A 288,358-nucleotide genomic window follows, 5' to 3' on the forward strand; every position below is an offset into this window, starting at 1 on the left:
TTTCTGAAAGTGCCTTTTAATATATTTAACATGGATCCTAGTTGAGTTGATTTCCCTCGTAATGTATATAAATTGCCTCCTGAAGACAAAATGATGACTGTTAGCAAACCAGAAATGGGTTTTGAGTAAAGTCATCAAAATATAAACACCTTTGCCAGAGCAATGAACACATTTTACAACAGCAAATGCAGCCAAAGCTTCAAAGCTTAAACTCTCTTTACTGGCTGCCAATTAGTTTCTGGGCGAAGTATAAAGTGTTCGTTATCACCTGAAAGCTCTACATGATTTGGCTCCAGGCTACCTGCGGGATCGCCTTCTCCCGTACAATCTGCCCCGCACACTCGGGTCCTTTGGGAAGAATTTCCTTCAGCCAGCCAAAACTAGGCTGACAGGTATTACCCAGAAGACCTTCTCTTCTGCCGCTCCCAGACTGTGGAATGGCCTGCCAGAGGAGATTCGTCAACTTAACAGACTTTTAGCATTCAAGAAAGCTATCAAGACTGATCTCTTCTGGCAGGCCTGTCCAGTGGAATTTTAGGATGCTTTTAGAAGTTTTTAGGATGTTTTTTAACAGTGTATACTATGTTTTTAATCAGTATTTTATGTATTTTATGCTTGTTGTTGTTCCCTGCCTTGATCCAATCGGAGAGGCGGGTAAGATGATGATAATGATGATGATGATTAGTCCTGCAAGGCACAGTTCACAACTACACATTGGAAGGTGGTTTTTTTGTAGAAAAATCTACAAAATCCAGTATTTGACAGAAATTTTCTTAAGTGAAATCCTGTAGGAGTAGACCAGTCATTTATTTATGAGACACACATCTATTATAACGAAATGCCTCACTCATTTATGGCTCCAGCAACAGCCCTGTTAGGACTGCCCGTTGATTGATTGATCGATCGAGAGTCTTCCAATGGACCCCCAGAGCAGCTCCCCATAAATATTCCGAAATATATCTTCAGAGGCTGTTCAAGGTTTTGTGCATGCTTGATTGGTTTTGCTATGCCCTTAGTTTCTTCTCAGACAAATTGCTTAATGACAGGGATGCTTTAGGGTGGATTCCTGCATTGAGCAGGGGGTTGGACTCGATGGCCTTGTAGGCCCCTTCCAACTCTGCTATTCTATGATTCTATGATGGTTTTGGTTACATATTATATGTCTTTGACTGTCCAATCTTGTTAGATACACATTTATAAAAGTTTAGAAATTCACAAACAGTTCAGGTGGGGGCAGCAGAGAGGCTTTTGTCCCTTGTCACCCAGTGATAGCACAGGCCAGTCAATCAATCAGTCATTTTGGTCAGCACAAAACAAACGTCACAGGCAATATTTAATAGGAGTTCATGGCTATGGCAATAGGCCAGCCTACCCCAATCTGGTGCCCTCCAGATGTTTTGGACTTTAACTCCCATCAGGCCCAGCGAGCATGGCCAATGGAAAAGAATTCTGGGAACTGTCGTTCAGAACATTTGGAGGGCAAGAAGCTGGGGGGGGGGGGCTGTAATAAGTGGGAACCGGGGCAGGGAGATTGCAATAACAAGATTTTACAGATATGTTTCTCTGTTAAAATGCCATGAACATGATTCCCGCTTTACTGATTATTGAAGTCCTCCCGTTCTCAAATGGATTTGGAGGCCCAGCTGGCGCCGACGCTGGCTTCGCTTCAGCGCCAAGTTAAAAAACACGGCGGGATACAAATGTTTAAATAAATAAAACAACCACCCACCCACAATTTTCCTCTTCTTTTGAATTAATACTCTCCCTGAAAAAATAGGGCTGGCACAAATAGTAATCCTTAGCTTCCATGATGAACATCCGATTTAATGGATGCAGACTGCTGAGCATTAGAGAGGTGTGTGTGTATTGCTGTACCTCAAGTCAGTTACAGGAGGTTGTTTGGTTAATAAAAAGACACTAAAAACTCTCTTGTTCCACAGAGAGTGTCTGACAGCCAGCATGTGGCAGGAAGTAAGGCTGGAATTGACACTCTCAGTAACTCTGATGCAAAAGGTCAGATGGAGGCTTATATCCAACCGGTCAAGGTAATTTCTGTGTGCTTGGTCTAGGCAACTGTGCAGTTAAGGAAATGCAGTCTGTGCAACCAAAGCCCCTATGAAGTATTGATCTAGATCTGTAACAAGCCCAGCGGCAGTTAGATCAACTGCAACAGTCATCAAGCAGTTTAAGAAACATGATTTAGCAAGACTGTCCTTTCTTCGGCTGGTAATGCTTTCGATTGTTTGCTCAATGGGATATGGGATCATTCTTTTGGCCTTATTTGCCAACTGCAATAGCTTTAGCATACAAAACAAACTTGCATGTTATAATGAAGAAGGGCCCAATGAAGTCAGTCCTGCAGTCTAGGTAATCAGTCACTGAAAAATAACCACATACACAGATCATGTATTTATTATTTATTTTGTAATCATCTTTGTCAACAGTTACTGCCCATGATAAATGTGTGGGTGGGTGTATAAGTGAAGTGCACTGCACAAGTCAATTAGGCACTTTTAACTCCCTTGAATTTCAGTGGAAAATATCTCAATGAGCCTTCTCAAGTAAAAATCAAAGTTCTTACGTTCAGCTAGATCAGACCCATAGAGATGGACAAGAGAAGCAGCCATTTTTAGCTTGCCTAAATGCTATGAAAATCACTTTGAAGCTCGTTTTTGCTTATTCTTGGGTTTTTTGCTCATTCAAATGGGGAAAGGGTTCATTTCTGGATGGGGTGAAGAGAAGTCCCCCTCTTACCTCTTTTCCCCCTCCCTCCCTCTTTCAGCCAGCCTCTTCTCTCTCTCTCTTTCCTTCCCTCTTCCTCCCTGCCCAGCAAGGTGCCAAGGCAGGGACAGATCTCTCTGACCCATTTCCCCCCTCTTTTTTATTTTTAAAATATGGACAGCCCAGCCAACATGACATATTTGCATGATTTGCAAGCAGAAACTAGATCATCCATCCCTACCCTTCGACTTATGGATATATGCTGTGCATCATCTTTCCTAGATTCACATTTCAGAGCAAACGATTTTTACCGGTAAAGGAGTCTATGATTTCATCAGTGATATCTCTAGCCAATGCAGGGGAGTGTTTAGCATAATGACATTTTTGTCAGCCACTCATCTCAAGCCTTAGCTTTTGCAAGATGTAATACATTTCTCAAAGGTTGAGGTCTAATGGATTTAGCAGGGAATCTGTAAAAGCAGTTTGCAGGTTATTTGATGGATTATATATTTGATATTTCCATAATCATTGTTAGCTTGTATAAGAAAGCATTTAAAGCAGAGATATGATGCCTGTCTAATCCTACAGCACAATCCTATACCTGACTTCTTTGAAGTAAACCCCACTGAGTTCCATGGGACTTGCTCCTAGTAGCCATAGCCTTCTGTTTCTTTTTAAATTAATAATAATCCAAGATGCAAGCTTTGAATTCTATATGGATCAAGGAGTGCTATAATAATACATTATTATTGCCCCAAGTTGGCAGCAGCCTGCAGTTTAAGAAGACAGTGGAATGACCCTTTCTTGCTTATCATTTTTCTTGCATAATATATTATTTTCATCTGCAGGAAGTCGGCTACCAAGATGGCAGGCTTACAAGGTTTATGCATCACCGAATAATGCAAGCTCAGCTGTAAAGCTATTTCAGGCCAAATTCACATAAACGGGATTACTTCACTTGAACGAATGCATTTTAAGAGAGTGATTATATGGTTCCTGGGTGAGCATCCCAGGGACCATAGCATAATTCAGATTCCCCTCTCTGAGACCGGAGACAGTGCTCCAACCTCAGAAGAGGGAGTTGGAGATCTGGGCCCCCTCCCCGGCCCTTCACAGCTCAGGTGGTGAGAACTATGCCCACTGTATCTCTGAGGCCAGAAATTCCAGTGGGCAGGGAGGGGAAGGGACCAGAGGGGCCAGGACCTCCTCCAGTCTCCTTTACTCCCCCTCCAAAGGGCCCTCACTAAACAGGCTGAAAAGCTCATCTAGAGCTTCTGAGTAATGAAGGCACAATCAAAAGGATTGTGCCTTTAGGCCCTTAACACTGTTTAACTCTTGGGGGCCAGAGCACACATTATACTCATCACCAGGATGCCCTTACAGTAACCTTTTTAGACCAGCATCATGTTATGAATCTCCAAGTCCCCCTTTGTAGTCCTGCTAGTTGTAGGCAGTGCCTATGTATAGCAATCCTCACAGGGAAGCTACAGAGCCTTCTCTGTGGTGGCCCCCCAACTGTGGGACAATCTCCCTGACGATGTTGGATGTAAAAGATTTTCTCCCCGGGTGGAGAGAACACAGAGAATGCAGCCAGGCCGTTCCAGAGAAGCAAAGTTACCACAAAGATAATACACAGCAGACAGTAGCTCTTCAGTAACGTTTTACTGAGGTATAAGGCTTAGAAGATTCAGATTTGTACAGCATAGCATTTCATACTCACATACACGGACATCTTATCACACAGGAGAGGGAGTACATGCTTTTTACAAAAGACTTATATACAAAACATTATCTCCCTCAAACAATTTAGACTTGCACTGTCACTCAAACCACACCCATCAAATTAACCTTGACTTTTAAAGTGGTTGATGAAACCATTTGCAATCCTTGCATCAGGAAGGTGAACTTAAAACTGTGGACAGTAAAAATCCATTCCCAGACAGACGAGGCCCGCCTGGCGCCGACATTGTCATCTTTTCGGCGCCAGATCAAGACTTTTCTCTTCTCCCAGGCATTTAGCAATATGTAGTGACTGTGGGCCTGTTTTTTGGCTCATTGTTTTTAAATGTATGTGTATTTTACTTGTTTTTGTGTTTGTGTTTTTTAATCTTTGTATATTGTTTTTAAGTGTTTTTATCTTATGTGAACCGCCCAGAGAGCTCCAGCTATGGGGCGGTATACAAATGCAATAAATAAATAAATAAATAAATAAATAATATTCAGCTACAATCATGTTGCCGGCATAATAATGGGACTACTGTACTACTCAATCCTCTTGCAGGGGAATTCAGACATTAGTCAGTGACTACAATGAGGTGATAAGTTGCTTTGGTGAAACAGCACTGCAGTTTAAACCTCACAAACAGAAATTCTATAACACCTTTAAGAACATAAAAACATAATTAGAGCCATGCTGGATCAGACCAAGGCTCCATCTAGTTCAGCACTCTGTTCACACAGTGGCCAACCAGCCATCGGCCAGGGACCAACAAGCAGGACATGGTGCAACAGCACCCTCCCACCCATGTTCCCCAGCAACTGGTGCTTTCCAATAATGCCAGTAATTTGCAATTGAATTCACAGTTAGCTGTGAGTCGTTGAGTACAATGTAATCAGTTGATGGGATATGAAGCGGCAGACGTTCATGCGTGAATTGGCTCGGAGAGAAAGCAGCGGTTCTCAACCTGTGGGTCGGGACCCCTTTGGGGGTCGAATGACCCTTTCACAGGGGTCGCCTAAGACCATCGGAAAACACATATTTCCGATGGTCTTAGGAAACTGTATTGACTGAACTATGTCATGTATCATCTTTTGTATTATTAAAGCTATTGTTATGTATTATTTTCATTAGCAAACCATCCCATGACAATGGATCGTGTAGAGAAGAACAAAAATAATTTTATGGTTGGGGGTCACCACAACATGAGGAACTGTATTAAAGGGTCGCGGCATTAGGAAGGTTGAGAACCACTGGTTTAAAGGGAAGGAGGAGCAAGAAGATGGGCATAGTTTGCAGGCAGAGCTTCGTTTCCAGTTAAAGGACCCTAGGGCTTAGAATGACCTCTACCTGGAAAGCCTCTTACAGTTAGTATAGAGCAGCCCTGCAAGTGGACTATGATCCCATCATCCCTAACTGGCATGGCCAATGCCCCTGCTGGCTGTGGATAATGGGAATTGTAGCTCAACACATCAGGTGGGGCCAAGTTGGGTAAGGCTGGTGTAGACTTGATATAAGTAAGTCTGTTTATGTATTACAGACATACTAGTTTTCATTTGATACTGCTCTCATTTTAACTGTTGGGTTTCGTTTCGTTTTTAATTGTGATGTAGTCAGTTCTATGCTGAGATTTTGTTTTGCTCTGCTGTGTTTTATTATGCTGCTCCTTTAGTTTAAATTTTTAATGTTTCATTTTAGTACTTTAAATATTGATGTTATTGCGTTATTATTTTTTGTTTAAAGTTTGTTTATTGTGAGCTGCCTTCGATAAACTTTTTGGGTTTTGAAGGGCAGCTTAATGGCTTCTAAAATAAATAAAAGAATAAAGGGTGAATATTAGTTTGTGTGGTCATGGGACTTAAATGGCTAGACTAACTGTAATGGAGAGCAAACTCTTGCAAACTTTCATTATGGGGAGCAGTGCCAAGAAGAACTCCAGCATATCCCCACATGATTTAACTGATCATGATCCTCTGGGGTTGGGGAGACCACTATGGATTCCAGTCCTAAAAGACATGTCAGAAACAGTGCATGAACTACTTGACTAAACCTTGCAGAAGTACTTGACACTCTTCAGTTATGATTGTCTAGTGGCAATCAAACTGGAGCACTGCTCAAAGTGGACATAAAGCTTATTTCAATCAGTCAGATTGTTAAACTTCAGCAATTGTCTCTTATGGAGATGGTAACCTGGTCTTTACCTTACCTCTTTCCACCCCCTACCTGCAGACCAGTCTTTAACAAAGCAGCTGCCGTTTTTGAGACCCCGTCTCAGAAATAATAATGAAACAATATGCTCTTTTATTTTCTTGCCACCAAAAGAAAGTTGCCCGTGGCAGTGGGTGGAGGGGAGTGGGTGTTGCACGCACACGTATGTTTTCTGAGAATCATGAGTAGTTGGTTGCCAGGCAACTTCATTAAACCTCATACTCCCCTCTTGCCCAGATAAAACTCTTGTAAGATGGGATGATAGGGTAGCCGCTTATGAATTACCAAGAAAGAGGACATTCATCACCAGAAAGGAGAAACAAAAGAAGACAATCGTTTGCATAATATTTGCAGGTGCTAATTTATATGCACATTTTAACATTACTATAATTTAAATAGAAACAACTCACCATATAGGGGAAGACTCTGACCAGTTGTACTGTGTGCCTGCTGTCCAGGTGCTAACTGTGGATGGACAACAGTTATCTTTAAACTTGAATTGGACTAGACAACCCTTCCTTATCCCATAGGACACTGGGCCATCCTATGGGATAAGGAAGCTGGGGATAAAGTGCTCACCATGATCACTGCCTAGGAAGACTTTGGGTGATTCCAGATGGAGGGCTCCTATTGCTAACAATCAAAAGGCATTGTGCAGCTGTTCTGTCTTTCCCTTCTTAAACAATTCTTTTGTTTAAAAAAGATAGAACTAGTGGTAGGAAAACATTGTAGGGCTAAAAGTAGACAATGATGTTGTCTGGATGAGACAGTGAATGAGACAGTATGATTGTACAATAAAAACCTCATCTGAAAGCACCCTGGATTTCTTACCATCTGTCCTTTCTCCCTTCTTTTTGCATCCTATGCCTAATTGTGCTCCCCCAAGTAGGTTAATCCTTCTTATTATTATTATTATTATTATTATTATTATTTATTTATTTATATAGCACCATCAATGTACATGGTGCTGTACAGAGTAAAACAGTAAATAGCAAGACCCTGCCGCATAGGCTTACAATCTAATAAAATCATAGTAAAACAATAAGGAGGGGAAGAGAATGCAAACAGGCACAGGGTAGGGTAAGCAGGCACAGGGTAGGGAAAAACTAACAGTAGAAAGTAACAGTAGAAGTCTGCACAACATCTTCTTTCTCCATAGTCTCCTTTTGGCTCCAATCTTGTTGGCACTCACCACCCGAATTTGCTATTAGAGGGAGTGATAAAATGTGCTTCCTAAGTTAGTTTAGACCTCAGTTACAGATCAATTCAACTTTTTGTAAGGATAAAAACACTAAAATTAGGCAACCATTTTTCCCTCTTCAAGAGCTTTAGGTTTTCAGGCTGCTGTTTTTTTCACTAGCAGTCTTGATTACTCACCGTATCTAGAAGATGCAAATGCTTCCTGCCAATCTGTACAACTGCACTGCTACTTTCACTTTGCAGAACAATAAGTGAAATGCAGCCCTCCTTGCAAATTTGATATCAACATGGAAAGGAAAATACACAGGAAATCGTTTCACTATTAAGGCCATCTACAATTTTGGAAATGTGCGTTAGAAAGTGTTTTTATTTAAAATACAATGCAAATACAAGTTCCCTCCTGCTGCTGCTATTGTTCTTATCTTCCCCGCCCCCTTCCTGCAGAATAGATCATGGTATATATAGACCCAAAATATGCTACTAGTAAAATTTAGCATGTTTTCATGCAGTGGAATTAATTCCACCCTCTAAAACAAGCAAGCTGTAATTATACCTGTGTTCCCTAAAAATAGCAGGTTAGAGTAAAAACCAGCAAATTAGCTGGAATAAATCTGCAGAGACAGAATCACGGTGTCTTTTTGGAATTCTTATGCATGCCACATTTAACTGAGGCCAGAATTGTATGTTTGGGCTGGAGTGGGGAGGAAGAGGGAGATTGAAAAGAAGTTCCAAAAATAAAGGGTCTTCAGATATAAAAGATGCCTTTTTACCCATAAGAATACAAAACATGTTAAAAGCAATAGATAATTTGGAAAAGGATAGTTTCTGCAGCTTTCTACTATCCTCTTGAATTGGCTTTTGTATATCTTTGGCATGTATTGTCGTCCACTACAGAACAAGTTTTCAGGGTTGTTTGTTAGACCCTTTTCTCACATTATACCAGCCAATGGAAATTGCAGTGGAAAGTGCAGCTTCTACCTGCTCTAGGCCACATCGGAGGATCCTCCCAGCACTGGAGCTTCCCCAGTTTCCAATAGATAACATGGACATGGGAAAGAGCCTGCAGGATGTGCTGTTCTGATGTCGATCAGCATTTGTCATATTACTGTGGAAGTGCACTGAAGTGGCTAATTCAACAACACTGCTGACATAGCGTGACAATGAGGCAGTTCAGACGTCATGTCCAATTCCATGTACAAAAATTGGCCATGGCATACAGGAGTGAGAGTGCTTCCATTATCAATTAAGAAACCAGGAAAAGCCCAATTTCTGGTTTGTTTTTTATGACATCCAAACCCAGAAACCATGGGTAATTGTTAGATTAGCTCTGGGTTGTTTAACCCCTGGGTTGTTTAACCCCTTAATTGAGGTTCAGACTTCACGAAACAAGATTAATTGAAAATGGAAGTGGCAAGCAGCATGTTCACTTGCTCCAGCACCAATTGTTGGATTAAACAACCTAGGAACTGGCCACTACAAGTGGATCAGTTCAGTGGATCTTAGTTATTTGTTAACTGCTTCCAGATGTATTTAATTATTTTAATGGTTGTCATTACAGTAAAACAATCATATTGACTTAATCATATGAGTTTTACTCAGTAAATCATCATTAAATCAGTTAAGTGTTACAAAGTTTCTTGCATTTGATTTTATTGATAATATCATTTAACACAAAAGAGCAAATACAATTTCAAAAGTGGGAAAAACTTAATACACTCAATTAATAACCATGTTTTCTCAATTCAATATTTCTCTTACTTTTTTCCAATCTTATTATAATGTTAAACAACTTCTAAGACCTCTTTCCCTATATTCCAATAATTATTACTTTGTTTCACAATGCTGAATAAATTTGCCCCATTGATTTAAAGAATCCTTTTTTGGAACTTGACCCTCCCATTATTATTATTTTATAATATGAAATATCTTGCATTAATAATCTATGCCAAATATTATTTTTCCAATCCCTTAGTGATGATAGTTCTTATGTTTTCCTTGTTTTCATTCCTTTTCTTTCCTATTGGAAACTGAGTTGAAACCAACATGTTTGCAAAAGAATACTTCTTTTGATACTTCACAGAAGCGTCCAAGCAGGCATCTTAGATGTTGTTATTCTCTGTCATGCAGGAGGGAATGTCTCTTTAAGGGTGGTGTATAGTGATGTAGGACTTCTTGTCTAGCTTCTAAGAGAATTTGTATGATTACCATTTTTGCAGACTAGATATTCTAAATCATCAACATCACCTTCACTCATCATTCACCATAAGCTAACAAGTTATATTATATTAACTAAATTGTTCTGGAAACCCCCAATTATATTTCAGCACAAGGTTTCTTCTTTATGTTAACAGATCCTGTCAGCAGTAATGCTCTCTAAAATTCATCAAATATAGCTGCAATCCTATATACACTTAGCTGGGAGTAAATCTCATTGACTCGGTGGGGCTTACTCCTGAGAAAAAGATGCATTGAATTGCACCATGAGGCTGTGAACCAGAAACAAGAAAAATAGGAACCTTTCAATTTGATCCAATTAAGTCCTATTTACTTCAAGGAAATAAAATCAGCTGATAATATTTTGATTGAACTACTCTGAAGAACATGCTTTCAGTAGTAAGAGGCAGTGTAGACAGCATTAATCAATGAGAATACAAAGCATGCAAGGAATATATCACTAAAATATCTATTCCTTGACAAATAAGGCTGCAATCCAATATCCACTTACTTACACATAAACCCCACAGAACTTAACGGGTCTTACTTCTGAGCAGACATGTATAGGATTGCACTGTAAGGGAATTCATTCCAGCAAAACCTTCATATTATATTTCATATTTCTTGCATATTCTTAATTATTGATGAAAACCTCTCATAGCCTTAAAGCTGGAACAGGAACTGAAGTGGAAAAGACAGAGGGAACATTGCATTCATGCCCCTGCTGGTTTCATGCTTGTGTGTAGGAAAAGACTGGAAAAAACTGCATTGGCTGTGCAAACCTATTCATGTTTACTCAGAAAGAAGACCCATTGAGTTTAACTGGATTTACTCCCAAGTAACTGGATGTAGGATTGCTTCTTAAATATCTTTTAAAAAGAAGGAAATCCTGGAACGGAACACTTGAGGTCTGATGTTCCCTGTTTATGCTGTCTTTCTACTTTCCCTACATGAGTGGGGTTTTATCATTAATGCTCACCCCTTCTGTACACACCCCTTAATTATTATTCTTTTCTGCTTTCCAGGGTGGACCAGCCAACAGAATGTTGAACTCGGACTTGAAAGATTTCTGTTCAAATCCCAAGTCAGCCATTGTGTGGCCCTGGGAAATCTTAGTTCCTTGCCTGTAAAACAAGATCATTTGATAGCTGCAAGTAGGTGGGGAATGTCATTTCCTGTCATACAAATAGTGTAGACTACACAAATAAATAAACAAACAGCTTTTCCTTCCCAAACCTTTGACCTTTGTTCTCTTTGCCTATTTTGCGTATCAGTCAGTCCCTTATTTGCTGAAATCAAAGGTCATCACAATAATGAAAAAGTGGAATATTTAACCCAGAAAGATAAAATCCAAGTGGGTTTCTACAGTCTAATAGAAATTATACTAACAGTCAAAACTTAAGCATCATTCCTTATAGGATAGCTCTATACCAGGGGTGGGGAGCTTGTAGACCTCCAGATGTTTTGGCCTTCAAGTCCCATCATCCCCCGCCATTGACTATACTGGCTAGGGCTGCTCTACTTGTTCTACACGAAGTGATCACCTTATAGGGTATAGCATCTGGGGTCTCTTTATCTCCCCTATTTTTCTTCTTCCTCTCGCAATGGGCCAAAGTTGACTAGCTTTTCCCTGGGACCACAGTCTCATATCACAGTGTCTCACAGTGTCATTGTGAGGATAAATAAATGAGGAAACAATTGCAAAGCACATTTTTACAAAAAGTGAGATAAAAATGTTAAAAATACCAACTGCCTGGTTTTCAACAGAAGTAACTCATTATACTCAATTGGAAGTATACTACAAAATAACCCAGTGCATGTCTACTCAGAAGCTAGTATCGTAAGAGTTCAGTGGCACTTACTCTCATGTATTAATTGCAACATTACCTAAATGGGGGCAATTCCATACATGTTTAGGCAGAAAAAAGTCCTACATTCCCAGCATTCCCCAGCCAGCATGGCTGACTGGGGCATGCTGGGGGTTGTAGGAATTTTCTGCCTAAATATGGAAGGATTGCACCTTGAGGGTTGTAGCCAACGTTAGTCTAACTTAGGTCTCATTCATTTCACTTGGTCTTCTGTACATATATAAAATTATTATTGGATGCAACCCGAAGAGATGTTAGAATATAGAGAACATATTTGAAATAAAGGAAAAGAGTATAAGGCTCAGGCATGTGTTAGGCTCCTGATTTCTGTTTGTTGTTGTGTATCATACAAGGACAAAGAATATTAATTGTAAGCAATCTTTACATGTAGTATTTGGATAAAAAGTGAACAGATGCATTCTGGAAAAGGTTATGCTTCAAAGTGGAACTATTCAAACTAAAACCAATGGGACCTAACTGTACGTTCCATATTGGTTTTAAACATACTGAAATGTACAGAACATTATCTCACTTGCCCTCAGTGTATTTTAAATTCTGGTCAAAACAATTTTTGTGAAATGCCTTAGGGGAGTGGGGAGAGATTTCATAAAAGACAGCTTAATGGATAGTAGCAAGCCATTTCTAACATAAGTAGTAATATGAAATAACATGAGGCTGTTAGAATGAGAAGTGAAATGACAACTCCTACTACTGGATCAAAAGAAATTGAAAACATTTGGGCATCACTGGAAGACAGCAGTCATCCTTGGTCATATAATGCACAATAACCTTGAGCTTAAAATAAACTTGGAAATGTTTATATTAGTGGAAGAGTCAACGTTTATGAGGACTTAGTCTACCATTTGCTTAGATGTAGCAGAGTCCAGAGCTAATAACCTGCTTTGCACATAAAGCTAACCCATGGTTTATTTAACCCATAGTTAACCTATGGTTTGTTGTCCTATCCAAAGTTTGACTGGCAGACAAACAAACAAACTATTTTTCCCCAATCCCTGGGTTGTTTGTTTCCCTCCTCGTTCATCCCTTCTCTCCCTGTATCCCAAATGCCTCTCCAACATTGTAGTACTGGCATGTCGAGTAGCTGCATTTTCTTACTACTCTTGCTTGCCACCTCTGTAGTCTGGTGAAACAACCTATGAACAGCCGATTCTGGGTTTACACATAGTGACAACCCATGGTTTAAACAACCCAGAGTTCACAAGCCATGGTTTGTGTTTCTGGGTTGTTTGTGATTAATAAACCAATGCTTGTTAGCGTCACTAGGTTCATACATCGCAACAACCCAAAATTCAATGACCCATAAACCATGAGTTATTTAAAACCATGGTTTATTTATTTAAACCATGAGTTAGTGTTATTTATGAGTACAGAACGGGGGGAAGCAAAGCTAGGAAGTGAACTTATGACTTCTTGGCATCACCCAGTAATTATGAGCTAAATAAGTACATATCAACCTGTAGCCCATCCCCCTCTTGATATATTGGCTGTGTTCAGATGTACCACCAGACCATACTTAGGGAAACACAAAGAAACTTTGAGCACATGCGCTCTCCCTCTTCTCTTCTCTGGTGCAACCATGAGATGCATCTGCTTCCATTTTCAACTAATTTTATTATTAGTATTCCATTTATTTATTAATATTCCATTTTATTTAACCAGGACAAACTAGTCAGTTTAAAGTATGAATAAGCCAAACTGTTATTTCTGATCCTGGCTTGTTTGGACAAATCATAGTTAAAACTAATTGCAGTTCTCAGTTTGGAAAAAAGTGACATACTGCAGTAAGTTGAAAACAAAAGTGGACGCTTCTGTTCTCCTTCTCACAGCCACGTCAAAAAGAGTAGCAGGCTTGTACATGTAATGCCAAAGTATGGTTACTGTAACATCCAAGCCAGGCCATTGTCACAACCTAAGTCTGGACATGATACTTGGTAGATAAGCATTTCCGTTGCCTTCTTTAATTGACGGCTCTTCAGAATACAGGAATCTCTGCCATGCTTGGAGTCACACTAGGGCCAATATATCAGGCAAGAACAATACTCCCTTTGTCTGACGTGTTAGCCTGACTTCTTTTTTTAAAAAAAGTGGGGAGTAACTGCCTGAACAAGAAAGGGAACATCCTGAAATGCATTTGGCATTTTGAATTGGACTTCTTCCCGTGGGAAGCTCATTAATCACTTTCTCCTACATGAACCTTACCAAGGTCCATGTTCAGTTCCTGAAGCCCTCTTCATCCTTTTGCTGATGGTGGAGATGAGAGACTTTTCCTTTATGCCATCGAAATTGTAGGACACCCTGCAAGGGAGCTTTCTTTACAAGCTTTGAAACTGGCTCTTAAGACTGGTGCGTATTTTTTTACTTAAAGACTAGTACTGATGTTTTATAACGCTAGTGATGCTATTTACACACACACACACTTTTTATGGTTCTGATTGTATTTTAACTTGTTTTATTACGTAAGATGCTGCACTTTAAACTGTATTCTTCAACATGTTTACCGCAGAAAGGCAAGGTAAAAATGCTAATACAAATAAACAATTAAAGAATTAAATGGAGACAAGCTGAAGACTGGGGTTGCACAATCACTGCAGCCCATCATTGGTTATTTAAGCTACAGTAGGTTGTGTTGTGTGCAAGATGCCCTTTTGAATATTCAAGCCATGACTTATCATGTCATGTGAACCCAGTGAGGGTAGCTTATGCGAGCGTTAAACAAGACACTTTTGTTTGCCCGGGCATTTCCCTGACTGTTAACATTGCCAATTAACCCTGGTTATTCAAGGAGATATTTTATTATTTTATTGATTTACTGATTGGTGTTGTGGTATTTTATGCTGATTTTATCTTGTAAGCTGCTTTGGTTTTGTTTGTTTTTCTAAAAATGAAGTATTATAGACATGCTCTGGAAAATAAATAAATTAGTATCAGGTGGTGTGGGGGGCTCTTTCTCCAAAAATTCTCTTATACTTTTTGACTCTACATTTCCCCTACCAAAAAATTACTCATATGTAAAATCATTAAAATTAATCCCATAATTTCAGATAGTAGTAGTCTTAAGGGGCTGACCTTAATCTAGTTGAAAACAGTTGGAGAGAGGGCCTTTGCTTCCCATGGTGTACTCATATATTTCTTTTGTGCCAGCATAGCCTTTCAATCAAAGGTGTCTTGCAGGTTTTTGAATCAGTACAAACCCCTGCAAAACCTGTTTTATCAGAGGCAACGATGGGTTGCCTCCATATACCACAGACAGCAATCCCTTCTTTCAAACTGTCTTCCACTCTATGGGGGGAAATGGCACTGTGACACTGGTTCCCTATATTCGTCAGCACTACTGCAGGTCCCATGTTCCATCCCTAGGAGACTGTCCTCTTCACTTCATGCCCCACCCTTTTTCTTCTTTTCACTCGGCCTTTCCTATCTACCCTGCTAATTCTGCCATTCATAGCAAAACCAAGCATCACACCCACCTCCACAGCTTCGAGGAAGGCTCCATTATCACAACAACCCTACCTAAGTGGATGCCTCCCCGTCCACCGCTTTATTGCTCTGCTCGTTGTCAGCCACTGTGACCTGTGTGGACAAGTTTTTGAGCTGGAGCCTTTTCCTAGTGCGGGCAGAAGCGTCAGCTGGGCTTATTGCGCCTGCTCAGTTCCAAACGAGCATGCTCGGTAACAGCAAAGCCGCGGATGCGACGGGCAGCAGATTTCTACATTACCCTGGTCAGTTTTTCCCCCTTTTTTTTCCCCTGGCAAGCGCCTGCGCACGGCAGCTCCATCCTGCAAGGGAACCTTGAATTTCTTTGGGATTCCTGATCTGCAGTGCAGAGCAAAGCGGAGGAACGTGTTGCAGCTACTGCTGTGGGTTTGCAGTAGCGATCCAAAAGGGATTTAAACGGCAGAGACAGGAAGAGACAAGCAGGGACCAATTCATTCCTGATTCCTAAGCAGAGCTCAGTTATTATTAATTTTAAAAACAAGAACTGCACCGTTGAGTTTCAGCCTTTGCTTTAGGGGACAGCATACACCACAAACTGTAAGTGATCCCTGCACTCTTGGATTTTAAATGCAGTCAGAATTACCGGGGTTTGCCTTTGCACAACTTAAGCACCGAGGCGGTGGTGGAATCAAAATAAAGCCCTGTTGGGCGCTGTGCATCATCTTGTCATTTGCTAGGTGGAAGAGGGCGAGCTGCTTGGGGGGGTGGGGGGTGTATGGCCAAAATGGATTGTTTGATTTCTTTCTTTATTTTGGTGAACTGTGTGCTGGAGGGGAGAGAGGGAGAAAGCGAAAAGAGGCGGGAGGAGAGAATTGCCGGTGGTTTCTAAAGAAAAACAAACAAACCCACAACCCTATAAATAAAAGAATTTCCCTGTACGAAGGTAGATGACGCAGATCGATCAAAGTTGCTCTGTAGCATCTTGTCGATACATACCATCAAATGTGAAAAGAAGACTATGTCAAACCGTTTGCAGATACGTCCCTTCTTCCTCCCCCTCCCCTTCCCCAACACCGACAGAAGCATTTGGAAATGAGAGGAGTGATTGAGATGTATCTAGATAGTGGACTTGTGTGCCATATGTTGGTACTTAGAAGCTTAAAGCAATATGCTTAGGTTATCTCTACGGCCCACCCCCACCCCTTTAGAGTGTTTAGAAATAATCTTAACAAAGTTGAATGATACCGTTGTTGTTGTTGTTGTCGTCTTGTTGCATGCTGTCGTTTATTTTGCTAAATTGAGAAAAAAGGGTATCCGTGACATCCACAACAAATTGCCCTAAAACTGTTTTAAGATGACGAGCTGCATGTTGTAATGATCTGGCTTTTAAAATAACAACAACACCCAAGCCACGCTGAATAAGGACATCAAAAAGCGGTTATTGATCTCTAGGTTAATAATTTGCATTTGGCTCTCTCTCTCTCTCTCTCTCTCTCCCCCCCCCCCCCGGTTTTCTTTTTAAACTGATGAGAGATGAAAGTGTTTGACATTTCAGATCACTTAAAAAAAATAGCATCAAAGAAGAGGTCATTTGTTTTCCAATATAAAGAGATCCATTTCCCGCAAGGTCATCCAACCCATTATGATTATTTCAAGCAACAACAAAAAAAGCGGACTTCTTAGCGAGGTTACTTCCTCGATGTTCTTGGCTCTGGGTGATCGATTTTCTCCTTTTACTAGGAGCACGCGGTTGGTGCACGTGCAGTGTATTTTAAGGAACGATGATATTTTCTCTCTGTCTCTGTGTGCGCGCGTGTGCGCAATCTTTCCCCGCGTGTGGGGATTGAGGGAGCGCCAGAGCTCTTTCCCATGACACATTCCAGACGTGCTGTGATAACTGCTTGGTTGATACGAACAGGACCGGGCAGGGAGGTGGGGAGGGTGGAAGGAGGGAGAAATGGAGCTCCCCAAACGCCCAAGTAGCGTGCGACCCAGTTGCAGGAGACGTGAGAAGGCGGTCGAGGAGAGACGCGAGCCGGTTTCCGAGGGAAAAGATCAAAACAATAGGAGGAGCAGGTTGAGGCAGATCCGAACGCGGACCCGCGCGGAAAGCGAGGCGTCCTACTCAGCGATGGCTCAGCCAATCACGATGCGCTGTGATGTCTCCTGGGGAGGGACGCACAGAGAGAGACACAATCCAGCAGCCCCGTTCGCTGCAGTGTTACACCTGATTAAGACTGCAGTCCTCCTCGGCGTCTTTATTTTGGAAGTCCCTTTGGATTCAAATGGAACTTCTAAGCCAATGTTTGGTTAGAGGTAATAATACCTCTAATAGCACAGGGACATGCTCCTGACTGAGGCAGTGCTGTTATTGCAGGCAGGAGCTGGCCCAAGACGCTTAACTGCCTGAGGCAAGGAAACACTAATAATGGAACAGCATCCTCTAATACAGCGGAACAACTACGCCCACCCTCCAGATGTTTTGGATGCCAACTTCCATCAGCGCCAGTCGGTATGACCAATGGTCAGAAATGCTGGGAGTTGTAGCTCAAAACATCTGAAGGGCACCAGCTTGGAGAAGGCTGCTCTAATATTCCTGAGGGCGACTGGCTAGCGTAGGGCAGGCTGTGGGGCAGCTCATAGCTCTGCTTGCTCCCCGCCCCTCAGCTTCTGCCGCCTGAGGCAGCTGCTTCACTCTGCCTAATGGTGGGGCCAGCCCTAATGGCAGGGTAACTAATGAGGGAGGTAATAGTGTTCTGTGGAACAAGCCTTTTTAAACCAGTGCATGCAGATGAAGTAGCTGCAGCTTTCCCACCAAATTTGGGAAGGGGTGTGTGTGTGTGTGTGTGTGTGTGTGTAAGAAAATCACACAAGACAAATTTCCGTAACTTGAAAGGGAGTTTGTTTTGTCTATGAAAAAATGAACCATTTGTATACAACTGCATTAATTATTCAACCCAGAAAACCTGAAATTGGGACAGGACATATTTCATCTATATTGGTAGGAATAGAGATAGGTGGATGGGGCTGGTGGAGAGAAGGTGTCATGTTGGGAAAGCCCACACACACCCTGACTGCTTGGATACAGCAAGTTCAACAACGGAGGGTGTTGGTGGAAAGACCAATTGGCCAATAGATTCAAGGCTCAATTAAGCCAACAAAGGACTGGGATTTGAGTAAATCAAGCCCTTTGCTGTCAGCCTCCGTGCATCTGCCTTCAATAGTCTTCCCCACCCACCTACCTAAGCCAAATACAAAACCAATGACACTACAATGCCTATGCATGCTCCATGCTTCCCTTGTAGTATTCCCTTCCATAGTATTCACTGGACTCTTTTCAGGCTTCACACAGTCTATTTGCCTTCTCACATACAGTGTTGTATTTTAACGCTACGCCAGCCATGAGCACCCTCTGCCTGCACCTGCCATGCCTTTCTGCTAGTTTCCTCTCTGCACATAGCACTGCAAAACCTGTACACACACTCTTTTTTCAATGCATGTCATATTCCCTGTGGTTTTCTTGCATGGAAAGATAAAATTTCCTGCTTCTCCCCCCTTTCTCCCCGCCCCAAGTCAAGCCTGTCTTTCTGCACACTGCCCTGTCTTCAACGCTCACTTTATGGACTCCAACACCTTCAGTGGGAGATCTCCTACTCCTACTGACTCGTTTGATTATTTATTCTGCTGGAAACACTTGCCAAACATGAACCGGCTCCTTCATTCAACAGAATTCAGTTTTGTCCTCCTCAACCCCTCTCCCCACACTTCACCCACTATGTTTTCCCTCCATGGTTGTTTGGAATGCAGTGGGCATTCTTGTTCTACAAATCACAGGGCACAGTTTCTATAGACAATGAATTCTATAGCCCCTGTGACTGGGATAATGATGTGCTAATCCCAGGCCATCCCACCAAATGAGCAGATTGAGGAACAGAAGGTAACAGGAAATGCACAATGTTAACCTTATGTAACTGCATTGAGGTAGCTGTAGGAGGGACCAGACCTGAAGTTAAAGGAGTGGGAGGAAGAGGATGGGCATGCAGTTTGTGGAGCTGTCGGGCATAACAATTTCTTAGAGGCTGAGAAGAATTTGCAGGTAAAACTACCGGCCTTATAACTCCAGCCTTCCTGTCCAAGAGTCAGGGTCAGTCAAGGACAGCTTTTCCCAACATGGTGCCCTCCCAGCATTCCTGACCATTGGGCATGCTGGGTGGGGATGATGGGAGTTGAAGTTCAAAACATCTGGAAGGCACCTGGTTGGGGAAAGCTGTTCTATTCTGTAAAAATCAGCATTTTAATTAACAGCACAGTTCTATGAACATCTGCTCAGAAGTAAGTCCCGTTGAATGAAATGGGGCTTACTCTCATGTAAGTGTGTGGGATTGTACCTTATGTCGCTTTAAAGTTGCTGCAAACCCAGTTGAACATGGTACTTTCTCTACAGTTGACCCTGTTGACCTTGCTTTTAACAGTTGCTTTGCCTTCACTTCAGAGCATAGCTGTCCAACCATCAAACCATCTCTTGGAGCTCTCTGCATCAGAGAGAGAGAGAAGCGGGGAGGGAACGGCATTTAGACTGCATGCATTCATCTCTCCCTTAGAATCAGAGCAACCCTTATCTGACTGGCAGCTTTGGGCAGGAGATTGCAGAAGGAGCAACTCCTGTCCTCTATCTTTCTGCATTTTATTTTTTAAAACAAAACCAAGTCCCAATCTAAAGTGTAGGGGGAGGAGTGGGAGGTGTCATTTTGACTCTTTCACTTGTGGTGCGAAAATGTCTGCAGTGGGCATCCCTTAGCGATGAAACCTCTACAGGGGTTTATGAGCCGGCATATAGTAATTTCTCAGCTTCTATATCCTGGGAAGAGTAGCAATTCCTTTAGTGTGGAATACCAAAGTCTTCTTTGGTCACCACAGCAGCAGAGAAAACAGCAGCAGCAGCAGTGAACGCGTTCTGTTCTTTTGGCAGCCGCCGCAGAGCAGTGGTGTGTGAACACACCAGGCTGCCTTCAGCTGCATCTGCTGCTGCACTCCAGGATTGACTCCCTCTGCAGTGTGTGTGTGTGCGTGCGCGTATTCCCCTTTGTGATAGTCTAGTTTGCTGGATACATGTCATACACTCTTATCTGAATTAACATGTCTTCAAATATTTTCACATTAAGGAGGTAACGGAGTCATCAACAATTGTACTGTTGCACATGAAGTAGCAATAAAAGAAGTATTTAATCCTCTCCCTCGGCCCTTCTGCCAATCTTCGGGGTGGGGAGTTGGATTTGGGGAAGCCCGGCCATTTTTAGTAGGATGAACATTATTCTCGAGTTTTCATGAGGCCAGTTGGGAGAAAGCAAGTGGTAAACCACTGATGGCCTTTCAGATAAGGTGTTTGGATCATGATACTTTTTGTGATGTTTTCATTAGGCAAAGCAGTAGCATTTCAAAGACATGTATTCTTTGGTGGGAGTATCATTGTTACGATCCGCAGTGTCGTTTCTTTATACCGAGCAATAAGAAGTGAAAATAGCACCAGTATGTTAGAATAGCATCGTGTTATAATGCCTTAATAACAACAATTTAAAAGGTGAGAGGCTGGGTTTTGTCCTTGTAAAATGAATTGTGATTGGTCACAGAAATTGCATTGTTCTAAAGCACAGTCAGTACCCATTTGTGGCTAATTCAGAGTTATGTAACCATCATTACCATCTTAGCATGGGCAGAATTCCTTTGACAGGGTGTGTTTCTAAAAGGGTGTGTTTCTAGGGAATGAACTCTGTTATATTGGTTACTGGGGGATGGGGAAGCATTAAACAAGAAAACATGCATTATTTATCCTAGTGGAATAAGATTCAATTGGACTTCATCACATACAATAAACCATCATAACATATTTTTAAGTGTCACTAGTGAGAGACTAAAAGAGAGCAAACAGCTCTTTTAATCTTTTACAGTGTGATCCTAAACACACCTACTCAGAAATATGCCCTTCTGAGCTCAATGGAACGTATTCCCAGGCAAATCAGTACAGCCTTAGCTTCAAGCAAATGCAGCAATGGAAAAAGAGAATGACTTGTCAGATATATATTTATTTATTGAATTTATATACCGCCCCATACCCGAAGCTCTCTGGGCGGTTTACTGTCTTTTACTGTCAGTACACAAACATGGTAGTATGAGATATAAGGATGTTTGATAGGCTTTTACCTCTTTAAAATATGTGGGGTGTGAGTGTGTGTGTGTTTTAAATGATATGCATTGACATTACTGACAATTATTTGACAGGGATGTAAACAGCCATATTTTTTAAACCTTTGGGGTTGGTGTGGGGGGGAACTTTCATTAATGACACATCAGATCGTTGAAGAAATGTAAGATCAGTTACATGGTTCAGTGACCTACTGTTTAAAGAGTTGTTAGAAGGCTTTCTAATGTGAAAACTAAGTAGAACATTGTGAATTTCTTGGGATATTCAGCATTTTATCTGATGTAACGTAAGCATAACCGCACTGTTTCTGATGTAAATGCCAGAGATGTCTCTTACTATAAACTACAAAAGAGACACTATGTTGTATGTCTGAAGCCTGTTTCACCCACAGATGTACACGTCTGTGTCACCTTTTGTACATACATAAGACCTTGGATCTGCCTTCTTATTACCCTTATTTTCTATAGTTTGAGTAATTTGCAACTGATTGCAATTAACATGATTTACATTGTGCCGGACCAGCACCTTTGTCTGCTCCATTCCTTTGTCATCAAGAGTTTTCAGCTTTTTCTGACCTTAGGCCTTGTGAAGTTTTGCCACAGTTCTGTTTCTCAGTAGTTGCCCTTTCCCCAAATTCCCTATCTTCTCTACCCTTCTTTTCCTTAGAACTCATTCATTTTTCAGCCCAATGGTTACTCTTCCACCTTGCTTAACTACCATTCCTTTAATTTCCCTGCACTCTACCTTCCTTGATTCCTTCCCACTCAGTCTCCCTTCCATACTGTCCCCATGCTAGGCCTGACAAATTATCTCTTCACTTCCCCCACAAATACTGGAACCTCTTGTTGAGAACTTCATTCCCTGAGGAGTTTAAGTGTATGTGAATATTCCAGTGCAGCACAGCAGTGTTGTTTTCACTGGTCAGTCTCATGCTGTGTAAATGATAGTGTACTTTCCTTTAGTTACACACATACACACTCCGAAATTAATGGATGGATTAGGCCTGCAATGTAGAATTACATTGTGAATTAGTATATCAAATGCTATGTCTATGTTTTAATATTCAAGGGAGATATATTGCAGGCAAACTATTAGCTAACTTATAAGCAGGATCAAGTAGCACAGCTTTTCCTGAACTGTGGGAGGCATAAAAGTAGAAGTTTGAATACTGGACCAGAATAAAATCTAAAGTGAACTTTTTCTTCTAATCTACTATGTTTCTCTGTGCAAGGAACTTGATGTTTTTTAATGTTTTAGTGATGCTTTATTCAAATACACAGGCACACATACACACACAGCTGAATTGGCAAATGGTGCAGTTTAATACAAGCATTTCCAAATTATTCTATTATGCTATAATGTGGCCCAAATATATGCCAGTTGCCTGAAATTAAGCCAAAGGCCTCATTTCATCTGGCTACTTTTTTCATCAGTAGTAGCAATAGGGTCATAGGCTATTGAGCCTATTACTAATCTTAGGCTCTGCATGCATTATAGAAATCAGTGGCTATAATATCCATCCAAAGAATCAATCCATTACTTTCAGATCTGATGAGAGCGATTGCACTCAGCCAGAGTATTTTCATGGCACTAGGAAAAGCTGACATCCATTGTACCTCATCCTGCTAAAGAAGATGATAATGAGTTTGATTAATTTATATAGTACATTAAACATTGATTGTGCTTTACTGAGTAACACAAACAAAAAGCATAGGTCCCTGCCCGCCAGGAATTTACCATATAAATTTAGGGAATTGATGAGACAGCAAAGGAAGGGAAGGAGAGATAACAGTAAAAGACAAAGAAGAAGAGGTAAGGATAACAAAGGCTGAATATGAAGTTAGGGATGAGAAGTAAACCAAAAACTTCACAGAAATGGTGTGTTTTTAGGGAAGAAGAAAGGAAAGATGTAAAGGAAGAGGTTTGCATCATGGAGATACGAGACACCTTTCCGATGATAAGGAGCTAGCGGGAAACAGGATAAAAGTTATTGTGGTGTTGTAACATAATTTCATATAATTTCATTCTATAATTGCAGCCTCTCTAGATGAATTTCTCAAAGTTAAATGAGATCTTTACAATGGCATCCAGTCTTTGAGAATGCTAGATCTATGTGATTTCTATAGTTAACACATTTGATATGCCAAAGCCTTATTTTGCAAAGGCCAAAACAGAAGGCTGTTATACATGTGAATATGAGGTCAACTTTGATCAGATAATATATTATTCAGAATACCAGTACAACCCTGACATCTTTGGAGCTCAGGACATTTTACACAAAATTGCATAAGGATAAACATATATTTAAAAATATAAACCTTATGCACAACGTGTTTTACATAAAATATAGGATTAATATTAGAATAAATTCTGAAAATTAAAGGGGTGGGGAAAGCAGAAGTGGAAACCCTGAAATATAATGAGATATTCCTGAATTATCAGGTGAGGAGGGAAGATCCAAGAGGAATGAATATCTAGAAACATCTGGTTGTTGCTGACTGCAGCAGAAGCTGGATCACTAACCAGTGTAAGGTGCCCTGATGGGGATTTCTAAACAGTCTAGAATAGAGCATAGAAAGCCACCATGCCATAATTGCACTCGCTCTTTTTAAGATGGTTCAGGGTGGTAAGCATGGCAGGGACGGGGGACAACTGCACGAGTCTTGGCTCTCTCTGGAGTATTCTGGACACCTTCCCTGTATTTTGGCTTAAAGTTTATAAAGAAAAAGTACAACTCTATCTTATTTTATTTATATTTAGTTATTTAAACCAGAGATGGGCAATTTGTGGTCCCTCCAGATGCTTTGGCCTACAACTTCCATTATCCCCCACCATTGGCTATGCTGCTTAGGGCTGATGGAAGTTATAGGCCAAACATCTGGAAGTCCACAAGATGGTCACCCCTGATTTAAATGTTTATATACTGCCCTATATCCAGAGATTTCAAGATGGCTTACAATCACATAAAGATACAACGTAAGTGGAAAGAACCACTACAAACTACAAAAATCCAGAGTCCAGTCAAATCAATCACAGACCTAAAAGACCTGGGTAAATTAAAACCAAAACACCTGGTGCCTAAACAATAAGAAAGATGGCGTCAGTTGAGCCTCTGTGGTGAAGGGGTTCTACAAATGGGGCACTAAAGCAGAAATTACCCTCTCTCTCTCTGGTTGCCATGTACTTCTCTTCCAATGGCAGGGGCACCCAGAGAAGGGCATATATTTTATACTTTATGTTTTTAATTTTTGTGAACCACCCAGAGAGCTCCAGCTATTGGGTGGTATAGAAATGTAATAAATAAATAAATAAATAAATAAACAGATGCCCTATGTACATAGCCAGGTTGATATGGGAGCAGATGATCCCATAGGATACCAGTCCTGTCAATTACGAGACCGAAGAGAAAATGTGTAGAGCCGTTTTCCCCAACTTAGTACCCTCGAGATGTTTTGGATTACAACTCCCATGATTCCTGACTATTTGCTCCACTGGGTGGGTCTGATGGGAGTTGAAGTGCCAAACATCTGGAGGGCACCAGGTTGGGGAAGTCCGGTTTAGAGGTAATATTTTATGAATTGGGTTCCAGGGTTCCAAAATCCTGACCAATTAATGCAAAAGTGCAGGAGATGCTACATGAATACTTGAACTCTTATTTTCTAATTATATTAACATTTAATTTTATTTAAAAAATTGTAATAAATTAATTTGAATTTATGGTTTTGCTGTTATCATGTTCTCCTACACTGCCCCCCCCCTCAGTGTAGTCTTAGGACCACTACCAAAAAGTTTGTCAGCCTTCAGTGGTTTCTTAAACCAAGTTATTTAAACACATGGTAGTAAACACACCTTTTAGAATACATATTTTCCTAAATCTCCCTTGGCCCCAAGTGACATTCTTCAGCAATTTGTTCTAGTGCTTGATTATTCTTTCCGATAAAAATGTACTTAACTTCTGTTTCATTAACAATCATTGAGCTGGCTGGTCCCTGAAGTATTGTTTTAATTAAACTCAATCAAGTAGTTATTAAGTGAAATTTCTGTAAAGGATCTATATCTGCGCTTCCAACATTTTGTGACTTTTTTTTTTTGCCATGGCAGCATATTACTGGCACTGAAGGTTTCTAATAAAGATCACCTAGAAAAATATTTCTTTTCTTTTTTAAAAAAAGAAAAAGCTCTATATTAAATGGTGTCCATTATACCTAAAAGGATATCTCCTCTGAGTAATATGTCTGTGGGAATATCTTTTTATTTAAATAAGTTTTTTTTATCCTGGTCAAATTAATTTAAAATGAGGACATCTCGTTCATAAAAGCTCATAATTAAGAACATGGGTTGCTTGCAATCTGTTGAGGTTTTCTCCCAAGAAGACTTGAAAATAAAGGCTTCTGCCAGAGACCTTGGGAAGCTCTTTACAATCAGACTCAACAATATTGACTAGATATAAGGCAACTCCTTACCTTTATGTCTATTTTAGCCCACCATGCCCACAATTGTCAGTTGTATTTCACAATTAAAAAGAAAAAAATAAACACCTATTGCATTAGTACCTGAAATAGGAGGCACCAATTATATTTCGCAAGTTGTTATTTACAGGACACTAGTTTGTTGTTCATGTAACTTAGGGTGAGCATATGAAAAGGGGGACAAGGCTCCTGTATCTTTAACAGTTGTATTGAAAAGGAAATTTCAGCAGGTGTCATTTGTATATATGGAGAACCTGGTGAAATTTCCTCTTCATCACCACAGTTAAAGCTGCAGGTGCCCTGCCCTCTTTTAAATCTGGTCACTCTAGTATAGCTCCTGCAGCTTTAACTGTGGTGATGAAGAGGGAATTTCACCAGGTTCTCCATATATACAAATGACACCTGCTGAAATTTCCTTTTCAATACAACCTGTCCTCCTTTTCATATAGTCACCCTGTGTAACTGCATAAGTTAGTCAGTGTTCAGTGTAAGTATCGGTGTTCACCTGAAACTCCTGTCACAGGTGTTCTGTAAAGCAGAAGGAGTGAACCCAATTTCCTTCCCAGATGTGTTGGTGTTAAACATTCCTACTGCTAGAACAGGTAACCATGTTGAAGTTCTAGCTGTCCATCTCAAGTAGGACATTGATATGACTGAATTGGGCTAATTTATGCAGTTACATCTGGATCAAGACTGTAGTGTGGCGGTAGGGGGCTTTTTAAGATCTACACCTACTCTAGAGTAAAAATGAAAAAGAAAAAAGATGTAGCTGCATAGACTTAAAGTAATGTCTTTTTAAAGTAATGTCTTTTTTGACCCTATAACTTTTCTCTGGGGAGAGTGTTTTTGAGCTGAAAAATGACTGATAAAGACAGTATTAAGCAGCTTCTTTCCAAACACCCTTCCTGCACTCTCTGTACAATTATGTCTGAGATGCACTGTTTCAGTTATCTTCTCATGTGGGATGGATTAGTGATCCACATGGATTGGTGCTCCAATCCTTGGATACTTATTGGGTTGTGTGCATGCAGATGTATGCTTATATTCTGTGTGCTGACCTGTCAAACTGATGGGTTTTTGGGGAAGAGAAACTCAGAGTGGAGTTTAGAAGGGGACTGAGTTGTATGGTACAGTGGTTAGAGTGTTGGATTAGGACAGGAGAGAACTGGGTTTAACCTTTCAGCCATGAATTTCATTGGGGGACCTTGAGCAAGTCTCTCAGCCTAACATACCTCACAGGATAGCTGTGAGAATAAAATTGGTGGGGATGGAGGGGAGATCCATGGGTACCACTTGATGTCCTTGAAGGAAAGGTAGGAGATAAATGCAATAAATACATTGAGAAGTGCTGTATTAATATCAAGATATAGAACAGATACAAAAAGGTTCATAACATGTCAGCCTTCCTTCAGAACAACCTTTCTTATACTGTAGCAGTCACTACAATGTTTTATCTTGTAAATTTCCACACACTCTTAAAATATATGCAAGTCATCTTCCTAGGAGTCTCCAGGCTAAGCCGACCTCTTCTGTGAGGCTCTGTGACAATCCCTTCTAATGCTGAATAAATTTGTTCAAAAGCCAGTTCACTCCCATTCTCTCCCTCAACTTTTTTTTTTTTTGCATTTCTTAAACAATGTCATCCAAACATTTGATTAGTACTTTTAAGATCTTACATTTGTAGATGGTGTGAGAGACTTGCTAGGCTATAGCTGAGAAAAGCAATGATCTGAATTAGATGTTAAATCTGTTAATTTTCTGAAGGAAGATTAAAAGAAGCGGTTGATTGAGCAGAAACTCTGGGAGTATACCCTTTTAATTGAATTGATTAATCTGAAAGGACTACCATCCCCAGGGGCCAATTAGACATGACATGAATGATCCGTGGTCAGAATTCGAAGATTCTTTAGGGACCCAGAAAAAGCCAGAGAAAGTGTTCAGGCCAAAACATGGATTTATTCAATTTTAGTAGAAAAATGTATCTAGAGTGAGGCCTACCAGAATCTTCCATGGCTGCCTAAGCAACTCTAGCTTGTAAAGGGTGACTCTGATTCCTGAGTAAAAGCTTGGCTGGAACTTTACCAGATTCTGGTATATTAGAACTATTAGAAAAACATGGAGTGGATGCCTGAATATTATTATAACCCGGGTGCAGAACTTATTTCACCCCAAGGGCCAAATTCCTTTTCAGTGAAGCTCTCAGGTTGCTGTCCAGGGATGGGCGAGGCTGAAGGCAAAAGGGTGCTGGACCAAAATTCCAAAAATACCAGCCTGTTGTCACTTAAAACACTTACTGGCAGTAACTAAGCGTTGTGGGAGGCATTTCAACCTTTTAGAATGGGGAAAGAAACTGCACTGAAGCTGGGAAACCACACACAATTGGAAGTTGGGGGAAAGGGGTGGCTATCTGGGAACCCCAGGAGGGCCTGGTGTTCTGCACCCCTGTATTGCAAGTTTCTCTCATGGTATTTTATTTATTTGGGAGGGGGGGATACTGATCAAGCTGCTGTTTGCCTCACAAAGGAAATCTTAAAGGGAGCACTAAAGGATGACAGGGAAATTGCAGAGAAGCTGAATGAATTCTTTGCATCGGTGTTCACTGCAGAGGATACAGGACAGATGCCTGTACCTGAACTGATGTTTTCAGGAAGGGAGTCTGAGGAACTGAGGCAAATAGTAGTAACTAAAGATTAAGTTCTCAACCTTATTGACAAATTGAAAGCAAACAAATCACCATGCCCAGATGGTATCCATCCTAGAGTTCTCAAAGAACTCAAATATGAAATTGTGGACCTCCTCACAAAAATATGCAACATGTCCCTAAGCTCAGCCTCTGTACCAGAGGACTGGAAGATGGCCAATGTAACACCAATTTTCAAAAAGGGATGCAGGGGGTTCCAGGAAATTACAGGCCAGTTAGCTTGACATCTGTTCCTGATAAATTGGTTGAAAGCATTATTAAAGACAAAATTAGTAAGCATATAGAAGGGCAGGTCCTACTAAAGACGAATCAACATGGCTTCTGCAAAGGCAAGTCCTGTCTCACTAATCTACTAGAATTCTTTGAGAGTGTCAATAAACATGTAGACAGACGTGATCTGGTGGACATTGTTTACTTGGACTTCCAAAAGGCTTTTGATAAAGTCCCAAACCAAAGACTCCTGAACAAACTTCGTAGTCATGGAGTAAGAGGAGAGGTCCTCTTATGGACCAGTAACTGGTTAGAGAACAGAAAACAGAGAGTAGGAATAAATGGTCAATTCTCCCGATGGAGGGAAGTAAATAGTGGGGTCCCACAGGAATCAGTATTGGGACCAGTTCTTTTCAACTTATTCATAAATGATCTGGAATTAGGAGAGTGCAGTGAAGTGGCCAAGTTTGCCAATGACACCAAATTATTTAAGTTTGTTAAAACACAAAGGGATTGTGAAGAGCTCCAAGGGATCTCTCTAAGCTGGGAGAGTGGGCATCCAAATGGTAGATGTGGTTCAATGTAAGCAAGTGTAAGATGATGCACGTTGGGGCAAAAAACCCAACTTCAAGTATAATCTAATGGGATCTGAGCTGGTGGTGACCAAACAAGAAAGCGATCTTGGAATTTTGGTGGAAAACTCAATGAAAATGGCCACCCAGTGTACAGCCTCTGTAAAGAAGGCAAACTCCATGTTAGGCATTATAAGAAAAGGAATTGAGAATAAAATGGCCAGTATCACACTGCCCTTCTATGGTGTGACTAGACTACACTTAGAATACAGTGTACAGTTCTGGTCACCACACCTAAAAAAGGATATTATAGAGCTGTGAAAAGTGCAGAAAAGGGCAACTAAAATGATTAAGGGGCTGCAGCATCTCCCCTATAAGGGAGGGTTACATCAACTGGAATTGTTTAGCTTGGAAAAAAGGAGGCTAAGGGGAGACATAATAGAGGTGTACAAAATTATGCATGGTATGGAGAATGTGGATAGGGAGACATTTTTCTCCTTCTCTCAAAATACTAGAACCCAGGGTCATCCCATGAAGATGATTGGTGGGAGATCCAGGACACAGCGCATAGTTATGGAACTCACTACCACAAGATGGAGTGATGGCCACCAATTTGGATGACTTTAAAAGGGGGTTGGATAAATTCCTGGAGGCAAAAGCTATCAATGGCTACTAGACCTGATGGTTGTGTGCTATCTCCAGTATTTGTGGCAGTAAGCCTGTGTGTACCAGTTGCTGGGGAACATGGGTGGGAAGGTGCTGTTGCACCATGTCCTGCCTTGTTGGTCCCTGGCCGATGGCTGGTTGGCCACTGTGTGGTCACAGTGGACTAGATGGACCCTTGGTCTGATCCAGCATGGCTCTTCTTATGTTCTTATGTATACGGATTTCCTTTTGAGGCAGATGTGTCCTTTTCAGAGGATGTGGGGTTTTGCCTTATGAGACAAATAGTAGCTTTGCAGGGGATGCAGGGGAGGGGGTCTTCCAGTTAAACTTCAAATATTTGACATTATAATAAGAAGTTTTTCAGAAAAGAAGGTAATATGATTCCCAAGAAGGCGTGAATTCTGTCACCATGTGTTTTACAAACATTCACCAAGGATCAGTTAAGCAAGAGCCAAGTCCATCTTTTTATAACTCCTTAGCTTTCCTAATTGTGATTAAGAAAAGCTGGTTTATTTAATCTAATGTATATATCACTCAGTTGGCAGATGCCCTTGGGGTGGTTTACATGAAGCTTAGTGGGCGAGTTTGGGCCAGTCATTGATTTTTAACCTAACCTACCTCACAGGGTTGTGGTGAGGATAAAATGGAGAGGAAGAGGGTTGTGTAAGCTACCTAAAGGGAAAGAAAGGCAGAATACAAATATAATAATAAATAAATAATAAAAATATTAAAACTTTAAAAATATTAAAGCAACAGAACAAGGACGGTCTTAACCTGTCATTTGAATGTATACAGTGAAGATGCTAGGGAGATCTACCTAGGATGGCTATTCTATAGATGGGCCGGTGGGACATTACAGATAAAGCTCTTTCCCTGGTAGCCACCTACCACATTCTTTTGGGGTGATGGCACCTAGAGAAGAGTCTCTAAAGATGATTTTGACAATTGGGCAGGAACATATGGGAGAAGACACTCCTTATTATGGTTACCAGGTGTTAAAGGATATGCTAAATTATATTAAATAAGCAGCGTTTATGTAGAAGGTTACAGGCAGACAAAGCAGTGGATCCATATGTATGACTTTAGAGGCACAAGTATCTGTGAACTACTTAAGTAAAAGTGATGTTTGATGAAGTAAAAGTGATGTTTTTCTTGCTGAATTTCAAGGAGGGGGGGAAACACATGTGAGGAATTTTGCCAAGTACCTCGACATGAGCAATGCAACCCACTCACACGATGCTCTGCACAGACTTAGGTTCACAGTAAATTATTAAATTGTAAATGCTTGAGGAGATGACTGGAAAATGTATCATCGTTCTATATAAAACAGCTGAGGGGGATCAACTGATAATTTGAAGTTTGTCATCATCAGTATGTTTAGACTAATGTTTTTCAAGTAATCCATGACCAGAAGTGACTCCCTGCATGATATGAAGGCTGTTTCACACATTGCATAGAAGCAATCCTGGAGTTGCCATCGAGTCTATACTCAGCAAGGTGTTGCAGCCCTGGAAGATTTTTTTAAAAAGTATTTATTTAAAATGACAATTATTTATATGCTGTCCTTCGGGATACAAATCCTACCAAGGCAACTTACAAGTAACATAAAATAATAAAATCACAATAAACAATATTAATAATTTTTAACATAACAACAACGGGGCAGTTGGTGGAAGATGGCCCTGTGAGCAGGTGGAATCTAGCTGGGACAGACCCTGAAGTCTTCTTTACCTGCCTCTTTCCCTCTCCTGGAATAGAATCATATAATAGTAAAGTTGGAAGGGGCCTATAAGGCCATCAAGTCCAACCCCCGGCTCAATGCAGGAATACTTCCTATAGGACAGCCTGTTGAGACTCTAGGAGTGAATGAACAGAAATTGAGGGCTCATCTACACCAAGCAGGATATTGCACTATGAAAGCGGTGTATAAAAGGCAGGAGTCACACTACTGCTTTATAGCAGTATTGAAGTGCACTGACAACTGTTGCGGCCCATTAATACATACCATATACCGCTTTCATACTGCTATATCCTGCTTGGTGTGGCTCCTGCCTTTTATATACCGCTTTCATAGTGTAATATCCTGCTTGGTGTAGATGAACCCTGAGTCTAGGTAAAACAGAGCTGCTGATGACTGGAGGCTTCTTGAGGAGGCAGGATTGCCTGTTCTGAATGGGAGAGCACTAATTTCCAATCTTGGTGTGCTCATGGAATTGGCTTTGCTGCTGCTGTAGCCAGTTAACATCTGATACATGGAGACTGGGACCTTGTTGTTGCCGTCCCTACCCTGAAAACTACTGGATTGATGCCCTCATGTTCTCTACAAAAGGTTGCTGATAAATATGGATTGGAAGCTTCAGTTGATCGAGAACATATCTATTGACTAGGGCAGGGCATATAGAGCTCGATCAATTCTTTCTCAGCTATGCTACGTTTGAGGCCTTTTACAAAGTATAACTTATAAAGAGTGAAAAGGCAGAGGTTTGCTGATTAAGTGTTTGTTGTTTGGAAGTCTCACAAAATTTGCTGTAATTTTTGCCGAGCAAAATATATGGGATATATGACATTTTGTGAAGTGAGAATCTGTAATTGCATTGACAACAGAAGTCTACAATGTATCAACTCATTAATTTTGTTATAGGTCCTATTTGTTACTATTTCTTGTTGTTGTTGATGATGACAATGAAAAAGGATAGCAAAAAGTTTGCAGTGCAGTGATAAAGACTTCTGTAGTCCTGTATAATTCCCTGAACGGTATCTCCAGGAGGGCAGGAGAATCAAATCAGGAACCTTGAATGAACAGCGTGAGATTCCTCCTCCCAATTTCAGGCAATTCCCTCCTCCTGCTGCAGCCCCAAAAGATGCAGCCTACAATATTTAGTAGATCCCCCTATTTAAATAGCCATAAATAATAAAGCAATAATAAATTATCATAATGAGGTCATAAATAATCATAGTTGTTCATGAATAATTACACAGAAAAGAAATGCCAAAATATATTTTATTTCCATATTAACTCATAGTTGTATCTGTCTATATCCAAGCCATATCTTCTTTGCAAATTGTAATGAAGTGTCATGTAAATATTCCATCACTTTCTTCCTATCCCTGAATTGGATATTCTTTGTCATTTTTGCCATCTCTGCAATATGTCAAAGTTCTATTTGTTTAAGTATTTCTGGCTTTACAATTTGATCAGTTTCTTGATTTATGTGTGAACAGCAGGTGTAGCACACTGATATTGATTTATACTTTGTAATGCCATGGATTCTTTCAGGGACAAGTCAAAATAAGAGCTGTGATTTCCCGAAGAACTGTTGTATTCTGTGAAGCAATAACTCTCCTAGCCCTGATACTTCGGATTATGCATGCTCTCCCACTTTTCTCTGTGGAATGTGCTTCTGGTTCTCAGAAGGCAAGGCTTCAGGGATGGGGTAACAATAGATTGCAGTCTTATGTCAGAAACAGAAAACACACCCACACCCAAAGAATGTTACTGGAATGGCTAAAGTTCATTGGAACCTCATGAGTGACAATTCAAAGAAATCACTTACCATAGGAAATTCCCTTTTACCAAAGTATTTGTCTGTCTAGCCCAGGAACTGGAACCTCCAGTGTGCAGGCTGAATGTAGCTTGCAAAGGTTCTCCATCCAGCCTGCCAGCTTCTTCCCTAGGCCCTGCCCTCTCTCTCTCTCTCTCTCTCTCTCTCTCTCTCTCTCTGCAGAGAAAAGCTCTTATCTCTGATCACCAGCTGAGAGCTTTTACCTGCTGTACAGTGAAAAAGGGGGACTTTGCCACTGAGCAGCAGGGGAAAGTTCTTATCTCCAATCAGCTGCTGATCGGAGATAAGAGCTTTTACCTGCATGGAAGACATGTGCATATTTGTTGTTCCATATTTCTGAGGCTTGTCATACAGAGTCTTGCCCTGCTTACTTGTGAATATATATGTTGTTCATGCTTACTTCTGGGTAGATACGCAGGGGCTGGAATTTGGATAGTATTTAAGAGTGCTGCTGAATGATTCCTGTCCTGCTTACTTATGTGTAGACAGGCAGAGGCTTATCCTGCATTTGGGATGTTATTTGAAAGGGCTGCCGAGTGATTAAGTCCTGCTTACTTCTGAGTAGACATGTAGAAATCCTGTCAAAAATCGGTAATAATCACATTTTGGGCCAACTCACCCTGCCTTTGTCTGCACCCACAGATAGAATGTGGCCCTGAGAGCTGTAGTAAAATATAGTTAAGTTTAACCACTGTTTTAAGATCTGGAAAAAACACTAAACTGTGGTTCTTTAATAAATAATGGAAGCAAAGCTTCCAGTCTCCTCCTACAGTTTCCTGCGGCTTGTTCTCATAATACTAAACCATCGTTTAGTGCAGTAGTTTAGCCTTCAGTGCACTGATTGGAAGGTGCTGGCATGTTGTCATTTTATCCAGCCTAGATGCCCATATAGAGGTTCTCATATATCCCCCCCGCCCCCCCTGACAATTATCTTGCCTACCTGAGAAGTCTTCCTTGTGGTTTGATAATCATTGCTTTTGAAATGAAAATATTTTCTCATAAGACTTGCAGGTGGTATTACAGTGAACATTTCCCAGTAGTCTGTACTAAAGGATTTTAATTTTTGTGAACCGCCCAGGGAGCTTCGGATATTGGGTGGTATAAAAATGCAATAAATAAATAAATAAATAAGTAATATTTCTAATATTTACCTTATATAATTAATAAACCATCCCCCTCACTCTTGCTTGTACGGGTATTTCATATTGGTCCATTTCTCATATTATAGGCTTCACATAGAAGCTGCTGCAAAGGCTTTTTGGTCTGGGGGCAGCACTAATTGGTGAGGCTCACAGAAGAAAGCAGCTATCATCCTATGGATTGTCTCAATCGTGTGGAGAATCTTCACTCTAAGATATAAAACATTCCTGGGGATGGCTGGTACATTCCGTGAGGTCAGTTACTTAGCCAATGAAGTCTATCTCACAGGCTTGCACCCAATACGTTGAATGTAACTCAAAAGGCACACATGATAGCTCTCCAGAAACTCAATAAACCAGTCTTTGTTGTGTCCTTGAAGACTTGTCAGGCACTTGGCTTTTCACAATATGTGGCTGATATGGCTGTGTTTGTTGTGATGGTGGGTCACAGGTTGTGGGTCTTAGGGCTCCTATTCAGAGCCCCCAGCCTATGGAAGGATTTCCAGGTGCTTTCCAACATTATATGCATACAATAAAATAGCTGTCTTTATAAACTGTTCTATTGAAGTACCGAGATTTAAACCTACTTTCTCCCATGATATCAAGTGGGACTTAAGTTCAAATATAGTATGCTAGCTTAATTAGGTTGTGGGTTGAAGTAATAGCAGTATGAGGAAAGACTAATTGTTTCTATTGTGGTAAGAGTCAAAGCAGCATCAAGGAGGATTTTGAGGTAAGTATAACCTCTGGAACTCCTTCCCCTCTGTCAGAATGACTTCTTTTTGTACTTGGTAGTGTCCCTAGCAATTGTCGACATCTTCGTATCTAATCGAAACAAATAAGGCAACAAGACAAGAGTTCACACAGTGTCGGGGGTGGGTGGGTTGCTAATTTCCTAGCACTAAATATAGATACCCACCACTGCACCAGTTATTGCATTTGCATAGTTCGAATTCAGTGAAGACTGGTGGCTCCAATTTCAGTGGGCCTCTGAATCCAGAACTCTAAAGGAGCTATCCAAGGTGACCAAAACAGATGCAAGGCCAGTATGCACTATGAAGTTTAGCTTTGTGGGGTATCTCAGGAGAAAAAAATTCCTGCGAGATTTCCTAAGTTTATGGTTGTACACTGCAATATTGAAAGAGCAATGCAGAAGGCCACTGCCTAGACTAGGCCTTAGAACAGCCTTTCCCTATCCACTAGATATTTCGGACTTCAGTTCCTATCAGCCCCTGTCAGCATGGCCAATGATCAGAAATGCTGAGAGTTAGAGTCTAAAATATCTAGAGAGCAATAGGTTGGGAAAGGCTGGCTTAGAATATCTTTCCTATAAGCCACCATTAATCAAAGACTGCTTGAATTTATTAAGGCTTAAAAAAAAAACCTAATAGGCATAAATCTTCAGCTACAGCAAGATCATTCTGGAGGAGTGATTAATGTGGGGCACAATAAAAATGTTGGCCGCACTCCAGAGAATATTAGAAGTAGTCCAATGTGGCCATTGGTTCTTTGGAATTGTGTCCCTTCAACAGGAGGACTCCAGAGTGCAAGATGAAGCCATGTTTGAAAGTTGGAGATTTTCACAAGTAGTTTGTGATATTGCATAAGGATACACAGCCCAAAGTCTCACTGGGGCAGGATCTACACTACTGCTTTAAAATGGTTATTATTATTATTATTATTATTTGCATTTTTGTACCGCCCAACAGCTGAAGCTCCCTGGGCGGTTCACAAAAACTAAAACCATTCAAAGTATGAAACAAACAGTATAAAAACATGATATAAAATACACATTAAAAATTGATTAAAAACATACCATACATGATTAAAACATCTTTAAAACATTAAAACATTTTTAAAACATTCTAAAATGTCACTGGATAGGCCTGCTGGAATAGATCAGTCTTTATTGCTTTTTTAAATTCTAAAAGACTGTCAAGTTGACGAATTTCCTCCGGCAGGCCATTCCACAGTCTGGGAACAGCAGAAGAGAAGGTCCTCTGGGAAACAGTTGTTAATCTAGTTTTTGCTAACTGAAGAAGATTCTTCCCAGAGGACCTGAGTGTGCGGGGCAGATTGTATGGGAGAAGGCGATCCCACAGGTAGCCTGGACCCAAACCATGTAGGGCTTTAAAGGTGATAACCAACACTTTATACTTCGCCCAGAAACTAATTGGCAGCCAGTGAAGAGATTTTAAAGCTGGTGTAATGTGGTCACTTCTAGGTGTACCAGTGACCAGTCTGGCTGCCATATTTTGGACTAATTGAAGTTTCCGGACTAGGCACAGAGGTAGCCCCATGTAGAGCACATTGCAGAAGTCGAGCCTCGAAGTTACCAGTGCGTGCACTACCGTCTTTAGGTCTTCCAACTCTAGGAAGAGGCGCAGCTGGCGTATCAGCTGAAGCTGATAGTAGGCACTCCTGGCCGTCGCATCTATCTGGAATGTCATTTGGAGCGACGGATCCAGAAGCACCCCCAAGCTGCGAACGCAGCCTTTCAGGGAGAGTGTAACCCCATCCAGAACCGGTTGACACACCTCCAAACTCAGGTTGCAGCCTTTGACAGCAAGCACCTCCGTCTTGTCTGGATTCAGCTTCAGTTTGTTTTTCCTCATCTAGCCCATTACCGCTTCCAAGCATTTGTTCACAGGTGACACACTATCCTTAGCTGACACTGTTGTCGAAGGCACAGAGAAATATATTTGGGTGTCATCAGCATACTGATAGCACCCTGCCCCATGCCTCCGGATGATCTTTCCCAGCGGTTTCATGTAAATATTAAATAGCATTGGGGAAAGGATAGCACCTTGTAACTGTAGTGACAACTGTGGAGGCCCAGGACACACTCCATATACAGTTTTCAAAGCATTTTCAAAGTGTCATATCCTGCTTGGTTAAGCAAAAGCTCTGCAGGAACAGATAAAGTTGTTGGAATGGTTGGAACTGCCATTTTTTAAAAAGTTACAATGCTTGACAATTGCTACCTGCCTTTATTAAAGTATATGCTAATAACTGTAATAATATTCCAGAATTTTAAAGCCAAATCAACAACAACACGCAAATTCAGTACCGAGGAACTGTTTCAGTCATATGTTTTAAAATGTAAACAACCCTGAATGTTTGATTTTTCAAACATGGTGATGCATTATGTTTACAAGATATGGAGCACAACATTTTCATGCCAGGCTGTAAGAGTTCCAAACACTGAAGAGTCCAGTCTGCTGCTGCAAGGACCCACTCAGACGTTTAATGCTGCCGAGACTGCTTTGCCCAGCACGCACAGCAAGGCCGTACTTTCTCGTGGGATTTTAATCCCACAAGTCTTGATTGATTTCTGTTTTGTGAAGTCTTTGTTTTGTTTTAGCATGAAACGCTTTTTTTAACGGACCCCAGAACTGTTGTTTTTAAATGGATACTGTTGTTTTTATGTTTTTGATGGTTTTAAATTTTGTATATTTTTTAATGTTTACTGTTTTTGACTTTTATAAACCGCCCAGAAAACTTCAGCTATGGGGCGGTATACAAATGTAATAAATAAATAAATAAATAAACAAATAAATAAATAAATAAATATGCCTTCTTCTGCTTTTAGAGCTAGTCCAGGCAGTCATCATATGCCCCATGTTTAACGGGCCTCATCTGCAATGCAGCTTGAGCTATAGCTATGCCCTTTGCGTCTTAATTTCCTTGCCTGGCACAGGAGAAGGTCAAAGCATATTGGAGTAGTGGGAGAACTCTGTCTTGATTTTCACTGGCAGTTTCTTGCTGCGACCGTGAAGGGCTACCACCTGTCCCCTCTCTTTAATAACTGGAATCTGGCTGTGTCTGGGCTGTCTGACACCATCGGGCATAGTGCCTAAAGTAGATAGCATTTTTGATGAAATGGTGAGTAAATAACTGGCATAACAATATACTGAGAGCTTATACCCTAATGTGGATGGATAGCATTTTGCTTACAACTTACTCCTAATGTATATTTGACATAGGCGTACATTTATAAATCACACCATAACGGTGTTCTTTGGTTACTAAGCAGGGGACACAATATTTATAATGATTACTATTCAAAGCATTGTTTATTCAGCCAACATGGCTAATCTCTCAAACATCCACATTTTCTTCAGTTTGTCTCGAAAGGAGATGATGCATTTAAGATATTTCTTCCCCTGCCCCAGATTTTTATAGCCCAGACGGTCAGACTGTTTTAGCCAAGAAGACAATATCCAGTGCGCTCTGCACAGGTGGTCCGCTTTACAGTAAGACAAGGATGAGCGACCCTCAGCCATCTTCTTGGGGGGTGGGGGAAGTCACCTTTTCTTTGTAATCACTGTAGACACTGTATTGAAATCATGTTAATTTTTGTTCATCTACTTCCCTGGTGAGTGCATTGCCTGAGACAGACTGTAGAAAGGCGTGGTCTGCTTTGAAAAACTGGAAGATTGACTGGGTTCCTTTAGTTTCTTTTAGTTCCCTTTGTTTAAATTCCTCAGGTTTCTGGCTCGCTGATTTGTATTTATAGCCAGGTATGGCAGTGTGTGTGTGAAAACTATTCACATATATTTTGGGTATGTGTGTATGTGTGTGTGTACCTAATCAAATATATTTTGGACCTGGCTCTGTCCCTGTGATCAGTTATGGTGCTTTGCCCCCCACTGACCCACCAGCTGTCTCTCCATCCTGCTGAGGTACAAGGAACTCTAGGATTGGTAGTTCTTGAGAGATTGTGTCATATAAGGACGCATAAATATCTCTGTCTTTCAAACTACAGGCTCTAGTTTAACTGCCCAAGCACACACATTCTGGTCTAGAGAAGGGGCTGGGCCAGCAAGTCACTGTTCAGAAGGTTGCTTGCTCCACTCTAACACTTCTTCTGATTGGCTCCAGCAAATTTCACTAGACCTGGACAATAGGTGCATTGATACAAGTAAATATTTTTTCATAGATTTCCTCAAGCATGTTTTTTCTCATTCTTTACTCTTTGTTGTAATGGGGTTGTAGCCTGGGTCCACACACACACATACAAACACACATGCATCCTGGATCTCTCAGGCCCCAGTAAAGTGTATCCTTCTCCATCCCCTGGTAAGGGGGCTACTTTCAGTTTATCATGACTAACTTATGTTCCATTAATTTTAGTAGGATTTAAGCACAGTGTACATTATCTGGCTTTGGGCCCTCATAGGAAATGCAGCCTTTCCATATCTTAGCGTTATTGCAGTGTTTCTGTCCATCCACATTTTTGTAATACTCTTGTAGCAGATTTATTTACCTGTCTTCAAAGATCTACAAACGGAACTGTAACCACACTGGTTCCTAAGGCATCTGCTCTAGTTTTCATGTGCTTCCTGTGTAAAAAGACCAGAGGGCATCAGAGAGAGGGGAGGAATGGAAGAAGCAACAGTAACAAGAGAGAAATATGAAGAAATCCAGTGTCCCATGCCTAGGCTTTGCTCCAGTTGTGTATGAGAACTGCTGGAATTAAGAAATTAAACAGAGGCTTCATGGGAAAAGTGGCTTTGAGGAAGGATTTGAAAGGGAAAAAAGAGAGGTGGTACCACTGAGGGGTTGTATCCAATGTTAGTCATACTTGGAGTAGAACCATTGAAATGAATGGGACATAAGTCATGACTAACTTAAGTCCTATTCATTTCAGTGAGTCCACTCTAAGTAGGACTAACGTTGAATACAACACAGCGTTCTGAGATGGAGTTACAGGCATGGGGCAGCAAGGGAGAATAGAAAGAGTAATTTAAGAGAGGAAAGGACCTTCAGATGTCTTAAGAGTAGTAATCTGCTGTTTCTGCCTCAACATTGCATGTGGGACTGGCTCCAGGCCCTGGATGTCATGGACATCTACATCAGGAAAGTCTACTGATCATATGTTGTTTTTTACCAAGGAAAAACCAATGTGTGTAGAAGCCAATGTATGTGTAGAAGCTGGGTGTGGCAAAGAACTGAATTGGGCTGTAGAAGACATGAAGAAGTTAGGTAAAGATGCGACTGGGACCAGACTGTGGAAATGGTAAAAGGTAAGAGCAAAGAGCTTGTGCTTGGGGTGGGATGGGATGGAATAGGATGGGGATCCAGCGAAAGGCATTGAGACAGGGTCACATGACTTGGGTAATGAGAAAGATGCATAATTCTGGCAACAGTTATGAAAAAAGGTAAAAAGGCTGAGGGGTAGCAAGGGAGGGTCTGAATAAAGAAGACTACATTGTCTGACTCTCTCATGCCTCCCACTCCTTTCGCTTGTTTTTCCGTTGCAAAATAGGCCCCTTTTAATCTGACTTCTTTTTTAAAAAATGGAATGTGCCGCGGTCTCCTGCTGTGTGCAGGAAAAGCGGCACAGTACAAATAGCCCCTGAATGGGCCACGTTTACTTCCTCTTTCCCCTCTGGGCAGTAATAAGGGGGGGGGGAAGCAGGGGTGGAGAAGCGACGGTAAGGAAATGCAATTTCCCCCAGTTTAATGTCACTGCTTTGCACAACAGCAGTGGATTTGCCTAGATCTGAATGTAGTATTTCCATTTTACAAAGATCTTTCTATTTCACTAATTATTGCACCTTTATTTCAAAAGGCGGATTATCAGAGAGAACAAAGTTTTTGCATGGGGTTATTGTCTCAAGCTATGTTATTATTATTACAACTATTGCCAAGAAAAAATCCAGCTAGTTTCACTCTTTTTTATTCATGGGGCTCGCCTTTCCGTCATAGCTATTTTTCCATGTAGTACAAGGTGCTCTCCTTTTTTAAGGCATTGAATCAGGGAGAAAATGTAAGGACAATGTGAGCATAGCTCATTGTTGAAGTCCAATCAAAGGAACCAGTTAAAATAAATCTTCGGTGAAAGGCTCTTGTGTTCCAGTTCCAGTTCAATACGAATATTTTTCTAAGCAAATATTGGAAGCCGTTCCTGAGAAAATAGACGGGGGCAAGCATTCAGTGTATAGAGGTACAGAACACATAAATCTGATTAATTCTCTGAGTTGCTTTGCTCGTTACAGATTAGCAGGTACACATGTACCCACAGTGCACCCCATGATGCAAATGCTCATTTTTATTTCAATACCTGTACGCATTGCAGGAAACCATGTTTGGCCCTGGCAATCTGTGATGCAACCCTCAGTTACTCAGCAATTAGCCCTCCAGCGACCAATTCAAATTTGAGGCTTAATAAATATAGAGTAGGCCTTAACAAAACTTTCCCACCAGTAGCCTTAGCAATTAAGGAACAATTTGTAACAGTCCAATAATAGTTGGTCAGATTGACATACTCAGTCAGTTCAAATGGTGGTGTATCTGTTGCACAAGGAATCCTTAAGAAACAATTGACACTAGTTGATTAGTCTTTGAGGACCAGGATGATGCAACAGACAGCATGTTTGCCTTGGTTTGTTCCACATCTATCAAAGAAAGATAATTGTCAGCAGTAGTTTTGTCACTGGGTTTTGTTACAATAAAGATTGTGAGCCACTTTGTTTATTAAAAGAAGGGCTATATCAGCCTACCCCCACCTGGTGGCCTCCTGACATTTTGGGCTTCACCTCTCATCAGCCCCTGTTCTACTGATTAGGAGTGCTGGGAATTATAGTCCAAACATATGGAGGGCAACAGGTTGGGTAAAGCTGAGCAATGGTAGCTTAGTAATTACAAGTAAGTGAGAGAAAAATGTTTGTGTAGCATAGTGATTAAACACCGGTAGGATCTACACTACTGCCTTAAAGTGGTTTATAAGAGTAGTGAAAACTGTGGAGGCCCAGGACACACTCCATATACAGTTTTATTTATTTATTTATTTATTTATTTATTTATTTATTTATTACATTTCTATACCGCCCAATAGCCGGAGCTCTCTGGGCGGTTCACAAAAATTAAAACCATTCAAAGTATAAAACAACAGTATACAACAGTATAAAACCATAATATAAAATACAATATAAAAGCTCAACCAGATAAAAACAGCAGCAATGCAAAATTACAAATTTAAAACACCAAGTTAAAGTTTATTTATAGACTGTTAAAATACTAGGAGAATAAAAAGGACTTCACCTGGTGTCTAAAAGCATATAATGTAGGTGCCAAGTGAACCTCCTTAGGGAGCTCATTCCACAGCCGGGGTGCCACAGCAGAGAAGGCCCTCCTCCTGGTAGCCACCTGCCTCACTTCCTTTGGCAGGGGCTCATTTAGAAGGACCCCTGAGGATGACCTTAAGGTCCGGGCAGGCACATATGGGAGGAGGCGTTCCTTCAGATAACCTGGCCCCAAGCCGTTTAGGGCTTTAAATGTTAATACCAGCGCTTTGAATCGGGCCCGGACCTGGACTGTTTCAAACTGTTTTCAAAGTGCCATATCCTGCTTGGCGTAGATCTGGCCACCTTCAATTTAAACCTCACCTTAGCCATGATGTGATGAGATGAGATGTCCTTAAGCTAGGCAAGACACACTTTCTCAGCTTCAGTCACTCCTATCCCTGATATGGGGATAATAAACTAGTATGATCTAACAAGGTGTAAGGCAGGAATGGAGAATTTGAAGATCTCCGGATGATGGTGGACTCCAACTCCCATCAACTGCGCTAGCATAGCCAATGGGCAGGGAGAACTGTTGTCCAACAACATGTGGGAGTAGTACTCCAATGCTTATAGAGGGCCACAGATTCCCTAGACCTGATGTAAAGATTACAGAGATGATGTTCTGAATAATCAATAGTTTTCAAAATAATATCTATTAATAGTAGCAGAGGAAATAGCAGAAAACCAGACAAGCTCAGGTTACTTCTTATGTTTTGTTTAGGCAACATGGGAGTGGTGCAGCATTTTACTCTCACACCTAAACAACAACAACCAAAAAAACTCCATGGTTGGATATTTTGCTCATCTGGGAAATTGTGTGAATTTTGTGGTGAATTGGACCTTTTTTCTAATTGTGACACTGGGGATTGGGGGGGATTTTGGTGGGGAGCAAAGGGGAGAAAGGGAAGGGCAGAGAGCGAAGGCGAGAAAGAGAAGGTAGAGAGAGAGAGAGAGAAGGGGAAAGAGAAGAGGTTGACAGAGAGAAGGGGGATGGCAGAAAGAAAATGGGTAGCCATTGCCAGCTCTGACCCTGCCCACTTTTGGCTCTGGTACCACCAACCCTGATAAGACACATACATCACTTTGAGGGAATGCAAACAACAGCAGCAATATTTGCCACATTGGTTTTAGACCAACCTCATGCCTTCCGGATGTTTTCTCAACCGCATGCCTTCTAGATGTGTTAGGCTACAACTCTTGGTATCCTCACTCAGCATCCCCAGCCAACATTGGGAGCTTTAGTCCAATACATCTGAATGCAACTGGTTGTGGAAGGCTGTTTTAGATTATATCCTCCAAATCAGAGAGAATTTCCACAGACCGGCATGTAAAAGTCGTGTTCTGTTGCGAGATCGGCGGCTGAGAAATCATGGCCCCAGTTGTGTACATCCCAAAGTCCATCACTTCTGTCCACTGGCCCATACTAGCTATATGATCAAGATGAGCTAAAGTACACATTACGGTACTTGTGTAGCTGAGGGTTAGGACGTAGCTAGACCTAAGGTTTATCCCAGGATTGTCCTGGGGTCAAACCTGTTCATCTAAGTGCCACACAGGGCATCCAGGATGACGCACCCAGGATGATCCTGGGATAAACCTTAGGTCTAGCTACGGCCTTAGTTTTTCTTTACTCTAGTATAAGCACATGTGGCCCTGATTCAGGTCGGGGGGGCAAGCAAGTTGCTTTCCTGCCCCACCCCCGCTACTTTCACCTTCCTCCTTTAAAAACAAAACATAACTGGTAGCAGTGGCAGCATTAGCACCTCTCCTCCTAGCCCAGCCCCATGCTGGCAAAAACGATTGGTTCCAAAGAACGTTCTTCTCGAGGTCTTACCTTTCCCGTCTGCAGAGTGTTCCAGATGCTGGCTTGGATCCAGAACAAGTTAACTGGACTTAGATCCCACTGCACTAACGTGCTCTGGATCCAACCGTCTGTTTTCCTCACTCGTGTTCATATTTTTGTATTAAAATGAACTGGCAACAAACAAAACAATGTGGTTCTCCTATTCAGGACATTTCTTTAAATGTCCCCTTCCATGTAGTTTTCTCTTCCCCCACCCCCAACAGCCAGTCAGTACCCTACAGTCATTGAGCATGCTCAGTCTTCATACTCTGTACAGCACCATGTACATTGATGGTGCTATATAAATAAATAATAACAATAATAATAATAGTGCTGTTTTTGGGATGCTCCCTAGTTTTTCTTCCCTAGAAGACTTTTCTGCACGCCTTGGGGTTTCCCTGTAGCTGCTAATACTATCCGCTTGTGCTTGGATGATGCCATTTTGGCTACATTGGGACTAGCACTCTGACAACTTGAGATTGCTATTGATATATGTTATTCCAGTATACCTGGATCAGACCACAGGTTGGGTTATGTGTTTCCAACACACACATTTCATTTCGTGTGTGGCTATGAAGAAGCAGGAGTGTTACATGTATTTACTGTCTCAGAGAAACCAAAAGTGACCTCTGAGTCAATCTCTATTATTTTTTACCGGAATTGGGATGGGGGTGGAGTCACGATTTATATATTTCCAGAGGTTCTTCATCGTGGTCTCTATGCATCACACATATGGGCTCTGCGCCTGCGGGGAGACTTGAACCGGAACCTTCTATAGCTTAGGGAAATGTTTTTGGCGGGAACCCCTCCCCCACGCACTGCGCATGTTCCTGGGGTTCCCGCCCTTACCTCAGTTCTTTGTCGTCCGCCATTGTGCAAAGACCTCATAACCATTCCTCTAGCACTTTTCTCCAAAATAATCTTCTTCTTTAATACTTTCAAACTTTTTGTAGATATCTTTCTTCTCCTCTTCTTTCTCTGTCCTCTAATATATATATATAATACTTTTCTATTGTATATATATATCCCTCTCTCTCCTATCCCTTTGAGCGATCCCCAGATCGCAGGTGCCTCAGTCACATGGCCGTGAAGGCCCCTTTTAGAAAATGCGTCAAATGTGGCGCTAAACTACCGCCTAACAACAGACACTCACTTTGTGTAGTTTGTCTCAGAGAGGAACACAAAGTCCAGCAGTGCCATCACTGCATGGCCTTTACCAAGCAAACCCACAAAAATAGAGCGGATAGACTTTGTTCTGTGCTCTGGGAAAAAGCCCTGAAGGCTACCGAACCCATGCCGCAGAAGCACATGGAGAAATCCTCCTCAAGGACAATGAGCAGGGACCATAGCCCTGAAATTCAGTCCTTCGTTATAACTGAGGAGATGATGGTGGAAAACAGGGCCATACCCCTGACGCCAGGCCGATCCCTTGTGGTATCCGCAGCCAAAAAGATTGCCAAAAAGGCGCGGACCCCAAAATCGGCAGAACAATCGAAAAAGAAGAAGAAGAGAAAGGAGGCCGACAAACATTCCTCCTCAAGGGTCGCGACCGTAACAACGGCGTCGCCCAGGCCTGTTACCAAATCGAGGCCAGTTACAGTACCGACGCAAACCTCGGTACCAGAAAACTTGTCGGTACCGACTCCCATACCGACGGCCAGAAGCTCAATGTCGGAGGGAGAGATCCGTGACTCGGTATCAGCCATCTCGATACCATGTGCTGCCGCACAAGAACAAGGTCCTCAGCTTACGGTACCGGCACCGCCTGTTCATCGAGAGAGGCCTGTACCCTCTCGACCAGACTACGATCGAATCTCCCAATACTCGGGATATCATAGACAGAACTTATATGACTGGGAGTATTACCGACCCCAGGAATACTATCCAGACGAATGTAGACAGGAGGAGTACTATGCACACCCTCCCCCACCTACCAGGGTCATTCAAATGTCTTCACCACCGGCTCCAACGCCATCAGGGCACCGTAGTAGAATGGAGACCTCAATACCGAGGGTTACTGCATCGTCTTCGGTACCACACCATGAACAAGCCTTGCAGCCAATTCAAACAGTAATGCAACCTACTGCATCGAACTCACCTGACGATGAGTACAGATCTGATTCAGATTCGTTGGTGTCAGTCGCAGCCTCGATGCCGTCACCTGACGATATAGTAAACACTCATGATCCAGCTTCTCCCTCGGAGGACATGGGTAGTTTTTCAGATCACGTCCTCAGGATGGCACAGTCGTTATGCCTGGACATCAAGCAACCTGCAGAAGTAGAAGATGACCCGATATATGATGTATTAAAGACAGAGGCGAGCTCTACAGTTCCAATTCTCTTCCCTCCTACCTTGAAACGCACGGCACAGATCTCTTGGAAAACACCGTGCGCTGCTCAACCAACTTCCAAACGATTGGAAGCAATGTATAAAGTACAGGAGGCCAATGCAGAATTCTTGTTCCAACAGCCAAAGCCCAATTCAATAATTGTTGAATCGGCTCAGGGCAAATCACAAAAGATACATTCGGCTCCTGTTGATAGGGAAGGGAGAAAATTAGACTACCTGGGCAGGAAGGTGTACGCCTTTTCCTCACTCGGAATACGTACCTCTGCCTACGAAGCAACCATGGTGAGATATCAAATTTTCCTTTGGGAAAAGATAGGTTCCCTCTGCGACCATCTCCCCGAGGATAAACGTGAACTAGCTAGGATCTTTCAATCCGAGGCTACAGCCATAGCTAGGTTACAACTTAACTCTGCTAGGCATCAAACCAACTCGCATTCCAAATCCATGATGGGGTCAATAGCACTCCGTCGCCATGCGTGGCTGAGATCGGCTAATCTTGCCAATGAAACAAAGTCAAGAATAGAAAACCTACCCTTCAACTGTGATGGTTTGTTTTATACCAAGACTGACGAGTCCTTAGACTCTCTATATAAGGCCCGCACAACTGCAAGAAAGATGGGGTTCTCTCAACCATTGCCTCAATACAAACAGAGACGCTGGACAAGACAGCCTTACCCACAATTACAGCAAAGACCCCAGTACGATAAGCAGCCAGCCAAGCAACAGCAGCTACAAAGAAAGAGGCCTTACCAGGGTCGTTACCAGCAGAACAGATGACAACCTGACTTTTCCAAGTCTTTGACTTCCCTGCCCCAAGTTTACTACCATTCACCAACCGCCTAGCACCCATGTACCATCGATGGGAGTCAATAACATCCGACTTCCCCATCATCAAGACGGGGTATGCCATCAAGTTCGATACCCCCCCTCCTTCTTCGGGAGTGAAAGTAACAGCGCCGTCCCCTCCTCTACTGCTCGAGGTACAAACCTTACTAGCAAAAGGAGCCATCTCACCTGTACCCGCGGAGGAGATCAACCAAGGGTTCTTTTCGCGCTACTTCACGGTCCTGAAGAAGGATGGGGGTCTTCGACCGATTATGGACTTAAGACTTAACTGTAGTTCTTCGAGTGGTCATCTATGCATTCACACAACCCACCCACCATCCCCACTTGGTGGTGTGAAACTTACAAATAACACAGTCAAATGTACAACTTTACTTTATTTAATATACACTCATGTTTATGGGGGCACAATGTCGGACTCCTGTAAACTGAGGTAAGGGCGGGAACCCCAGGGACATGTGCAGTGCGTGGGGGAGGGGTTCCCGCCAAAAACGTTTCCCTAAGCTATAGAAGGTTCCGGTTCAGGTCTCCGCGCAGGCGCAGAGCCCATATGTGTGAATGCATAGATGACCACTCGAAGAACTACAGTTACAGGTAAGCAACCTGCATATTTGGGGAAAGTATGTTATGAATGTGCACTCTTGGAGGACATTGTTTTTATGTAGCCATGTTTGTAGGAAAGGAGTTTCCCATATTAGAGACTGAAAAGGTTTGCATTATTACTAGGTGTTAGAACAGAGTCATACTTATTCTGCATTATTATATTCCTTAAACGTCTTTCATCATTAGTCTGTATTGGGTATGCCACACACACAGAGTGTCATGGATTCTGCTTGGTCATTTATAGGTCTGGCCCTACCATAAGGCAGAGTGAAGCGCTGGCCTCAAGCAGCAGATACTGAGGGGTGGAAAATGGTAGTGAGGCATTGGAGGGCAGAGCTATGTACTATGTCACTCAGGCTGTGTGCTCTCTTAGCTTGCTTACTTTCCTCAGGTACAATAAAGGGCACTGGCCCATTGCTAGTGTTGAAGTAAAAAATCAACTGCCAATCCAGTCTAGTTAACTGTGTGGAATGCTGGGTGCCATCTTATCCTCTGCCTCAGGCAGCAAAATGTCTTGGGCCAACCCTGGTCATTTACATGAATGTCTAGTCTGTACCCTGAGGAACTTAAATATTAATTGAATGTGACAAAACAGGCCCCTGCGTGCTGAAGAAATATACAGACTAAGGGTACGTTAGTTATTTGCCTGGCCCTACAGTCACTATGTTAACTGTCTTTTAATGATTAAATTTATGTTCTAATAAGCACATTAATTAGAGGGGTATTCTACCAACATGTGGGTTTTGCGGATTTGTCACGTGGGGCCAGCACTGCTAAGCACTTCAGGCCGAGTGGACCCTGAAGCATTAAGTGTACTTTCTGTCTCCTTGGATACCTTTTTTCCGTCCTTCCTTCACACATAAAATATGCAGTTTAACTGAGGAGGGAAAAGACAGTTCTTGATCTTACTTCCTGAAGCTATTTCATGACTGCTGTAAGTTATGTCTTGCTTGCTTAACAGTCTCTGTTAAATTCTACTTGGCACCCAGAGTTGAATCTTCTTTCTCTGAATATTATCAGTCCCTCCTTTTTTCCTTTTTCCTAATACAGGAAGAAAATTTGGCAATGAACTGCTTCTCATTTTCATCCCAATTCTGCACATGTTTACTTGGAAGTACGGCTTGCTGATTTTTGATAACACCAACTTCCAAGTCTGTACATTTAAGGTTGCTGCTTTGGTCTTGTTCCTTGGCAGGCAGAAGTAGTCCTATAACATGCATTGCAAACTTAACCAGATGAGATGTCTTGCCTGCTGGCACTCCTTGTCTGTTTTAGGCTTCACTCTTTAACCTGACTTGCCAGTTTTTCTCGTTTCTGATTTATTGCAGTAATAGCTCTTTAGGATTTGTTTGGATTTTGTGAACTTATTATTGCTCTTTGGGATCTGTTTACTGTTCAGTGAGTTGTTGTTTTTCTAACCTAGTTCTTTTGACTATGGCTGTGTCAAAAATTTCTCTTATGAAAATTTCAATCGTTCGCATTGAATTTGAAAGAAAAGAAATTCCTTTCTCATAGAAATTCAAAGGAGAAGAAATTTTGGGGAAATTTTCATGGGTTTGGTTCAGGGTTCTTGTGCTTACCATACTTATGAGAATACTGAGGATTGTGTGTGACGTAGAGTCATCTTTCTGACAGCCTCTTTGGCTTCCCGCACTTCCTGCTCAGGAGAAGACATCATAAATTTATACCTCTCATAGGGTCTTTTCAGATCAGGAGGTGCAGGCAGCCTGGCAAACTGTAGAGCAATAGTAAGATGTGTAATAGAAAAAATATATAGAGACACCTCACAGTGATTAGTTAAGGTCAAAAACACCACCAACACACATTCAAAATAAATTATAAAATACCCTGAGAACGAGGCAGAAAAATGGAAGCCTGTTTCATAGGGAAATAAAACTTTCAGGAAATTGCTGAGATTTTTCTTTTCTTATCTCCTAGGAGTAAAAGGATAATTTTCAGAATTTTTTCCATATTTTCTACACCACTATTTTTTTTTTGCGATGGCTGCATTCCCTCCCCTCAATGCCCTGTAGTGATGCTAGGTTTATGGGGCATTGTAGAGGATGCAAAATGGGGGCCGGGCTGACAACACAGTTGATGCTCTAGCCACTTGCAGTGGCAGCGCAAAACAAAAACAACACACTATAAACCTTCGGGAAAAAACAGAAAAAAGCTGTTCTACCACTCTTGCCAATGGTGATGCCTACCGATGAGACATTGTTGGAGAATTTCTCCTTCCCCTGGAGAAATTTGGTGAAATTGTCCCCCCCCCCAATTTCTCTGCCCACCAATAGGGTGGAGAATTTTGAGAGGCTACTTATGCACAGCTCTACTTTTGACCCAAACTGTCCCAAAACAACGAAGTTAAATCATCTTTGGTATGTCCTGCACTTCAGGTTGTATCCAATGTTAGTCTAACTTAAGTCTCATTTGTTTCAATGGGTCTACTCTAAGTAGACTAACATTGGCTACAACGCATCATTTCTGTTATATATGCAGCCCAGTTCTACCCACATTTTACTAAGGAAACAGCCTTTTTATTTATTTATTTATTACATTTTTATACCGCCCAATAGCCGAAGCTCTCTGGGCGGTTCACAAAAATTAAAACCATCATAAAACAACTAACAGGTTAAAAACACAAATACAAAATACAGTATAAAAAGCACAACCAGGATAAAACCACGCAGCAAAATTGATATAAGGTTAAAATACAGAGTTAAAACAGTATAATTTAAATTTAAGTTAAAATTAAGTGTTAAAATACTGAGTGAATAAAAAGGTCTTCAGCTGGCGACGAAAGGAGTACAGTGTAGGCTCCAGGCGGACCTCTCTGGGGAGCTCATTCCACAACCGGGGTGCCACAGCGGAGAAAGCCCTCCTCCTAGTAGCCACCTGCCTCACTTCCTTTGGCAGGGGCTCACGGAGAAGGGCCCCTGTAGATGATCTTAAGGTCCGGGCAGGTACATATGGGAGGAGGCGTTCCTTCAAATAACCTGGCCCCAAACCATTTAGGGCTTTAAATGTCAATACCAGCACTTTGAATCGGGCCCGGACCTGGACTGGCAGCCAATGAAGTTGTAAAAGGACTGGCGTAATGTGATCTCGCCAGCCAGTCGCTGTTAGTAAATGGGCTGCCCTGTTTTGTACCAGCTGAAGCTTCCGGACCGTTTTCAAAGGCAGCCCCACGTATAACGCATTGCAGTAATCCAAACGAGAGGTTATCAGAGCATGGATAACTGTAGCTAGGCTATCTCTGTCCAGATAAGGGCGTAGTTGGTATATCAACCTAAGCTGATAAAAGGTGCTCTTTGCCACTGAGTTCACTTGTGCCTCAAGTGACAGTTCTGGATCGAAGAGCACCCCCAAACTACGGACCCGATCTTTTAGGGAGAGTGCAATCCCGTCCAGGACAGGGCAAACATCACCTCGCCGGACAAATGAACCACCCACTAACAGTACCTCCGTCTTGTCTGGATTGAGTCTCAGTTTGTTAGCCCTCATCCAGTTAACAGCCTTGCTGTATTCAAAAGGACTTAGGATTGTTGCCTTATGTTCTTCTGCCCATTTAATTTCCGTTTTACATGTCATGTAACAATGTTTTCTTGACCAGTTTCCCCTTAAATCCCCCACCCTATTTGAAGTCTTCCTGCTTTCTACATTTCACACACTGAGGAGCCCATTTCACTGCCTTGTGAAAAAGTAATGTTAATATGACCATAAACCAGTAGGTCATAAGGCAGTAAATGGGGTACTACTGGCATGCAGTGCATGATTGTTTTTTTTAAAAAACATGTAACTTGTAAAACATATCATTGTGTGTTGCATTCAGCTTTAAATTAGCCTAAAAACATTTCCATATCAGACTTACCTATTTTCTTTAATTAAAGGCATTAAAATGTGCAAATGTGTATGGGGAGGTATGGTTTCTGTTTGTGGCCCAACAAACCCCAACCAAAAAGAGATTATCCCCTCATAAAGTTGACATTCGGTGTCAACTTTATGGAATGCCAGTTTTCTTTTCTTTTTTAAAGATTTTATTATTTCAAACATAATAGATATACATACCACAAAGTCATTACATAAAATACAAACAGAAATACAGACATAAAATACACACAGAAAAACATCTAAGGTTAAGGTGTACTTTCGGCTTCCTTCATATCAGAAATGCAAACTATCTTCTCTCATTCCTTAATAACATTTAACACAGAATCAAATTCATTTTTTCTTTCTGTCTTAACTATATCTCATACATTGAATTCACAGCCAAATGCATCGTTTCTCTGTTTCTTACCAAAAATTTAAAAAACATTTAAGACAATAAACAGATTCATTTTTCTTCTGTCTTAACTATATCTCAAATACATTGAATCCACAGACAAATACATCATTTTTCAATGCATTCTTCTTTAATTATTCCCCAAAATCACTGGGCTTTGCACAGGAAGATCTGGTTGAAATCCTATCCTCTGTGACCACAAAGAAAGATACAATTGTTAATGTTCCCTTATAGTATGAAAAAGCTGCTAATCTTTGTACTGGTTTCAAAAGTGCTACTATTAGAAAACAATAATAACGATTTTGCAAAGAACCACAGGGGACTCTGTGGAAAGGGTGTTAAACATATTCCATTCGCACCTACTGTGAGCTCTACTATGGGCCTCATTAACGAATGCTCACTGTCATTTCTATGCTCCATGGTATACCCATAGATAAATTGGGCATTAAGTGCTTGAAAAGAAGCCAAACTCCCCAAACCACATTATTTGCTTTTGGGTATGGGAAGGGGGGAGCTAAAGTGTGCATTACATAAAGTGTGCATTACAGGGAAATTTCCAGAACCCCATGATTCTCCACCACCCTCTTCTGCTGCAATAAAATATTTGGAGAACCCCAACCAAAAAGAGATTATCCCCTCATAAAGTTGACATTGGGTGTTGGCTTTGACTTCGGTGTAGGTTACCACCAGGTACAAGCCCAGGATGCTGAGGAAGTTAGAGAATGGTAGACCAAGCAAGGCCTGGGTTCAACACCCCCTTCAGTCATGAAGGTCACTTCGGTGAGTCATTCCCTGTCAGCCTAACTTATGACAGAGGGTATCTATCTATTAATCTGGGAAGGGGGGAGCAATGGAAATCTTAAGCCGCTGTCTGGAAGCAGTTCTGGATGGATGAGGGCAAGCAAACTGAAATGTAGTCCAAATAAGATGGAAGTATTGTGGGTTGGGAACACTGCTGATCTAGTTGGAGGTATGTAACCAGTTTTGGCTAGGGCTGCACTCTCCCTGAAGAACCATGTATGCAGCTTGGGATACTGCTGGATCCAGTGTTATCTGTTGAGGCACAGCTGACCTCAGTGGCTAGAAGTCTCCTTTACCAGCATAGGCTGGTTTGCCAGCTGTGACTCTTATCTGGAAAAAGCAGACCTGGCCGCAATTATACATGCACTGGTTACATCCAGATTAGACTACAGTAATAGTCTCTAGGCAAAGCTTGCTTTAAGCTGGTGCAAAAATTGGCCCTGTTGTAGAACCTTAACTGCTTCAGAACTTCCTTTGTTTATAATAGATTGCAATCTACCATACATTTATTGCACAATCCTATACATGGATTGCTTACTCCCAATAAATGTGCATTGGACTGCAGTCTTAATGATCCCCACACAACCAAATTATCAAAGTTACATGAACAGGCTAGAACCTTGCGACCTCCAGATGTGTTGGATTACAACTCCCATCATCCTCAGACGGCATCCTCCTCAGCCAGGAAGCTCACTGGGCCAATCACTGACTCTCAGCCTAATTTACCTGAGAGGGTTGTTGTGAGGATAAAATGGAGAGGAGGAGGATTGATCGTGTGCACTGCTTTGAACTCCTTGGAGGAAAGGCAGGATATAAAAGTTATAAAAATAACATTAAAAATTAACACATCTAGGGGTATCAGGTTGGAGTAGAATGACCTATAGTATGCCTGCAGGTGTTGTAACACATATTCTCCTTAGCTCAGGGTAATGTCCAAATCACACACACCTTGGATTTGTAGTAGCACATTAAAGTATGTTTTGTGCTCACGACAGAATGTCAAAACAGGCTGAACAAAAAGTTCAGCCCACGTAGAATATAAGTAGTTGACTTTTCTCCAAAGGTTGTGTGAATCAGTGTGAGCGTGGGTGGAAAGGCAGGAAGCAATAATGCTTCCTATTTATGAGGTGAAGTTACAGGCAATAATCTATTTGTGAGGTGAAATGACAGGCAATAACAGCGCACAGAGAACTGACCTTCCCTGGAACTGCCCGGTGCATTTTAGGGAGGAGGGAGAAAACATTTTGAAGTGAAACCCACAGCTGTCAGCTTATTGCCTTCCTTGTCCCCCTTTTTAGTGGGTAAACACCTACTAATTTAAAAGAGAGAAAGAAAGAGATGTGAAAAATCAAAACCCATTTCTCACACAGGCATTCTAGCTGCAACTGAAGGTCCATATTTTACCATGCTTTCTTTCCCCCAGAAGTCAATTATCTGTCTTCGTGTCTTCTTTTTTTGGGAGGGGGGGAGTGGAGGGGTGGCTGTGTTTGACACTTGCATAAACATAATATTTCTCTCTCTCTCTCTCTCTCTCTCTCTCTCTCTCTCTCTCTCTCTCTCTCTCTCTCTCTCATTCTGTCTCTCTCTCTCTCTCCAGGTTATTCTAGCTAGTTTTTCTGTATGAATCATATGTTGACTTGTCTAGTTGACGAACTGTTTTGACCATCACTGAGGTCTACTTTGAAGCATCAAACCACTTGTTTCATTCTGCTGATTTATGATTCATGGGTTGTTGTTTTTCTTTATAATAACATTTCCACAGCATTTAATTGAATACTATAAAGGAGAACAGTTCTGATGACTGATTAATAATGAATAGCTTGAAAAGGGGATGTACGTTGGGAGCATAGCCACAATAGCACTGAAGTTTTGTTTAACATTTAAAAGGTTTTTTGCGGGGTGGGGGGAGGAAAAAAATACAAAAGCCTTAAACTGCAGTTCTGTTACCCATTTTGTTTGCTATTTGTGGCACATAGATATGTGGTTTTAATTATTACAGTGCCCATTTAGTACAAGTGGCAAACATAACCTCTTTCAATACTCAGTCATATTTCAGGGAAGAATCTGCCTGGAGTACCCATGTAGATTACTACTGTATTTCTGCAAACTACCACCAAATTTGCTCAGGACTGGTAATATAGTGGAGCGCCAGCATGGTGTAGTGGTTAGAGTGTTGGACTGGCAGTTGGGAGATCTGGTTTCTAGTCCTCACTCAGCCAAGGAAGCTCACTGGGTGACTTTGGGCCAGTCTCAGACTCTCAGCCCAACCTGCCTCACAGGGCTGTTGTTGTGAGGATAAAATGGAAAGGAAGAGGATTATATACACCGCCTTGGAGGAAAAATGGTGGGGATATAAATGCAATCAATCATTCAATTTGGAAGTACCAGTTTAAAGTCAAAGTTGACAGATGGTCTGATCCCCATAGCCAAATTAACCACATCACTAAGGAGCTGTGGTCCCCAGCCCAACATCTCAGGGAGCTCACTAGGGAGCTCAGATTCCCAGCTTTCAAATAAATAAATAAATAAATAGAGCAAGTCTCTAGTGCTTGTAGAACCCAAGATATGAGACAAAATGTTGAGGCACATTCCAATCGTTTTGTGAGAAATGAGTCTGCTACCACCTTTCATTGTGTTTAGCCAACGAATGAAGTCGCACCTATGACCAACATTTGGCCATAGATAAGTATAGAGTGAAGATGCGTCCACAGGACTTCCTGCTTAATTTTGAATCCTCTTTTAGGAGAGGGAGGGTCTACTCTTGAAGAATAGCGATCGCCGCCCATAAAAAACAATTTAGAAATCCAGAAATTTAGTGTAGTTATGACTGGGCAGTGGCATATCCAGCCCCAAATAATGGGTAGCAGGAATGACAGGAGCTCATGGTCTTTCTAACTCATATTTTATTTCATGCAAAATAATCACTTTAAAAAAAACATGTTTGTAACCATTAAAAGAATACTCCATGTAAATAAAGTCTACCATTCTATCCTTATTGTGTATGTGAGGGAGGGGGGGGACTGTGGTTGAGTATGGGTTATGTATGCAGTGCAAAATTGTCCATGGTGGTTATATCTATCCATATTGCTGTGACAAAGCATAGTGCACAACAGCACTGCAGTTAGTGCACAGTTATCATCTAACCGCTAGCAGGTTGGGTAAATTTAGGGAAGTGCAGTCACCAGGCAGGTGGCTGCGAAGTATTTAATGAAAAGAAAGATACTTCCCTTCTTTAAATACTTTCTGCATTTAATTTCCTTCTGACCTCACTGTTTACAACCCCACCCCTCATAGGTACTATATATAAAGATCAGCCAAAGTGAGCTATAGTCCATGAAAGCTTATGCCAGAATAAATGTGTTAAGTCTTTAATATGCCACCACAATACTTTTTATTGGTTTTGGTGTTAATAGAGTTCTTTTGAGTTGATGCTCATGCAGAAGATGGAGGTGTATGGGTGGAGCATATGAGAAGCAGGAGAATGTTTTGTTTTGTCTTTTCAAATTTTGAATATTTAATATGAATGGTAAACGTTGGTGTCAGCCTTCAGGCTCCCTCCCCAGGGTCTTTATAAGATAAAATTCCAAGCTGGGTACTGAATGCATATTGTTTCTCATGCACATTCATGTAATGCAATGCACAGATGTCTATTTTACATGCTCAGGAACCTTTTATGAACATACTGTAAGACAATTATGTTTTCTAGTATAGAATTGCTTACTTTATTTATTATATTTATGTTTTGCCTTTCTTCCAAGAAGTAAAGATCTACCCATTTTTACCCTCACAACAGTCCTGCGAGGTAGGTTAGGTTGAGAGGTAGTGACTGGCCCAGATCATCCAGTGAGAAATGGGAGACATTTTCTGGTCCTCCTCAGGCAGCAAAACATCCTGGGCCACAACTGCCTGTATATGTTTGTGTTCTCTTTGGCTGTTGCATCTAAATGAGTCAGTGGGGTGTTCCAATGATTCTGGGCATAAAAGAAGCCATTGTGGCTTCTCTTCACCGCATGCTGTGTGCACACCCGTGGTTTTCATAACCCACGCTGCAACACTGGTTGGCATGTCATCTGAACGTGGCGCGGCAGGGCTAGCTTCCTTCCCACTCTGCAAACCCTTCTGCAAGTCATGGATTGTAGGACTGAAATGAAGCAACCCCCCACCGCACACCTGGTTTGGAAGACATGCCAATCTCTGCTGCAGCGTGGCTAATTATGCAAATGATGGAAGCAGGTGGGGGTAGGGGGAGAAGCCATGATGGCTTCTTTTACCCCCGTTATTGTCCAAACCATGACAATGAATCAGTCTCTTTCATGTGTGTGTGAGAGAAAGAGAGAATAAGAGAGTGTTTTGATGTGTATTACTATATTTTGTGTCTGTATGCTTTATTCTGTAAAAGGGGAAGCTAGCATTTGTATTTAAGTTCTCTACCATGGATGAGATATTAGTCTATTGCTTCCAGGAAAGTATGGAAGATTATTTCCACTAAAAAAAAAAAGGGGTGAAAAATGTTGTACATTGTTGAGTGTGTGTGTTTATGCACAAATGTCATGTGTGAGTTCAGTATTAGGAGCAGAGTAGGGGTCCTGTCACAGATGGCTGGGTCCGGGGCCCATCATGGCTCTTATCATGAGCCACTGCACAATCTGAGTGCATCAGATCAGGCTTAAAGGCCATGCCTCTGGCACAAGAAACAACTGAACCTCTTGCATCAGCATGAGACCCAGGGCCTTGCTAGACCAGGCCTTAGCGCGCCTTCCAACCCGGTTTCCCTGCTGTGCATCCAGATGACGCACAGGGGAATCCGGAGACAGGCCGCGCTGAGGCCTGGTCTTACGCGCCATAAGCCAATGCGCTTATGGCGCGCTTTTTCCCCAGCTCTGGCCTCAGGCCGGGGCTGGGGGAAGTGTGGAGACTTCCGTGGCTTTTCGCGGCTCCTCGCTTACTCGCGAGGAGCCGCGAAAAGCTGTGGACCGGCCTGGCACAGTGCTCGTATGAGCGCTGTGCCCATCGGCCCGGGGGTGGGGGGGAAAGAGAGGGGAGGGGGAAGGATGGCAGGGTGGGTGGCAAGGGGGGCGGCGGGTGACAGAGGGAGCGCTGTGCGCCGCCACTGCCGCTCGCAAGCAGGCGAGCGGCACTTGCCCGGGCAATGCCCAGTGCCCGGGCAAGCGCCGCGCGGCGCTCCCTCTGTCACCCGCCACCCCCCTTGCCACCCACCCTGCCATCCTTCCCCCCCCCCGGTTTTTTTAAAAAACACCCTTACCTTCCAGGAGTCTTCGAGCCACCCGCGGCCCCTTTAAACAACAAAAAAAGTGGCGGACGCCGCAGGCCTTGCGTCCTCCCTGCGGCTCCGCCGTCTGGAAGTGTGGGGGAGGCGCGCTAACGTTAGCGCGCCTTGGCCCCACCTTCCTGCCGGCGTAAGCCGGCAGGTCTAGGAAGGCCCCCAGTCTTGTTAGTGTTGATATGCACAAGTCCATTGCACAAGTGTGGCATGCAAGGGGATGGGTTGGCAGAAGATAGATCTTCAAATATTTTGAATTTCAGTGCCCAGAAGCCTTTGCCTTCATGGCCAATGGTCAGGAATTCTGGGTGGTGTTGAAGTCCAAAACATCTGGAGAGCTACTTCCTGTCCACCCCTGTGCTAGGGCACTGTGCAGCCAGACTGGCAAGGAGGAGACGTAGGTGCCAAATCCCCTGAAGAATGTTTGAGACGTGTCATAGCTATGGACACTGAGCAACCATGGACTTGTCTTCCAAGGAAGTGGAATGTGGAGCCAGAGCCAACTACCCTATTTCTTTGATTCTAAGACACACTTTTCCCCCCATATAAACATCTCTAAAAATGGGGTGCGTCTTAGAATCGCAGGAGTGTTAGGTGTTTTTTTCTGTTGGTGGTACTGAAATTAGTGTGCGTCTTACCATCGATGGCGTCTTACAATCGGAGAAATACGGTAAATCTGCCCCACAGGGAATGCTCAGGCTGCTTCTTTAGCTGCAGAGATGTCCTGTTACAACTAAAATGTACCACTGAAAGAAAGGTGGAACATAAAATTTAAAAGCAAATAAGAGGTTAAGAGGCTGAGTGCGAGTTTTGGAAAAGAGCCAGCATTTAAGAGCCATTGTCAGTGGTGCAGGCATTTTAGGAAAATGCTTCTCTCTTTGCAAAAGGGAAAAGTTACATGGAGTGTTCCTATTTATTGCAAGAGAATGATACTTGTTTTGGCATGTGTGCGTGTTTAGCACAGTGTTGCAGACTAATAACAGCACTGTGCTAAACACTGCTCCTTGTATAAAGATATTAGGAATCGCTTTCTGGGAGATCTTCTGATAGCAAGAGCAGGTTGGCCCACCACGGATATTATCTGTGATCTGTTAGTAAAGAGAATACAATCAAGGTTGCAATGTTTGCTGCAGCAGCTCAAAAAATCTGCCAAAATTTTCTAAAGGAATCTGGCCTAGACTGCAAAAGGGACCACCTGCTATAATGTTCTGTTATTATTGTTACTAGAGGATATATCTATATCTATCTATCTATCTATCTATCTATCTATCTTAGCCTCTTCTCACAGTCTGGTGCTTTTATATGACCTTTCATTCCCTGACATCTTGTTTTATTATTGTGATTGTAACGTCCTTTGTGCCATAGACAATGTATTCAACTTATAACTGAATAAACCTATGCATAGTGGACACTTTGATGTGTGATATGATAGGATCAGAAGTTGGGGAGCAAAAAGAAATATTTATGAATGCACCCTCAAGTGTACTTTTATTTTCTACATACAGTGAGTATACTTTATTACCCAGATAATTACCTACACAGAGAATACAATGCCCAAACTCTGCATGCTGGTACATGGCTGGGTGACGATTAAGTCTCTTTAGCTGTTAACATTTTTGTATTGGGTGTATCTCTGTATTGCCGCTGTTTAGCTTTTAGCTGCTTTATTCTGTAACTTCTATTTTAGATATCCAAAAGTGAGACCTCCAACAAAACGGTACATCGGTACAACAAACCCCCATCCTTAACCTAGGGTGACCATTTCAGCAGGTGCTGCATGCATACAAATGACACCTGCTGAAATTCCTTTTTCTATACAACTGTGCCAATACAGCCGTTCCCAGCTGAAGATTGGAGTGCAAGGTCCAGAATTTCTGCATCCTTGTGCAAGGTCTTTGAGATTCCACAGTCTTGCTGGATGTTCATGTATTTGCTGTTTCCAGTGTTTTACCCCTTCCCTCCATGCAACCAGATGCATGCACAGTCTTGCTATTTTCTGGTGGGCTGGTGTAGACACAGCCTAAGAAGGGAAACTCACCAAGAAAGGGCACCATTAAGGGTGTCATGCCCAGGGGCCCTCAAAAACCTGGAGCCATCACTCCTGCAGCAGCCCATTGCTTTTCTATGTTGGGTGTGGAGGGAGGCGCTGGATGCTGAGGAGAACGGAGCACTCCATCCCTCCTACACCTGCCCACTCATCTGGACACAATTCCTGATTGCTTTTAGCTACATGCTAGTGCATAAATACAAGGCTATTTTATGAGGATGATCCTATTCCAATAACAGTGTCATCGTAACTTACACAACTAGGAAGCAATTTGGAGAGTGGAGAGGCTCTACACCCTAAATTACCTTTAAATTACTTGCTATCCCAGCACTGGAAATTGGAATGCATATGCACATGAATCTCCAGCAAAGGAGATTGTTACCTTGTCGTGGTGCTGGAGCTTGAGCACCTCTAGGATGCCATGAGCTAAACCGTGAAGGGACACCCAAGACGGGAAGGTCATGGTAGAGAGGTCGGACTAGATACGATCCCTGGGGAAGGTAATGGCAACCCACCCCAGTACTCTTGCCATGAAAACTAAATGGATCAGTACAACCAGAGATATGTCGGTATACCATCGGAAGATAGGACCCCCAGGTCGGAAGATGGTCAAAATGCTACTGGGGAGGAACAGAGGATAAGTTCAACTAGCCCCAGACGTGATGACGCAGCTAGCTCAAAGCCGAAAGGATGGCTAGCGGCCGACGGTGCTGGTGGTGAACGACGAATCCGATGTTCTAAAGGTCAACACACCATAGGAACCTGGAATGTAAGACCTATGAGCCAGGGCAAATTGGACGTGGTTATTGGCGAGATGTCAAGATTAAATATAGATATTGGGTGTCAGCGAACTGACGGGCCACTTCACATCAGATCAGCACCAGATCTACTACTGTGGACAAGAGGATCACAGAAGAAACGGAGTAGCCTTCATAATTAATAATAAAGTGGCTAAAGCAGTGCTTGGATACAATCCAAAAAACGATAGAATGATCTCAATTCGAATTCAGGGTAAGCCATTTAACATCACAGTGATCCAAATATATGCCCCAACCACAGATGCTGAAGAAGCAGAAGTAGATCAGTTCTATGAGGATCTGCAGCACCTACTGGATAATACACCAAAAAGAGATGTTATTTTCGTTACAGGAGACTGGAACGCTAAGGTGGGCAGTCAAATGACATCTGGAATTACAGGTAAGCATGGTCTAGGAGAACAAAATGAAGCAGGACATAGGCTGATAGAATTCTGCCAGGACAACTCACTGTGCATAACAAACACTCTCTTCCAACAACCAAAAAGACGGCTTTATACATGGACTTCACCAGATGGCCGACACCGAAATCAGATTGACTACATCCTTGCAGCCAAAGGTGGCGGACATCTATACAGACAGTAAAAACAAGACCTGGAGCTGACTGTAGTTCAGATCACGAACTTCTTATTACACAATTTAGAATCAAACTAAAGAGAATAGGGAAGACCCACAGAGCAGTTAGATATGAGCTCACTAATATTCCTAATGAATATGCAGTGGAAGTGAAGAACAGATTTAAGGGACTAGATTTAGTAGATAGGGTCCTGGAAGAACTATGGACAGAAGTTCGCAACATTGTCCAAGAGGTGGCAACAAAAAACATCCCAAAGAAAAAGAAAACCAAGAAGGCAAGATGGCTGTCTGCTGAGACACTGGAAGTAGCCCAAGAAAGAAGGAAAGCAAAAGGCAACAGTGATAGGGGGAGATATGCCCAATTAAATGCAAAATTCCAGAGGTTAGCCAGAAGAGATAAGGAATTATTTTTAAACAAGCAATGTGCGGAAGTGGAAGAAGACAATAGAATAGGAAGGACAAGAGACCTCTTCCAGAAAATTAGAAACATCGGAGGTAAATTCAAGGCAAAAATGGGTATGTTCAAAAACAAAGATGGCAAGGACCTAACAGAAACAGAAGAGATCAAGAAAAGGTGGCAAGAATATACGGAAGATCTGTATAGGAAGGATAATAATATCGGGGATAGCTCAGACGGTGTGGTCAGTGAGTTAGAGCCAGACATCCTGAAGAGTGAGGTCGAATGGGCCTTAAGAAGCATTGCTAATAACAAGGCAGCAGGAGATGACGGTATCCCAGCTGAACTGTTTAAAATATTGCAAGATGATGCTGTCAAGGTGATGCATGCCATATGCCAGCAAATCTGGAAAACACAAGAATGGCCATCAGACTGGAAAAAATCAACTTATATCCCCATACCAAAAAAGGGAAACACTAAAGAATGTTCAAATTATCGGACGGTGGCACTTATTTCACATGCCAGCAAGGTAATGCTCAAGATCCTGCAAGGTAGACTCCAGCAATTCATGGAGCGAGAATTGCCAGATGTACAAGCTGGGTTTAGAAAAGGAAGAGGAACTAGAGACCAAATTGCCAATATCCGCTGGATAATGGAGAAAGCCAGGGAGTTCCAGAAAAACATCTATTTCTGTTTTATTGACTATTCTAAAGCCTTTGACTGTGTGGATCATAACAAACTGTGGCAAGTTCTTGGTGGTATGGGGATACCAAGTCATCTTGTCCGCCTCCTGAGGAATCTGTATAACGAACAAGTAGCAACGGTAAGAACAGACCACGGAACAACGGACTGGTTTAAGATTGGGAAAGAAGTATGGCAGGGTTGTATACTCTCACCTTATTTATTTAACTTGTATGCAGAACACATCATGCGACGTGCTGGGCTTGACGAATCCAAGGCTGGAGTTAAAATTGCAGGAAGAAACATTAACAACCTCAGATATGCAGATGACACCACTTTGATGGCTGAAAGCGAGGAGGAGCTGAGGAGCCTTATGACAAAGGTGAAAGAAGAAAATGCAAAAGCCGGGTTGCAGTTAAACCTCAAAAAAACCAAGATTATGGCAACTAGCTTGATTGATAACTGGCAAATAGAGGGAGAAAACGTGGAGGCAGTGACAGACTTTGTATTTCTGGGCGCAAAGATTACTGCAGACGCTGACTGCAGCCAGGAAATCAGAAGACGTTTACTTCTTGGGAGGAGAGCAATGACAAATCTTGATAAAATAGTTAAGAGCAGAGACACCACACTGACAACAAAGGTCCGCATAGTTAAAACAATGGTATTCCCCGTAGTAACCTATGGCTGCGAGAGCTGGACCATAAGGAAGGCTGAGCGAAGGAAGATAGATGCTTTTGAACTGTGGTGTCGGAGGAAAATTCTGAGAGTGCCTTGGACTGCAAGAAGATCAAACCAGTCCATACTCCAGGAAATAAAGCCAGACTGCTCACTTGAGGGAATGGTATTAAAGGCAAAACTGAAGTACTTTGGCCACATAATGAGAAGACAGGATACCCTGGAGAAGAGGCTGATGCTAGGGAAAGTGGAAGGCAAAAGGAAGAGGGGCCGACCAAGGGCAAGATGGATGGATGATATTCTGGAGGGGACAGACTTGACTTTGGGGGAGCTAGGGGTGGCAACGGCCGACAGAAAGCTCTGGCGTGGGCTGGTCCATGAAGTCACAAAGAGTCGGAAACGACTGAACAAATAAACAACAACAAATGCACATGAATAGTAGAGGAAGTTCTCATTTTCTCTGCAGTTGAAATAGTAAGCAAACATATGGTTAAATTTACACAAACCTGGAAACCTTAAATGCAGTTACTGGAAAATAAGCTCATGGTGATGGAGGAGTTGGAGAGAGTGTATGTGTGTGCTTATTGCTTGTTTCTAAGTAAGGACTTAAAGTCAAAGCCACCGGTTATCATAAGCAGAGGGAGCCAATCTAAATACATTAATTGCTTCCTGCCACCAAGAAGGAAGGAAACAGTATTCCAATTTATAAGAAAATCTATCATTTTCTTGTGGATATGTTACTTTGCAGTTTAAAGTGAAGACATCGTGCTGGAGTTGTTTTATATCCCCTTTGTAGAGTGTAAATTTTCATGGGGCTTCTGATGATAGCCTCGGGTAGAGCGCAGTGCAAGATTTCTGCTGCCTTCTCTAGGTGGGAGGCTATTACCAGTAATCTTCATGGAACATTCTGGCAACTGTTCTATTCAGCCATGTAGTTTGCAGAGATGTTGGTCCGTCAGTGTGAGGGCAAGGATACCGTTTTACATTCATCTTCCCCCGACCCCACCTTCTCTCTCCTGTGAACCAAGAATTATATATGAAAGGGTCAACCACGTGCCAAGGATTTGACAGTGTTGTGTTGCGTCAATCTACTTTTCATGCTGACATGAGTAAGAAGAAAAGGAGTGTCAAAAGAAGACTGCAGAGAAAGGAACAATGCAGAGTGTTTGTCAGGCGTTGCAGTTATTACCAGGGCACAGCGGGGAATTTGTTAAAACTTCTTCATGAAAAATAATAAGGAAAATTGGTCTGTTATCACACCGCACAGCATTCTGCACATATCTGGTGCTTTTTCCTCAGTGTTTTCCCTTACATGTTGTATAAGTCCATTTCAAGGTTTCATAATGGACTCTAAGTATATTGCACACAAGGTTTATTTTATGGCTGGGGTCTGCTTGTCTTTAGAATGGGGGAGACATAGAGGAGTGGGGAAGCTATGCCCTTTATTTCCTCACATAATCCAACTCGAAATGATGGTGACAGAATAATTACAAAAGATGCAGGCCAGCTTTTCCTTGCTGCTGTGTTCATTACTCCAAAAGGATTCGAAGCAGAAATGTTCAGGCATTATGATTGCAGTAGAATGTTCTATCCAGTATGAGCCTTGGGTGCACAGACAGTCCTTTTCTGTGTGAGGGAAAGAATCACAAGTTCAGTGGGCCATGCTGCATCCATTTGAATGTGTGATACAACCTGCCATCACCCAATTAATAGGAACTAGAGGTTCCTCTGAGTTACAAATGACTGAGTAATGAACGACTGAGCTGCAAATCAGAAGGATCCTACTCAAATCTCACATCTGCCATGAACTTATCAGGTGGCCTTAAGCAGCCTCTCCTCCATAGCCTCAAACTCCCATCTGCAAGAATGGGTTTAAAAATACCCTCATATTTTACGGGGATGTTGTAAGAATTACAGCAAGATAGCGCATGTGAAATATTTTGAACTCTCAAAAGCTCAGGGATGAGCAAACTTGTGACCCTCCGGTTGTTTTGGCCTATAGTTGCCATGATCCCTCGGTATTGGCTATGCTGATGGGAGTTGTAGGTAAAAACATTTATAAGGCCGTACGTTGCCCACTCCTGCTCTGTATAAGAACTGTTGTTTTTAAATGGATATTGTTGTTTTTATGCTTTTGATGGTTTAAAATTTTGTATATTTCTTTTTAATGTTCACTGTTTTTAACTTTTGTAAACCGTCCAGAGAGCTTCAGCTATGGGGCGGTATAGAAATGTAATAAATAAAATAATTATAAGTGCTTACTATTTATTTTTTATTTATTTATTTATTTTTGTTTTGCTTAAAAGGGAAGTCAGCTGATCAGGGAGGTATTTCATTCAGTTCATACTTGTACACTTGTTACTTTATTATTTATTTGTTTATTGCAATTATTTATACACCAACTTTTAGGAAACAAATCCCACCAAGGCGGCTTACATGTAACATAATTCAGGGAGGCTTCCTTGAAGCAGCAGGCATGGTACACCCGCTCCATTTTATCCTCACAGCAACCCTGTGAGGTAGGTTAGGTTGAGAGTTATTGACTGGCGAAGGACACCCAGTGAGCTCCGTGGCTGCCTGGGGATTTGAACTCTGGGTCTCCTAATCCAACATTCAAATCTCAAGGCCTAGACTGCACACTACACCACACTGCATTCCCAGAATACGTGAATGCGGCAGACCATCCCTTCCTCTGTTTTTATCTCAGTGGCAAGTGGGGTGGGTGAGACAAAGAAAAAGTGCAGTCAGTGATTGCCTGGTCTCTTGGTTGCCTTTATTATTCACTATGAACATATTAGTGTGGTGTATACTAAAACATGGAGGTAATATGACTGATTGCTGCAGTAGCAGGAAGGAAAATGATACAAATGCTAACCTATTGATATCAAGGCCAAATCTCCCATTGATTGGAATGGTTCTGGACAGAACTTGTTTGTTTCGTCAGTAGAGTTAGAACACGCAACCTGGATATAAATTATGATATCACCATCTACTCTCAGAAATAATCTGGAATTCTACTACAATTCTGCTCCGTAGGGGTTCCATTATAAGGTGAATCAGTAGATAATGCTGAGATCATGGTGGCAGACAGGATACTCTAGCTTTCCTCTTCATGTTATACACAGTATCAGACTCTTACTGCTCTTATACAGATTGCAAAACCAACAATAGTTCCACAATATATTGTTAAGTACTCCCCACTGCTATACGGTGTGCAGTGCAATTTGCATGTTTACTTGAACATATTTAGTACTGTATTCAGTTGGTTCAAGGCCAAGTAAGTGAGTTTAGGATTGCAGCTTTACAGCCAAAACAGACATTACCTTAAATCCATATATAGTAGCTATATCCCCACCCCCTCATTTTTACTCTATAGGAGGTATAAGGTCCCTGATTTGGATTGGGTCCCTAGCATGGGGGTGAGGGTAGGGGTATTTTTAAGATCCGGATCAGGCCTCCTGCACCTACTCTAAAATAAAAATGAAGGAGAGGGAAGAGATGTGACTGCTAGATACAGTTGTCAAGTAAGGTCTGTTTTGGCCTTAGGAGCTTCAGAGTTTTATCATGTTTCTGTAATATATGTTTTATTTACACACAGTGGAAGCAAACTGTCTCGTAGAACAGGCAGCAGCAGCACTGATCTCAGAACAGATTCTCAGAGAATAACTGTATGGCAAAGATGCTTCAGGCTGTTATGCTGTATACATTTATCTCAATGGGACTTAACTTCTGAGTAGAGAAGTATAGGATTGTGTTCTCAATTACCTTCTTCCTTCTGAAAGAATCTTCTGAATGTGTTGCTGCGTTCTCTTAATGCATAATAATAGGTTTTCTTTGGGAAAGATGTGTGTTGGTAAACAACTATTATAGCTTCTTCTTTTTAAGGGAAAATGAAATATGTTTTTTTTTTCTTATGTGCATGAATGTGTGCTTAAGAGTAGCCATTTTATTATATTTGCATATGCATGATTTGTGGGGGGAAATTATTATGATTGCCATAGACAACAACATGGCTGGCAACTGCAGGAGTGGCAGCAGAGTTATGGAACTGAATGCTTTCAATGCAACAGTAAAGAACAGCACACAAACCCTTGGAAGATGTTGGGATCCATTTTGTGGTAAACTAGATAATCCACGAATTACAGTTTTCTTACTCTCATTAATTAAATCTACAAGCAGAAGCCTTCAATTCCCACTTGATAGCTGTTCAGAAATGATGTGCCTAGTCTGGATTGTAATTAACAATGTAGTTTTGCTAATAAAAGAAGTGGCATTTGACAAGGAGATGAAAGAATGAAGGGGTGTAATTATGATAGAGGATTATATGGGGCAGGGCTGTTCATCTAGCACAATTTTCTGCATCAAGTAGAACAAGGCAGATAATGGTTCTATTTTACTGGACTAACAAATACAAGGGAATGAATGCAAAGGATTAGAGTACTCTTCTTTTTTTTCTTTTTTGTACATAGGGAGTTTTTAAAGGAAGGCTTTTATATGAAAAGCTATTGTAAATTAACACTGGTGCAGTTCAATAAGCAGAGTAATTTGATGCATTAAAGACAAGTTAAAGTTGTTATAGAGCTTTTCTACGTGAGGCTTTTATTGAACACTTGTGATTGGCCACTCATGGAAGTTTGCAGGTCCTTTACACAATGTTGTCAACCTCCGGGATGTTTCCCATGCTTTCCTCCCCCCCCCCATCCCTCTTTCAAAAAGATAGGAGATAAGCTGTAATAAAAGTTAATAGTGCCGAATTCATAGCATGAAGTGCTGACACTGCACTAGATGGTGGTGTTTCATTGAACATATAGGACATTGCTGATAAAGGAAGTTTTCGATTTCAAATCACGTGTTCATTGTCTAAAGGAGCCTGTTGTAAACTCGGAAAAACTCCAGAAGAAGAAAACCCAATAAGGGTGCAGGGTTTTTGCTTAATGTAGAGAAGCTCATAATTAGGTCTGATCAATCCGGAACAGAAGAAGCAGATGTAAGAAGCAGCTGCCTCAGTAATATGCTTATTTGATGGAGGAGGATTCTTTTTGAGAGTTTGATGGAGGAGGGTTTTCTTTGTTTTGGACTGCAATCCTCATAAGCCCCAGCCAACTTGGCCAATAGTTGGATATTATGGGAGTTGCAGTCCAAAACATCAGGAGGGCACCAGCTTGCCTGATATAAAGGTATGCTTTGAGTTTGTGTGGTGGGTATAACTATACATTTACTTTTTCATGTAGTCTGAAGCAAGCACATCAGTGGGAGAGCCAATTAGTAGCACAGCATGATCTCTGATTACTTCATACACCAACAGGCTGCAAAAGTGACAGGGAAGTATTGGTGCCAGGATCTTCTCCACCACATTAGTTCATGTCAGTGTGGCACAGATGACTTTTCAAAAATCTGGGAGGCATTTATATGACTATCATAATCATTTGTGGAGATAAAAACAGTCAGGGATGAAGATAGGGTATCCTATCTTGTTCTAGTCTAGTTGTTCATTCAACTCCCAAACGATTCCAATGATTTGATGTGAACCATCACAGTAGAAGAATTAAAAACTGGTTATCTTACTCCGTTTTGCTTTTTTTTTAGGCATAATGGGGAAACAGAATAGCAAACTGGCTCCTGAAGTGATGGAGGATCTGGTGAAGAGCACAGAGTTTAATGAACATGAACTCAAACAGTGGTACAAAGGATTTCTAAAGGATTGTCCTAGTGGGAGACTGAACCTAGATGAGTTTCAGCAGCTTTATGTAAAGGTAAGCTCATTTTTGTGTCTTTGTATTGCCACAATAAAAATTGCATGTCAGGTTCCTGCATAATACTCTGTCTGAAAACTAACCAACTAAGTCCTTCTTAGATAAACTTGGACGTACAATGAATGCACCGTTTCTGTCAGAAAGGAAATCCAGTGAGTTTTCCACAAGGGAGCTCGGTTGTAGTGCTGCTACTGCTCTAATTTTCCCTGCTCTCAAGCCAGTTAATATGGCTGTCACCATAGCTAGTGTGCAATGTCATCGTGAGCACTTACCCAGAAGCACCATTGACACCATTGTTGGGTGACAAAACATGGCCTCTCCAATGTTCATACCCTTTTGTGAACTTCCTTTTAAAAAAGATTTTAAAAGTTTATTTAGCACAGCCTTCCCCAGCTTGGCATCTTCCAGATGTATTGGAATACAATTCCCATCATCCCCAGCTGCAAGCAGTTAGCGGGTTGGGGAAGTCTGCTTTAGTACCACTCCAATGCAGAACAATGTGTGTAGATCGTAAACACATGCAAGGCAAGTCCTTCCACCCGCAAAACTGCTTGGAAGGATAATTTATTCTAAAAGGCGGTTCAAAAATCTGTTAAATAAAATTAAATGTTAAATAAACAAATTAAGAGGAATGTCCCTCCATTTTGCAAATGTTCTGCTTTTGTTTTCATTGATGTTAACATTTTATTGACAGACTAGTGTAAGGCCCATGTCGTCATGGGCGCTAGTAGTCTGAGGACTACTAGCCTCTCTTCTAGCTGTCACTGTAGGAGTATACTGTATTCTAGAACGGAGAAGTTTCAATTCTAAAGCTGCACATCTGTGTAAGGGTCCCAGTGACTGCCACTGCTGACACCAAGAGAGGAAGCAGCTCTCATCTCGGGGCGGGTGTGTGTGTGTCAATGCTTCATTTAACCACTTTGTCTGTCCTACTGTTCTGGTAGTGAAATGCGGTGATTGTGCATAGGCTGCTCAGGTAGCGTGTGCTGTGATTGCAAGGTCTGTGAGATTTGTTGTTGTGACTGGTAATTTACAACTCATGATTATTGCACTGTTAGACTTGTATAATTCTTATCCTAGAACTTCTTGTTGTTTATTTGTTGTTTCAACCATCATGGTCACATCAGCTTTACAAATGCATAGGTAAGCACACAAAAACTTTACAATACAAAGAAGTAAAATTCAAAAAGATACTAAAAAGGTTTTCATTAAAAGGTGCCCACAAATATGTGCAAGTTTTAATACAAAGAATTAAAATAAGAGACACTAAGTATTTATATTGAAAGGGCCACACATGTATAAAAGTTAATACTACTGATATATTAGAACTTCATGTTAAATTTCAACCTTACAGTTCACCATATTGACCTCTATAAATCTTGTTCTCAATTTTTGGGCAGCCACTGCGAATATAACTCTTATCATTATGTCATGTGAATGTTGATGGCTAACACAGAGAAGGTGTGTGTCTCTCCCAAAAAAAAACCAGGCAAAAGGACACGTCTCAGTATAATATGTATGCCATTGTTATATATGTTTCTTATGTATTATTGTCAATTTAAATCAGTAGTAGCACCCACTTTATATATGTATATTAATGCCACAGGTTTTTTTAAATGTCTCAATAAAAGGCATCATCCTTTTTTAAAAAATTTGAAAATGGTGTGTGCTTAAGAACTTCCACCAGACATTTTATTTGCATTGGTTTGTTGGGGTACATTTGACCCTGAGAATGGATTGGTACAGTCACTTTTTCTGTTGACGGAGGGTTAAAGATGTTGTTCAATAACCTTTCCGTGGTAGAGCACACTGCATCAGATGCCGGTTTTCTACTTCATACAACTAAATCTCATGCTTTTACATACTTAACTGGGGTAGCCATATTAGTTTGTTGCAGCAAAAATGAAGAGTGTTGTGGCACTTTTCAGAATAACAGGCTTATTGCAGCATAAGCTGATGAAGTGGGCTCTAGTCCACAAAAGCTTATAAGCTCTTTACAGTGCCACAAGACTCTGTTGTTTTTGATAAAACAGTCTAACTTGACTAGCCCTCCAGAGGACTGATAAGACAATATATCATTATATTTAATTGTACCAAGGCACTGTAAAAAGGTAGTAAAGGTTTTGGTTGCATTTGTGGCATTTTTTCACAAAGGATAAAAACAACAACAACAACAACAACAACAGGAGAAATGCTAGGAGAAAGGCTGACACTCTAGAATGTGTTTTTGCAATGATGCAGTTTATGACCGTGGCAACCAGGGACAGCTTGGCTGAAATGCAATAAGGTTCCTGTAGGAGTCATTATTATTATTATTATTATTATTATTATTATTATTATTATTTATTTATTTATATAGCACCATCAATGTACATGGTGCTGTACAGATTACACAGTAAATAGCAAGACCCTGCCGCATAGGCTTACAATCTAAAATAAGATTAGCTGCACCAATGTACAGTACTCCCGAGAGCATGATAGTGTTCCAGAGAACTGTGTTCCAGAATTCTTTGGCAAGCCCCTAAAGATGACGGAGAAGGCTTCAATTTGGCTGCTTATCACTTTCCCTTGGTTCTTTGGAGGGCTGGAAATGACAACAATGGTAAATGTATGGTTAGGGCATTCATGGGAAAGACATGCTGTGAATATTTCAGAAGTTCACGATAAAATGACAGCTTGTGTTGGCAATTAGCGGTCGTAAGCATCTCACAAGAGGAAGGTAGAAGCATTTACCTGAAGGTACCCTCAGAATTCAATTGCTTTAATTTTAACAAGTTCTCAAAGTCTGTGCTGGATCTGGACCTATATGTGCCTAAGTTTGATCAGCTGTTTGTTTTTCCCTTCAAAGACCACTATCCCAATGAGAAAGCACTCTTTTGCACTGAGTGTATTAATAATAGTAATTAATAATAATAATAATATTATAATAATAATAATAATAATAATAATAAGAAGAAGAAGAAGAAGAAGAAGAAGAAGAAGAAGAAGAAGAAGAAGATAAAAAATAAAAATAAATCTTACCCGCCTGTCCATTTGGATCGAGGCGGGGAGTAACAGTAAGTATAAAATACATAAAATACTGATTAAAAACATAGTATACATTGTAAAAACATCCTAAAAGCATACTACATTTTTTTATTCTAATGCATCTGTGGTGTTACCCACATTTCTATTCCCTTAAGTATGTCTGCATGAGTATGTCTAGAGAGTACGGAATGTTGGACTGAGTGGGTGTGGCTGGTGATGCTGTGGAAAGGGGGGGAGTATATATATGGGGGAGCTGAGTGGTCTGAGGGGTTCGCTTGGTGATTGGGTTTGGAGGGTAGATGTGTTTAGCTGTGTGATTTCTTGTCAGGAGTTGTGTGAGGAGTGAGTAAAAATAAGATCATAGGATTGTTATTATAAGATTTGTTACTACCCGTATTCTTAAGAATAGGCAGGATTTGAATAGAATTTGAAGGAACTAAGAACTGTAAACAACAATAAATATTTTCTTTATTTTGCTACCATAAAACCACATGTCAGTTTGGCTGTGTCTCCTGCTTTATTGGTTCATAAATAAACACATTACATTAAACCTTCAGCATGCTATATTCACAGAAAAGCCTTTTCCAAAACTCCTTACCTTTTCCCTCTGCTATAAGGGAAAGGTTATACTTTTCTTTTCACCCCTTCCTCAGGTATTTAAGTGGTGGTACTTAGCCTGAGGGAGGTGTGCGCATCAAAGCCTTGTGTGTGAGGTGGTGGCATCGCAGCATCCTTTAAATAATTTGACCAAAGCCAACCAGTGTGCTTTTTTACATTGCTTGACAGTGGTCCTATACCCTTGCATCTTCCTGCTCCTTTTATGGATTATACTGAAAGAAACTAAAAAGCTTGCGCTCTGGCCACAAAATATTGCTGAAATGAATTTGGATGTTTCATCATTCCAACAGCTTGTCCCTTCCTTCCTTCCTTCCTTCCTTCTATTCCAAATGCCAAGTTGGATGTGTGGGATGTATAGAGCCCCTGAAAAGCTTGATTAACCTTACTTATCTACCACTGGCTGGTTGACAGGGTTTCAAATTAGTGTCTTAAAAAAATCATACAAGTTTTGTTTTTTGTTTTTTCGGTAATACCATCTGATTTGCGACTTCTTTGGAAGTTGCCATTTCAGTAAGTAATTGGTGCAGTGAAGATTGCTGGAGCGCTAAAGTTCAACTCCCTGCTGCCTTTATGACAAGATTCATCATCAGTTGAGCTAAATAGTTAGCTCTGTAGTTTTACAATCTTGTATTTGGTATCCATCAAAAGTGTACTTCCTCGTGGAATAATAAGTTAGTGAGTGGAAGTGTGAGCGGGGCAGTAAAAAACATAATTTAAAACGAGTACATAATACGTGGCTTTACAATGAAAATTCTGCCAGGCTTGTGAAGGATAAATTAGATGTATTAAAGAAAGCAAATCTGAAACAAACAAATCCTTCAGAATTATGAGGTATGGAGCAGCCTAAATGGAACATTTTTAGATGCCATTGAATTTAAGGAATGAACATTAGCCATGTGCTTAACTTTCCCATTAAACACAGTGCGACTTAAGTTGGAATGCACCCCAAAATTATCACACATTGTTGCTTTTCTCTGTGGAAATGCTATTGGGAATCTGAAAATGTTGTTACATAGCGAAAAGGGTAATCTGAGATCTTTCTTAGAACCCTGCCATTTTTTTTTATAAAGGATGCATTGTTGGCAATGCAACGTTCTGTATCGCCTTTATGTAGCTTCCTGTAACACTTCTGTTTTCGTTATTAATACACCTCCTCCTCACTTCCAACATGAAAAGAGGGTGTTGTGCAAAACACTCCCTTGCATAGTAGGCAACAACAGTTGCTTGTGTCCTTGTGGTTTTACAGGAGCCAGAAATGTGTTGTGCCTTCTGCCACACATGCTAAAATGATTCATTTAGGGGCAAATTATCTTTTCCATGGGGTGAGTAGAAAGCAATCCAGCATCTCATATCTCTGTTCCCTAACAGTTTCAATTTGTTGTGGATAAGAGGAGTAGGCAAAATTATGCAGTGAATATAATATTAAGCACATGCATCCATCTATTTCAATCCACTCCCACCATCCAACTTCTTGTGGTGTCACACCACCGAATACTGCTCCTTTATTCCTCTGTTCCTGAATACAAGGACCCAGCTCAGGTGCAGGTAACAAAGGTTTTGGGGGATTGCTGCAGCCATCCCTGTGACTCACCTCTCTCTCTATGAGGCCCCACACCTATACCGCTCAGCAACCTAGCCCCCAAATCTCTCTTCCAGTGCCACCTTTCTCAGGTACTTCCAATGACCACACCGGGTTGATGTAATTCAATGTAATTTATTAACAAGATGATTGCTCAGGTAGATAAAGCTTGATGGTTTCCTCAGTTCAAACACATATTGGTTACAGACACAATGCTTAATGGTTTCAGTCAGTAATTTCTCTTAAAACTTTTCAAATAGAGACTTCAGGGTTCTCCTGCCTACTCTACCCCTCTCTAGGCGGCTCTATTCTCCTTCCCTCCAACCAATTCCACTAAAATAATGAAGCAATAATATGTGGCCCATATTATTTTGAACCTGTTATGCTTCTGCTTAATAATGTGAGTAATGTGATGGGGAGGGGCACTGCCACCCTTGCCCCACAGATACAATAAAACTGTCTCTACCCCATACCAAGTTTTTCGAGGCAGGGAATTTGCAATCGGCTACCCTTGAACAACATTCTTTGCATCCCATAATTGATGCCATTAAAAATTTCCAAGTTAACTGAGCATTTGTCAAACAATGCCAGTGCTTATGTCCGTGTTCAGAGGCAATGTGCCGCTGAATGCAGTTGATGGGAGTAAAAGCAGGAGAGGGCTATAGCATCAGGCAAGCTACTCTGAAAAACAGAATGCTGGGCAAAATGCACCTTGGGTCTGATGCAGCAAGGTTCTTAGAATGCCCCTTTCTGTATGTAGCTCACAGAATGTTCCTATAATTGCATCAGAGGTCATTGAAACTGCATGAGGAAGTGTGTGAGATCACAACACATTTTTGATCTCTTAGAGAGTACATTATTTATTTATTTTATTTAAAACATTTGTATCCCGCCCTATATCATTAAGATCTCAGGGTGGCGTACAGATAAAACCTTACAGTATAAAACAATAAATATACACAGCTAAAAACAAATTAAGCCATGAACCAAGTTAAAACAGTATATAATTTAAAAGCAGTAAAAGCAGTTAAAACAATGTGCCATCTTAGTGAATTTAACCATTAAAGGCTTGGCGCTGGAATAAAACCAGCATTGGTGCCAGTTGGGCCTCCAAGGGAAGGGCATTCCACAGTTGCTGTGCCACAACAGAGAAAGCCCTCTCCCTTGTCCCATCATAGCGTATGTGTTGCGCTGGTGTGAAACGGAGAAGGGCTCCTCCAACAGCCCCATCACATCTAGGTAGAAATGTGCAGCTCCCATTGCTTCTCTGACGTCGCTTCCTGAAAACGGGAAGTAACAAGGCCCATTCAGTCCAGCAGGAGAGAGCAGCAACCAGACTTCTTCTGGGGGTGGGTGGGTTGCGGCGCAAGGAAGGCCAGAAGGGACAGACAACATCATGTGAGCAATCTGTGAGTGCCCAGTAACCAGCGTGCAGTCAAACGCTCGTTGGATGGAGCTTTACATGTCATTTGCTCTGACCCACAATGGTGTTAACCAGCCCTTAAGACCCGGTTAGATGTTTCTGAAATTGCATGGTGGACTCTGGAAAAAGCAGCCCTGTGTTTCCTCCTCTCTCCCTGATAATGTGGTGTAAAGCAAAAAGTGTGGTATGATGTCATTGTGCCCCACAAGTGCTTGCCAATGTGCGGGGTAGCATGAATGAACATGATGTCAACGTTTTACAGCACATTAGTGGAGGTGTGGGGCGGCTGCTTTTGATCAGCACCTAGGACACCTTCAGAATGTGCTTCACAATGAAATGGATTGTGTTTTGTTTTGCTTGTTTTAGAATCACGTTTACTAGCTGAAGGAGCTTGATCAAAATTAGTTTTAGTGACGGAAGGTTAATATTTAAGTAGAGACGTAAAAGTATGGTGACCTCTCACACACAGAAAAACATTACAACATTTCAAATTAAAAACACCCATCCTCTACCTGGAATAAAGATTAAGGACGTACAGTGCAATCCCGGGTGTGTTTCCTCAGAAGTGTTCAGTGGGGCTTACCTCCTAAGGGCAAAATCCAACATAAGTCCTATGTAGCTTTTCAAGGGGTTGCAAAATTGAGAAAATTCATCTATATGAGGTGATTTCTGCTGTTTTTAATTATTTCTTCGATTGAAGTAGGCTTGTTAATTGCAAGTTTGTTTCAAGCATTTTGTTCACTGCCCTATTGCTTCCCCTAAGGAAATGTCTAATGCTAAAACTGGGATGGCAGAATTATTTCCATGATGGAGTACTGTGAAATTTTAAGTGCAGGTTATGACTTCCCTGGAGAATGAAGTGGAAGAAATGACAGAACTGAGGAACAAAGTTTTCCTTTACCAAAAAAAAAAAAAAAAGCATGAAAAGAACATTGGCCAAAGGCAATGCTGTACACAGTTGCCTATTCTCGCTGCATATATTGCTTTCCTTACTGCAAAAACAAGAAAGAGTTTTGTGGCATTTTAAAGCAGCCTTTTCCAGCCTGGTGCCCCCACCCCCAGATGTGTTGGACTACAACTCCCATCATCCCTCAACCAGCATGCCCAAAGGTCATGGTGGCTGGGAATTATGGGAGTTATAATTCAACACAATGTATCTGAAGAGTACCAGGCCGGGAAACGCTGCCTTAAAGACTAACAAATATATTATGGCACATGCTTTCGTGGATTAGAGTCTGTTTCATTGGATGCAGGTCAGAGGAGAAAAAGTAAACAGTGGGGTCAAATATCATGAAATGAAAGAAGTATCATCTGTGGCAGATGCAAATGAAGCAGAGTGACCATTCACTGTGAGTTATGGCCACTATGTGAAAAGAATAGTCTGGTTTCTCTTCAGATTGTATAAATCATATATACCTGCCAACTGAGGGTGACACTTCATGCATCTGATGAAGCGGACCTTAGTCCACTGAAGCATATGCTGTAATATTCGACTAACAGCATGTCTAGACCTAGGGAGGGGAGGGGGAGGATCTCGCAATATGGTGATCGCAAGTTGCTCCCCTTCAGTCCACACGTGGAGCGCGACTTCCCGGGAGGAAGAGAACGTCGCACCCGCCATTTTTTAAAATAAAAAATGAGCGCACGAGCGCTCTATCGGAAAAGTACGTGTGGTGTTCTTTTTTTAAAAAAAGATCCCGCTCCCCACCACCCCTGATGGGCACGGAGCTCCTGAAGAGCTCTGTGCCCCATGCCCAGTTCTCGGTTCTTCGCGTTTACTCGCAAGGAGCCAGGAAGAAACCGAGATGGCTGCCCACACATCCTGCAGTATCAGGATGATCCTGAGACCGGGGGAAAAGTCAGGATTAACGCCGCCCTGAAGCACAGGGACGATCCCGGGACGATCCCTGGGATATAGCCTGGTCTAGACATGCCCTAAGATGCTGCAACACTCTTTTGTTGTTTTTGCACCAACATAACTCCTCCCCGCTGCCCCCAAAAGCTTCTTAAGTTCAGTAAAGAATACAGGGGTGGGGTGGGGAAGTATAATGTTGACTGATTTCTAATATTTAACAAAAATAAGAGAGAAGGGGATGGCTAACTATCAAGAGATATTCTGAGCATTAGAGCTGCTTCAATTCACACTTTACAGAGCAAGGGTGTTTGCCACATTACTGAGGTGTTTGGAGTGACAAACACCATACAGTGTGATAATCAAGTGATTACTTAAATGTGTAAAACTACTGTCAGGAATGGCCCGTTATGCATAACTCTATGTATAATTTCCTGTTTATCTCTTCAGGTAATTTGTTTTCTGACTAATAGAGGCAGTGTAGAAAGGGATAGTGACAGACTGAGAAAAAGTAAAGTTGCTTAGAAAGGCGGCACAGCCTGGCTTTTCAGCCCTTGCAGAAGTCACTGTTCCAGGCCCTTTTCATCCTGCCATCGTGGTGAACTTTCCAAAAACAGTGAGCTTTAGCAGTGTCCCTCACAAGCAGGCCTGGATGTATAAATCTCGAGAACTTTTAAATCATAAGAGTGGCAAATTTTGAGGGTCTCCCCCCTACCCCACTGTTTGCCTCCTGGTTTGTTATTAGTCAGAAGAACAGACACAAACACTACACTTTCCTTCTCCGGAACAGAATCTGCCCCAAAGCACTAAGTAACATCCTCGAAGTTTTGTTGTTAGCAATAGTTCGTAGCATGCCCCCTTCCCACACTGCTCCAGCATGTCAGAACCTCAGGCCCTGTGACAGGAATCCATGAAGTATTGTTTTCCCCACACCAGCATTGCCCTGGTTCCCAGAAAGGGTGGCTAGTTATGCCTGGAACTAGTTATGCCTCCAGCTCCTTCCATGACGCTTCAGTTCTGATGTTTACTGGACCAGCACGTGGAGACATGCTCCACAGCTTGAGGTAACATTGGAAGAGGCACTGTCCTAATGTGTTCTATTTAGTGCATTTATGTCACTGTGATCAAAACAGGTAGATTCAACAATGAGCAATTATGCACTGTCACGGCTGGTTCCTATGGGGCCATACACGACGGTGCTTTTGCACAGCACCAATTGTAGCCAAACACCCTGTTAGTCATCAGTCTAGATAAATTGTATAATCATGAAAGGCAGTAGTTGAGATTCAGGTCATGTTTCCGCTAATCATAGACTGAACATTTCAAGCACCTTGGGATATCAATCTTATTTTTCCTGAAGGAAAGCAATTTTTTCTCTCTTTGTGTTTCATTAGAGTTTGCGTGAATTGCTGTATTTTTTTATTTATTTTTTTGCCAACAGAACTACTGATTGCAGAGCTGTTCCAACATACTTGGTGTGCAAATTTGCCCTCTTAATTATATATCTCAGGCATGACAAAACAACAGTGAGGAAAACATTTGTGCGAGAAGATTTAAGTAGCTAAAGCTAGAAGTGGAACACAAAAGGAGAGAATATGCCATTTCTCCTAGAACCAGTGCATAGTGTTGGATGTTTCACTGGTTTTTCAGAATCCTTGCAACTCAGGGAGATCTGCACATTCATAAAGTGACCTGTTTCTGCCACAGAAATAGCTAGAAAATGATCTCTTTATGAATGCGCAGAACTAAATCCAGGCACTCTCCTCCCAAAGGCAATAGCAAACAGCAGAAGCAGAAATATAAATTCCTCTCTCTCTCTCTCTCTCTCTCTCTCTCTCTCTCTCTCTCTCTCTCTCTCACACACACACACACACACACACACACACACACACACACACACACTTTTTGCTACAGGGAGGTGTTAACATCTAACTCTACTCAAGCATATTTTAAACTGTAAAAGGCATCTGTGAAAAAAATGACATCCATTAATCTTAACTCATTTACGGCTGTAAGATAATATATGAAGCACATGGTAAAAGTTGCCTGTACATGGATCTGTTTACCCGAATGGGAGTTTGCTGTGGTCAACTTCTTCTGCGGCTAAAATAAACAAATATAATTACCCACTAACCCATCTTAAATTTGCTAGGCTGGAGCAGGTTTGCTTTGTGATGCTCTGGTAACTGCAGGGCCCTTCCAGGCAGCCTTGGGTCTGTGATAAGTGCACCACCATATCCTATGCAGGTCTCACTCACAAAATCTAATGTCTGCCTATAGCCCTTTTCCCCAAGGTCATCAAATGAAGATGTGGTGTCCAGGGTTGTGTGTGCACTGGTTTCACTTCCCAACTTCCACACATTCAAGAGTCTTGTGTGCTTGGAACCTACATGAGCACACCCCACACACATGCGATCCATGACCATCCATTTTCCAGGCTTATAGATTGAATTTAAGGCCCTATCCATGCATATAGAATCATAGAATAGCAGAGTTGGAAGGGGCCTATAAGGCCATCGAGTCCAACCCCCTGCTCAATGCAGGAATCCACCTTAAAGCGTGCCTGACAGATGGGGCTCTTATTTCTTTCTTTGTTTATTTATTTCATTTATACCCTGCCTTCCACCAAGGAAATGGCACTCAAGGTAACTAACAATAATAGGAACCAAATTTTTTAATAAAAGCTTAGTTAAAACAATAATAAAATAAATAATTTAAAAACACAACAATAGTAGAATGAAAACAGCACCCAACCCAATAGGCCAAAGGCCTTCTTGAATAAAAAATATCTTTCCCTGCTGACAGAAGGACAGAAGAATGGGAACCAACCCAGCCTCCCTCGACAGGGAGTTCCAGAGCCTAGGAGTGGCCACCAACAAGGCCCTCTCTTGTGTCCCCACGAAACATGCCACTAATGGTGGCAGTACTGAGTCAAGGGCCTCCCCTGAAGATAGTAGAACCTGGACAGGCTCATATGAAAGAAGGTGATCTTTCAGGTAGCCTTGTCACAATCCATATAGGTCTTTACAGGTTATAACCAGCACTTCGAATTGTGGCCTGAAACATACTGGTAACCAGTATTCCCTGTAACTGGCCATTGAATCTGTGGACACTGGTGGTTCCCCTCACACTTACACACACACATACACACACACACTCAGTTGCTGAGCAACTCCTTTCTGGAGCTAAAGAGAACATTCCCCATTTCTTTCGTTCTGCCACTACCATGCCAATGTGCTTCAGCATGGCCAGGCAATCCATATTCTTTTAGCAGAGGCCCTCCTTCATTCCACAGCAGATGACCTGTCAGCTATTCTTCCACACTCTGTACATATGGCTGAGAGCATTCTGTATGCTGGAGACCTAAGGAAGAGCACCACTGCTGGGTCATGTGATGTGAGGACGGCCTACTGTTGCAACAAATTGCTCGGCTGTATTGGAGCACACAACAGGCAGCACTGAAGGTTCTTCTAATCTCTTACAAAGAGCTGTTCTGCAAACTGCTTTCTGGACGCATACATGGTTGGAGCCGGATTGGAACCCAAACACCCTGTTCCTTGGAGCAATCTCTTAGTTTTGCTTTCTCCTGCATTCAGTTTTAAAAATAAAAATTCTAAAGTTCTTTCCATTCCAAATATGAAGAAATTTGAAACTTTTGATAAATTGTTATCAAAACCAAACTGAAACTTAATTTCTCATCTATCCACACCAGCCAAATTCAATAGGCACAGCTATTTCCAGCGTGGAGGGGTTACATCATACCTGCCTGCCATGTATCTGTTGAAGATGAGGAGCCTGAAGGGGAAAAAGAGGCAACCCTAATTCAGCAGTAACATGGATGAATACACAGAGATTCAAACCCAAACTTTGAAAAGCAAAGCCCTCAAAGCCCTGGGCATGGATGGCGGAATCTGCCAGTTCTGGTTTCTCCCACATTAGAGTTTTTAACATCTCAACTTCTTTCCATCCCAAATATGAAAATTGTGGATTTTAGTAAACTATCAAAAACAAAGTGAAATGAAATTCCCATCCATCTCTAGCAGCAATTTTGGCATTTTTTTCAGTGGCTGAGTCACGTGGGAGGGTGGCATGAGTACGTAAATGACCCGGACAGCTGGCTGGGTCTCTGCCACAAGTGCTTGATTGTGCTGATTTTCTGGAACTTAATTAACCCAAGCTGTTCAATGGCCCACAGGATTGTTCAGTGGATAGTGAAGAGTTGTCACGGCCTCTCCTAGCAGCGGTATAAATTACTTCCATGGCACAATTAGAGGTGGGAAAAGCTGGCACCTACCATGGAAGCATTGTGGGTAGCATGAGATCCTAGCCCTGGCAGAAAGGAGACAGTTTTCATGGCCATTGCTCTTATAGTAGGTCCTATAAGCAGTACGACAATGGAACCAGTTACCTAGGGAAGTTGTGGGCTCTCCCACACTAGAGGCAGCTGGACAACCATCTGTCAGGGATGCTTTAGGGTGGATTCCTGCATTGAGCAGGGCGTTGGACTCGATGGCCTTTTAGGCCCCTTCCAACTCTACTATTCTATGATTCTATGACTCATAGAAGGTTGAGCCTTAATGTTTATTCAAGCATTCTGTATCTGCAGGGCCAGCCCTCTCATGAAGCTGGGTTAAGCCCTCGCTTCAGCTGGCAAAGTGGAAAGAGTGACAAATTATGTGCTTTCCCCACCACTGTCTCCACCTCTGTGGGTGCCATTGGGTGGGCGCTGCTAGGTGGATGCTCCAGAGAGCCCCACCAGTCACTCTTCCACTCTGGCATTTGCCACAAGGGGACAGTTGAGCTGACTGGCCTCTAGTAACAGAGATGGATCCAAGAGCACCCCCAAACTTTGTACTGTATCTGCTTATTCAGAGGGAGTGAAAACATCCAGAATAGGTAAACATCCCAATTCCCAGACCTGGGAACTAGCAACCCATAGGGTCTCTGTCTTATCAGGATACAGTTTCAATTTATTAGCCCTCATCCAAGTCATAATTGCCTCCTGGCATCAGTTCAGAAAAGCTTCCATAAGGCCAAGAGTTTTATTTATTTATTTATTTTTAAAAAATGAGTAAAGGGCTTTATTCAAATAGTGGGGAGATGGGGGGGAAACTGTACTCTAATTATAAAACACAGACTAATAGGGTGTCCAGATGACAAAAGGAATGGATCCTGCATCTTTACTAGTTATATAAAAGAGGCAATTTCAGCAGGTGTTTCTTATCATACCCACCTTTGTTCATAAGTAGGGATTCTTTCGTGTTCCAGTTGATTAGCACGGATAAGGTAGTTGAACTTTATGCTACACAGAGATTGATTAGGCTTCCTCTCTGTGTTCTCCACTCCTCCTGAATTGCAGCTAGTTATCACATACACACAAAATAAAACAAAGGCTCTTCCTGATCCTAGTCGTTATCACCTTATTCAGTTATCAGATAGCCTATCCTCATAATGACACTGTGGAATGTTTTTGTCAAAGCCTTTTTGTCACCCGGTTTCCATGATCAAAACAGCTGAAACAAGCCATCATGCCTTAGTGCAGCCACTGTGTGTGCTGGCCAGATTTCCCGAATTACCCCACTGGCACAGCTTGCCATATCATCCAAACTCAGGCAGAATGACTTGTTTGGGGTGAGCCGCAACCCCCAAATAACCCATGAACTTTGTACATTTGTGACCCAGATTTGCAATAGAAAGGCAAACAATGATTTCTTGGTGGCGTAAGATGTGAAAGACAAACATTGTGCAACACTTTTTTAGGTTGTGTTAAGTGGGGTGGGGGGCGCAGGTACGTCCCTTAAAAGTTTCCACTTGTTTAACTCTGTTTCATTTTCCAAGTAAGTTTAGTTTGATACCCTAAAAATAATATAGTGTATATGTGTGTATTGCATTAATTAAAAAACTCACTCCACACAACGTGATAACCCATGGGTGAAATAACCAACTATTGACTATTTAAACTACTATTGGTTATTGTCTTTTCTGAACCCCCCAGTCTTTGTTTAAATGGCCTCTTTGCATAATAGTTAAGTTCCTGAACTAGCAACTGGCAAGAATTGTGGGAAACTGGCAATCCAAGGTGACAAATGAAGAAATAATAGGTTTAAAAAAAATTCTAGTAAACAAAGTCTGCTACAAAAATGTTGTGAATGTAAAAAATCTGTCATTTTTTCCCATTTGCTGTAAACTGGTGCTTAATTCAGTAAATACTATGTTTTTCTCCAGAAAATTGTGGATAACTAATACAGCCTAGATAGCGTTTGGTGCTGATCAAGTGCGCCACATGGACAGCAATGACAGCTAAAGTTCTCTGTTTATCTCTCTTCATCCAAACCAATATGACTCAACGTTGCTCAGCTAGACAGAATGGCCACCCTGGAGATTGCTTTTTGTGCTGCAGAGACGTTTCAGAAATAACTTCAGCCCCCGCAAAGTGGTTTTGATGCATTTGACACCAACATGAGACAATTCCTTGTTAACTATGCAAGATGCTAGCCAAATCCTTTGTAACTATTACATGGTTAGTTATGAAGCATGGTGTTCAAAGGGCCATTTGCTTTGATTGTACCCCAGCTGGCTGCCTTCGGTCAAACACAATCACATTAAAACTAGAATACAAAATGATTCCTACTTCTATTCTATGTACTAATTCACATATGTGGAGTGGTTCAAATTAGGCCAAATTTTGGCATAAATCAGTAAAATTGTATCAGAAACACAGTTTGTGATATATCATTGTTCTTCATCTCGTGCCATCTTGATCTTTACAAAGAACAAGAGGTCATGGCACTGCCCTGAAGAGGTTACAATCTATAATGAAACACAGAGGAGACAGCAAAGGAAAGAAAGATTAATGGGGGGGGGAACATAATAATATAATTAATTGCTTTATTGTAATTTTAATTTTATAAGCTGCCCTGGGTCAAAGATAGCCTTTGGAGGATGAGCTATTTGGGCACATATCATGCCTTTACATATATGAGTGGGGTATCAAATTAAAGCACTGCATTCATTAATTTGCTACCACCCTAATAAATATATATATATATATCACAGAATTGTGCTGAAGGAGAGGACTCCTGCCATTGCATAATCTGTGGGGAAGTCAAGCAGGCCCAGCATCTACAGGGCTCACCAGAACCGACGCCTGCCCTGGGTCCCGATGCTGTGTGCCATCATTTTAAATTTCCCACAGTACTCTGGAGCACCCAACATAGCACCTCTCCAGGACATAGTGGGGAAAGTAAAGTGGTTCTTGTAGCCCACTAACAGGTTACGCAGGGCACTTTGCCGAAGACCCTCTCAAAGCCGGCCATGAAGTCAAGAAATGTCACTATGGACATCCTGATTGCTTAGAATGTTAAAAAAAGTTGCAGCACAGAGGCAGGATCATGAGATGAGAAGAGAACAGACGTCAGCACAGCACAGGCGTTCTGGGTTCTGCTGCTGGTTTTGAAGTTGTGGTAGGCCGAATGTTGCACACTGTCACGTGAACAGTTAGGACAGGAGGTCCATCTCTCTGCTGCCTCCTCCTTTCAGCACAGAGAGCCAGTGTGCTGTTGTGGATAAAGTGACAGACTTGAAGCAGAGAGCCCTGGATTCAAATCCCCCATACAGCCATGAAGTTCACTGGGCCAGTCGCAATCTCTCAAAATAATCTAACTCATAGGGTCGTTGTGAGGAAAAAGCCATGCTTGCTGCCCTTAGCTCCTTGTGAGATACGAGTGAGACAAATAAACCTATGGGCATGGGAAGCTGCCTTCCAATGGGGAATCAGACCATTGGGCCATCCATCCCTGTATGGTTTAGCTTCTTTCAAGCGTATCCAGCAGAGCTCTTTCCCATCGCCTCCTGTCGTGACTTTTTAATTGGAGATGGTGGGGATTGAACTGGGAAACTGCTGCTCAGAAAGCATGTGCTGTGCTACTGAGTAATGACTGTATGTTCCCTAAACTTTTTCTCAGGACCAGTTCATTGGTCACTTCAGTGCAAGGCAGCTATGGGAAACACATTGCCTCTATTCCCTTCTAGTCTGCAGTGAGGAGGCCATGTTATATGCACCGCTCCAGCAGGCATAACATCCAGCTTTTGGCAATGCTGCTGCAGACCACCCTAAATATAGATTAGTGGTGGCATGCCAAATGTTGAATCATGTGGGTGCCTGTGGATGATCCTGTTCAGACAACATGCTAAGCCACAGTGGTTAAGCATTTTTAGCTAAACATTATGGCTTAGCGTGTTGTGTGAACCATTCCTAACCATGGTGGCTACATAACCATGGTTTAAATATGCTCATTTGCTGCAAAAGGGTTAGTAGCCTAACCATGGCTTAGTGTGTTGTCTGAATAGACCCAATGTCAATGAGTGCCTTACAAGGGGATGGAGTGGCTGAAAAGCGGGAAGGAAAAAGGTTTTCCTCCACAGCTGAGTTGACCATGAGAACAGATGAACACTCAAAGCACTACAAGAGTTAGAGCAGCTGTAACTGTCTGTGCATGTGCATATGTGTGTGTGTCTGTCTATGACAATCTGGACATAGTTAGAGCAGCACAACATGATGCTCAATATCTGAGAAAGAGGTAGGCATGCCATAGAGCAGCTTTCCCCAACCTGGTGCCCTCTATGTTTTGGACTACAACTCCCATAAAACGCATGGCCGATGGTCAGGAACTATGGGAGTTGTAGTATCACTTTGGGAAAGGCTACCATAGAGTATAAAATGATGGTTTTTATGGGACCAATTTCCATGCAACATGCAGCTCTTCTTAAGGCAGAAAAACCAGTTGGGGAACGGCTCCATGGGTAGTACAAGCTGAATGAAGCTGTTGTATTTTACTTGAAGGAATGCTGCTAATCTAATATTACTACTTAAGGGGTTCCTAGCTGATTTGTAACCCTGTGCTTTTTGCAAACAAGAGTATTCCACTTTTGCAGCTGTAAAATCTTTCATGATTGCTGCTATATGTGCATAAGCCAGCTGCTTAGCAACAAGAGTGAATTGCTTTCTGGAGTCAGGATTTAAACCCTGATTCTCTTAGAGGGAGATGGATTGATGACTACATAGACAGGCAAATAACTATGTGTCATGTGCTTTAACAAATGTCCACGTTTCTGATTCCGTATATAGAAATGCAGGCAGGATGATGAGTGGATCCAGTGAGGTGCAAGAAATGTTGTATTAGTAATATAATCATTTTTTTTTAAAAAAATGAAGAAGCCCTCTCTTAACTATTTTAGACTCCTTGTGATAATAATCACAGTGTTTCTAATGTGTTTTGCTTCTGTGCTAAAAGTGCATCCCATATATTCCTCGCCATGGTACCCTCCACATGTTTTGGACTACAATTCCCAGCATTCTTGACCATTGGCTATGCTGGCTAGAGCTGATGGAAGATGAAGTCCAAAACATCTGGCAGGCACCAGGTTGGAAAAAGTCACAAGCCCAATGAAGTAGGCCAGTATTATTGCCCATATTACAGATGGCAATACTGAGATATACACAAAATTGTCCAGTCAGTAAGAGGCCCTTTTCCTCATCCCGCACACCTTCAGAAGTGAGACAGCTGGTGACTGGTGAAATATAGCTTTGGAACACTCTTCCCAGGGAGGTTCACACAGTATGGTCTGATGCCTTCCTGCTGCCAGATGAAGATATTTTCATTCGTCCAACCCATTTAATATTTCAGATTTTTAAAGTTTAGTTTGTTGTTCTGTTTGTTGTTGTTTTTCTGATTTTGCTACTGGTCACTTTATTATTATTGTGGTTTCAGTGATTAGTTTTTATGATCCATTTTATTTTTGCAGTTTTAAATTGTTGTAAGGCTCTCTGGGAGCCTTCAGCCTGTGGCCTATTAAATCTTGGTAATAATAATATTTCCTTAGGCTATCCAATGAATTCCTGACAGAGCTGAGACTTGAAGTGGCATGCATCCAACTTCGCAGCTCATGTTCTTAACCATTACAGTACAACATCACTGAAGTCATAATTGGGAGAGCATTAGATGGTAATTTGATTTTTCCAAATCCCTCTGCAAAGATATAACATGAACAAGAGTCCCAAAACGTCGTGTTTTAGTAATACAACAAGCATTCTGGAGGATATTAGAAGTATATAACTTCATAATGTGTTTAACCTAGCATTGTAATTAGGCGGTCACCCAGTAACTTCTGGTAAGTAACGGCTGCCTCCAGGCAATAAATGATGAATGTTACTTTTGCTTTAGTTAGAGTTCATATAGTGTAGTGAATATTGCTCCCCATGTGGAACAGTAGTCTTGGTGCCTCTTCAGTTGTTATTTTTTTTTAGCAAATTGGGGACTGCTACAACATGACTTCTTCCTGCACTGCTCAACAATATTCGAAGTCCAAGGTCAGGTGGGAGGTACCTGTATTTCCCTTCCCATTCCAGCATTGCCCCTTTTCGGAACTGGAGGATGGTCGAGGGCTATCCTATGCCACCAGGTATTACACATGGATCTAACAGAGAAGAACTTTGGAGAAGTTAAATGGCAATGAATTGCAAAAGGTACAGTCTGTGACAATTCAGTTAAGAGCTTAAATGAATGGAAAATAACCAGTGACCTTTCACAACTGCAGTAAGTGGTGATAACATAATCATCCTAATATTGCTAAGGGTGCAATTCTATGCATTTTAGACAACATGGCTGGTTGGGGGAGTTGTAAGACTTCTTCTGTTGCTGTTGCTGTTGCTGTTGTTGTTGTTGTCGTCTAAACTTGCATAAAATTGCGCCTTTGAGAGCAATCCTGTGCCCCCTAGACATCATTTGGGGGGACAGAATTGTTTGGTTTCTGGGCTCCGGAGCCCAGAAACTGTGCTCCCCTTCCACTTCCCCTTGTAGCCAGTGTAGTTCTCCCTGCACACCAGCTATGTCTCCACACTCGGAAACAGAGTGCGGAGATGTGGGAAAGGGGTGGTCCTAAGAGAAGGGAGGCGACTTTACGCAGCTTCCTATTGGGTCTCCACGGTCCTTCCTTCCCCCTTCCCAAAGCCACAGCTACTTGTGCAAAATCGCCTGTCTAAGCAAAATGCAGGGTGGCTAGAGCACAGAGGAGAGACTCCCCCTCCATGCTCCAGCTGCTCTGTATAGGATAGTTGCCAGCCTATTTTGGAGGCTGGCGACTATACGGATGGGATTGCGCTCTTAATTGATTTTTCCACTATAATAAATAATAGCTTCACTTTGTCACAGAGATCACAGTAATCTACCTTAAACTGGTCCATTGGTCCATCTAGCTCAGTGTTTCTGCATTGGCTGGCAAGGACTCTCGAAGATCTCAGTCAGGGTCCCTTTCCAGTGGGAATGGACTTGGGACCTTTAACATGCAACACATGTACTCTAAAAACGGGCTACAGCCGTTCCATAACAGACATCACCTGCCATTTTGGGGGGAATGGTTTATAGTTTATTGTCCTTGTTTTCTCCTCTTCAAGACAAAATGACAGTATGCCGCCTCAGAAGGCTATAGCAATCCTGAAATGATCAGCCAGAATCACTTAATGCCCAATTAAACCCCATTGATATCCATCTACTCCAGCCTTCTTCAACCTGGGGCACTCCAGATGTGTTGGACTACAACTCCCAGAATGCCCCAGCCAGCTCTGGCTGGGGCATTCTGGGAGATGCAGTCCAACACATCTGGAGCGCCCCAGGTTGAGGAAGGCTGATCTACTCAGAAGAAAGTGTGTAAAGGAATTCCATCCAACATAAATTGGCATGTATCCAGATATTTATGTTTCGCTGGGTTATAAGGTTAAACTTCTACCCAAATCAGGCTTTTGTTATGGTTTAATAACACAGAGCATCATCATGAACAATGTAACATTTGGCCAAAGCATTTAAACAACAACTATGCAATATAAATTGTTTGCACTTTTGGTCTCAGCCTCATTATTTCAAAGGCTGCAGTTTTATCGTTTCTGTTTTATAAGCTCTCCCCACCCACAACCAAAAAATTATTACCGTATTTCTTCGATTGTAAGACGCCATCGATTGTAAGACGCACACTAATTTCAGTACCACCAACAGAAAAAAACACCCTAAGACACACCTGCGATTCTAAGACGCACCCCGTTTTTAGAGATGTTTATATGGGGGAAAAAGTGCATCTTAGAATCGAAGAAATAGGGTAGATGAAAAAAGCTGGCATGTGGCAACACATCTTTCAGCAGGGCTGCAAAAGTAACTTTGTAAATACACAGAGTAGTAGCCCAGGAGATTTCAAATAATTCTGCCTTGAAATGCCAATTCGTATGCTGTTAGTAAGAAATCTAGCTAGTATTTTGCAGAAGGAGAAATTATGCAGTGGCCAAATGAAAGCAAATATCCCATTTAATTGGAATCAGTTCCGCCTCTTCAGCAGAGATCCAGTATTCAGCACAAATGTTTTCCTTGTGATAACTTTCCATGCTAAGATTGTATCTTGCAGCAGGGGTGAGTTGACTCATTACCCCTGCTAATGGATCTTTTTTAATAAGCCTATTGACTTCACTGATTGGGTCTGTATCAAGTAGCCCCTACAGGATCGGATCCTATATCAGACCATGAAAACAGATTGCTGCAGCTTCATCTGATAATGTTTATATTTAGTTTTCATCTGTTGGGGATGGGATGGGAGAGAGGTGTCATTTTAAAAGCCATATCTAGGTTACATTTCCATGTATACCTGATTATCACGGCATACCCAACCATGAAACATGGCAGAACCTGTTAGTTGATGGGGGGAATGCTGATTAACAGGAAATCAGTTTCAGCAAGACATTTCTGTGTTTCAAGCTACAAGGGAATGGATCTGAACATTTATTTATTTATTTATTTATTTACCACCCAATAGTCTAAGCAATCTGGGCACTTGAATATGGGTTAAAATGTCAGGTTCCAGAAAATTGATGATGATATTTTACATATTTTATTGGTTGCTGTTTTATAGATTATGAGTTGTTTTATTTTCGAAGGTCCATATTTTCTACTTTGTATTATAAAAAATCAAGGTAGAAACAAGTGAACAAAATGTAGCACTGGCTGAACTGGTGTTGTGGTAACATGGGAGTGAGTCCCACTGAGCTCAGTGGAGCTTTCTTCTGAGTAGACATGTATAGGACTGCACTGTGAGAGAGTTTTGGCAGAAACTACATAGGTAACTTCATAGTTAACACTGCCCTGGTGCTTCCTATGGCACTACCCATAAAAACCACCCCACTTCTATATGTGTAAATAAAGACATTATTACAAGAATAGGAAGAAAACTGATCCTGCAAAGGTTGACAACATGATCAGGGTAGGAAGAGAGTGAAATACAGGACAGTCATATGAAAAGAAATGTACCTGAGAAGGGATATGAATGAACAAAACAGATCTAAATGACTGTTTATTATTTTTTAATATTAATATATTCCCAAATCACCTAACGTGTATAAAATTTTATTCCTGTGTTACACTTCTTTGTCCCAATCTAATGTCCCACCATGGTGTGACCAACAAACAGTGCAGAGCAAACCTATGCAAATGTAGGAACTTGGCAAAATGCAGAAGAACAGGCTCAATTCTCAGTACCGCAGAACAAAGTGAATGAGCTGAAGTTGGCAAGATGTGTGTGTGTGTGTGTGTGTGTGTGTCAAATTCTGTCCTACCCCCAAGAAACCAGGGTCACCAGGGACAGCTAAAAGTTTTAGCTTCCACAGGAAAAAAAAATCAGATTGAAAATCAAAGCATGTAACAAGTATCATAATAACTGTTGTGAAAAATGCCTTCTACGTAGCTTTAGCCTCCACCTTATGTCCCAAAGTACTTCCTTTTATTTTTCCACATAAGTGAATGGTTGTTTCATGTAAAGAGCTATATTTGGGGATACTTGTAGAAGGAGAGGGGGCAGGGTGGGGGAAATCAGTCCTTGACATTGGGTAGTGTGGACTCTGCTGAGCAGGACCTTTGCTTTAGGGAAAATTTCAGGGATTTTTTTGTTTTTTAAATCCACCTCAGCTGAACGTCAGGTGTCTGCTGGTGGGGTTATCTTCATGGCACCACATTGAACATCATTTTCAGCTTTTCTCTATTTCCTGAAAACGCCTTTGGTCCATCAGCAATATACGATGCAAGAGCAGTGGAGTATAGAGTGATTTTCAATGCATTCCCAGCTGTCACACAGGATTTAAAACTTCAGGGTTCGGTGGGTGGAGCCTGGGCAGAGAGGTGAACGTCATCAACCCCTACAGCGCTGCTCAGCGAATGAGAGATGCTTGTTTCCTGCCCCTGACACACACACACACCCCTACTGCGCACTTTATGAATGTATAAAGCAAGAAGCACCCAGTCTCAATGGGGAGCAAAATTGCTGCAGCGAGCTTATGAATAGTACTGATAGTAGAGCTCCGGCTATTGGGCGGTATAGAAATGTAATAAATAAATAAATAAATAAATAAATAAATACAGGCAGGCTTGCTATTCTCATTGTACTCACAAAGCAGCGAAAATCCCAGGTGCACCAAAACACACTTTCCAATTGCTTTGCAATTGCGAGTTCACACAGTTGTGGATATTCACAATTGTGAGTTTGAGAACAAATTACAGTTTCTACGCTAGCAATGTCTCTTGGAAGAAATGCATAAAATTGCACTATAGTGCTTTAGCCAACGAACACTACAGCTCTGAATGAAGTTTGGTCCCAAGTCTGCAAACTTCCAAGGTTTTATAACCGCACCTGGGATTTTCACTCCTTTGTGAGTAATCATGTAGGGTTTGATGGTGCATCTGGTGCCTCCTGACTAGGGGAGGCTGTGTACGAAGTTTGGTTCCGATACTGCAAACCTCCATGGTTTTATAGCTGCCACCCGCTTTTTGCTGCACTTTGGATTTTCGCTCATTTGTGAGTAATCACACAGGGTTTCGCAGGTGGAACAGAAGCAGCTGCATCCAGGTCACAGAGGCATGCCCAGGGCATGCTGCAGGGGAGACACTTTAAGTAAAGAAGACGGAGTAAAAGGCAGGTTTTCAAAAGGGAAGCGGCTGGCTGGCTATGGATTGGCAGTGATGTCATGTGCTGCAAAGGACCTCAAACTGCTCTCCATTCGCCCCAAATCACTCATGAAGATTGCCCCCCCCCCGGAGAATTCACACTTGTCCCATGTTATGTTGAATGCATCAAGAGGATGGGTGTGAACACTGTGGCATTACCCCACAATTGATTATATTATATATGTCTGAATTAGTATGTCTGGTAAGTATGGAATGTTAGAACTGAGTGGGTGTGGTTTATGATGTAATAGGTGCGGGGAAAGGAATATATAAGGAGAGTGTTGGGAGTTTGTGAGTGGGGGTATGAGTGAAGTGTGTGTGAGGGAGAGTTGTTTATTTGTAGAGTAAGAGGAGTTTAGATTCTAGGGATTTAGGATTGGTGTAAAGAGAGAGAAGTGGAGAGTTCAGATTAGGCAGGATTGAAAATATATGTTTATTTAAAGCTTTTAAATAACAATAAACTTATTATTTTTTTAGCTACCAAATACCACATGTCAGCTTGGCATTATTTACCTGCCTTACAGTTACTAAAAACCTACACTAGATTATACCCGCAGTGTATTTAGAGCAGATCTTGAATTAAACCTGTTTCCCTCATAGCTAGGGGAAAGGTTTTAATTAATGCTCCCTCAGGTTTTCAAGTGGTGATGCTTGGCCTGAGATGGGTTTATGCAACGGGCCTTGTGTAACCGTCTGTTACATCACAATCACGGACTGCCTTTATTCCCCACCACTATAAAATTCAGCTTAGCATGTGAATGGATCATGCTGTAGACACCTAAGATCTAGGCACACATTCAGCTGAATGAGTGGAGATGGCAGGTGCAGTCATGCTTAGCCCTCCCCCTTTGCACATTCAACAGAACATGTCAAAAAGGTTCTTGTTAAATTCAATGTTCAGATGTTCTGGCCCGTAGCACATAATATTGTTGAAAGTTGCAAAGAAAGAAAGGATTAGAATCTGCTTAGTTCAGGTTGGCTGGAACCAATAATTTAAGTTCCTACATTTAGTCAAATTTCCCCATTTTCTATCAAAACTATGTGTGGGCACTAACCTAACATCTGAAACTAGGGGAGGATAAGCCCAGGTAAATTAACGTGGCTTCCAGAAAGGCTAGAGCCTTAGCGTAGTTCTTTTCTGCTGTTAATGCCTGGATGTATACTTCCCCTCTCTGCATTTTAACCCAGCACTGGATTTAATGCAAAGCAGATGGGTAGCAAAATGCAATTAGCTTTCTACACTTGGATAATATAATAATATATAATAAACTCATATAAACCAAATAAAACAGATTCGAAAAGGGAAAAGGAAGAGTTACGTTCTCTAAACCAGCAGTGGAACCCCTAACAGCATAACCATAACAACAGCAACAACAATAACAAATCACATGCTATGATATAGATGTTACTGTTTTATTGCATACTGCGCTGGATGTGATTCAATGAACATTTTTATACCGCCCGATAGCCGAAGCTCTCTGGGTGGTTCACAAAAAGTAAAACCATGAAGAGCATAATAAAACAACCAACAATCTAAAAACACAAATACAAAATACAATATAAAAAGCACAACCAGGATAAAACCACACAGCAGAAATGGTATATAAAAGTTATATATAAATAAAACAAGAATTATGAGCAAATACAAATAAGCAACAAATTCTATACTGCAGAACTCAGAGAATGTGTTTCTGCAGATTAGATCGTTTCTACAAACCATGATCAGTGATCTAGAATGGGAAATGTCTAGATTGTTGTTGTGGTTTTCTTAATGTTAATTATTTGCTGTTCAAGTACCCTAAAATGCCCACACATTCTCTAGCTGTTATTTGTTTCTTTTAAAAAAAATTAAATAGTTTATTGAAATGTTTTGGTTAATATTAGAATGCAAAAGAAAAAAAATCTGTAGCTGTAACCACCCTCCATCAATAGCCTACTCATTCCCATGACATCTGGTAAACAAGGGAAAGAAAAGGACAGTAGTGTGTGTGTGTGTGTGTGTGTGTGTGTGTGTGTAAGAGAGCAAAGGAGGGAGGGAGGTGAGATGAACCATAATAGATATGCCACATTGGTCCATGTTTCTTGCCAAGGCTATAAACTGGCCAGTTCAAAGGTATCCCTGTGGGTTGCTTCAGTAGGATGATGACTGAGTAATCAGGAAGGCATTTACATGCAGCTGGATATTCCAAGGTTTGCATACAGCGGGAGGGCAGTATGCAAAGCTAACCATAACATTGATTAAGTAACAGGAGAGGACACACAGATCTGTGAATTCCGATTATGATCAGGAGAGATATCGTCAGGAGCCTCTTGCTCCTAGCTACCCTGAATCTTTTGCTCATCCATGCGGACTTTCTCAGAACAAAAGATATATTAGACGAGATGCGAGAGTGACACCAACAGGAATACAAAGCCATGATGGCAGAGCTTCCCAGCAGCATACGGGCTCATCCTACCATGAATCAACAGCAGTGACCTCACAATGCAACATCCCCCCTCCACTCCTCACTGGCAGCAATCACAGATTCGATACCTGGCAAACTTTACAGATGGTAGCTGACTATAATTGCTATGAAGCCTGGCACTTTATTAGAGTCATTATGTGCATGACATTGTAAAATGAATCCTGTTAAAATCATGGCTGAAGGCAATACGCAACTGGCAACAAAATAGCTGGCCTTTGTTAGACAAAGAACATGGAAGCCTCATGGCTGATCATCATTTCAGCTGCAACCGTGTCTCAGTTTGGCTAAAGAATGTACCTTAGACCCTTTTTTTATTCCTTACACGTACTATTTACTGGATCTGATGATGTGGGGGTCTAGTTCATGGAAGCTTATGTCAGAATAAATCTGTTGGACATTAAGCTGGCACTAGACACTGTTGTTTTTGCTGTAGACAGTTAAGGCTGCAGTTCTGTACATATGTACCTGGGAATAAGTCTCCAAAAATCTCCTTGAAGTCAAGGAGACTTACTTCTGAGTAGAAGTGCATAAAATTCACTATTAGGCTGCAATCCTATACACACTTATCTGGCAGTAAATCCTATTGAACTCAGTAAATATGTTTAGGATTGTACATGACTATCCCTCTGGTGCTGTTGTTCTTAACTTTTACTAGATATCTTTCAAAGATTTCATTTCTCTTACAGAAAAATGTACATTTTACACTCCAAACCTAAGCATATTTATAAGTCAAGGATTACAGCATGATCCTGTGCAGATTTACTCAGAAGTAACTTTGTTTGTTTATACGATTTTTATAATGCTTAATATCCTCAGATCTCTTAAGCGTTTCACATACATACAGTTTTCTACTGTATTGTGTGTGTGTGTGTGTGTGTGTATAAAACAGTGAAATAATAATAAAAACAAGTTCCATGAGTTTTACTCGTAAATTAAGTGTCCGTAGGATTGCAACTGTAATCCATACCCTGCATTGGAAAGAACAGAGAAAATGAAATACAGGTGAGTGTGTTTGTGTTTGGCAAACCTTGTAATAAGATGGTTTTGTTAAAGAACAACAGCTTGGCATGGGAGATGAAAATGTTTACCTGACTCTAGACTGGTGGTGAGAAATGTCCACCAGATTAGAAACAGAGCAGGATCCTTTCACTGAACAGAAGCATGCTAAATGCCAGAGGATGTTGAAGGCTAGCGGATTTTGAAACCTTCAGGAAAATAACCCGATCGGGGATCCACAGGGAGGGATCAGGGGGATCCATAGGAGAATAGACAGGCAGTGTCAAGAAAACAGAGATACAAAGCTTATGTTCGAGGAGGGATGTACACATGAGCCAAACCCACATTCACTGAGGTTCTCCGATTTTCACCTTGAACCTTGTTCTGACCTGGGTACGTAACAGATGGCGGGCTTCCCCAGTCCTGCCTGGCATGGAAATTCATGCATATTTGGGTGCACAAATCAGATCACAAGCTTGTAAATGTGTGCATTTCAATCACAAACTGCATTTGGGTCTGGCAGGTGCCAATGGAATGAGCTCATGTAAATTTACAAACCCAACACATTTCTTCCATATCCCTACTTTCAAGAAACACTAGATATGCTGCTTGAGGGGCATCTTGTGATTTGAAAATAGATCTTTCTGATAGCATCATACACCCATGGGGAAAAGGTAAACCTCTTCAGAGCTTGATGGGGAAGGGGGAAATAGTATTTTGACAATAAAATGAACTCCAAGGTAAGCAATCAGAAAGATACACATTACACAAAAAGACACACACAAATGCAAAAAGAAGAGCTTGGCAAGGGGGAAATTGAAGTTTTTCTCTTTGGATGCACATGCAGTAGCTACATACAAGAATGGTACCATTTTTATGAGCTACAGCAGAGAATTCTGTGACAATATTGGCATCTCAAGCAGGTGAAGACCTATGAAAATCCAACAAAACACTTTCTGTCTATGCTTCTCCTTATATTCTGCACTAGGCTTCTCCTTATATTCATTGGTCAGTTATTAAAAAAAAAGATGGGAGTTCTTCTAGCAAAGCATTCAAAGATTATACAATACCAACAAAACATAAGGGCACTCTGGGAAAACATGCAATCCATGCTTAGCATTCAGACTTGCAAATAAAATGCTTTCTTACATAGTTTCTTTTAGTTAGAATAATTTCTGGGTAACCTGGAAGGCAGTCGCTGCTATTTATTTCCAGGCCACCATCTGCCTCAAATGACATGGGTATGACTGCAGAGGTGGATTCCTAACCCTGTGTGTGTGCGCATGTGCACGAATCCACATGTGCACATGCATGCACATATGTGTATCTTATGTGCGGACTAGTAGCCTGAATACATGGATTATCTGTTCATCCCTGTTTACTTTAAATAATAATCTTTATATTTAAAAAGCTGACTTTTCTTTCAAATTTCATAGTTCCATAGAATATAATGGTTATTGTTTATTTCAAATACACAACTTCAGCTTGCTCCTTATTTTTAGAGTTTGATCTGTCCACTGTTGGTTTTATTATGCTTTTGGATACTGTGTATTATATTTTGGTAAAACAATAATATAGGTAGAGGTTTGGGGGTGTTTTGGGAGAAGATTGCAACGGAGTCTATTTTTGTAGGGTTTATTTAATTTTCTTTCTCCTCGTTTCCCGAACACGACTCTGGCAAAACAGGCACATCTTTTGCCATTTAAGTGGAATTAAAAATACCACCACCTGGTGGCAGAATGATGTTTATGAATGAATGGATCCCTAGTGGGTTTTTAAAGCACAATCATCATGAAGGTAACTAATAATAATTAGTAGCCCATATAATTCTTGTTCATAATTTACCTGTTCATAATTTCATCGTTATAGGAAGTATTTTCTATAAAAAATATATATTTATTTTCAGTCAAAAAGGCAACATAATGCCTGAGGGCCTGACACCAGAGCAGTGCCTTGCTTCATATTATTCAAGCAAGTACAGCAGCACAGCCTTATTAATGCATTTGGTTGGCAGCTCACTAATAGAGAGAACCCAGGTGGACATCTTGCTGCTTTCACATCTGCTCAGAAAGACTGAAATCCCATATAAAAGTAAGAAGTGGGATAACAAAAATGAATGATTTTGAGGGAATTTGGAATCAGTTCCTAGAATATGCATTATCTAAGGGGAGTGGAAAACCACCTCCAGAAGAAACAATGAGATTTTGGAAACAGAAATAGATCCTGGGGTGGGGGTGGGGTGCACTTTATGTTATGGGATGATGTCAAAATATTAAATTAGAAATTTACAAGGTTATACAATTCTATGTATTATGATTTTAATTTGTAAAAAAAAATTTTTTTTGTTTGTTACTGTATTGATGTATGTTTAAGTTTAATAAAAAAAAATTTTTTTTAAAAAAGAAAGACTGAAATCCCAATAACTGAAATTAGGGCTTCAGCATTTATTCAATTAATCTATTAGATTAATCCATTTAAAAATCATTTTGATCAACTAAAAATGTGCCCAGGATTAATCGAGCTGCATATTATTTTTTTTAACAATTATTATTTTAATACAATTTAGTTGCAGTCCTGTGGTCCCTGGGAGAGCATCTCAGGAGCCATAGGATAGATACGATCACCACTCCCACCCTATCCAGGGGTGGAGACACAGGACCACCATCAAAGGTGAAGATTTGAGCTCAGATGTTCCCTCCCAATACCTGTGAGAGGGCATGGAAGGGTCAGGAGGTGCATTGTGGGTGGATTGGGTGAGGTTCCAGCCTCCATACGTACCTCTGACATGGCAAGGAATATATACTACCTCCAGCCTGGAACAAGAAGGAAGGGAGAAAAATGCTCCTCCTCCTCCTCCTCCTCCCCCCCTTCCACCCTGCTGGCATGTGCCCACCAGGGCTTTGGATGAGGCAGTTCATCTGTCTTCAGATCTCCTCACTGCTCCCAGTAGAACTGGTCTCTTAGGCCATAGCTAGACCTGAGGTTTATCCCTGGATCGTCCAGGGGTCAAACCTGTTCATCTAGGTGACACACAGGGGATCCAGTGCTCAGGCAGGGGCGAACCCTGGATGATCCCAGGATAAACCTTGGGTCTAGCTGTGGCCTTAGTTTGTAAAAATTGCTATCTTAGAAGAAACGTCCAGCCCCCTTCTTTTAAACACAATGGGGAACGCCTCTTCTATAGTATTGCTTCTATGACCTATATGTGCATCATCAAAAAAACAAAACCAAGAATATCCAATGACCACTTCTGCTGTGTGATTTCCCCTAACTCTCTTCCTCCCTGTACAGTCTACATACCTCCCAAATCTCCCAAATATGAAAAAATTAATAACTTGTCCAGCTAAAATTTGTGACTAATTGACTACAGGTTTTTTTTTTAATTCTATAGCAGCCCAGTTGAAACCAAAGTATGGCCTACTGGAGTCTTTTGCATATTGCTTGAACTCTTCACTCTTTGCTGAACAATAACACTGCTGTGTTATTGAAGGGGAGAGGGGGTTGTGTTTTCATAAAGCTCTGTAAGTTTGTAGAACAAAGTGAGCTTTTGACCAAGTGAGTACATACCTTAGAATAAAATGCAGGGAAGTATTTCTTGTCATCCCATAGATGCACACACACTTTTCATCATAACTGATGTTTCCCTAACTCTCTAAGAATATGATTCTATGATTCTATGACTTCACTTCTTATATAAACTCCTGCAACAGATGCAAAATGGCATTCCTAGTGGTTCATTAAATTTTTGAGAATTGATGAATCCAGGAGTTTAGTGCCTTTAGGGGTAATTGGTGCTGTTCTCTTTTATATTTATTTTATTGTGGTTTTATAATTGGTGTTATAATGGTTGTTCTTCTGTGTTTTGCACATTGCCTCAGGCAATTTCAATGGAGAGGTGTTTTATGAATTTTAAAAACAATCATGACTTGAAGGTGAAATTCTAGATTCATTCCTCTATTTCTTTAAAAATTGGGTTATTCTTAAGTTGCCCTGCCTAATCTCATATTTGCCATTGCTTGTCTGCAACAATCACTAGGAGTTGAAATCTTAAAGACCTTATTTATTGTGCTCAGGGATCACCTAATTGCTGTCTTGTTGACCTTCACAGTTCTGGGAACTGACAGCCTCGGATTAATACAATGCAAAGCCTTTCACATCTACATCATTAGTTTTAATCCAGGCCAGTTAGGAATAAGGCATGAATTACCATTATCATGTTTGGCACATTAACTAACCTGACTGCACAGGATTGCAAGCGTAAAACATGGGTAATCAATCATTACATTGTCAGGTGGAAAATATACAATGAATTTCATTAATCAAGCTAAGACCAGCAAGAAATAATTCATCTAATCATTCAGGCTGCAATTCTATATTCACTTACCCAGTAGTAAGTGCCATTGAACTCAGTGGCACTTATTTCTGAGTAGATAGGTATAGGATTGGGTAGTTAGTAATCAGTAAGTTCATAACTGTATGACAAACTGATAATTTATTTGTAAAACGTATTTGTTGCCTTTCCAACTAAAGATTGCTCAGGGTGTGACTTATGTATTTACCTATTGCTCAAGGTCACCCAATGACCTTGGGAAGACAGTGACTTACCCAAGGTCATTCAGTGAGCTTGACAGTGAAATGGGGGCTCTGAACCCAAGTCACCGAAGTCCTAGTCTCAAACTTTAAGCTATCTAGCCCCTGCTTAAAAATCTCTAACCAATGAGAATCCTTAACCTTCAAGGCAATCCATTCAATGGTGGAACAGCTCATACCTTCAGGAAGTTCTTTCTAATGCAGTCTAAATCTTCCAATTCGGACCCCTTTGGTTCAGGATCTCTGCAGAACAGAAAACAAATTTTCTCCATCATCTGTGTGACAGCTTTTCAGTATCTGAAGAGGGTTCTCATATCACCTCTTAGTTGTCTTTTCTCCAAGCTAAACATACCCAGCTCCTTCAGCCTTTTCTCATCTCTGGTCCCCTTTCCATCTTTGTGACTCTTCTCTGCACCCTTTGCAATTTGTCAATATTCTTCCTAAACTATAGTTCATATGTCTCAGTAGATCATACACAAATACATACATAATACCCTGCTGAATTTTCTTTTCCCCATCTCTTGAAGCCAGTTCATAGAGGCCAGCTTGATTTGGCTTCTTACTAATGATGGCTTCTTTCTGAGATCAATTAGGGGCTGAATGGATGGGCTCTGAGCAGAATTATTCAAGAGTGTTTTTTGACTTTGGCTTTGACAATGTAGTATTCTCTTGGGGGCAGCAACCGGGAGGGGGATGCAAGAGCCACACTTAGGCCTTAGCTAGACCTAAGGTTTATCCCGGGATCGTCCCGGGGTCATCCCTGTGCATCTAAATGACTCACAGGGGGTCCCGGGAGCAGGCAGGGATGACTCTGGGATAAATCTTAGATCTAGCTAAGGCCTGACATCTGCCATTTGACTAACTTTTCATAGGTGAAAGTATGCAGGCTTTGCAGAGCTATCCACAAACATTGATCCTCTTCTTCATTATGTGAATATTGAAGTATTGTAGAGATGGTCACTGCTCATTCGCCTCTAAAAATAAGCTGAAGTGTTTGTTGTGAGCCTATCGGAAGAACTATGTTAAAGCAATATTCATTATGGAAAAGCATCATCAATAGTGTCCCCAGTGGAAGCACATTGATTTGCTGCTTGGGTAGCTCACATTGCATCTGGGTGAATTTTCCAGTGCCTTTCTGAAGTACGTTTTAGGAAAAGGAAACAATAATTCTGAAGCATCTCTTCATCTCTGTGTTGTGATGTCTATAAATAGACCCAATCAGATTCTGCTTGACAAACAGAGTTTAAATATTCAATATAAGCTTAAGGCTGTTGGAAGTATTTGTTAAGGAAAATAGGGTTTGGGGAGGGATTACAGGATTGATTAGAATTGGAAATAAAATTGTATTTACCCTTTCAGTGAGAAAATGATACATGTTATTTGCCCCTGTTGTGTGAGTTGATTCTATATATCTACTCAGAAGTAGGTCCCATAGAGTCAGCAGGTAAGTGGGTATAGGCTATTATCTGATTTTATATTACACTCTTAGCTTTTAACGTTTTAAATCTATTGTATACTTATATTGTATTTTTATGGTTTAATTGTGCGCTGCCTGGAGAGCTTCGACTATCAAGCAGTATAAAAAATGTAATAAATAAATAAATAAATAAATAAATAATAGCCTATACCCACTTACCTGGGACTAAGCCCTGCTGACTCTATGGGACCTATTTCTGAGTAAATTAAAACCATAAAAATACAATGTAAGTATACAATAAATTTAAATTGTTAAAAGCTAAGATTCTAATATAAAATCAGATAAATTACAGTCCAAGGAAAGCCTGTGTGAAGACGTATGTTTTTGGGAGGTGTTTAACAGATATTACATTTTCCACCTCCCGAACCGCACAAGGAAGGGTCCTCCAAACGGTGGGTGCCACTGCAGAGGAGGCCCGCCACCGAGGTTCTTCATGGTGGCATTCTGTTCGTTTCAGAACGGCCAGCAGGATTGCCTTTTTAGGCTGCAATTTCCTAATGGACAAATCAGGCTGGAACTAAAGTTGCCAACATTTTCTGGTAGGACTCCTAAACTTTTAATGTCTGCATAATAGTCACACAAAAGTGGCAGGTGCAACCTTTGCAAACACAACAGTTCCATGTGGGGAAAAGGCATAGAAGCCATTGGAGAGGCGGGGGGTAGGTCAGGGGAGTGAGAAACATGAGGCAAATAGCCTTTTAAAAAGGCCGTGGCGGTATTTTGTTTTTTGTGGCCTTTCCCTCCATCCCGCTATTTGGTTAAGCACATTATACATTTATTTGCTTCCAAATACAGAATCTGTCATTGTAATGCCATCTAAAAATCAGCATACTTAAAATAATAATTTTAAAAAACGGTCAGAAAGTGTGAAGATCTACAATGTGCTCAATTAGTATTTACATCTCAGTCTCCAAATATGGCAAAGGATGAGTTTCCTGTATCTTTAAGGCTGCATTCCTACAACCAATAACCTAGGAATAAGTTCAGTTGAACTTATGTATGTGATTGCATTGTAAGTGTTAGAAGAGAGAATTTCAGTTTTCTTACTCCTGTACCCATATATCACAACAAGCAACTAGACTAGTCAAAATGCCCCACTTCCTACACAGTTCGTATAATTCATTCGTATATAGCTTGGTAGGCCCATGTGATGGCCTCCATGAGCATGGACATAAAGCTCAAAGTCTGACTAGAATCATGTGGAGGCAATGCTAGCTCCACATGATTACAATACATTCTCAATGGCTTCCTCCCTCAGTGAGTCTACCTTCTCACTGCATTGATACTAGCTCCTCCTCCTCTTCTTCAACATTGTTACCACCTGTTTGCTGGCCAGTCAGAGAGATGGTTAGCAAACAGGAAGTGACATCTACTTCCCCACCTTATGGACAAGCACTATTATCTGAGCCAGAGCGAGAGAGATGAGAGGGGCAGGTGAACAAGCAGGTTGTAGTGGTGAAGGGAAGACGTTAGATCCCAGAGCTCTTTGCTGTAGGCCCTCACCAATGGCCATGTGAAGTTGCACCAACTTTATGAACTGACACCGCCACATGGGGGCTTTACATGTTATTACCATGATTTTTTAAAGCTGCCACAGATACAGATACAGATACAATCCCCACCCGAAGGTATTTGATTAGGGTGACCATATGAAAAGGAGAACAGGGCTCCTGTATCTTTAACAGTTGTATTGAAAAGGGAATTTCAGCAGGTGTCATTTGTCTATATGAAGAACCTGGTGAAATTTCCTCTTCATCACAAAAATTAAAGCTGCAGGTGCCCTGCCCTCTTTTGTATCTGGTCTCTCTAGTATAGCTCCTGCAGCTTTAACTGTGGTGATGAAGAGGGAATTTCACTAGGTTCTCCATATATACAAATGACACCTGCTGAAATTCCCTTTTCAATACAACTGTTAAAGATACAGGAGCCCTGTCCTCCTTTTCATATGGTCACCCTACATTTGTTCATATAGTTGGGTGCATCTGTACAATTCCAGCTGGCTTGCAAGCCCATAGGTAGTCTTATACGCTCCCTCAGACCTCCAGTGGTACGACCATAGAATCCTTTGCTCACGTAACAGTGAGGTGTGTGTGTCTCTTCTCGGGGCCAAATTTGGAACTCTTCTGTAGAGAATCCAATTGAAATTAGTCCCAGGTGTTTGGTACAATTCTGTTAAACCTATATCAAAATTATTTCCTTAGGGCAAAATAACCACCTCCACTCCCCAGTCTCTTGAGAAAGGCTTTATTGTATTTCAGAGGATGAACATGAAAGACACTTTCGCTATTGACAGTTTGCAATTGCTCTGATGGAAATGTACAGCAGTTTCCTTTCTAGGAGAACTGTATCATGATGTGCTGTTTCTTCACTGTTTCTACCTGGAACATGTATTTGTGTGGGAAAACTGAACAGTTCAGACAGTTCACTGAAGTTGCAAATAATATTGTGCCTAAAAAACAACAGATAATAAAACACTTTTCTTTCTTACTTTTGCATATTATTTATTCATCATAAATATGTTCATAACACCTTTCAGTCATATTCCCATGCTGATTGGGGAATGTTGAGAGTTGTTGATCTTTTTCTTTTTTCTTTTTGCCTAAACATAAAGGACAGCCAGTGTGACATAATGGCTAAGGTGTTGGACTAGGAGTTGGGAGATCTGGGTTCTAGTCCCCACTCAGCCATGGAAACCCACTGGGTGACTTTGGGCCAGTCACAGACTCTCAGCCCAACCTACCTAACAGGTAGGTTGTTGTTGTGAGGATAAAAGAGAGGAGGAGGATTATGTACGCCGCCTTGGGTTCCTTGGAAGAAAAAGGCGGGATATAAATGTAATAAATAAATAAATATGCAAAGGAATGTGCCCTTAGTGCTCCTGGATCCTTAGAGATGTACCTGTCTAATGCTTTGTTTGCCTCTGTTCATTGTGTGACTAGCCTGGGATTCTAACAATTTTACATCTCTGCTATGTCTCTTCTTAGGGTACTATATAGTCTTTAGCAGAGTTTTAAACATAGACAGAAAATCTTCCATCACCACCATCCCATTGACGTCATAGCTGAGTAATTGTTTAAGCAATAATGCCTAACGGGGCTGCTGGTGAGCATTGCGTAAGGGCAAGGTTGCCACTGTACTGGCCCTGTGGCACTGCTGTGACTGCCTTTGGCTTTTCATTGTTCAGATCTAATTAGAGAACACTGCAATTCAAAATCAATTCATTTCCTGCTGGTTAGTAACTAATTCTCCATCAGTGTGAATCAAGAGATTAATCCTGCAGGTTTGAACTTTATTTAAAGCCCCAGTTACACCTGAGACTTGCCATGTGAACAGGCAATAAACAATAGGCAAGCAGAAGTCGCTGTCAGCTTTATAAACCTGTTTTGTTAGTTAAAAGAAAAGTTTGCAGTCCTGCAAAAGAAAAAAGGAAAACAAAAACAACTCCACACCACCACATTCTGCAGCACCTGTAAAACAAGTCTGTTCCAAGCTTTATACCAGGAAGGTCCTGTGTTTTTCTAATTAAAGAAATCTTAGGTACTCTTTACGTTTACAAAACAGTAAGAGGCATTGTTCTGGGAGGTCATCCAAGGACACTGCTTGGTGTTTAAAATGAGCACCACAACTATGTGATCTGCCCTGCCCATGTGGTTGCAGGTCTTTTACCACTTGGTCCTTATATTGGGATGGATCTTATGTTGGCACTGGGTGATACTCTGCTCTACTCAGTGCTGAAAAGCCTCCCAGCACAGGCACACCTTGCTCTTGCTCTCGCCAGCACATTGAATTCCGCCTCCACCTCCAGCAGCCCAGTGCTAAAACAAACAACAAGGCAAAGTCTTGTTAAAAATACTTTAAAGTACTTTATTTTGTTTTGGCAGTGCAAACAGAACATTTTCTTGTGAAAATTTTCTTGGCCTGAAGGTGAATTATTAGGAGAAGTGTCATCTGTGAATTTTCTATTTGTCCTGCAGTTGTTGAAGACAAAGGATCTGCTATTAAAAAAAAGGTGGCAACCCTAGCTTTCTTCAGGTGAAGAACCTATGGACTTCCAGATGTTGATGGCCTACAACTCCCATGATCTTCAACCACTGGACATACTGGCTAGGGATGATGGAAGCCGGAGTCCAATAACATTTTCCTTATCTTTGCCATCCCTGGTTTAGGGCTACTGCCTTTTTCTGGCAAAAGTCCTGTACAGTGAGGAAACAGCACATCAACCGGCATAGCTTCCCCAGCATGGACTTGCAGGGCTGGTGGACATTTCAGCTGTTTAATTTGAACCTATTATGCAGCTCTTTAAGGGTTTAATAATAATCCAGAAACAAGAGAGCTGCACCAATCCACAGCAAACACAAGATGAATGACCCTCAAAGGGCTTTAGGAGAATAGTTTTATTTTTAGACAACGGCCCGATGCCTTTTGAGCTTGCAGGTTCTTTTCAAGGGTAATTTCCTTTTGTGGCTCTTTCTAGAATTAACAGATACTTTTTCTCCAGAAGTTCAAAACAAGTCCAGCCATTTTCTAAAAATAAAACCAATATTTTCTCAGCACCTTAGGGATCTGGCCCACTTGTTTTTGCCAAGATCCAGTTGTTAAAAAGAGACTTTGTACTCAGAGAAAATATTTGCTTCATATTATTTGACCTTTGAATACTGAGATTATTGCAATCTTCGTGATCTCATAAAGTTCATTATTGTAACTTGGTAATACTGTATGCTTGTAAAAAAAAATTCCCAAAGGGATAGAATTTCAGATACTACAGTTTATTCCAAATATCCCAGGCCTTCGCTAGACCTAAGGTTTATCCCAGGATCATCCCGGGATCCCCTGTGTGTCATTTACATGAACAGGGACAATCCTGGGATAAACCTTAGGTCTAGCTACGGCCCCAGACACAGGCCAACAGATTTAAAGGAGACAATTACCAACTACGTGCAGCTTATAGCTTGATTGTACAGAATAGAAACATTAACATATGTGGAAGATCCAATTCATCAAAGCATTTTCTGAGGAAATCTCAATAGGGTTTGTTTTTCCCAGGAGAAATTTGAGTTTAACCATCTTTATATTCTATCAAAGATAGAAGTGTAATCATTTCAGCACTTTTAAAACCATTAATTTTAAAATTCATTAATTGACATAGCTTCCAATTACTTGTGTTTGATGTTTTCTATAGTTTTATAGTGTGTAAGAACATAAGAAGAGCCATGATGGATCCAGACCAAAGGCCTATGTGGTCCAGCATTCTGTTCATATAGTGGCCAACCAGTTGCCTGTGGGAAGCCCAAGAGTTATAGTTCAAGAGTTGTAACTCTTTCACAGCACCAGCACACTTCAGTAAAAGTGAAGTAAACAGCCGCATTAAAAATATTTAGATATGTGTGGACTTATACACACTAGGCTTTCTACATCTTTGTAGTTGGACATGAGTGTTTCCCAGACAGAGGCATATTGCCTCTGATACTGGAGGTAATATATAGCCAACGTGAGTAGTAGATACTGGTAGTCTCATCCTCCATGAATTTAGAGTGCCTACTATGAGCTTCGGCTGATAAGCCAGCTGCGCCCCTTCCTAGAGTCAGAATACCTAAAGACAGTAGTACACGTGCTGGAAACTTTGAGGCTCAACTTGTCCAATGCGCTCTACATAGGGCTACCTTTGTGCCTAGTCCAGAAACTTCAACTAGTTCAAAATATGGCAGCCAAGCTGGTAACTGGTACACCTAGGGGTGACCACATTACACCAGTTTTAAAATCTCTTCACTGGCTGCCAATTAGTTTCCGGGCAAAGTATAAAGTGTTGGTTGTAAAGGTCGTCAGGGTCCACTTGACAGCCCTGCAAGGTAGGCTCCTGGACTAAACATCCTGAACTCCTAGGCAACCCACCTCCCTAGCCCTGTCCACAACCAGGACGAGCCAGATGTTCAGGGAATAACACAGAGACACACATTTAGGGACCACAGCAAATTTATTGCCATCACTAAGAAGTAACACGTAGGGCCTTGGTCGGTAAAAAGCCTTTAAAAGGGAAAGGGGAGAAGGGAAAGGGGAATTGGGAAAAGGGAGTGAGGTAGAAAGGTGAGGAAAAGTTCTAACAACTAGCCATTACCCCAGTAAACAGTCAAACATCACCAAACCCAGCCGCAGTGGCGGCTGGCCTTCTCCAAGATACCCACACACTTTAAAACATAAAAAACCTCTCTAACTCCGAGCAACCCCTCCTGGTTGCCTTGGACCTGATCTTCCCACTTGACACACACACACACACCACCAAGGAAGATGGAGGGTCTTCTTCTTGGGGCTTTTTATCTCTTCTTTAGCTCCCAAGCCCCATGACCCTTGTTAACCAACCGGTGCCCACAGGGATGGGACCCACCTCCTGCATTGAGCAGGGGGTTGGACTTGATGGCCTTGTAGGCCCCTTCCAACTCAGCTATTCTATGATTCTTTTCCCACAGCTAAAATGAGTTAACTTCCCAACCACCCTGATAACCTCCAGGTGCTGTGGTGGGAGTTGCACAGGCTCTAGGCAGAAATGACTTTGGCCAAAAGCCACCAGCTCTCTTCCTCCCACCTGAGCCTGGCACAACAGATTTTAAACACAATAGAGCATACATGGAAGGCAGACATCAACATCCCATAGCAACAACTCAGAGGTTTGCACCCCTGTCCTTCACATTGGTTATTACCTTTAAATCCCTACAGGGTTTGAGTCCAGGCTACCTGCGGGATCGCCTTCTCCCGTACAACCCACCCCGCACACTCAGGTGCTCTGGGAAGAATTTACTTCAGCCAACAAAAACAAGGCTGACAACTATTACCCAGAGGACCTTTTCTTCTGCCACTCCCAGTTTGTGGAATAGCTTGCTGGGAGAGATTCATCAACTTAACAGTCTTCCAGAATTTAAGAAAGCCATAAAGGCTGAGCTCTTCCGGCAGGCCTACCTAGTTGAATTTTAAGATGCCTTTTTAATAATGTGCTGCTTTGAATAATGTATTAGTTTTAAATGTTTTAATTAGTTATATGTATTTCATGGTGTTTGCATTACCCTGCTTCGATCCAGAGGGAGAGGTGGGTAACAAATAAATAAAATTATTATTATTATTATTATTATTATTATTATTATTATTATTACATTTCTTCGATTCTAAGACACACTTTTTCCCATATAAACTTCTCTAAAAACGGGGTGCATCTTAGAATCTCGGGTGCGTTTATTATTTCTTAGAATCAAAGCTTTTTTTCTGTTGGTGGTACTGAAATTAGTGTGCGTCTTACAATCGATGGGTCTTAGAATCGAAGAAATACATTATTATTATTATTATTATTATTATTATTATTATTATCATCATCATCATCATCATCATCATCATCTAACCCCTTTTAAACCACACAAGTCCATGGCCATCCCTTCGTCTTGTGTAACGAATTTCATAATTTAAATATGGATTGTACGAAGAAGTAATTCCTTCTATCTGCCCCAATATCTTCCACCATTTTAGCTTCCCCGTATGACCCCAGGTTCTAGCATTATTACCCTACCCAGTTTCTCCAGACAATGCATAATTTTATACACTTCTACCATGTCTCCCCTTATTCACATTTATCTAAGCTAAAAAGCCCCAAGAGTTGTAACTTTCACAGCAGCACCACACTTCAGTAAAAGTGAAGTAAACCATTTAGCTGCATTAAAAATGTTTAGATGTGTAGAATTACACACACCAGTCTATCTACATCTTTACAGAAAATGTACATTCCATTCAATATCAAAGGTCCTGTTCTGGATTCCCACATTTGAAGTTTCACTAAGTGGGCATGCAGGAACAGAACTTTTTTTAATGCCTACTCTAGAAAGGCATATCACTACATACCGTTTGGTGTCTTGTGAAGACCTAGCTCTTTAAAAAGGCTTTTGAAGGAACTCCACAGATAATATGGTCTGTTAACTAATTCGGTTGTTACAATATTTTTATCATGTCATTTGATACTGTGGAAGAAAAATGGGATAGACATTTTTAAAAATAAATGATCTGATTTACACCCATAGACTTACATCAGGAAACCCTGGGCTACTGGGGTTGCCAAGCACAATGTTTTCAGACAGGAGTATGAAGTTTGTTTCACGAAGTATGGAGCCACCCTCAAACTGTCTCAGCTGGTAGTTAAATAGTGAATGCCAACTTTGTGTGAATATACTGAAAGACCTGTTCACACATCACCAACAAACCATGGTTAATAAACCATGGGTTGTTGGAAATGTAGCGTAAGCCCACCTGCTTCCGCTGCAATAAGCCACCTGGATTGTTTACGTGGCATCCGAACCTGGAACTTTGGGTAGATGGAATGAACAACCCAGAGTTTGTGTCTGCTACAGATTGTATCTGGCTGATTTGGAAATATTTTCCAGTCACTTAAAATAGTTCTCTCAGTTGACCAGGGGAGAGGGGTTGATATCAGCACAGTAATTTGCATTTTTCTTCCTGAAACCTAATTGTAGTTATTGCACAGTGTGAGGTCAAAATATAAATTGGAATGTGATCAAAAAAATTGGAGGACCTTTCCTTACCCACCCCACTGCCTGCCCTGTATGTCTTTTGTTGTTGTTTGATTTTGCTCAAGGTTTATGAATCAAATATAAGATCAAAACCTTGTATTTTTCATTTTACCTGAAACTATAGGAGTTTTTGTTTTTTGCATTGCAAGTGTATAGCAGGAATAGACTTAGATATTTTATCGTCCATTATGCAAGATGAACTTCTAACTCTGCGAAATTCACTTTATAGTACATGAGCAGATTAAAAATGCAACTTTGCAGATGACAATCATTTATAAAATCGCACTTACACCTCTGCTCAAACATGGGGGGTGGGGGAATCCCTATGGTCCATGTCCATTTGTTCCCTGATGTTTAGAAGGAAAATTAAAAGTTACTTTAATAGCCTGATTAGCAACCGTCTCTGGGGTTATTAAAAAATACATAGTAGATGTGGAGGGGGGAAATTTTCACTGAGATTGCAGATTGTGAGAAACAGAAGTTTAACCCTTCCCTCTGCTGCCACAAACCAAATGAAAATTACTCTGCGGCAATTAATGGTAGGTAAAAAGCTCCCATTATTGTTTTTAAATGGATAACATTGCTTTTATACTTTTTATGTTTTTGATGGTTTTAAATTTTGTATACTTTTTTAAATGTTCACTGTTTTTAACTTTTGTAAATCGCCCAGAGAGCTTCGGCTATGGGGAGGCATATAAATGTAATAAATCAAATCATTGGCATCAATGGGAGCTTTTATCCTAACACTAATAGCTGCCGTGGAATTTTCATGGGGTTCATTCCCATTAAGGCTCCTCCCCCAACTGTTATCACCAACATCCATTCCAGCAAGCGATAACAGAGAGAGATGAGAAGGGAAAGGGGGCCATTAGGCTTGAGTCCCAGTACTGGGGAAAAGGCAGGAAATAATAATAATAATAATAATAATAATAATAATAATAATAATAATAATAATAATAATACCAGCCTTGCTGGAAGGTTCTTTTTTTCCTTCTTCCCTTCTATCCCTTTTTCCTTTTGTGTTGTCTCTTTTTAGATTGTACCGTATTTCTTCGATTCTAAGACGCCATAGATTCTAAGACGCACCCCATTTTTAGAGATGTTTATTTGGGGAAAAAAGGGCATCTTAAAATCGAAGAAATACTTCCCTCACCACCCAGCCAACCTCCCCCCCCCCAGCACTTTCTTCTAATGGTTGTGTCCTTTTCTTTTTTTCCCTCTGTGAGAGAAGAAACCGCCGTTTGCGGGGGAAGAAGGGGGGCGTTGAAACAAAGAGTAAACAATATTTTCTGGCGGGGAGAGAGAGGAGAAGATGTGATTAAGGAGCTAAAACGCTTAACTCTCCAGTCCCGCTCTTTACTTGTCTGTGCACCAGGGGACGACGACACACGAGTAAGTCCCATGGAAATCGATGGGACTTACGAATAAATTTGACTAACAAAAAACCAGGCGCTTACCCAACCAGCTCCTCCTCGCTCGCATGGCTCGAGGCTGCTGCAGGAACTTCCTCTTTCCCTCTTACCGTATTGCTTCGATTCTAAGACGCCATCGATTCTAAGATGCACTCCGTTTTTAGAGCTGTTTATTTAGGGGGGAAAGTGTGTCTTAGAATCGAAGAAATACGGTAAGTGTGTAGGTTGTAACATGATTAGTGGAACTGAATAGGCTGACCATATTTTGGAAACCAAAAAGGAGGACAACATGGCCGCCCCAAAGGGGCGTGTCCACCAACTTGTCCAACCCCCAAGGGGGTGTGCCCAACAACATGAACAGCCCCTAAGCAGGCATGCCCACCCAGAAACAAGTCCCACTGATTTCAATAAAGCTTACTTCCAGATAAATGAATACAGGATTGCAGCCTCTTCACGTCTGTTCACCTTACAGCAGCAAGTGCAAGCCCCTCCTGTCAAGGGCAGCCATGCACTCAGAGAACCTGGCCTCGTGGCTCATGCCACCAACAGGTGCTCTCCAGAAAGATGCTTTCAGAGCCTAGGAGGTCCAAACACACTCAAGGAAGTCAGGCCAAATCATGGTATGCACTCACATAATTATCTCACTAGGACAGAACAATTCTGGTGCAACATTTGAGACATTACCTGCCATGCCACAACAACAGTTTGTTCACAGATAATTGAGAATAAAAAGTGAACACGCCAAGATAAGTACAGATGGCTACTGAGAGGAGACTTAATATAGCTGAACGAGTAGCCCATGCTTGCAGTGTAGAGCAATTGTCTTTCAAATCATGCCAAAAGACAAACAAGCTGCTTTTCAAAACCATGGGTTGTATTCAGAGTCTAAATTCCATTCATTTCAATGGGTCTAAGACTAACATTGGATACAACCAATTGTTCTTTTTCATGGGATTTTTCATACACCATACACCATCTTCTTGCTATTGGTTAGACAAATGTGTATGGCAGCTGCAGATTAAAAGCAACTAGTATGCTGACATGAATACTACTAAAACCAGATATCTCCACTATATTATACTGATTTTACTGAGGCAACTGCCCCATCATTCCAGATGCTCTTAAAACAACTTTCAGATATTCCCATTCAGTTACAACGAAATACAATGGAAAACTTTACTGAGGTATCATTTTATGGCAATTCCAAACCCACCCTCCCTAAGACAATTAAAAACAAACAAACAAACCTACACACACACACACACACACACTTAACTGGGGGTCAGGAGGAGCACAATAAAAATCCAGCCCACACTCATGAAAGGCAAAATAATAATAAACCACAGCAACCCACACAAGGAAAAATAACATTCATCAACATAATAAATCCACACAGGCATACACACACCCAAGGCAAACTAAACAAACAAACAAACAAAAAACACCATTAAAAATACAACACACCCATATTCTCTCCCAAAGTATTGTGAGCATCATCATCCCACACATGCACTAAGGCAAAAACCAAACAAACGAGAAACATACATACACAACCGGGGCTAAAAAGTAAAATACAAATCTACACACACCAACATGCTCACCCACTAATAATTGTTTTAAAATACACCCAAGGCAAGCCCACTCCCAGCACACACTCACCCAATTAAGTCATCAAAACCAGTACCCAAAGAATGTATAGAAAGTCAGTGACAATTTATTTCATCAATGCAGCCAGAGATTAAATCCTATCTACCCCCTCCACTATAGGTTGCAGCTAGAGGCATTTCATTTGGACTTCAATTACTTTAATAACCCCACACACACATACAAGAGCAGCAATTCCCAGAAGTGCAGAGAAACATGCCTGACCAAAATACACACACACACACACACACACTTTATATAGTTGAGCAACTTTTAAAACCACTACTTGAAGAGATGCCCTCTTTTTGGAGACCTGGGCATGCTGTGGCTGGGAGGGAGTTGCTGGACAACAAGGTGGGCTGCGCTGACGCAAGCAAGCAAGCAAGCTGGTATGGCCCCCCCAAAATTCAAGCCTCATGAGTGCCTATGGCAGCTGAAGAAATGCTGGCTGGAACAGAGAGCAAGTCTGGGCATGTCCCGAAAATCAACCAATTTTCTGTCCTCCTTTTTTAAATTTACCCTTTTTTGCCCTCTCAGTCAGTTATAAGAACAAAAACAGTTTTTAATAGAAGGTAAAATTAAACGTATCCTACCTATGCGACAACAATATTCCACAGCTTCTAATTCCAGGGAAAAGAGGAGAACAGGGGCAGCCAAGCAGCATGGGCTAGCAGCCCAGCAAAACACATCGCTCCAGCCTCGCACCGGCTCCGGCTCCAGCTCCAGCCCCGCCCCGGCTCCAACTCCAGCCCCGGCTCCAACTCCAGCCCCGGCTCCAACTCCAACTTCAGCTCTAGCCCCAGCCCTGGCCCCGGCTCTAGCTCCAACTCCAGCCCTGGCTCCAGCTCTACAACTCCAGCCCCAGCCCCAGCGGCTCCAGCCTCGGCTCCAGCTCCAACTTCAGCTGCAGCCCCAGCCCCGCCCTGGCTCCAACTCCAGCCCTGGCTCCAGCTTCAACTTCAGCTGCAGCCGCAGCCCCAGCCCGGCAGCTCCAGCTCCAGCCCCGCCCTGGCTCCAACTCCAACCCCGGCTCCAACTTCAGCTGCAGCCGCAGCCCCAGCCCGGCAGCTCCAGCTCCAGCCCCGCCCTGGCTCCAACTCCAACCCCGGCTCCAACTCCAACTTCAGCTGCAGCCCCAGCCCGGCAGCTCCAGCTCCAGCCCCGCCCTGGCTCCAACTCCAACCCCGGCTCCAACTCCAACTTCAGCTGCAGCCCCAGCCCGGCAGCTCCAGCTCCAGCCCCGCCCTGGCTCCAACTCCAACCCCGGCTCCAACTCCAACTTCAGCTGCAGCCCCAGCCCGGCAGCTCCAGCTCCAGCTCCAGCCCCGCCCTGGCTCCAACTCCAACCCCGGCTCCAACTCCAACCCCGGCTCCAACTCCAACTTCAGCTGCAGCCCCAGCCCGGCAGCTCCAACTCCAGCCCCGGCTCCAGCCTGGCAGCTCCAGCCCGGCAGCTCCAGCTCCAACTTCAGCTGCAGCCCCAGCCCTGGCCCCAGTCTGGCAGCTCCAGCTCCAGCTCTGGCTCCAACGCTCCAGCTCCAGCCCAGGCTATAGCTCCAACCCCAGCTCCAACTCCAGGGCATCGCTGGGGGGTGGGGGCTGCAAGGCCCGTTCTCGGAGAACAGGTCTCCCAGCTCTCTCACCCAGCGATGCTGGCCTTCTCCTCTGTGCTGGCGCGCGTGCGTCAGCACAGAGGAGAAGGGGAGGGCGTCGCTGGAGGGCTGGGGCTGTGAGGCCCGTTCTCGGAGAGCGGGTCTCCCAGCTCCTCCCCCCTCAGCGACGCAGGCCCCAGGACCGCGATTTTCCCGGGCATTTGGGGGGATTTTGAAATCTCCCCCCGGATCTCGTTTGGGGGTGGGATTTCCTGACGTGTCCGGGCAAATCCGGGCGTTTGGTCACCCTAGAACTGAAGTCAAGGACAACAGGTTCCCTGGGGGAAACCATTCAAGGGAACACCATTCAGCCTCATGGGGGCTACTACTTTCGGTTTTGAATAAAGCACAAGTTACAGGCCTAGCTGTTGTTGCCTCCTTCAATTTACCACATAAACATAGGCACAGAGTGTCTTATTTTACTGATTACATGTAAGCCGCTTTGGGAGCCATTTTGACTAAGAACATAAGCACATAAGAAGAGCCATGCTGGATCAGACCAAGGCTCCATCTAGTCCAGCACTCTGTTCACACAGTGGCCAACCAGCCATCGGCCAGGGATAAAAATACTTTCAATAAATAAACCTCCCTGCCCCACTTGAAATCCTGCTTAAAATCAAGAATAGTACACCTACTATAAAAATAAAATAAAACCCAGACATTATTCTGAATAATGCTATTAAAGTAACATCTGGTTTAACCCTAAGAAGCTGCGTACACTCATTTAACAGTAACGATAGCCCAGCTTATCAGCTTCCTCACGTTCTGCCACCTCTCCCAAAGTAGGGGGAAGCTGCTGAAAGGTGCAATTAGGGAGTACTGAAAGATAAGCCACAAGGTTGCCACATTTCTTCCTGACCTGACTGGGGAACCTGTAACTTCATTACTTCAGAAACTCAAAACCCAGACAGTGTTTCCTGTCATGAAGGTGCTGTGGTAGAAAAAGCTACACATGTTACCTTTCTGTACAGGTGTCAAAGGTCCAGAGCCTCGGTCAGGAAAAAGAAGAAGATGACAATTCTACATGACAGCCTTTGCAGTGTTTCACTGGATTCAAAGCTTGTTTTCACCTCCATTAAGAATTGTGAAGACTATCTTCACATGTGAAACAACTGTAACCAGAAATATATTCTGTCGATTTGATCCTCTAGATACACACAGCCAGGAATGGACTCTGAGGTGTTAAGTACCTCAGGAACTCATTCTGGTGCTATTACTACACATGACAACAGTAAGCACGTTCTTGGCTTTTCATTATCAGCCTGAATGAAGCAGCTTTGTGGTGCAATCTAGTATCGAACGACTGTGAAGAACATCTTTCCCCCACTGAATTACAGTTGGAAAAAGAATTACCAAGAGAAGCTCAGCGCCTGTTTTTCTATGTTCTGAAGTGGCCTCCTCTAAGGGCAAGTAATTTGGCTGAGTCTGTGCATTGGGAATGATTGAATCATTCAGTCACCTGGTGCAGAAGTGTGGCAAAAAATATCCTTCCCCACTGCCAACTAATAGGAAAGTGATATGGCCCATGTAGTGGATCATGCAGAAACACAACAGGAAGACGTTTTGGGCTAGTTTAAGCTTATATTTATATCCCACCTTTTCTCCAGGGACCTCAAATCAGTGCACATGATTGCCTCACCACCACCCATTTTATCCTCACAACAACCCTGCAGGGTAGGTTAGACTGGTCCAGTGAGCTTCATGGCTGAGAGGGAATTCAAATTTGGGTTTCCCCAGCCCTAACCTAAACTCTGTAACCACTATACCCCACTAGTTCAAGGTCTTGTGACAATAAGGTTAGGAAGCTGTGTTATTGATCTACTACTACTATTAGTAATATATATATATATAATACACACACACACATAGCTCTATTACTTTACATAGCAAGTTACATATTGAGCCGCTCTCTTCTTCCCATCTTATATCTACTGAGGAGAGTGACCAGTCTGCGTTCCCCCTGACAGTGCATTCACATCCACTTTTTATACAGAATTACTAGTTCCATAGAAACCTACATATCTGTGTAAGTATCATTTCTGCAGAAGTTCTCGGTCCTGGTATTCCTCTGTTCCCCACCACCACCACCTCATACTTCCAAGAACAGCTCAGGCATCATAAGAAACCTGACACTTAGACCATGACTGACTGAATTATGGTGGTTGTTGCCAGCTGTGCTCCATTTTGTCTCCATGCTTCCATTTTGTGTCTCAGTCTCCATCTTGCCTGTAAACATCTAGTTGCCAAGATCTGGTAATCAAGGACATGATGTGATTGCTAGATGAGTTGCCATATACCAGGGGTGTAGAACCTCAGGCCTGAGGGCTAAATCCCTCCCTCCTGGGGTCCCCAGATTACTATTCTCTCTTCCCCTGGCCTCACTACATTTTCCCAACCACCAATTGTTTGGTAGCTCTCTCGTTTTTGTGCAGATTGTCCTCCATTCTAAAAGTTGAAACACCTCTCCTAAGGCTTAGTTTCTGGCAATAAGAACTTTAAGCTAAATATGGTGGCAGCTTTGGTATTTTGGCCCCACACCCTTTGCTTTTGGATCCTCTCACCACTGGAATGTGGCCCACGAAAGCTTCTCTGAAGTGGAATTTGGCTCATGGGCTGAAGGAGGTTCTGCAATCCCACCATTCATTATTACCACAGTAAAGAGAAGAGGGTGCTAGACTCGGCTTTTTTCGCACCATCTCCCTGCCTCAATCACAAAATTTTACAAGAGAGTCCAGATGTCGTTGTCTTCCCCGCAGAACCCTCCTGTGTTTTCCCACCACCTCTTCTGTGTTTTCTCTTGCCATGTAAGATCCATTAAGAAGAAAAAGACAGAAGAGCTGTGCAATGTCTTTTGATTGAGAGGGACCTAACCCTAAATCCCCTATATACTTCCTAGTGCAATATGGGCAACATCCTGCCACTTATTAAATTGACAATACCAAAAGCCCTGTGTTGTTTTGTGACCCTCCATCTAGGACCAAACACATACATCCTGCATTTCGCTTAGGTTCAGCATCTCCACCACCACCACCCCTTTTGTTTCCTCAGAAAACCCACTCTTTAACTAGTGTTGGATCCCTGGACTCACTTGTGATTTCAAAAGCAGCACTGGCAGCAGACTCTCTGCCTAACTGAATCTTCAGACTGCTGGCTTGGGTTGCCCTCCTCTACGCCCTCTCACCCTGGGATCCTGCCAAGCGAAAGCTCTGCCATGGCCTCTGTACACCTGCATTTGGCTCATTCTCCATCTCTTTCTCACTACCCCTCCTTCTCTCACTGCCTGGATGCAGCCTTGGCCTGCTGCCGTTCCACACACTTATCTTGCTTTGTCCTATCTGAGATAGCCTTCAGTAACTGAAGTGTAATTTGCCTTTTATTTGTGCTATTAATAATAATTATTTTAAAAACCCTTTCTGGAAAACTTTGATCTCAGCTCTGTTTTCCCTTCTGGAATCCTTACAAGGGCAATCCACTATTCAGACCAAAGTTGTTAATTTGGAAATCATGCTGGGATAGCTGTGCCAGACTGAGAGTAGCCTGTGGTCTGGCTGAAATAGAGCTAGGGCTGCAATAGGAAGAGGTTCCCCTAGTATACCAGGTCTAAATTCCCTCAGTCAGGAACTCAGGCCTTAGCTAGACCTACCTGATAATCCAGGATGGAGGAGGGAAGATCTCGCGTTGCGATTAACACGAGATCCCTCCTCCATTTACACATGAGGCGCGACAACCTCAGGAAGAGAGGTGTCACGCCCGCCATTTTTTATTTTTAAAGGAGAAGCAGCACACGAACGCTTGTGTGCTTAAGGTAGTGCTTTTAAAAAAAATTAACTTAGTCCTTAGCTAGATCTAAGGTTTATCCCGGGATCGTCCCTGCCTGCTCCCGGGATCCCCTCTGTGTCATTTACATGAACAGGGATGATCCTGGGATGATCCCGGGATAAACCTTAGGTCTAGCTAAGGCCACAATTTCCCCACTCCCTCAACCTACCCCCGATGGGCACAGCTCCCGGCTCCGCATGAGGAATTGCGCGGAGCTGGGTCAAACCGCGGCAACGTGCCACAAGTTCCGCGGTCTTGGGCTCAGCCCAAGACCGTGGAAAAAGCGGGCCCAAAGTGGAGAGCTCTATCCCGGGGCAAGGGAGGGATGATCCCAGGGTCCCCTATGTGTCATGTGGATGCACAGGGACGATCCCGGGGTTCGCCCCGTGATAAAGCCTGGTCTAGCTAAGGCCGTAGAATAAGTTCCTGGAGGACTTATTCACTGAACATGGAAATAGTTTTCAGACATATACAGACATACATGTCCCAAACAAGCATTGTAACATGGTATATATTGCAGTTTTCCTTAAAAATAATAATGTGCTAGGCATGTGTAAAAGTAAGAGAAGTTGTCATAATGAGGAAACAGATTGGAAGGACTACTTTTCCTTATGACTATCAGAATTTGTATATCATGTTTTTATACTGTTAGTTTTATACTTTGAATGGTTTTAACTTTTGTGAACCACCCAGGGAGCTTCGGCTATTGGGCGGTACAAAAATGCAATAAATAAATAAATAAATTTCATTTACCATGGCACTTATCCTTGCTTAGGAACATTATCTCCTCAAATAATAAGCAGCTACTATTAAATAAAATTAAAAACATTGGGAAAGTCTTCATTTTTAACCTCAAAGTAAATGAAAATATATGGGAAGAGAGGAAGGAGTCAGCTACATCAAGCCGCCACACCAGAATAATTATGTCTGCCTAAGAGTCTACAGTTAGGAGATAAATGTTAACAGCCCATCACATTAAACTAACCCCAAATCTCCCTACATGTTTCATATTGTTTCATATTAAGCCAAAGTGATTTCCTTGAGTACAATCGATCCCAATACACACCAGACAACATGCTGTATCCTTAGGTCAGGATTTCCAGGGCCTATCACCTTCTTTCCCTTTGTCCCACCTGAGAGCATCCTCATCCAGGCAAATCTGACAAGATATGGCAAGAACAATATTCTTCTTCTACCCAGATATTTTTTGTGACAGCAACCCATATCTAGAGCTAGAGATTACTCGGGAGTATTTGGTTATATGTCCCCACCCCACTCTCTGCTTCAGATATGTTCTAGCACAGCCTTCTCCAACTTGTTGCTGTCCAAATGACTTGAACTACAACCCCCTATCAGAGGCCATCAGTTCAACTCATCTGGAAGGCACCAGGTTGCTCTAGCATTTAAAGGAAATACTTCTGCTTGTACGTTATAACTGTTCTCATGCCTTCAGCGAAAGCAATGTCAAATTTAATTATTGGGCAGTAGGTGTCTATTAAATACCTTGTTTGTTTCAGATAGTAAAAAGGGGAATGGACAAAATGAGACTAGACAGGTAGACATTGCAAAGGAGAATAAATATAACTTCCTATGTCTCCTCTTTGGTTAGTTAGTATGTAGGCAGCCATGAAATTCAATGTTACAGAAGGTCAAACAGACACACTTTGTCTTCATTTCATAAATGGACAATTTCATGGTTATTAGAATTCATAGCAAAGGCAAGAAACAAAAAAAAATGAAGGGCAATAAGTCTCATGCTTCCTGGCATAAGCTGACAGCAGCTGGAAATAGCTAATCAGTTTGATTTATAATATTATAAATCCTGCAAGCACTTTATAGAATTAGAGCCCAGATGTCATCTTCAAAGGGACCCAAGGCTAGATTCTTCAGACTTAGAAATAGTTTCATTGAAGTCAATTGGGTTACGACGGTGTCAAATGGGCACAGACTGAAGCCATAAAAAGCCAAATATTCCAGTAAGGCTGGAGTGCTTAAGGGCTGGTTCTTATGATGCATTTTATTTGTTTATTCGTTCAGTCGCTTCCGACTCTTCGTGACTTCATGGACCAGCCCACGCCAGAGCTGGATATAAAATGCTTATACGGAATATTTATACTGTTTTGTAATACTTGCATTTGATTTTGCAGTTTTTCCCATACGGAGATGCTTCAAAGTTTGCCCAACATGCCTTCAGGACCTTTGACAAGAACGGCGATGGAACCATCGACTTCAGAGAGTTCATTTGTGCACTATCCATCACCTCAAGGGGAAGTTTTGAACAGAAACTAAACTGGGCCTTCAATATGTATGATTTAGACGGAGATGGAAAAATCACAAGAGTAGAAATGCTGGAAATTATAGAGGTGAGATTCTACACAAATTAGGACCAGCATCCCGTATTCTGTCATGTTCTGATGTGACCAAGAAATAAAACATCCTGCTGTTTTATTATTTGTATACTGCCTCATAGCCGTGGCTCTCTGGGCAGTTTATATAGGATAAAAACACATAAAAACAAAATACAAAAAATTTAAATCACAAAAACATACAATTTAAAACCACAAAAACATACAAAAACAATTTTGGCTCTCTATTTTCAGTTGCATTTTATGGTTATGGTTTTATTGTATACCGATTTTGAATGTATTGCAAGCTGTCTATGGGTCTTTGTGATCAAAAGGCAGGGTAGAAATGTCAAAATAAATTAAATTTTAGGGGAAAGCACAGTTTGGGCCTTTAGTATGGAGTGGGAGTATTCAGGTAGGAACAGTCCTGATCCACTATGAAGGGGATTGCCAAATGATTGGTGTAATCTAATCTGCAAGACCTTTTTTGGTGTCCCCAAGTACACAATGCCTTTATTTCCCCATATATACGGTAGGTGAGTGACTGCTATTAATTCCCATGGGAAATGATAAACTGCTGCACTTTAGAACACTGTTGCACTGGTTGGAAAAGTCTGCCCACAACCCTAATACTGGGTGGCCTCCCAGTCTTTGACAAGGGCATGCAAAATTCCTCACACAATACAAATCCCCCAATCCTAATAGACATTGTACTAACCATTTTAAATAAGTATGAATATTCCCCATTATAAAAGTGCATTCTCTTCCATGAAATGTGTAAGCTGTAATGCAGGACTGTAAGAGATGCTCATGAAAGGTTCTCACTAGCTTTTGGTAACTGTATAGCAAATTCCCATAGTAATCTCTGGTTCAGCCTTTCATAATGCATTTGATCTTCACTTAGGATATGTGCTTAACTCTCAAACTGAAATGCATTTGACTTAAAAGAGCTTAACTTTGGCTGGATTGTGCAGGTAAAGGTTAAAGCCTGGGAGTAAGTTCCATTGATCTCAATGAAAGTTACTTCTCAATGACGTGTGTAAGATTTCACTGTTAAGTATTTTAAAGGATATACTAGTTCTGCTGGGCCTCATGCAATCCCTCTCTTTCTTTCCCAAGGCCATTTATAAAATGGTAGGCACTGTGATAATGATGAAAATGAATGAAGATGGTCTCACACCAGAGCAACGAGTAGACAAGATTTTCAGCAAAATGGATAAGAACAAAGACGACCAGATCACACTGGATGAATTCAAAGAAGCTGCAAAGAGCGACCCTTCCATTGTATTACTCCTGCAATGTGACATTCAGAAATGAGCTCGTGTAAAATGCTTTCATGGACTGCACAGAAGTTTAAATGTTCCATTCGGTTTGCAGCTATATTTACACACACACACACACACACACACACACACACACAAAACAAACAACAATTGCTTGGACTACCTATCAATGGACTTGCTTCTTGTGTTTGAAACACTTGTGTGCATGAGAATGTCAATTGCTAAAGAATTTTAAAAGTATATATTATAAAAAAAAATGCCACAATGTGATGTGTACAATGTCATTTCATTAAGTCCTATTCCTCTGATGCCTGTGCAGCATTGCCGTGCTGCAGTGAATTATACTATTTATTGTTCATGTTTTACTGATGCTAGCTAGCTATATGTCTCCTAAGCTGGGTAATGTTAGTGACACTGAAATCCCCCATGGTAGTGTAACTGCTCATTAGCAAACATGTCGCCATCCTGCTGTATAGTAGTAGTGGACAGACTGAGGGAAGCCCCCCTGTTCATGAGTCTGATCCAGACATGTGCTTGTATTGTCAGTGAATATAAATGTATTTCATTTGCATGACTTTTAGGTTTGCCTTAATTCTTACCTCATTTGCATCCTTTTGATCAGAAAAAAGAACGTCAGAGGAATGAAGTATAAAGACAAAACTTTTTTAAAAAATGACGCTAACCCTGCTAAAGTGTTCCCTTAATTGAAAGTTAACATATAAATATATATAATATAAATATATATAAAACACATTTAAAATACTGTTTTACTGGAAGTTTAACACATTTTGTTGGGAGTGTTATTAATTTCTGCTTGAAATTTTCATAAGCTTCCAAAGAGGTTGAGATCAATGTCCCCAAATAAATTTATAATATTTGACTTCTCATTTGTTTTATTTAACATGTGTAGCTTGCTAGTGTTGGGATTCAAAAGGTGATTCAAGCCATTATACATCCAAAGTGCTGCTGGTGGAGATTCTGGTTATGCTTGAGAACAATCACCCCCACATGCTGGATCCTTTGAGAACCTCCCCCCTGCAGCCTCTCAGGCCCCCAAAAGCTACTCTGTAAGCTCAGGGGACCCTCTGGGTAAGCTTCCAATGTGGCATGTGGATCTGTAGTTGGAAGACGAACTCCAAAGCACTTGGGCACCCACACCAGGATCACGCCTTACCACACGCCTTACTCCCATGGCCTGACAATCTAAATAAGTCAGATAAAACCCAGGTACATGGTCAGAAACGTTTTTCCCCATGGGGAAAAACGTTTCTGACCATATTAATTACTGGATATGTAACTCAGCTAAACTGATGTACCTGGGTTTTATCTGACTTATTTAGACCGTCAGGCCATGGGATATCCTATATATCCTTATTTACTGGTTTTATGTTTGAAGTTATTCAGTTAGTGTTTCTGTATGCATCTGCAAGATCCGAAAGGCAGGTGAAAAACATTGGTAAGCTACTCTTTCCCAAAATTACCTCCTCATGAATGAGCTGCTATTTGGTGTCTTATTCAATATAGCAGTAAGTTCAACACAGATTCTTGTTACAGTTTAGTTTTAGGGTTGCTATTCTGTAAGGCAGCCAATTCTATACACAAAGAATCCCACCTCATATTACCACCAATTTTCCCTCTGGAACTATAAACTCCACCCAAGAGATATAACCCCTTTTCACACTTATCCTGAAGACTCACCAATGTTAGGAATTGTTGATCGAGTTTGCATATCATGATAGCAATTCCTGGGTTGTTAAACCCAGGAAGCATGGAGATGAGCAAAATACATGAGCCATATATTCATTTCTGCTTTCAAATTAAAAAAAACCTTGAGGTTGTGGGTTGTTCTGTGATGTGCAAACTCAAAAACTCTTGAGTTGTTTAGAGGTTAACCTAGAATTAACCCAACAATAAACCATGGATTGTTAATTAAAAGGAAACAATGAGAATGTGGCTTGTTGCTTTGCTTGTCCCTCACAATTCCTGGGTTAAACAACCCAGAATTTCCACCATGACATCTGACCTGAGTCATTGACTCTGATTTGTGACTGAAGCTAAGCAGGTCTGGGTCTATGGCTGGGTAGGAGACTACCTGAGGATGTATATCACCTTGAGTTCCATGATGGAAAAGGGTAGGATTTAAATGTAAAAGGGGGGGGCATGAAATATGTAAGTAAACCACAACACTGAAAATGTATGTCTACTGTTGCCCCAAACTTCAAGCAACTGGTAGAGAAGTATATCCAGACAGGCCTAGTGGGTAGGGATACATTCCTCTTAACCCAAAGGTTAAGACCCATGGGGGAGTAACTTTCTTTGGGAAGGTCCAAAACCTAGCGGCGGAATGGTAACCTTCAATAGACTTGAGCAATTCCCATTATAAAATTGCCACTTATCTGGTCACCTTACTACTCAATGGAAGTTCTTTTAAGACACCTTTACTGTTGTGTATTTGGGATCTACCCTGGCAGAACTGAATGAAAAATAGGTGGATTCTTCCTTGAAGTAGCAGAGACAAATCTTGGAAGCTTTATTTTGGAAATTAGCAGAAGTATATGTTAGAAAAGCAGGTTTTCTGGAAAAATTCAAAGTTGAGCACCAAGCAGGCACATTTTTTATTAATCAGTTGGTTAACATGAAAAACAAGAGTTATCCCTGAGCCACAGACACATCAAAGAGCTTAAGAGATAGTGGATGGATTTTAAGATGGCAGTTTGTGCAAAGTTCCTAACAGCTTCAAGTTCCCCAAGGGCTAGAGAATCAGCAGTTTACCACAAGTCCTTTCAGGAGTACAATCAAAGTCTTCCCTTACCTTAAGCAATGTATTCTTCATTGTCAATCACTCATGTCATGCAACAAACACTATATACCGTTATTCACAACATGAAAATACTATGTACTTCCATACTGCCCTACACATGCAAGGCCCACCCATGTGGTGTTTCTCTTAAAAACCTTTACATATGCAGGATTCAAACCATTATCAAGCATGCTCCTTCGAGCAAAGGTGTTGTCAGTTTGTTGCAAATAATTAGCAAAGACTCCTGGTTGGGAACTGTAACTGGGCATTGCATTACAGTACACCACACAGTAGATTTCAATGAGAATACTGGACTTAAGGTTGCCAGATTTAATCTACTTCTTCAGTTTCAATGTTACTTATTGAAATACTCCTGTTCCAGCCTAGTGAGCTTGAAGCAACTTTTACTAGAAACTCTACAATAAAAATTAGGGGTATGCATTAATTTCAGGGTGAAACTATTATTTACTTACTATTTATTTGAAGGTTTTATACTGTTGTTTTATACTTTGAATGGTTTTAATTTTTGTGAACCGCCCAGAGAACTCCGGCTATTGGGCAGTATAGAAATGTAATAAATAAATAAATAAATAAATAAATAAATAAATTTAAATATTTACAAGCTGCCTTTCTGGACCAAGCCCACCCAAGGCACTGAACAAAAGTAGAAGAATATACAATGATACGTTAAACTAAAACTTTAATATTAAAAAATACGGAAACCCACCCACCCCATAACCTAATACAACAACAACAACAACAGAATATCAAACATTCCCAGGGCCACATCAAGAGAGCATTAATTTTAAAAAACAAAAACAGCAAGACTAATAAAATACATTGAAAGCTATTTGAAACAGGTGGATTTCAAAGCCTTTTTGAAAACTGAAACTGAGGGAGCAACCACACATCCTTTGAGAGGGTATTCCATAATGTTGGGTCCAATACAAAGAAGGCCCTGTCCCTAGTGGTTGCTGCTGTAATTGTCTTGAAGGTGGAACAAAAAGTAGGTTCTCGGATGCTGATCTTAAGCACAGCCAAGTTCATATGGGTGCTGGCACTCATTCAGGTAGCCCGACCCGAAACTGTTCAGGATATTTGAGGCCAAAACAAGCACTTTGAATTGAGCTTGTCAAAACACCAGTGAACAATGCAACTGGTACAGGATCAGTGTAATATGTTCTGACCATCTGGCCACAATAATACCCAAGCTGCCACATTTTGCATAGCGGGTTCTGATCCATTTTCAAAGGCAGCCGAAAGTAGAGCATGTTATATTAGGCCAGTTTAGGTGTAACAAATGCATGCATGACTAACGCTAGTATTCTTTTTTCTGAGGATGGTAGCAGCTGGTATACCAACTGGTAAAAGGCACTCCTGGACTACTTCTGCCACCTGCACTTCTTCAGACAGCACCAAGGCCAGAAGAATCCTTAAACTGCAATTCCATCTAGAACCAGTTATACCATCTATCCAGATCAGCCAGTTTCCCCACCCACAGCACTTCCATCTCATCTTGATCAACTTGCTTACTCTCATCTATCCCAAAACGGCCTCCAAGCATCCATTGATGAATTCCACAGCCTCTCTGATATGCAAGTAGAAAACAAAGATAGAGCTGAGTCACCAGCATATAGACAACATTGAAGACCAAATCTCCACATGACCTCCCCCAGCAGTTTTATTTAAACGTTAAAACATATGGTGGATAATATCAAAACTTGAGGCACTCACTCCATATGCTACAGGGCAGATGCCCCCCAGCCCCACTTTCTGGGACCCCCACTCTAGGAAGAATCAGAGCCACTGCAATATGCCCCCCAAGCCTAACCCAGCCAGGTACCCTAGAAGGATACTATGGCTAATGGTATTGGAAGCCACCAAGTAGTCCAGGAGAATACAGGTGTACTTCCCCCCCCCCTCCATCTTCCAGCAGGCAGCCATGGCTATTTCCATCCCCAAATTGAAACTGAAATGTAATGGATCCACATGATGTTTCCTTCTGGACTACTTTGAGAGACTACCCCTGCTCCAACACCTTGCTCAATAATGACTTATTGGAAGCTGGGTAGTAACTGTTCTTGATCATAGGATAGACTTGGCCATTTCGAAACAGCTCTCACTACCTCTATTGGAGCATTGATTACCTCTGAAGTCTACAATCCTAGCTCAGTTCTGGCAATTTTCAGAAGCCAGAATGAAGGGTCCAGAATATATATGGCAGGCCTCAGGCCTCTCAAGTACCTTGGTCTTCATCCTCAGGTTATACAACTAAAATAATCTATAAAGAGATTGGACAGCATCTTAGCTGCATCCATCTCTCTGTTAAAACTATAGTATCCAAGTAGGCATGAATAGGAGTGATTTAAGTGCAAAAGGTAAGGCTAATTAGTTACACTAGCCTTAATGGTACTACCACCTGATCCCACAGAACTGGATATGTGATGGTGACAAAGTAGTATTTTTTTTACTGCTGTCACCACCATAGAATTAGCCCAAAGATGAATATGTTAGATTATGTAAAAACTCAAACTAAAGGGAGAAACTACTGGGGGAAACTTTGTTTTATTTTTGTTTATCTCAAACACAAATCTCGTTTCGGATAGGATACATTCCCAGAACAAAAACAAACTATTTAGCAACACATTGCACTTCAATAAAACATTTATAAATATCTGACAAAAGAAGCTGTATCTATACAGATCATGGATGGGAAATCTCTGGACTTCAAGGCCTTCCAATCCGGCCCAGTGAGTCTCCTCCCCTAAGCCCTGCCCCTGGGTCTCTCCTTCCCAGATTGTTCCCTTTTCTTTGATCAGAGAAGGGGTAGCCTTTTTCTCCATGTAGTAAAAACTGAGCAATCTTGCCATGGAGGAAGACCATCTCAACTACCATGGACAGATTGCTACTTTCCGTTCCATGAATGGAGAAGAGTGCAGCCCCTTTGTGCAGAGATGTGGAGTGGGGAAAAGAAAAAGTGGGAAAAAGACTTTTCTGGAGTGGGAAAATGATTCTGCCCCCTTTTCACCACTCCACAGCTGTTTTCTAGTGGCAATTGAGGGGTGCTTCTTGAACACAAATCGCATAAACCAAGCACTTTATATGTGGAATCCCCCCCCCCAAATGCTTATAAACCTTTGTATTCATGTTTTGCCACAACAATTAGGTGGCTCAATCACCTCTAAAGTTTCCCACTCTGCTTCCCTGAATAGGAAGCTTAATAGTAGACCAACTTCCAAGCTTTAAAGTAGGAGAAGAGTCCCTGACAGGATCAACCTATAACTTTTAATATGAGTCCTGCCTGCTAGTACTATGTCCAATGTTCCATGAATGCTCAAAAGAGGATTTGGGGGTGGGGGTTGAGTTGTTTCATGAAATGTCTGACGCTTCAGTATATAAAGAAATCTAGGACTGCAGAGTTTCTTTGAAAGGGAGGGATCAGATGTCCAAGGCATCCAAACTAGAGTCTGGAAGAAATCTATAGTTTCATTTACAAGAAGCTGGCTAAATAGTGTGGAATGTTGCAATGATGGAGAAAACAAACACATTTAATTAAAACAGAACAGATATAAAAGGTATGAACGTGAGTTTTATTTCTCAACTACTATTACAGGTGTGAAAAAAAACTTTTATTATAAAACTATTTCAAAATATTATGTAAGATTTATTTCTTATTTTGTAATACTTATAGAATAAAAATAGAAAATTGTCAGTCCTCAAAGTATTATATTCAGTGCTTTGCAAGAACAAAACAGCAGCTTCAATCCAGAAGAGCCACTATTGCAGGAATGAGCAAGTTTACTGTTGCAGTTTTATCACCAAAATACATTTGGAAGCATCTAAACATAAAATGCAGTTCTGTTGTTTAGCACTGTTTAGCTGCAATAAGAAAACAGTTACAACTGGGGAAATTGAAAGGCCTAATTTTTATTTCATCAGGATGTGAATATAAATTGGAACTACAAAATGCCAACATACATTATGAAAAGCTAATAACACAATATATGATTAAGGCATTCATTCTTCGCCTTCATCTTCTTCAGCTCTATGATGGAAATTCAGTGTATTTTGTCCCCTCTCAGGATCTTGCATTCGAAGGATTCGGATAATACCACTTGTCGGCAAGCTACTGTAGATACAAAACACAAAGGCAATTTCTTAATGTTTCTCTCATGCAAGACTTTCACAATTGAACGGTATCAATTCCTTTGGTTCACAGAACTATGACAACTTTAAAATGACAACTGATCCCCAATCTGTGTAAATATGACTAATTAGGGATTTCTGTTTAAACCTTTTAGGAGACTTTTTCACAGAAATACCATTTGCACTCATGGTAGCTAGATGATCAATACCAGGCAAAGCTCTTGAACAGATTATTAAATGGCTGGTTTGTGAGGATCAGAAAAAGAATATATTGAGATAACTGAGAGCCAACATGGGCTTATCAAGGTCAAATCATGCCAGATCAACTGTAACTCTTTTTTTTTATAGAGCTACTAGTTTGGTAGATCATGGGAATGATATTTACATGTTTTGCTTTGACTTCAAGTGAAGCATTTGTGGACTGGATGATGCAGCTGTAACCAGTACTGCTCATTAATGTCTCTGTATCAACCTGGAGGGTAATCTCAAGTGGAGTGCCACAGGGTTCTGTCCTTGACTCTGCACTGTTCAACATTGTTATAAATCACTTGGATGAGGATGTAGAGGGGATGCTTGTCAAATCTGCAGATGATACGAAGCTGGGAGGGATAGTTTAACACCACAGAAGAAAGAAATCTTGACAGGTTGGAATACTGTATCGAAAGGAAGAAATTCAACACAGAATTTATGTAAAGCCCTGCACTCAAGTACAAACAAAATCAAAGGCACAAGTATAGGATGGGAGAGACCTGGCTTGCTAGCAGTACATGTGAAAAGAATCTAGGTTGTCTAGTCAATCTCAAGCTGAACATGAGCCAGCAGTGTGATGTGGCTGCTAAAAAAAGCAAATGCAGTCATGCTCCATTAACTGAAGAATACTGCCCAGATCAAAGTAAGTAATAGTACCACTCTAATCTGCACTGGAGAACTATGTCCAGCTCTTGGTGCCACATTTAAGAAGGACTTTGACAAACTGAAGCCTGTCTAGAAGACAAAGACCAGGATGGTAAGGAAACCAAGCTTTTGTGGATAGTCAAAAGAGCTGGGTATGTTTAGTACGAGAAAAGAAGGTTATGGGGAGACGTAGCAGTTGTTTTCAGTATCTGAAGGGGTGTCATGTAGAAGTCAGAGCAGACTTGTTCTCTGTTGCTCCAGAAGGAATGACTAGACACAATGGGTGGAAATTGCAGGGAAATGGCACACAAATTTTAGTAAACACTTTCCAGTAGACAATTAACCAGAACTGATCAGAATATAAAGCTCCAATCCACAGGGTGTTATTGGGCCCTGAGCTGCATCATTTCAAGCAGCAGCCACATGGACAGTCTGCAGATAGGGCCTAATTTTTTTCCACCAAGAAGTTGTATGAGGCCAAAAAGTTCAACTTTGAAAAACAAGCATTAACATTAAAACAATTAGCATAAACTCCCAAAGAGGGAAGAATATGTCAGATATAGCAGTATAGAAGGATGGCCTCAAGGATCCCTAATTGATGTAATTTTCCACCATCAAAACGCAGGCAGGGTAAAGTGCTCTCCTCATAACCAACAGGAATGAAACTTTAGGGTAAATGGAACTTTCTTTTCCTTGTTGGCAATTTATACTGGGGAGCTCAAAAGCAGCAGCATCGCAGGTAGGAAAGTTTGATTGTAACAGAACAAATTTTTACTAAAAGGTGTGTTTGCAGAAGCACAACATATAATTTTATTATAAAGTAAACATGTGCATGATCAAATTAAGGCCCTGCAAATCCCATCTATGGTGGTATTGCCCTGAAAGTCCACGGTAGGTGCTCCCCCACTAGTGAGTTCTGTAATACCCTGGAGGGGTTAGCGCTTTTATTGTGTATGATTAAACCATTTAAACTCTCCACTATCTAGTTAAAATAGGTTTTAAAACCTCCCTCCCTATAGAGGACTCTCTGAAGGAAACTAAAAGGGCCTCCATCTTTCTCATCTGAACAGTACAACCCACTGAAAAGTGAAGGGTCCTCTGCATTTCAAAAAACCTGTGAGCTGAAGTTACTGCCGCTGGAAAGACTTAAGCAGAATTTTTTAGTAGAACCTTGGCTATAGGTACAAATGGAGGTTCCTGTAAACCTGGGAACTGTGGAAGGGTTTTTCTTTAACCTCGCTGCCAAATCTCTTATGTGCAGATGGAACAAGAGATATCTGGCTTAAGTAAAAATCAAGGAGATCCAGAGCAAATGCCCATTGCTTCAGTAAGTCTTAGTATCAGTACAGTCAGCATATGCTTAGCTGAGCTTCTGTCATCAAGCAAACTTGGGCTGTTCTCCCACTGTCATGTGAACAGTACTGTTCCTTGAGGCTCATACACACCACACTATGCAACCCATTTTTGAGTGAGCCTCTGCACAGGATGGCTAGGATTCACATACCAGGAAAAAGAGATGCCTCTGATTGGGGGGAGGTGCAGCATGTGAAGGAAGCACATGAACTGCAGTTGCTGGGCATGTTCACATGTCTCACTAAAGCACTCAGAGAACAAACTACAGCGGGTGGCTTGTCCCTTACATCAAAAAGATGCCTTCATGTGGCTTGTTTCTCCCTCGGCCCTCCAGCTGCTGCCAGAATGTATCTCGGGGCCTTTGCAGCAGAAATCCTCATTTCATTCTTCCCTATGTCAGCATCCTTTCTTGCAATTTGTCTGCTGGGGTTACTGGCTGATAAGGTAAACTCTCCTGGCCCCTTCATCAGATCACAAAGGAAATAATTTTCTGAGCCCTTATGAATGCCGGAACATGTTCACAAGTATTTTTAAAGAATGTTTTTGTGCTCTTGCGCTATCTGCTATTTAGCCATACATACTATATCCCCTCTTGTCAATGCCCTTGTTAATTTCACCCTCTACTTCCAAGCTTCCCTTCCTAGCAAACATCTTCTATTTTTAAAGGCTGCTTTTATTTCCTTTTTTGCATTCTGATGTGGGGTGGGGGAGTTTGCCTCATCCATCAGTTGGCAACTGCAGTGGAACAATTCCAGAAACTGCTTCCCTTCCTAGCAAACATTTTATTTTTAAAGCATGCTTCAGGTTACACGTTACACTGAGGTAAGCACATCCACCCATAAAGCTATTTTCCTGCAGCCACCAGGCACTCTTGGCTTTTGTGATCCCCCCCCCTCCCACAATGCTTGTTGCTTCCCACCACTGGTCTCTGTTGCTAGCTGTCAGACATACATAAGGGTTACAGAGAAGTGAATTCATGCAAAATTCATGTGGGCTAAAATAGAGGAATGAAAAATTGCAAATGCTTTCGGGTCACTCTCTGGTGTTCCTTCTTCAAGATTCCTATGGGAAAAACAATCAATCCTAGAGCTGAGGATGAGAGAGAATTGCAGCAGCACTAGTGAGATCAAGAGGAGCAGCAGGGTTTTTTCCTGCCCTTGCTGGCCAGCTCTTCAGCTGTTCCAGATAACCCACAAAAAAATTGCCTTGCCTGGTGCGGACATAGCAAAAACCACCCTGAGAACAGGCCACCCTAAAAAGCCCTACCATGGGTTCTTAGTGTGGCTTCTTTGGGCAAAACCACCCACGACAGGAAGCCCACTCTGAATTCACATCTTGCACTAAGTCACTCTGCGGCCAAAATAACAAACCCACCATAGCTTAGCACGACATGAAACCATAGTTGTTGTTCAAGAGCTGCAACTTTTATCAATGATGCTTGAGCATTACAATGGTTTTATTTATTTATGGTATTTATAATACAATTAAGACCTTATAATCTAACTAATTAATTGTATTAGCTCTATTATAAATACCATCAATAATGCTTAGGAAAGTATGCTGGAGTGTTAGTCTCTCCTGAAGGCCTTGTAGGCCCCTTCCAACTCTGCTATTCTATGATTCTATGAAGCTCTGAGGTTAGGATCCAATCTCGTGGCTACAAAGGTTCTGGGAGATTTGGAGTGTTCCTGTTTAATATATCTGTGGTTGATGAACGTTTTGGTTCAAAGAACATGTTGTAATTTCCTACTAGTTTGAATTATATACGTATTTAAGTTATCTCAAGCATCAGGATTTCTAAAACCTCAATTTAGTATTTTTATCTTTCATTTCAGTTTTAGTGCTCCTTGTTCACCACACAGCACATCCAGAAAGCCTTCAAGATTCAAATTTCAATTAACCACACTGCAAAGGATGAATACAGTATGGGTCTGTTCAGAAGACACCTTAAAACCTGCTGGTTAAGGCTTCTGGTTAAACAGTAGGGTTTAAGGTGTCTTGTGTGACGCATTTTGCTAAACCCTGCTCACACACTAACTACAGTCAGACCGTCTATAGCAGGGTTAGCAGCTCTAATCGTGGCTTAAAGCGTTGTGTGCGACAGCACGGCTTGTGGTTAGGGCTAACTGCTGAGAACAACAGTTCTGCAAATGACAAAGCCTGAAAGAGGCGGGGGATATTAAAACTCCTGTTGGTATATATAACAACAGCTGCTGCTGCTCTACAACCTTAAGACCATTAAAGGGATGTTTAACTTATTTTCTTCTTTTATGTCTACAGGCCAGGAAATGAAGAACAGATTACCTCATGCTCTGAGGGGTGAGCAAAATAAATTGCCGATAGCGCTGAGAATCTGCCATCTTAAGCATCATGTCCATTGCAATTCTCCTGTTAACCATGTCCTAAAATATACCGAAATATGCAATATGTCAATATATTTTATAAATACATTTTATTCAAATTTTTAAAATTTTAAAATTTTAAAAACAATGTCATGTATCTTAGACCAGGATGCAGAGAGTAAAACAATTACTATTATTGTCTGGAAAATCGATTTGACCACCACCCCCTTTTTCTTTATCATTTATTCATTCTCCAGTGACCTTTCTTAAAGCAAATATGACTTGTCAATTGGCTATTACCACCAGTTCACACACATTTTACATCTACTCTTGGGTTTCAAGAAGCCAATAATGGGCTTTACTACCTTTCATTTCAGTTTCAGTATTCCTTGCTGACAAATTAAAAGGTAAATTTTAACTTATTATCCATTTCCATATCCAGAGCTGTGGGCGCAAGAGACAAGCTCTGGTGCACGGCTCTTTAAAATTTACAAATGTAGCTCCAGCACAGAACGCTGAAAACTACAGTATTATAAACTGCAGACTGCAATCTGAAAACCCTGGCACTACAGTAGCTCTTTGGCAGCTCATTAATTTTTATCAGCTCCTGATGAAGGACTCCCTGTCCGAAATGTTGAGCACCTTTGGATACAAATAAAAAAAACTTTTTATACGAACTCTCTAAGCACCAGAGCTTGTCTCTTATGCGCTCACACCATTTGGTGCATTTTCCCCCCTCACAGACATACCCATATATCCAGAGCTGGCCAAAGGCACTTGAATAAGATTTCCATACCCCACCTCAAACCAACATACTACCATGAAACTACAATGTTCTCAAAATTACATTTGTGTTCCACTCTTCTAAATAACTCAAAGCAGCATACCTGGACTTACTAGATGCATAACTCCAACCCCTTTTTATGAATGGTGTATCTGATTAAAAAAAATGATGACATTCCTATGTCTGTAAAAAAAATTCTCTTCTTTACTATTTTTTTTGTTCTGTTAAATTCACAATAAAAGGGAATACATACACCCCTACCTAAACTTTCCAGATTGTCTCTCACTGACAAGAAACAGACATGCTTAGCGTCCAAGAAGGAATGCTGCACCTGCTCTCTCCTCATGATGTCATAGCCTGAGTGGCTTATCTACCTAAGACCTGTTTTAGGTGGTAAAGAGCACATATTCTCTTCCTGTTTCTAATGAAAATTAATAAGCCTCCAAAATGGTTAATATTAGAATAAGCAAACTATACCATAAAGACATCAAATTCATCCAAGCATCTAAATGGAGATTCAGCAATAGACCAGAGAGAAACGATGAAGCAAACTGTAGAGAAGGAACGTTCGCCTCCTGATAAAGATTTCATGTCATCTAGAGCAGCCTTGTTTCCCTCCCCAGGTTGGACCTTCAGTTGTATAAAAAGGAAGGAAAATGAACTGAAATAAGGTTAACTGAAAAATACACATTTCCATTAGCAACAAAAGTTCCATAACATTGTAGATCATACTGACATACACAGGAAAAGAAACACTGGACTTCATCTAGAGTTGGGCAAACATGTGATTTTTGCATTTGCCTAGATTATCCAAACACCACACTGAAGCTTGCCTCGCCTCATTTCCTCTGTTCATTTGCGTTTTTTTGGGGGGGGGGGGTTGTTTGAATGGGAAAAGTGAGCATTTCAAACGAGAAGAATCCATCTGTTTGTTTTTAAAGCACACCAAAAATGCTTCCTTTTTTAAAATACAAACACAAGTTCAGTACATTGTGAGCATTTTTGGAGAACATGCTCACTTTTGTGTTCAGGATTATGAACAGGACACGTTCACATGTCCTGCGAACATAAACAAAATTCTCATACATCCCTAGCTTTCCCATTAAGGTTCTTCCTGCTTTTGAGGACAGCATCCTGCTGCAATGGATGACTTCTGGAGTCAGGACTTCTAGAAGGTTTTTCTAAAAAGGAACGCTAACTATTGCTTGATGAAATTTCACAAACAAGCCAGAAAAAGAAAAAGTAGACCCCAAACCCCTCAAAAGTATATAACAATGTGAAAGAGAGAATGTTATCCTCCGGTTCCAGCTATCCTAAGTACAGGGCCTTGCATAAGTATTCACTCACTCACTCACACACTGACTTGTCCACATGTTGTGCTACAACCTGGAATTAAAATGGAGTTAATTGGCATGTTTACCATTTGATTTACACTACATCCTTAACACTTTGAAGCTGCAAAATATTTTTAATGTAGCACAAAAGTTAATAAAACAAACTGGCATTTGTTGGTTGCGTAAGTATTCACCCTCTTGAGTGAATACTTGGTAGAAGCACCTTGGGCAGTAATTACAGCTGCCTTTTGGGGTAAGCCTCTACCAGCTTTGCGCATCTGGATCCTGCAATATTTTTCCAATGTTCTTGGCAAAATTGCTCAACCTCTGTCAGGTTGGATGGGGACCATTGGTGAACAGCAATTTTCAAATCTTGCCACAGATTTTCAATTGGATTGAGTTCTGGGCTTTGCCTGGGCCATTCTAATACATTGAGGTTCTTTTTTTCAAACCACTCCAGTGTAATCTTAGCTGTATTTAAGGTCACTGTCATGCTGGAAGGTGAAGCTCCGCCGTAGTCCCAAGTCCTTTGCAGATTGAAACAGGTTTTCCCTTAGAATTGCCCTGCATTTGGCTCCATCCATCTTACCCTCAGTCTTGATCAGCTTTCCACTCCCTGCCAATTATTATTATTATTATTTATTTATATAGCACCATCAGTGTACATGGTGCTGTACAGAGTAAAACAATAAAATAGCAAAACCCTGCCGCATAGGCTTACATTCTAATAGGGAGGATGGGAAGATGTGGCACAACATGGGAGGATGATTCACTGTGGGGGTAGAGTTCTCAGGGTGATGAGCACTGTTGGCTTTGTGCCACACATAGTGTTTTGCGCCAAGGCCAAAAAGTTCAATTTTGGTGTCATCAGACCAGAAAACCCTTTGCCACATGTTTGCTATGTCTCCCACATGCCTTTTGGCAAAATCCAAACAAAATTTGATAGTTTTTCCCCCAGCAATGGTTTTCTTCTCACCACTCAGCTTTATGAAGTGCCCAAGTGACAGTTGTCCCAAGAACAGTTTCTCCTATCTCAGTTGTGGGTCTCTCCAGCTCCTTTAGAGTTACCATTGGTCTCTCGGTTGCTTCGCTGACTAATGCCCTCCTTATCCGGTCACTGAGTTTTGGTGGACAACCTTCTCTTGGCAGAGTTACAGTTGTGCCATATTCTTTCCATTTTGTAATAATGGATTTAACGACACTCTGGGGGATGTTCATATTTGGGATTTTTTTTATATAACCCAATCCTGATTAGTGCTTCTCCAGAACTTTATCCAGGACTTGTTTTGATAGTTCCTTTGTCTTCATGGTGCTGTTTGTTTAGATATGCTCTCCAACAAACTGTGGGGCCTTCCAAAAACAGGTGTCTTATCTGAGATCATGTGACACTTGAATTGCACCCAGATGGACTCCATTCAACTAATTATGTGACTTCTGAAGGCAGTTAGTTGCACAATAACTTATTTAGGGGGGCCACAGCACAGCAGGTGGTACTTACACAATCAAGACCTCTCAGTTTTGTATTTGTAAATCATTTTGTAAAATATGTAGATTCTTTCCCCACTTTGACATTATAGACTATTTTGTGTAGACCAGTGAGATGAAATCCTAATTAACTCCATTTTAATTCCAGGTTGTAACACAACACGAAAGTGTAAAAGTCAAAGGGTGTGTGTGTGTGTATGTATAAGGAAACCTTACATACTCCTCTATTGGAACAAAGTAGAAGCTGGCCAGGGTGGGCCAGAAAGAGAATTCACAATAAATCTTTCCATTAACTTCTATTTTTCTTCTAATTGCACCATACTCCAATTATTCTCTTTTTCTCCCTTTTTTCTAATATTCTACCCTATCCCAGCTACAAGACCCCTTGGTGCTAGGGCTCCCATTTGCTTTTTTAAGTCTCTCCATTCACTTTCTTCCAGAAGATCTACCTCTGATCTATCCCCTCCTTCTAAAACACTCTCACAATCCCTAAAAAAAAGTCAATTTCTTCCCCTTTCAAATTATCTCAGGATGCAACTTCTCACCCTACCCTTCTCCCTGAACAGCTACACACCCACATCTTGACAGAAATTAAAACTTCTATCATCCTTTTTTAAACACACACATGCACACACACTCCACCTATGTATCCCATTCCTTCTAGTTTTATTACTGATTTTTAAACGGGTTTTATCTTTTAACCTTCTCAATGTTAACGTCTTTTCAATGTATGATTCTAAGGTGCCTGAGGAATGTATGATTCTAATGAAAGATGTGATTTTAACTAATTTCAATTTTTGAATAAAACTAAGAATTATTCTCTCTGTTTTTGTGGTTATGAGGCTTTCCTAAGTGCCTTGTGTTCAACACCAAAAGATTCCTCACATATGTGCTTTGTTTACATAATCCACACATTCATGCAAATTAAAGCATACTATTTAACACAAAACATTTAATACTATAAACACAGGCAACTACATAAAAAGTGTCAAGCTATACTGATGATTAAAATTAAACAGCCATAAATAAGGAAAAGCAGCCCACATGTCATTTACAGCCTTTCTGTTGAGTTTATGCAACACAGCTAACTAGTCTACAGGAATGATGAGGACACCTTGAGGTTGTAACTGTCATCACAATTTTCTCCATTAAAAGCAACAGCACTCAATTTCAATCAAATACACCATGAGCAATTCAGATAAATCATGATCTGTATGACCGGCTGAAGGAGCCAACCCCAATCTGAGGCCCTCTACATTTATTGCACTGCACCTCCTATCATTTCCAGCCACCATGGTGACTCGGAATGATGGGATTTGCAGTAAAACACATAAGGAGGGAAGGCTGACTAAAGTATCCTTGTTACTAAACATCAAAATGTTGCAATCCTGTATATATTTTCCCTTGCACTTTTTGTACTCCTAAAAGCTTAGAAGCACAGCAGTTGGCAAAGAGGAACAGAACACTCAATTTGTTCCTCAGCAGCTTACTCCGCTTGCATACTAGACATGGAAGAAGTGAAGCCCCATCTTTCATGGCCACTATGGAAGCCAAGTAAGCTTCTGAAGAAGAAAAAGCATATTCATCAGCCCACTCACTCACCTAGAGGAAATCCCATGCATTTGCCTGTGTGAAATTTCTGGCTGCCAATGGTGACCAGATGAATGGTTAAATACCAAACTTGCCGAAAGCCAAAAAAATGTATTACACTTTTTAAAAAAAGATAGTCCAATGGGGTTACTGAAAGGCAGCCTAAAAATAATTTTAAATAAAATATCAAAATTGGACATGCCACCCTGCTTTCATCATTATGAGAAAGATGTATTTAATCAAAAATGTATTAGCCACTATCTTGAAAAAAGAATTTACTCTCAACACTTCAAGATTTTGAGTCAGCTCCAGAAAAAGCATAATTGATTGCAGTATTTCAGTGGCTCAATTATCATTGTACCTGACCCTAAACTTTTATTGATAAGAGTTTTAATTCTTGTTGCAATAATTGGCAACCCATGGTGCTGATCCACTAAAAGTATCCAATTATGCAATTTTACTATTGAAATAAATTACATCAAAACTCCTGAACTGTTAAAACAGAGTATGTATGCCATACTTTTCTTCTTGTGAAATGCTATTATGGATTAACTAAGAAGTAAAAAATAGGAATTGGCACTGTTAATCATTATGTGAATTAAGAAATCAGTAACCTAATTCTCACAATCAAAATAGCCCACCATGGCTTATTCATACAGTGGGCTATTTATTTACATGCCAGGGGAGGATTTCTATATTCAACAACTGGCTGTGGATCATCGTGTCATGCTAACACAGGCAGTGGGGTTTGTGCGACGGTTAAACAACCCTCGCACAACTCTAAAACAGGCCTTGGGTTATGAGAGGGTTGCTGCCCGGGTTCGCAAGACATGACAACTTGCAACTTGGCCCTGAATATTCAAAATGACCCCCTGCACACACCAGCACATCCCACAGCCCACCATGGCTTAAGCCACGGTGGGCTGTTCGATCATGTGAACCCTCTCAAGTATACAAGAACGAAGTGTTTGTTGTCAACAGGTTGCTTTGTCACCACTACCAACTAGAAATTGTCCACAGGAGACCAGTTAATTACAGAGTTCCCGATTTGCAGACATTCTCCAGTATGAATATAGCCCTTTAAAAATGAAAAACACGAACATCAGACATGCTCAATTCAGTGCTGACTGAAGTTTCAAGGCAGTACTTTGTGACGGAAGTCTCCTGTTGTTTGTTTACTGTTTTTGCACTGATCAAGAACCCAGTAAATGAAGACAATGACTTTGCACACTGTTTGTGCCTTCCCACCTTTGGTTTACATTTTCCTTTCCCTGACGTATAAACTCTAATTAGGTGTTTGCAGCTGCAACAAAAACAGTCTAAGAACAGCTTTTGTACCAAGTTTGAAGGTTATTCTTTCTTTGTGAGTAATAGAGATATTTCACTAATGCTCAGACATTACTTGCTCAGATAGTGAATGAACCAAGCTTTGCTGTAATCCTATAGAAAGATTCACTTTTTTATTACATGTTCACAGGCTTAGCCACGACAGTAGAAATAGGGTTTAGCCTGAGTTCTAGAAAATCCTGGCTCAAATTAAAAAGTGGGGGAAAGGTAATACAGGAGATGACTGTTCACTTGTGAAGCACTGCAGAGCTTTGTTGTAAAACGAGACAGTTCGAACAAAAAAAAATGTAGTCTTTGGTCACAGAGTCTGTAAAAGAAACTAGCAATGAAAGGATCCAATCCAAATGTGGTCTTGATTCTTTTATATATGCTTCTTTAAAATCATAATCACATTTTAAAAATAATGTCCAAATATTCCCCCGTTTGCTTCACTCCTCACCCTTGCCTTTTAAGATTTGGAATCCCAGAACTGACTTTTTAAAAACAATGTTCTAAAATCTGAGAGAAGATTCACCTCCCACTTTATTTTTTTAAAAAATGGTTTTGAAGCATTGGTAGTCCACTAAATATTTTAGACATATTTGCAAGGCTGATATAGTGGATGCCTTATTATATCATAACAGTTTTGATGCTGAAATACAGTGGTGGTGAAAGCCCTGCCTTCTATCATATAGCCTACGGTGTGAAGTAGGCCCTCTATGAATGATTACATGTGGACAGTTGTTCACTTGGTGGCTCTGTGGACTCCTCCTCCAATATGCCCTCTTAATTTATTTTATTTATTTATTACATTTCCCAATCTCAGTCAATATATGAACATGGACTGGCATAATTTAAGAAAAATCTTTGACCCAACAAACCAGCATTGCATATCAATTAACAAAGAACACACAAAACGACTTACAGTAATTGAAAGTCTTTCATTCTTATGGTCAAATTCTATTTTTCCAGAATATGATCGTTGACTTAACAAGGAGTTAAAGTAGTATTTGCATCGCATAGTAAGGAACCTTCAAAATGAAAATATTAAAGATACCAATGTAAAAAGAACTGGAAATATATTTACAAAAGATTAATAAAAACGGTCAATTTCCAAAATAAGGATTTGGAATTGCTTCATTTTTCAGCTTTACTTAGTAAAGAAAAAAAATCCTGTACTTGTACCCAAAAATAGGAATATGCTTTTTGCCTGGGCATGGTGCAATCAAATCAGAAAGATTCTCATTAACCATAGTTCTCATTTCATTTGAAAGGGGAAATGATAGTTACCAACTTCAGAACAAGCTAAATTTGAACCACTGTTTAATATATCAGCTCCTTCTGCAGTTGGTAGCCATTACCCAATTCAGATGAAATGGGAAACTATGGTTAGTTTCATTGGTCTGTATGCACAAGGCTCATTCTTATTTCACTTGTCAAAATACTCCTGTTTAGGGACTCTAATTAACTATAATCTTGTTCTAGTACAACTTCTTTGATAGAGTACCTGTTTTAAGTAATATACAACTAATTTAGTGTTCTACAATATAGCAAAATTTCCGGAAGAGCTTGATGTAAAAATTCATATTTAAATGAAAAGTTAATAAAACCTAGTTCTACAAAGAAATCCAGTAACATGGAGCTAAAGTTCATAGGGTGCTACAAGCCATAAGACTCCCAAGTGAAATATACTGTGTCTCAATCAAAAGCTCTGCTTAAAATAATATATTCCACACTGCGAGGGGAAAAAGAATGCAAGTGTAAGGAAACAGGGCCCCTAGCATATTCTAAGGGAGCGGTCTTCAACTGGTGGACTGCGACCCAAAGTGGGTCTTGAGATCAGTCCAGATGGGTCGTGACAAAGATGTTGCCATGTTGGACATGGAGAAAATTGTGAAAGTGGATCCTATGCTGCAGGTTGGGAGTACGAGGTGGGTCTTGGATCTGGACCAGTTGAAGACCACTGTCCTAAGGTACACTGTTAGTCCTAATGGCTCAGCACTTACACACAAAACATTGCACTTTTGCCCTTGTAACATTAATAAGCAGCATTTGTGCAGCAGATGATGGTTGCAGAAGCAAAAGTATAATTGTACTCTTGCATTTTATTTTATCATTCTGGGTCTTGTCAAAATGATGGAGATAGGAACAATGGATCTCCTCTCATATTAGTGGGTGATTGTTGTTGTTGGTTACTACGGCTTAGAAATAAACATATAGCATCACACCAACCTTCTAAACTGCGAGTATGTTTTGTATCTCTGATTCATCATTTCGTCCAATAGTTTAATGAATTTCTTCAAATTCTTGACTTCGCTCTCTGCAGTCTGGTATTTTTCTTTTGCTTCCTGAAGCTGTCTGCATGTCAATAAAATGTATCAAAAATAAGGATTAATTAGCTGAAGATTATGTCTTGGATTCTAAGATAGAAATGTTTCCTGTCTCTTCCTCCTCCCTGTAGCTCCCTGAAAAGCCTCCCTGGAGGATTGGAATGCTTTGCTGAACCATATAGGATGGGGTGTGGGGAACTGCCCAAAATCAAAATTAAAATTAAAAATACTTAAATAAATAAATAAATAAATAAAAATCAGGTGGATGTGTGCCCAATTCCCCTATCTCGTAATACTAGAATTTGAGATTCCCCAATTACATTGACTGCTGGTAGATTCACAACAGAAAGAAGAAAATACTTTTCCAAGGAACACAGTAGCAATCAGAAGATAGAACAATCACTAGTTTACACTGGCTTTAAAAGTGGATTAGACAAATTCTAGCAAATTTCAGCAAAGAAAAAACAACACACAGAGCAGACCATCTCTTTTAATATCTATGTTTATGGTATCAAACAGGCAATAAGGAATTCAAGAAATTCCTTATATGAATATTACACACCTTATATGAATATTATATGCCTTTCTCCATCCCTGTATACCTGTCACTCAAACATACACATACAAAACAAGAAATGTTTAATTTACCTTATTATTTCTTCTCTATCTCCTGTACGTTCTCTTTCTGAATTTATCTTTTCTCTTAAGCGATTCATTTCTGTATCAAGGCTTTTAAAGGTTCTATTTACTTCTATTCGCTCTGGATGGATCTCAGAAGCCTTTGTAATCAGTTCCTAATGAACATAATAAAACATGGCAAAAAAGGTTTTCATTAATCCTCTGCATATTTTGCTTGAAAACAGTGTAGCGATATCAAATTTCCACTTCATATTATTTATATAGCTTCAAACAGGCACACAATGTAGAGTGTTTGTTTTTAGTGTAGCTATTTAACAAGAAATCACATCTAACATGGCAGGATTAGATACCCGGGAAAGTGCAGTACCCTATATGTAATATACTGTGGGTCCCAATTAAGCTTCTTTGCTCTACAATGCTTTTAGAGAGTGGTTTGAATGTCCCCTTCACACCGAACTGGAATAGAATTTTACAGTAAGCGACCAACTTTCCATTCCCTGTCTAGTATGAGGAATCATCCATGATGTGATGTTCAAAAGCCCAGACCCCGCAGGATGGGCAGAAGGCATAGGTGAAGATCTACTACTGAGGTGCCACCCATACAAGTCTACAGATGGAACAGACCATTCTCCTTCCTTTCTGGATAGTTCCTGGAGAGTTACTATTGAAAAGGTGGAAGCTGTAAGTTGGTAATGTTTGCTTATGAACATGATTATGTTTGCTTATGAACATCAGGAGACTCTGTTGTGCAGCCTGGTGAAGAGTGCGGGGTCTGCTGAGGGGTGGATAATTTGTGATCCCTCCCCCCCAGACTTATCAAATAGTTTTTGCCTGTGTTTATGCTTAGGTGGTGGTGAAGGGGAGAATTCTGAGGGAAAGACTCCTGATCATACTTGTGTGAATGATTTCCAACCCCCTGCTTGTTACTTGGAAGATCAGCCAGATTCAGTCTGATAGTTTGCTGGATGGTAGCAATCAAGGCCTCATTCTGTCTTGGGTTGGAGGGGGAGAAAGGACTACCATATTGGAGTGGGGCAGGGAGGGCTGTCTGGCGATACAGAAGCAGGAGGAGAGAATGAGGAGTAGCATGTTAGAGCAACCTACTGAAGGAACCATCTCCAAATAATCCCTCTGGTGGCCAATGCAGGTATCACAAGGCCAAGAAAATGGAGGATTGATTTGATGGGGAAAGGGCTGGAAATCATTTGCTTGCATGCCCTGTGGTAATGATTGTGGGTGCTCCTGGATCCATTTCTGTCACTGGAGGTCCAGGTGGCCTCGGTGACCTGGAACGCCCATTACCACCTTTGGTTGGGAAGCCAACTATGCCCAATCTTGGATAAGGATAGCCTAGCCATGGTCATCCATGCACTGGTAACCTCATGATTAGACTACTGCAATGCACTCTATGTGGGGCTACCAATTTGTGTGGACTGGAAGCTGCAGCTAGTGCAGAATGCAACAGTTAGGGTGCTCACTGGGATACCTAGCTGTGCTCACATAACACCTGTGTTAAAAGAATTGTCATGGGTATCTGTTAGCTACCGAGCTATGTACAAAGTTATGTTATTATCCTATAAAGCCCTAAACAACTTGGGACTAGGAGAGTTAGAAGACTGCCTTCACTTATATACACCCAGATGACATTTAAGATCTGCAGAGGTCTTGCTTGATCATTCCAAAATGAACACAATGTCGCCATAAAGAACCTTGACGGTGTGCCTTCTCTGTAGCAGCACCCACCATCTGGAAAACCTTCCCTCGTGCAGTTCAGGAGGCAGAAAATGTAACATCCTTTAAATGCCTTCTGAAAACACATCTTTTCACACATCTTTCCCTGGGCTGTAACTGCTGCTGAGTTTATTTTGGTTTTACACTGTATTTTTAGACTTTTAAACCTTTGTTATGTTATGTTGTATTTTATGGTTTTAACTGTGAACTGCCCAGAGAGCCTCAGTTAGTGGGCAGTATAAAAATGTAATAAATAAATAAACATCAACCTTGTCTTCAGCCTTAGCAAGTGCCAGAATAGTGGAAACAGTGTTGAGGTTCATATCCTTCTGCTTGGATCTTGGATATATCTCTCATAGCTCTCTGCTTCCTCCATCTCCAAAAGGGGCCTGAAAGCAACTTGGACCGGTTAAGGCAGGCACAGCTGAGCGCTGACAGTGGCTTTGCCTGGCCACACTGGGCTTGCCTAAGGGTGGTTTTTTTGGGAAGTACAAGGTGAATTGAAGAGGATTATAGAAATAGAGAAGATATGGAAATGAAGCCAGAGATCACAAGAAGAAATAGAGAATGAGGTTTAGAAAGAGGTGTGAAGAGAAAAGAACACGGTCAATGCTGGGTTAAGGCAGGGAGTGAACTGCAAGAGATGAGCCATGGAGGCCTGGACCACAGCAAAGAACTTGGATCATATGTTCCCTATCTTTCCCGGGTGGTTGTGGGAGTAACCTACGAAGGATGCCTCCTCCCAATGGACTGGATTTGTTTCCATGTGTATTCCAATAATTTAGTGTGCATCTCACCAGCAATGAAAAGCTTTAAGTCATATTAAACAAATTTAATACCGCTAATTGTCCTTCTTTTATAGCTAGGCCATCTGTAAGTGTTTTTATGGATTCCAAATGGGCTCTTTCTTTCTCCTCATAATGTGTTAAGTTAGTTTTACTTCTCTCAAGTTCGTCGTCTGCTTGATGTAATCCATCCTGTTAAGAAAATATAAAATGTAAATTAATTTTAATAATTTCCAAATGGCAACCAAAACAATAAATTGAAGTTGATAAATCAACAATGCAACCCTATATAAGTTAACTCAGAAGTAAGCCCCATTATGTTTAATGGGACTCACTTCTCAGTTAAGCGGGTATGAGATTTCAGCGTCAGTCGCAATTGCATTCATCTATCTAATACAGTAAGTACAATAAAACTGAGTGACAAGCATATCAATAAAGCTGTATTCTTACATTTATTAGTAAATGAAACCATCAGGCAATAAATACTACAAAAAGTTAGGTTGCTTACATGTAACTAGAGTTCTTCGAGTGGTCACCTGTACATTCACACATGAACGGTGCCTCGAATCAGGAACTTCTAAAGCTGAGAATATTTTTGGCGGGAACCCTCCCTCACCGTCCCACCACACATACTCCAGCGGGTTCCCTCCCTTTCCCTCAGTTCAAGGAGACCAGCATTGTGGCCCCTTCCAAACTGAGAGAAATGCTCGATACCAACATCAACCTTGATGCTGACAGTGAAGCAGGGTCAGTGGGTGGTTTGATGGATTTCCCTGGAAAACATGATGTGCCAGTTTATATTATTGGCACTGAGCTGGAGGTCACTTAAGCTAGCATTACTCCTCAGGAGCTGGATGGGGGTGGATTAGAAAAAAATGCCTCCTCTCCACGCCTTTTAGACCTACAGGAGTTCTGCTCTTCTAACTCTGGATCTAAAGCACTGTATTCAATATTTGGAATGTTCTGGTCCCATGTCATTTTGAGAGAAAAAGAGAAAGAGAGAGAGAGAACACAAACCTTGACTGGGCCTGCTTCTTCTTGTACATGATGGATTTTGTCTTTAATTGCAGCAAACTTCTGCTCTGCCTCTTGTAGAATACGTTTCAGTTCCTCCATTTTCTCTTTCTGCTTATGTATACTGTCTTTAACAGTTTCAATCTTCAGCTTGTTCTCTTGTATTTCTTCTTCCTGTTAAAAATATTTCCAAGTTAAAATTGGGTTTGGATCTATCCAAGACAATCCTATATTTAATAGAGATGTGGCATAAAGCATGCAATAAGGAATTTACAAACTGCACACACCCACCCCACAAATGTCCAGTAAAGGTAGCTACTGTTTCACCATTTTAAATCTCATGAAATCACAGCAGAAGGTATTCATATGATGGGCCAACATTATGATAATTGAAAGTACATTCAACTGCACCACACTGTCATTTTAAACCATCTGTAAAATTACTTTTAGGATTTTATTTTTATTTTGCGTTGGTTATTTTTGTTGTGACAGACTAATGTGGAAATCTTATACGCACTTTCTAGCAACTAAGTCCACAGTACACACATGCATATCATTTTACTTCAAGAATCTTATGACACTACAAGGTTTATTGTAGCATGAAGTGTGATCCACAAAAGCTTAAGCAACAATAAAACTGCTAGTCATTAATGTGCAATGAGGCACTTTTTTTTGTAATTTAAATTCTTAAATTAACTTGTTCAGACATGGGAGATCCACAATGAATCACTGTATAGTTTTAGCTCATTTGGTGGAGAAACATTGCAGATCTTCCAAAGGAAGACATTTTGCAGTTTTTATTAATGTTAAATCTGTATTTGATTCCGTATCTTGGGACAACTGATAAACCTTAATGGATAAAAGGCTGGGTTGTTGTTTTTTTAATAAAAGCTCCTTATTTAAATACACTATAGCCCACAAAGGATGTTATCCAATCACATAACAAAAGGGGATCATAGCAACTGAGTATCCTTAATCTGTATGTAAATTATATCATTCCTGTTGTGTGCCTCATCAACTCTATCCCTATATACTGGCAAGTCTAAAGATAACAATTCTTTACACAATCAATGTAAAAATATTATCTATAACTAAGGGCACAATCCTATGGGTTCCACTCCTGATAGACAGAGGATGGCCTATCCTATGCCCTGTTGACAAGGGACGGAGGCAGTTTTCCCTCTGTGAAAAATGCAAAAAGCAGCTAGATAGGCCTCTGAGCCCATCTAGCTGATTTACCTTTTGGTGGATGGGGTGGGCACCGGAGAGCAGTTGTGACCTCATAAGAGAAACTTTTCATGGTGGCTGGGAGGGCGTGGGAAGATCCATGATTGGATCTCCTCCTCCATGTTTGTAGCTGTCTACAGGTGTAGAGGTGATCTGCAGCGTCCTATGGCACCCCACGCAGTGCCTAGGGGGTCATAAGACTGCTCGCTAAGGTGGGCCTGAGATATACCCTTAAAAAAGGGTTTTCTCTTATTGTCAAATAAATGATTATATACCAATTATGATAAAATGAAAATTATGGTCTTTTCCAAAAGTGTTGTCAAAGGCAGATGGATCTTGGATGGGCATCCTATACAGCAAGTGACGAAATCCAAGTACTTTGGTGTCATAGTTCTATCTTCCTTACCTTGATTAGCTCATAAGCTTTTTGCCCTACAACAATGGAGAATGGGAGGCCCTCCAGATGCAACTCCCATCAACCCTAACCAGCATATCTAATGGTGAGGGATAATGGGAGTTGCAGTCCAGCAAAATTTGGAGGGCCACGTGTTCCCCCTCCCTGTTTTATAGAACAGTATAGTTACAACAGTAACTATAGTAAGATATGATTTTACAAAATGGGGCAATTCAGTCCTTCTGTATTCCAGGTCTTCCAAGCTAAATCCCTGGTGTAAAATTTATTTGTACCTCTACATGGATTGTAGAGGTACATTTTAAACTTGCAGTGGTTGTCAAATTTTTGGCATAAACTTTTATGCCCGAATGTGTGCCTTCTTCAGCAGCCTTAGAATAAAAGCTCTTTACTAGATACTGATTAACTTGTTTCTTGCTCAGCTAAAAAAACCCACAAAAACCCAATGCAATCAGATCCTCAGAATTCTTATTGATAGTAATAGGAATTATTCTCTGTACTCAGCACACACACTTCTATGATTCAGATATTATAAAGAGAGTAGGTGACCAAACAATTCTTACTAATGCAGAGATGTCCACTGACTGGTGTTCTTCTACATTCTCAAGGTCCGTAATTTCTAGCATTGTTTTTTTCATTTTTATCTGAAATGGAAATGAAAAGAAATATTCTGCCAAAAAAAAAGCAACAGTAGATTTCACAAATCTTGGGCTTTACTTCTGAGTAGATATATACAGGATTGCATTTTTAAGGTTTTCGATTAAAAATGGGTAACAGTATTTAAAGATTTTAAAACAACTAGTTTAATAATTTTAAACAATGACTTGTAAAATCACACTGGGGAAAAAGGCATCTGAGCTCTGATTTCATGTTCTGAGAATTAAAGAAGAAATAGCAGCAATTGATGTAGAGCAATAAAGAAGGAAAGGAAAGGAAAGGAACCTCTCGTACAAGCACTGAGTCATTGCTGACTCTTGGAGGGACGCCAGCTTTCGCTGACGTTTTCTTGGCAGGCCTTATAGCGGGGTGGTTTGCCATTGCCTTCCCCGGCCATTATTACCTTTCCCCCAGCTAACTGGGTACTCATTTTACCGACCTCGGGAGGATGGAAGGCTGAGTCGACCCGAGCCGGCTGCCTAAAACCAGCTTCCGTGGGGCCGTGGGGAGAGCCAAAATACCAAGACTGATATGGTTGGAGGAAGACATTTTCCCCTTATTACAGCTCATGTTTGGCTTAGTCTGATTGTATTAGTTTGTATTATTTTATCAAACTATTTCCTCAACTGCATGTTGTTCTTTATTCACACGTGATTTCTGCTAACAGCAGTAGACTGATATGTAGGAGAATATATTAAAACAAATCAGCAAGATCCAGAGCTCAGTTTTAACCTAGATGAAAATTAAGTTGAAGGACTCTACCTTATTAAAAACATCCCCAAAAATGTACAAATTTATGTAATTATGGTTTCATAAAGTATACAACTGAAGACAAACAAAACAGTGTTGCAAAGCAAAAGGACTAGCTGTTTCCCCCCACCCCCAAGAATTAAAAGTGAAATAGATGAGAATTAATTTACTAAACTTCTTTAAAAACAAAGGACACCTGTGTTATAAAGTGACATCTATTGTCTAAAAATAGTAGATTCTCAACATCCACTAGAAACATCAGTGGCAGACTGGTTCACTCCAAGAGATACCTCTGGCTCCTTCTTTAGACTCCAGAAAGGAGTCTCCCAATATTCTGTGGCTGTGTATTCCCAAGGTGAAATTAGGCACTGCAGGTGCAGCCTGGTACCCTATTTCTTCGATTCTAAGACACACTTTCCCCCCCATATAAACATCTCTAAAAATGGGGTGCGTCTTAGAATCGCGGGTGTGTCTTAGGGTTTTCATTTCTGTTGGTGGTACTGAAATTAGTGTGCGTCTTACAACTGATGGTGTCTTACAATCAAAGAAATACGGTAATTAAAAAAGCTCTTAACAGTAAGAAGAGGGGGAAAGGTTTTTGAAATTCAGAGAGAAAGTAGAGAAGGATAGGGAGGAAGAAAGAAGTGGAGCAAACTATAGCTACAAAGGGCCTGAGGAGCTACTCCAACAACCTGTTCAGAGCTAAGCCAGGAAACGGAACTGGAAGTAGGTTGCTCTCCTACATGAGAAGGCAATTCCATGAAACTGCATGTTCCTGCCTATTGGAGTGATAGGGATATCCTCTCCTGCGGGAAAAGTTGTAATGTGTCGCACAGCCCTGGATGATGCTCACAGAATTCAAGAGTTCCATGTAACCCTGACTGAAAGACACTTTCCTATGCTCTAAGTGTTTATAAGATTGTCAATTGTAATTTACAGAAGCATTTGTATTCCCAATGCTGGGGGGCCGTGCCCCCTAGACATTTTGTGTGCGTTGATACTTTTAACACAATAAACATCAAATTCAGGAAAAAAACCAAGAATTACTCATATTCTAAAAAGATTCTGTAGTACTCTGACATATACCAAGCCAATTCAAAGTTCCTTTCCAAAGTGGCAGTTACTTTCTATGCATCTCTTACCTGTAATTCCTTTCGGTGCCTAACATGATCACTAAGTAATCGGTTGTTCTCTCTTATCTCTTTCGCAAGAGAATGTATTCTTTGTAGAAATACTGACAGATTAGCTGTTTTGCTTTCAACTTCTTTCTTCAAGTGGCTTAAAAAAATAAAACTTGTTTTTACATATAATGTTTTAAGCAGAAGTCCCAGAAATGGTGCAAATAATTGCAGAGAAAGCTGGTAAGTAGTTGATGCTAACCTTATGTCTGCTTCTACATCTCTACTGAGGAATCTGGGCCTGGGATATTCATTAGAATAATATCGATTCTCAAACACCTGATCACCATCAGCAGTGAAAGCTTCTTTACAATTTCTGGGAGGCTTGTTTTGCTGCATAACTCTACGAGCTTCATGATTACTCTAAGAAAAAAAACAACCACAACAAAAGTATATTCTCTGAATCTGTAACACTTCGGGTGAAGAGAGCTTTAAAAAGGAACTTGACAACTGAAATGTTTAAACATATATTAGTGATGATTAAGGTATTTTCTGTCAACAGTGGAATTGTCCTTTCAAATATCCTGCTGAAGGCCACTAGGCACATTCTAATACTGTTTGTTGTCTACATTCATCTTTATGCAAGGAACCTATTTCAAGAATTTCTTTTTTCAGATTCCTGAATATTTCTCCCCTGCATAGAGAGAACGGTGTTGCTCATACAGCCATCCGAGAACCTCCTTTAATCAAATTATACCTCAATTACTGGTATAGTGATGGGAGACTAGCCATGCAGGGTGGGTTGTTTTGAGAACCCACCCTGCATGGCTACACCCACCCACCCACCCACCCACCCACCCAGATGACTGGGAATACAATGTTGTTGGTGTTATAAAAACCTAACCATACCAAAAATAACCAATATCAAACCAACCAAACATATCTCAACATACAGTCTTCCTCAGTGGTCTAGTGCGAAGTATATGGTCTAGTATATCTAAACAGATTTACATTGTATGTAACACATACAGTACAACAGTGAATTCTTATGTGAATCCATATGTTTTAACTATATAGATAATATAGATAAAAATATTATTAGATTTTGCATGAAACTCTATCCTCACTCTCTTCCAACATAATTAGAAAGTCAATCTGAGAAACTTTTATGATTTCAAATTATTTGTTTCTTATAGGTGATACATTCATATCATGTAATTAATTAACAGTCTGGGTAATACTGAGTGAACTGAATTATCACAAAAAGATGAACTAAAGTTTGTTGTTGTTTTTACACATTACAGACGTAAGAGTTAAATCTTACTTTGATTAGCAGGACTGTTTCTATCCCCCTCATGTCAATTAAGCAATTGACTACTTCTGCATTAGCAATGTCTAGCGCTGTCAAGACAGATGGGAACTCAGGATGAAAAACTGCCCTACAAAAAGAAATTAAAGCAGTAATGTACATATTTTAACCTGTGACAGGGCAACAAATTAGTTCATGTTTAGTCTTACAAAAGATAATAGTTAAATGTTTAGAAGCACAAAAGTATCCAGAACGTTTGAAAAAAGTCATTTAAGATAACGCACGAGGCTATATCCAATGATGCCTGCCGATGAATAGATGGATTCATTCCATTCACAGAAGTCTTTAATCTAATGGAGGCCTCTGCTAATGAAAGGGGTGCAGCACCTTGTATCACCTCTCACACAGTTCTGGAGGGCTAAACTCCCCAGAGTTTTGATGGTGGGGGGACCGATTGGTAAATACACATCTTCCCTTCCATTAGGTAAAGTCTCTGCTGGATCAAAAAATATTTTGCAAAAGGAAGAGCACCACCAGATACAAATCACTGAATTTTAATAAATCATCTCAAAGACATCATCTTCTAAAACTGTTTGGATAAGCACTTCAGAGACTACAGAGATTTGTGCTACTGTGAGTCAGTTTAAAACAGTGAATGTTAGCATGGAGCAGGCAGAAATATTTCATTTAATCATGTAGTATTTCCCATTTAGTTCAGCAGGCTTGCTCCCTAGTGAGTATACTTATGATTGTAGACATAGACACTACACTTTGGTATTCTGAAAACAAATCTGCCATCAAAGAATTGGAAAATTAAAAATCCATATATTTGAAACAATGTATTTAGTACCATAATATTCATTAGTAATAAGAGTATGAATTACAATGCAGTTAGCTTATTACAACTAACACTGAAACCAACAGTTCAACCAACAGTCCTTTATATTCATGTAAAATACCTATACACCCTTAACTATAAAATAGAATATTAAAATTACAATGATTTTAATCAAAACAGATATATAAATTAGGTCTGGACAAGAAGTGTCAGGCACACTCACCTTGGCCTTACATCATAAACTTTACCCTGAAAAGTATTAACAATGATTTGGGGACGACTACCACGTTGACAGAACTTCGACATCAATTCCTGCAACACTCTTTCATCTTTATGATTGTCACAGCAAAATGCCAGAACCAGGCCTTTTAAACATGTTTCCACAGCCAGAGCAAGTTCAGCATCTTTCAGATGAATAAAAGCACCTAAATTCAAGAACCAAGACTCAGCATAGTATGTATCATATTAAACTATTCCAGTTGTGCAGGCTGTGGTTTTCAACCTCTCTCCAGCAACAAGCACCACCCAGTGATGAAAAAAAACCAGCTGTAACATTTCTGGAAATTTTGAGACCATGAGGGGGGGGTTGTGTTTTTTTGTAATGGAGGGGGTGTTTCCAATTTAAAAAACGAAAATTTTGGAAAAACTGAAAAATAACTTTTTAAAGGGCCCTTTACAGGTCTAAAATCATTTTGTTGCTTTATAGTCTTTCCCTACCTGGTGCCCTCCAGATATTTTGGACTTCAGCTCGCATCAGCCTCAGGCAGCATAGCCAATGATCAGGAATGCTGGGCACTGTGGCCCAAAACACCCGGAGGGCACCAGTTTGGGGAGGGCGGCTTTAGGAACAGAAAGCAGCCTTTTTCCTTCTAAAGTTATTTTATGCGGAACTTATTTTGCTCATAAAATTATCGTTATATTTTAAAACTTTTAAAAGTAAAAGTAAATTTGTAATTATTGTCTGAATAGATCCGAACTAAATTAAATGACTGCTAAAAGACTCTAGAGAACAAAAACCAAATTTCAATAAAGCACATTTACTGTCAAGAATACCTAATAGTGTCTCTACTCACATGATAGGAAACTTAGCATAATTGGCTATCAGTAACATATACTTTAGATGAATCAAATTAACCAATCATGAATGTGATTGTTGGGAGATCCAGGACAAGTAAAAAAAGTACTTCTTCACACAGCACATAGTTAAATTATGGAATTCACTACCACCAGATGTAGTGATGGCCACCAATTTGGATGGCTTTAAAAGGGGGTTGGATAAATTCCTGGAGGCAAAGGCTATCAATGGCTACTAGCCCTGATGGTTGTGTGCTATCTCCAGTATTTGAGGCAGTAAGCCTGTGTGCACCAGCTGCTGGGGAACATGGGTGGGAGGGTGCTGTTGCACCATGTCCTGCTTGTTGATCCCTGGCGGATGGCTGGTTGGCCACTGTGTGAACAGTGCTGGACTAGATGGACCCTTGGTCTGGTCCAGCATCAGGGCACTTCGTATGTCCTTAATAAGGAATGAAAGAAAAAACTATGCTGGGAAAGTTACAGAGAGCATTAAAGAACCTTTTCCGCCAATGGCTTCACGATTTCCAGACATTTTACATCTCTAGTTTTCCTATAAAAAAGTGTGATTGCATACATACAATCAAATCTAGTCAGGTTCTATGACTGTATTCAGTGACTGCATCTAGAATTTATAACCTTTTGAACAATAGAAGAGGCAATGCTTATTTTTAAAGTGACCTTGGCCTATGAATATGCACATACTAATTTTAAAAGTTTTCAAAAATTGCTCCAGAGCTACCTCAGGACACTATCCCAAGCATATGTTTTTTAACCTTGCATTTTAAAAAGACTTTTGTCTTTTTAAATTCTGTTACATATCTATTTTGATATTTAACAAAATAGAGCGATTGCAATCTGCCCCTCCTCATCCTAGTTACAGAAACCTGAAACATTACACACACAGCCAACGTCAAAAGCATCTGCTGAAGGCCCACATTCCAGCAGAGGCCCACGGACAAGAGCTCCTTCTCTTCACCACTGCAACTTGTTTGTTCACCGGCCTCTCACTTCTACCCAGACAATGGTGGTGGTGAGCAGCAGATGGCACTGCCTACTTACTCACCTGCTCTCTGTGTGTCAGGCAAGTAGCAGCAATGATGAAAAAAGAGGATGAGGGACAGTAGCAGCTGGTGACAAGGGCAATGAGCAGACAGATTTGCTGATGGTGACACATCTAAGGGCCCTCAAAATCCTACATGCACTCAAAGACAATCCCATATTTACCATTCAGTTTGAGAAAACTTAGGCTGCAATCCATATCTTCTGGTCAATATTTTTATAATTTGTTTATAAGCAGTACAATTATAGGTTACCTAGGGGTCCTATTGGTTTGAACTTAAACAGCTTCTGCTGATGAGCCCTTTCAATTGCTTGACAAAGGTCTGGCATATATTGTCCAAATCTTTTCAGTCTATTTGTTTTACTCTCATTCAACTCTTTTAGCTGTCGTTGTTGATTATCCAATGCTCGTTTCAGTTCATTTTCTTCTTTCCTAAAACACCGAACAAATTACTGAAATATCACGAATTATTAAAATATTAATTCCATTTCTATAGCCACAAGACATCTTTGCACATGATTTGATTAACTTTTGTCAGGTACAATTGACTTAGCAAGCCTTCGAAGTCTGATTTCCAAAGCTGTGGAATATTCATGGCTGACAACACATTCTCCAGATGCCTCTTCTCCAAAGGAAGCTTCTAGAAAATTGCCTTTATTTGATTTTCTTTGTAAAGTGAGATGTCAGATATATCTACCAAAAATGTAGACATCACCTATCCTCGCTCTTGCAAGGAATATAAATTGGAGTGGGCAAAAGGTAGATCTCCAGATGTTCTGAAGTTTAATTCCTAGAAGCTCCTGCGAGCATGGTCAATGATCAGGAAAGTTGGGAGTTCAAATCCAAAACATCTAGATATCTACTTTCTGTCCACCTGATCTAAATGATCCCATGTCTCTTCCAAAAGTACACCAGACAAGGATTGCACACACACACTTCTTTCATGCCACTGTGGAATATCCCTTGCAGGTGCAAGCTCTGGACCCACTGGACAACTACAAAGAGGGAAGCAAGCATCGTGGCTGCTCCCCCCACCTCCCGCCCCTACATGCAACCACCATTTGCATTATTGCCCATGCTGCTTAGCAGGCTGGTGTGTCGTCCAAACTAAGTGTGTACTGGGCATGCCCACCCTACAACCTCTGCACATTGTAAGTTATAGGGTGGGTATGCACCTCCCTGCTGCGCACCGATGCTTTCTTCACTCACTGAGATCATCCAAACCCAGTCAATGTCTTAACACAACCGGAAGAATGAAAATGGAACATTGGTACTTACCGAGAAGGTTCCTTCTGGGTTGGTGTGCGGAAGGCATCCCACAATGGGTTAACTCCCCCTATCGCCCAGGAAAAGCAGGGACTCACATGACTGAGTTTTAAGCCCTCTATTGGTCTGAAGCTCCTCCTAGCCAGTTCCGTCCATGGCTAAAGCTCGGAAATTGAGAAAGGAAGCATCTCTTTGTATCATAGGTAAGGAAGAACCACAGAGGAACAGATAACTTATTAGTAAGTACTTAGAAATCAATCTGAGAGTACAAACTTTGAGGATCCTTAGGAAAAGGTCTGGCCGGCTAAATGCAGAGACAAGTGGCCTGATAGACTCGGTGGTGTTTCAGGGTGTGGTTGGGATGCCTTCCGCACACCAACCCAGAAGGAACCTTCTCGGTAAGTACCAATGTTCCATTCTCCAGGTTGGTGTGAGGAAGGCATCCCACAATGGGATATGCAAAAGCTAAAAACCCCTTATCTGGGTGGGAAAATCTTAAGCCGAGTCTATTGTAGTCCTACAACCTGCTGGAGGACTCTCCTGCCAAAGGAGGCATCCGCTGAGGCATATGTGTCTATTTTGCAATCTTATGAAGGAATTAGGACTTGTCCAGGTGGCCGCCTTGCAGATTTCTGCCAGAGGGGCATTAGTACTTAAGGCGGCTGATGTGGCTGCTGCTCTAGTGGAGTGAGCTGTGACTCCTAATGGCTTGGGGAGGCATGAGGCCTCATAGGCCGAAAAAATACATGCTTTTAACCACCTAGCTAGGGTAGATCTGGTAACCTTCTTGCCCATAGCCACAGGGTGAAAGGAAACAAACAGTGAATCAGATTTTCGAAAGGACTCTGTCCTTTTTAAGTAAACTTTAATGGCTCTGCGGACATCCAGCTTGTGCCAGGCCTTCTCCTGTGGATGAGAAGGGTTAGGACAGAAAGATGGCAGAATAAGCTCCTGTGACCTATGGAATAGCGTGTTGACCTTAGGGATAAAGGTCGGGTCTGTTCGAAGGACGACAGAATCCTTATGGAAGGTGATGAGGCCTTTTCTGATTGAAATGGCAGATAACTCTGAGATTCTGCGAGCAGATGTTATGGCCACAAGGAAAAGAACTTTTTGTGACAAAATGCGTAGTGGGATAGAGGCAATTGGTTCAAAGGGAGGTTTAGTCAATGCAGAAAGTACAACATGTAGGCTCCAGGAAGGAAACCTATGGACAATGGGAGGACTCTTGAGTGCGGCTCCACGGAGGAATCTTTTGATGTGAGGGTGTGAACTTAGTGGCTGCCTACCAGGCCTGGAAAGGACTGATGACAGGGCTGACGTTTGCCTGCGCAGGGTACCCGGTTTTAAACCCATCTGAAGGCCTTGTTGGAGAAAGGCTAGGAGTTCCTTGACACCTGTTGCCCGTGGAATAAGTTTCTCCCTTTCACTCCACCTGCAGAAGGACTTCCAGGTTGTTTCGTAAATTCTGGTGGTGGAGTCCTTGCGGGATGCCAGCAGGGTGGATATGACCTCCTCAGAATAACCCAGAGTTAAGTAGATGGACCTCTCAGCAGCCAGGCGGCTAGTTTGAGCCAATTTGGGTCTGGGTGCAGTACTGGTCCCTGAGACAAGAGATCTGAGATCTGGGGCAGGAACCATGGACCTTGCACTGCTAGGGCTAGAATCTCGGAGAACCAGGGGCGTCGGGGCCAGAAGGGGGCTACTAGGACTACAGTGGCTTGTTCCTTTCTGATTTTTTGTAGAACTCTGGCTAAGAGGGGGATTGGAGGGAATGCGTAGAGCCTCTCTTTCGGCCAGTTGATATATAGTGCATCTATCCCTTCGGCTCCGTAAGACTGGAATCTGGAGAGAAATCTTGGCAGCTTGTGGTTTTGCCTGGATGCAAACAGGTCCAGCGTTAGTGGGCCGAAATGGTGTATGATTCTCTGGAAGACTGCTGGATGTAGGCTCCATTCCCCTGGGTCTATTTGTTGCCGACTCAGATAGTCTGCTGTATGGTTCAGGGTCCCTTTGATGTGTTGGGCTGATATGGAGGCTAAGTTCTGTTCGGCCCATAATAGCATGCTCTGGGCCTCCAGGTGTAAGGAGAGGGATTTGGAACCCCCTTGACGTGTTATGTGGGCTCGTGTTGTTGTGTTGTCCATTCTGACTAGGACATGAGAATGTTGCAGATGGCGTGAGAATGCTTTTAGACCCAGGTGTACTGCCCTGAGCTCCAGCCAGTTGATGCTGTGGCATTTTTCCTCTGCATTCCATTTTCCTTGGGCCAGGAGAGAGTTGCAGTGGGCTCCCCACCCTTCGAGGCTGGCATCTGTTGTCAGTAAGATCCTCTGAGGCTCCTGGAAGGGGCTGCCCACCTGCAGATTTTGGAGGTCTTGCCACCACATGAGGGAGTCTCTGACGTGCAGAGGGAGAAGTATTGCGAGGCGATCCCTCCTTGCTATTTGAGCTTGGAAGGGCAATAGGAACCACTGAAGGGGGCGAGAATGCAGCCTGGCCCATGGGAGAATGCCGAGGCATGAGATCATTAAACCCAGAAGATGCGCAGCATCCATTAAGTTGGTTATTCTTTGCCGATGAATTGCCCTTGAGCAGTCCTGAAGCTTGACTATTCTCTCTGGGGAGAGGAATATTAAACCCTTGGAGGTGTCGATGAGTGCTCCTAGATGAGGGAGGACCTGGGTGGGTGTGAGATGGCTCTTTTTTCTGTTTATGACAAAGCCGTGTCTTTCTGGCACTCGACAGTTGTCTGTAGATCCTGCGAGGCTTTCTGACTGGAAACAGAACGGATAAGAAGGTCGTCCAAATATGGATAAATATGCACGCCCTTTAGCCGGAGATGAGCTATTACTGTCACCATGATCTTGGTGAAGTTGCGGGGTGCCGAGGATAGGCCAAATGGAAGTGCTTTGTACTGGTAATGATAGTTCTGGTACGTGAAGCGTAGGAATTTTCTGTGAGGTAGTGAGATGGGAATATGCAGATATGCCTCTGTGAGGTCTATGGAAGTCAAATATTCTGCTTTGTGAAGGGCTTCTTTGATGGTTTGCAATGTCTCCATACGGAATTTTCGATATTTGACAAACCTGTTCAGATGCTTGAGGTCCAGAATTGGTCTCCAGCCTTTGCCCTTTTTGGCTACTAGAAATAAGATGGAATAAATACCTTCGTATTTTTCTATGGATGGTACTGGTTCTATCGCTCCTATTTGAAGTAGACGCTGTATGGCGGTAGATAGGATGTGATTCTTGGTGGCGGATTGTGATGTGGGGGATGGGGTGAACCGAGGGGGAGGTTGTTTCCAAAACTCTATGAGATAACCATGGGAGATGGTGTCCAGGACCCAGCGATCGTCTGTGGATTGTTCCCATGCTGGGAGGAAATGTTGAAGTCTCCCCCCGATGAAGGGTTCCCTGGCGTCAGAACTGCTGTCGTCCAGACCTTGAGGCCTGGAAAGTAGAAGGGGGTTTGGCAGAAGCGCTAGAGGAGTTGGCGCTTCTGGACTGAAAGCGGGATCTGGACCATGCTGGTTTAGGAAACCTGTAGCTTTTGGATCGAAAGGAAGATTGGTTAGTGGTCCGGAATGGGCGAAAGGATGTATAAGACCGGATGAGTTTTTTATCTTCTCGCCGGAAGGATGAAGGCATAACTTTTTTCTTATCCTTAGTCTCTATGAGGACATCTTTTAAGGCCTCTTCTCCAAAAAGGTGTGCACCTGTGAAAGGTACAGTCGCAAGATTTCCCCTTGAGGGAAGATCAACATTCCAGTGCTTAAGCCAAATGGAACGTCTGGCCACATTAGCAGCTGCTATGGAGCGGGCTGAAAACTGAAGCGCATCTTGTGTAGCATCAGCCAGGAAGGCAAAAGATTTAGAGAGTTTGAGCAGTCCTCTGTATAAAGTAGGCTGATCTAATTCCTTATTGTTTATTATGTCTTCCACCCATAAGATGGAAGCTCTAGCGAAAAAAGATGATACTGCTGAGGCCCTTAAAGCTAATGCTGAAGCTTCATGCGCCTTTTTTAAAGCTGTATCTGATCTTCTTTCCCCGTGGTCTTTTAGGGGAAAGTCACCGTCTTTTGGCAATACAGCACCTGAGAGCAAGGCCGCCACAGGGGCATCTACTAATGGAATTTTTAATTCTTCCATCACATTGTGAGGAAGAGTATAAAACCTCTGCGCTGTACTGACTCCCTTTTTCCCCTGGAGGGGAGATTTCCACTCCTCCTTCATTAATTTATTAAAGGAACTGGGAAAAGGTACCTCTCTGGTGGTTGGCTTGGGTTCTGGAAACATCGCTGCCCCTCTAGATAAAGATTGCTGTTTGTCGGGTTGTACTGGCTCACTAGCTAGAGAGACAATTGCTTTGGACAATAAAGGTAAAAAATCCTCTTTGTTAAAGAATCGATCAGCCGAGATATGGTCTGTAATTTCTATGTCTGACCATCCACCCTCCTCTCCTTCTGAAAAGAACTCCTGCAGTGACATTATGGAGGAATCACTGTCATGGTGGGGCTCAGCCAAGGGGGTCTTGGATTTGTTAGAGCGACCTTTGGCTATGGAGTGTGGGTCTGGAGAGTCGTCCCCAGAGCCTGCTGATGAGTGCAGACTATGGGAAGAATTGGGCTGTTTTGACCTGAAAGCCTTATTTTTGTTTTTTGTTTTATCATTGTTTTTATTTTTGTTTTCTAATTGTGGAGGAGGAGAGGAGGAAGACTCAGAAGTGTGCAAGCCTCTGGTGCGTTTTGCAGAACGGCTTGATCTCAAGGTTTGCTTGTCTAACAAATGGTCAGACAGATTATCCAGTACTGCCTTAGTGATCTGTGCTAAAACAGATTTATCTATTTGAGCCATGCTTAGGATAGGCGTTGGGGCTATCTCATTATTCTGTGGCTGAGCAATGGAGGAGGTGGAAGGAGGAGGGGCTTCCCTTTGCAAGTTGGAATCAAAACTGCAACTCAAAATGGCCGCCCGCTTTGTTTGGCGGGAAACATCCACGTGGGGGAGAAAGAATGGATTTGATCTCACCCTTGATGCTGTTGGAGCATCCAGCTGCTCCGTTGCTTCCTCCTCTTGTTCTGAGTGGAGAGGGTGGCGTGCTGAGCCCCCGACTCCCTCAGTCTCGGCCGCATCTTTTGAGGCCGGGATCGCACTGTTCCTGGTGTGTAAGAGACTCAGCGAGGGGCCTTGGCCTCCGGGCTGGTGATCTCTTTGATCCTCCGGCTGGGAGACTCAGTAGGCAGCCGAAGCCGGCAAACTGGTTATCTCCTTGACCTTTCTGGCAGGTCATCCTTTTGTCTGCTGATGGCTTCCTAACGACTCTCACATGAGTCGTTGTTTTCTTTTTCTTTTGAGGCTTCGAAATGGTTTTCTTTGCCGGAGGGGTCATAGAGAATGATAGGCAAGCGGCAGAGAAAAAGAAGCAGAAAAGGGTTTTTGTTTGTTTGTTTGTTTTTGGTAAGAGAAAGAAAGTCAAAGAGGTAAGAAGTTTAAAAAGTGTTAGAAATAGAGATAAGTATAGGCTTGAGATAGGAGGAGATGAGAAGTAGCTCTGTCCTGGGCGAAAAGCAGGGACGAACTGGCTAGGAGGAGCTTCAGACCAATAGAGGGCTTAAAACTCAGTCATGTGAGTCCCTGCTTTTCCTGGGCGATAGGGGGAGTTAACCCATTGTGGGATGCCTTCCTCACACCAACCTGGAGAAAATCAGACTTTGGACATGTCGTTCAAAACACTAATTAAGTAATCAAACAGTTACATCTATTAAGCTTACTTAAGCCTAGCAGAATCCTCCTCGTATGTATATATAGCCTGTTGAAACTGTTTTATCTGCTGATCAATTGCTTCATCTTGATCATGTAATAACTCCAGCTGCCGTTTTAAGAAGTCAGTTCTTTTCTGTTTTTCCAACTTTTCAGGTTCTGAAATCCGTTCAGCACTGTAATATTACATAACCCACAGATTATTTTATTCAAGAAATGATTTGACAAAATTACATCGTGCTAATAAGAAACAGACATCAATAGTAAGATTCTATTTATATCTACAGTGATTTATTGCAGTATTCTTTTTCTTTGACAGTTTTAATGCATGCACTAAAACAAGAAAAATCAACATTAACTGACTGCTGTCTCACATTCCCACTTTAAAACAGGATAAGTAAACAACAAAACAACAACAACACAGTTTTTAAGGCTAAATTTACCTAGACAGCACAACATACACACTATTGTGTTTTGTCATTCTATAAACTTGTCCAAATTCCTCTATTTTCAACAAAGGTAATTAAGCAGAGACCCGATATGCTCAAAATCCACACAATACTAAAATAGCTGTTACATAAAACACACAGAGAAATGGGCTACTCAAAATAAATTTAAACTCCTTAGTTTTTCAACCAACTTGGTCAATTTGTCTAAACATAAAAATAGCAGGCAATTCTGAATTCCAGTAAATTATTAATGAAATATTATGAAACAGGACAGATGTTTACATTGCATGTTTTAAAACATTGCATGTTTTAGTGGAAAATCACCATCACATAGTTTTTTCCTTTTCTTTCTTCTGTTCACAAGAACATGTAACATGTTTAGAAAGAAAAAAACCCATTACCTATTTTTCAGTTCTTCAATTTTCTGATGAAATTGTTCATGGTCTTTCACCAAGCATTTCAATTCAGCTTGAGACCGATTAAGTGCTGCCTGAACAAGAAAACCAGACCTGTGTTAAAAAAATTCTGGAAAAGGCTTACAGTGAACATTGACACAAATACAGCATTACTGGAGAACTGAATTCTATTGACAAATATCTTAATTTGTTTTAAATAGCTTTTTTTTGTACCATTTCGCTACCTTTTTTGAAATTATATTCAGCTAACTCATATTCATGTTTTAATTTTACTACTTGTGCCTACTTCCAGTCCAGGCCACATGATACAAAATCCAGAAACTTCTCATCTCACTTTACGGAAGATGTGCACAAAATACAACGCTTAAAACAACATTACTGTAAGGTAGCCGCATATTTCCAGTACTTTGAGAGAGGACTTTCCATCCACAAACCTCAGCGTCGTTGTATGCTTTTCTTTTTGCCTTTACATCTGTTTTTGAAGTGTTACATGAAGGTTCTAATGTCTTTGCTTCTTCAAGTATCTTCTCTAGTTTGTCCTGCATGGTTCTATGTTTTACTTCTGCTAAATTTACCTTAACCTGAAAAACAAACAGGCGAAAGTCATAAAGTAATCAATAATATCAAGAAAAGTAAGGGGAACTGGCAAATTGAGGCCATGATTCAGATAAAGGTATTTATGCTCAAATCTTATTGAAATTAATGAATCAAGTGAGTCATGACTACACTGGAATGGAACAAAGTGAAAATAATTTGCAGATAAGGTAGGATCTAATCTCAACTCTACCTTGCTTTCCAGTTAACTGTCATACTGGATTTCATTAACCTACTATCAGGACTCCAGATTGTGAACTGGAAACATCAAAGAAGAGCCAAGTATGGTACAAACTGGTGAACCACCTAGGACAGTAGATGCTTTGCATTGGAACACCTTTTAGGCAAAAGTGTCTACCATTGGCCCCTCTGACAGGTAAGCAATATGAAGCCACTGGACTGACAATCACATTTTTACCAATCATATCTTTTAAAAAGTTAATCTTACTGATTCACTTGAACAAAAGAACCAAAGTAATTTGTGTAAAGCTTTGCAACAAACATATATACCTGCCATTCTTTGACTTTCTCAACAAATTTCTCAGTTCTTGCTTCATGAGCATCAATATCATCTCTGTGTTTTTTTACTTCGCTTTCAGTATCTCTCACCTAAAGTACAACATCAAAATTAACACCATACACTAAATACAATAATAATCACATTAAGCCCACTTAAGTTAAGTAAGTTACTGAAGCATGCAATTACCATCGTCCAAGCTATTTGGTGCTGTAACACCTTTAATTCTTTTTGCATTTCACTCAAAGCAGCAATACATCTATAACGCTCCTTCTTCTCCAAATATTGCTTCCTGAGTTCTTCAAGAAACTAAAAAAGGAAATACAAAATGTTGATGAATAGAGGCGGCAGCAGTATACTAGAATACTTTCTCAATTTTTGCTAGTGACAGAAGAGTCATGAGATATTAATAGTACAACCTGTTACAAGAAATGACTGATTCAATAAGTAGCCCTTAAGCCTAACTCAGATGTTAACAATTCCAGTTCATCATTGACTGGACTGAAAACAAGCTCCAGTTTCGCATCTCCCATCTATTCTTCCCACTCTGCTTCGAAGGTATTCAACGATTTTTAAACCGTCCCTGCTCCACAAATTCAAAGCTTTGATGGAGCTCCTTCGAACCTTCGAATTGCGGCGTGCACAGCTCTAAACTTTGAGGTTACCAGAGCATAAGCCAAGTTTTCCCTGTCCAGATAGGAGCATAGCTCTCAGAAAGGCGCAAACTGGTGCCATACACTTAGTGAAGACTCGGGGAGCAGTAGAAAGACCAAACGGAAGCACTTTAAATTGGAAAATGTCTTCCCCTACTATGAACTGGAGGAATTGGCCATGGTCAGGGTAAATTGAGACATGAAAGTAAGCATCTTTGAGGTCAATGGAAGTGAACCAGTCCCCTTGGGAGAGGAAAGGTAAGATGCTTGCTAAGGAGTTCATCCAGAATTTTTTAGGATTGATGAACTTGTTCAGGTCTCTACGGTCCAAAATAGGTCTTAGCCCCCCATCCCGTTTAGGAACCGTAAAGTAGCGGGAGTAGAACCCACACATTAGGGCATGAGTTGGTAATCGCTCTATGGCGCCCTTCTCCAAAAGAGACTTGGTCTCTTGCAATAGAGTGTCTGTAGGTGGAGAGAACCTTGCAGTTCCTAGGGAAGGGAGGGTAGTAAACTCAATTTTGTAGCCCCAAGAAATGATGTTGAGGACCCACCTGTCGGTGGTAACGGTGGTCCAACTATTATAAAAGGGGGCAAGGATGTCACCAAATTTAGGTGCAGAAATTATAATTATGGGGCAGTCAAAGACGCCGTCTTTGACCTTGGTCTGGTTTGCTTCTGATTTGTTTGAAGCGTCCTGAAAATTGTTGTCTCTTGTACTGACCTTGGGGTTGGTACAGAGGGGGTCTATCTTGGAAATGTTGCTGCTGTCTGGGCTGAAACTGTTGTTGAGCCCTAGGCCAGCATTTCGGGCGGTATGCTCTTTGGATCTGTTGTTGCTGACCAATTCCTATCTTTTTGGCCGTATTCTTGGCCTTTTGGATGTTCCCCATCGATTCATCGGTGGAAGAATGGAATAGGCCGTCTCCATCAAAAGGCAGGTCCTCAATGCGGGAGCGTGCCTCTTGAGACAAACCTGCTGACCTCAACCATGCATGTCTTCGTAGGGCTATGGACCCTACCATGGCTTTTGAGGCGCAGTCTGTCGCGTGGCGAGCTGTGTTAAGCTGTTGCCTTGATAGTGTCATGGCCTCAGTGTAAAAAACGTTTGCTAGTTCCCTTTGGTCATCTGGCAGAAAACCAGACAGGGATGCCATCTTCTCCCACAAGAAGAGTTGGTATTTTGCCATGGTGGCTTGGTAATTATGCACACGTAATGACAATGTAGTTGAAGAATAGATTCTTCAGCCTATGCTGTCCAGCCAACAGCCTTCTTTATCTACAGGTGCATTGTGTCTCTTATGAGATGCCTCTACAATTATGGAGTTGGGCTTGGGATGGGTGAAAAGAAAAGGAGCAGTCTTTTCTTGTATTTTATATGTATCGTCTAACCTCCTGGACGTTGGTGGCATAGATTTGGGCAGCTTCCACGACTGCTGTGCAGTGCGTAACAGCACGGGCAGGTATGGGATGGCTGCTGGAGTAGTTTCGTACACTGGATAGTTTAATTTTTCAATGGGTTGAGACATTTCAATCCCCAATGATCTCGCCGTCCTTTGCACTTGATCGGCAAAGTGCGATAGGTCTTCTGAAGGGGAGACCACATCCAAAGTCCCTACAAGGTCATCAGGGGAGGGAATGGATGGTACCGGTGAAGCCTCTTGGGAGGAGTCAGACTGGTAGTCCTCCTCCGATAAGACGTCCAAAACGCGTGGCATCATCCCTGAGTTCGGACGTGGTTGTAATGCTTGAGTCGGTACCGTGGTGGTCGGTACCGTAGCTCGCGTTGGTTGCGGCAAGCGCCTCGGTACCGCTGGTTGAGGTGGAGGCGGCATGATTGCAGCAACCTCCGGGGGCGGTGGACGGGAGACCATCTCGGAGGGTGGCTGACGAAAACGCGGGTATGGGTCATACGGGCGTTCTTGAGGGTAGTAATATTCTTGGTGCCCTCTGTGCCTCCAGTCCTCATAGTAATATGGAGGAAAATGTGGGGGTTGCCAATCGGCATAGTAGCCCATACCCCTCAGTGGGGACCTGGGTCTTTCGCTGTAAGCAGCATATTGCCGACTGGAATGAATTGAAGCCGGTGAACGATCACGGCCATATCTATAAGGAGGTGTTTCTCGGTATCGATAGCCTTCGGTATCGACCTGTGGTTGCTGTCGGTACCGACGTCCGTCGGTATCGATGTCTTCTCGGTACCGAAGGGAAAAAGGTCTCCGATCTGCAATGGTATTATCCAGCGAGGAGCCCCTGATTTCACCTTCCGAAATCGATGCCCTTACACTGGGCTCGTCAATCGGGACCGTGACAATATGCAGCGGCGACGGGACCGGCGAGTTAGCAACCGGCTCCTCACGCGGCTGTGGGTTCGGTACCGATGGCGAAGATGGGGTCGCCCGTCTCAGTATCGAAAAAGGTGTCGGTAGCGATAGCCCCGGTATCGGGCTTAGCGCATGCGAGGGAGGTCTCTGTAGTGAGAGACTCGATATCGGGCTTCTATGCCCTGTTTCGCGGCTCGGTACCGAAGTACTCGGTACCGGGCTCCTCGGTACCGACAGAATCGGTTTCGATGACTTTTTCTTTCCATTTTTTGTCATGGATTTGCTCTTTTTTCTCTGAGGGTTTTCGGCCTCAGAGTGCTCTCTTGCTCTCTTAGAGATCTTCTTTGCCGCTTTTGCGGACTGAGAGGAGGAGGGGGGAACCGCTAAGGCTTCACTCCTTGTCGGAGGATTTTGGGGCATAGACTCCATCTTGTGTGGAGATGTAGAAACGCGAGCCGCTCTCGGTTTGTCTACTGCCTCCAAAGCCTTTTCCCAGAGAGTAGCCTGAAGGCGCTCTGCGCGGTTTTTTCGTGCCTGCCTTGAAAACTTCAAGCAAAAGGCACACGACTCTACAACATGAGTCTCCCCCAAGCAGAGCAAGCACAAAGAATGTCCATCAGTTTGTGCTATTTTCTGTCCACAACTGGAACACTTCTTGAAGAGGCCTTGATGTGCCAAAGGCACCAAGACACCAACGAACAAACAAATATTCTTTTTTTTTTTTAAATAGGAAAGATAGAAAACTGGAGAAACAAGAGAAAGAAGGAAAAATTGATAGATTTTTCAGCTATGATATAACAAAAGTGCACTATACCAAGAGAAGTCTCCAAATGCTGTTGACCCACAGGCGGTTGAAGAGAACTGAGGGGATTAGGCGGGAACCCCTGAGCATGCTCAGTGGACGGTGGGGGAGGGGTTCCCGCCTAAAAGATTTTCAGCTTGAGAAGTTTCCGAACCTGGCCCTGCGCAGGCGCAGAGCCCATATGTGTGATGCACAGAGACCACGAAGAAGAACAAAACAGTTTCAGATTACAGTATGCATGTCTGGGACACACAAAACCACTACGGTATTTTCAACCAGTACACTGTTGTTACATACTACTAAAAACGTTCCATACCTCTCCTCCTTGTTCAACCTGATCATTTGTTCTTTCTTTGGTTTCAATGATGTATGAATAATCTTCCTTCATCTGCTCCAACTGTGTTGCTTTCATAAAGAACTAACTCAAGAAACACAAAATTCATGTTTTAAAACTGTATTTTTGAAAGACTAAGAATTATGGGCATAATTGTGTCATGCAATTCATTAAAAGTCCTGCTTGCCTGCTCCCAGCTCAAAATGTGCAAATATGTACACAAAGAAACATCATCAGAGTTCACCAGGGAATGCAAATTCTGTGCATGCCCTCCGTATCTCCATCTTGGCCTTCCTGAAAACAGAAGGTAACAGGGGCCGCATGTGGCCTGTAGGCCATGTGTTGCCCACCACTCTCCTAGACATTAAAAACTACTTTATATAGTTTTGATTACCTTGTATTTGTCACCTTCATTTTTAGATTGCAAAAATTGTTTGCTCATTTCCTGGGTAAGAACTGATACAGGATTGTCTACCTGCAACAAAGATAAGTCTTTACTTTTTTTTAACCGAAGCAAATATTTAAGTCATCAACCGAGAATCAGACATTTTTCTCTATATCCAATACAACATTGTTTTAAGTACAACAGAATTAAAGTATTTTGAGTTTAAGTGCATTTATTTACGGTTCTTTTAAGTCTTTAGAGAGCATTTAAGAACCAGTTTCCCAAAGCAGGAAGTTAGGAGATTTTTAACAGGTAGGCCTTGTGTATATGACATGTCTGTTAGAAAAGCTGAATTCATCATAGCTTGGTTATTTTTTTAAATTCAAATTCAAATTCTACATCACCACTGGCCACAATTCATAGAACTGTGGAGCAAACAGCACACCAAATGGGCATTTTGATAGTAGCCTCTTGGGAGGCATGAAAAGGTGCTTATGGAGGTTGGGCAGGGGGGCTGCAATTCAGCTAGCTGCATACCTGCTCTTAAACAAACGGTAGCTAGATCCTTATTGGTTATAAAATCATTTTTAAATAAAATGTGTAAGATGCTATACTATGCAGAATTAAGACATTTTGGGGGCATTACCTGGATATTAAAGTGATCCAGGATTGCAGTAAGTTCTTCCTTCTTAGATGAAATTAAGACACCTGAATATAAGTAAGAGTAAACCATAGTCAGCATTTAAAAGCAACACCGTATAGCTCCAATTAAAGTATCCCAGAGCAGAGTTTCTCACAGTGTGCCCCCTTACAAAAAAGCTGTCTGACCTTCACCAAGTGTACTTTAGATAAAAATCAAAGATAGCCAAATCTCATGTAATGCTCGTGGATCAGGCTTGCAAGCTCTTTGTGTATTAGACTAAAGTTGATAATAGCTCTAATTGTATGATTTCATGTCTGATTCTTGTGTTTGGTTGTTTGTTGTTTGGTTGTTTTCTTTTTATGGATCTATAGATCGCAATAAAGAAAGTAGTAGTAGATTTCTGTTGCTAATGATAACATTCTCAAGGAAGGTTGTTTCTTTTCTGGAGTGGGGCAGGGGAGGAATCACTTAACAAGCTGATCCCTTGTAAACACCAATGTTACGTACGCACAATCCTATCATCATTCCCATTAATACTGAATTCGGGTGAGCAGTGCCGATAGCTTTGAAAGCAAACAGCCTTAACAAGAAATAAGAGATACCGTAAGATCTGCAAGTTTAAAACAAAAACGTTAACACTCACAATGGGCAAAAACAAAACAGAAAAAAACAAGAACTATATATGTATTCCCTTGTGCAAGGGCAGAGTATCAAAGCAAATGCTTAAGTGACAGTTTCAGTCAGCCATGCTGCCAGCTGCCACATTTAGCTCATTGAATAAACAACTGTGCTGGCTCTTGGCTATACGTGTAGGGAAGAGGAGGAACTAAGAGGTGGAAGAATAGAGGAATCAGAAAGAAGAGCTTTAAATGAAGTTGGGAAATAGTGAGTGAATAAAGCAAGCATGAAAGAAATCAGAGAGAAAGTGGCAGATGGAGCAATTAAACACAAAGGAGAAAAAGGAGACATCCCTGCACTTAAAAACATACCGAAAAAATCACTGGGAGAGAGCAGGGAACAGTTATAATTTCAACTTTTTGAGTTTCACTTCACCTTGACTTCCTTCTAAAAGTATATACATTCTGAATACTTTTAAAATGAAAGTATCATCAAACCTGTACTGCTTTTCAGCTTGTAACTACGATGCCCTTCCGAACTTATGTGTTGATTTACAATTATAGAGTCACCATAGTGTTCTGGTTTAAATGCATCTTCACCTCTGTTTCGAAGAGTTATTGAAACATCTGCAGAGCTAAAGCACAAAGTAAGTTAACATGGACAGGTTGCTTACCTGTGTAGGTGGCTCTTCAAATGATCATCTGTGCATTCACATATGGGTCCTGTACGTGCACAGGGCCTATTTTAGGAAGCTTCTATAGCTAGAGCAAGGATAGACAATCTGGTTCCCTCCAGATGAAAATTCATCATGCTGGTTGGGAGTTATTGTCTGAAACATCTGGAAGCACCAAGTTGCTTGCTCCCAAGCTAGATTTTTTGGGGGTGTCCCACTCTCCAAATTGCATGTTCAAAGGAGTGTGGCTCATAACTTCCCACTCTGTGACTGAAATGTCATTTATAAACAGAAACAAAGCAGAAATGGATGCACAACATTAACTGCAGTGGGGTAGTATGAAAGGTTGTGTTCACACAGATGACCACTCAAAGAACTACAATTAAAAATATAAAACCATCTTATGTCTTTGTGATATGTGTGCAATCCCACATATGGGTAGAATAGTAAGCTTACTTACCTGAAGTAAGGCAGGTGCTAAGCAACCAGAGAGCTGAACACAGCATCCTTCCTGGCTCAGACACCCAGCCAATAGCAATGTACAAATCTACAAGGATGAGACCACGTAGCAGCATAGCAGAAGTCCATCAGCTCACTGAAAGAAAGTCATAGATAGTACAACTTGATAGAGTGAGCCCAGACTATCTCTAGGACCAGAAGCATCACCACCTGGTAACAGAGGTCGACAGCTGAGTAGACCCACTGAGAAAAAAGTTGTATTGACACTGACTTTGCTTCTCTTGGGACCCTTATAAAAAAGGAACAGATGGGAGCTCTGTTCAAAGATCCTAGTCCTGTCCAGATAAAATCATAGCACCTGATGAACATCCAGGATATGTAGCAAGAACTCCAACGGTGTCAGTGGTTTAAGAAGACCAAGAAGGAGATTTCCTAAGATAGAAAATGGACACCATTTTAGGAAAGAAAGAAAATATCTGGTATCAGGACCACTTTGTGGGCAATGCTGGAGGTTGCATAGTTTTCTCACCCACCTTGCAGATGTCATAGCAAGTGAAAAAGCACCCACCCTAGAAAGAAACTTAAGGAGGTGCATGGCGAGTGGTTCAAAGATGGTTTCATCAACTACAACAGAACCACAGAGAGGATCCAAGAAGGTGTTAGTGGGACATGGGATGAATGTAGTTTAGACAGTCCTTTCAAAAAACATTTAATCATACAATGAGAAAAAAACAGGTTTTCAACTGGACGATGATTAATGCAAACCAACACCGAGTAGACCATAACTGGTAAGATACAAACCCTTGTTCCTAGGGGATAACAGGAAGTCCAACCCTGTAGATAGATGACAAGTGCATGCACTGGTGTTTGACTTGCTGTACATTTCATGGAACTGTTTCCATTTTGTCTCATACAACACCTTGATGATCAACTTACGGTCTGCCTAAAAGCCTCTGTGACAGCCTCCAAGAAGTATCCCAATGCCAAACAGTGTTTTGTTGTGAAGGTCTTGGTTGAGAATTCTGCCCTGATCCCAAGATAGTTCATCTGAAGAGGCTGCCAGAAGAAATTTAGGTCTGAGGGATGCATTAGCTTGAGAACCAAGGCTGTTGGGGCCACCAACAGTAAGACGTATGCAGTCCACTCTATCCCAAATTATCTTTGCCACTATGTGCATAAGAAACAGAACTGGGACAAACATGTAGAGAAATGGCTCCAACTACTGGCAGAGGAAAGCATCTGCCAATGAGTGCTGCCCCACTCCTGTCCTACTGCAATACAGGTTATACTGTCTGAGGGTGCAGGTGATGGAAGACACTAAGCGAGTCCCCTAGCAATAGAAAATATGCATACTGCTCACGAATACATGCATGTTCATGAGAGCACCAAGTCTAGCAGGCCCTCTAACAAACTGTGAGGTTAATCTCAACTGTGTGGGACATATCATTCCCAAAACTGTAGCACCAGATGTAGTAGGGTGTAAAACCTCATTCCCCATTGCTCATGTACTCTATTGTGGTTATGTTGACTATAACAACTTTGATTAGTCTATTATGAACATAATTGCAGAAGGTACAAAATGTCTTGGTCATAGCTAAGAGTTCTAGGACAGATATGGGAGTCAAGAGAGAACACAAATAATAATGTCTGAGCCATTACACAGGTCTTCCTTCCACTCTATGAGCCTGTCTGATAAGAATCATGGAAAGGAGTAGACTTGGGATGTTGTTCAGCCTGAGGAGAATCTCTGCCAATGACAGCACTAGAGATTGTTTGCTGGCTGATGACAACCATGACGAAAAGTCATATGCAGTTTCTGCTCTGAGTCTAGAGTGGACTCACTGAAAAGGGCCTTTGCATCAAAAGGAAGGTTCTGAATACAATTTAAACACTTGCTTAAGTGTGATAGCTTTGATGAGGCATGCTTGGCTGCAGTCTCTGTCAGCTGCTATAGGTCTGTAACTACCACTAGCCATTTGTTGGAAATTAAACCACTGTTTCGTCAAAAGGGAGGCCTCATGTTGAAGCACTTGCACAAGTTCCCATTTGTTATCCAGGAAGGGCTCAAAGGAGGAAGTGGCTTTTCCCCACAAAAAAATGTTGAGAGCAAAACATGGAGGTTTGATAATTAGCTACCCTAAAATACAAAGTGGCCATTGGTTAAATTTTGCAGTCGAAGACATTGAGCCTACACTGCCCCTTATCCCTAGGTGCACAATGTTCTTGCTGCCTGGATTTTTACTGTGTCACTTCTATTACGATGCAGTTTAGCACAGGATAATAAAAACGTAATTCACATTCACTTCCTGTATTGGATAAATGATCCCAATCTTCAATATTGGTGATACTAAGGAAGCTTTTGCCTAGGAAATTGTTGTGACCTGAAGGAGAAATGGGTAGCTCCCACTAGCAACATGTTGGTATGAACAAACAAAAACGTTGGATCTTGAATAGGGGATGCAGCATAATGTACAGAGAAGGATTGGAAATAGTAGCTAAGGGCATGTAACCAAGTTCCCCATAGTAACACAAAAGTAGCCTAACTCAAAACCAGCAGACACATGGAGAATAGAAGGGACAGAGATGAGAGCAGCTCTAACACTCATCACTAAGAGTGTATAGCCTCCAAAACTCTCCTTGAAAGATCTGTGATGGAGAACAGCTCCCCTAGCAAGAAGACGGCATGATTGTGAAGCCCAGATAAAATTATATTCATAGTATTATTGGTACAACAGTGATGAGCATGAAGCTTGATAGATCAATGATTAGTACCAACAGTGAGACCCAGCAGAGTCAATCGCTGTATGAGTGACTACCCTTGAGTCATGCAGAGTGTGGTCAATAATCACTCTTTCAAAGGCGACTGACTCTTGAAAACTTGACAAGTGTCTAGGAGAAAGTTGCGGGTGCCATTCCTGCTTGTAGAATAGTTGGGGACATCATAATGGCAAACTTCTTCAATACGGGGAGAAAAGGTCTTTCTATTGCTAATCTTGATGTTCTGACTGCTGCTTCAATTCTGGCGACAACAAGTTCTTCAAAACAGCCAAAGCTGGCTCTGTATGTGGCTTGGATGCAGGCTTCAACTGAACCAATAACTTAGAACCAGATGTCCAGTGGGGGCACTGCAGGAGCCGCCCAGTATACAGATCGATATTGAAGCAAGAAGTCCTGAACTTCAGCAGCTACTGTTTAAGCAGCCTCTATAGACACCACAAAATTCCTTCAATGGCAGTGTCTTGGCAGCTGATCCACTAACCGCAGCTGGCTATGATCCATAAACCGGCCTATGGAAACCACAAGTGTAGAACAGATCAGCAAAGACCTAAAACTTGATGTAGCTGAATTGGTAGCTTCCAATGTCCTTTCCCAGATGGGCATCTCAGGCAGGATGCTCTTTCTCCTGGCTTGGCATTTGAAGGCTTGACAGTGTCTACACAAATCTACAAGATTACTTTCTCCTGGGTACAGAAGTCAAAAGGTGTGTTAATCAGTTGGTTAATAACTTGCTACTGTGAGACAAACATTTGCAGAAAAAGGCAATCCTTTAGGCAATTCTTACAGGCACTGTAAGAAAAATGTACAGTCAAACAGTGGAAAGAATGAACACTAAGAAGACTAGAAAGGGGAAGATCTGTTTTATCTAGGACTAAGTAATATGTAGATGCTCTTGCTGCGATTTGAAAGGAACTGAGCAGAAATGTAAGAACCACTGAGTGTGTGAATGGAGGGTGTGATGGCACCTGCCAGAACTCTATTTTAGCTTCCTAAAATAAGCCCTGCACAGGTAAAGAACCCATATGCAGGACTGCACACAGATCATAATAAATAACCAGATAGATTTAATTAACATGTACATTCAAGAAGCCATCTTTTAACCAAAAGCTGTCATAGATCTCAGGTAATAATTAAGGGTACATTAACTAATTCATTTATTTTTATCCAGAAGAGTTTCAAATGACAAAACAAGTGATTTAAATCTGACATAGTTACAGAAGCATCTTTGGAATGTGTGATTTAAATACAATTATTACCCTTTATTCAGTTAATAAGATTAAATAGCCTGTAAATGGGGAAAAGCCCAATCCTTATAGTGTAAGGTAAGCAATGATATAGGACAGAAAATTTTCTAGTGCTTTATTTTTCCATGGAAAAAATCCAATTTCATAAGTTCATTAGTAAAAATGAATGTATGTCAAGTGCAAATATAATATTACTAGGCAGTTCAAAGTTGTAATTAATGTCCCTTTTGCCCAACACAATGGTCTTGAAAAGACCTTGGTGTTCCTGGATGAAGGGCCAGATCTTCCACACCCCTCCCTGGTTTTGTTTTTGCCTGTTCTGCTTCATTACTGGAGCTTCACTTACCTCTGTCCATCTCTCACAAACACTTTCAAAGATGATCCTCGGTTCGTCACTATAGCTTTTCCTCCAAGGCCAACAATAAGGGCAGTTAACACAGCACTCTTTCCACCTGGGTGAAGCAACATATAAAGTCTTTTAAGTCAGTTTCACTATAGAATTAGTTTAAGCTTCTTCCAGCAAACAAAATGCTTTCTTTTCTTTCTCTTTTTAAAGACTTTTCCTAAAGAAACTACAAATCTATACAGCACACAATCACCTCTTAACATAAAAAAATACTCTTTAGCTAAGTATACCTCAGCTACATTTTCCCATGGGGCATGAAATCAGTAGCTGTCTCAAGCTCTTACAATAGAACTCTACCTGATATTGCAGCACTGTTTCCTTCAATGGAAGAGCACCACACCTAGTCAAGAATTTTGTATAGTTTTTACTGCAATGTAACTTGTTACCAGAGATTAAAGGTGAAAATCACACAGCCAGATAAAGCAGTGTAGGGTAGTTTATCATTTTCCTAGGAGGACAATAGACTGCTGTGGCCCACGATCCACTGTTAAGTGTTCTTTGTGAAGAGGCATCCCCTCCTGCCCACTCCAGCAATTAAAGTCTTCATAGGAGGCTCTGTATACTGAAGAGGTTTGCTCTGCAGAAACTATAGCAAGGGACTACAAGCCACAGACTGCCCCTTACTCAGGTCTGCGGGCTGAACACAGCCCTCCAAGTGGAAAGAGGCTCCAACTCCAGGGTATCAAAAGGAGCCAGATGGGACTTGTGGTGCAGTCTAACCTTGTCTAACCTGGCCACCATACAGCCAGAGGAATATAAACAATGTGCCAGGCATCTATAAAGAGATGTAAAATTCCCAAAAAATTTTGAAGCCATGGGGAAAGAAACAGTTCCCCACCACCACCAATTTCTTTTTCTTTTCTTTTTTTTGGGGGGGGGGGGGAACAGAATTTTTTGGAAAAATTAAAAAAATGTAATATTAGCCACTTTTACAGATTGAAAGTCATTTTGTTACTTTAGGAACATAAAATGTAATTATGTACAAGTTGGTATGGCATAAAATTATCACATTTGGTATATTAAAAGTACAGTATATTCAAGCAATTAGTACAAATTGAACTTTTTAAGTTTTCACTTTTTTTGTGACAAATGGAACTACAAGCTCCTGAAGCGTAAGGAACACTCTTTCGTTTTGCCAGTTTATGAGAAGCAGGCCAAAAACAATTTTTACAACCCCCAGAAGAAACTATCAACATTAGTAACAAAGAAAATTATTTATGTCTTTGCTAATCCTCCACAGTGTCAAGCAGACATAAAACATCCATTCCTATAAAAAGAACTGAAAAGGTGAGACCAAGATTCAATGAATATGCATGAAATTTAGTCAGACTCATTTTCTGAGCTATAGCCATCACTATCAGTTTCAGTCTCTGCTTCAATGGCAGTGCCCCCCTAGAGGCAGAAATGCATCTTCCTCTTGCATTTGAGAGTTGTAGTCTCAGTTTGCAACCTAGGATTTGCTTGTCCTCAGTGCACAAAAATTGTAATAATCTGATACTGTACATAGTTTTTAGAAATCATTTTGAGAATATATATGAACACCTTGTCTTAAACATTTCATTCATCATGCTAAAATAAAACACCCCATAATCCATTTTTTTCAGGAAAAAAACAAAAAAGGATTAGGAAAAAACAGGAAAAAATGTTTTTTTCTGAATTTTTCATTTTTTTTCTACAGAAACTTCAGACACCTTGTGTGTGAGCTCAAACAACTTGAGACTGGTTACCCAGAAGTAGGGTGTTGACTAACTGAATACTATTCATTTCAATGGGTCTACACTAAGTTGGACTTCAGTTGGATTCCACCCACTGTTTCATTCTTACAAGCAAGTTTAAAATTGCTTTGACCCAGTTTGCGTGTGTCTTCAGTGGCTTGAGGTGGGCACTGTCCACCATCACGAATATTCAAGCCACGGCAGGCAGTTTCCACAGCTTATTGTAATGTGGAAATCTGGGCAGGGTGGCTTGCTGCTGTCGGCAAAAAACCACCTAGAACCATGGACCACTGTGGGTGTTGGCGATCAAATGTACCAGCCCTTTTTACTGATAGAGAAAACTTCTTAAATATTCCCATATAGCATCTGTCTTATGAGCAGCTTCCACAGGTTAACAACACAATCCTAGACATGTCTCCTCAGAAACAAGTTATCTTGAGTTTAATGGGACTAACTTCCACATAAATGGGTATAGGATTAGAGCCTTTCTATGACAACAAAGGAAGAGGCACACTGGACAATTTTGTCTTCTGTTTTTCTTTGAGATGTTGCTTATTTCTGCTTCACTGTTTCAGCCCAGCCTTGCCCTCACAAAAAACAAAGCAGCAAATGAAATGCGCATGACTGATAGGTTAGAGTAAGGTTTGATAGTTACTGGGCTAAAAATATCCAAATTATTATTGTTTGATCTGGGTAGTGATGGTGGTGGTTAAGGAGCTATTGCCTACCCTTCTATATTTTCAACTGCTCTGCCTTGCTTGGCCAATTCCATGATCACATAAGCACAGAACAATCCTATTTTGCCTGTGTCTTTGTACACATGACTTCATTAGAGAAATTGAAAGAACAGAACTTTGAAGAAGCAAAAGCCATTAGGCTGGAAAGAACTGTTTTCATGAGATGAAAAACTAAAATTAATGTCCATGTTAGATTGGTAGGTAACTTCATTCTTATGAAACTATAAGAGAAGGGCAGGATCTAATTATAATTATGCTATTCTTTCAGTTAGGGAGAAATATAATATTTTATTCATGATGTGTGGGGCTGTTTTTTTGTTTGCTTTTAAACCATTTTCATCCACCCTAGCACATAGCCATCATTAGTAACCATTAATATCATTAGCCTCCATGGCTCCTGGTAACTATTGGGGATCTTCTTTAAGAAAAGTCAGTTTTGGATTGTAAACTGCTGTGAACCACACGGAGTTTCAGTTATTGGGCAGTATAGAAACATAATAAGTAAATAAACGAACAAAAAATGTATTAACACATATATGAAAAGCTGATGCTATTATTTTGCTTACATTAATGAATGAAAACTTACTTCCATTACTTCCAACTATAAAATTGACATTGGATCCAAACTTGAAGGGGCCCAGCATTGAATGGCACATAAAGTTCTTCAACTGGATACTTTCAATTATTCCAACTTCTCCTGATAGCTATAGATACATTAAAGACATTTTATATGCAGAAAAAAATCACCAATCTTTTGTAAACAAACTGGAAAAGTCACAGATCCTCAGAACAATTGTAGATGAGTGTACATTGAGAACTCTATAGGGTGTGGCTGCAGCACTTCTTACTAGGAAAATGTTCTGCCATTTCCCCACATGCTTAAGGCTACAATCCTAAATATACTCTTAAGTGCCATTGAACTTAATGTGAAAAGTCAGCTGAAAAGCCAATGTGTACTTTTCTGAATGTGCACTCCAGGTTTTTAAAACTGAAGTAAAAACTGAGCTTTTGTGCTGCACAAAACCTAAACTAAGTCCACACTGAGATCAAACTGAAGGCGAAGATTACACTTTCTGTTTATATACCGAATTTCCCACTAGCTAGGCTAGCAGTGTAACCCTTATCAATATAGAACTATAGATTAGTTTTATCCACTTTCCAAAAATGGGCTTAGTCTAGTTTTCTGTTGTGGCTTAACATAGCCACTCAAGGCTACACTGCCATAGCAGAGCTGAAAAAAGCATGTCTCTACAGAATTACCTCCCTGGCTTTTAGCTCTCAGCACTTAATGCCCTTGGCTGTGCTCTCGTTTCAGATTCAACTGATGATTAATAAATTAAATAAATAGGTAGGACTTACCTTCTCATTGCATAGGTGCTTCACTAGACACTTTGCTACTGGGGCTGTTAACTAGAGCTCCCTTCATGCTTACCTGATCACCACTTTCATTTTCTTTCAAAAATAACATTGAATACTATGTTGTGGGATTTATAGCTTACCAACTGTGAGTTAGCACTGCAGTCAATCTGCAACTGTGACAAATCCTCTTGGCTAGGCTCATCATCAGAGTCATCTCTGGATTCTTGTCTAAGCCTTTTGTTGGGCACTGGTGTTGGAAAACTTCGCTCTTTTCTTTTTGCCATAACTACCAAAAAAACCCAATCAAATAAAGGAAAAAATTATCTCATTAACATGTGATTATAAACATTGCTATGTTACAGCTATAGTTTTAAATCCTACTAACTTTATTGTGAGAAATTTAAGCAAGTGTTTAAATATTAAGCTCTCTACTAAAATAAAACTGTATTTAAGGACACAATTCTATGCATATTTAGATAGAAAATAAGTCCTACAACTCCAGCAAGCCCCAATGAGTCATGCTCTAATGAGTCTAAATATGCATAGGATTGTGGTCTAAAGTGCTTAACCTTGGCTGGATCATTCCCACTATAATTAAAGATCAAATATCATATTTTAAAGCGTTATTATTTTTAACTATATTTTATTAACCTTTTAAGAGTTACCATTAAAAAAATTGACTTTCATATACTGAACAACAGAAAAGTGATACACTATCCTAGCAAATTAAAGGAGTCATGCAGAAGAGTAATTATGTTCTTCAATATTACAAAGAAATCACATCTTTTCATGACATGATGTGAATGTAATTCTCAGTGCAATTTCCAACGTACTGTAGGATTCAGTGCTGAGAAAGTAGTGATGCTACAATAGAAGCAAGTTCTTAATGTGATCTATAGGCTGTACATGAGGAGTCTGTGTGAGAGGGTAAGGTTGAAGGATTAACTGTAAAAAAGCAATCCTATTGCCCCAAGGTAGTACTTGGGGGGCGGGGGGGGGGGGGGGCAAAGGATAATTCTGCTTCCTGGATCCATGGTCACAGACTTAGCAGGTAAATTACCAGCAATTGCATCCTCTCTCTCTCTCTCTCTCTCTCTCACACACACACACACACACACACACATATACATATATATATATATATCAATGAACCCACCCACCCCGATCCTGCCCATATCAGGCCAACTTTGCTAATTTTTTACATTTTTTCAGTCCACTTTTATGATATTGCCACTGTCTTGGATCCAGTCTTAGTCATACTTCAGAGTAGATCCACTGAATTCAATGGGTCTAACAGCATGAATCTTACCCATTGTGGATTTTTAAAAGGGTATAAATTCATTTGAATTGATAAACACTAAGTTTTTTATGTAATTTCCTACACCACATTGGGTGTGTAACTGTGTACTGAAAGGTGGCACATGAATTGTTGAGGGCACAATCCTATGCACGTTTAGACTACTATAAAACTAGCCTCTTCTGGCAAGCCTACCCAGATGAATTTTAAACCAAGAAATTTAAGATGTCTTGATTGTTATTTTGGCATTGTATTGGTTTTATATGCTCTTTTAATTAATTTTATGCATTTGATTTATATTGTATTGTTGTACTAATGTTGTTCCCCGCCTCGATCCAATGGGAGAGGCGGGTAAGAAATAAGCATGGTGTTGTTGTTAGTGCCGCCAATGATGAAACATGCAGAGAGCCTTGGGCTGTAAAAGCAGACAGACCCTCCCCGTTTTTGCGGCTTCAACTTCGCAAAGAAATAAGTTTCTAGAAGGCGCTTTCCCACAATCCAGCAAACCTATATGCATGTTGACTTACAGTAGGATGCTTTTAGCATTTTTTAAAGGAAGTTTTAACAATGTATACTATGTTTTTAAACAATATTTTATGTATTTTATACTTATTGTTGTTCCCCGCCTCGATCAGGATGGAGAAGCAGGTAAGAAATAAATTTATTATTATCATAATAATTATTATTATTATTGTTTCGGCGCCTCCTGAAAACATCTTTATTCCAAGAAGCCTTTCTTTAACATGCAGCCTTGGAGTACTGTTATTGCTTCTTTTAAAATCTGTTTTAACTGTTTTATTCTGGTTTTTTCATTTTACCTTGTACACCGCTCCGAAATTTTTCAATGGGGAGAGGTATATAAACATTCTAAATAAATAAATAAATAAGTAAATGTTATTATTATTGTTTTATTATTATTATGTCGGGTATAAGATTCCAATCTGAGACTGCTACGCAGGGACAGGAAAAGCCAACAACCCGCCTTCTGCCTGCTCATGCCTTCCCGGTCACACACCTCAGCGAAACCGAAACCGAAACGCTGCCACCGCCCCAAAGCTCCCACTAGGAGTTACCGTTGGGAAAACCGTTGAGAGGTTTTTGTACCTGCTCCGAACGCTCGCGCGGCCGCCTCATGTACCTCAGAAGTAGCGCGACACCGCTGAGGGGAGAAGCCCACCCCGCGCGATAACCGAACGCGCCTCTTTCTCTGCGCCAACCCAGGCGGCTAAGCACTCGCTCGCTCCAAACAGAACGCATGCGCAAGTCTCGATTACAGTTTCCCGCCCGCCCCCTTCTTTCTTCTTCTTCGTTACGTTCTTCTTCCTGCGGTCGCTATTGAGAGAAAGAGTTTTTTTGTTTTTTAAGGAAAGAGTTACATACACCTTCACGTCCGGTTCCGATGTGTACGCCGCCATATGCGGGGAATGAGTATAATGCTAAAGACAGGAGCCTTACAAACCTCTATGGCAGCTTTCTCCAACTTGGTGCCTTCCAGAGGTATTAGACTACAACTCCCAGCATCCCCTGGCCCCTCTTCCACTATGTTGTAGTCCAACACACCTAGAGGGCAACAGGATGGAGAAAGCTCCTCTATGGCGTCCAGACCTTACATGCCCGTCTCTCACTGCCCCAAGTTCATTTGGGAACCAGAAGTGTTTCAATAATATCATCGAGTCTCTTTGCCCTCGCTCCGCCTCCTCGCCCGGCAATGTCTCCAAGAGTCTTGATTTCACGCACGCGCAGTTAGGCCCGCCGGATTACGAATCTTGGCGCTTTGTGTTTGGAGGAGAAGGTGCAGCGTTTGTCCAAGGGCGCGTGACGCCGCTTAAAGGATCGGGGGTGAGACTCGGCGCCCAGATTCGCAACGCTTTTCTGGGGTGCTTGGTTAGAATCCTGCGACGAATGCTCGTCTGGCTGTAAGGCAGCCTTCCCGAGCCTGCAGGCCTCCAGGCGTGTTGGACTACTACTCCCAGCACCCCCCAATCAGCATGCTGGGTGAGGCATGCTGGGAGTTGTAGGACTTTTTTCTGTCCAAACATACATGGGATTGGGTCGTTAGACTAACATATTTATCATGGCTTAAACTTTTATGGATTAGATTCCAGTGCATCTGATGCATGAAGTGTCCTCCTCAATTGGCTGGTAGATGAGTTTAGAGGGAGGGGGAATTGTAAAAGGTGGGATTAGGTAGCAAGAAAATATCATTATTGCCTTGATTTACAGAACAATCTGAAGGCTGCAGTCCTCAGGTTTGCCAAGTACTTTAGTGCTCTCTAAGGCTACAATCCTATTCACACTACTCCATTAAACTCAGTAGGGTTCCTGAATAGACATTCAACTGAATTGAGCTGTACTTGGAAGTAAATCCCACTCAATTTAGTTGGACGAACTTCTAGGCAAGCATGCATAGGATTATTATTGTAACTATGGAGCCAAATCCTAGACATGTTTATACAAAAGTCTGTTAAGTTTTCCCTGCCTTGCTTTTAAGTAAATATTTATTTACAATATTTCTGTACTGAAATACAGAATTTCAATATCTTAAAAAGATTCCAGAATGGTGGACGTACGTATAAACATTAAAAAGTAAGTTTAAAAATACAAATTGAAATGCTTAAATTTAAAGTAAAGGACCAGAAAAAATATATGCATAGGACTGCATAGATTCAGGACATGTGCGAGGAAGTGTTTCTTTACACAGCACATTGCTATGGTGTCTAGCTTAGATGGTTTTAAAAGGACATGTGAGAATTCAATGGAGGAAGATGGGCATGTCAACAACTTTTAGCCCTCTTGGCTAAATGGAACAACTATGGTGGTGATGCAGCCTCTCCAGACTGTCTGTGTTTAATACATTTATTTATTTATTTATTTAATTTATATCCTACCTTTGTTCGTTCTTTCAACAAGGCCAAGAAGCTATCACTTAAGACCTGCATGGTTTCAGGTTTAATGACTGCTTAAGTTGCTATGGGAGAACAATGTACAGATTTTTTTCATTAGAAACATTTTAAAATGAATGAAAATATGGGCAACCCACCCCTCCATCCTTCTGGTTCAGTATGGAGATTAATAGTTAGTGAAAGAAACTCAAAAAGATAAATGGTAAAGCAATATCTGAAGGAAAAGAAATGGAGGTAATTTGAACTTCAGGCATCCCCATTCATATTAATAGTTGTATTTGGGGGATTACAGCTACCTTATTGTAGTGGATATATATGCCTTGACAACCTGCCAAATATGTTAACACTGTTGTTCCTATTCAGTTTACTAAAGACTGCCATGTATTATAAAAAGGTGAGTGAAGAAGAATGTGTGGGTACCAAGGGTGCAATCATGTGCATGTGGGGGGACTCCTACAACTCTCAGTATGCTCCAGCCCACTGTGCTGGCTTGGGAATGCTGGGAGTTGTAGGATTTTTTTCTGTCTAAACATGCATTGGATTGTGCCCTAAATCAAATGTATAATGGTAACCAGTGAAAGCAAGCTACTGTTTAGCCAGAGTATTTTACCTTTTAGAAATACTTTAATTGGCAGAAAATTAGGTCTGACTGGTTAAAATGTATAAGCACATTCCCACAGTATTTGGTGGGGTTTATTCCCAGGAAAGTATGCATACGTTGGGAAATTTCAAATTCTGTTGCGCTTTGACCTTTTTCATAACCATTTGGCAGGCTCTTAGAAATTTAGGCTTAAACTGCACGCGCTTACCTAGGTGTAAGTCCCATTGAATTTAATGGGACATGCCTGGGAGCAAGTCCCAAACCTTCTGAGTAGACTTTTATAGGACTGCACTGTAAATGTGTCGCTGTGGCTACATGTGTCAAGCTAGCTGTGTCATAAGAAACAGGGCAGAATGTATAATAACCTTTCCAAGAGTGCCTTTAAAAAGACAACAACAACATAGGATTATAATGCCATTTGCAGCATAAGCAGAATTGCGCTGTGAATAGCACAAGGAAGAGAAACTCTGAAGTTGAGAAATTTGTCACTTAAACACGACTACAGTGTTATTCCATGATGTAGCCTTTGATGGTTCTGTTAGCTCCAGAGATAAAAGAAACTTTGCACTTACCCGGAAACTCTACCTTTCCTAGCGTTTGTGTTTGGTTTTAGATAAGAAGGCCTTAAACACAAATTGACTTTTGTTATTTCTGAAAGTAAATCCTTCCCGTTAGGAATCTAGGATTCGAAAAGTATGGGTAAAGGCAGTCCTCGTTATACACCTTCTTTCAAGCTCTTAATATTGTTAAGGGGCAGTTTTCCAAATACAAATTGTGCTTTCCCCTAACAAGACCTTGAAGGATTGGAGCCTACTTTACATGCTCTTTCTTCGTTGTTTAAGTGAAAAGCTTAGATTCAGCAAATCCAAGACATGTTTGTAGCCTGCAACAAAAGAATTCAAAGATCATTTGTTTTCAGAATTCTTTATGTATTTAGAGCAAATCCTAAATGCCTGTTAAGACAAAAATAAAAGTTCTACTGCTCCTGGCTGAGGAGTGCTAGAAGTTGTTGGTCATTTTTCTTTCTAAAGATGCATAAGATTGTGCCCTTATTTGTTACTTTTTTTATCCTGCACTTCTTCCATGGAGCACATGATGATGTCCATGGTTTGTCCCACCCCACTGGTTTTTCCTCAAAACAATCTGGTGAGGTAGGTTAGGCTGAGAGAGAATGACTGGCACAAGGCCACCCAGTGAACTGTGGGAATTTGAATTTGTGTCTGCCCAATCCTCATCTGCCATTCTAACCATTTAATAATAAATAAATAAATAATATATTAACATTTAGAAACACTCATGTACATAAACGTACTTGACAGGATGACCTACTTCTTTCAGACGTTGTAAGCCAATTACATCTTGATGTGAAAAGAATAGAGATAGTTATTGAAGACCCATTTTAATTCATTAAGGCCTCAAACGTATTGAACTTAATGGGGCTTACCTTTGAGTAGACGCGCAGAGGTTTGCACTGTTAGGCTTAATTCCTTTATAGAGAGCTTACTAGTGAGTAGAATTTGTGATTAGGGGCCACTGAACATGGCAGGACTTATTGTGCTTTCAAATAAAATGCATATAATTATACTGCTAGGCTTCTAGTTATCTATGCTCAAAATTACTGCCTTAATGCTCACATTTTGGGGTAACATCTTAATTTGGAATTCTGTTGGATCACCAAAAAGGCACTGGAGTTGACTCTTCGGTGTATGCAGTTTTATTCTTTGGTATGATGTTGATACTGTGGTTTTAAAAAGCAGTATTTCAGGGGTCATATTGTTTGCAGGAGGAGGGGGAAGAAGGCAGCTCTGGTTCCCTCCAGGTGTGATGGCCTACAACTCTCATCATCCCCAGCCAACATGGCCATTGGAAGCTGTAGTCCAAGATATGTGGATGGCATCAGGTTGGGAAGTGTTAAACTAGAACCTGCTTGTCTCTGGGAACAGACCTTGGTCTGTTTGGTAAGTGCATTCTTAGGTTCACTTAATACAGATTAGTTATGCCTTAACAGTTAAGAGATCTGGGGTATTCACTTGCTTTGGCAATTTAACACACACTGGTGAACCATGAGAAGGCTTATTAAAAAGAAAAAAGACTGTGGAAGGTTGACATCAGCTCAACCCCGGTGGGGGCTTTTTTGTAGATATAATGCTCTATTCATAAAAGTCCATTAGATGGCACTGTCCTCATTTTTTCATCAAAAGTATTAATTATACTGATTTTCCTCCCTCTGCCCTTTGGACCAAATTTCAGTTTGCAACAGATGTACAAATTTCAGTTTGCAACGTGACTGATTCTGTATAACACACTTTGGCTTTATACCTGGGTCCAGCTCCAGCTGAGAGCCCCCTCCCTCCTGCTGTCAACTGTAACTGCTGAACTTTGCAACTAAGATTGTAGTGCCTGAATTTGCTTTCCTTTCCCCCCTCCTCCTCCTCCCTCCCAATCCCCTTTCCTTTTGTGTCATGTCTTTTAGATTGTAAGCCTGTGGGCAGGGACTGTCAAGAAATACTTTTGTAAGCCGCTGTGAGAGCCTTTTTTGGCTGAATGGCGGCATAAAAATCCTTAAATAAATAAATAAATAAAATACCTCCATCTTAAAAGAAAAAAAACTTTCCCAGTGGTACTCTTGGAAAGGTTGTCATATGTCAGAGGTTGGCAACTTGTGACCTTCCAGCTGTTTGGCCTACAACTCCCATTATCCCCCAGTATTAGCTGTGCTGCCTAGAACTGATGGGAATTGTAGGCCAAAACATCTAGAGGGTCACGCGTTCCCCATTGCTGTTATAGAGATGTAGCCCCAGCAACATATTTAAAGCTATCTACTTGGAGGTAAGCCCTAGTAATTTCACTAAAGTGCATTTAGATTGAACTCTTAGGCACCAATGCTTTTGACGCATTCCCATACTACCATGTTTATGGACATGCATCTAAATGTGCTTACACACACACAAAACACATGATCACAGATAACCTGTATTCAAGTAGATGTACCAGGGGGCTGAAATTGAAGGGCCACAGAGTCATAAGGACGGGAGTGATGGGTATTGCAGTCCAGTACTCTGAAGGGTAACAGGTTGAGGAAGGCTGGTATATGCAGTTAAGGACAGGTGGGGCTTTGTGTATTTTAGATTATAAACAAGATCAAATAGGTAGGATGAAAATGAGATGTTGGGGTGGCTGGGTATGGTTGAGTTCAAGCTTTTTCAGTGGGGGAATATCCAGAAAGGCTCAGATTATGCTTTTAGTTTATAGTGTTAAATAAATAATAAATAATATTGGGCAACTGAAAGATTTGATGGATGGGAAGGGTTTCAGCTGAACAACTTATTTCTATTGTGTTTGGGTCAACACTGCTATCATGCTTGGGAAAGCTAGTGGTTAAGAGCACGAGCTGGAAGCCCTCAGTTCAAGAGTCAGTTCAGTTCAGCTTGCAATACGGAGATAACACTGGCCCTATCATACAGGCAGTTATAAGGATTACTGAGATATGTATGTATGTGAAATCCTTTGTACATTATAAACAATAGCCTACCTTTTACATGGTTTGCCATATTACTTATTCATTTAGTGGTACTTCAGACTGGGGCTGCAATCCTGTACCCACTTACATGGGACTAAGCCCCACTAAATTCAATGGGACTTGTGTTTGAGTAGATATGTATAGGTTTGCATAGTGAGTTTCTCTTCTAGATGGTTCCAAACACTCAAAAAGTGACAATTCCTTGAAAAGTGAACAACTTGCTAAGCCCACTACTCAAACCATGCTATAACAAGGTAGGCACACGTTGTTTTGCATTTGACTGCAAAGTTGTGAGATCAGATAGTTTGTTAGGAGTATTTGGATAGCAAGAATTCCCTTTTAGTAACGGGATAAGACTTTTACCGGTGCATCCTATATGTGCCTACTCAGAAGTAAAGCCTAATTGGGTTTAATTTTCTCCAAGCTAAGTATGCATAAGATTACAGTCTCAGTTGCTTCCAGTCCCATCAATTCTAAGATTCTGTGCACAAATACAAAACTTTGATGTTTAATTAAATTACATTTTATCTGAGTTTCTAAGGTTGTAATGAACAAAGAGCAGTGATGTGCAGCAGAAAATTTTCCAGTACTTTATTTGGCCATGGAAATGTTTCCATTTCATAACTTCATGCGTAGCGATGAATTGATGCCAGTTGAAAATCTACTATTAGGCAAAGCTTGGCAACTTCAGAGTTGTAATCAATGTTTTTTATGTGGTTTTATCCCTAGCAAGTATATGAGCAAATACATGTATGGCATTGAAATATGTATATGGCTCAGTGGGAAATGGAACTAATAAATAGCGACAGCAAAACTGAAAGTGCCCCAACAGCCTTAGTGGAAGAGAGTTGAACTCTGATGTTTGACAGCATATCATGCACAGTTTTTTGGGTTGCTAAACTTAGTGGCCCCATTGAGAAGACACCTTAAACCATGGCTTTAACCACAGTGGTTAAGCCAGAAAGCCTTATTCACCTTGGTTAAAGCCGTGGTTTAAGGTGCCTTCTGAATGGAGCTAGTGTGTCAACACTTTTCCATACCTTTGGGGGCTTTTTTCTTCAAATTTAAGCAATGTAAGGGATGTATAGTTTATTGTCTTTGAATTTTTACAAGTATTCTAATACATTTTTCTACACATTATATCATTTAAATAGCATTAAGGGTACAATCTTATAGTCCCTGGGAGAGCATCCCGGGGACCAAAGGATTTTTTGGAGTCCCTCTTCTGAGGCTGCAGAATCTGTGTTCCAATCCCTCCTCCTGTCCCTTCACAGCCGCCACGGGGCCTGCTTCAGCTAGTTTTTATTGCATAGTTTATGCCTTAAGATACGTTATGCACCCTGAATTTGAAATGAGATAAGTGAGATACTTGAATTATTAAAAAAAGCACGGAAAAAGTAGTGAAGGGCAAGAAATTATATTTCAAGAAAGTAGTTCATATATACTGAAAGAAGATGGTAACAAGAGTCTACCATTGATCTTGTCTATTAACTTAAAAGTTCTATAAATGGAGATTGCTAAAGAAAATGCTTAGAAGACTTGATAGGGATGCCTGACATTTGTTCTTATCATCAAAGCCACGATTTCAATTATTCCTCTTGAAATGAATAGGGATTTTTTTGTAGCCGTGCACTTTTGATTTTATTCTCTGGGGAGAAGGGGGATGTATTTTAGCAATACACTTAACAGCACAATCCCATATGTATTTATTCTGATGTTTTCAGTGGACTGACACCTGTGTAAGTATGTATAGGATTGCAGCCTTAGAATATTTATTCCCTAAAAGTCCTGCTTGTTGTAAATTCAGGTTTCGTCGCCAAAGCCGGTCAAATATATTTATGTTGATCATTGCAGCTAACGTGCTTGAATATTTGAGACGATGGGAGTGACCAGTCTGTGGCAGATCCTGGAACCTGTAAAACAACACGTCCCACTAAGCAGTCTTAAAGGAAAGACGCTGGCTGTTGATTTAAGTCTCTGGGTGTGCGAAGCACAGGCCGTTAAAAAGATGATGGGAGTAGTCACAAAACCTCACCTTAGGTAGGTACAGTGATTGTAACTAGCATATGGATTATTTGTGACACATGTTGCTTGCCTCATGGTGCTTTCCAGAGATTAAGGCAGCCTTTGCCAACCTGATGCCCTCCAGATGCGTTGGGCTACCAATGGCCATACTGGCTGAGAATGCTGGGTGTTGTAGTCCAACACAGTTGGAGGGCAAATGTATATAAGGTGTAGCCTAAATATACATCTAGATTCTGGAAAGAGCCTACAGCTGGAGTTTACTTCCCCTGCTTTTCTGCCCATAAGGGTTCTTGAATGAAACCTAAGAATGCTCTAGGACATGGATTCCACAGCTGCCAGCACTTTTCCAAAGAATTCTGGTGGATTTGTGGATCCTGCCACTTGGGATTCTTAAGTTTGGGGGAAGAACGACAAAGTACTTAATATCACTTTTAAGATTGTTGTGAGAGTTACACACATGTCACGTCAGTCAACAGATAGCCTCCTCTAAAACGTTGGGTTGTTTTTAAATTAATAGTCACTTTCAAAGAAGTGCGAGAGATACAAAGAATCGAAAAATTGCTGAAGTGAATTGTTTTGGAAAAACAACCAACATTTTCGGTATGGGTATAAATGAATATATATGTACATGAAATATATATATTAATTCATTGCTAACTGGTATTGGAGATGAATTGATATTGTTATTGCTGAAATGATTTTTGTTGTATATAAAAGCCAGAGTTGTCAGTGGCTCAGTTTAGACAACACGTTTCTCAACGATGCTTTTAGAACTCCCCGGTGGAGTTTTTACACCACCATTGACAAATGTGTTGTCTGGCAGGAAAACTCCATGTTCTACACCCTGGTTTGTAAAAACGTTAAAAAATATGTGAGTGTGGTTGTGTTTTAACATATACTTGGCCAACGTTAAATTGACAAATGGTGTCTGACCACCAATCGCCCTTTTCCACAACTTGGAGTCACTATCCTTTTATTACAGAAATCTTTACTTTCGGGTCTCTTCTTTAACATTAATGGGGATCCATCTGGTGTTTGTCATGGAGGGGGATCCCCCAAAGCTGAAAGCAAACACAATGGAGAAGAGGACAGAAGTTCGCTTCGGACCATCCAGGAAGCCTGGAACTGCAAGACCAGGGAGATCTCGTTTTAAGTCTCTTCTGAAAGAGGCAAGTTTTCAGAGTTGGTTATACTTTCAGGGTACTAAACGTTGCTGATGTTGGCTTCCTACAATGACAGGCATACATATTGTTTAAAATAATATATTGAGTTGTATCCAATGTTAGTCATCTTGGTCTTCCTCAACCTGGTGCCCTCCAGATGTATTGGACTGGAACTCCCAGCATTCTTAGGTAGTGTGGCATTGGTAGTCCAACACATCTGGAGGACACCAGATTGCGGAAGGCTGGACTAACTTAAATTTCATTCATTTCAATGAGTCTACTAGGACTGACATTGGATGCAGCCCTTTGAAATGGACCAGCTCTAGCTTTACCAGTCTTTTGGATTGCATATGGATGACCCACAGAAATTAATCTGAAGCTCAGTGCCCTTCTGCCTGTTACGTCAAGCATACGTTTTGTGTTTTAGAAGGTTTTCAAACACAAAAGCGCTGTGGCTGTCATTGGTTTATTCTGGATGTTGTTTCTGCTTCTGTTAGATGACGGCTGATGGCTTTTATCCCACTATGCACATCTTTGCATGGATATTAAACTAGTTAAGTAATGCATATTGGCATTCCACCAATTTCTGTAACTCTGTGGAAATTCACAGATCTTGCTCCGTGATCCAGTGGGGTTTGCAACTAAACATGAAGGTTTTCATACAAGGCCAGATCAATATCACCACAAACGATAGCAAAGCAGATGTGCAAGATGGTGGAGAAATAGCATAGTTTATTCTAGGAGCAGGCACCTGCCTGGCAGATGCTTTTTAACAGCTGGCACCATGGCCAGGTTATAGGGTTCATCTAGCACTGAGAATATGCTCTGTAGGTTTTTGGGCATTGTAATTGCATATGTCGTGTGCAGTTCTTTAGATAGTTTTAAAACTAAATAGTTTTAAAATTATAAACCGGGGTGCAGAACCTTAGACCTGGGAGCCAAATTTTACCTTCTGGGGATTCCAGTCTGGCCCTCTTCCTTGATCCTACCCCCTTTCTCCTAATTACTGCTCTTTTGAAAGTTTCCCAACTTTTGTATCATCTTTTCCCTATTCTAAAAAGTTAAAATGACTCTCCCAAGGCTTTGTCATTGGTAATAAGGTCTTTCAGCTAAAATATGCTGGCATTTTGGTCAATCAATCCAAAGTTATTGTACTAGCCAAAGGCCATGACAAATACATCAAAAGAAAGCAGCCATACATATATACCATAATACAAATACCTCAAAAATACACAGAAAACTTGAAATTTACCATAACTAAAACTCATCTTTCACTCATCAGTCTCAATCTCCATGGCAGTTTATGGCAATTTTGTCTAGTTTTCTCTTCCTTATCTTTTTTTCTGCCAGTGCAAACAAAGCCACTTTCTATGTCACATAACTGTTAGTATCACTCAGAAGAAAAAGAACTGTTTCTTCAAGTGCAGTCCTATATAACAAGGGTTTCAGAATCTCTCTCTTGGGTAGAGGGCAAATTAACATGTAGTGAACAATGTCTTCCACTTGATGTTGGCCACAGATGCACAGTCTGCATTCAAATGGCACCTTGTAGCGTCCATCCAGAACTGCAGTTGGCGTCACTTGGAATCTCAGTTCAATAAAAGCATTTCTTCGGGCAAGTGGTATTTTGGTCCCACCACTTTTACCTTTGTCCCCACCCACCCCTGGAAAGTGCCCCCCCCCCCTGAGAGCTTCTCCGCAGTGGAATGTGGCCCTCGGGCTGAAAGAGGTTCTGGACCCCTGTTATACACTATTGCAGAGAAGTGGCCCCCGTGGCAATAAAGTGCTTGCAGAGCGCAGCATAGTCAAATAACCGCTTTAGCATGGCGATTCATGTGATCATTTGGGGAAAAGCACATTCCCATTTCCTGTCTCTTCTCTTGGGACCTTTGCTTTTCTCAGTGCCTTGAGATGCTGGACTGCTTAGGAGTCCCTTGGGTTCAAGCAGCTGGCGAAGCTGAGGCCATGTGTGCTTTCCTGAACGCGAACGGTGATGTGGATGGCTGCATCACCAATGATGGCGATGCTTTCCTTTATGGTGCTCGAACAGTTTACCGGAATTTTACCATGAACGTAAAGGTAATTTATGGGAGGGGATGTGTTTACATGTGCTTCTGTTTGCTAAATAAAGCAAGCTTGGTAGTTCAGACAGCTGTCCTGCTGCTGTGTCTTCATTATTTTGATCATACTCAAAATGTGCATAACCTGTGCTATACACACTCAAAGTGTGTATAGCACAGGTGCATAACCTTTTCAGCCCCGAGGGGGATGTGTGATGCTGGCTCAGGAGCCACACATGCACATTAATAAAAGTATCCACGCTCCTATACATGCCAACCATCCTGATACAGATCTCTCCTCACTGCTAGCATCTGCAATCCTGATCCCAATCATTCGTTACGCACTGCTTCTAGCAGCAAGGGGAGAGTGAGCTGTATCAGGTTCACTAGGGGAGCAAATTCAGCAGTGGGGTAGTTGGGACTCCTATGGAGTAGGGCACACTTTTCTTGGAGCAAGTTCTGCACCCATGGTGTTTAGTAGGGATGACCAGGCGGTAGATCTTGAAAAGTTTTGGACTTCAACTCACAGAAGGCCCTGCCAGGATGGCCAGTGGTCAGAAATACTGGGAGTTGAAGTCCAAAACATCTGGTGATCTACTTTCTGCCCACCCCTGTTGTATAGAATTGTAGCCTCAATGGGTCAAAAATAAGGTGAGGTGAGTTTACCCCATTTTTGAACCATTGAGATTGCTACCTTCTACACGCTTACCTGGGAGTAAGATCCATTCAACTCAATAGGACGTATTGTTGAATAGACATGAATAGGATTGCACTGTAGGCCTTACCTGCATTGTCAGACAGATTGCGAAATGATGGAGCCATTTGGGCCACCGCTTGCTGTCACTTTTGAACGAGCCTTAAGAAGCCGTAGGTCCTGCTGTTCCTCTCATAAACCACACTTTCTACCTGGTTCTCAGCAAACCAGAGTTTGCCAATTCAGCCTTCCTCTCAGTGCTTTTGAGGCGTGTGGTTCTGAGCACCTTGTTAGCAGCATTTCTAGCTGCTTTTGTTGTAAGGTTGTACTAAAGATGATGAAATACCAGAGGGCATCACCATCTTACTGTCTTCTTTACAGGACCCACATGTTGACTGCTATTTGATATCCACTATAGAGGAGAAACTAGGCTGCAGCAGGGAGTCTCTGATTGGATTAGCAGTTCTCCTCGGTTGTGATTATCTTCCTAAGGTAAGAAAATAACACCAAAAATAAATGTAAAAGTTCTCGTGTTAACTGCTAAACTGAACTGCTATTTTTTCTCATACATGAGGTGCATCAGATTTTAGAACAGACTTTCCCAATCCAGTGTCCTCCAGATGTTGTGAACTACTGTTCCCATCTGCCCCAGCCAGCATGGCAAATGGTCAAGAATGGTGGGAGTTGTGGACTAAAACATCTGGAAGCCTTCCTTCCTCATCCCAGCATGGCTGGGGTATGAGAGTTGACATCCAACAACATCTGGAGAGCACCAGTCTTGATGAGATTGTTCTAGAGTCATATACTATGACTCTAGAACAATATACTAGTATGTACTACCTTATTATAACCAGTGTTTCCTTGCACTAGTTCCTAATCAGTGACACAATTTGCATGATCAAATAGCCCAAGTGAGTGTCCTGGTTTTCACTTGCTCACCCACTTCTACTTTCAATTAACAACCCAGGAATGCCCCTTCCTGCGTTGTTTTGTGACATGCAAACCCAGAAATCTTGGGTATCTTTTTGGGTTAAACAACCCAGAACGAACCCATGGTTGTTTAACCCCTAAGCAACCCAGAGTTTCCAAATTTGCATATCACAAAACAACCCAAGAAAGTTCCTGGGTTGTTAATTCAAAGCAGAAGTGCAGAATGGGCTCCTGCGCACCCTGCCAAATACTTGGTGAAACAACCCAGTAATTGGACATGACACGTGAACCGAATCAATGTTGCCCTGTCCTAATGCACTTGCTTTTTCCATGGCCATGATGCACACTGACTTAGAAATTATTGTACTTGCATCCTATTAAATATGTGTATCTAGGGCTGAAATGAAGAAGAAGGATTCCCAACCATGTTCTATTCCCCAGCTAAAGGAAAACAGCAACAATACAGGGCTGGAGTGAGAGTGTCCCTTTCACAAATGGAAAAGTTCCTCCCCTTTGTGGAGGGAACTGAGATCCAGCACAGCCTCCTGCTGGAGGAAAAGTAGGACATGATTTTTGTTGACTCCTCCCTGCACCACTTCCCACACTGCCCCAGAGGGTCCCCTTACCCTTTCGGGGCTGCGTTTCAGTAGATTGCAGGGGAAGGAGGAATCGGCGGAAAACATCTCCCCCACCTTCCATCCCAACCTACTTCCCTACTCAACAGGGCTGTTTTATGGTGTGTACTGTAGAAGACAAAGAGGGCTTAACTGCTGATACAGATAATCAGTTGCAGCTAGAACACATACACTTAAGTCCATTAGCAGTTGAATCCTGAGCAGATACTGGGATCCATGGCCAATGTGGCTCAGTAGGACAACATTTCCTCAGCTCTCCTTTATGAATCAGACCTGCACTGAATGAAGTGTATCCATCCCTGGAGAAAGAAACTGCGTCCATACAGTAAATTAGAGATGTGATTGAGCAGACCCAGACCAATTCATAGGTCACATTGACCGAACCGTAACCCATTTGAGCATTCTCTGAATGATTTTGTTCCCTCAATTTTCAATGGCACTTGCCCTCTGGCAGCAGTGATGACGACAGTCCGCTGGTCTGCTTATCAGCAGTGAAGATCTGTGAAGATCTGAACAAGCTGAGAAAGCTTTGTTTTGCTTTTTATCTGGCAACTATTGCAATGCAGGGATAGTGTGTCCTGCTGCAATATCCTTATATCGCCTTTGATGTTGGCCTTCCCCCCCCCACCATTCTTTTTTCGGGGGAGGGGGTTGTTTACCTGATGCAGCTATCTAAATAAAAGCATCCAGTGTTTTGCTGCCTGCTTTCAATGTCAAAATATCATCCAACAAGCTGCTTGCCCTTCTTTTCGTTTCGGCCAGCGTGGTTTTGGTTTTCTAGCCGCAGAGCCTTGTTTTACTGCAAGTTTCTGAGTCTGCTGAAGCATCCTGTTTTAACCTGCTACTGTAGGAAAGGTGAGCTGAGCAGTTCAAAGTTCTTCCATCTGTCCCACCTTTTAGGAAGTGTAACGTTAGCGAGAGCATCCTTGAACGGGGAGCGGAGGTGTAATATTCTTTGCACATTCCCCTAATCATCATTTCATTGTTTGCTTACGGCTCTTTTTGTGGCAATGCATCACTCCTGTCATCAACGTGCTTCTTTTGAGTGGATGTTTGCCTTTTCGTTTTGCTTGTTCGTTATCTATTGCAGGTTTGAACTTCAGTCTTAGTTTTAGCTTTATGCAAGGTCAAGGTTTCAGGCCCTCTGAGCCCAACCCTACCTTGCAGGGTTGTTGTGAGGATAAAACTTGAATTGCCTGGAGAAACGCCGAGATAAAAATGCCCTAAACGTATAAATAAGATTCAGCCATTTTATTTTCAACCTATTTTGGTTGAATTGGTATTATTGCTCTCTCACAGGCAAACTCCTGTCATGATTTTATTCTTCTGAGGCTTCCTTCATGCAGCTTGCTGAGCCCATGCTGTGGTTGACTGACTTGTGCTCACCACACACCGAGCAGAGAGCCAATGGGCTTTTGGCCCACATTGGCAGCTACAGTTTTTCAGGTGGTTGCCACAGAGTGTGAAAACGTCAGCCCAGGCTCAGGTCAGTGTAGGTGGTCGTTGGCTTGCAACAATGCAGGTAAACTATGGGCTACCTCAAAATAAAAATGGCATCTATGGGGCCAAAGGGTGATGTGAATGATCCCTGAAATTCAAATATATACCCATTACTATTCATTTATTTATATACTGCTCTATATCTAACAAGATTCCTGAGTGGTGAACAATAAAAAGAAAAAAGAATTAAAATACAGATTATTATTATTATCACTACTACTACGTTTATATCCTGCTTTTCTCTTTCAATTCCTGAAGTAACAGTGTCTTCAGGTTGTAGTTAATAACCACATTCCTTCCTATGTGGCACTTTGAACTTCAGACTACATACCAATGATCTCCACACTTTCAGTACAGTCTAACCATTCCGGTGTCAGACTTCATTCCACAGCTGCAGTCAGCTGAACATTGCCTCTCTCAATGTTTTTGTAGCTTTGACTCATATTTGAGTATTTTGAAATTTCAGAACTGGGTGTTTTCACACATATTTGTTACAGTCCAGGTTGAACTAAGCAGTGAGGGAATTTTACAGCTTCTTGAGGGATATACTCCTTCCACTCAGGAGGTAGGCCTTGGGCCTGTTCAGAAGACACATTAAACCCTGCTGGTTAAGTCTTTTGGTTAAGCAGCAGGGTTTAAGGTGTCTTATGCGCTGCATTTTGCTAAATCCTGCTCACTCACTAACCACAGTCGGACCATCTGCAGCAGGGTTAGCGGCTCTAACCATGGCTTAAAGTGTTGTATGCGATAGCACAGCTTGTGGTTAGTGCTAACCCCAGAGAACCACAGTTTCACAAACCACAGAGCCTGTCGTCTGAACAGACCCCTTGTTTCCATGTTAATATGGTGCAGCTAAATGGGCATTTGCACATATGTGTCATACTCAACGTTTTTTTCGCCTGTACCCAGGCATTTAAAATTTAACAGTTTGTAGGAAAGACATTGTTGATACTGATTCATGGTTTTGTTGAGACCCTTACTAGATACTACTATACATTTGATCTATGTGTGGTGTGGTGTTATTTCTAAAAGGGAGTTCCTGGAGTTGGAAAAGAACAGGCTTTAAAGTTGATTAGGACTTTGAGAGGACAGAGTTTACTGCAAAGGTACGTTTAATCTTATCTCTCACAATCCAGTACTATTTTCTGCTTTCATCTTTCTTGGAACAAGTAGGTGTCTTGTGTGAATTCAACCTATTAAAAATATAATCAATAAAGTCAAACAACATATCAATTTTGTGGCGTGGTTTTATCCTGGTTGTGCTTTTTATACTGTATTTTGTAATTGTGCTTTTAACATATTAGTTGTTTGATTATGGTTTTAACTTTTGTGAACCGCCCAGAGAGCTTCGGCTATTGGGCGGTATAAAAATGTAATAAATAAATAAATTGCATAATTTGAAAGTTCTTAGTAAGAACTGGGATCCTATGTAGCCTTTATTTTATTTATTTATTTATTTATTTAAAGCACTTTTCCCCATTCTTCATCCCATAAGGGCTGAATAAATAAATAAATTTTAACTCTGTGTTTTAAATTTGTAATTTTGCATTGCTGCTGTTTTTATCTGGTTGAGCTTTTCTATTGTATTTTATATTATGGTTTTATACTGTTGTTTTATACTTTGAATGGCTTTAACTTTTGTGAACCGCCCAGAGAGCTCCAGCTATTGGGCGGTATAGAAATGTAATAAATAAATAAATAAGAAACAGTCAATAAAAACAAGATGGTCCCTGCTCACAGGCATACAATTTAAAAGGTATGTCACAAAAGGAAAAGAGAACGGGGAGGGAAGAGGGAAAAAGCAAGCTCAGGCACCAGGTCTTGATGTTAAATTGTAGCTCTGATAATGACCAGTTACCACAGAAACCGGGGTGGGGGTAGCCTCTGATGGAGCTGGTTTTTTAGCAGAGATGAAGGAATGTTCTTGTTTCCCATCTCCCTCTGCTGCAGCTTGATGGAACCTTTTATTTCACATATATTTCCTAATGTAATTTTGTCTATACACCACTCTTTCACACCAGAACTCAAATCATCTTATGGTGTCCAGGTAAATCTTCCAACTTAAAAGAACATATCTGCTTAGCTTCAGCAGGAGAAGATTATCATGTACCTTCAGGCAGTTCTCTGGGTAAATGTTACATATTTAGCCTCTTTTTTTTAGAATGAGGATTTTAGATTCACCTTTTGCTGTTTAAGGTCAGCCGAAAGTCTCCAATTGCTGTGGAATATTCAGTGGTTAGTACAACTAGAGCCCTAGAGATACAAATCCTAATAACTGTAATACATGTTTAAGAACTTACTTACGAGGTCGGCAGTATCCAGCAGAACTTGTGAACGATATTGATTTTGTGACTAGCAAATGCTATGTGATGCATCTTCATTTAAATGTTGTTTTAGATTTGAGCACTGGAAAGACTGCTTCCAATATGGGGATGTCCCAGCCTTAGCAGTTAAAAAGGTGGCTCACTGTGCTGTATGCCGTCATCCAGGTGAGTCAGCTTGTGGGTTAAGAAAAGAAATGCAGGGTACTATAGCCTCCCCTTACAAGCATACAAGCATCAAAGGTAGCAAAAGAAGAGACTGGAATGAGCAGCAGCTAACTATGATTAAAAGAGAAGTGATTAGCAATTTCTTTTCTCTCAAAAGAAAAGTATAAGCATATTCCCAAAGCAACTGTGCATACTATAACTGGCATGAGCTTTGTTATCAGATGCTATAAAATAGCATATGGCTGTTGTTTGATAACCTGTGTGTTGTTATGCAAACTATGGGTTAACTCCGAAGGCATTGTAGCAGAAGTTCACTAGTGCAACAGGGCTCTAGTTACAGCTACTTAGATTTCTATTAAATACAAGGGAAAAGCTTCCTGACTAAGTTCTGTATAACAGTGGAACGGTCTACCTTTAGAGGTTATGGGTTCTCCATCTCTGGAGGTTTTTAAGAAGAGGCTGGTGATGATGATATCCTTTTTATTTATTTAATTTCATTTCTGTACTGCCCCATAGCCGAAGCTTTCTGGGGGGTTTGCAACAATGAATAAAAAATAAAAAATATAAAACTGTGACCTGACAATAGCTTGGATCGGATGTAATGCCAAACCATGGTGTACCACTAGAAGAATGAACTTTCAGGGAGGCTTAGGATTGTGCCCTTCCCCCACCTTTTGCACATGGTGATCAAACCCTAATTCTGAATCTAGGTTGCAGGGCAGGTGCAAGCTATACTTTGCCTGATTCAGGCAAAAGGGCAAACTATGGTTTGCCTCAAACCAGGAATGGAGGAAGGAATCGTGTGTGAGTGGAGGAGGGAGAGAGCAGCACACACAAACCTGAGGCTCAGCTGCATAATACCAAACCGTAGGTTGACATTACATCTGAACCAAGCCAGAGATGAGCAAACTTCCTTAGCCATTTATTAACAAGAGTTAGATACTTTAGCAGAGAAGCAAAACTTTCTCTCTCTCTGGCTCTGTATTTGAGCTGTACATTCATTTTTAAAGTCTTTGGCTTGGATCCTACCTTTTCACTCCACGGAAGCTCCTTCTATTGAAAAGAGCTTATTCAGAACTTGGTGGGACATAACTCTCCACTTTTAAGAAGCATACTGAGCCTGTAGTTTTGTTTTCCATTTGCTTGTAGGCTCTCACAGAGACCATGAACGCTTTGGATGTCATCTCTGTGGCAGTGTGGGGTACTGTGAACCCCACGATGCTGAATACTGCTGCCCTTGTGACTGGCACTCCTCTAAGCATGACCAGCAGTCTAGTTCGGTTGAGGATGGTGTTAGAAAGTAGGTGGACTTCCATACACTCAGAATTGCTTGGGGGAAATTCTACACTCTGTTCACGTTTCTAATCTGTTTTTAATGTATGCATTTTATCTGCAGAAAAGCCAAAGCATGTGAAGGCTTTCCATTTCCCGAGGTATTTCAATAAGCTTCTTTTTCCCCACCCCACCCTTTTTTTTAATGAATCAGTTTCCTAGAATTTTCTTATCCAAATACCTTTTCTTTTTTCTCTTTCTCTGCTAAGGTTATCCAAGAGTATCTCATCTTCAAAGACAAACCAATGAAGCCCAATAGGTGCCAAAGGCCAAACCTATTGTCCTTTCAGGTACAGGACAAAATACTGGATTTTTCTGGCTCACATGCTGGATGCCTTAGTATTCAGTTCATTTAACAACAATGTGTAGTAGTTGCCATTTCATTAGTTAAAAGAATCATGATGTAACTTTTAACATTTGTGTCTTTTTAGAAAATAGCTGATACACCAAAATATTAATACATAACATGCATCTTTTTAATGTGCATTAGTTCTGTCTGTATCTGATCGCTCAGAATAAGAAGAAACTATATCAACTACAGAGAGTAAAAAATTCAGCCAAACTTTAGCACTTGAAGTTCCATTGAGTTTATTAGGAGAGAAACACATGCTTAGCTGAAGTCCACTGGCATTATTGTTTTGGCTTGAGCATATTCTTTTATCTCATTATTGAGGGCAAAGATGAGTATACCTACATCTCAAACATCCACCTCGGTTTTAAAAGCTAACCTTCTTGGATCAAAGAGATGACCTGAGACAGTCTGGTATGCGAGTCAGAAAATCCCAGTGGTGCTCCTCATGGTGGTAAAATTATTATAATAAATTATTGACAGTTTGTTTGTTTTCAATAATACTTCAAATTTATTTATTTATTGCATTTTTATACCGCCCAATAGCTGAAGCTCCCTGGGTGGTTCACAAAAATTAGAACAATTCAAAGTATAAAAACATGATATAAAATACAATATAAAAGCACAACCAGGAAAAAATCAGCAGCAGTACAGAAATACAAATTTAAAATACAAATTTAAAACAGCAAAGTTAAAATTAAATTTATAGACTGTTAAAATGCTGAGAGAATAAAAAGGTCTTCACCTGGCATCTGAAAGAATATAGTGAAGGTGCCAGGCGAACCTCCTTAGGGAGCTCATTCCACAGCCGGGGTGCCACAGCAGAGAAGGCCCTCCTCCTGGTAGCCTGGTGCAGCTACTCCACCCTGCCCAGTGGTAGGGCCACTTGATCACAACTGTTAAGGAAGGTATTTCAGAATTATTTTCTTACCTATGATATTTTCAACATGTTTTTCATACATCTGTCCTAAGGGGACAACTTATATTTAGAGCTTCACATTCTTCCTTCTCCTTGACAGGTGTGCCCTCTTTTATATATTGAGAGTCAAAAAAGCCCTGAGATAAGACAGTAAAAATAAAAAATAGCAACTGTTGTGGCTTAGTATGGCAGGAGATAAAACATGTCCAATGGCTATTGTATTTCAAGAAGTGCTCTGTTCATCACACTTCCCCCACACCCACACACAAGAAATTACTGCTGCAGTTACTGTTCATGGTTACTATTGCTATGCCAATATCTTAAGCTCTTTATAAACAACCAAATACCATGTTTGCAGTTCAGGTCTACTCCCAAGTAAGTGGGTATAGGACTCCAATGTTAAGCTCCAGACATATAATGCTTGCCTAGGAGTAAGTACCACTGAATTCAGTGGAGCTTTCTTTTGAGTATCAATTTATAGGATTGCACTGTTAGCCATGGAAACACTTGAAAGTACCTATAGCAGTGTGTGTGTGTGTGTGTGTAAAATATAAAAGCATATTCATTCAAATGGGTGTAGGTCAAGACAAAGAAATTATGAGGTAGCGAGTGTTGGATTTAAAAGAGGGGACACGCGAACCTGAAAGGCAGTACAGTGCAGTGATTAAACTGCAAGGCTAAGATGGGGGAGATCCAGCTTCAGATCCCCACTTAGCCATGAAGCTCATAGAGTGACCTTGCTTTCACTCAGCCTTAGGTACTTCAAAGGGTTGTTGCGAAGATAAAATGGAGGAGGGGAGAAACTTGCAAGCTCTTTGGAAGAAGGATGAGATAAATAACAGCAACAACAAAATAAACACACCAATTTAATGGTTTTAATTTAAAACACTTATGAGAAAATGTTCTTCTTACAGTGCAGCCCTCAGATTGACCATGTTCAGACGACATACTGAGCCATGGTGGTTAAGCAGTTTGAGCTGAACGTTATGGCTTAGCATGTCGTGTGAACCAAGACTTAGCGTGTTGTGTGAACCATTCCTAAACATTGTGGCTATATAAAACCACTGTTAAAACCTGCTCAGTAACCATCTGTTGCAAAATTGTTATTGGCCTGACCATGACTTAGAGCTTTGTCTGAACAGGCCCACTGAGTCAATTTGATTTCAGTAGGACTTACTCTTGGTTAAGTAAGTACAGGATTGTAGTCTTGCTGAACTTCATATTCTTGATGTTGTCACAAGCCAACTGCTCCTTCAATTTGCAGTTCTGTGTGCTTTTATGTCCTTCTGACTTAGGTGGTATTTTTGGTTCTGCTGTTCTACCATTTTGAATTGACCGTTCATAAAAATTTTAAAGTAAAATGCATTGACTTTCAAAATAGAGCCATTGGTGTTCCTGGAGAGTAAAGCGTTTGATATACGTCCTAATAAGGATTTTCTCCGAAGAATATGATGATGTTAGAACGGTGCAAATTAAGAGCAGCAATTAAAATACGGAAATCACACATTTAAAACATTTCAATCACATGTTTAAAACAGAGGTTTGCCTCCGAGAAAATGGACTGGACCAGACATTACGCTTGTGAGAAATTGTGTTCTCTTCTGACGTACTATGACATGAACAGAAGAAAGTATGGCCATACTGACCTACATCAGCTGCAGGCACTACGGTAACCTCATTTATGAAATGGTTAGAATTCACCCTCTATTTCTTTTCACCTCTGTCGCTGGAGTAAATAAGTATTCCTAATAACATCATGGAACTACAAAATATTGGTGGTTGTGTTTTACAAAAGGAACTGCGTACAAAAAGGATTTTTCTGTAGAAGTTGATGAGGCTGCTTGTTTCTTAAAACCACTGCTCTCTCGCTCCCCACCCACCCCCGCCACACACACACACTGGTTGTCCATTTTTGCATCGGACTTAAGTTCTATGCACAGGCGAGTGTGACCAGCATCACAAGAACCATGCGCTTAGTTCTGTCAGCCTTCGGAGTGCTTTAACTGTGTTTGAGAAAAAACTTTCCATGAAGCAAAAGTGCTTTTGAAACCAGTGGGAGTATCAAAAGCCGTGTGGCTTGTAGCAGGGCCGCACATGTCGCTATACTAATATGAACATGAATTTATGCATCTCTTGGACCTTGACTTGTATTTTCAAAGGCTGTTACAAAATGTTGACTTATGTGTGACTTAACCAAAAAGTGGAAACCCCTCAAGGAAGAGGCACTTCCTATTTGGGGGGAGCAGCTGGGTTAGAGCTGCCAGCATGATAGCTGCTCAACCCATATTGATCCTGCTTGGCCGTGTGGATAAACAGTGGCCAACAACCTCAATGTGTGGAATCATAGAATCATTGAATAGTAGAGTTGGAAGGGGCCTATAAGGCCATTGAGTCCAACCCCCTATTGTGGATGCCTGGTGCTCCAGTTAAACACACAGCACTGTCTGGAAGCACTACTACCTACAAAACAGGTGAAGTCACTTATAAATGGCTCTACAAGAGCATGTCTAAGTCATAAACACTGGGCTGTGCAGGAAATGGTTTCGTTACAGCCCCCTTACACGCAGGCAGACAGGCATTCACTGTGATGCTCTCCCACATGGCTTCAGAATGTGCGTAAAAACTGCAACCATTTGGTCAGGGCTAGTCAGGCAAGAAAGACCCACATGATAGGCTTTTGATCCACATGATATTTGAAGGAATTCACACACATCGAGCAGCCTGGCAGAGAAACAGCTCCCATGTGACTGGGTGTATGAAGGTGGGAATCTTTTGCACCTTCAGTTCTGCCTTTAATGCATTTTTTAAACAGACGTGAGCATTTTTGTCTTTTCCACATTTTAGTTCAAATTGTTATAGTTTTCTTATCTTTGTTTCACAGGATAGTCAAGGCGCGGATTAAAAATGGAACTCCTTGTTTCGAAATTGAGTGGCAAAAGCCAGGTTGGTACTGTTCACCCTGCATGCTATAGGGTTATCCTGCAGTCCAATTTAAACTACGGGGACAAGAAGTCTTTGAAAGGGAGGTGGGCATTATGTATATATGAGAGATGCATCATAGGAAACTAACAATATCAGAATATTAAAAATAATTTTAAAAACTGAATGGCTCTAGGTGTCTACTCATGACACAGTGAGTAGCCCTTTGCACCCCATGAAGGTGCTGTCCTGACAGTAGACTGACACACATCACATCCTGGTTTGCCTCTTTCTTTGGATAGAGGAGCCATCGCCTAGCGGAAGAATGAATGTTTTGGATGCACAGGGTCCCAGGCAGGGCTGGGAAAGACTCTGGAGAGCTGCTGACAGTCGGTATGGAGTGAGCTAGGTGGATCAATTGTCTGGCTTGGGCATAAAAAAGCTTCATATGTTCAAATAATAATAAGTTTGTTTATTTATTTGTTACCTGCCTCTCCCTTTGGATCGAGGCGGAGTACAACACAAATGCAAACACCATAAAATACATATAATTGATTAAAACATATAAAACTAATATATTATGAAAAAGGCAGTACATTATTAAAAGGCATCTTAAAATTCAACTGGGTAGGCCTGCCGGAAGAGATCAGTCTTTATGGCTTTCTTAAATTCCAGAAGACTCTTGAGTTGATGAATCTCTCCTGGCAGGCCATTCCACAGCAGAAGAAAAGGTCCTCTGGGTAATGCTTGTCAGCCTTGTTTTTGTTGACTGGAGTAAATTCTTCCCAGAGGACCTGAGTGTGTGGGGCAGATTGCATGGGAGAAGGCGATCCCACAGGTAACCTGGACCCAAACCATGTAGGGCTTTAAAGGTAATAACCAACACTTTATACTTTGCCCGGAAACTAATTGGCAGCCAGTGCAGTGATTTTAAAGTTGGTGTAATATGGTTACCCGTAGGTGTACCGGTGACCAACCTGGCTGTCATATTTTTAACTAGTTGAAGTTTCCGGACTAGGCACAAAAGTTGCCCTATGTAGAGCTGTAACTGGAGAGAGCAACTTTAAAAGTAAGGGTCTTTCTTCTCCCACATAACTTCCAAGTCAGTGGGCATATGCTCTGTGATTTTCCACAGGGCTAGCTTGATCTGCAGGTAGGACTGCCAGTAACGAGTATGTGAAGAATTTGAAAAATGATGGCACAGATGTGACTGGATGCCATACAACAGTGTTCCCCAATGTTTTTTGGACCTGTGAGCATATTTGAGAAGTTGAAAACTGCTGTGGTACCACCACAAAATGGCTCCCATGGAGGATATGGCTACCGTGGGAGCCTGCTAGTCAAAAGAGGTCAGGCAGAGAAGAGAAATAGTGAGGTTAGACGCAGGGAGTGAGGGGGAAATAGCAAGGCAAAGGGGTAGAGGTGAGAGAAAGAGCAAGGCTAGGAGAGGGGGAAAACAGTGAGTTAAAAGCAGCGCGGGGTGGGTGGGGTGAGAAATAGCAAGGCTGGAGGCTGGTAAGGAGTTTGGGGGCCAAGAAGAAAATCTTTCTTTCTCCTCCTGCCCACTGAACAGCTCATCGACAGCAGTTTCAGGAACAGCAAGGAGAACCTGGCACCTATTAAAAATAAATTTTGAAGGGGGAAGAATGGAGAGCCTTCTGGGAACCTGCACTGGAGATCCGTGCCATTCAAAGTAACTAGGACAGATAGAAGGAAGAGAGCCAATGTGGTGTAGTGGCTAAAGTGTTGGACTGGGAGTCGGGAGATCCGGGTTCTAGTCCCCACTTGGCCATGGAAACCCACTGGGTGACTTTGGGCCAGTCACAGACTCTCAGCCCAACCTAACTCATAGGGTTGCTGTTGTGAGGATAACATGGAGAGGAGGAGGAGGATTATGTACACCGCCTTGGGTTCCTTAGAGGAAAAAAGGTAGGATATAAATGCAATAATAAATAAGAAATTAAACTAAATTACAAATGAGGTGCATGGTTTGCTCTTGAGTGCATCAGCCAAACTTAATAGCAGATTCTAATTATGAGGCAACGATAAGCCCACTTTGTGGTATTTATCTTAGTAAGGACTATCCGAATGATAAGAACAGAGTGCGTAGCACGCAATGAAAGTTTTGGCTGCAAAGTCCTTGCACTTTACCTTGAGAGACTTGTTGAGGGGAATAAATAATACTCACAGTCCTTATTCATCAGTAAAGTTCTTTTACTGAGGCTTTCTTATCAGTTAGTATAAACTTTCATTTACACGCATGGTCATCATAATCATCATCAACACGGATCTCCAAACACCTAATCACCTAAACATAAACCTAACATAAGCCTAACAAGATGCCATTAAACACTGTGCATCTTAAGTACATTTCACCACTAGTATTGCAACATACTTAATTGTCCAATTATCCAATTCTCCTCTGTCCATGTCTGACATGTAGGCCATGTCCTCCATGCTCCAGCTGCAATCTTGGCGAGTCCAGAAACATGATTACAAAGCTTTTAACCCTTTACAATCATTTTAACCCCCTGTATGTAAAATTTTACTCAAAAAGGACTAGGGTATAAAAGAGCCCTGTCTTCCTTGAAAAAGTATAATTTACAACAGAATCATCTCGTTTGTAGCCCTGCCATTTTGTATCTGATAGTATGTCCCCATGCCTTTGACTCATTCTCTAGACCACTATGCTGCAGCAGATGATCAAAGGGTGGAACCCTTTTTAATAACAATAGAAGAGTCCACATTATTTCAAGCTGCATATCCAGAAGTGGTTGCCCTGTATCAAATGGAAAGACTGGAAATTTGCAAGGAAAAAAAGAAAGGTAAGCTTGGAGCTTCAGGTTTTGTTCTGGCTCCTTTTGTTTCATGAAAGTACCAATTATTCTACGGAGATTTATGCTTCTCTGTCAGTAGAACCTTACAATGGAGCTAGGTTCTTTCACCCCCTTCTCCAGCCCTTCCTTGACTGCACTGCAAGTCGCAAACAAATTGCTTTTTTAAACTTCGTCACAAAGAATAAAATCTTTTTACAAGGTGTCCCTGTTTTGTTTTGTCGTCCTAGGAAAGAAGAACAAAAGGCGTGAGAGAGAGTGCCTTGCTGGAGATGGTGAAGTTGCCGATCTTCTTTCGCGGTTGAACTTGCAATCTACATGTGAAACTTTTCCCAGTGGAGATCCAAAGTTTGATTTTAAAACTGTTTCAGATTTTCAAAAATTTCCCCCAAAGGGCTCCGAGTCTCAGGGTCCATCTGTAATGGCAGATCGTTCTACTGCAGCCGTGCAAAGTCAAAAAAACCTGTCTTCCTTGCTTGTCACTACTTCACAAAGCACAGAGAACGTTTGCAATCATGGTGGTTCTCTGAACTCACAAGCAGAATTGGCTCAGCTGCCTGCAGCCTCTTATGCCTCTTCTGTGGTTTCTGAGCTACAGTTGAGTGACATTGACTGGGACGGAACTTCCTTCAGCAGTTCTCCAGCGCATGTTAATATTGCTTGTTGTTCAGAAGCCGAGTCTGTCACGTGTAGTCGTTCCAAATGGCAAACTTCTCCACCGCACTGTAAAACAGCACAGGTCATCACGCCACATTCAGACTCTGTACCGTATAATCCAGATCTACCCAACAGTGTGGGCTGCTCTGCTTTAGATGGTGACTTTCCTAAAGGGCAAAGTGATTTATCTTTAAAAGAAGAAGTCATTCAAAAACCTTCTGCTTTAGCAGCTTTTTCCAATGCTACAGATGTGTCTCTGTTAAGTGCTTTGCAGATGGTGGAAGAAATAAAGGGAACTTCTAGCCCGAAGGGGGTATTTTCATCTCCTTCAGCTCAGCTAAAAGACAGCGCTCAGGAAATTGAAAATGTATCATTATCAGAAAAATATCCAGGGGGACTCAGTTTACAAGGTTATAAAGAGGCACTCCTAAGCACTGAAAACCCAGTCCAGGCAGCAAAGAAACCCGCTGCACTTTGCTCTGAAACACTAGAACAGCCTTGCTTGGAAATGAAGCCACTAACGATGTCTCCCAAGTCAACAAAAGTCCTAGATAACTGTCAGATTGGAAAGAATTGCGCACCAACGATTCTGAAAATCCCGCTTAAGAAGAGTGTGTGCCAGAATGGCTATTCTAGTGAAGACAGTGATGGTGAGATGATAAATGGCAAGAGGAAGGGTTGCAGTATCCCAAAGTGGCAAAGGAAGTGTAACTTGGTACAGCAAAAGGACAGCAATGGTGCCGAAAGGAACAATGGCAAATCGGCACTTGAAATCCCACCAAGAGAGAAAGAACCTGCCCTTGGCACTGATTCATCAGCCGAAGAGCATCCTGTTGCACATACCCACAATTCTCCAAGAGCCACAGAATGTGAACTTGGCGGATTCTATCCCTATCTTCAGGACAGTGAAGGCGATTCTGATGTGTGTCTTGATAGTCCTCTGCCTCTGTCTGAAAGGCTGAAACTAAGGCTGCAGAGCAGTTAAGCATTCCGTTCCATTTTGTTATGCTGGGCATTTCTTAAATTACCTGCTGCTGCTGCTGCTCCTTCATAATTTTAATAGGCTCAATCGCTGGTTTAAGGGGTCCGGGGGAGCACAGCCTTAATTGGCGAGAATCTGGTGATAGATTCTGAATGGGCAGTACTAAAGCCTGCAGTGAAATCCTTGTCTCCAGACAGCCTTAATGGCTTTATAGGAACTGTCTGTAGCACTGGCTGCTGACATGCTGTGGATAGTGGCGATGATGGTGCACTCATAAGAATGTTTCGTTTTAGTGAGAAGCATACATTTCCGTCACAGTGGAGCCGCACTGGCATGAGATCAGGCAGTCAATAAAGATCATTTTTGTCTGTTATCACAGTCACTGAACATGTAGCAACTTGCTCATATGTATTGGGATGACACTGGCATTGATATCAGATATTTTTACCCTTACAGGTTTCCTTCAGCCCATGGTTTTTTGTTACCTGACTGTTTTTTAGAGCTTCCCATGGGCCAAGTTGAGAAATGCTCTGGGGATAGGAGTGGGCAATATAAGGAGATCTAGGGACCATTTTCACCTCCACCTCCCCGCAGAATGACAGGAAGAAAGTGGTGCCTGTAGTGGCTACAGAGTACAAAGAGGGTCAAAATTAGCTTGCTGTGCTCCATAACCACTAGAGACACATTTTTTCCTGGCACCTGTGGAAGGGGAGGCGAAAATGCCCCCTTGCTCTAGGGCCTTGATCTACACATCCAACAGAGTTAAGTAATAGAATGCTGAAGTGGAGAATGGATTGTGAACCGCCCAGAGAGCTTCGTCTACTGGGCGGTATAAAAATGTAATAAATAAATAAATAAATAAATAAATTGTTTAACTTCCGGCTACAAGATGGAGAAACTACTTTTGAGTACTGTCCCATGTAAACTTGCCTGCAAATAGAAATCTAACCTCTCGAAGAAATTATTCTAGCCTATCCCTTTGCCTGCTGTGTATGTTTTCTGTTTGCAGGGAGTTCTTAACATAGGGGAGCATTCAAAAATGTGTTCCTCCCCTTGAATTTTGAGGTGCTACAGCCCATTTTATCACCTCATTTTCTGCATGTGTAGAGCAGTCCTAACATATTAATTAACAATGGATAACCTAGTTGATGTAAAGATGTAGTCACATCTCTTCAGTAGCTGGATAGTAGGAAAATGTTGAAGAAAGTAATGTGCCAGAATATATGCAACCAAAAAGACGTTGGCATCTTAGTTTTACCCTCTGCTTCTCCACTATCATGTGACACAGCAGAGCACAAACCACCCCATCTTTTATCCTTGCAGTAACTTTTTTCCTTCTTCACGTTCAGCACAATTCAGCAGTACCCAATCGCATACAACTGTTTTAGTCTCAGAACATGTTGTAGTTAAGATGAATCTACTGTTGTCCAGTATCTATCTAGTTGAAAAGTATAAGAACACTTTGTTCCAGGACTAGGAAGCCAAGTACATCAGTATAAACTGGATGGATGAGTGTGACGTGCTGACATTTTATGTGCTACACCAGCACTACACCCTTTTCTTTTGATTTAGTGAGCGTTGTAGCCAAACACCTTTGATTTAAACATCAAAAGAGGAATGGCATCAACTACATTTTCGCCTCTAGACATAAAAGGTCAAATCAAAGCCTACATTAAAGCTGGGTAGTGTTATATAATATTTTAAACACCCCAGGTCTTCTGATGAAAGCATTTCACTTATTTTTTAGCTGAAGTCCTAAGTACCTTTACCAAAAACCAAATCCTATTGATTTTAGTGGAACTTACTTTCATATTAGTGTGTTTTGGAATGCATTTGTAATCTTAAAGTGTAAATCCTACAGATGTAGACATGTCTACTCCCAAGTAAGTGGATATAGGATTGCACCCTGAGAGACATGCTCTCAATCCCATGAAAATCATGGGTTTAACCATACCTTATTCTACTTGATTATGATCTTAAATGCATCTCACTTGTAACCATGATATAATTGTAAACCTTGTTTTAAAATGATACTGTAAGATACTTTTTAGCAAGGACACCATGGTCCTAAATAGTTGTACTTTAAATGGAAAAATGACATATAAAAGAGTATACGACAAATCTTATACATGTTTACTCAGAAGTAAATGTTGCCATGTTCTCTGGTTAGTTATCCCACAAGGCAACAAGTAGTAATGTTATGCTAATCAGTTGTCAGTATATCCTATTCTATGTGCTTATGTTCCAGTCATGCAGAATTTTGCTTATCTTAGCATTGTGAATTTTGCCCTCTCTTGCAATTCACTGGAGTAACAAACCAATTATTACTAATCTTTGCAAAAATGTTTAGTTGTAGACTAGCAAATAAACATACCAATGTTATTTTGGGTGCCTATATTTAGTTGGGTTGATTTTTCTGTATTTACATTTTCCAACCTGGAAAGTAAGAAAATTAGAGTACTTAGGAGAAGAACCATCCTCAAAGCTTGTACTTAAAAGTAGGTTCATTAATAGTGTTTTATAACTCAAAGCACATGATAGAACCATGAGTGTTTATATGATAATCCTAAAGCAGTTTAGCTACCATGGTTTACCGTATTCCCGGGGAATTTTGGAAAAGTTATGACAGCTAAACTAAATTAAATGAACCCTCGTGTTTCAGAACTTTTCCATAACCTAGCATCTTATTTCTATGGTGGGAGATTTCATTATATTAACCAGTACAGAAATATTATGAATAAATAATACACTTTTTCCGAGAGGCCCAATATTGCATACCCATGCATACTTGGGATTAAGCCCCATTAAATATTAGTGGGAATTTTGAATGAACATGGATTGGATTAGCTGTGTGGCTTAGTTCTCATTGAGGTACTGGGCTTTACTGTTAAAGACTGCAGGTGAGAACTCACATGAGAGAATACTCCTTTACAAAGACCAAGAAACATTTCTACGTCTGGAAAATCTCCAGGGAAAAGGCAAGGATTGAACATTTTCTCTGGTTTAGTTGTTTTTAATGTGGAAAGATTGATTTGAAGGAATATTGTCAGGTGACTTTTAGACACGTTGAAGTCTCAAATGGTACAGCAAGTCACAGCTTTGCCTCTTCAGTAAGTACTATGTTCAAGTGTCATAAAACTGTCAAAGTGTTGGGAATGTGTATTAAACTATACACGACATTTCCCTGTGCCTGCAGCTATTGAAATGACTCCTGTGTCTATAAAAATATAACTTCAGAAGCTTCCCTGAACCTGATACTGTAAATATTGGCTTCAATGTGCGGAAAGTTGACTCAACCTAATATCCAAATATGTAAGTGTTATACTTCCTTTCATGTTTCTCAGAAAAATTATAAATATGCATTACAGAAAATGTTAGCAGGTTCCAAAATCCCTCATTGCATGTTGCCTTTCAGTCCAAAAGAGATATCTTTCTAGAAGAATTTCTCCTAGAAAGCAGGGGGTGGGGGAGATTACAAAATTTTTTGATTAAAAGAAATATATTCGTCTCAAAGGTGCCACAAAGTTCTTCCTTGATTTGTTGCAACAGATTAACAAGGATCTGGAAATCAATACAAAAATCCTGTTTCCCTGAGCAAATACAAACTTATATGACAAAACTCCTAATTAATTTGTTAACGACTCTGTATGATGCTCCCTTTCTTATGGGAAGCATTATGAATTTTGGTTGTGGATCTGTGCTTTTGCTATTTGACACAAAAGGAGGCTGGTTAAAAAAACCTAGCATATCATAGCTGCCGTGCACGTTTAAACAGTGTTGGAAACACAAAGTATTTGTTTCCTGAAGGGCAAAGTGCTAAATCTACCACTGTGTTTTACTGTTTCACCAGTAGCACATTGTCTATAATAGATCTAGTAATATTGCTAACTGCAGCTTCCTTTCATCTGTTGATGTAAAATGGCAAAGCTTCACACCTTCTTAGACATGAAAAGATTTTTACCTTGACTCCGGAGAACATCTCCCATTAATCTCACTGTGAGCCTTCCACATTTTATCCCAACAGTGTTAACGCTAAAGTTCTCAGAGGTAGCTTCAAGATAATCCCTTATAATAATGAGCCATTCAGGAAATTCTCTTTAAAGTTGACCATGGGATTCTTTTTCTGTGCTTAACGAAATGTAATCAACTCAGTTTTCAAAGCAAAGGAGATTTCCTGTATCTTTAAAACGTATGCAAAACAACAGCTGATAACAATAATTTCCCTATTTTTTTTTTAATGAACATGTTTAGCAGGCATTAGTTACTGTTGGACATCTCCACAGCAGCAAAGTGCAGTTAATGAAGGCTTCCATATAATTAAGCCCCCCAAAATGAAGAAGAACCAATTTTGCTGAACTGCTACACTTAATGGGGCAGGAATAGGTACCATAGTGCCTGTATTGCACCGGTTTCCCCACACTTAAGGATACAAATGTATTTCCCCAAAACATTGGGTCGTCACCCTTTCAAACGTGGGATAGCTCAATTAACATTGCCTCCCCGCATACCACCTTTCCTTTTTTTCAGTCAGCCACAGATCGTGGGTGGGCACAGGCTTTCTAGGCAATGGTGAGATTCCTCCTTATTTGCCTTCAGGTTTATGTCCCTTCCCATATATTGGCAGAGGGGTCAAGGGCTCAGTGCTGAATGTACTACTACGAAAGCCGCAGCAAGGTTTTGGGGGCCTGAATGCTGGCATATAGGCATAGCACACACAGAATGGATTGGGATTTCCAGTTGATGTGGAATATACCTGGACAGTGAGGGGGGTCATCACAATTGGCCAGAAAGCACACTTCTGCCCAGAGCCATGACTTGGGCAAAAGGAAGGGAGAAAACTGGGAGGCAATATTAGCCAGATTGTTCCACAGTTGTGAAGAGAGTGGTTGCCCAGTGGCCATGGAGATGCTTGAGAAAATATAAACCTTTCACTGTCTGACAGTTGACATTTTGCCCCTTAACAAACTGGATTAAACTTGGAGGAACATTTATGCCTGAGGGCAATTTGTGGCCCTCCAGATCTTTTGGCCTGCAACTATCATGATTCCTCAACATTGGCTATGCTGGCTAGAGATGAGAATTTTAGGACGAATCATCTGGAGGACCACCCCTGATATCCGTCTACCTATCTGGGGGTGGGGGTTGGAGCCAGACTTAATCATACTTAAGAGTAGACTCATTAAAATTAAGTACACTTAAGTTAGTCATGGTTTCAATGGGCATACTCCAAATAGGACTGAATCCATCATAAAATCTGGATCAAACCTAGATAAATATGTATGTATGTATGTATGTATAGACACACACACACAATCACACAGGCAGGGGGAATAAAAATCCTAGCTCTAAACTGTTCATGCTGATTCAGTGTCCTTTTAGAAATGTGTAATGCCAAGTATAGTTGTGTATGTGTGTGTGTTATTTGCATTATTTACAGTGGGGGAGGTGTGTGTCCCCCCCCCCCCCCAGCATTTGACTCCCTCTTTAGCAATTGAATATAACTTACTATTAATTAATAGGTCATTTGACAAATTTACAGAGAAATAATTCTTGAGTAATAGACTTTCGTGCCATTGTCCAACTAAATTGGGAAGATAACAAATCTGAACAGGCGATAAATATGTTGTCTTTAGGCTTTTCTTTTCAGTCAGTTCAACCTAATTTGAGCCTTTGACACCAAGGTGTTAATGCAGGATTTGTTCTCAACTTTGTGGCAGGTAACTTACATTTCAGAGTTTGACACTTTGATAGTCTTTGATCTGTTAACCACCCGCCTGCACCCCCTGGTTGGTGTTGTTTTTAAAACCAGGTGGAAAGTTTTGAGGAGATCGACTCTTCCTAAGAACAACCTGGAAAACCTACTTTAACATCCTGTAGCTAGTTCCTAAGCTTATTTACCAGGAAGCAACCCATATTATGTTCATGTTTCCAATTAAGCATGCATAGATTACAGCCTCCTAGTGCAATCCTATGCATATTTACTCAGAAGTATCCTATGTATGATTATCTGGGGATATGTACTATTGGGTTATATCCAATGTTAGTCTACCTTAAGTCCCATTCATTTCAATAGGACTACTCAAATACTACTCATAGAACTCAGTAGGACTTACATCTGAATAGACATGCATAGGTTTGCACTGCAAGGGCATATTCCAGCTAAGTGTGCATAGGATTGGAGACAATCAATTTTAACAAAAACAGCTGATTAGTAGGGTTGTAGGAACATGAAAATCATGCATCACCACACCAGGCATAAACCCACACCTTCCAACAATTTGAGGTTCACACTCTGGTAGTGGACAAATAAGCTGCTTCCATGTGATTTTTGCCCTCCATCTTTTTTAAAAAAAATTCCCCAAAATACAGGGTCCCATTTGTCGCACATTTTGTATAATTTATTCTGCCATTTGTACAATCATGCACAATTTATTTTCGTTTTCCTACTCATAGGGAAGGGCAAGGGTGCTATGCTGGGTGTAATACTGTTTAGAAGCTGATGGGTATGTGCAAAGAACACTTCCATGTATAAATGCGGAAAGGAGGTGTTGACCCTCCACTCACAGCCTCATAGAATGAGGACCCATTAGCTTCTCTGGAGGGCAGCTGTTTGACCAGTGCAGAGATCTGTGTAAAAGAAAGACTATGCAGCGCACTGGATTCTAACTTCTGGAGATATTAGCAAGTATTATCCACACATTTTCAGGCTTAGCTTCTAATCCATGTGGTCTAGAAACTTTTGTTTGTTTAAAACAAAACTTAAGATTCACACAGTCCTGACTTTCACCTTTTCCTTCAGCCACAATTTCTGGCCTGTTGAGTCCCGCAGCAACAATGCCTTCTCATGTTTTAATTGGATTTAATTCTAGCTGTGCTTCCAGGACATTTCAATCACATCCAGTTTGATCTATCCATCTGTGTGATTTCAATTCCATCCTTTTGGTGAATAAGAGAACTATGATTGTCTGCCATTGTTGGATACATCTGTGCATCGGAGCCTGACAGTACAAGTCAAGAAAATTAGAGTTGAGCCCTGCATCTTTCATTCACTTCTTGGCCCAGTTGCCAATACTGACATTAGTAAATTGCATTTTGTAGGGAATTTAATCCTAGCTCATAGAAAAGAGCAGCTGCAGGATGGGTGGTTTAAGTACAACTGGCAGGGGTTTAGAAGAACATGAGAGCTTGGATGCTAGACTAAAGGCCCATCTAGTCCAGCATTCTGTTCCCACAGTGGCCAGACTCTCTTGTGAAGAAAGCCATTTGTATGCAACCACTAGGCATGATGCCAAAATTCAGGTCAACCCCAATTTTGGCAATACATTAAGGTTTCTGCCTAGATGGGGCCTGCAGGATTCAGTGACCTCTGGCATAGCAGTGATATCATTGACCTGAGTTGTGCATTATGTACTTGGAAGCCTCAACCATGCACGGCAAATCCATTTCAGAGCCCAGAATAGCAATCCTTGGAATCCGTTAGATTGTAAAACCAATCCAGACATTCCAGCAGACTCTATATGTGGAAACCCATCTCTCTTGTATGAAACAAACTTCAGGAAGATTAGAAATCACTTGCCACAGACTCTTAGGAGGTTTTGATAATGTTTTCACAGTAGGGCTGTCAATAGCTGATTAATCACTACCCTGTTAACTAATTAATGAGTTATATGTAAATACATTTTCATATTTTGAAAGCCTCAAAAAAAGCTATTTTCTGCTATATTGAAGGATGTGGAAGTTAATTACAGATAGGCTGTAATTCAATTACAGGGAAGTAAGAGGGGACAAGGCCCTCTTGCTTTTTGTCAGCCCTCCCTAGAAATAGTGTTTTGGGGGCAGCTATTGGGTACAGGATTTGGATTTCATTAAGGGCTTTCCTACTTCTTAGCCCATAATTCAAGTATTGAAGTCTATTACTCAGTGTCAAGAGGAAAAGCCAGCTTTAATATTTCCACTTCATATTCCAATCATCCACCAGAATAAATCAGCTTTAAAATACAGAAATGTCTTTAATTTTCAACCCAACCCATTAAAGTTTCCCTTGCCAATTAAATTTGTCAGCTAATTGTCACTAATCAGCTAAAGCTTTACTTGAGTCATCTTATTAAACCAATAAGATGCTGCTCTAGTTTCAACCCCTTGCTGCAATATTGGCCTTTACACTTAAAATAGTAAACATTTAAATACAACTTTAGTTTTTGTGAACCGCCCAGGGAGCTTCGGCTATTGGGTGGTATAAAAATGCAATAAATAAATAATAAAATAAAATAGCCAAAAGGCACCTCATATTTAAGGAGCATACTGTCAGGTTCTCAGGCCATGGGTGCTAGTACCTTGGCTATCCAGACTGGAAAGAGGCATTAAAAGACGAGCTAAATTAGAAACAGGCTCAGAACAGACATAGCTAGAAGCCAAAGTCTGTAAGCAGAGAATACGGTGATTTGACTAGTCTTTGACTGAGTTCGGACGACACGCTAATCAACTTTGGGGTGGGGGGAGAACAGGAGCAAAACGGAAATCAACCCTTGTTTAGCATGTCGTCCAAACTCAGCTGCTATATGGCTCCACATCCAATTGGGCCTTCAGCATCACCTGACTTCCAGGTGAAGAGGATCAGTCTTCTGTGGTATTTTTCTGGCTAGAATAGCTGGTAGCCTCCTGTTCGGACCAGCAGTTTGAGATCTGCAGTAACAAATATCTCTCTCATTCTAGAACCTATGAAATGCCATGGATGTTTTATATTTCTGGAAAAATCACCCCCAAACAACTCCATGCGGAAAGAACTCACTGTGTAGTCTCCAAAATAGGTATTGCAACTTAGAAGTGATTAACTTATCCCATTAAGTGTGTGCCAAATTTTCTCTGGGGAGAACTTTCAGCTCGCATTTTGGGATGGTTAGGCAGCAGAACAGGGGTCTAATCACCCCCCAGAAATTGTGTGTGAGAGAAAGGGGGTGCTGGCTGGTGGCAACCATCTGGCCGCTATCTCCCCACCCCTGCTTGGAAGACTGCTGGAGCAATATTACACGATGATGTAATTGTGGCTCTCACAGGGCCTTCTGGGGAGGGCAATGGCAGAGTCACTCCACGGGTCTTGGTAGGGGCAGTTGCCCTAGATCATGCCTGAAAATATTTTCTTTTCTGTTTTGGATACCTTTTTTATTTTTCTATTAATGAACTTGGGAACGCTGCTTCTATTAAGCCAAAGCAGCTTGTCATGTAGCTTTTGCAGCTGACAAGATTTTCTCTGAGTTGCAGAAAGGAAAAGGAGAATAAAAATAGAGAAGATTGTTGTTCTGAACATGAACCTGATCAAAATGAAATGCCAGGATAAAAACCTCGATGATTGGCAAATATAGGGGCATATGCTTTTACAAAATGGAACACAAATGCCTCATTTATATAGAGTATAACTTCCAAGGATTGTGGGCTGCTGGGGGAGAGATGATGATGATGATGATGATGATGATGATGATGATGATGATGATTATTATTATTTATATAGCACCATCAATGTACATGGTGCTGTACAGAGTGAAACAGTAAATAGCAAGACCCTGCCGCATAGGCTTACATTCTAATAAAGTCATAGTAAAGCAATAAGGAGGGGGAGAGAATGCAAACAGGCACTGGGTAGGGTAAACAGGCACAGGGTAGGGAAAAACTAACAGTATAACTAACAGTCTAAAGTCCGAGTTGTATTTGGGGATGGTGCACCAAATCATCAGTATAAAATAGTAGCATTTTTGCATTAAGAAGAACTGCAGAACGCTGGGATATTGTAGCAGTGGCAACAATTCTAGTTGCTGAAACAAGGGAACAGAGATCAGAGCTAGTTTGAATATTACCAGATAGGATTCCTACTCCTGTAACTTCTCAGCACCTTGCACATCAAATGCATTCAGCCGAAAACTTGCATGTAGGATCTGTTTGGAGGTTTCTCATTAATTCTTGCTAAGAAGTGCAGAGTGGCTCACACATAAATGTGCATTTTTTCCTTATCACTTAATGAATGTGGGAGGGGATATGAAAGTTCTAGTTGTAGTGTTAGATCTTTGATGATGCTTACATGGAAGCAATCATTTCAAGCTGTAATCAGACCTGGACTAAACTGGGCTGAGCTGGCACTGACTGCCTTTAATAACCCCTTAACATCATCCAATCCACATTTGCACAAAATAACTTATTTACCAAAAGGTCACTATTATTCAGTTAGGCTTACAACTCATCAATATGTCTAAGAAGGCACTCAGTTTTCATCTCATTCATCAGCACACTTCAGTGAGTATCCAGGTTGTGTAAGAAGAGACAATCATTGGCTAATCAACTTCAAGGCTTAAATCCTACACATACTTACCCAGACCCATTGAAGTCAGGGGGGATTACTGCAGAGTAGGCATGTAAAAGGCTATTCATATGCCTTTTCAATCTATGGTGGCAGCAACAGAGTTTTTTCATTAGCCTGCACTGAATTTTAGCCATGCTATCCGTGCTGGTCATGTGACTGACAGTGCCATGTCCTGAATTCAGCTCACGGATCAGTTTTTGGCATTCAGTTGTCACTGCAGTTTTTAAAATGTTTATAAATGGATCCCATAACCTGTTGCTGTGCTTAGCAATGTGCGAAGCTTTCACTCTGTAATTAGAATATTTCGACTGTTTTTGTGAACCAATAAATAATGGTGATTGGAATTTAGACTGAATTAAGATGGTGAATATTACAGGCGTAATATTTTGTATTTTAATTTCAGTGTTAAAATTAGGGTTGAAGAGGGGGGCCAAGAAAAAAAAATAGGGTTGAAGACATCGACCTTTAATTTTAAAAATGATATTTTTCTAATATAATACAGATGAGCAGGCCTGAATTCTGCACTACCTCTTTTTTTCCTTCAGTTGAAATGGGAACCAAACATTAAAGACCAACCACACAGCATAATCTCCTTTCAACTTCTGTTAACAAGAGTATTAAAAAGGCCCTCCCCAATATCAGCTGGAAGACTCCAAGTCATAAAATCTGTACTTAAAAGGTGGGTAGGTGTAAATTCGGCACATGAGTCTGTTTTCATCTAGGAAGCCAACTGATTAGAGGCCAGTTGTCTTAATGAATTGGGAAGTTGCTGCCTCATCTCAGCCAGTCGGGATTGCCAATTTGGGGAGGATCAAATGCTCACATGGAGAGGTTTTAAAGAGAGCGTGTTGGCCTGGCTCTTGTGAGCGTGTGACCAGAGCACAGTGCCTGCACAAGACACCGGGAAGATCAGTGAACTCCTCCTGTATGGAACAAAAGATGTTACTTAGTTATATGTTGCCTTCTTAGCTCTTTTTCTAAGCAAATGCCATTAAAACCAGAGTTGTTTGTATCAAAAAATTATTGGCATATCAGTGAGTTTATTCATATGACTGTTTTTCAGATGGGCAGGTTAGCAGAAACGGCACTACCTTGGTTATTTTGAAATGCTACTGGCACCCACCACTAGCACAATGGGCAATTAGCATTTCCTAAAGTAACTACGGAAATTTATTTATTTATTTATTACATTTTTTATACCGCCCAATAGCCGAAGCTCTCTGGGCGGTTCACAAAAGTTAAAACCATAATAAAACAACCAACAGGTTAAAAGCACAAATACAAAATACAGTATAAAAAGCACAACCAGGATAAAAACCACGCAGCAAAATTGATATAAAATTAAAATACAGAGTTAAAACAGTAAATTTAAATTTAAGTTAAAATTAAGTGTTAAAATATTGAGAGAATAAAAAGGTCTTCAGCTGGTGACGAAAGGAGTACAGTGTAGGCGTCAGGTGGACCTCTCTGGGGAGCTCATTCCACAACCGGGGTGCCACAGCGGAGAAAGCCCTCCTCCTAGTAGCCACCTGCCTCACTTCCTTTGGCAGGGGCTCACGGAGAAGGGCCTCTGTAGATGATCTTAAGGTCCAGGCAGATACATATGGGAAATGAGTGGAAATGCTTGTTTCTGGCTAGGGATAGCAGAGCTCCCTTCTGAGACAATATCAACAATTTGTTTATTGTTCGTCATTCATGTAAATGACACTTTCTCTTTTCGATGCCATTGGGTTGAAAAGCAGAAAAGAAATGAGCTAAATAAATATGATTTGAATATAGGTAGCTAGGATAGGCCAGGATTTTATGTAGGTTGAATATCAACTGATATGGACTGAAATAACTCTGCTGTCTTGAAGTTTTTGCTTTGTCCTAGGCAAGATTTTCAATGCAATCCTATATATGTCTACTCAGATGTTAGTCCCAGTGACTTCAATGGGGCTTACTTCCAGGAAATACAATTGCACCATCTCTCTCTAATACTTAAATCCTTCAGTAGAGATATATGAAAGAAGTAAAAAAAAGTACCCATTTGTTGTGTTTTTTTATCAGAAAGTTATTATTTTTGCTTGTGATCATTCAAAGAGAAAGCTCTTTAATAATAGCATTCTAATATGCTTGTTTGTTTTAGCTTCTTATACATTCAGAAATATGACCAAGGAGCTCCTCATTATATACAGTGAATGAAGACTGAATGTTTGCCTTCAGATTGATGAATAAATTATTGGAGTGAAAAATAAACCTACCATTCATGCAGGAAATGCCTTCATCGTTTTTCAAAGTGTCACTGAGCATACCTGTGATATTAACACCATAACTCAACAACCTTCAAAGTTATGAGATTACTGAATGACAAAAGGGGTATTTCCCCTGATTTTTATGAGATGGAAGAAAAAATACAGACCAGAGGTATGAATTTGTGTCTAAATTAGTGTGTGTGTGTGTGTGTGTGTGTGAGAGAGAGAGAGAGAGTGTAAAATTCTTTGGTCTCCACATTTTCTAAACTATCCAGGAAAATGGAAGATTTGATTGGTTCTAAGTTCTTCTGTGGAAAGAAAATGTTATGTTTTATTGCAGATTTCCCCAACTTGGATATTTTGGATTACAAGTCTCAGCATCCCTGATTACTGGCCAGGTTAACTGGGGCTGATGGGGATTATAGTTCAAAATATCTGGAGGACACCAGATTAGGCAACAGTGTTTTATTATGTGCTACAATGATTGCAGCAGTAAGATGTACAAAGGGGAGTGGTTGTTTAATTTACAATGGCACATATTAGGTCCTTTTGAACATGTGCTTGCAAAACATTATTTTGCAAGTAGGAACATAGGAAACTGCATTATACCAAGTCAAACTATTTGTTCATCTAGCCCATTGGTGTTCATTCTGACTGGTAATAACTCCCCAGGACCTCAAGTATAGGTCTTTCCCTGTAACTTTTATCTGGAGATGCCAGAAATTGAACCTGGGATCTTTTGCAGGGAAAGCATGTGCCCTTGCCCTGAGCTACAGTCCCTTCCCTAAAGTATCAGGAAATGGAACATCCTCTTTAAGGCTGGATTCCTGAAGCAACCCTACAGTCTAAATTACCATTCTCTCAGGGCCGGTGCCAGACTATTTTGCGCCCTAGGCAAGGTGAGCTACTTTCACACACACACCCGCCCCCAAAAATGCCAGCTTTGATTTTTAAGAACATATGTTTCCTGGAAAAAATAAGAAGCACAAAACTTGAAAGTGCTAAATTTATTTTAAAGTGCAAGAAATACGTCATGCCAATTATAGCAAACAAATTGGAAAGGAACGTCTATGGGTCTAAAATGCATTATTTAATAGGAATATCACCTCCAAATCATCCCCCCCAACTCACATGCGCGCGCACACATGCACTCAGCATCACTCACTCCAAACTAACACACGCATGAACACATGCATTCACTCAAAGACCCCATTCACCCATACCCTCTCTCTCTCTCCCTCTTCCAGGTGCCTTCTGGAAGTCCGAACGTGGAGCTGCCCCACCCCCACCCCAGCATCCCTGGCTTCGCTTTGGCTGGGCGGGCGCTGGGCGCCATTTCACCCGCCCAGGCCCAGCTGAAACCTTGGGCCGGGCTGGCTCACAGCCAACACGCGTGAGTGCTGCGCTGCACTCGGCGCCCCTCTTAGTTAAGCACTCTAGGCGGCCGCCTGAGTGGCCTCTATGGTAGCACCGGCCCTGCATTCTCTAGTGGAGTTTTGCATATACAGTTCATCTAGGTACATTTTGATTCCACAAAATAGGATGTTAGTTCTAGAAAAAGAAATGTCTCACACATTTATTTACTTTCTATTCTCCAGGCAGAAGGTAACCAAAGCTATGCAATTTGAAAGTCTACTGGAAAATTGCACACTTATTTAAAACTGACAACTGTAAAAAAAGGGGGAATTTAAAAGTGCTTAATTTGAGTTAAAATGTGCCCTCAGGTGTGTGTGTGTGTGTGTGTGTGTGTGTGTGTTTTAAATACCTAATATATCAGACAAAATTGGTGGCATTTTCTCTCAGCGTTTACATTTAATGAACTTGGTAGATGAATACATTCCCCCTGCCTGCCCCGCCTCGCTTTTGCAATTTTGTTTCTGGAAGATATTTCTCATGCTTATACTAATACCAGTATATTTAATACTCCTACAGTCTAGCTGCATAATTTATGACTTTAAACAGTTTAATTGTTTTTTTAAGTAAACAAAGGAAACAACAACCAGAATGTATGAATGATAATAAATTAATTAAACATGCATTATTACTTACATAAATACCAGGAAATACAGATTAAGCAAGAAACCAAGATAAAAAAACCCAAACTCCTATCATAGAAAAAAAAATGCAGCTCTTTTTGATAGGATGGCTGATATTCATTCCAAAATTAATAAAGGGACCCCAAGAAATATTGAAATGTGTTTTTCTGTTATCACTTCTAATTTATTTATACATTTTCATAATATACCAAATGTTTAAAAACTGTGATTTGATGGAAAGTCTACTCCTATTTTCTTCCCAGTTATTTGTAATAATCAGTTGTGTTGCTGTTAAAATATTGGGTTCTACCAGTTAATATGTTATTAAGGACAATTTATTAAGTACAAAACTTCTGCAAACCATTTATCAGTGATACTTAACGTCATATAAATTAAACAACATTCATAATAACAGCCTGTAGGTCACAAGTTTCTAAAGCAGATTTCATTCATATGTTTTGGACATGTCCAAATATCGAATTCTTTCGGAATGAAGTTTTGAAGAGCATCTAGCAGATGACAGCTTCTTGCAAACTCAAAAGTTATCCTAAACAAGAAATCCTAAACAAGAAACTCAAAAGTTATCCTAAACAAGAAATGTAAAAGAGGTGGAATCTACAGACCTGCAATATGTATTTACCTTGTTAACAGCTGCCAGAATATGTATTGCACAATACTGGAAAGCAATGGAATTACTTAGCCTCATAGAATGGTTTGAGAAATTATGGGAAATGGCTCTTCTTTCATAACTAACTTAGTTTTTAAGAGGGCATCATCATCATAATTTTATTTCTTACCCACCTCTCCATTCCAATCGAGGCGGAGAACAACAATAAACGATAAAATGCCTAAAACTCAATTAAAACATAATATACATTGTTAAAAACATCCTAAAAAACATTCTAAAAACATTCTTAAAATTCCACTGGATAGGCCTGCCAGAAGTGATCAGTCTTTATAGCTTTCTTGAATGCTAATAGACTGTTAAATTGATGAGTCTCCTCGGGCAGGCCATTCCACAGTCTGGGAACAGCAGAAGAGAAGGTCCTCGGGGTACCTTCAGTGATAGTGTCTTAGCAATAGTCCCTTTTCTTGGCATTTGGTACTAACCATAGGAAATAGGATCCTAGGCCCTTCTGGTAGGTTTTCTGAAGTATTATAATTTACTAGTCAGTGGACAACATCCAACATCAGGCGAAGAGACTACTAGTACACAACAGGCCTTTTCCTTCCTCCCCTCCCCCCACAGTACCTCTTCTCAAGGGGCCCAGCTCTGTCTCAGAGGTTGCTCCAGTCCTCCATAAAAGATCTTGAAGACACATGGGTGTCTCATTCAAATAATGATAATTTTATACAAAAACTGTCGATGTTTCTTAATTTTTGAAATGATACGTTTTAATGATATGGCCCACCCTTTTGTCTTCTTATCAATGTTATAAACAGTAAAGTTGTTTTTTTAAAAAGTTTATGGCTTAAAGGCTGCAATACTGCTTAATGTTTTTCCCTTTGGTTTCTTTTTGCAGAACTTATTTACTATAAATTCTATCAGCATCCAGCCACCAGCAGAACATATTCCCTCTCCCCACTGCGGCAAACCATGTGTCTCCCAAATCTTTTATGGAGGACATAATGGTGAGGAGCCTGATCCTAGTGTCTAGATTGGTACCATTCATGTGGCTACTCCAACCCAGCTCCTGGTGCTTACATGGGTGTAGAATCTCCAAATGTTGTCCTTCATATACGTTTGGCAAGGGCAGGGTTGTGCCTACAGTTCTTAGCATCACTGTTGGAAACACTGTTGGAAATAGTTTTTGTGAACCGCCCAGGGAGTTTCAGCTATTGGGCGTTATAAAAATGCAATAAATCATCATCATCATCATCTGTTAGGGGATGTCACTACAAACCTAAACCAGTTTAAGTATCAAATCAGTTTAAGTATCATTCTCAACGTACCCTTGAAATGTAGTTCAGTGAATGGCTAGACATCTCTAATGGGGAATTATTAGCCCTCGCACAAAATTATAGTCCCTATCGTTCCTTGGATAAGCAATGACATTGAAATGCATTTTATACCAGTTTTCAGTTGTAGTGCAGAAATAATCTTATTGCCCTTCGAGTGTAGTGCCACAATATTTTTAATGATTGCACTTAAAGAAGAAACAAAGCCAAACTAAACAAGAAAGAGGAAATCTGGATAGGTTCTAGCAATTAAATCATGTGGTAAGCTCAAAGCATTTTGGAGATGGAATTCTTCCCTAGCATATATAAAATAATTGTATAAAAACATGCAGACAAATAACAATTCAGAATCATGGAATCATAAAATTGTGGAGTTGGAAGAGACCACAAGGTTCATTTAGTCCAACCCTCTGCAATGTGCAGGAAAACCAATAAAACCATCCATGAGGGGTAGCTGTCCAGCCTCTTCTTGAAAACTTCCAGAGATGGAAAACCCACAACCTCCATAGGTAGACCGTTCCACTGTTGTATAGAACCTACCATCAGGAAGTTTTTCCTTATATTTAAGCAAAAACTAGGTAGCTGTAACTTATACCCATCATTTCAGATCCTAATTTCTGTGGCCATGGAAAATAGTTCTTGACCATCTTCCCTGCGGCACCCTTTGATGTACCTGAACACTGCTATATCTCCTCTCAGTCTTCTTCTCTCCAGACTGAACATCCCAAGTTCCTTCAGCCTGCCCTCATAGGACATATCCTCAAATCCCTGTATCATCTTTGTTGCCCTCCTCTGAACCTGTTCTAATCTGTCAACATCCTTCTGGAAATGTGGTGCCCAGAATCAAAAGCTTAAACATGTGCCACCAATATAAAATATAATAACATGTAATATCTTGTATAATCTAATGTTGCATGTAAACTCACTCCAAAGGTCAAACTTCACATTACGTTTTGCATGCTTTTTAAAAAATGAACTTCGAAAGAGCTGTCATAAGGCCCCTATCCAAAATGTGGTCCCCAATCCATAACAGTTTCCTGCTGAAAACAGCATCCCCCAATTTCAGTTTGCCCCTGAAGGTGCTATTTGTAGTTGGTTCATGTTGTCCTTTATTTAGAAAGTTAAAAGATTTTGTTCCACTAGGCTTTTAAAGTGTCTTAATTTTATCTAGCTATGTTTCTGTTTTATCTGTTTTCTTCTGGCTTTGAATGCTCTGTTTAATATTTCATTTTTGTAAAGGGCCTTGAGGGTTCTTTTTAAAGCTGAAAGGTAGTGTAGAATTCTTTTAATAAAATAAATACTTCAGCAGGCAGGAAAGGGAAAAGAAGACTTTCCCCCTTTCCCAGGGTGAAATGTATTGATGCCCATCATTCAGCAGAACAGGCACCCTGGATTCCCCCTCCCATATGCAGCTCCTCCCAGGATTGAGGGAGATTTTGGGGGGTGCATGGGAGGCTTCAGGAGAGCAAGAGATAAAGAGCATGATTAGATGAACATTTGATAGCACGCTCGTTACTGACCACTCATGGATTTTTGCAGGTCCTTTTCACGACGCTGTCCGCCTCCTGCACATTTCTTGCTCCTTCTGCTTGTTTTTCAGTTACAAAAAAAGACCTGGAAAACCATATTCTTGGCTGTAAAGAAATTTGCTGCCATTTCCTGCCGTGTGCAGGAAAAGCAGCACAATAAAACTGCCCACTGAGCAGAAACCCTCTTAGGTGGTGGGGATACATGCTGTAACTTTTTCTTGCAAGCCTATATACACTTATTAAAATATGCAAATTGTTTCAAGGAATAATAGAGCCTTTTTGGCTTGAGCTGTTTAATATAAAATAAAATTTAATAAGCATCACCCATATCCTCAAATCACATTATAATGAATTAATTTATTTTGTCTTCTAGCCTGCTATCACAATTCAAGATGAGTAAATGAGATTAACCCCTATTCTCTGAATTATTTATTTATTTATTTATTTATTTATTTATTTATTACCCGCCTCTCCATTTTGATCAAGGCGGGGAACAGCAGTAAGTATAAGGGCTCACAGTCCAAGTTACATGAGTGAGAACCTAAGCAAGTCTATTGGGGAATTTATTTGTGTCCACTCGTCCAACTCTCACTCTCCAAGAAGCTGCAAGTGTTGCCCAGTGCCAGATTCAGTTCTGTTCCATAAGTGTTTCCTTACCATCTGCCTCACCTCTAAATCACTTGTTAATAGACTACTAATACATATTTCATGTTGTTAAACCCTTACATGGCTTGGGACCGCAATACCTGATGGAATGCCTCTCCCGACATGAACCTACCCATACACTGCGCTCAACATCTAAGGTCCTCCTCCGAGTGCCTACTCCAAGGGAAGCTCGGAGGATGGCAACAAGGGAGAGGGCCTTTTCAGTGGTTGCCCCCCAACTGTGGAATGATCTCCCCGATGAGGCTCGCCTTGCGCAAACATTGCTATCTTTTCAGTGCCAGGTCAAGACTTTTCTCTTCTCCCAGGCATTTTAACAGCATTTAACAATGTTAAGTTTGTTTTTAACTTAACAATGTTAAGTTTGTTTTTCAATTTAACCCCAGAATTGTTGTTTTTAAATGGATACTGTTGTTTTTATACTGTTTTTTATGTTTTTGATGGTTTTTAAATTTTGTACACTTTTAATGTTTACCATTTTTAATTGTTGTAAACTGCCCAGAGAGCTTCGGCTGTAGGGTGGTATATATATGTAATAAAATAATTTTTATATAAATAATAAAATAATTATTTATTTAATAAATAAATAAATTACAACAACTTTGGAAGGCAGGTCAGTATTACTATACCTCAGGCTTCCCCAACCAGGCACCTTGCAGGTGTGTTGGATTACAACTCCCATCAGCCCCAGCCAGCATTGTAGCTCAGCATATCTGGGCTATACCTGTTTTGCAGACAATAGGGATCAGTAGCTTATGCAGACCAGCTTGCCTAAGGCCCAGAGTGAGTTTATTGCAAAGATGGGATTCAAACCAGAGACTTTCTGAACTGTAGCCCAATCTCTGTCACTATGCTACATCAGATAGAAAGGTTCAGCTAAGCTCTGTCTAAATGTAAAGGGGAAAAAAGTATGTCAGGAAAAAGAACATGCATGCAATCACTTCCAGCCCTTCAGGTAGATTATGAAGTTGGTCCAAAATCCATTAGAATTTGGAAAGAATTCCGTTACTTTACCAAGCCTTTTGACTATTAAGATATCTCCCTCTCCGTCCTTCGATCTAACAACCCCCATGCTGCTTTTTAGGCAGAAGGGGGCTTGCATAATAAAACAGTGAGAAATACAATATCACATTTCCAGAAAAGAACGATTTAAAACAGCAGTCTAAAACAATTCATGGGCCAGCACCACACAGTTCTAGACTAGCTATAACAATTTATGACACTTTTAAGCTAGCATCGTCATAAACCCTTTAGGAAAAAGCAACCTGAAATAATTGTGTTTTGAAAAGCCCATTTAATAAAGGCTGGTATACATAGAGCTTGGGAGGTAGTTCCACAGACATGGAACAATAGGAGAAAATTATTCTAAGTCGTCTGTACCACTTGATTTATATTTTGTGAAAAGTGCCATTACCTGCTTTGTAGGAACAGGGGCAGTATAAATAATAATTTGTATGCCTTTAAAACATTGTTTTGTTAAAAAAAAATGCTCTCTGATATGTTTTATATTGTTTTTCTCTGGGATATTGGGAACTGAAATGTGCACTCCAAACAAAACCAATGACCACTACTTGGGATGGGGTTAGGGTGGGCTGTTTCACATATTGGAATGTTGACTTGAAACAATTCCACATGGAATGTTTTATATAACGTCTGTTTGGGTGTTTTGCTTTCTGTCAAATTACCATTTAAACTCCAGTTCAGTCAAATAAAATTCAGACCTGGGTGTTGAACCTGCGGCTGGTTTCTTCTGTTTCCTTTCCCACTGTAAGTTATTCCCCAGGGCACTGTTAAATGTAGATAAGAAGGTTCAATTGGTTTCGTTACAAGATGATAGCCTCACCACCTCCCCTTTCTCACTGTTGCCTGTTAGCTAGCTTAAATGGGTTTTAGCTGAAGGTTGATAATTATCATAGAGAAGAAGGTAACACGCCAGGAGTTCATTTTCCACTTTGGCACTTGCATTCATTTGAATTCCCCACACCCCAACACTGCTTCCCATTTTGTCACTTCTTAACCCACTCCTCCCTCTGTCATAAAAGGGTCTCCCTAGACAGAGACAACAGACTTGGCTTGCATGCAGCTGACAGGAAATTATTGCTTCTTTCTCCCCTAAATACTTGCATCGGGAAGGACAACTTGCAAGATAACTTTGGAGAACATGGAAGGGAGCGTGGACTCAGAAAACTCTCTTTTCTTTTCTTCCTGGGACTGGAAGAACAATGCAGGGGCTGCTTTGGAGCTCAGCCACAGCTCATCTCCTCAGAGCCTCTCTCCGTCCCCTTCCTTTGAATCTTACTCTTCGTCCCCATATCCCTTAGTTGTGGAGGTGCCCTGTGCCAACAGCAGCAGGAGTGACAGTGGCACCAGCAACAACAGCTTGAAGGGATACCCTCTGATGGAGTTTCCTTCCATGTACCTCCCAAGCCCTGGACAGGGCAAAGGCCAGAAAGGCCTCAAAGTCAGGATGTCAGTTCAACGCAGGAGAAAGGCCAGCGAAAGAGAGAAGCTGAGAATGAGGAGCCTGGCTGAAGCACTGCACACGCTGCGCAACTATCTGCCTCCTATCTACAGCCAGAGGGGCCAACCTCTTACCAAGATACAGACACTGAAATACACCATCAAGTACATCAGCGAGCTCACAGACCTGCTGAATAATGTCAAACAAGTACAGCTGCCTTGAAGACTGTGGGAAGTTGTCCCAACCAGGAAAGCACCAATCTCTTCCTCTCTCCATCTTTTTAAAGGAGTAAGTTACCTTTGGCAAATGTGGACTTATCAAAAGACGATTTTAAATCTACAAACTATTCTAAAGGGTTGTCTACGGTTGGGCGGTCTGAATTGGTTGCTTATTGGGATGCGACGAAGCAGGAACATGTCAGACTGGTTCTGAATCAGGAATAAAAGCTACGATATGGATTGTGACATCCCGACAGGATGTATAGATCATAGCTCTGCATGATAACCTTTTAAAAACAATTATTACTATTAATAATAACTGATCAATTTTTATCCACTTGGCTATAACTTGTGCTGGTGAGCAACGGATTGTTGTGTTTGTTTTTATTTTTTAAATCCCACTCCAAAATTCCTTTATATTTTTAATTTTGTCTTTTGGTTGATAGGTACTGGAGGAAGAAAATCTGTATGCTTAGTTGATAAATGGCCTCTTTAGCCATATCCAACAGTAGCTTTAGTCGCGGGGGAGGGGGGGAGTGTCTTTGAAATAAAAAACCTACTTCCATCTGAGTTGTTGTATTATATCACTGACTTAAAGTAGATTAATAAGTCTAAGTAGTCCAATTGTTATTAGTATTATTTAGAAAATACTTTTTTCTATTGTCAAATGCCATCAGATTGGCCATCTTCACACTATAGTGTGTGTTGCTCTGACTCATTTAAGTCTGAAAGCTCTTACTCCTTTGTAAAGAGGGGGGTTAACTGGCCATTGGACACGGCTCCAAAGCAAATGTGTATCGCCCCAGGGACAAAGGGAAGACAATTTGATTTTTAAGCATAAATAACAGAAGCAAGGGATGTATGTACAACACAGTAATTAAGGCACAATCCAGCAAAAATTATGTTTAAATGCATTGTTTTATTATTGGTTTAATCACATTTTATTTATTATTGTAAGCTGCCTTGAGTGCCAATTTTCTTGGTAGAAAGGTGAGGTGCAATCAAATCAGTCAGTCAAATTAACCTTACTCCCACTGAAAACAATAGCATGGGGCTTAATCACAATTAAGTTAAGTTCCATTAATTTCAGTGAGTGTAAGTCCAAAGTACCTTTTTCTGGATTTCTAGAGGGGTAGTGGTTGCTACTCTGTTGTAGAAAAACAACAAACATCCTTGTGGCACCTTAGGCTGACAAATATATGGCATAAGTACATTTAGTCAGCAAAAGCTCATGACATAAATTTGTTAGGCTTTTAGGTGCCAGGGGACTCTTTGTTGTTGTTTGATTGTTCCCACCAAGGGATGCACAGATTTCCCCCAACCAGTGCATGGGCTCTGAAGGTGAGATTTGCGGGCTGCTTAAAACATGCTAAGACTCCAGCACGAAAAATGCTTCTGTGTAGAAAATTGGGTGCAATTCATGTCTAGATCATGGATGCATGGTGACGAGCACACATGTGTGTATTTCAGCGCATGTACAAGCAAATAATGGTTTCCCACCGTGTGCAAATGCAGCCACACATGCAAGTGCAATTGGCCTGTGTGTTGCACAACAGAAGTTGCACACCATTCTTCCACAAAGGTAATTTTTTAGTAGGGATTGTGACATGTTTGACACACTTGAGTCTTATGTGTTGGTGATTTGCTTGTTGTTTTATTAGCATATAAGACACACACTTCCACCCCCCGCTCTATACACTTAAAATTGTTATATCTAGCTATTGGGTGAAATCCAGATTTGTTAAATGCGAATAGATGTTGTGCTGTTGATTTCAGTGAGCTCTGTGCTCATCAATGAACAAGAGATCTCAATAATAGTCTGACCCAGTCTAGCAGATCTAGGGTGCAATGCATCAGCAGTGTAGTGTTCCAACTATATCACCTCTCTTCATTTGCACAGGATCCAGAATCATGTAAGCAGGTTATCTTCCTCAGTGCCTTGTGTGGTATGAGAACTGTGTTGGTTAGATCCACAGCTCTCTCAGATATCATAAAACAGGCCCTGTGATACTGTGTTTAGAGTGAGGGTGTATCTAATTCAGGCAGATGTTGTCACCTGTAAAAGTGTTTCAAATTCTTCCCGTGAAAGTGTTTTAAATTCTTCAACAGTTTTAATGAAGGAGGGAGGTGTTAAAAGAAATTTGCATGCTTACAAATACGTCTCTATCCATATATATGTTAAAACACTGGGGATTTAGACACAAATATAGTTGTAGAAAGTCTTTACATGTAGTTGGAAGAGAAAGATATTGTCTCTTCAAATAAAGTATAGTATAAATACCTGGCATTAAGTTATAGTGATGCTCAGCATTCACCTTCAGTGTGGACCTGGAGACTCAAAACTTTCTCTGTTTTAACTGGGGGCTGTCTATTTTAAAAAATGGTCTTATCAATTGCTCTTTTCCCTTTCTCTCTAATTACCACCCCTTTCACAAAGAAAAAAAGCTTCTTTCCCTATTCCTAGGGAATCAGTGAAGTCTTAATTTATTTGAACTTTCAGAGAATCAGTGTCACACAGGCCACATCACATTGCAAAGTGAAAAGAAAACATTTGCATTGTCAATTTTGCTTGAAATTGATTTCACGTGACCCCCCCCCCTTCTGCCCTCTAATAGGGAGGGGGGAACAGAGAAGGACAAGGATGTGTATATTACTGCAATGCAGATAAGAATTGCAAAGAACAGAATAAAGTGAGTTCACCTTTTCCTTTCCCCAGGACATGGCATACTCAGAGATGTGCCACACTTTTAAGCAGAACAGACTGGAAACATAATAGGAAAAAGGTTGGTCGGGAATGATACTAATGAAGAGACGTATTCTTGGATTATCTGATTTTTACATTTATTGGCATATAGGAGATCAGCAACTTGTTTTACTTTTTTCCATGTCAGTGTATGGGCATGTTCATGTATTTGACCCTTAATCATCTCAGTTCTAAATATATTTACTTGGAAGGAACATTATTTAGGGAGGACATGGGGGGCATACTCTCCCCACTCCGTGTTTAATACCACATCATTTTTTCCTCATGTTATGAATAATTACTGTTTATTATGATGTATAAGAAATAAGCACAAAAATATTCTTGCAATGCACAGCCTTAAGAAAACTCAACCCTGAATATATCTAAGAGATTGCATCTTTGCTTTATGGCTGAGACCGTAAATGACAAGTGTAAACCTATAGATACTAATAGCGAGGTCATTCTCTATGTACCCATTGCTATGTAGTGAAAATGTCATGATCTGTGCACAAGAGGAAAATATTGGCAGAATGACCGGGGGGGGGGGGGAACCCTAAGGTTTGCAGAAGTACAAACAATTTTTAAAGAAGAAAAACAAACCTAAGTGGAACTCCAAAACAGCCAAATGAGGAGTCGTGCACACTACAACAGTTTCTGACAGGTTCCACTTGTATGTACTAAAAGCTGATTCTAGTACTGACTTATAGCAGTTATGCAGCCAAAATAGGGCCACTGAGAAACAAGGGGTTTTCTATTTAGGGAAAATAAACCTGTAAGGTTGTGACCGCTCCCTACAGCCTAATGAGGACTAAGCATGCGCTGTGGCATATCTATTGGTGGTGGTGAAGTTGGCTGGCTGGAACACTGAAAAGAAGCACTCTACACTGCCATGTTTTGTTGCGAGTCCCAGTTTAGCATAATACATTGAACCTGTGCCCCAGTTCCATTTTCTCACTTTTTGAAAAGGCTCCTATTTCATCATATAATGGAAAGAATGCCTTCAGCCATGTTTACAATCAAACTTTCACATCGTGGGATTAGGTGAACATAACTTTTTTTATCAAGTGATACGGCTTGCCCTGGCCTCTCTCCATCTGCTTAGAAACATGAGGTGAATTGTATAACTTGTGTATGGATTTGCAAAGTTCTTAAAAACATTTACCAACATAAAATAAAATAAAATCCCAGTGCAAAAGAGGAATATTAACTACATTGGTGGCTTTGGTGATTCTTCACCCCCTTCATGTGTGAAGAGAACTGAAGCAAAGTGTTTGTAAGATGCTAGACTGCAGTTACTGAAGGTGTCCTCCCGAGGGAGCCCAACACCTCTTGTAACTGATAATTCACATTGCCTTTCTCAGGAACTAGGACGCTTTTCAAGAGGGGTCCTCAGTTCTTTGCTTCTTAAAATTCTTTATGACTATTCTTATCTAACACACAAGCAAACCATCCCAGACACAGCTTGCTTTCGGTCTGTTGGTTTGGCTTTAACAGTGCATCCCTCATTTCTCTCTGGGTTGAACTTCGTTCCCCCCCCCCCCCCCATCTCTAGTGCAAGGAACACCCCTTCAAATGAGCATCCTCACAAGTGATGCTAGCTAAATAATACATGATAATAATTAATAATTCTCCTCAGACTGCTTACATTTAATTATTGAATAGTTCAACAGATCTTTATTGATGTTTGCACCCTAGGCATTTATTTATTCATGACGGCACTGTACATTTAGAATATAATGAATTGTTTTAATTTCCACATCCTTCTTTGAAGTCCCACAGAAGAAGACAATATGGCTGTCATCTAGCAGAGTTCTCCACTCACTGGGTGACTGTCTCCTTTGACCCAGCTTGGAAATAGAAAATGTGGTAGAATTTTGTGGCCAACTCAGGTAGCTGATTTTGCGGGCCACAAATTGTTGTATTATTTTTACTGCCAGGATGGAGTGGAGAGGGATTTGTGGGCTTTTCTGCCTCAGGTAACTAAATTACTTGAGTGGCCTTGCCTAATATGTACCCTTGACTTGTGGGTGGGGGGAGCAATTTGTTGAGCTCCCTCAGGAAGCAAAGTCTGGCCCACAGTGGATTGACAGGATTGTGTCCACTCTACCAGGCGATTACCGGATTGTTTTCATGAATGACTGTGTTTCCTATGGACTACTTTTAAAGTTGCATTCTGAAAAGACATATATAGCAAATAGCCAGACAGTAGTTGCAGACTCAAGTCTTTGTTATGGGCAAAAGGTCAGACCCATGTATCAGCGCTGCCTTCTTTGATAAAAATAAATAAATGCAATGTTTTTAATGTGGTTGGGTTATTGAACAGTTTAATATCAATAGGCAAGAAAAATGAACTATACATTTATAGAAATGTAATGTATATGGAGGAAAAGCTATACAATAGGTCAGCCTTCCCTAATTTGGTGCCCTCCAGATGTTTTGGATTATAGCTCCCAGCATTCCTAAAAAATGGCCATGCTAGCTGGGATTGATGGGAGTTGAAACCCAAAACATCTGGAGGGTGTCAGGTTGGGAAAGGCTGCAATGGGCTGTAAGTTATTAAATCTAAAATGGGACTGTGGTCTACAGCAGGTTTGCAGGCAGCTCCAATGGGGATCCTACATCATACCTTCCCCTCCACACAAGCCACCTCAACGAGAAGCGCCCCTTCCACAATGATATTCACGGCTAGCATGTTGGGCCATGTTTATTCAATGAACATGTGGTTTGTTTAATACAAGCCTTTTGCACCCTTCCTTCTTGCTGCAATTTCAGACATCAGGACTGGGAAAGACCTCTTCGCCTTCTGCCAGACAGAATAGATGAAACCAAGCTTGACAGATGAATAGCTTGGCTCAGGTTAAGACACCTTCATACGTTCAAATAATTATACTTATACACGATTCTTCCTTTTATAAAGATTAGTGTGGCTGACTTGGGGCTCTCAAGCAGTCTCCTATGAACAGCAGAAAGAACACACATGAAGCTTTGCCAAATACATGGCTTAGATAAACCCAGTTAATCAACCCCTGATGCTGGTGCATCCTTAAAGATAAGTAGATCTCAACCGGTCAGTATCTGAATGGGAGATTTCCTGGTAGGTCCATGCAAGCTTTGAACTTTAGCAAAAGAGATATGTAAAAAAATATATCCACCTTTTGCACAGATATTAACTAGCGGGTAGGGAGAAGTATCCCATTTTTCCTCACAGAGACCCAAAGTAGCTTGCAAAATAAATAAGACATCAGCAAATACAATGTTGCTGTTATAAAGAAATGCCTTTAAAACTCTTCATAGTCTTCTCCTGATGCTCAGCTTGACTTGTTAGAGCATTACTCTTTCAGTGATTTTGTTGACAGATTAATTTGATGTTGGCAATGGTTCTACAAGAGACCAGAACAATAGCCAACACATGTTCAGAAGTTTTAGAAAGAAAGACTTCTGAATCTGTGGCATTGTGTTGATTGCACAGGTCAAACTAATGCAAGCCTGGACAACCTGTGACCCAGTTAGGTAAGTCCAATCATGTGTGTTGGCCCAGTTGATAAACCTTCTGGTTTCGCTACCTGCATGGGACTGCAAACATGTGGCTGGTAAGGTCTGTTTGTTTGCCATGTCACAAGTTGTATCAGCCAGAACTATTTCTAATGCTCAGGTGTGAGTGCTGTTACTTATGTAGCCAAACCTGCACAAGTCATGTACAAGAGGGAGGTATCAGCAGGCTTGGGGGGGGGGACCAAAAAGGGGGAGATTCCCAAAAAAGACTCAATAAGGACTGAATGTGCTGCTCAGTGGACACAGAATGCTGACGGTCCTTGGGGGCGGGGGGCATAAAACAGAAGGGGAATGGAATGGAGTATTCTGGAGGAGGACATAGCCCACTCACTGGAATATTAAACAGGAGGACTCCATACTGCAACATTTTGTTTCAGATGCCACTTGTCTAATCCAAGATTCCAATTTGGTGAAAAAGTATGAGTTGTTGTTTGCTGCTCTTGCTAGGTAACACAATGGCCACACCCACCAGATAAATTGTAAACATATTGATATTGGGCAGAAATTCAGCATGATGGAAACCAATATTTATATTGGGGGCATGGCTATGGGGACTGTCATGATGAATGGCTACACTTCAATATTTATCTTCTGGGACTCAAGGTGAAACCATTCACCTACTTTTCTAGTATCTGTAAAACAAATTATGCTTTATCTCATTTCAAACAGCGTTCCTCAGGGGGCTGTAGTGGGGAGTGAAAGCAAAGAAGAGAAATGCTTACAGACAAAGAAAAAAGTGAGAAAATGGTTCCAATTTTCTCTAAGACTTCTACCCAATGTACTAACTGCTACATCAATAGCTTTTATTGGTTGTACTTCTGGCTCCGGAAGAGGATGATGAAACGTCTTCTAGAATGGGGTAATAAGCAACTTTATGACAATGAAAACAATGATGCCAGGCTGAATTTTACAATGATGCATTTAAATCGCCAGCAACAGACAGAAAAATCCTATCACCAAAGATATTCAGTCTTCATTTTCTGCAGATTGCTTTACAATATACCGTAATGAGGCACAACCAAATGTTGCATGAAGATTTCCTAACATTTTCTAACCAAGGAAGCCGATGATGACTAGACAAAAGAAATTAGATGGCTGTGAAATCACTAAAGATTGCTGTGCAGACGGAACAGAAGAAGGAATTGCTTATTGGCAATAGATATGCATGTGGCCTTAATGGAATTTGTGTGTTTTCTACTTAATTGCCACTCAGTCATTTCACTCATCAAGCTCTGCTTAGGTTCAGCTAATTTGTCTCTGCTTGTGTGCTCTGGTTGCTGCAGTAATGATGTGGTAAGTGAGATAAGCCTCTCCCCCCCACCTTTTCGTCTGTTTAGTGAGAAGTGCAGAGGCAAGTTTTTGTTCAAGTCCTCTTTTGAAATTGTAAGGATGTTGTGGTTTTTCTGTTGTGCTTGATGCTTCTGTATTGATTGTATCAATTCTCTCAGATGGGAAATCTCTAATATATAGCATCAGAGATGTAATGAAGCCAGGGCTCCCAGGGACACAAAGCCTGCATTTTTTTTTATTACCAGGAATGCTGACATCATCTGCCGTCGCCGCCACCCCTCAGAATTCCCTGTTCCCTCTGAGTTCAGCTGCAATCCTCACCTTAGCTAGGGAGAAATGAATTTTCCAGAATTTTTCAGGTACTGATATATTGTTCCTTGTCATAATGCAAAGTATTGTAGAGTGGCCTGGTCTTGCATGGGCAATAAGACCCATTAGCTTTATAAAAGACTTGCTCCTAGCAGGGGAAAACTAGTAGAACGGGCACTAGTAGAATGGACTGGATGAGGGCTAACAAACTGAGACTCAATCCAGACAAGACGGAGGTACTGTTAGCGGGTGGTTCATCTGTCCAGCGAGGTGATGTTTGCCCTGTCCTGGACGGGGTTGTACTCTCCCTAAAGGATTGGGTCCGTAGTTTGGGGGTGCTCTTGGATCTAGAACCGTCACTTGAGGCACAGGTGAACTCAGTGGCAAAGAGCACCTTTTATCAGCTCAGGCTGATATACCAACTACGCCCTTATCTGGACAGAGATAGCCTAGCTACAGTTATCCATGCTCTGATAACTTCTCGTTTGGATTACTGCAATGCGTTATACGTGGAGCTGCCTTTGAAAACGGTCTGGAAACTTCAGCTGGTACAAAACAGGGCAGCCCGCCTACTAATAGGGACTGGTCGACGAGATCATATCATGCCAGTCCTTCTACAACTTCATTGCCTGCCAGTCCAGGTCCAGGCCCGATTCAAAGTGCTGGTATTAACATTCAAAGCCCTAAACGGCTTAGGGCCAGGTTATTTGAAGGAACGCCTCCTCCCATATGTGCCTGCCCGGATCTTAAGATTTATTTATTTATTTATTTATTTATTACATTGTTATACCGCCCAATAGCCGAAGATCATCCGCAGGGCAGGTGGCTACTAGGAGGAGGGCCTTCTCTGCTGTGGCACCCTGGCTGTGGAACGAGCTCCCCAGAGAGGTTTGCTTGGCGTCTACATTGTTTTCCTTTTGTCGCCAGCTGAAGACCTTTTTATTTTCTCAGTATTTTAACACCTAATTTAACTTAAATTTAAACTCTGCTGTTTTAATCTCATATTTTAACCTATATCTATTTTTGCTGTGTGGTTTTATCCCGGTCGTGCTTTTTATATTGTATTTTGTATTTGTGTTTTTAAATTGTTGGTTCTTTTATTATGCTCTTCATGGTTTCAATTTTTGTGAACCACCCAGAGAGCTTCGGCTATTGGGCGGTATAGAAATGAAATAAATAAATAAATAAATAGTTGATATGGATCAGCACAGGTGCCAACAATTTTGGACTCTCATTGGGGGCATGGCTATGGGGACTGTCATGATGAATGGCTACACTTCAAATTTACTACAGCAGGCATTTAACAACATATGCTGAGTTTGTTTGTTTTTAATGGACCCCAGAATAGCTGTTTTTATAAGGATACTGTGTTTTTATGGGTTTTTTTTTCCAACTTTGTATATTTGTTTTAATGTTTACTGTTTTAAACTTTTGTAAACCGCCCAGAGATCTTCGGCTATGGGGCAGCATATAAATGCAATAAATAAATAAATAAATACAGCACCACTCCTAATGTATGCTTTAACTATAGGGCCTGCTCAGACAAACACTTAGCCATGGTTAGGCCACTAACCGTTTTGCTGCAAATGGTTAGTGAATGTGTTTAAATGGTGATTATGTAACCACCATGGTTAGGAATGGTTCATACGACATGCTGAGTCATGGTTCACATGATACGCTAAGTTAAAGTATTTAGCTGAAAATGCTTAACCAAAGTGACTTTGAGGGCTCTATCTGACTAGCGTTTTATTACACACTCGTTACTGGGCACTCACGGATTTTTCGCAGGTCCCTCCCATGACATGGTCTGCCCCCGCGTGCCTTCCGCCCCTTCTTGCCTTCCTTGTGCGACAAAAAACTCTCAAGAAAATCTGATATAATTTTAAACACGGAAGTTGCTGCTTTCTCCTGCTGTGTGCAGGAGAAGCAGCGCGATTAGAACAGCCATCTGAATGGGCCTCGTGCTCATTGTTTACATCCGCTTTTGAAACAGGAAGTAACTGAGCAACGAAAACAAGGGCGGAGAAGTGACGGTAGGTGTGTTGGAGCTCAGTGTGTTGTCTGAACAGGCCCAAAATTGCAGGCAACTATGCTGATCCATATCAACAAACCAGTTGTTGCAGTTTTCACCTGCTAGGAGCAAGTCTTTTTTTTAAAGATAATGGGTCTTATTTGCCCATTCAATAGCAGGCGATTCCAAAATACTTTGCATTATAACAAGAAACAATATATTAATATAGGTTGCTTTATAGGCACTTTTTCAATGGATAGCAACAGGGATTCCTTGTAGCTGACTGGCAACATTCCTAGCAAAGATGATGAGCCTGCAGTTGCATATAATCAAGATTAAAATGCCCCAAAAGGCAGTATATTTAATTGTGATTCCTTTTTAATATTGCAAAAGAAATGTAGCGGTGTTATCAGAAAAGGTCAGTCACTACCCCCATACATGCGTGTGTGTGTTTAAAGCACAACAATCTGTGCCTTTGGCAAATATACCTAGTACATGGATCCATTTAACTGTTTAAAGCAGGAGTGGGGGAAGCTTTTGTTTTTGTTGAGGGCTCTATTCAGGGTAATCTGTTGGGAGCATGGGGGGACTAGACATGCTGGCAGTGGATGGGGCTGAAGCTAGCAGTGGGTGCTGCCCTCTTTTTCTCTTTCTCTCTCTCTCTCCCTTCCCACCCAGTAGGCTGCCTGGGGAGGGATAGATCACTTTTGATCAAGGTCTGAACTGATTGCTTGCAGAGAGCTTTTGAAATTAGGTCAAGAGCCACATGAAATTAGGTTAAGGGCTGCTTGTAGCCTAGGGCTTCAGATTGCCCATCCCTGGTTTAAAGCAATAGTCAATTTAAATGTGGACTCAGTGAGCTGGTCAGCGACAGCAGTACTCATGAGGAATGACCACATTCTACCATTTCAGGCTGTGGGTTCTGATGACACCCTGTGATGTGGTTCAGGTGCAAGGTTATGCTAGAGATCATGTTGGGTCTGGTTTCTCAGGAAGCGAAGCAGAAAGATCAGCACCAAAAAAAAAAAAAAAAAAAGGTCCAGTTGGTGCTGGAGCTGGAAGCCCAACAAGATTCTCTGTATGCTGCTCCAACAAAGATCAGAGCAAGCCTGAGGCTTAAATAGGACATCATTGGGCTTTAGGCTGCTTCGCTCTGTCCCTAGTTTTACTGAATCTTTGGCTCTTAAAGGGCCTGGTCCGCTTCAGCAACCTCTGACTATGACAATGTGGGAGTGGTTGTGGCATGCTAGTGCCTTCATAACCCAAGCCCTCCAAGTTGGAGGATGGCAATGCAAACTCCTTGGGAAGAGAAGGGGCTTCCTTTGGGGAAAGTGGGTCTTGGAAAGATGGAAATCTTGTGATGTTTTCTCCTATTGACTCCAAAGCCTCTTCTGTGGAAAAGGGGTTGGAATCTTCTGGGGATAATGGTTCCGAGTGCATCAGTTGCATGATACACATGTGGTCTGAAACACAGGTGTGAGGGGTGAAATCAGTGCAGCTCTCTGCCCTTCCTAGATGTCAGACTTGTTAGTGAATAGATTCTGTATAGGATTAAGTTTATATGCAGATTTCTTGCATTATTGGATTCAATTTTAGAATGTACCATTTATAAATAATTTGAATAGAGTCAGAAGTAAATCTTCCAGGCAGAGTTTAGGATTAGGAAAGGCCTGTACGTACCTCCATATCTCGGGAGCCCCAGTTGCTATTAATTGTAGCCATACATGCTTGTCTGGCAGAGAACAAAAAAGGAATACCAACTGTTAAAAAAGAAAGATTGTTTCTTGTAAAGAATAAAACGGTTTATCTGTTCCTGTTCCTTCCATCGTACTGAATACAATCCCCACAGTAGCCTATTATTTGGGGGCATATTTATAAGAACAAGTAGTACAATTACAGTGATTTCTCAAGTCATAGCGAGTGTTCCATGTCAATTGATTTTATTAATTTGGATTTATTTTAGTATGTGGATTTATTTTTTTAAACAGTGCTTTATTTATGCTGCCAATATTTCAGCCGCTTTTAGTTTATTTTATTAAGAAAAGCAGGTTTTAATTTAAAATGAAATTAAACATGAATGAATAAAAATGCATCTGAAGAGTTGAATGTGTTACGGGTTTGTTCAACTAATTATCTGAACTGCAGTTATTGGGCAGTTTAAAAGCACAGGAAAGAAAGAAAGAACACAGGTAGCTTTAAAAGGAAGCTGGGGCATCAGATTCAGGGTTTAAATTTTAGTGGCCCTGAGAAACTTACTTCTCTATAGGATACTAATCCCGGTTGTGCTTTTTATATTATATTTTGTATTCGTGTTTTTAAATTGTTGGTTGTTTTTATGCTATTCATGGTTTTAAATTTTTGTGAACTGCCCAGAGAGCTTCGGCTATTGGGCGGTATAGAAATGAAATAAATAAATAAATAAATAAATAAATAAAATAAAATACTAATGACAGATCCCCAGTATGATGCTTGACAGTGCCAGGTACAAATTAATCTGTGACCAAGATACATTGTGATCATATTGGGGGGTTGTATATAGATGCTTGCGTGCAAATAATAATAATAATATATCTTAATTTTCCCAATTGGTGCTGTTAGTGTGTGAATGTGGTTTCATATTATTGGAAATTCCATCAATTGTATGTTGCAATTGTTGGAAAACACACTCTGAACCAGAGTTGAGCAGAAGTAGCAGCGGCTCTCAGTTTAGGATGCAGCAAAGACTCAATGAGGCAAAGGATTCTTTGTAAGTTAAAAGCAAATCCTTTACTGACAGTTGAAATAATTTAGTTATGGCAGCACATATACAAATACTCACAGATGATCAATACACAGCAGCATACATCAAGATGGGGTAAGATGAAGAATAAGAAACATGAAAAACACAGCTACTTATATAGGCAGTCCTGTACAATGATGCAATCACTAATTGATTAATTGCAGAAAAATGCTTCCATACAATAATTCAATAACTGTCCAGCTGAGACCTTGACATTTAAGAGAATTGCACATTCTGCTGACTCCTCATTTTCTTCAGGTCTCCAGGTAATTGTAAAAATAGTGGAAAAAGAAAAACCAGATCCAATCCAGGATCCAACAGCAATATGGATGTGTATTCTTGGGTTAATTGTGTTGTAACATGCATTTGCACCTCAATGAAGTGTTTATGATACCCTGACCATGTGTTGTAACAGATGATGCACATAGACCATTGATACTATTGTAGTAGAATATACATCTTTTATATCACAGTAGAATCCTCTATTGACTTCATTTGTCACACTCATAGACTTTTAAGGTTTGGATCCTCTTCTTAACAAATTAATCTGTGGCAGGGAGGATGCATCAGTGGTTCTGGAGAAAGTATTCAGGCCAGAGACCAGGAGGGTAGGCATTGGCGTAAACTTACTTGGGGGGTGGGATTGCTGAGAGGGGCTACCAAGTGGCTAGAGAACACTCCCCACCTCAGTGAGTGCATCAAGATAAATTCCACACCAAACCCAAAAGAACCTGTTGGCAGCCCTGAGGGTCTTCGGTGGACAACGTGGCTCCAGTTTATGGAAAGCGTTCCCATCTCTTGATAGCGTCTGGCTTTCCTGCTTGCAGATACATGCTTTAGGGGTCCCTTGTGAACCCTTAGAATTGCCTGGCTTCCCTAGTTTAACATGTATACTAGATCTTTACAGTTCAACTTATAACTAAGTACGTACAATATATAGTTGCAGGTATTTGCTAACTACAGGTCAGGTTAAAAAAGAAGAAAAGAAATAAAAGAAGTTTGCTCTTAAATAACATTCTGTATGTCTCCTGAGAGAAATCTGTTTCGTTTTCAGTGTTGTCTTATATTAATATAGCAACGGTCTGTATCAGTCCCAAGAACTGATGATGTAGCACTTAAAGCTCATTGTGTATTCCGGATATATTCCAAGCGTTGCCACATGAGTCCCAAAGCTACTCTTACAACAGTTGTGAGATGTCAGTGAATCCTGTATTGTTACAAAGAAGTCTGTTTTCAATTCCACAGTGATCTCTTTAGAATACAGAACTTATTACAGCAGGAATACCTTCCAGGGAATGAAGCAGTATAGATACTAGCCAGATTGATTTTCCTCTTGAATGCATTCTGCACTTTAGAACTCTGCTGGGTGAGTCACGTCATTCCCTCCCCTCCCAACAATTAAGCAATACTACTCTCAGGGAACGGCTCATTCATGATGGAATGGTTCTAAAAGCAATGGAAATGAACCCAATAGCTGCAGAAGGGGCTAATCTGGGGCAGGTGGGAGGTGACTCGCCTTGTGGCAAGTGCTGGCCTTGGACAGTTAGGGCACAATCCTATCTCAGAGGCTTACAGGCATTCAATGTAGAACGGGAGGAAAAGTGGAATCGATCTTTGCCTCCGCTCTCCTCCCGCTCTGCATTTTTGCTAGATGGGCTTTTTCGCCTGACTAGCTGGGGTGCTGTAGAGAGGGAGAAAGGAGGATGTAGAGGCCTGGGGATACTTCGTAAACTGCCCTCTCCAGTTCCCAGACCTCCCACAGAAATGACCCCTTTACCTTTACTCCAAGGTTGCTACGTTGGTTGTGAGGAGGGAACTGTGGATTAATGGAATCGAAGTCGAGCACTGTCTCCAACCTTGGATCCAGGAATCCAAAATATCCTATCCCCCCCACCCCCAATGCTGGCTATGGGGCACAGGATTATTTCCTCCAGAAATTAAGAACAGCTCTCCGGCTCAAACCAAATGCTTACCTAGGCTAGATCTACACTACTGTTTTATAGTGTTGGGACACATTCCACATACCACTCTCATAGTGTTATTTCCTGCTTTTTATTCCACATTTGTAATGATTTGTCAGAAGGTGTAGATCTGTCCCTAGTCCAGCATTTTGTTTCCCCAGCAGCCAATCAGATGCCAATGGGACATGAGCACAACAGCACCCTCTTGCTCATGTTCTTTGGCAACTGGTATTGAGTTATACTGCCTCTGATACTATGCGGCAGGGTCTTGCTATTTACTGTTTTACTCTGTACAGCACCATGTACATTGATGGTGCTATATAAATAAATAATAATAATAATAATAATAATAATAATACTGGAGGTAGCATATAACCTTCACCATAACTAGTAGCCATTAAGTGCCTCATTGTCCCTGAATTTGTCTAATCCCAAACTGTCTAAGTTGGTGGTCCTCCCCATATCTTGTGGTAGCAAATGCCATAGTTTTGCTCTTCGTTGTGCGAAGTCTTCAAAGTTCGGTTGGCAACCAAGGAAAGGGAGGCGCGCAGCTCTGCTTATCTGTCGTTACAACGATTTGCTAATGCAAAGGTGAAGCCATCTATTCCTTCTTGCACCTTCTCCCACAGATTATTGAGAATGGTGGTGACAGGGTGCCCTACAGGGCATGGGATGACTTTACAGCACTGGTGCAAGATGGCATGGTGTCCTTTTGTTGGGATGGGTGAGAATTTTATTTTATATCAATTTTGGTAAGAATTTATCAAAATTCACAAAGTTCTCCATATTCAGGACAAAGAGAACCTGAGTTGTTGTTTTTTTTTTTAAAAAAAAAATCTGATTGGGGGAGAAACCAAAATGGAGAGATTCATCCATCTAGGCAGACAGCTTTGAGTGCTTAGCTCTTAAAAGTCTAGGTTTAAATCCCTGTCTACTCAACCATGTTAGTGCTGAATTAGTTTGTTTATTACATTTATATACCGCCCCATAGCCGAAGCTCTCTGGGAGATTTACAAAAGTTTAAAACAGTGAACATTAAAAACAAATATACAAAAATTTAAAAGCATATAAACAGCAATATCATTTAAAATAACTATTCTGCAGTCACTTAAAAAAATGAGTTGTCACCTATTTTTTTTTCTTATAGGCTACACATCTTTAACAGCTGTATAGCAGGCAGGTACATCATGGTACTCTCCATGCTGGGAATAACTGCATATTGAATTTGGTTGGAGCAGATAGGTGAGGATTTTGTTTTGATTCATTTTTTAATATGAATTTACCTAAATTCTCCTGAATTTCTTCATATTTGGGAAAGAACTGAGATTTTAAAAAATATGAATGGAGGAGAAAGCAAAGCTGACAGATTTGCTCATCCCTAGTAAATATAAAACTGTTGCTGCTACACAGGGTGGAGTTTAGGATCAGAGTGTAAGAGACTACACTGAAGGATGAACATCTTGTCTTACGTTCATGATATAGAAACTTTAGAATTCATGAAATCTGTTATTCAGACAGAATATGTAAGTATATAGGTATATAAATACGTATATATCCATTTTTTCAGATTGTATTATCCACCTCCTCACCTGAGGTCTCAAGGCACCAATCAATGGTACCTGATAGATAGGGTGCAACCTCTAGTTATATTAAGCTTCTTGTGTTTGGGGGAGAAGAGAGAGGCATAGATTGTTCAGTAAACTTTGGTATATGTCTGGTTTAAATTTTGAATGTAGCCATAATCAAGTGCTATTTAATGAGCTGAGTTTTGTTATTCTGTTTCATCAGTTATTAATTGGCTCCCCTTATTTTAAAACAAACAACTTTTGTTGCATCGAAAACCTACATTTAATGCAGTTCCATTAGTCGAGGTGTCCAGAGCACCAACTGGTTTAGTTTGATGAGTTTCACGTTCTTGAGGATGTGAACGAGGTGCTTGGCTAAGTCGGGTTGCCCACTTCAGTGCTCAGCCTTACTCTTCATGGCTTATTACGTCTAATAGGGAGAGGATGTCTGACAGTAGCCTCTTTAAAGGAGGCAGTAATTATGCCACTCCTGGAGAAGTGGATCTGGATCTGGAAGACGTTAACATCTGTAGGCCAGTTGTCAACATCCCCTTCTTGGGCAAGGTTGGTGGTCAATTCCAGATACTCTTGAAAGAAAGTGGATGTATTTCAATCATGTTTCAGGCTCAGTTTTGGAAAAGGCCTTGGTCGCCCTGCAGGATGACCTCTGCCAAGAGAGGGGCAGGGGAAGTGTGATCCTGTTGATTCCCTTGGACCTCTCAGTGGCCTTCATTACCATCAACCATAGTATCCTTTTGTCTGAGCTGTCTGAGCTGGGTGTTGGAAGGACTGCATTGCAGTGGTTTTGCTCCTATTTGGATTGATGATTCCAGAAGGAGGTTCTGGGAGATTGTTACTCTGTGCTATGGGGTTCCACAGGTCTCTATCTGATCCCCATGCTGTTGAATATATACATGAAACTGCCAGGGGAGGTTACCTGCATACATGGACTGAACTGCCACCAAGCTCTACCTCTCCTTTTCATCAAATCAAGGTGAGGCAGTAGGTGTTCTGATGAATCAGTGCCTAGGTGCAGTAACGGGCTGGATGAGGGCCAATAAACTGAGACTCAATCCAGACGACAGAGGTTCTGTGAGTGGGTGGTATGTCTGACTGGCTATGTGGTGTTTAACCTGTTATGGAGGGAGTTGCACTCCCCTTAAAGGATGAGGTTCATAGTTTGCGGGTGCTCTTGGGTCCAGCATTGTCACTAGAGGCACAGGTGGACTTCGTGGCATGGAGCGCCTTTCATCAGCGTAGGCTGATAGACCAACTATGACTCTAGGTGGACAGAGATAGCTTGGCTACAGTTATCCATGCTTTGGTAACCTCTCTTTTGGATTGCTATAATGCATTATATGTGGGTCTGCCTTTGAAAACAGTCAGGAAACTTTAGCTAAAAATGGGCAGTGAGATTGTGAACAGGGACTGGTTGATACGATCATTATTGTGTTCTTAGATCTTCCGTTGCTGCTGGTTTTTACTCTGGTTTTATTCCGTTTTAAACTTTTAAAAGTTTTATATTATGTTTTAACATGTTGCATTTTAGGTTTTTAAATTGTGTGGACTGCCCAGAGAACTTTGGCTGTTCAGCAATACAGAATAAAATAAAAATACACATTAAACTGCTGCAACCCCCATTCTCCCCACCCAGCATGACCAATGCTTGCTGGGAATGATGGGAGTTGTAGTCAGCACTTCTAGTTGATGAAGGCTGGTCTAGTGCATTAGGTAGTGAAGGTGACAGGCAGGGCAGGAGATGTACAGGGCAGAGCCTTAGCATATTCTGGTGTGAGTCTGTTCAACCCTCACCTTTCCCTATTTAACCTCTATTTCATTTCTGAAAAACATTTCCCCCCAATTTCCCTTGTAGGCATTGCTTTCCTGTCTATTCTGCCAGAAAATTCTGCCAAATGATTACTCCTCAGATGTGTATCAAACAGCTGCAAACAATTGCTCCATCCTCTGACAGCACGACTGCTCCACAATGGGTCCGGATCCCAGGGCATCTCATTTTAATTATTACAGAACATTACAGACTTTGTGGCTTGGCCCCATTTTCGCCTTCTACATCATGTGTTTTTTAGGATGTCCTTTTACTGCTACTTACTGTTAGGCATGCTTTTAATTTTGTTGTAATTTAATTTTTATTGTAAGCTGTCTTGTGTTTGATTTTCTCGGAGAAGGAAGATGGGGCCAAATAAACAATTATATAAAAAGTGCCACAAACGCAAACAATGAAGACAGAGAAGCACACATGTTTGTTTGATTACTTTTAATGGGTTTATCGCTATGGTTTTGCCTAAGCCACCTAACCTAATATCTGTTGGGAATCGGGGGATTTGACAAAAAGTCTTCATGCGCCTTTAATGATCAAGGATGTTTCTTAAATGGGCAGGTCACTTGCTGGGAATGTGGGGGCTGATGGGATCTTTATCCATTGCTAATTTTGAATTTTGAGTGGACATGAAAGCACACTCTCTCTCTCTCACACACACACACACACATTAGACTAGAGTTTATTTGAGTGGATGGCCAAACTAGACATGATGTTATCTACATTTTAGTCCTTGATATAAAATAAAAAATAGGCAGCCCAGGAGAGCTGAGAAACGTCAGGGGTTGGGGTTTACACTTGTCATGGTTCTGATTTGAATCACCCCCACATGCCTGCTAATTGTAATGGGAGGAATGCTCCTATTGCAAACATCATTGACTATTTGGGCTCATTTATACCAAGCAGGATATTCCACTATGAAAGCGGTATATGAAAGGCAGGAGCCACACTACTGCTTTATAGTGATATTGAAGTGCACTACAGGAGCTACACTACTGCTTTATTCTGGTAATGAAGTGCACTGACCACTGTTGGGGCCCATTGACACATCTACACCAAGCAGGATATAACACTATGAAAGTGGTATGAAAGCAGTATGTGGTATATGTCAATGGGCCCCAACAGCAGTCAGTGCACTTCAATATCACTATAAAGAAGCAATGTGGTTCCTGCATTTTATATACCGCTTTCATAGTGGAATATCTGCTTGGTGTAGATGAGCCCTTTGTTTTTTAAATCAGCTACCCAAGACCTAAAGGCATGAATAATAACATCAGGCCTAGGATGGCTTTTACTCCAGCAAAACTAGTATGCAGCTTTGAAGGTGCTCTCTGAGAATTTGATGCAGGCTGTGCCGCCTGCTTATAAAAGCATATTTGCCTTCACAACCCTACTCTTCATATGTTTGTAAATGGAGCAAAGGAAACAGTCTTCCAGAATTTAAGAAAGCCATAAAGACTGATCTCTTCCGGCAGGCCTACACAGTGGAATTTTAAGATGCCTTTTTTAATGGTGTGCTGCTTTTAATGATGCACTGGTTTTAAACGTTTGAATTAGTTTTATGTATTTTATGGTGTTTTCATTAGTGTTGTACCCCGCCTCGATCCAGAGGGAGAGGCGAGTAATAAATAAATAAATATATTATTATTAGTATTATTATTATTATAATAATAATACTAAACCTGGTAGACTCCCCCTACTCTCCACTTCACTGCTCAAGGAAGTGGAGAGCACGGAAAAGGATAATCCAGTTAGTTTATCTGGAGTCCTTTATCCAAATACCAAAAGGGGGGTAAGTTACTTCCATTATTCATGAGAGCAGAGTGGGAATGTGACTAAATGCTCTCAGATGAGAGTGCTCTTATCTCTCCCTAATCAGCACCACTTGCGTGCTCGCAGAAGTATCGATTCCAGGTTTTCATCCCGCTCAAGCACTAGATTAATTTTCTGAGCTATTTGGTCCTTGCAACTATGAAGTCTCTTGCTTTGGTACACTTTGATAACCACTTGTTTACTGTGAAGGAATGGGGGAAATCCACCTTGCTTCAGTGGGGAATAGGGAAAGAGGAAATAAATAAATACAATGTTAGACCTACTGCTAGAGAGGAGAAATGCACTCTGTTCTGTAACGCATCTCAGCATCAGCAGCAAGGGCAAATTCAGCTTCACTTACTGCATTTATAGCTATTTGGAATACAATGGTATCTGCGAAGGTGGCTATCAATAACTCCCAATTTATCAAACAAAATTGGGCAGATCTAGGCTTTCTCTCTCTCTTTTTTTTTTACAGATGTCATAGAGTGGCTACAGCCATCCTGTCCCTGGGATGCTCTGGCTGAGTTCGGACGACACGCTAATCAACTGGGGGGGGGGGGGGGGTAATAGGAACAGAATGGGAAACAACAGTTGATTAGCGTGTCGTCCGAACTCAGCCTCTCTGTTTATCCCGATCTTACAGCCATTTGCTCCTGATGTTTACTAACGCCTTCTCCTACAGCCACTTCCCCCAACCTGGTCCCCCTCCCCAATCCCGATTTGCTGAGGATGACGAAGGCCGAGTTGGAGAAAAGCGGTGCTACTGAATCCCAGTACTTTCCAAAGCGTTCTCCGGCCATTCAAAAGAGCCGGTACGGATACCAAACAAGTCGCCTTCTGCCGAGTCAGACCATTGGTCCACCCAGCTCGCGACTTTCTGCCCTGTCTGGCAGTGGCTCCCCGGGGGTTTCAGAAGACACCGGGAGGAGGAGGAGGAGGAGGGAGTGTGTCTCTCTCCCAGCTTAACCTGAAGCTGCCCGGCGGGACCGAACCCGACCCAGGACCTTCCGCGCGAAAAAAGCACGTGCTCCCTGCTTCAGCGGGGTTCTTCCATGGCACATTCTGGGCCATTCATTTTCGTAACGTCTGAGTTTGGTGCAAACCCGTATGTTTTTTTTTTTAAAGGAAAGTTAATTTTATTTCTTTCTCCACTTAGATGTTGTTGTTGCTTTTTGTCGTGCGGGGAGTGGGAGAGAACACAACGCACGCACCGCGTCCAGCATGAGGATGAAGCCCTCATCTGCAACGGAAGGTCTTGAAGGACTGCGCGCGTTACATAGTATAGAAACTTACTTGGGAGCTATCTGCCCCACTGCGCGGTAAGTTTGGGGTGGGGGGATCTCATCAGGCGGGGAGGGGGGGCCACATGCTTGTCGACGATGTCCCCTCCTCTCCCGGTCACATCTTGTAAACCCCGAGTGGTGCTGGTGGTGCTGGGGGGGGACTGACTCCGCTCTGAGCACCGGGCCTGCCTTTCTCCCCGGTGCAGCTGGGACTCTGCTCGCTTGCCTGCAGCGAATAGCGCACCACGCCGACCCTCCTTCCCCGCAGTGGAGGGGAAGCCACGGCCGGCCCGGGGGACGGGGGGAGGGGAGGACCGCGGTTTCGCTAACCCCGCCCTTTCCCTCTTGCTGCGCCCCCCCCCCCGGTTGCCTGGACTGGTGTCGCGCGTCTTTCCAAGCCAAGGACTGCCTGCTCCAGGCGACTTTACGCGACCAACTGCAGCCACGGATCCCCTGCCAGCGCCCGGTCGCTTTGAGCTCCAGGTATTTCCCGGCTGAGCCTCGCCCCCCTCGCTCTCCGTCCCCTTCCATCGGATCTCTCGCTGCTTGGATCCGCCTGGCTTCCGCAAACGAACACGGCCGGCAGCGCGAAACTTTGAGCACCTCGCTGGTCTCTCTTCCGACCGCCTCCTCTCCTCTCCCCCCCCCCACCCCAATGCCGCTCAACGCCCCGTCCTCCTCGCGGCTTCTGCCGCCGCTGTCTCCTTCACACGCGCTGGGTCTGCGAAGGAAACTTCTCTCTCCGTGGCTCCTGCGGCTTTTTGCGCCCTTCTTTGCAGTGCTGGTTGCTCCTTCAAGCCCCCGCCCCCAGGCGTGACCACCCACTTAACCCGAGGGGCGTGGGGGTGAGGTTTCTTCCTCGCGACTGGGACGCCCCACATCCCCACCCTTGCATGGGCTCCCCCTCCCTCTCCATGTCGAAGGAGAAAGAGCCGCTTTTGTTTGTTTACAAGAGCTGGAGGTGTCGTCGGGGCGGAGTCCTGAGGGGACTCCGAGGATTTGGAAACTCAGCTCTGCAATCCTGGATTGCGCTGGGACTGGCTCGGATGACTTGGAGAGGGGATGCGCACTGCACATGCTCAGAGTCAAGATCTAGGCTGCCAGCGTGTGTAAGTACTAGCGAATGCATCCTATGTGATACGAACCCTAGGCCTTTTCTACACCTAAGGATTATCCCAGGCAAGTGAAGGGATCCTCCCTGCCTGCTCCCGGGATCCCCTGTGTGGCATTTGGATGTGCAGTGGTGATCCCAGAAAAAAGGCAGGTGTAGAAATGGCCCTAATATCCATAAGCAAGAATTTAGCTACTCATCAAGGTAAATTTCTGAAGAGTTGAACCTTAATCCATGGTGATGGGGCTACTGACATTAATTTGGAATTGACTTTTTCCTTAAAGGATACCAGCTTAAAATGTAGGCACTGTGGAAGAGTGGTGAAGAAATCTTTGTGGAGAGGAGTGGGGACCTCCTAAAAACAGGATTGGGTTTGCCACTTTAAGCAGTAGTAATTCTGGTCTCCATAAGAAGTGTGCCTTTTAGCTTGAAAGTGCCTGAGATTGGAGGATCTGTAAGACTGGGCTCTGTGGTCAAATTTATGTGTGTGCTTAGTGAGAGAGATGGAGAACTCTTGAGACTTCGGCTAGTCAGTTTCCAGCACCTGGGATTTCTGCTGCTGTTGTGGGACCTGCAGGGCTTATGATTTGCACAGGCAGGGATTGATAGGTACTCCTTGACTTCCCTTTAACACTGCAGAAGTCTATTCTTTCTTTACAAAACATATTTGTAATAGTAGTCTAGGTTGATTAAACATAATATGTTAATATACTATGTAGGTGTGCAAAGCTGTTTAGTATGTTGCTGTACTGGACGCAGAACATTGCTCTACTGGTATTGCTGTATTGGAAGCAGAACATTCCTTCCAAATCAGGGGTTGTATCCAGCATTAGGCCTACTTAGAGAAGACCCACTGACATGCACTTAAGTTTAACTAACATTGGGTACAACCCAAAGTGCTTTGTTTGGGTTATTATCCTACCTTCCTTTGAATTTACCAAGTGTCTTTTAAACAGGCAGTGGAACCTGGCTTCAGATTATTCCATCAGTGACCCACCAGCCTTCTCTTTTCATCCAATATTTTACATATATAGCCAGGTTTAACAACAGTCTTATTTAATCTTTTCTTCATGGGAAAGTTCCAGCTAAGATTCTGTAGCAAAACCAGGAAGAAATAAGGAATGACCCACCAAAGTTTTAATTACACAATACTCTATAGAAGAAGACAAAATGAATGTGAACAATAATTACGCAGAGGGATAGCTGTGTTGGTCCATTGCAGCAAAAACAACAGAATCTGATGGTACCTTAAAGATGAATAATTTATTTTGACATAATCATCTAAGGACCTCCAATTGTTTTTCCTCTCCCTTTTATGTTGCACGCCACCTGCATCAGCTGCTCCACACATTATATTTTTAGGTTATACTTAAGATGTTTTAAGTATACACTTTAAAATGTAAACTAAGAAAGCAACAGGCATTGATTGGAAACCCACATATTATATGGGTGCCCTTAGCAAGACATGATTGGCTTTGGCTTCCCATTGGGTGTGCAAATAGTGACAAACCTGGGTTTTGTTGTTATGTAATGTGTGAAGGATCCCACAGATTTGAGGATGCCATTAGCACCCATTGAACCTTCCCTTCAGTACTTGTAGGCCCGGAGAGGATAGTTAAAGTTTAATGAAAGATGGGAACCCCATCCCAGTCCTCGTGAAGCATCTCTCCAGGGATGATTTTATATCTTATGCGCTCTTGCGCAGAGTTCAAAAATGTGATCTTGGGTAAATTTCCCAGGCACCTTAATGGGGGGTGGGGTCAGGGTGAAGATGGGAGGGAATTCAGAGAAATTCATTAGTGTGGATTTTGTCCTTACTTAATTTTCCTGGCTGAGCAATAGTTACTGTACTGGTATTGCTATAACTCATTAGTGTGAAATCATCTGTTTCTGCAGCCATTGGCCCTCATTCCTGCAGCAGGATTGGCTAGAAGTGATGCTGGCTGCCTTGTTTTGCTGAGTGTATGGTCCAGTTTGTCAGCAGAAGCATTGGAAAGTAATTAATTACAAGAGGAAGTTCCAGTAGAAAAAGATATGCTCATTAGTCCCAGCACTGGAAGGAACTAAGAGGCATGTAGCAGAAGAGCAGGCAGGTTGGCTCTTGTTGCATTCCCTCCCAGCACGCACATATTCTCAGTGTTTTGGTTAAATGTTCTGTTTGCACTTCACTGCTTAAGCCTCAGTCCCGGGCACACTTGGTTGTAAGTCGCACAGAGATCAATGGGACATCTAAGGACCAAAATGCACATTACAATAGTAGTTATTCCTTGAGCATGTTCTTTATTGACAAAAAGCAGCTGTTGTATATGTGTGTGTGTGTGTGTGTGTGTGCAGCAATTTTGTAACAGAGTATTTTCAAGGGGGGTAGTATTTGTGCTTGGAAAACAGTGCAAAGGGGGAAGTACTTCCCAATCTGAAGTCTTCACCACCAACACTTGGTGGAAAAGAATGTACCTTCTGCTATTTACACTAGAAGGAGCACACTACTAACAGAACAGCCTTCCCCAACCTGATGCCCTCGAAATGTTTTGGATTCCAATTCCCATCAGCCTTAGCCAGAATGGCTAATGGGCAGGAATTCGGAGAGTTGTAGTTCAAGAAAATCTAGAAGGCACCAGGTTAGGGAAAGCTGACTTAGACTTTGGCTCTAAGTAAGAGCTTTGCATGAAGCAAAACTCCCACATCCTTATTAGGGCTTCGTCTTCTAGAGTCTTCACGAGATAAAGACTGGCATGCTCTTCCCCCTTTTTTTGGCCATTTCCTATGTGGAAAAGCTCCATATGTTTCATTTATACAACCAGTAGATGGTGTTGCAATAGTGTGTGATGTTGCATGATTTTGGAAATACACTACCTCTTTCATGGCGATTTTTATATATTACTACATTTTCAGCAAGTTAAAAAATGGCAGAATAAAGCTGAAAAATAATGGGAAAGGCACTGAAGGTTGATGACGTTGTGAAAAGCACCCACACTAAGCACACCATAAAAACCTTGTGTGAAGGAGCCCTAAGTGTGTTTGAAGTTGGCATACCAGTTCGTAATCTCCCTCTTCGTTCAGAGGGAATACAAAACTATAGCCTCGTGAAAAGTCAATCGGGTTTAGCCATTTTCATAATCAAGGTAAAGGATTAGATCAAAAGTCACAGTTTGGCTCTAATGTTTGGCTGCCCAAATGGTCAGGGCGTACGTAACTTTTCTGTGTTCCAATGTGCCCTTGAGATGTTTGTGGAGGACATGCAGCCCAATCCTATCCAGTCAGAAGTTCTGACTGGATACTGCCTCTGTTTTCTAGTCACACTAAACAACATTCTCGGTGAGTGTCTTGCCAGACTTCACTGCTCAATTGACAAGTGTTGGTGGACCAGTAAGCTTTCCATCCTCATCTGCAGAGTTGTGCAACCTGCCAGCCTCTGAGTTCATGACCAAAAGATAGCTGACCTACAAAGCACAACACTTGCGCACTTCGAGAAGTTAGAACTAGGGAATTTGAGTTTGCCTGTGCTGTGCATGTGCCAGCACACACCAAATGAGCTCATTCTTGTTTTGTTTTATTGTAAATAAAACTTACTACTAAGTAAATAAATGAGATCCACTGTCTTCTGTGGCGCTTCCTTCTAAGTCAATAGTATATAAATACCAACTAATTCATACTTTATAGTTTAAACTCAGGAACAAAAACTTCCTGGGTTTAAATGACAGAACAATGGTGCAGTGCTGTTCATTGTAAGTGGTTTGTGCATCTTTAAATGGCAGCATTTCTTAGCAATAAACATTGCCATTTAATTGTACATGTCTGCTATGCAATTGCAGGTATCCTGCTCTTATTTTTCCACTGAAACTTGGGAACGTTTATACCCAAGTTCAAAAAATAAATTATGAATTGGCCCTTTCACAGCATGCGGAGTTAAAGGTGTTCTGTTTTTAGTTTAGGGGTTGGAACTGTCTAGAGCAGCCTTCCTCAACCCTGGGGCGCTCCAGATGTGTTGGACTGCATCTCCCAGGGAGTTGTAGTCCAACACATCTGGAGCGCCCCAGGTTGAGGAAGGCTGCTCTAGAGGGTCTCATGCAAAGCTGTTTCTAAATTAGACTACCCCAACTTGATGCCCTCCAGCTGTTTTGGACTTCAGCACCTGTCAGCTACAGCCAGCATGGCCACAGCCCAGAAATTTGGGGAATTGTAGTCTATCTAGAGGACACCAGTTTTGGGAAGGGTGCTATAGGTAAATTGTTCCTCAGGACCTCTTCATATGTTACAAGGTTGTGTTTTTTCCTCTGCATGTTTGTGCGGCAAGGAGCCATGACTAACCCCAGCCTCTTATGTTGGAGAACACATTTTTGTCTTGTACACACACACATTCTGTTTTTAGGTATAATTTAGAAACATAACTTAAATGTCTATTAGTAGATTCACAACTTCGAGTAGATGATGCAAAATTTTGGAATTATTTCTTGAAAATGTAATACAAGGTTCACTCTTGTAAGATGAGAAAAATAAGAGATGATGCCCTGGCCTCAGGAAAGAGTAGATCTTGCTGAAATTGTTCCTGTCATTTGGCATGTGAAAATTATGGCAGATGTGTCCAATCGGACCCTAGTGCTAGTGTAAGGGATCTCTAGCACAATGCCAATAGTGTTAGCTGGTATGATGTGTTCGCTGAGGAATCCCATTGACCCAGCTAACGCTATTGGCTTTGTGTTAGAGGTCTCTAATGCCAGCACAGTGTAAATTAAGTTAACACCAGCGTCCAGTTGGATATTGCTCATTGTCATTCATGAATAGGTTTTCCAGATATTTTCTTATTGGAACTTTGAAACAAAATAATAATAATTGAGAACACAGTTTGCCCAGGTCCTTATTCAGACCATTTTCCTAGCCCTTTGGCTGAGCAAAGCAAACTGGCAAAGGCATTTGTGGAATGCCTCTTTTTTCTTCTTTCTTTTTACTGTACTCATAGTTGTATAAGTATCTGTAATTGATATAGTAATAAGCAACAAGGCTGCTAATAGCTGTAAAACCAGGTCTTTTAAACAGAAAACTCAAAGGAGATGAGAATGCTTGGTTAAAATTAAAGTTATTCTCTAGAGGGGAAAGTGTAGAGGAGAGGTCAGAATCTGTCCTGCAGTGACCCCTGCGAAGAGGCAGAATGATCCTATATCAGGAAACATTCCCACAGTGACCATTCCAAAGACATGCCAGCGTTTCCCATTGGAAGAATAAAAAAGCACATTTGGAGGATGCAAATGAATAACTGGCATTTGTCCCTCTAGGTAATCCTAATTATTGAACGAAGGCTTCCAGAGCAGCGAAAAGTCATAGGAGCCAAAACAATTTATGGAAGTGTAATCACATGGAGGTTTCTGGCTGTGACTCAGGGCTGATCTAAGGCAGGATGATCAAACACCTTTGCTTCAAGAGAGCATCCGCAGTGAGATGGGAGTTTAGCAGGGTGACTCTGATGGCTCAGCAGGACAAATGGAACTCCCAAGTGAGATCGATCCTGGATTGGAAATCTTACCCCCTCTGTGATGGAATGACCCCTTTCCCTCCACAGATTCAAATAGAGTTGCCTCTGTTTCTGCAGTCTGCACTGTTTATTATTTATTTATTTATTTATTTAAACATTTATATCCCGCCCTATATCATTAAGATCTCAGAGCGGCGTACAGATAAAAGCATACAGTATAAAACAATAAATATGCACAGTTAAAAACAAATTAAACCATGAACCAAGTTAAAACAATATATAATTTAAAAGCAGTAAAAGCAGTTAACATTCTGCTATGTCAGAAAGGCTGACTGAAGCTTTGTACATAGCATCTCACATCAGCCTGCACTGGTAGTTGGACCAGGAGGTGTTGTTAAGAAAAGGTACAGGAATTTCTCATTGCTCTTTGACTGCAGAGTGTCTCATTCCATTGCCAGCCGTTCAGGAATCCCGTAGGTGTTGTTTTCATTTAAATATGTATTTTTGGCTTCATGACCTCTTGCGTTGTTTCTTTCAGGGACTTTAAACCAACCATCTATTCCTGACTGCAGTTTTGAGAATATTTCCCTTACTACTGTGGGATTGAACTGATCAGAATACTTCATGATTGCTGCAAGTGTGGAATGCAAAATTGAAAGTCCCTAAGCAATATTGTTCGATTTCTTTTATTTGTTTTTGAAGGACTTGAGTGATGCCTTGTAGGCAAAACAGGAAAATAAGTTAAAAGAGAGAATTTTTAGATAAGAAGAATGTATAGATAGAAGAATGAAAAAAAAAGATGAAGTAACATTTGAACTGGGAACTTCCTACTCAGCCTCTTAGAGCGCAATCCTAGACAGAAAAAGAGTCCTACAAGCTGGGAGTTGTAGGACTTTCTTGTGTGTAGGCATGCATGGGATTGCACCCTTAGCAACTGTGCTGCGTAAGTCTTTTTGTAAAGAACGTAAGAAAAGCCATTCTAAGTCAGACCAATGGGGCATCTAGTTCAGTATCTTGATTCTAACAATGGCCAATCAGAGGCCTCTGGGAAGCCTAGGAGTGGGGCTTGAAGGCAACACCACTCCCCTGCTTGCTCACAGTCCGCTGGTATTCAGTGGTCTATATGCTGCCTTCCCTGGACATAGAGGTTCCTGTAACTCTGATGGATGGATGGATCTACCATCCATGCATTGGTCGAATCCCTTTTTAAAGCCAGCTGAGCCTTGTAGTACTACTAAATGATTACATGTCATTCGCTTTACAATTTGTATTGTATTTTATTTTCTGAGTAGATGTGAGTTAAGTCATAGTTATTCTCATTTTTTACAACTGAATCTGAGAGAGATGAGAACAGTTTGCTGAAAATCACACAGTGGGCCAGTTTGCATAATCAAAATAACACACCGGTGGCTTGCTGTGAGCCCCGGCACGTGCAGGGCACAATCTGCATAATTACCACCCAAGCGCTGTTTGTTCTATTGTCTGAACCCAGCGGCATTGCTTGTTGGGGTTATTTGAGAGTTGTTTAATTTTCCAACAAGCCATGCCATTTGTATTTGACAACATGACAGGCAATGCTTATGCAAATCATGCCAGGCACTCACTGGCATGATTTGTGGCTTACAACAAGCCACAGTGGCTTGTTTTGATTGTGCAAACCAGATCAGTAAATTCAAAAGGAGGGCTTAAACCCCGAACTCCCAGGTAGAGGTCCAACTCTATGACATTCATTAGATCAGGGGTAGGTGGCCTAGTGCCTGTCAGACATTTTAGACTACAGCTTCCATAATCCCTGACCTTTGGCTATCCTAGCTGGGACTAATGGGAGTTGTAGTCCAAAACATCTGGAAGGCACCAGGCTACATTAAACCGTACTGACTTTCTTCCACTGATTTGCCCATCTTTCTAAAATCTCCCATATTTCTTTTCTTTGGTCTCCGCTGTTTCTTCATCTTTCCCACCTAGATTTCCACTTTTCTCTCGTGTCTCCATTTTCTGTGCTCTAAAATGTTAGAAGCAGTAGGAGCAGCTTGTTCTCAGTTTCACAGAACAACCAACTTCTCTAACTTTGGGGAAAGTTCAGGAGAAAGGGGCGGAGCTTGCCATTGGTGAGAGAAATCTGGTCATGTGTCTGCCCTTTCCCCCCTTACTCCCAGTTGTAGATCTTGCTAACATAATAGTAGGATATTAGACTACATGGAAATGGGTGATTTAGGTTTGTTTAGGATACAGATCTGTATAGATCAGACAAGCTTGTATCAAAATGATAAAAGATTCCTGCTAATGGGCTATGTGACCTATGGATTCTCACCGTTTATTGTGATGTACAGTACTAGTCTATTGATCTTGTGCCTCGTTTTATCTTCGCTGGGTGGGAAACACAGCGCTACCATTAGGCCAACTAGGCAGCTGCCTAGGGTGCAGACCTCAGAGGGGCGCAGTACTGCCCTTTAAGGGTCACAGTTTTATACAAACTAGCTGCTCTAAGAAAAAAACAAAATAAAAGGAAAATATAATAGTTCAGAAACTCTTCTTGAACGGCTGAATCAAAATTGGCAATTTGGGGTGGGTGGGAGCAAGTAGCTCGCCTTGCCTAGGGCGCTGCCCACAAACACCTCCCCCCCCCCACGTTAAATTAAGCATTCTAGGCTGCCTGCACATTTTCCTGCTATCACTTGAACACAGTCCAAAGCAGAAAAGAATACTCAGTGAAGCATTGGTTGTATTTTGCAGCCCAGCACTGAGATGGGTCTTGAAGCTGGCTAGTAGACCTTCGATTCCTATTTTCTCATTCCTGTGGTTTGTTTGTTTTTTAAAAAATGAGTGCACCCTGTAAACGTTATGCAAGTGAGCCGTGATGCGGTGTGTTGAGCACAGGGGCACATCAGGATGCAGCTGTCGTAGAATCAACCCATGCTTTTCTGCTGATGCAGACCAGCCATAGACAGAATATGTAACAACAGCAGCACACAATGTGCTGCTACTCAGCATTGGCAGAGGTGAGGCAGGGTAAAGTGTGAACGGTGAATCAAAAACTGAAATACATAGCCCATGAGTACTTCTTCAAAGCCCCAGAAGTGGACATCTCATTGTTCACGGATGTTTTCAGTTTGCCAGGGACGGGTTAAATCTATGATCTGCTGTTAATCACTCTCACATTCCATATTTTGGAGAGGAGTGAACATATCTCTTACATGGGAGTAGCACCATAGATTCCAATGTCAAACATGGATTAGAGAAAAGTGAATCATGTTAGTTACAGAACCATGTTGCCCGGGATCTGTACTCTTTTTCCCCCCCTAAAGTGCCATGTATATGGATGGCATTATCTATATAAGAATTATCAATATAGTTTAAGGCTTAATACTCGAGATCTACCAGACAGATTTCGCTCATTTTTGTTTTCAACTGAAGCCTGAGCAGTGTAGACATGCGGAAAGTTTTGAAATTTTGAAAAAGTTCAAAGCTTGAGTTCTAATAGCAATTAATTTTCTCCATGCCAAGCAGGCAGGGCAGCCCTTCCGGCAACAGAATGACAGGCAGCCCTACTCGGCCAGTCAGTGTGGTGTGAAGGCAGACCCGGGCAGTTCGGCTGACCCTGCCAGCAGAGAGGGGAGAAAGGTTGAGTTTTAATAGCAATTAATTTCCTTTGTGCCCAAACAGGCAGGGCAGCCCCTCCTCCAGAGGGATGACGGACAGCCCAATCCTAGTCCAACACTGTAATCACTGTGGGTTTTTTTTATCAGCTTTATTGCATCTGGAATGAAACTAAATAGGATTACAAATTAGGATTGGAGTATGAAAATGGAAACTGACAATTGTCACTTCTATTTATCGCAACAAAACATATAGCAAGCAATGGTTCCAGCTTTCAGTTTTCATGATAGGAATTGTTTTGGGGCATTTTGAAACTGGCTCTATTGATTCTTCTAAAGCTAATTAGACGGTGAAACCTTCTATTCTCGATGCACTAGTATAAAGCCCTTAGCCTACTGGCCATGGATGCCAGTAGTCTCAGGGCAAAACCTACTGTTCTTTGACTCCTGCTATGTCAGTCTTCCAGAAGCTGTATGGAGGTTACTTTCCTTCAACGCAACCGAGGACTTTTGGCCCTCTCTTATTCACACCCGTTGCCAGTGAATGACATTGGTTTCTTCCCCTCAGGCCTCAAGCTCACCTCCTTCCCTCTTCCCCCACATTTTAAACCCCCAGTTTCCCTCTTCTACCTCCACCACCTCAGAGCATTCACCACCACTTCCACCACCATCCTTGCCATCAACATGGCTGCTCCAAGAGCGGATTTGACTCACAAAACCCAAGGCCCTCCCTCCGTCCCCGCCTTTGTGTTTTTCTCCCTGTGTGTCTGCCCAGTACGGAGCTAGGTGGGAGCTATGGTTCCCTGACTTGAGCACCTCAGGCTCCTGGCCAGGGTACAGAAACATACTGTTTGGTTCTTAAAGATCGAGGTTTGAACTATTTCAAACTTTCAAAATTTTCTGCACATCTTCTTAACCTTCAATATAAACAAAAATGAGCAAAATTGGTCTGGTAGATCTCTAGCAAGAAGCCTTGCACTACTATATACTTCTTTTAGGTGCTACCCTGGGCTTTTGTATTCAAAACACCAGCTCTCCATACAAATCTCTTTTGGAGACATTGTCTTCTATGTGCAGTCTAAGAGGAAGCCTGAATGCCTGAAACCGGGTCCTAATCCCACTGTGAAATTGTCTGAATGGTCCTTAGGTACGCCTGTTGAAGCTTGATTATCCACATTCACTACTGATGGCTCACTTAAACTAGTTGCCAGCCTGCCCCATGCCTGGAATGCAAGTCATGCTTACCTACCAAGCTGGGGGGTCTGAGACCAGTGCTCTGCCTCGGGGAGCATGTGCCAAGAGAGGAGATGGAGGGGGGGCAATTTAAGCAACGAAAGGAACAGTTAGAATGTCATCCGTAGTAGGGCAATACCTTTATTAGGGCCAACTCAAGGCCACAAAAGAATGTGCAAGCTTTAGAGTTAGTCAGAAGTCTTCATCAGGCATGACAGTCAACAAAGCAAAAGGGGAGGGGGAGGGGAAAAGTGGCTGATGTTCAAGCCACGGAGTCTGCATTTGCTTACAGTCCGAAGATAGAATGCGGGGGGATGCCACAGCCATTCAAATTAGGCTCTTTTGGGTGCTGGGATAGTTTTCAGTTGCAGCTTCATCTCTACCAAGGGCTGCTGGGATGGGGAAACAAAGCACAATAAGGGTGATAACACTCAACCACAAAAATTCACTTAGAGATGTAAAATAGACGCAATATATTAGAGATATAAGTGATATATACAACATATACAGTTTGTAATCAATCTACAGAACAACTTCTAGCTGGTACATGTTCTTAAATCCCTTTAAACAAATCCAACAGTGAAAAGCCTCCATCGCATAAGTACTCCCACTGCATGACGTGGCCAGCTGGTCTCAGGCAAATGTTTTGGATTGCAAATCCCTTCATCCCTGACCATTGGCCACATTGGCTGAGGCTGATGGGAGTTTGTAGTCCAAAATATCTAGAGGTCACCGTGTTGAGGAAGTTCACCCAGTAAGCTTTTCTATGGAATATCTCACCAATTGGGTAAAGAGAGAGCACAAAACAGCATGCTATGAAAACTGCACACTTAGTACATAAAACCAGCTATGGTTGGATAGAATATGAAAGCATACATAGCATTCCTTGGGGCCAGAAAAGTCATGCATTCTTGGTTGAAATCGTTTGTTCAATAAAAGTTATCACGTCTTTTTCTCTTCGTAACGTGATAAAATCAATCCAGTAACGACAATGCAGAACTGACAAGAATGAATGCTGCTTGACTTAGCCAATGAGGAATCTGAGTGCAAAAGTATTGTACAAGGGGAAAATCCATTTTGTATTTCAGTACAGATCTGCTTGTAGTCTTTAGTAATTTATTGTCACACGTTGCTATAAATGTTAATAATGAGGACACTTAAATGTTGTGATGGATTATGCCAAAAAAGGTCTAAGATGTGGACCCTGAAGATGAACAACTCCCATTAGACCTTGTCTGGATAGTGAGGGATATAAAGGTGGGGCTGAAAGTCTCTGATTGAACTCAAGGCACTTAAGGGAGCAATCCTATGCACCCCAAGCAGTGTCGGGGGGGGGGCATAGAATTGTTTGGTTTATGGACTCCAAGTTGGGAAATAGGGCTCCAACCTTGGAGCCCCCAAAATCATGCTCCCCTCCCCCCCATAGTCAGCTCAGTTCCCCTTGGAAATGAAGCGTGGAGACGGGGGGCGATCCCAGGTGGAGAGGAGGTGACTGGGGTATTTTCATATGTGGAATCCTATGGCCGCCCCAGCCTTCTTCACTCCCTGTTCCTGAAGCCTCCGCTATATGGGAGAGATTGCCCATCTAGGTTAAATGCAGAGCAGCAGACATGATGCACCTGTCACTCTGCGTAGGATACTTGTAAGCCTCCAATTTTGGAGGCTTACAAGTTCCATGGTTGGATCATATAAGATTGCACCCTAAAATGCTTAACTTTTTCTAGATTATTTGCAGTTGTTAGTTGCTTTCTTTGTACATGTGATATGTTCCCTCTTTTTTTATTACTTCAAATGTTAGATTTTTCAAAGAGGAAGACTTTCTTTAAAACGAATAGTCGAGCTTCCATGACATGACATCCCACCCTGTGGAATAAGCCACTGTGGGTTGTTCTCACTCTCCTTCCCCCTTGGTCCATCTGCCAGCCCCGACAGGTATCCCAAGGGACTTGGTGGCACAACCTGTCTTGTCTACCACCAAGTTCCCCTCGCTATGAGTGTATATGTTTGGGTATAGGATTTTGGGTGGCCCAAAGCTTATTGTTGGATGCAACCTCCTAATTCTTTGACCTTTTCTGCATCTTTTGGCTATTATTGGCATGGCTACCTGGCCATGATGGTATCTTGTGCCCAGTGTTGTCTGTCATGGGGAAATCTGGCCCTTTTGAGGCCTGACAGATCCCCACAACAGACCCAAGCCACATGACAGTTCACAAACCTTGGGAACGATACCTGCATTTTGCGGGGGTTGGGTTGGGTGGTTTTTGTGGTTTTTTGCACATAGCCATAGGCCAAATTGTGCAGAAACACAATAATAAGAAGTGCAATTTGTGCAAAATTGCAGCCATAAATGGTCTAATAAGAGGGCACCCTTCAGGATATTCAGTGTATGATTTGGGGTGACCTAAATTTTATTATATGGTGCCATATTTATTTCTACATACATTTCACTATTATTGACAAGGAGGCACTATTGAAGGGAGCATGACCCTCCATCCTTCCTGATCCACACCTGTGGCTGCAGTCTTACCTTACCTCATGGGAGTGCTGATCTTACCAATGAAGGAGACGTATGATATTGGATAGACCAAAGCTTATTTTGGGATGCTGGTGCGTATAAATCTTAATTAAGTTTATTGACTGAACTCTGTTTTGATTTTTTGTTCAAGTAATGAACTGGAAGCTAGTAACCAAATTCAGCATCGTTTTCCCTCAGATCCTTATAATGAAGTACGTGATGTTTTAATCTATTGATTAAAAATACAAATTTTGTATTTGTTTAGGCCAAAATGACTAAAGCTATTTTCTCCAGTGCTAAAATACTTTGGTTCTATTTCACTTTAATGTCTTCATGGCCTGAGGAATAGCATGTCGTCTTTAACAAGATATATACTGTTGTTTTATGTGAATGTACCTTATACAGTTAAGGAACCACAACTTCATTAATGTAGGCATGGAATGTTCCAATTTATGCTTGCTTTTAAAATCTGCAGACATGCACTTTCCAAATTCACATACTTGAGATTTTATGGAATCAACCTTGCATTCGTGGAGGTTGAACAAAAATTAAAGCTAATGGTCCATATACAGATGCAATGAACTGTCTTATAAGAGGCTACTCCCTGCTACATTTTTTCTCTTGTCTATTTTACTGCTTACCAGTCCATTAACCTTCAGCTACGAGAGGGCACAAGGAACATAAAAAAGTCTTCTTTTTTCTGATTGAAGGCTTTTCACATCCCTTTTTGGTATGTCATAGGAACATAGGAAGCTGCTTTATACTGAGCCATCTAGCTCAGTATTGTTGACTCTGACTGGCAGGAGCTCCCCAGGGTTTCAGGCAGGTTTTCTCCAACCCTACCCTGAGTTGCCAGGGATTGAACCTAGATCTTCTGCATGCCCCACAGTGGGACTTGACCTACTCTGTGTGGCGGAGCCACACACATCCCCTTCTGTTTTCTGCTTGAAAAGCAAAAGCAAAGAAAACCAACTCAGTGTCCTAAGCATGACAAAAATGACTATTTTTAGCCCGAAATTCAAAATTCGTTGAAAAGAAGTCTTGAAGACTGAGCAGACGTTGCTTCACTAACAACAAACATCTGATTCCAGCTTCTGCCCCCTCCTCCAATAAGCAAAGAAAACACTGTTATTAAGGGAGCCCCTCAACCTTTCTCTGTCTGAGGGCCAACCTTTCCCTGCATCTCTTGCCCTGGTGGTTGGCTTCACCCCTGACATATTAGGAGGGGTGGTGTGGACCACCCATGTGACCAGATGACCCACTTGTTTCACATTTGCTTATGTTACCAGTGCGATATGTGGCTTTAGGCATTTTGTGTGTAAGTGTGTGTGGTTACTGCATTGCTAAGCTTTTTTATTTAAATTCTCTACCTAATATTGTTAGCATACTTCAGTTATGTGCGGATGTGATCATTTACTTCAAGGGGTTGTTGTGAAGGTAAGCTAGGGAAGAATTGCAAGGCAGTTTTCTTCACGGAGAGCAGCAGTAGTATTTAATGCTAATTGAATTTCTTGAAAGTGTTGGGCCAAAACACATTTATTTTAATATGACACTGTACATTTAATCCTTTTAAGTGTCTAGCGTTCATTGTAACATCAGGCAATATTGATTTCCCCCCAGAAGCTGAGTATTGTTAAAAGTAACTGAGAAAAATATGATTGTCTTAAAATTAGTCTGAAGAGAGTATTTCTTTTACTGTCAGAGCACAAGGCCTCTAGTCTGGCATAGTGAGGCATTCTGGTTACTTTTCCCTTCCTTAGTCACTGCAGAGTCCTTATCATTGAAGCACAACTCAAAGAAACTCATGACAGGATTTACTATCTGAAAGATGCCAGAAAGATCATGGCTGCCTCCTGGTTGTTGTTCAGAGGGCAAAGATTACAGGTGATCTTTAAACTATGCCCAACTATTTTAGCTAACCCATTCAAGAGAGGCTGATAGCAATCTTTCCATTTTTCCTGAGTGCTGAGCCACAGAATCTGCCGCATTTAAGCAGAACAGAATACAAATGAACGGATCATCAATTTTAAGTGCAGGCCACATTAAAATCAGCTCAGTGTGTGTTATCTCCAGGAAAAAAAATATCTTTGTGGGAAACTGTAGACTTCTGACCATCTTGGGAATTGAACACAGACAATTCTGCTGTGTTGTCTTGTTCTCTCAGGTGATAAAATTTATGAAAATGAAATACAGATTATGAGCACAGCCAGCCTCTTATTACCCTGAGTTGATAGCTAATATTGTTGATATAGACAGCTACTGGTCTGTCTCCCTACTTGTCTGCCTACATCCCAAAAAAGAACATTAGTAGACTTCAGCCTCTCACATATCTGTTTGCATACATCTGTTGAAGGGATTTATACAGATCTTGAACCCTTTATAGCATATGCAGTGTGCTCCATAATGTGATGAATTCATATTGCTCTTGAACATCAATATGTTGATGTAAATTTATTACAAGCCATCAGAGCTGGTTTACTGTACTGGCTGAGGCACTGAGGCAGGGGTACAAAAATTGTCCCCCACAAGGCCCTCCATGGTCTCAATGACATCAGTGAACATGGCTACTAATGTTATCCCCCCTTTTATATCTCTCTGTGCTCAGATAACCATGGAGAAAGGGTTTTGGCCAGTTGGGATAGGGAACTGGGTGCAGTGGAATTCCTGTTATCTCCAACCTCAGATTGGAGATAACTGCAAGGATTCCTCCAGGGGTTGGGGCTTACCTTCCAAGCCCTGCCCCTTAGAGGAACCCATAGTGGTCAGATGCACTATGACATCCCTACACTAAGGTTTAAGTTAGGACGTCCATAGTTCAAATCTCTCCAGAGCCATTAACTTGCTGCTTGACCTTAGCCAAACCCCTTTCCCCAATCTCCCCATCTATAATATGGCATGATAATCATAATAGTGACCTATCTCAGGGGATTGTAAGGATTACTCAGGTATATAGATGCTAAGCATTATTATTAATAAATTAGGATTAGGTATTTGCTGTCTAATAATAAAAATCAGCAAGAGGAAGCAGATGGCCCTATGTAAACTGCATTCTAACATTTGAGCAAATACAAAGATATTTGTAAATGTTTCATTGGAAACATTTACCCCATTTGACTATTGGACTTTAAAACTTGTTTATTTTTTTAGATGACTGACATGGTTAGATACTTAATAGATAAACTCAGACATTTCCTAGGAACAGTAAGGGGTTGAAAATTAATTTCTTTTAATAAATCTAGTCAGGATTCTCAAGAAGCTACTGATCACCAATATTTAGAAAATTATGATTATGTGTATAATTACAGCCATTTAGTAGATTTTGCAGTTACTTGATATGTGGTCATGTAACCTTTGCAATAATGGTTCACACACACACACACACACACACACACGGAAGTTGTTGGAATCAAGCAGCAATGGGAACTGAAACAATTGGACAAGTTGAATTCAATTCAGGATTTTAAAATAAAAGTTTGGAGGGATTTTTTGCAATAGTGTGCACTTAACACTGGCTTATAATCCTTTTAGAATGAAGAGATTTGTTACATTGCCTAAACTTGTATCCATTAACTAATTGAATACAAGCATCAGACTAGGTAAGCCAGAGCTTCATAATCAATAATGGGTGATATTAATGCATTCTCAGCAGTGAATCATAGTCTAGTGTTCTGGAGAATTGCTGAGCCCTGAATTTTTCCTGTAGTGAAATTGGCTTTAACAAGTTTGTATAGGCAGGTTTCCCTGTTGAACTGAATGAACCTACGTCACAGCCCAAACTTACCCTTTTAATTCTATTTTGACTAAATAAGAAATAGGAGGCCCAATTCTTCTATCCAAGCTATTCCCAGTTTGTTTTGTTATGTTTATATCAGCGTTTCTCCTAAGGGTTTCAGAGTTGTGTATATAACCAAAGTGGTAAATGTAAACCAAAACTGTTTTCAGTTCATGTACATGCCAAGGGGAGACCTGCTCCACTTAGAAATGTAACTATACTGGGTACCTTCAAACTGGTGGAAGCTCGATATTCAACTAAATCCTACAGAATTGTTTCAATAGGTAGATGGGCATGACATTATGAACACAGGAACATAGGATGCTGCCTTGGGTCAGACCTTGGGTCCATGTAGCCCAGTATTGTCAACACTGACTGGCAGTGGCTCTCCAGGGTTTCAGGCAGGATTCTTTCCTAGCCCTACCTGGAGAAGCCAGGGATTGAAACCGGGATCTGACCATGTCACTCCACTTCTGAAATCTCTTCATTGGCTTCCAATTCACTCCAGAATCCAATATAAACTTCTCCTGTTGACCTTCAAAGCTTTTCACGGTCTAGCTCCTGCCTATCTCTCCTCTCTCATCTCACACTATTGCCCCGCTCGTGCTCTCCGCTCCTCTGATGCCATGCTTCTCGCCTGCCCAAGGACCTCTACTTCCCTTACTCGGCTTCGTCCTTTTTCTTCTGCTGCCCCTTACGCCTGGAACGCTCTTCCAGAACACTTGAGAACTACCAACTCAATCGCAGCTTTCAAAACTCAGCTAAAAACTTTTCTGTTCCCTATAGCTTTTAAATATTGAGTTTGTTCTGACTCTATACTGTTTAGCTTCACCCTACCCGATGCCTGTTTACACTTCCCTGTGCCTGTTTGCATTCTCCTTCCCTTTTTATTGTTTACTACAACTTTATTAGATTGTAAGCCTATGCGGCAGGGTCTTGCTATTTACTGTGTAATCTGTATAGCACCATGTACATTGATGGTGCTATATAAATAAATAATAATAATAATAATAATAATAATAATAATAATAATAATCTTCTGCATGCAAAGCACGTACTCTACCATTGAGCTACGGCCCTTCTTCCAACATCCAGCAAGACAGGACTGTGTGTTTTTTTTCCATTTGCAAATGGACATTTGAGACAGCCAGTGAGAAACTGCAAATAGTACAGCTGCATAATCCTCCCAAATAGACTTTGTTATTGATGTGGTGTAGATTAGAAAGGAGTTGAGAGATGTGGACAGGCAAAAATCCAACGTGACAGCAAATTTAACTGGAGAACACTAGTCAATGTATATAGAAAATCTGGAAAGTAAATTTATGGAACAATGCTTTGTTTTGATAGAGAAGAGAAACTAAAATAATTGGATTGGGTGGGCAGAGAAAAGTTCTAACACTTGCTACTATTGGGAAAGCAGAACATTTATTACATATACAGCCTGGTCCAAAGAATACACTCCCTTAATGGATTAGGCTAAGTGCAAAATGGGGTGTTGTGTGCAGTTCCTGGCTTCAACCTGGGCATCTGGTGTTCAGTCTTGTCTGCAAAGCTGGGTTTTGTTTTGTTTTTTTGGTAAATTATATATTATGAGTTATATAATATATTATGAATTATAGTACTGTGAAATTAGGACTGCACATCTGTCCTCTCAACAGATTGTTGCTACTGTTCATTTTGACTATGCTGATTGCCTGTTTACGGGTGACGATCTCAATTCAGTTTCCCCTTTCCGTCAACGTATGATTAGTGCTCTCTGCAGCGCTTGCAGATCTTTTTGTCCAAGCCATACCTAATCCAAATAGGAATTTCAGTAACTCTAGTAATAAAGCAGAATCAAAATTGTATGGCCTGAATCAGGCCAAGTATGCAAAAGCTTTTGCCTCTTTAATGAGACTCATGAATTGCATAAGTAAAACAGCAAATGGAGGCCAAACAATGAAAAATTACAGGATGGCTTAGTTCTGGCCACAAAAACCAATCTCCAAATCATGGGGGAATGTTTTGTGGGGGCTTGTGCACACTGCCTCCTGCACTTCCACTCTCTACCATGCAGATTTTCTCTTTCTTTCCCTGGTTTGCAATAACCATAGTTCGATGTGATGTCCAAATTTGGCAAATAAAGGTGAATGCAAACCAGGAAATGCCTTCAAACCCTGATTTGAAGCAACGGTTTGAAGCTGGTTTGCAGATCGTCATTCGGAGGCAAGTCTTGGTTTGTGCTAACCATAGTTTGTTCAATCTGAATATCACAGCAAACTATGATTCTTGCAAACCATGGAAAGAAGAGGAGAATCCATGTGCAAGAAAGGAAGAGGGAGAACACAGGCTTGTGTCCGATTCCAAACTATGATCTGGAGATTGGCTCAGTTTGGATATTATAAAACCCAATGTTTTCTTTATCTATAACCTAAATCTTCTATAACCTTCTCAACTCCATCTCACTCAAACAACATCCTATCTCTTTTCTTTCCCTTAACCTCTTCTCCTGACCAGTGTTTCCCAAAAGATGTGTGGATGATAAAATGGTCATTGCTTGTTTTTTACCTGCAGGAACCCTCTCTTCAAGTTCTTCTTGCTGAACTTGAATATTTCTGGCAGCTGTCCTTATCCGGAAAAGTTGCTTCAGTCCCCTTTTATATGCAGTACCAAGATGGGTGTAGACACACTCTGTCACGACAGGAGATGCTTCTGGAACTGGTAAATGCCTTAAGAAGAGGCTTTGTATTACTTCTGGTAAGGAGCAAAATAATATGAGTTTAAATGTCCATTGTTGCCAGGTTATCTCTTAGGATAATTAAGAAAGAGAAGTGAAGGTAACGACATTAATCGTTTGCTTTCCCTACTGAATCAAGGTGTCATGGTGCTTCCAGATAGAGCGCTACCAATCAAAAGACATTGTGCAGCTATTCCATCTGAATGGAATATATATTTTTTTTGTGGTAAGAAAAAAGTCAATCACTATGGGAAAACACAGGTGGGTTACAAATGAAAGATGTCGTCCAGACGCCTCTCCCCCCTCCCACGTATAAAATTCTGTGAATGAGGTGGAAAGATTGCACGATAAAAGCCTTGTCTGGAAGCACTTCCAATATCAAATGTACTCCTAAAGAGTAGCATATCGTTGTAAATCAGGTGAGCTGAATCTCTTTTGGTGCAAGGGTTGAATTTTATTTGAGAGAAGCTCTCAGAGGCTGCATGCCAGGGGTGGAGCCAAAAGTGAAAGGAGCAGGGCCAAAATACCAAAAATATTCGCCTATTTAGCTTAACGCTCTTACTGCCAGGAGCTTAGCCTTGGGAGAGGCATTTTAGCCTTTTAGAGAATGGATGGAAAAACTTTCAGAAGCCAGGAAACTGCAAAAATGATTAGAAGCTGGGGAAGAGGACTCCGGACCAGGGAAAGGGAACCTTTGAGGGCCGGATTGGGACTGTGGGTGGGCCAGATTTAGTTCAACACTCCTGTTGTAAAGGGCTTTTTTTACAGGTGCAAAATAAATTGTTATAACAGAGGGGAGATAAATGGATGCTGAAGCCTCACCCTGTCAGATAGTCAAAGCTCACATGTGTTCAACTGAGAACTGTGATAACATTTTTTATATATTCCAGGTAGCAATGAAACCTATACATTTAGAAATATAAATACATCCGTTATCAGAGATTCATAGGACTCATCGAATTCTCCCGTTGGCCCCATTTAGAAGCTAGAATAAATGTACAGAAAAAGTCAGAAAGATGCTCAGTCATGAACAACAACCGAGAGCTTTCTTGGAAGGGGAATGATCCACATGGCATGGGGATGAGCTCTTCTTTGAAAATACCATTGCCATCGTCCTGCATAAGTAAAGTTGGAAGAGCAGAGAGAATGTAGGCTATTACTATTTTATTATTTGTTTATTTAAGGGTAGAAACAACTCCCCATGTACATATCTGAGCTGGTGCATTATTATGATGAGAGACAGTGTGGTGTAGTGGTTAAAGCATTGGACTAGGACTTGGGAGAGCCAGTTCTCAGCCCTGAAGCTCACTGGGTGAGTTTGAGCCAATCACTGACTCTCAGCCTAACCTACCTCACAGGGTTGTTATGAGGATAACATGGGGCTCATCTACACCAAGCATCTACACCAAGCAGGATATAACACTATGAAAGTGGTATGAAAGCGGTATATAAAAGGCAGGAGCCACACTACTGCTTTATGGTGGTATTGAAGTGTACTGACAACTGTTGGGGCCCATGACACATATCATATACTGCTTTCATACCACTTTCATAGTGTTATATCCTGCTTGGTGCACATGTGTCGTGGGCTCCAACAGTTGTCAGTGCACTTCAATACCACTATAAAGCAGTAGTGTGGCTCCTGCCTTTTATATACCGCTTTCATACTACTTTCATAGTGGAATATCCTGCTTGGTGTAGATGAGCCCATAAAGAGGAGGAAAATCACATAAGTCGCCTTGGGTTCTTTGCAAGAGGATTAAAGATGGGATGTAAATGTAATAATAATAATAAAATTATGCAGATGCTCTGTTTAGCAATTCAGTTGGCTGCTAGCTTATTACTTCAATGTTTTGTTTACCATGCAAAATTGCATACATTAATTGTATTTGTTTGGTTGACAAGATGTCCAGTCCAAGCTAGTCAGAACCCATGAGGGAGCAGGAAGGTCAGGCTGAGTTCACTTGACAGGTGACCAGGATCAGCAGGCAAAGCCAATCTGCTCAATGAACAGGAGTACAACCTACAAGAGTCCAGGCACCAAAACACAGCCAGAAAGCAAGAACAGAACTAAGTTCAAAGGCAGGATTTGCAGTACCAGGGACAGCTCCCAGGTAACAAACAACTACTCCAACATCTTCCCAAACCAGAGCAAGCCTTTATATCCTGATACCAACCCTGCTGCCTGTCCCAGGCTTTCACCCCTCTGGTGAGGAGAAATCCTCAAGGAGTAGCATTCTAGCCTTCAGTCTTGCAACTCCATTATTGCTTTGTTGTTTCATGACTTCCATCTTCTGTGCTTGAGTTTTTGGTAAGAAGAGGCAGCACACTGTAAGACTTCAGTTAGAAGGCATGGCAGTTCCTTGACAAGATTGTAAGAATTTGGGAGGGTGAGGATCGGGTGGCCTACGCACAGGAACTTGGCTACTAGGTGCTGGTGGGCTATTGGCTCTGGTGGCTTCTTCAGTAGCTGGGTCTGTACCTAGTTCTTCTATGGACTGACTTGCAGGTTCGCAAAGCAACTCTGACGTCTCCACTGACCTCCCCAAATTTGGCATCCAAGTAAATGTTTGAGCCCAAAGTCACGACAAAAGACCCAGGTCCAGATTGAAAGTGTTCCCAAGGTGGAGAAGCAAGTGCATACCCCTCTTCTTCCTCACACACCTCTTCACCCCCGAAAGGGAGGGGGAAATCATACATATAGGTCCATTAGATGTGATGTTCTCATGTCAAATGTTATGAGAGGTATATGGTGGAGAGGCAAGGCACCCACCCCTCTTCCAACACAAGGAAAATATCCTGGTAATTGTTTGAACAGAGCCATAAGGTTTCTGGAAAATAAATGTATACATAGGGAAACAAATGCAATTGAGACTTAACCCATTTTTTTTCTAGTGAGATTCTTTATAGTAATCCTACCTGAGAGACGTTTTAATTCTCTGAAGGATGAACATTAATTTAAATATTTTACAGCTGCAGGACAAAGTTAATAAATTTACACATTTTTTCTCCACTCCAGGATGGGTGTGGGGAAGACGTGAGAGGGTGTAAACCAGACATTATTTTATTCAAGTCTGATTAAATAGACCATCTTAAGTAATTTAATTTTGCCTCGCCAAAAATGTTTAGCACTGCATGTGACATATTTATAACTTCCTTATTTTTTTTATGCAACTTCTCACAGTTAGTAGAGACGGAAAGTAATTGCAGCGAGAACAAAACTGGATTGAATTACCTAAGTATATCTTGTGTTTCTTTTTAGGTGCACAGTGCAATGTTATTGCCTTGCAAAGAGGACACAGAGCTTACAGTGTTCAAAATGGTGTATGGCGAATTCTTCCACAGACCGGGACAAGATGAGGAGCTTGTCAACTTGAATGTAGGTGGCTTTAAACAGTCCATTGGCCAAAGCACATTGCTCAGATTTCCCCATACAAGACTTGGGAAGCTGCTCAAATGCCATTCAGAAGAGGCTATCCTGGAACTGTGTGACGACTATAGCGTTGCAGACAAGGAATATTACTTTGATCGGAACCCTTCCTTGTTCAGATATGTGCTGAACTTTTATTACACAGGCAAACTCCATGTTATGGAAGAGCTTTGTGTCTTCTCCTTCTGCCAGGAAATAGAATACTGGGGGATCAATGAACTTTTCATTGATTCCTGCTGCAGCAACAGGTACCAAGAAAGGAAAGAAGAAGGCCCCGAGAAAGAGTGGGACCAGAAAAGTAATGATGGAAGTCTAGACTCTTCTGATGAAGAGTCATCCATATTTGAGAAGGAGCTTGAGAAGTTTGATAAACAGTGGTTGGGGGACTTGCGCAAGAACATATGGATCAGAATGGAGAACCCTGCGTATTGTTTGTCAGCCAAGCTGATTGCTGTTTCTTCCCTGAGTGTGGTTCTAGCATCTATTGTGACCATGTGTATCCACAGCATGCCGGAATTCCAAAAACTGGATGCCAATGAAAGAGAGATTGAAGACCCTGCTCTGGAAGTGGTGGAGATCATATGCATTGTCTGGTTCACCTCTGAGCTTATAATCAGGTTGGCTGCTGCTCCAAGTCAGAAAAAGTTCTGGAAGAACCCTTTGAACATTATTGACTTTGTCTCCATTATTCCGTTCTACGCCACTTTGGCCGTGGACACAAAGGAGGAAGAAAGCGAAGATATTGAAAACATGGGGAAAGTGGTCCAGATCCTACGCTTGATGAGGATATTCCGTATACTGAAGCTGGCGAGGCACTCTGTTGGACTGCGGTCTCTGGGTGCAACGTTGAGGCACAGCTATCATGAAGTTGGACTTTTGCTTTTGTTCTTGGCTGTCGGGATTTCTATATTTTCTGTTCTGGTCTACTCGGTGGAAAAAGACGATGACACATCGGAGCTGCAAAGCATCCCAATCTGTTGGTGGTGGGCCACGATTAGCATGACCACAGTTGGCTATGGGGACACCTTCCCAGTCACCCTTGCAGGAAAGATTATTGGCACAACCTGTATTATCTGTGGAATATTAGTGGTGGCTCTGCCCATCACCATCATTTTCAACAAATTTTCAAAATACTATCAGAAGCAGAAGGACATGGATGTGGACCAGTGCAACAACGATCCCAAGGAGAAGACAAATGAGCTCCCTTATTTTAATATTAGAGATATTTATGCAAAAAGGATGCACTCCTTTATTTCTAGCCTTTCTTCAGTAGGAATTGTAGCCAACGATCAAGATTCAACAGACGCCTCCAGTATCCAAGATCTGGACGATGTTTATAACGCAACGTCTTTGCAGAATGGTACAGGAAAATGAGTTGAATCTCAATCTCTCTCTCTCTCTCTTTCTCTCTCTCTCTCTCTTTACTGTTTCCTTCTAATATTAGCACAGCTTTTATAAAGAGCACTTAATTCTCAGGGTATTTAACTCTCTGCCATATTAGGGCATTCTTTGCTCCGATGATGTTGCACATTCTTTCTTGTTTAGATGAGGCTTAAGGTTAGATAGGCTATGTGTGGTGGCTTAGTTTTGACATGACTTAGAAAAATGGTATTGAGCATTTGCTCCTGCAGCTGAGTCTGATAACCTTTTAAAGAATGTGTGGTCTGAACTGATTGCTTCCTGAGAAATGGTGAATGACTAGGACATAGGAAATTTGCCACAATGGGGTGAAATACTTAAGAGTAGATATTCCTGAAAATGCAGGTTCGCATGAAACCATGTTCACTAAGAAGCCAAATCATCCTAAGCTAAACCAGGGAGGCTGTTAATATCTTGATGTTAATATCCCATACACTCTGGGGATAGAGAAAGGTTTCATTCATCAGCCATAATTCTGCTAGGCTTCTTCAGTGTGATGGACATCTCAGATATTAAACGAAAGCAACAATAGGCAGTGTGTATTGTATTTGTGATGCTTGCATAATGTGCAAAGTGTTCTCCAGATGTTTTGGACTTCAACTCTTACCAGCCGCAGCCTGTGTGGGCAATAAACAGGAATTCTGGGGGTTGTAGTCCAAAACATCAGGAGGGCACCAGGTTGAGGAAGGCTGGTATAGATTATTATCTGTTTTGCAGACACATTGCTCATGGAGCTTGGGTGCCTGGCTGTGAGGGAAATGTGTGACTTACCTCGTCAGATGCCAGCCACTTGTGCTTTCTTGGCTGCTGCTTCTATCTAGTGTTTGAAGTTGCCCCAAGCCACAGATCTGGTGGATGTGGTGGGTGGGAGTCAGACAATATCAGCCATATTATTTCTTCTAGACCGTTGATTCACTTTTTTATATATTAAAGCTGTAAGGAACCAAAAAGCCATAAAGTAGTCGAATCCAAACCACAATGTCCCATGATCTGAGAGAAAGTGCACCACATAATAGTTCCAGCAGAGCAAATGGCTCGAGGTGATTTTAGCAGGAAAACTAAAAATGTGTAGAGCTCTGAGAGTAGAATTCTGTCTTCTACATCTCTGGATCTTGGGACGTCTTAAGTGAATTCATCTTTGCACATGGAAGTGTATTTTAATTATTACTTTCTTTTCTGGTTTTGGAAAGCACAGTGCTCACTGATCCGTTAGTGCCATGGACTATGTCAAGCTGTCTACACAGGCAGGCTAGATGTCAATTTGTCTTTGGGCTCAGTTTTATATTTTTGGTGTACTTCCTTTGTTTTGGTGATAGTGACAGGATGCATGACAGTGCAATGAAACATTAGTTCTGCTCTCTACTGATGCTGCTGAAAGAATTCATCAAGGCTGACTATAAATGGAATTGTGGTGCTACCGTCTTTGTTCTTGACTTACGGTCAGTGGAAATTTCAGCCAACCAACCACAGGAGTTCATGGGAATTCTTGTATTTATTTGCAAGATGCTAAAGGACCACATGAAATCACACATTTTGTATGTACAGTAGGAACTTTCAGAACCTACAGCAGAGGAGATTTGCTGGTGTGCACCATTTTTCGTCTTGTTCCTCTATTTAGGACAGCCAAGTTGCTTGGGTGACACCAGCCAGCTTAATTAAGCACCCTCTTCTGGCAGATGTTCTGCATATCAGCCTGGTAGTGTTTGAAACAAGTGCAAAAGCAAGGAAAACCCCGTGGGAGAGTAAAAAGAAAAGCCAAAGGCAAAGGTAGAACCAGGCAATCTTCAAAAACGGAATATTTACAAAAGTTTATTTACAGTGCCAAGGTACCGCCTACGCGTTTCGAACGCAACTGCACTCTTCCTCAGGGCTGTTATAGAGTTCGTTACAAACTCTATAACAGCCCTGAGGAAGAGCGCAGTTGCGTTCGAAATGCGTAGGCGGTACGTTGGCACTGTAAATAAACTTTTGTAAATATTCCGTTTTTGAAGATTGCCTGGTTCTACCTTTGCCTTTAGTGTTTGAAACAAGGCATAATTATTCAGAGACTGTGAATAGTTGGAAAGAGGATATACTATTCATAGTTTTAGCCAACAGTAGAAGGTAGAAACTTCCAATATGTTTTTATTCTTCCTGACCAATTTGTATTGGCCTGATGCTGTCAGTAAGCTGTTCTGTTATAGACTCTGCAAAGATGCAACAACAAAATGAACTAAAAGCAACAAAATGAACTAAAAGCAAATGAACTAAAAGCACATGAACTAGTGGGCAAAGTATTAGGCCTTCTGAGTTGCATATAAATATGTGACTGTTTCCTTGCGGTTTAAAGCATTGAATCCAAATGAAAGCAAAATGTTATTCTGCAAAACCAAATGGCTATTACGATTGTATTTCCCTGGATTTTCCAGATACTCTTAATAGGGATTTTAATGGGAGCTGCCATTGAAACCTTACATGCACAAAGGAGGTGGTTCCCCAGAATACAGAAAAACACTGAGAAAGTTAATGGAACCCATAAAAAAGTGATGTGGGTATTACTGCTAATAAAAATGGCAATATAATATATTATGACAATTATACATGAGAAATACATGTAAAGATGACAATCTTTGTAGCCTATGGTGAACATATACAATTATCAATCTGTATCTGAGATGAAGGTATAGAGTTGTTGTTGGAAAGATCTCTGGATTATATCTTCCTTCCGTACTTCATCAAAACTAACTTAGGAACAAAATATTTTATTTATCATGGTAGGCAGCTGAAAATAACCCTCTGAAATACCTGAAGTGTGTTATCTGGGAGGTCTTAACCAGAAGAATTTCCTCTCAAAGGCGTTTGAATTGCATCAGCAGTCTTATGTATTGCCAGTTAAAGTCCTCCTGTTCAAATCAAATTAAATATTTTGTGTTTTGGAAGAGATATACAAGAGGTTATCTTCAGCTGCCTTCCATGAGAGATAAAACATTACGTTGGTTTTGATGAAGAACTGAGACAATGTATAATTCAGAGATCTTGGCCAGTATCCAGTAGTTCTGCTGCACTCTCACTGTTTCTGTTGCGCCAGTAGAACCCATGTCTATTGCAACAGGAAGTTAGTGCTTCCTAAAGCAACCTTGGAATCGAACAGAAATATTTGTTTGCAGAATGGGAATTGTTAGTGGAGCTTCCTTCTGCAAGCTCCACTGACCTGCCCCATTCCGGAAATGAGCATTCCGGTTCATTTCTGTTTGTTTCAGGATCCACTAGCTTCCTGTTGCACTAGCAATGAGTCCCACTAGTGGATGGGTAGCATTAGATATTGCCCTTTGTTAACAGCAACAACAATTCTATTATACTTTCATCTAAGATTCAGCTTTATGACTGTAAACGTCCAGTCTAAACTGTCTGTCAGTATTCACATATTTCTCATGTATTAGAGATTTTATTATATTAAGCAGTAGATAAGTGTTGTTAATAAGTAAAATAATAAATAAAATGTATTATTGTTGAAACAATATATTGTATTGCCATTTTCTAATAGCAATATTATCCCGCTTCACCATTTTTATGAGTTCCATTGAATTTGTCTGTGGTTCACCACTGAAACGTTGGCATTGATGATAAGCATTACATTGTCCTCACCTCCACCAGCCATAAGTGGTGACAAAGTTGATATCTAAGTCACCCACATCAACTTGAAGAGCCATAGAGTAAAATAGGCCCCTGGTCTTGTAGAAAGCCTTTCTTTTCCATCCTGTCTCCTTGAAAGAGTGGAGTTCCTTCACAAGTGAATGTGAAGCTTGCTTCCTAGGTTGTTGGAAACCCTCACCTCCTCCCTAGACAGCAATGTAGCAAAGGGCTTCAAAATAGGACCTCCATTAGTGAGTTTTGTTGGAGTACTGTAGACAAAACATGAATGGCCGGGAGGCTTTTGTTGACTCTTGATATTTCTGCACAGGCATTATCTTGGCTAAATGCAAGTGAAACAAAAAGATGTTGTATGCATCCTTTTTCTGAGAATAACTAATAAGGCAGGTTTGTATAAACACGTGATGGACATTACAAAGTGCTAGTTACTTAAAAGAAGAGCATGTTTCCTTCTGGGTGGTAGGAGTTCTGATAGTCAGCACTAGACACTTGTTAGTTCAGCTGGTATGTAAGCTTGAGAACATAAAGTCCCCTTCTGGTCTCTTTTCTTTTTAAAGGCTTTGTGAAATTTGATTACAATAACTTCATTTTCCAGGAGCACGGCAGCTCACAATGTGCTGACTCATACCGACCTTCCATATACCTTCTATTTTTTTCCTATAGGAAGTTTGAAAGTGACAGAGATCTGCTAGAAGTCTGGATAAAGTAATCTTAATGCTCACAGATGAATTGATAGCTCTTAGAAACCTATTACAACTTTTCAATGCACTGAGCGCATCTCTCTCATTTTTTGTATATAAAAAAGCCCCAAATATGCACATCCTGCAATTTGTGTGACACACTGCTAACTGTAACACACCTCAGAAATAGTATTGTGGTTGATGCTAAAGTGTTGAGGCTAATACTCCTACACTTCCTAATGTTTCCAATTCTTTCACCCATGATGAGGTGAAAGTCATTAAAAAGTTAGTTCTCTATGATACAGCCTTCTTTCCGAGATCCTCTTTAAAGGATACAGCGAATAAGCGCCACTGTTTATGTCTACAGCAGGACTCTTAAAATAAAGTAGGCCTGTTCAAAAGACACCTTAAACCCTGTTGGTTAAGGCTTTTGGTTAAGCAGCAGGGTTTAAGGTGTCTTGTGTGGTGCATTTTGCTAAACCCTGCTCACACACTAACCACAGTTCGACCATCTGCAGCAGGGTTAGTGGCTCTAACCTTGGCTTAAAGTGTTGTGTGTGACAGTATGGCTTGTGGTTAGTGCTAACCCTAGAGAACCCCAGTTTCGATAACCACAGAGCCTGAAGTGTCATCTGAAGAGGCCCAGTATCTGGGTACGGAACGCTTCAAGGTAGTCTCAATCCTAACATCAAACCAATCTTTTATTACTAACTTGTGGGAGGCCTGTGCAGTTTCACAGGGTGTTCTAGAGGGCAGGGCTCCAGTGTTTCTCCTGATCCTACCCTGTATCAGGGTGCTTCTAAATGAGGCTTTTCTTGTGCAATCACCCTGTTCCATTCACGGAATTTTATTGGTCATGAGCGGAAGACATTGTCTTCCACTCATGACCCTCTTGTGTTTTCCCACAATTTCGCCCATCTTTTTTCTTACCGCAGAAAATCCACTAATGAAGAAAGGATGTAATAACTGCACAATTCCTTCTGATTATTAGTGGTAGGAGGACCTCCTCTGTCTGGAAGCACCTTTGGATCCTTCAGATCTGCTTCCATACTGGGCATTTAATGTGGAATAGCTATGCTTTGCACAATGACTTTTTACAGGGCATCCACATAATGTAAGTAAAATATCCTTCCATGCTTTCCCCTTCAGTTTCCTCCTTCTTTCAGAGTTACGAAAATTTAGCTTTTTAAAATTAATTAAATAAAAAATAAATAGAACAGCTGGACAATCTGCCCAACCAGTTATAGCCTCTATAAATTGCTCTAGCTGTTTCCTTCTCTATGTTTTGTCTCCTCTCTAGGAATGAGCCTTATAACTTACATTTCCAAACAGCATTCTCTTTATATTCATTTCTCCTTCGCACCGTAAGTTGCAGCCATAGAGAGAGGGGAGGCGGGGATCACAGTCAAAACTACAATGAGGGGGGAGGGGATGTTTAACCCTTTGTCTTCACACCATTATCCCATTGAAAATTGCCTTCCTGCCCTTCACCTTTGGTCTGGGTAAGGGGCTAGAGTGGCATTTGGATTTTAGAGGTCTAGAAACAGATTTGCTATTCCACTTGAACCAGAAGACCAACAGTTGGGTGCTGCTAAATCACCCATATCTGAAGCACCCCATGCTTACCATCCCACTTAGTGCCTCCTCCATTCTGCCTTTCATTTGTTGCCTCCCTCCCTTCCTGTAATCACCTCTCTGTTTTGGCAAAGCATCAGGCATGCTTCTTCCTTCTCCCCCCCCCCCCAAATCTGATTTCCAGATTTCAGGATCAGGAAGTAGGCAAGGACTCTTTGTCACATTGCCTAATGCTCTTCCCCAAGCCAGTTGCCAGGGTTTGATCTGTTTGACAGTGCAGGCCAATACATGTCTACTCAGAAGGAAGCCCCACAGAGTTCAGTGCCTGGGAATTAGCCCCAATGAACTAAATGGTACTTATTTTTGAGTAGACATATAAAGAATTGTATTATTATTGGAACAACATATACCTTCTTTCCAGAAGCATAGCTGCTGCTGCCCCAAAGGAGCACACAGATAGACTAGGCTAGGAGAGTGTGGCTAGCCAAAGAACATTCCCTGAGTTTCATAGCTGAGCAGGTATATGAATCCAGTCATAGTGTGACATTCTGAGACCATTACACTGCACTGGCTCTCAGTTGTTCAGGTCTACCTGAAAAGAATTGGCTTATTTTAAGCATGAAGCGGTTTTCTGTTGATTAATATAACTGTTAATACGTTGCAGTTTCTCTGGGGCTATGAGTTAGGACTACCATGTGGGATGTCATTTCTTTTGGGTTTGAAAGACTGGAAGATGTAATGCTGGGTGTTATCCAATAAATATAGTTTTCATCATGTTTAACCAATGGTAATTGCTATGGGTGCTCATACACTTGAGTAAAAGTTATTTATCATTTTTGCTCATGCTAAATCACATTATGAGTAGAACTGCTTCTGGAAAAATATTTGGGATGAGTGAATTCTGGCTGGAACTGATGCCTTATCTGAAATTATTTCTGCTCTGCTGCTGGGTTTAAAAAAACATGGCAATCTTTGTAATGTGAAAGTAAGAAGAGAGTTAAGTTTCTCTTTGAAGTATATAACCAGAGCTTCTCTCCATAAAATAAATAATTCTTTGAAACAAACATAGATTAATTTATAATTCTCTTTGTGGTCTAAAAATAACTGAATTTTGAAAATAAGTAAGAGTGTGTATTTTGCAAAGTGGGCACAATTCTACTTTTGTTAAGTTGACAGAGAAGTAAGGAACTGTGCAGAGTGAAAGATCTTGATCAGCCGTTCCTTTGATTTATACTTTCTGTTATTTTTAATGTATTTTCCACAGACACTTAAACTTTGCCTTTGTAGTCAGAAGGGTAGAAACTTGCACTAGTGATAGACTGCAGAAAACCTTGGGATCTGACGGAACTGTAGCTGAGATTCTATCTCCAACGTGCTGAATAACTTGCAGTATTATTCCAGTAGTTATGGTTGTTGAACTGAGACAAATTCCTGGAGGAGAAGGCCATCAATAGCTATTAGTCCTGATGGCAATATGCTACCTCCAGCATCAGAGGCAGTATACACCAGTTGCTGGGGAATGTGGGCGGGAGGGTGCTGTTGCATTCATATCTTGCTTGCGGGTTCCTGGTTGACAGCTGGTTGGCCACTGTGTGAACAGAGTGCTGGACTAGATGGACCCTTGGGGTGATTCAGCAGGGCTCTCCTTATGTTCTTATGACTGTTTTTGTAATCTCTGTCTTCTTCACACACCACATAATTTGACAAGTCAGTGTAAGCTCCCATGTTATATATGGGGAATCATAATATATATATTACTCTACTATTCTATGATTCTGTACTAGAGGCCTTCAAGAGGTAGCTGGACAACCATCTGTCAGGGATGCTTTAAGGTGGATTCCTGCATTGAGCAGGGGGTTGGACTTGATGGCCTTATAGGCCCCTTCCAACTCTACTATTCTAAGCTGAGGGAAGATGCCATCATTCTATCTACTAGACCAGACTTCCACAACCTGGCATCTTCCAGATATATTGGACTACAGCACCTAACAACCCTGCTGGCTGGGATGATTGGAGAACACCAGGCTGGGGGAAGGCTGGACAAGACGGTGGGTGGACTGTTGTGGCCCAAGTATCATAAGTGGCATGGGAAGTGGGAGCTTTCTGCATTCGTGATCCAGAGCATGAAAACTCATAGACCTAGCTATGCCATAGAGTCAGTCCAGAACTCTGACATGCTTTCCCCATTCTGTGCTATTGCCTTCTGTCTAGTACATGGCTGGGCAGTAGATCTCCAGATATTTTGGACTTCAACTTCCAGATGCCCCGGCCAATGTAGCCAATGCTAGAAGTTAAAATCTAAAACATCTGGAGATCTACGTTTTGCCCACCTTGCTCTAGTAGGCAAGAGACGAAATGACACTTCAGCCCAGGGGGCTTCAGATGCTCTGTAGTTCGTACCATAGTTGTGTGACACACTTGCAACTACTACACTAGACCACATTGTTTCTTATTTAATAGGAGATAGAATGACATGAAATCAGGAACTAAAATGACTTATAGCCCGACTGTTTGCTCTGGAATTGCATGGCTGCAGCATATAGGACCAACTCCCCTGCTTTGGTATTGAAGACACGTCAGCAGGGCTTCTCTCAAGTTCTTTTTTCCTCCTCCTTGAAGTGACTTTGAAGTGCTGTTTATCAACATTTGCATTTCACTCTCAGATGGGACAGGGGAGGCCAACACTGGCAGAGCTATTGCAGAATGACATCCTGTGTGATGTTCAAGGGAAGGGCTGAAGCTCAGGGGCAGAGCTCATGCTTTGCTTGCAGAAGTTCCTAAATTCAGTCCCTGGAATCTCCTGGCAGGGCTGGGAAAGACATCTGCCTGAAACTCTGGAGAGCTGCTGCCAATCAGTATAGACTATGTCGATTTAGATGGAACAGTAGTCTGACTCGGTATAAGGCAGCTTCCTATGTTCCTGTGCTTCCATAGGGAAACCATCAGTGGCTAATAGTAGTAAGATGTAGCAGTGGATGACAGTGTCTCAGACACATTAATCTCAGAGAAATGCGCAAAATAAAATCACCGGTAATTCAAGAAGGATCATTACTTACTATTTATTTAGAAGATTTATCTCCCATCTGTAATAATAATTACAAGCAGCACAGTTTAAATTTTAAACTGTTGGGGGAAAGGGTGTGTGGCCGGGGGAAGGGTGTGTGGTCATTTGAGGAAAACTGGAGGGGTGGATTTGGTCCCCAGGGAAGAGGGGACCCTGGTTTAAAGATTGTAAATACTGTAGCACACATGCACGCACACCCATTCCTGATCCTTACAACTCAGCAGCCCTTAGTTTCCTGGCTGATGGGTGGGGCCAGAGTGTTCTTATTTTATTATTTTTTATTTATTAAATTTATATCCCACCTTTTTTCCTCCAAGGAACCCAAGGCGGCACAGATAATCCTCCTCCTCTCCATTTTATCCTCACAACAACCACCCTGGGCCTTGCTAGACCTGCCGGCTTACGCCGGCAGGGAGGCGGGGCCGAGGCGCGCTGAAGTTAGCGCGCCTCCCCCAGGCTACTAGATGCACGACGCGCAGGGACGTCGCGTCCCTGCGGTGTCCGCCATTTTTTTTTTAATTTTAAAGGGGCCGGGTGCGGCCCGAAGACTCCGGAGAGGTAAGTGGGTTTTTTGGGGTTTTTTTTACCGGGGGGTGGGGGCGAAGGCTGGGAGGGTGGGTGCCAGGGTGGGTGGCACGGGGGGAGGGCGGGTGCGATCTAGGGACTTCCGAGCCCGGGCAATGCCTGGCATGGGGCGGCATTGCAATGCCGCCCCATGCCAGGCATTGCCCGGGCGGCGCGCGGCGCGATCGCACCCGCCCTCCCCCCGTGCCACCCACCCTGGCACCCACCCTCCCAGCCTTCGCCCCCCCCCCCCGCCGATGGGCACAGCGCTACTATAGGCGCTGTGCCAGGTCCGTGGCTTTTCGTGGCTCCTCGCGAGTAAGCGAGGAGCTGCGAAAAGCTGCGGAAGTCCCTAGATG

General features: G+C 41.4%; 5 protein-coding genes across 8 annotated transcripts; 4 read left to right on the plus strand and 1 right to left on the minus strand.

The window, feature by feature from the left end:
* Positions 1–15,697: 15,697 nt before the first annotated feature.
* On the plus strand, positions 15,698–124,573 carry VSNL1 (visinin like 1). The gene is made up of 4 exons (XM_063125186.1): positions 15,698–15,981; positions 69,758–69,924; positions 122,213–122,428; positions 123,530–124,573. Exons 2-4 carry the CDS (start codon positions 69,763–69,765, stop codon positions 123,725–123,727), a joined length of 576 nt encoding a protein of 191 aa, XP_062981256.1. The 5' UTR covers positions 15,698–15,981; positions 69,758–69,762; the 3' UTR covers positions 123,728–124,573.
* A 5,491-nt stretch (positions 124,574–130,064) lies between these two features.
* Positions 130,065–183,330, minus strand: SMC6 (structural maintenance of chromosomes 6). 4 transcript variants are annotated; one of them, XM_063125188.1, is made up of 27 exons: positions 183,227–183,330; positions 180,966–181,111; positions 180,053–180,170; positions 176,955–177,060; positions 171,952–172,088; positions 170,840–170,901; positions 170,203–170,283; positions 169,791–169,892; positions 165,885–166,004; positions 165,689–165,787; positions 165,019–165,165; positions 164,570–164,658; positions 163,731–163,895; positions 156,945–157,123; positions 154,781–154,982; positions 153,735–153,849; positions 152,673–152,833; positions 152,435–152,570; positions 150,449–150,529; positions 148,250–148,420; positions 147,287–147,424; positions 144,726–144,871; positions 143,980–144,105; positions 142,673–142,778; positions 136,490–136,642; positions 135,191–135,288; positions 130,065–130,622 (listed from the first exon to the last, which is right to left on the minus strand). In XM_063125188.1, exons 2-27 carry the CDS (start codon positions 181,107–181,109, stop codon positions 130,511–130,513), a joined length of 3,294 nt encoding a protein of 1,097 aa, XP_062981258.1. In that variant the 5' UTR covers positions 181,110–181,111; positions 183,227–183,330; the 3' UTR covers positions 130,065–130,510. The 4 variants fall into 4 exon arrangements, with proteins under 4 accessions (XP_062981258.1, XP_062981259.1, XP_062981260.1 ...); XM_063125189.1 differs by having other exon boundaries at positions 183,261–183,279; XM_063125190.1 differs by lacking the exon at positions 183,227–183,330 and adding an exon at positions 181,659–181,675.
* A 552-nt stretch (positions 183,331–183,882) lies between these two features.
* Positions 183,883–210,685, plus strand: GEN1 (GEN1 Holliday junction 5' flap endonuclease). Its single transcript, XM_063125841.1, has 14 exons — positions 183,883–183,961; positions 191,001–191,186; positions 192,154–192,340; positions 194,237–194,413; positions 195,470–195,580; positions 199,186–199,259; positions 200,551–200,642; positions 201,792–201,942; positions 202,039–202,075; positions 202,184–202,264; positions 204,781–204,911; positions 206,124–206,185; positions 208,843–208,986; positions 209,226–210,685. The coding sequence occupies exons 2-14, from the start codon at positions 191,026–191,028 to the stop codon at positions 210,635–210,637; spliced, it is 2,820 nt and encodes a 939-aa protein (XP_062981911.1). The 5' UTR covers positions 183,883–183,961; positions 191,001–191,025; the 3' UTR covers positions 210,638–210,685.
* A 20,870-nt stretch (positions 210,686–231,555) lies between these two features.
* On the plus strand, positions 231,556–232,086 carry MSGN1 (mesogenin 1). Its single transcript, XM_063125842.1, has one exon. It carries the CDS (start codon positions 231,565–231,567, stop codon positions 232,084–232,086), a length of 522 nt encoding a protein of 173 aa, XP_062981912.1. The 5' UTR covers positions 231,556–231,564.
* Positions 232,087–276,946: 44,860 nt separating this feature from the next.
* On the plus strand, positions 276,947–278,441 carry KCNS3 (potassium voltage-gated channel modifier subfamily S member 3). The gene has a single exon (XM_063125843.1). The coding sequence runs from the start codon at positions 276,957–276,959 to the stop codon at positions 278,439–278,441; it is 1,485 nt and encodes a 494-aa protein (XP_062981913.1). The 5' UTR covers positions 276,947–276,956.
* Positions 278,442–288,358: the final 9,917 nt, after the last annotated feature.

This window comes from Elgaria multicarinata, chromosome 4 (assembly GCF_023053635.1).
Source record: "Elgaria multicarinata webbii isolate HBS135686 ecotype San Diego chromosome 4, rElgMul1.1.pri, whole genome shotgun sequence".
NCBI lineage: Eukaryota > Metazoa > Chordata > Lepidosauria > Squamata > Anguidae > Elgaria > Elgaria multicarinata.

What these genes read in the sequence shown, in the direction of transcription:
- SMC6 (XM_063125188.1), bottom strand. Translation starts at nt 181,109, where the DNA reads ATGGCAAAAAGAAAAGAGCGAAGTTTTCCAACACCAGTGCCCAACAAA. An exon ending in TAAAAGAAGGACAATTAGCG is followed by an intron (nt 144,872 to 147,286) that starts GTATTAAATTTG and finishes TATGTTCATTAG; the next exon opens with GAACTGATTACAAAGGCTTC. An exon ending in CTCACCCCTCAGAGCATGAG is followed by an intron (nt 130,623 to 135,190) that starts GTAATCTGTTCT and finishes TTGTATCTACAG; the next exon opens with TAGCTTGCCGACAAGTGGTA.
- GEN1 (XM_063125841.1), top strand. Translation starts at nt 191,026, where the DNA reads ATGGGAGTGACCAGTCTGTGGCAGATCCTGGAACCTGTAAAACAACAC. An exon ending in AAGGCTTTCCATTTCCCGAG is followed by an intron (nt 202,076 to 202,183) that starts GTATTTCAATAA and finishes TTCTCTGCTAAG; the next exon opens with GTTATCCAAGAGTATCTCAT. An exon ending in CAAACCTATTGTCCTTTCAG is followed by an intron (nt 202,265 to 204,780) that starts GTACAGGACAAA and finishes TGTTTAAAACAG; the next exon opens with AGGTTTGCCTCCGAGAAAAT.
- VSNL1 (XM_063125186.1), top strand. Translation starts at nt 69,763, where the DNA reads ATGGGGAAACAGAATAGCAAACTGGCTCCTGAAGTGATGGAGGATCTG. An exon ending in TTCAGCAGCTTTATGTAAAG is followed by an intron (nt 69,925 to 122,212) that starts GTAAGCTCATTT and finishes TTGATTTTGCAG; the next exon opens with TTTTTCCCATACGGAGATGC. An exon ending in AAATGCTGGAAATTATAGAG is followed by an intron (nt 122,429 to 123,529) that starts GTGAGATTCTAC and finishes TTCTTTCCCAAG; the next exon opens with GCCATTTATAAAATGGTAGG.
- MSGN1 (XM_063125842.1), top strand. Translation starts at nt 231,565, where the DNA reads ATGGAAGGGAGCGTGGACTCAGAAAACTCTCTTTTCTTTTCTTCCTGG.
- KCNS3 (XM_063125843.1), top strand. Translation starts at nt 276,957, where the DNA reads ATGGTGTATGGCGAATTCTTCCACAGACCGGGACAAGATGAGGAGCTT.